Source organism: Carassius carassius, chromosome 20 (genome assembly GCF_963082965.1).
Source record: "Carassius carassius chromosome 20, fCarCar2.1, whole genome shotgun sequence".
Taxonomy (NCBI): Eukaryota; Metazoa; Chordata; class Actinopteri; order Cypriniformes; family Cyprinidae; genus Carassius; species Carassius carassius.
This window is the reverse complement of record NC_081774.1, coordinates 4,353,496-4,579,875: the sequence shown is the minus strand read 5'-3', so window position 1 is coordinate 4,579,875 and position 226,380 is coordinate 4,353,496. Positions and strand designations below refer to the sequence as shown.

Below are 226,380 nucleotides of genomic sequence, written 5' to 3'. Positions count from 1 at the left end.
TCATTTTGTTGCACCTTCCTTTAACATTAATGTATAGGCTGATGGTGACCTGCATTATGTGTTTCTTTCTTCCATAATGCGTAATAGGTCATAAGGTGATGGCAGTTCTATTTGTAATGCAAGATGTAAACACTTGTTTCGTTTTAATGGAGATCAAAAAAGTTAGTTTTATTTTATTACATAGCCTTTTTTTATTATTCAATAGGTTAAATGTATCACAGTTAACATTTTAGTAGTTTTGTTGTAGCATTTTATATTCTTTCACTAAAATACTGATAGACTGTGTATGTGTGTGAGTGCCAGTGTGTATGAGCGCCATCTACTGTCCCATTTAGGCTGTGCATTTTCAAAAGCTATTACGGTAAACTATTAAAAACCCAGAAACATAAAATTAAATAATCAAAAACTTAAGGACTTGTTTTAAATAATTTTGTGCACATGCAGATGGAAGTGAATATTTAAGGAATTGAGGGGCAGTACAGTTATCCGTGGATCTGCTGAATCAGTATAGGCTACCTGCTTATTACTGTTATGCACAAAACGGGAATTATGTCCTTCTACATAATCTCTGACACAACAACTCTCATCCACAGAGTACATATCACTGAACATAGGCCTATCACTGGCATGCAGTGCAGCGGTCCAGTCCATGGAAGATTTATTTGTTTTTGTATTCTGTCTGCTATATTTCCACGTTTCTGTAAACATGCACTGAAGTCTTTGGATGCTGCATCACATCTTGCTGGATTTGAATCATTAGCTTAAAGTGTTTAAATCAAGACAACAACAATCATTCCGTTTCAGCTCTGACTGCTTTCAGAAGTACTCCTGAGCCCATGTGGATATATGCAATGCTATCTGAGGACTCAAAGGTCAAGCACATTCTATGAGGTTTTCTGGCTTGCCCTATACATGTACTGTGATTTCTCTGAATTCCCTGAATATTTTCACATTATTATGTATGGTCAAATGAACTCATATTTAAACGCAGTTTCCATGCTATGTACACATGCTGTCTTACAGGTGTGATTATTATTATTATTTTTTTAGTTAATGTTTTATTTGTATATAGGCCCCATACCTGTACTGAGAAATATGAATCATTTTAAACTCTCAAACAGAATTTGCTATTATTTTGAGCAAGGCCAAATATCGTCCTTCTAGCTGTTGTTGCAATCGACAGACACTCTTGCACTTTCACACAGGTATGAATGTTTGAGAGCAACAGAGAGCTTAAACACCAAAAAACGTTATATCTCACATAGTGTTTTATTGTCAAAATAGTTTTCCGTCAGAGTAAATGATAAATACACACAATCTTGTATAAATTTTAAACATTCTATGTCGTTGTTTTAACAATAACATTTTAATATAAATACATAAGAAAATATAAAAACCCGTATGGACACTTTAAGGCACATTAATAGCCTCATACACAGGCATGAGCTATGATTTAATATGAGCTATGACTAAATGGCATTTAGTTTAGTTGAAGAGATTGGGACTGGTTACACTTTCTCTTCTTTTTCTTTTACTCCAGTGAATATTCGTCACAGTAGGCTATGTGACAACTATCCTCGGTCTCACTAAATACCTACTGGTAAAAGGCATCTCTCATGTCAGGAAAGCAGCAGTTGATCCGTTTGCAAAGTCTTTTATGAAGTTCCGCTTTTATCACACTCGGGACAGTGGCATTTGTTTTGGAGCGCACAAAACCGAACTTGCTGTACCGGATCTCCATGTCAGTCTCGTGCTAGCGTCACTGTACACTGAACCGCTCGTGCCTTTACTGCCCCAGGTGCAGCAGCGGCGCGTGCAAAAGGCCCGCCACGAGTCCAAAGTTTTACCGGACCACGTCCACGCACCTGACGTGATCCCCACCGAAAGGCACATGAAATACTTGAGCATGAACACGGCGTAATCCGGTTTCTGAGCTTTTTTATCCGACGGGCAGTTACACGCATGCGCGATTTCCCACGCTTCGCGATTGTGCTGTTCGTAAACGTAACAAGCCACGATCACCATTGCAACGAACGTATGCAGGACCGTAAATACCCCGATCCGAATCATCAACCTCTCCAGTTTGTCCGTTTTCGTTCCTCCTTGTTTAATAACGCTCCGTATCCGAAACAAAGACACGAAGCCCGCGAATAAAAATACTGTTCCGATAAAAAGATAAATCACCAGTGGCGCGACCACGAATCCCCGCAGGTTTTCCAAGTTTTGGTTGCCTACGTAGCAGATTCCCGCAACCGAGTCCCCGTCCACCGAGCTCAGCGCGAGCGCGGTGATAGATTTGACGCTCGGGATGAGCCACGCGGCCAGGTGAAAATACTGCGAGTATCGTGCGATCGCTTCATTTCCCCACTTCATCCCTGCCGCGAGGAACCACGTGAACGTCAGGATCACCCACCAGATAGCGCTCGCCATCCCGAAAAAATAGATGAGAACAAATACAAGCGTGCAAAGCGCGGGACCCGTGGTTTCATAATGGATATAGTCCATCTCGTTATCCCGATTGCACGCGACTCTTTCGTGGCCCGCGATGAGTCTGATGATGTACCCCACAGACACGAACATATAGCAGGCGGACAGGAAAATAATCGGACGCTCGGGGTATTTAAACCTCTCGGTGTCAATTAGGAAAGTGGCAACTGTGGCGAAGGTGGACAAGAAACACAAAACCGACCAAACTCCAATCCAGAATGTGGCAAATGTCCTTTCCTCCGGGGAAAGATACGGGTTGTGGCATGGCATTGCGCAATTGGGGATCTGCCCTGTCTTTACCCGGTTATACAACGGATGACGGTCACTGCTCACGGTCACCAAAGGCGCACGACAGTGACACTCCGGTTCACATGAAGAAGATCCAAGACTGCTTTTATTTTTCCGGTTGTATGGCTTCCCCGGTCGGCTGGTTGGTTTTGGAGCAGCTGGTGAGGCTGTAGCATCAGTCCTGTTGTAGTCCATACACAGACTGCTTGGATCTCCCTGCACAGGGAGAAGATCGCATCTCATTCGGTCCGGCCACGGGAAACCGTATTGCCTCATCAGAGGCGCGCATCCCGCTTTCGCCCGTTCGCACACGCTCCTGCACGGCGGCAAAGGCTTCTTATAGTCCTCGAGGCATATGGGCGTGTACAGACTGCAAAGAAAGAAGCGCAGGTCCGGGGAACACTGGATCTCCACGAGGGGCCAGAACTGGTGCACCTCGAGCCCAGCTTCATCCTGGGTGTCGTGGTTAAATTGGTTGGGCATATAGGTGTAGTTGTAACCTATACCTCTACACAATGGCACCGAGATCTCCTGACAGACCGGCTCACGAGCACACACGGAGCTCCACAATAGCAGGACACAGAGCGCTAGTGGAGGCCAGTGGGACCCCTGCATAGGCGAGTCCATCCTCGGTCAGTTGCACGCACCCGCTCCCGGTCTTCTAAACAAAGGATGCGCTTGCATGTGAGCAATGTTGTCTGATTACTTAATTATACCACTTAATTAAACTGATCAAATGTATTCAAATTTGCAGTAGAATAATCTGAATCCAAGTGCAATTCACTATAGCGTCTAGTTTGTTTTGGCTGTCAAATAGTGGAGCGTGTGTCCATATATAAAGAATAGCCGTGACACGCCTCCTTCTCTCGGCGCCCAATCATAGAACTCCAGGGGCGGGACCTCACGATAATTTAATCAAGCATCCCCGGAGAGTTTTGAGTAAATGTTTGAACTACCAACGGTTTGTATGTCTTATATTATTTCACCTCTGTTTACATCCCACCCAATGTCCAAACACTGAATTTGTGGCTGTAAACAAGTCTCATGGCATGTTTGGGTTTTTCCTAATATATCCCCCGCAAAATGTAATTATTGCATAGTTGAACTCGCATTTAGTCTACATCATTAGATTTAGAAGGAGACTAAAAGGCAAGAGCTGTACCAAAGAGACAAAACTGGCATACTAAACGATAAAATGCACTTTTCGTGCCAGTACAATAATGCCCAAATTCCTGCAAGGTTTCACTTGACATTTATACAGTGCCCTCAAAATCTGTTTGGACTCTTATGCAACTTTTAAAGTGATTAATTGTCTTTGAGTTTCAAAAGAAAATAAAGCCCCACACTTTAAGTGAAATATTTTAGAAACGTTTAATTTACTTTGTAAAAAAAAAAAGTTTTCTAACGATTAAGTAGATGTAAATAAAAATCAGTTCAAACCATTCAATCTTAATTCATTCACTGAAAATGTATTATAAATATTTACATAGTAATTCCTCGATGCGATGGGAACTGGTTGAACTGACTTAACATGCATTATTTGATAAAATGTGTCACTTGCAATCAAATTCAACCATTTAATGTGTGATTAAACTTCCAAACACCTTTAAGGGCCACTGAATACAATTCAGACAAGAGTGACTTCTCTGCGCGTGAAATGATTGTTAATACAAAATATCAAACTATTGTTTTGTCAACAAATTATGATGACAATATGATGACATGTTACAACTTGCCCCAGTCTGACAATTCTTTGATCATCTACCTATCAAATGAAACCAATACTTGTTTTTTTATTATTATTTATTTTATTTTTTGTGGTTATACTTGTCCCAGTTTTCCCAACTACTGTATAGCTTCATTGGTTTTATTGGTGCTCTGTTATTTTGGATATTTTGCAGTCTTGCAGACTAACAGGGCCTGTAATGATTAACAGATAGGCCCACAAGTTAACAACTTTTTAAGTTAAACACACAGCCTTTGATTAACTGAACAAAGTGTGATGATCTTTACATATATTCATTTACATAGCAGATGCTTCCATCAAGATGAATACTACAACAAAGGTAATTGATCTTAAAAACACTCTTAAAAATAAATGTTTCAAAATGGGATTTAACACCAATGCCATTGAAGAACCATTTTGAGTTTCCCAAATAACCTTTCAGTAAACAAGTGTAGCAAAATATAAATTTGTCACAAAACACTCATAGAATTGCAAAAAAACCGTAAAGAGATACTGTATTTGCAATATTTACTCAACATGGCTTAAAAACAACAAAGTTGACCCCAGAAACACTAATAAAACAAGGCTAAATGACACCTACACTACACATCTTTTTAGACTGTGAAATGACCATAAATTTCACACACACACAAACTCTGGCTCAATTCCACATTAAGCAGCAGTGATCCACTGTTATGTTTGCTCCGGTCAGAATCTTCCTACATCTTCGCTGTCCTTTTCCCCTTTCTACCTTTCTCAAATGCATTCACCAGATTCCTCACCATGGCAACAAGCCCACCCAGACGGCACCTGGCTGTCTAGTCTGAGACACACACGCACACTGTTATGGGATTTCCAAACAAAACATGCAGTACACCAGGTTTCCTCAAATCTTGTCTTGGAGGGCCACTGCACTGCAGAGTTTAGCTCCAACCCTGATCAAACTCACCTACCTGTGATTTTCTAATGATCGTGATGACATTGATTAGCATGCTCAGGTGTGTTTTATTAGGGTTAGAGCTAAACTCTGTAGGAAAGTGAATCTTATGGGCCAGATTCGAGGAATCCTGCAATACACTGACATCTCTATTTCTAAAATGAGACTATGTGCATAACTCTTATGGACAACTTTTATTTGTCACTTTGCAGCTTTCCAGCCCCAGTTCTCTTTCTTCATTATATTAAATTTACTGCCAAGGATATTTCTCTGAATATTTATAAAATAAAAAAGGTTACACTTTATTTTAAGGTGTCGTTGTTACAGTGTATTTAAGTATTATGCATTATTAATTAACTACATGTACTTATTATATGGTTAAGGTTTGATTTAGGGTTACTTGCATGTATTTATGCATAATTAATTGCTATCATATAATAGTAGGTACATGCAATGTGTAACAAGGACATCTTTAAATAAAAAATGTATTTATTTATATGTGAAGACTGTTATACTAGTTTGGAGAACATGAGATTATTAAATAATGGCAATGTAAATAAAATAAATCTCACTTCACCATTAACCAAAATGTTTGTGCTGTTTTATGTGTGCATGTCTCCTTTGGGATTTTACACCTGCAGAACTGACTGTGCATCCAGACTGTTGATCCCCGTGAACCAGATGCCCAGTACATCCTCGGCTGAGAAAGCATGACATGGACAGTCATGAAGAAATCCAATCAGCCTAGAAACCATGCAGTTAATACCAAGAGAGAGAATATGAGAGGCTGTGTTTGGAATGGCATACTTACTGAATACTACCTATTATTTGAAGAAAAGGTATGTGTAGTACACAATATGCAGTGATTTAAATAGTATGTGTTTGCATTTTAAATCCAATTTTCAGATTTAAAAAAATGGGATAGGTCTTATGGAAATGTCTTAAAGGCAGGGTAGGTAAAAAGTGTATAAAAAACTTTTTTTCCAAATTTGTTTAAACTTTATTTATATATCAATACATAATTAAAATGTAAGTACTCTGAAAAAGAAAGTATAAAAATCGAGTGTCTGTAGACCTCTCACGACTGTTTTAAAGACAGCTCATTATTTCCATTCACTCCACCCCCTCCCTTCTGGGCTCCTATAGATTATTTATCGTCTCTACTACGGCTCGCTAAGTAATGTTATGTTAGCTATATTACACAGCTACGTGTGCTAATGACACATGCTTCATGAAAAAATAAACAAAAAATATGTATGATCAAAATACAAAAAGAAAGATTTACCTGTCCAGCAGAAATAAAGCCATCAAGGAGTCACTTTTCAGCCCCTTGAGTTCCCTCAGTTCTCGCCATCGCTGGAAAGCCACGCCGATATTAACTCACGTTTTATTTCTTTGTTTATCCAAAGACTTTTTGTTCATTTCCTTTTCTTGTACTGTTACTGTCTTCCTTTTTTTGCCTGGTTTGCCTTCACTAACTGCATAAGCTGGTACTGTGAATTTTGCTTGCTGTTTCTCTGCCATTGTTTTGGTATTCCTAGGATCCGTGCCTGTTGAATTCCTCAAATCAAACGTGCACGCGCAAGTGGGCAGGTCATGTGTGGCAAAAGGGTGGTTGCCATGGTTGCGAGAGAGTGACAGTCGCCTAAGCCAATCCTATGTTTCGTCCCGATTGGAAATAATGAGCTGTGTTTAATACAGATTAAACGGTCTAGAGTCACTCGATTTTTATACTCTTTTTATCAGAGTACTTACATTTTAATTATGCATTGATATATATAGAAAGTTTAAAACAAATTTGGAAGAAAGTTGTTTATAAATGTATTACCTACCCTGCCTTTAATGGGAAAGTTCACCCAAAAGCCGAGTGGTTCCAAACCTGTATGAGATTCTTCCTTTTACAGAGCAAAAAGAGGATGAAGAACACTGGAGTCAAAAACATTTATTAATATATTTTATCTATATCTTTGGTGTTCAACAGAAAAACAAAAAGAATGGGAACTTTTTTTCACTCATTTTTACATGGCTTGATTGACTTTATATTAAATATACTGTATATTTAATATATTTATTAAATATACTGTATTATATAAAGTCAATAAAGGGATGTTAAGAAATAGTTAATAGTGAGGTTTGTTTCTTTTTTTAATTATTTGTGAAAATTGTTTCAAAATGAATGCTGCACTAGTTTTATCAACATATTTGAAGACTGAATTTAATTTCCTCTCAGGTATTTATAAGGCAAGTAAGTCTGTTTCCAGGTACAGTATTCAGGACTGCAGTGATAAAAAAAAACAGCAGGAAATGAATGTCAGGTGTATAGTGAGGGTGGGTGTGGGAAAATGTGCTTATCTTGAGACAGAAAATGGATAAACATGCTAAATGTAAAAAATAAAATAAAATAAAAAATATTAGTGATGTCAAATGATTAATTGCGAAATTTTCGTTTACATAATGTGTATGTACTATATATAGTTATTATTCATATATAAATACACACATGCAGTATATATTTTGAAAATATTGATATGTATATAAATATATATATATATATATATATATATAAGTACCTCATAAATAAATGTTGGATCCAATGTTAATCTCTAAATGAGACATTGTGTGTGTGTGACTTTGTCATTAAGTCTCTTGTATACAGTCCTCCACTTTATAACAGAAAGGCTGACTGAAAGTATTGCTCTTGTTTTACTTTTGTGTATTTAGTGTTCTTTATTTCCTCTCAATGGCTTTTCTTTTTCTTTTTGTCTGACCGGCCCTCCCCCAACTCTCTCTCCGTCATTCTTACGTCTGTTTAGTTTGTCTTCTTCCATTCATCTGTGGCTTAAGACCTCTGTTTCTCAGACTCCTCGAGGCACTCACGTCTCTCCTCCCCCTCTATTCTCTCTTCCCTCTTCCTCATCCTGCGTTTCCCCCTCTTCATTCTCTCCTTCCCCTCTCCTCTTGTCCTGGTCTCAAAGGACATAATTAGGCAGCATATTCAGACAGACACATTTATGTCTCCACAATAGCCTTCTCTCCATCTCTCGCTGCCTTTCTAAAGCCTTTTAAATGGCATGGAATAAGAATCTGTGAATGTGTCTGCTTAATTAGACCAATAAACATCTTTCTTCATGATTGACTCTTCCAAAAGAAGAGAGAGGCAGACTAAATGTATTTTGATGGATTTATACTCTGCAGGACATAAGATATTGTGTGGAGGAGTGTTTTAAAAATGTTTTCTAACTATCTACACTTTCAAAAATGCTGGGTTGTTTCAACCCAACTTTGGGTCAAATATAGACTAATCCAACTTTAACATCCATGAAATCTTTCCATTGCACAAAAGGTTATTTATAGTGAAAAAATTGTCTTTAGATTCAGAAAATGTTCTTCACACTATTAAAATGGTTCTGGAAGTAATGTTGTATAGACAACTGTTTTTTTTGCAACAATATGCAAAAATATCTATTTTTTGTAAACAATTTCAGGGTGACAGATAGCCTTGATTATTCTGGCAGAATGACCAGCTTGCATTTTAATATTGCTTATGTACTGTCATGGTGTGTCGTAGTTTTTTTTAAAATCCAATTTCATGTTATGTTTTGGAAGTTAAAATAATGTATCAAGAAAAATATGATAACATTTTTGAAAAAAGGTGTTTGTATTGGAATTGGAAATTGGAAACCAAGGCTATAACCATTATTCACATGGAGGGGGACGAGTTTCTTCCCCCACTGTTTGATCAATATTTTTTTTTCTAACTGATCTGTCAGTGTTAAATACTGCATCTTTTATGAAAATGGAAAGTGTATTGCATTGTAGGAGACAATTCCTTGTGCAATTTGCATTTCAGCAAATGTAGAACATCAACCTACTCAACCTTGACCTGTGAATGGCTATTGATTGTTCTTGATGTAGACTCATGAGAATTCATTTGGACTGAATGATTGATCTTCTGGCTTCTTTTGATTGATGTCAACATATAAATTAGACATGCAGCTGAGATAGTTCCCTCAATGCTTTGGATAAAAGCATCTGTCAAATGCAAATGTTGGCAAACCAACAGTTAATGTAAATTTTCCTTGTGCTTTATTGATTGAAAACTAACAGTCATTTGAAAGTTTGACAAGCGTTGGGTTATTTTTGGCCCCCAGGTCAACAGCTTCTCACTGGCACTCTGCCCAGAAACACAGAGACTGTGTCTGTTTTGCAAAAGCTTTAGCATATAGCTTTGAAAAACATTCTTGTTTAAAATGTATGTCCATGTTCTGTATTTAGGTTGATGTGAGTGTCTAATTTGTCACATAATTGTGCTAATATATGTAATCAAACTCATCTCAGTCAGTTTGTTAAGCTAAGGACGTGCTTTTAACCGTTGCCAGCACATATACATTATTTGGTGAAGGCGTATAATGAGAAAATCAGGACATTGGGAATTACCAAGAAGAGAGCAACATTTTGTCCACCTCAGGTTTGTGTGTGTGTGTGTGTGTCCTCAACTTAAGTTGGGCAGGGTCATTTTATACTGTTTTGAGGAAAACTAAACATCAAAAGGTAAATCAAAACATACTCCCATACACCCTACCACACACACTCCTTTACTCATACAAACATTTGCAATTATATAGAAAAATACTACTTATAAACTATAAGCTACAGTTGTTCAGCAATATTTTCCAAAACAATGAAAATTGTGTCTTTAACAAAATAAAAATGTAAATAAGTGATAGATAGATAGATAGATAGACAGACAGACAGACAGATAGATAGATAGATAGATAGATAGATAGATAGATAGATAGATAGATAGATAGATAGATAGATAGATAGATAGATAGTAACTAGCCTAAATGTAATGTCACCAACCAGTCAAACGTGTCGCTATTTAGAGAAATCTGTGGGAAGTAATAATCTAAAATTAGGTTGATGATTTTAGGCCCACGTCATGTCGTACAGGCCGACTGTTTGTAATCAGATGTCCGATTCACGAACGTGTCACTTTTTTGAGTCGGTTCTTTTTACTGAATCGGAAAACGGGGTTAACAAACGGCTAACGGTTAATGAATCGATTCGTGGTTCAGTCCGAATCCTCTATAAGATCACACGCTGAAGGGATGAAGGGATGAAGAAAGTATTTCTGATCAACACCTGCCTGTGCGCGGCGTCTGAACTAACTTTACTCTGTACTGAAGGTAAAGACACTTAACGATCAAAATACTATCAAAATAACGCTACAAAAAAAGCACTTAAAGTACCGAAACAATCATTGCAGCATTATGTTGTTGCTGTTATTCACAATCATTCACCATACCATAATCAGTCGGTATTATAGTATTATTTAAAACAGGGCCGTCGAAATCCCCATAATCCCTAATCTCCACGACATTAGTGTCGTTACTATGACAACCAATTTGAATGTAACAAGAAACTGGTGTCTGAAAAGATTTTCTGAATTTCTAATTTGTGAAGTATGTAGTGGGATGTGTAGGCCTACTGTACAGTACTACTCATGTGTAGAAGCATAAAAAAATCTAAACATTTATTTTCTGCCTGACCGGTGAATCAGTGATAAATTCAACGGTTTAGCAGATAAAAGGCTGAAATCGTGAAACCGTGGTGCAGTAACGTTACAGATTATATAAGAAACACTCACAGAGGCCTATTTGAAATATTGCACATCCATGTAGGCCTACTGATCAAACAGTTTGAACTTCTTTATATTCTTCATGCCATTGTTTTCAGTTCCTGATGAAATGGTGTTTGACAGAGGCGAAGAGTAGGGAAGTATTTTAACTTTACTCAAGTAAATTTAAAATGTAGGCCTATCTGTAGTTTATCAGAGCCTTTTTCTTTGGAAAACTTTACTTCACTACATTCCAAAGCATAATGTCTTATTTTTACTGCACTACATTTCATAAATAAAAGATGTACTCTTTCTTGTACTCAAGTAAATCTTTGAATCACTTTTACTTGAGTAAAAGTAGGAAAGTAATAGATTTCTAATGTAATTAAGTATTAAAGGATATTTAATATGAGATGTAGTGCAGTAAAAGTAAAATATTATGCTTTGGAATGTTGTGAAGTAAAATTTTCTAAAGAAAAACATTAATAAAGAACAGACACTTGAAAAGTATACTTTTAAAGCAGAGTAAAAATATATAAAATGCTTCACTGTCTGCCTCTGGTGTTTGATGCACTGTGTATTATGAAATCAGCTTTACAATTTTACATTTATTTACAATTCACAGATTTTTCTGCATCTCAAGTAATTGTAGGTACAATGAAATTCATTTGAAAACTTCTTGCAGAGTCTCATGGTACATTGCAAACTATTTTAAAATTAAGTATTTTTTAGTTTTGTTACATATTATTTTAATGAGCTCAAAAACATTTACAGACTACAGAGAGTTCAAAAAAGTCCATGTACACTGTATTAGCTACCCAAATAAGAAGTGAAATAGCATTTGAAGACATTAGAATAATGTAATTAGCCTATCATGTCATCGGAATGGTATTGATGTTTGTTGAAGAGTTTGATTGGAAGAAGCTTTCAGGAGGTTTACTCTAACGTACTGGTCAGGTGAGTTGTGTATTCAGGACTCATTACCCCTCTGTGTGGTCTATGTTTGTGTGTGTGTTCGAGGGGCGAGACACTAATCTATGTCGTCAGGACTCTAAACACTGATAATGAAATTCGCCTCCCCCTTAATGAGGCTGATAATCACTGTTTGACAACCACCTCACTCTAATTGTCAGCAGATGTTTGTGTATTTGTAAAGCTGTATTGTGCTGGTAATAAGGACTTATGCTGACTAAAGAGACAGCAAGCTTTATCTAGCACTTGTCTAACACAAACATACATCTACAAACTACTCAAGATGATAGCTTTGTTAATTATACATTTTTCTAAGGGGAGTATTATTTGCTTTTTGTCAAACCAAATTAAACTTGATTATAAATTACAAACCACGGTTTTCATGTAGACAATGTCTTATTATTACAGTCTTATTATTATTATTATTATTATTATTGTCAGTTTAGTAGTTGTGGCAGTCAACTGTGGCTGACGCTTATACTTTGGCTTTGGTTGTTTAATGAAAGTGCATTAAATCATATATTGTGTTTTTATTGTATTTCTTAGTATTTCACATGTTCTAAATGTTTTTTTTTATACTTAATTTTTTGACAGAGTTTCTGTTTTAGTACACACAAATACAGAACGTAAACCAAAATATTTTGGTAAGACTTTTATAAGACTTTTATATAATTTTTTTTAAATGAACAACAATTTACAATAACAGTTACATGAGTTTTTACAGGAAATGAAGAACCCTATGGTACAGAAAGTTGAAGTGCACTTTGGAAGTCTAGCCATTGCTTGTTTAAAGTATAACAATCCCATTTCCTCCAATAATTTCCCCTTTTGTTCTTCTGTAACTGTAGGGAGAAGGTAAATTTTCCATAGCGCATACTTGACTGACATTACAATACTTAGAAGAAGGGAGGACTTCTCTTGAGCCAACAGCTTTCCTACATGCAAATAATAAAAATAAAATCTTTAAGAGATAATAATCACACTTACTGAAACCCTCTGGAGTGACCCCTATAAACATAATGGGAAATGACACATATGTTCAAGCCTATTACCCTAGATATTAATTGTCCCGTCCTTACTCTAAAAGGCTAAATATATGGACATAACCAAACAATTTTGGCAGAGTAAGCTTATACAGAACCGCACTCCCTCCGGAAAGGGTGCTGCTTCCCAAAGAACTTAAATTTTTGTTCAATTAAATCTCCAGTTCAATGAATGAGTCACAGAACACTGAGTTTTCCATGCATGAAGCCGCATACTCAGATATTTCCACCCTCATGTCTCTCTCCCAAAATTTAGTTTCAAAGCCGGAGTCTTGTGGATGTTGAATGTTTTTCCAGAATAGCTCCCATATAACTTTAAGTTGTCCATTCACAAAGGCACTTCTAAGACTGGGTTTTGTTTTCACCAAACAGATTTTGTACTCTACTCCTCCTATAACTACCCCCTCTGAACCACCATCCTGTCTTATCATGTTAGCCAAAGGTTCAAAAAAGAGAAGGAGTGATGGGGCAACCCTGTCTATATCCTCTTTGTAAAACTATTTAATTAGACAGACTGCCATTCATTTGTATACTAACTGTTGGTGAATAGTATAGTATAACAAAGAAATTCCCAACCAATAGAATCAAAAGCCTTCTCAGACATTATTTTTCCTTTTATTGATATAGTCAATAATGTATGGAATTACATTTGGTTCAATAAAAATGAACGTAACTTTATAAAACTGAACGTAAAAAATATGCCATTACAAAAGAAGAAAAACACAATGAAAATGAAAAAAAAAAGACTTTTGAACACGTGTGTGTATGTGTGTGTGTCTGTGTGTGTGTGTACTAAACCCATGACCTTGGCATTGCTATAGTGCTATACTCTAGTTAAACTAGAAACTGCTTGTGTTTGCATCTGTGCTAGCAGCTTGGTTTTTAAATGTAGTATGTTTTTCACTACACGTTGTAAAATCTGAACAGTCCCCCGGTCATTTCTCACTCACCTCTGAATCTGTTCTTTCCAAACATGTGTTAGCTAGAATTCACAGATTCATACAAACACACAGACTGCAAGCCTTATGTTTGCACTGCTACATATTTCATGCGTGTTCTTTGTGTGTCTGGACGGTTCAGTTCTTGGCTCCTCGATGTTGCCTGTCTCTCTCTCAATGTAATGTCATCTCTGTGTATGTCACAGCCTGCACCTCATTTTTTCTCTCACTCTTCAGTGTTATTTAACATTGTGTAGCATAGCATATATATATATATGTTGTTGTTTTTTTAATGTAATTCTTATTTTCTGTAGGTATTATTGTAAACACTTTTGTAAACCTTTGTGAACACTGCAAACATTTTGTCTTATTAATTTACATGTTTTTTCAGAATGGATAGTAAATGTTTCCAATCCACTGCTCATCTTCCACTATACAAAAAAAAAAAAAAAAGATTGTTGTATTAGTCTGCAAGTTCCTTATAGGAAGATGCAAAATCTGAATTCTCCACCAAACCTGTGAGATGACATTCTGCAAATCTCCACTGCATATCTGCACGAGATAGCCTCATCTTTTTAAAATATTGGCGCCTAAGAAGCCGTTCTCAGCTGACTGTATATCATCCTCCTCCTGCTGGATTCAAAATGCTCTGAGATTCCAAGTGCAATTTAGCAGATAGTGAGAGAAAGATTGAAATATGTGACAGGAGATGGATTTGGATGGTAAATGGACAGATAACGTTACCATCCAAGGATCAAAGCCTTTTGACAGAAAATGTCATACACCATGATAAATACAGCCACTATACATTAGTCTTGTACTGTACATAATATGATTCTGGATTCAATTTCTTGTTTAGGTCATCTTTTATTTAAAATTAATAATTCTAGATAAATTAGATTTTGTAAATGCATTCAGAAAAACATGACTGCACAAGGCATCTCTCTGGCAATTTTGGTTTGGACTAGAAATACATTTTGACTCGATGAACACCTCAGGAAACAGCTACTATAACAGGAAGACAGACAACATGTGACCTCACCAAACCAAAATAAATAATCCCTCAAACTCCCAAACAAATATACACATCAGAATAGAACATTTAGTCTCTCTCTCCATTGGGTTTTTCAATTCAATGAGTTTTACATCCGTTTGTTTTTTATTTAATTTTGGATTCCATCTCTGAGAAATCCTGTGGAATTGTTCCTCTCCTTTCAAAAAGTCTTGAGTCGTCCACGTCCGGTCACATACATTCCTGCTCAAACTGTGAGTTCATGATGTCCTCATTGTTGTAAAGATGAATAATCATTTGACAGAATTTGTACTATATGTCCATTAGCTTTATTATATCCTCACATCAATAAGCCAGATGGGAATGAGCTTCATGAGACATTTCCTGCCTGGTTTCCCCGTTGGCACGGTAATGGGTCAGTTTATATTGGAGGTTTCCTGTGTTTGGTGGTCTTGTTTATTAAGCTGAAGTGATTGAGCGCTTGTCTCCATGTGGTGCAGCACTTCAGCTGGAGATTAAACTAATCAAGCACAATCAGAGCCTTACATGTACCATCAGAGTATGTACTAGGAACACATGAGTTTAATGAGAAAAGCTCCATCAAAACCCCATCACAAAGTGGTAGCCTAAAAATGGTCTGGACTGGGACCATCCTGTCATGACTGTGACATTGAGTTTGTTTCTATCTAAGTCTCTTCAGCAGGTTTTTAACCAGAGAGCTGATGAAAAATGCAGTCCTACTTCCTTATCATATGTAGTGTACTTGAGCAAGACACTTAACTCCAGTTTGCTTCAACTGTAAGTAGTTTTGCATTCATATAAAAAAGTTATAATGTTCTAATGGCAAGTAACCAAACTTTTACTGTTCATCTCATTTGATATAATAGTTTAAAGAGTACTATTAAACATGATCCTGGGTTTACGAGTTCTTGTGATGCATTTTGAAGCAAAGTTGAGGTTTGTTCCTAAAAATTCAGTTTAGGTAGGTGCATAGGAATGTTCACTTCCATTTGGAATTCCCCATAGTTTTAAAAATCATGATTTTAAATTTGACTATCAAGTTATTGGATAAATAACACTGCAATGATGACATTGTACTAATAATACTAGACTAATAGACAGACTTAAGATGCCAGTTTTTATATAAAAAAAGAGAAATGTAAAAAATTATGTTTTAAATTGTGTATTGAATGAGCTTCAAGATAATTTGCATATGGAATCTGTACCATCAAGTTTATTTTTACAGAACTGTGTAAATGTTTAAAACGCTGAATATGATTTGTGTTGTTTTTTTTAGACACTGGTGTTTTGTGTTTGTTAATTGTGTGGCGTTATGTACTTCTTTTAAAATGGTATTTTCTGCTGGACATATTGATGATAGTGTAGTTTAATGGGACCTTCCTGGTTAAAGAAAATATATTTTTTTACCAGTTTCATTAACGATGACCAGTTTCTTTTCTGTTATTCAAGGACTCTTAATGCAGTTTGTCCCATTATGTGAACAGACGCTGGTTTGCATTTGTAGCTCTCTGATGATAGTTTGTCGCCATCTAGCATTGCGCTTGAGGAAATACATTGTATTGCAGCGGGAAAAAATGTCTGATTGAAACCCTGATGGTGAGGACAGCATTAAAGCTAGTTTAAGAAAAAACTTATTTATATAGTATAGTATTTTATATAAGTGGTATTTAAAAAATATTATCTGTTTGTCAATACTATAATGTCTCATTTTGTGAGCTTATAAACACTATATTCATTTGTTGATTTGTCTGACTTTGAAAAAAATCAGTGCTGTTAGTGTTATCTGTTAGTGAGCAATAGCATGTTTAAAGAGAAGGTCCAAAACTTGAAGGAAAATCATGAAATCATATATTGTTTTTAATAGAAATTTATAGTTTACAGTATTTGAATGTTTGCATGATTTCAGAAGACTAAGCGCAAAGACAATACATTATTTAACATTTACATAAAGCATGTTTTTATCCAAAGTAACTTGAAGAGCATTTAAGATAAAAATAGAATAAAATTAAAAAGCATTTAAGACAAAAAAGCATGCATCATTAAAGAGGCAAAAAAACTGCTTAAAATTACTCTTAAATTCAGTTTTATTGATGTTCTCTTTAATTGATAAATTTTGATCCACATGCAAATGAAGCATTCATGTTTGTTGAGCAACACCATGTTAAGCAAAAAAAAAAAAAAAATCCTAATTCTCTTATAATAATCAGCTTTGATTTTGTTTAGGACATCTCCTGGCCATTGAGTCAGGCACTTGCATCCTTTTGATCGTATGTTTCCTGATTGCTCTCTGTCTGTAAGGCACTAACAGCTTTCTTGATTTTCAGAATTTTCTGGGAAACAGTCTTCATTCGCTTCTCTCTTTCCACCATGATCTTGCGTTCCCTTTCGAGCAAACGTTCTCCTTTAGCAATCTTTTCCAGGATAAGGGTTTCTTGTTTCATCTTCTCGAGTCCAACAATGCGGTCCTCAAAGCCAGGACTTTTCTCCTCTTTCTCGGTTTTAATCAGGATTTCAAGATATTCGGTTGTGGAGAGAGATTTTGCCTTCAGTGCAATTTCATCTAGTCTTCCTAAGCAATCAGAGGACAGTTTAATCAGCTTCATTAGTTTGTCCTCAATTCCATGGAGTTCGTTTTCAAGTGCATCAAGCATTTGCTTAGAGTCCATGAACCTTCCTTTAGCAGCCATGAAGTTGTCTTTTAGCTCTTTAACGGTTTTTTTCTCTATTTTTGTTTCATATGTCCACATGAAATTTTCCCTTGAATGAGCAGAGTAATGGCAGTTTTCAGGGCAGATATTGCAGTGGTCATTCTCCATCACAGCACAAGTTTGCACAGCATCTTCTGCAGGGAGGAAGCAGTTGGAGTGACATGTGAAGAAGCAAGTGTTGCAGTTCATGGTAAAACAGTTCACAGGGGTTCTGTTTGCTTTCATCACCTCTACCTCTTGTTCAAAATTCTCATTTTGTGCCATGTTGTCACTCTCACTTTCCAAACATTGCTTGAATTTTTTGATTTCACTCATTTTAGAGAGACCAGCGGTTATTTGAGGGGTCAGACTTGCCATGGCTTTCTCAAGACGTTCTCGTTCCTCCAAGACCTTTATAGTCATTGTCAGATCTTTACTTTCAATGCCCCCAAGTGTCTTGAAAAAAGCTTTCATCTGTTTAAAAGTTTTTTCCCAGACAAGCTCTGTCAGTTTATCACCTCCACCATCATCGTCATCATCATTATCATCTGAATCGTTGTCAGGGGTTGTAGGCTTTTCTGGTGTTTTGTCAGCATACACAGCCGAATTGTTGAACTTGAAATGGGTGGGTTGTCCCTTTTTATTCTTTTGACATGGCAGATCTGCTGCTTTGATGGCTTCTAGAACTGGGATGTCTTTACCATCTGCAAATGTCACTAAAACTAAGATGTTGTCTGCGATGTCTTTGCCAAAAATGGACAAGACTGAGTCAAAGATGTACCTCTGGTTGGCACTAAGGCGGGCAAGAGAGGCCTGAACAACGAAGCAGACGACATCAATGTGATTGATTCCCAAAGGGCTACAGAGAAAGCTTTTGATCTGCTCTGTAATCAGTTTATCGTGCGCGATTCCTCTTGTATCACCAAATCCTGGTGTGTCTACAATTGTGAGGGAGTAGGGAATTTGAAACCCAGGCTGATTGTACAGCTCAAAAGATGAGACGATAGATGTCTGACTCTCGGCCTGTGTGCGATTGGTCACTTCATTGATTAATTTGAAGCGATATGCATCCTGCCATTTTACACCTAGTATGTAATTGACCATCACATTGATGAGAGTGGTTTTTCCTGCACCTGTTGATCCCAAAAGAAGAATTACTTTGTTTTTCACATCCTCCACTTTTCTTCCGAAAACATACTGATTAAAACTTACATTCTCTGCCATTTTTTGGTGTAGTGTCAGTGAATGGATTGTTGGATTGCCCTTTTTTATTCGTTTAGACTGATTCAAGAACAATCCACTCCCATCCTTATTTGTTTCTTTAACCTTAAAACTGGCCGAAAACACAGTTTCAGGACTGGGGAGACTCACTCCATCATTACCACAGTTTGCAAAAACTCTGACTGTGTAAGCTGTGTCTTGTTTCAGTCCCTGAAGAGTGCACTCCCTGTTTGTAGATTTGACAGACTTCCAAGGTTTTTTATTTTCCTGATCCTTTGCGCATTCTCTGAACTCCAACACGTATCCGGTGACCAGAACATCCTCACCCACAGATGTAGGAACATCCCAGACTATAGTTGCCGTCTCAGATTCTACATGTTTCACTGCAGGTGCTCCGGGAGGAGCACATGGACGAGTCCTGAAGAAGGATGTTGTTTCACTTGTCAGACTTACTCCTGGACGGCACACAGCCTTGCAGGTAAAACAATACTCTTTCTGTGGTTTTAACTGCTTGACGGTGACCTGGTCTGAAACCCCATCAGTATACATCTCTGTCCATTCAGAGCTCTGTGCAGACTGATATGAAATACAGTACGAGTCCACACAGCTTACACCACGGTCAGGAGGTTTTATTTGCAGATGTATGCAGTCATGCTCAGCACTCAAGAAAACCGGCATTGGTGGTTTTGAGGGAAGCTCATACTGTGAGCTGATGAGTCTCCCCCTTTCATAAACATGAATTGAAGAGGCAGTGCTGAGTTCATCCGGGATTGATGCAATGCAAAATTCAATGTTCGTTCTTCCTTTATTGGCTTCCTTGAAATCTAGGAAGGCCTGTATGGTTTCCCTGGTCAATGTAGTTGCATCTCCTGATGAAAACCATTTCTCTGTCTTCTTTGAGGAGTCTTGATCATAACTTATTTGCTCTCCATTCTTACTAGATTGTGCCTTCAGGTAATTCTCCATGTCTGAAAGGTACAGTTCCTTTTCATTTAAGGAGGTGAGTGCAAATGCTATCACATTGTTATTGGATGCCTTCAAGACAACGTTGTCCAATTCGTTGCTGGATGAAAGAACAGGAACATCTTTCATGATGTCAAGGTATGATCTAACAACGTTCATCTCTCGCTCTCGCTCATTTAGATACTTGGTTACCAGAGCACCCTGAAATGGGGATCTTTCTTTGTCATTCAGGGTATCAGCAAGCTCCTGTTCTTCTTTACCTCCACCCCTTATGGCTGGAAGAACCCTGCAGAGATGTTTCTGAAAAACTATTTTATAATCTGAACAGAGGTCTTTACATTTTCTGATCTTAGCTGCAATTTCAGGGAATTGAATAGCAATACTGTCCCTCATCAGATCTTGACACTGAATGTCACAGTTGTGCATTTCATCCATGATTCGTTGGACTCGTCGTATTAGGCTAACACTGATCTCCCTGACTAACTGAGCGGCTGCTGAATCTAGTTTTTTCAGAGGGTAAAGCCAAACGGTCATGGGCACAGCATTCTCTCCATTTTCTCCCAACAGTTTTGGTAGCTCCGAGTACACCTTGATGGCATCAATATAAGAGACTGGATTGCTTTCCAGAGCAAAATCTCCATGAAAAGTGCAGCTGAACTTGTCAATTTTCTCTTGTTTCATTTCATTCATTTTTAAAGATGCCTGGCCCTCTACTGATATGAAAGGTATCTTTTTGATTGATGCTTGGAGTTCACCTTGTATCTTTTGATGGTTTTCATTGGACGAAACTTCGCGATCAAAAATAAAGAATGCTTGAGCTCCATACAGTAGAGCCGTAACAACATGTGTGGCTGAGCCCTCCTGAAATATATTGCAGTGCTTTACGTTCCCTGCCCCAAGATGCTCCATAGTTAACTGCTCAAAGCGTGAGGTTGTATGATAATGTAACGTGACTCGAGACTGATGTTTAGATGATTTCTTGTTATTTAAATAGTCTGCTGATCCTTTTACACTGACCATTCCACACATAAAGCTGGCTTCAAGAGATGCAGAGACATTAAGAGCACTGACTTTGTCTTCACTTGAATCTGTGGCAATAATTTTAAAGTCAGTGTTTGGCTGTGGTCGTACATTAATATTCTTCTGCAGCATCTCAGCATCCCAAAGGGTTATTCCTTGAATAAATGAATAAATATATAATTATAATAAAAGAAACACTTGTTCGATCTTCAAAGATGCAGTTTGTTAATAAAGATAACATCTATTTAAAAATTAGCTGAAATTTTCTGGAATTTGCTGCTGGCTCTGATTTCTGTAAAGTGGTTAAAAAGTACATATAATTTGTTTTGGGTAAATCTCAAGGGTAGTCTTTGGTCTCATTGCTCTATTATTTATTCCAGAACAAATAGTTTTGGCTGATGGTAAAATATAATCACGTTATATTTTATGTAACTTCAATGCTGTAAATCAGTGCCTGCCTTTGTACTTTTAACTGTATTTCCTAGCAACTTTTATGATGGCTGTTGTAGTTGTTTATTAGATATAATTATTCAATAAATAATGTTTTATATAAATAATACTAGTATTTAATAATAGTATTTAGTATTGGGTAACAGTGTGTGTTTGTGATGGTGATTTTAGTTAAATTATTTTCTGCCATTAGATGAAAGCTTTTTCTTAGCATGAGAATCCAACCCCCCCAACCCCCCTCCTCCTATAAATCACTATCTTAGCCATAAGCACTTTCTAAAAAGTTTTCTGAAGAGAGAAAAAAGCTTCAGTGGGCAACCAGTCTTGGGCTGCAGGGTGATATTGCTGTGGCTTTAGTGGACAAGTAAAGGAAATGTCAAATGAAAAATCACTCTATTATGATTAACAACATCAGAATTGCGTGACTATAGCCCTATTCGCAAGGGATTAATATTACCTGGTGACCTCCATTCATGTGTAATACTTGAGGAGGTTGTCTGTGATCTTAATCCCATGCAAGTCACCCATGTCTGTAATTTGTAAAAATTCATTTTTCACTGAACACAGAGGTCCTGTGATAATATTAGACCTGTTCGAATCGACATTTCTGTGTTTTGGCCAGCATTTGGCAAGTTGTATATAATTTTTAGAGGTTTTTGTTTCCTGTGCGCCTTTTTATCTTTCGCAAGATTGGGGCTGCATTGGAGTGTTTTGATAGTGTTTTGGGTGCTCTCATATCGCTACGCCATACAATTTTCAGAAAGAGAAAGCTGAAAAGATTTTGAGGTTGATGTGTTACAAATAAATCAAGCATAAAGCTTGAAATATAATTTTAAACTGGTGAAATGTAAATGTAAATGGGGTGGGGGTTTATTTCAAAATCACACAAAGTCTCCAGATTATACTAATCCCATGCGTTTATGTGTATGTAGTGTGTATTAGCGTGCTGATTAAAATTTCTGTACAGCCAATCTCTAATTGTCATAACATTTGAATTTCATATTAAAAGGGTTATATGATGCAATTTAAATTTCTCCTTTCTCTTTGAAGTGTTAAAAGCTCTTGGTGCATACAGAAGATCTGTAAAGTTGCAAAGACTAAAGTCTCAAATCCAAAGAGATATTGTTTATCAAAATTAAGAGCCACTCCATAAAATGGGTAATTCTAACACGCTCCTACGTTTACATCTAGATGTGGGAAGATTTGCAAAATGTTGCCCAAATGTTCATGCAAAGAAACGGGTGGAATTTATATTCTCGTTGTTGCCGCTGCCATGGTTTGGAGATGCTGTGTGTTTCATTGTGAAAGCAAAACTACTTTGTTTGCCTTACAAAAGAGGACACAACTAGAAATCAGTGGTTAAGTTGTATTTACAACACTGTTCCAGAACAGTTCAACCCACTATCTGGATGTGTGCAGCGCATTTTTTGAGAATAAGGTATAACAATAATAATTTGCACTATTTGATGTGATATGAGCAAAGTGATCATTAAATATAAACACCATTGGTAGAACAATTTATTGTAGCCTAATGCTTTTTTTCTCCGTGTTCTTTTTTTTTTTTTTTTTTGTCAGAACAAACTTGGCAGACTTATTACTTACTTGCTCAGATGAAATTATCAGGTGAAAAGTATTATTTGGGTCATATATTCCAAGACTTAGTCTGGAATTGTAGAATTGTGTAAATGGTTCAATAAAATTGAATTAACCAAATTAATTGTAGTTTCATAAAGTTTAAAGGCTGAAAAAATTCAAAGAATCTGTGATCTCCAAAATACCTTCATATTTATATATCCTAAATTAACAAAACAATTGTCAAGTTGTCAGGCATGACTGAATGGTCTCGTTAAAATGAACAAACTATATTTTTTGACTATTTGAATGTATTCCATAGAGAGAGACACTTAAATACTAATATAAATAAGTTTGAAAAGATCAGATGGAACTCAAAAATAAAACCCCGCTCTCTATTCAGTATTCTGTTTCAGTTGTAAAAATGACAAAAACGTCATAACCGTTTATGCTGTGGGGGAAAACATAACATTCAAATTAACATGCAGAGACCTTATTAGGCGTTTGTTCTTTTATTTTTGTGAAGATTTTGATTGATATTTGCTTGGTGCAGTGCCAAAAAGTTGCTGTGTGGCGTTCTGTACCTCTATTAAGTAAAAAAAAAAAACTAGGCCGACTATCGGAGGTAGCACTGAGCAGTAGCACAGCTACACTACTTGCAATGATCTGCCATTGGTCCTGTCCCCCTGCGCAGCTTACAGTAACGCTCCTGAAAGTGACGTGACATTCAGCCAAGTATGGTGACCCATACTCGGATTTCGTGCTCTGCTTTTAACCCATCCAAAAGTGCACACACACACACAAACACCCACAGCAGTGGGCAGCCATTTATGCTGCGGCGCCTGGGGAGCAGTTGGGGGTTCGGTGCCTTGCTCAAGGACACCTAAGTCGTGGTATTGAAGGTGTATATTCGCATCACAATCAAATAAATCTCACTCCCTGATATTTTGTGATCAAACACATCTTAGTTTTTGTATGTACTGTATGTTGCTCTGTCGAGCGGCAGAAATTATTTTATGTAGGCCATTCTGAGTCTACGCCATGCTTTTCCAATGAGGGGGAATGGACTGTTTTCCCCCACGCCGACTCCGCCCACACAGCTAAGAAATTCCAGAAGAGCTGGCAGAGGTAAGGCTGCTCTCGGTAGGCCGCTGATGCCCAGGAGCTCACATCTCCAGAAACATTGAAGCAAATTTTCAAATAGGCATTATCTTTATTAACAAACCGTATATTTGAAGTCTAAACATTAAACAATTACATTCTCGTCTAAAAAACTTTTAAAACTACATTCTGTGACACAACAAAAGTATTATTTTTAAGATTTTAGCGGATTTTGGCCATCTGCCATGACACTCACTGTGAGAAATTCTAAAGTGCTGCAAGCTGAGTGATACAAATGGTGAAGTGGCTCCCGTGGTAATATTGGGGGAATATCTCATACTTGGAAAGACCTCTCAGTCAATCAGACTCAAGGTACAGATAGAACTGGGTCACATGTCGTATTAGGTAGCCTTAACTACTATGTTCTTACATCAAGAAATAATTACAATGTACTTATTGTGTTCATATTGTATTGCAAGACACTTTTGCTTCATGTGAGGTGGGATAGCGGTTAGGTTAGGGACTGCTTTAGTGGTATGGATGGATAGGTTTAAGGGTGGGTTAATGTGTAAGGAATGGGTCAGCAGTGTAATTATAAATGTATTACAGGAATTCATTACACATGCAGGTATTTTTTTAAATATAAGTACAATGTAAAAACATGTATGTACAGAATAAGTGCATTGTATCAAATGATTAATTTAAATGTATTTACATATTAATCAAGGCCACCTAATATAAACTGAGACCAAGAACTGTTGTATAAATTAAATATTTGAAAGCAAAGTTCAAACTAGACTAATATTTGGGATATTGTACAGTCATACCACTTATTTCATGGCATTTCACCACATAATGGGGAAGTCGTGGCCTAATGGTTAGAGAGTCGGACTCGCAATCAAAAGGTTGTGAGTTCAAGTCTCAGGCTGGCAGGAATTGTAGGTGGGGGGAGTGCATGTACAGTTCTCTCTCCACCTTCAATACCATGACTTAAGTGCCCTTGAGCAAGGCATCGAACCCCCAACTGCTCCCCGGGCGCTGCAGCATAAATGGCTGCCCACTGCTCCGGGTGTGTGTTCATTGTGTGTGTGTGTGTGTGTGTGTTCACTGGGTTAAATGCAGAGCACGAATTCTGAGTATGGGTCACCATACTTGGCTGTATGTCACGTCACTTTCACTAAATAATTGCGATACAAAAAAAACAAAAAAACTCTTTAAGACTTATCAGTTTTTTTGTTATCTTGTAATCAATTACAGTGTACAAAACTATCATCACAAAATGGCAGCGGCTGCGTTTGTATGATACGAAAGAGCGAGTCCGCGATAACATAATTAAATAATCCCTAGCAAGCATATAGCAGCCCCTTCAGTTACGGTACATTCACACAGGGCATCAGCATCAATGATTGATAGAGGGAGAGTCTGAAGCTGGGTGCTGATGCAGCCTTCATAGTGACAACAGCTAATCACATTAATTTTATGGCGTTGCATGAACATAATTAGCTAGCATCTGCACTAGGGTATTTTCATAAGGCAAGTAAAGCATCACTCGTTCAGAGTAAATTAAAAAGATCCTGAAGTGTCCTAGGCATTTATCACAGTGCACACAGTAATATTTCAAGTAATAATAATAACATATAGTCATAATATTAACAAAAGAAAATTTATATATATAAAATGCTAAGCTATCATAAATGGTCCTTGAAATATAAATCTTTTGCATTAAAAAACTAACAGTTTTATAATCACAAACTATTAATCTATTTAACTATAAACCTAAACTTTGACTTTTGTGTAGTTTTTGTTTATTTTGTCATGATAGAAAAATCAGTAACATTGGTAAACATATAATTTAACCTAATTGAAATACTGGAAATGTTTTTTACCTGGAATGAGGCAATCTCTTCGGCAGTCATAGAGCATTCCTAACTGAAAAGGGCGGCCAAGACAAGCCAGTTCAATGGTCTTCGAGTCCGACATCGTTCTAAAAGTTGACAAAATAAGCCTTAATTATATTTAAAGATTAGGCCAAGTGTAAAACAATAAAAGCTATACATAAAAGGAATTTAAATATAATTGTTGAGGGCATGGTGAAAAGGCATTTTCCACCTGTATAAACAACTGCAAAAATAACAATAAATCAATAAAAGTATGCAGTCTATAGAGACATTATTGAGCATGCTAAGGGAGACCAAATTGCACTTATGCCCCAGTTTAGCATTTCAGAGATAACATCATTTAATAGTACATACCTTTTTGTATGTACCTTCTTGTCCTTTTCAGTCTAAGTTTCAGACCTTGATCATTGTGAACTGAGTGCTGGGGGTTTTATAGAGTTAAGGCCACACCTTGAAACAGTCTGATTGGGTAAGTGAGAAGTCTCTTAATAAAAAATTATGTATAAGTGACTGTGATGTGTGTACTCTTGACGGGAAACCAATAATTATATATATATATATATATATATATATATATATATATACAGTATATATATATATATATATATATATATATATATATATATATATATATATATATATATAGTGTAAACTAAGGTTTATAGGTATTTACATGTACAAAGATCTTTATGTACAAACTGAAACAAAATGTTTTGTATTTCCGTCACAGCTATATAATCAAAAAGAAAAACTAACAAAAAGTTTAAATTGAGCAATATCAGATCTGGTCAAAATTTAGCTTTAATTTTTGTTAATTGTATTTGTTTGCTTAAATAAATAAAAATCAGTAGTGTAGACATTTTTTTAACTGTTTATTGCAAGATTATTAGTTACAGCCACTGAACTTATATAAACCATTTCTGTACTTCATTTTGTTTATCAGTATGCTTAGAGCACTTAGCATTATGTCCTAAAACAAGATGTGGCTGATTACATTTTTTTTTTAATGATATGTCTTGAAGGACTGGTGATGTTGTGATGGACTGATATCGGTGTGTTTTTGAGCATTGTATCCATCAGCTTTTCTGTAAATCTTTTTCTTAAGTCCCTGTATGTTTGCTGATTGCTGGTATCCTGTTTCACTACTTCTGGATTTTTGTATTATAAAAAATCTTTCATAAAGCTACATTTTTGAGTCCACGTGTGACACTGTAACATCCAAGTTTTGCTTCCTTTTTCCTGAAAATCATGACAGGTTCTTTATATATATCCACTTGCTCTGTGTCTGTGTATCTATCTATCTATCTATCTATCTATCTATCTATCTATCTATCTATCTATCTATCTATCTATCTATCTATCTATCTATCTATCTATCTATCTATCTATCTATCTATCTATCTATCTATCTATCTATCTATCTATCTATCTATCTATCTGTGTGTGTATAGATAGATAGAGATGTAGGCCATAACAACAGCTACTTGATCATGCTAAATATTTTTCAGAATATATGTCTTAAAGTACTTATGATGATGTGATGGCCTGACATTGATGTGCTTTTGAGTAACATTCCCTTCCCCTGCTAGTTAATGCTTTAATGTAACACAAAATATAAAACATGACCAATATTTGTAATTCTATAAAATCAAAACAGGCAGATGCAAAAATGTTATCTATTAAGTTTATGGCCATATGTTGTCAAGGTAGAGAACAATGCATGCACACAGACACATCAAGATGTATATAAATGTAAATAAATCTCAATTGCATAAATTCTTCTTAAGATGATAGATGGCACAAATGCTTTGTAATGCACTACAGCTATTCGCTAAAATACAGTATGCTGAGTATTAAAAACTTTTAGCAATACATTTATGGTTAACTGAAACAATCATGCATTGTTGAGTCTAATGGAACTCTTTTGTCATAAAATAATCAACATAATGTATGATCAACAATCAACTTAATCTCAAAGTCAGATGATTTAAAGATAGACACACAACAAAAACTTGCACAATTTGTCAAAGACAGTCAATTAAAAAAATACATAGACCATTTGTAATTTTGCTTCCTAAACCAAAATGCATTTGTAATGCACTAACTATTATATATATATTATATATATACTAGCAACAGTATTCATTAAAACTTGTTACCAACATCAATTACACTTATGGTTAACAAGATAAGACTATGGATAACATTTTTGATAACAAAATTAATCTATAATAAAAAAAAAAGAAAATATTTTAAAGAAAAAACATTTTAGATCAGACAAACATTAAGAAACATTTTGAACATTTTTCACTCTTGGAGATATTGTAAAATTGTAATTGTGTACAAATAATATTTTTGTTACATCTGCTATAGTTGTATTTTATGAATACATTTGGCCCAAAAAAAAGGAAACACGTACAGTAGGGAGTAGGAAGTAGAAATTTTTAAGAGGAACAGAGTGTGGTGTTTCAATATTAGACATCTCAGTCTCAGATAGAAAGTAAATAAAAGGGAAGATGAAACTCAGCTGTGGTGGACAACTTCCACACAGGAATGGTCACTCTGTTATTGATGGTCTATGAAGTATGGTCTATACAGTATGTTGTGCTCGAACTCCCAGTGTAGACTGACTGTGGTTGGGTTACTGATGCCATCCCACAACTGCTTCAGAGGAATGCACTACTCCCTCTAGGCTTGAAGTTAAAGTCCTCATGAAATCTAAATTGATTTTATTTACTTAGTTAGCCTTGAGGTGAAACATTCATCTCTGCAAGTTAATGCAGTTGATGAAAAAAAAAAGTTTGTATTGGTAATATTTAATTAAAATCTAAACATTTGCTTCCACTCTAGAATGGCCTTCCCTGGGATTGCAAGTAATTACTGCAGCCGTGATGTTTGGGCTTTTGTTTCATAAGGCTTTAGAATGTTGTTCATAAGGTTTTCAATGTTAAACACAATGAGTAGAGAGTAGAATTGCACCAGATAAATTTGCAACAGCAGACCTACAGTACCAGAATTGGCATATTGAAGAAGCTTTGCATTTTCAGTCAATGTGGGAGTCCTCTTTGATATCCAAGACCTATGCCTGATTTACATCTTCTCCATTGCTGGTTTAATTAAAGATTTATTCTATGAAGAGGGCTTGAGTTGTTTAATAAGGCCGATCCATTAACTGGACATACCGCTATGCCTGTTCTGATCTTGGTCAAGCCTCACAGATTATCTTGCTCTTTGAGTAATGATTCTGACCTGCTTCTAGTTTTCACCAATTTTATATAACGAACAGTATTCTATGGAATGCAACAAACCGTACTCTAGACAAATCACAGTTGGTTGTTTTTGACAGTAATCAGACATTGCTTACAAATCCATCTCATCTTTTGCTTTTTACACTCATCTCGTAAACATGGGAAAGTGGTGACTAAAACAAGCTTTACAGCACTTGATGGGTACCTGAGAACAGAACACAGCAAAATCCACAGACATTGAATTCCAATCAGGCATGTAAAGACTATAGTGTAAATTCAATGTGGACCAATATTTTTAAGTTTATATACTTAATATTCATGCTTCTCCACCAAGTGACTGACACATATTTTGACAAGCAATCTCTTGGCCTTTATCTGAAATGTTCCTGTTTTATTGTGTCCATCAGTTATCTCTGCTGCTTTGTAGAGAATGCAGGCTTCCCTGTTCATTTGGCACTGGAACAAGCTACAATAATGGAGGTATAGGGAGACATGATGAACACACACACACACACACACACACACATATATATATATATATATATATATATATATATATATATATATATATATATATATATATATATATATATATATATATTTCATACTCCATTTCATACAGTCGATTGATGACTAACATGAGGCAAAGCAACAACTTACTGCATGATGGAGCCTAGAGAATTTCCCTAAAATTCAAATTGTGTCTCATATTTACATCACATAGTTAAGAAAGATCACACGAGAAGTAGGCTAAGTGCAATATGTGATACTCATCTTATACAACATAAAAAAAACAAGTTAATATTGAGCAACCCACAGTTGCATTTCATTTCTTAATCCACGTTTTGAATGAATTTGGTGAACCATTTGGCTCGTTGACCAATTGGCATATGCATTGGCTTTGAAGTGGCGCTGTACAGACCGATCGGTGTATGATAGTACCGCGAGAGCGATTCAGAAGCACAGTCATCTGCTATCTAAAGCTCTCGTGGTACTTTGATGTCACACACCGATCGGTCTGATGGTGATGATCCACTTTTAAGTCGAACAAGCCTAATGATTCAATGAACCATTCATAAAGAACCCTTTACTTCACTCCTAAATGAATCAGCCATTTGAACGAATCGAATGAATAAATTAATCTGACTTAATTAAGACATTAACCACCACCTATTGCCAGTTTTAATTTATTATTTAGAGTATCATTTCATTAAAGAAATAGTTTCATATTTTCATAGTAATAAATAAAGAAAATGAATTATTAAAGTTATAGTTCACCCAACCAAAAATTACAATTCTGCCATCATTTACTCACATGGTCCAAAAGAGAGTGTATAGAGTGTATGCCGGCTGATTCAAGCTGATAGAAGAGCAACTTTGACTGAAATAACCACTCGTTACAACCGAGGTATGCAGCAAAGCATTTGTGAAGCCTCAACACTCACAACCTTGAGGCGGATGGACTACAACAGCAGAAGACCCCACTGGGTACCAGTCATCTCCACTACAAATAGGAAAAAGAGGTTAAAATTTGCACGAGCTCACCAAAATTGGACAGTTGAAGACTGGAAAAATGTTGCCTGGTCTGATGAGTCTCGATTTCTATTGAGACATTCAGATGGTAGAGTCAGAATTTGGCATAAACAGAATGAGAACATGGATCCATCATGCCTTGTCACCACTGTGCAGGCAAGGTGGTGGTGGTGTAATGGTGTAGGGGATGTTTTCTTGGCACACTTTAGGCCCCTTAGTGCCAATTGGGCATCTTTAAATGCCACGGCCTACCTGAGCATTGTTTCTGACCATGTCCATCCCTTTATGACCACCATGTACCCATCCTCTGATGGCTACTTCCAGCAGGATAATGCACCATGTCACAAAGCTCGAATCATTTCAAATTGGTTTCTTGAACATGACAATGAGTTCACTGTACTAAAATGGCCCCCACAGTCACCAGATCTCAACCCAATAGAGCAGCTCTGGGATGTGGTGGAACGGGAGCTTCGTGCCCTGGATGTGCATCCCACAAATCTCCATCAACTGCAAGATGCTATCGTATCAATATGGGCCATCATTTCTAAAGAATGCTTTCAGCACCTTGTTGAATCAATGCCACGTAGAATTAAGGCAATTCTGATGGCGAAAGGGGGTCAAACACAGTATTAGTATGGTGTTCCTAATAATCCTGCAGGTGAGTGTATATTCTATGGCCCTTCACCAACCCTACACCTAACCCTAACCCTCAAAGGAAACTTTGTGCATTTTTACTTTCTCAAAAAAACTCATTCTGTATGGTTTATAAGCGTTTTGAAAAATGGGGACATGGGTTATGTCCTCATAAGTCACCCTCTCCTTGTAATACCTGTGTCATACCCATGTCATTATACAGAGTTGTGTCCTGATATGTCACAAAAACAAGAGCACACGCACAATACATTTTATCAAACAAAATAATTCTTCCTGAACCTACTTTTTGTAATCTCTGTTTTATGCTTTACACAACAATGACTTTAATTAAATGATCTTTTCAGAGTAATTTCTCCAAATGTGATATGCGATTAATTAATCACCACATCATGTAATTAATTCGATTAAAAATGTTAATCACTTACCAGCCCAAATAATTTGTTACCTGACACATGAGACAAGTTACATGATATGGATTCCAAATTACAGTATATTGCCCAAAAATAGCCCTGAAGTATCCTCAGACTAACAATGCATACAGTACAAAGAGGATGGGCCTTTTATGGTCATGATCTGTTTTGGTTTATTTTTCTATGATTCCCTTTCTCCTGCCTTGTTTGTTTATATGTTTTTTGATTAATTAGCTCATTAGTCATTATTAGTTAGTAACTCCCTCCACCTGTTTTCCCCTCGTCAGCTGCCTTATTTAAAGTCTTCTTTCTGTTTAGCATTTTGTCCATTCTCATTAAGGTTTATTTGTTGGGCTAATGTGGATTTAGTTTCCTGTCTCCTGAATATTCTAATTAAAATACTTTTTTGTTGATCTTCATTCATTCATTCATTCAAACCTTTATTTAACCAGGATAAAAAACTCCTTGAGATTAAAAATCTCTTTTACAAGAGTGTCCTGGCAAGTGGCAGCAACGTAGGTTCAAATAAATACATAGACAATAACAAGTCAGTACATAGACACACTTTCACTCATCATATTCAAACAACAATGTCATCAAAAAAAAAAAAACCTGGGTCCTAAATCTATTTAAAAACAATGACAGACAGACTGGCTTTCCTTTAAAAAGCCTTTAAAAGAATTAAGTGAGACCAACTCCTTCAACTGTAGTTCCTTCTGAAACTGATTCCATGGAGATGGTGCTGCAACATTAAAAGCTAATTTGCCAAAGTCAGTGCGGGCTTTAGGGACTGTCAATAAAAACAGATACTGTGAAACGCAAGTGATATGCCCCTGCAGACCTCGGGAGGATGTAAGCGTTCAGATAATGAGGAAGTATTCCTAATACTGCTTTATAAATAAAAAGATGCCAGTGCATCCAACGCCTAATGGAGAGGGAGAACCACCCGACCCGAGAGTACAGCAGACAGTGATGAGTTTGAGATTTTAAGTTTGTGATGAATCTTAAGGCTCCATGAAACACCTTCTTTGTCCTCTTATGTGTGTACCTCACCAGCCCGTAACAGGGCCTTAGACACCTCTTTTTGGTGCTTACAAAATGATCTGGTGTTCTGGACAACTTTAGTTGTATTTTTGTTCAGCGTCTCTTCTCTTTTTTTTCAGATGTGTTCTGTCTTGCATACTGGTCAGTGCATGTCACCATTTCCAACTAATTAGCCATAATTAGCAACAAATTTGGTTACTGTGCGATTTTATTTTATTTATTTTTTTGCAGCACTACACATTTTAAAGATTATCATCTGCCATAACTCACTGATGGCTCTGAATCCAACAGCACCATTATTCCCCTCAAATCAGGCCAGAGTGAAAAGTGTGGGAGCCGATACAGTTTAAAAACACATGAGGCATGAAGTGACTGACCGACCCGCAGTTGGAATCAGCTTCCAGATGAGATCAGATGTGTTAAAACATTAGCCACTTTTAAATCTAGACTCAGTAATCATCTGTTTAGCTGTGCATTTATTGAATTAGCACTGTGTGACGTCCGAACTGACTGCACTGTATTTTATGAATTGCATGTATTTTATGCAACCCTAAATGATTGTACTGTCTTAAATTCATTTTAAATAGATTGTTAAATAATTTTCAACGTTGAAATTCCTCATTTTATTTTATTTATTTATTTTATGATTATTTTACTTTCTTTTATGTAAAGCACTTTAATAAACTTGCCCTGCCTTGCCTTGCCTTACTGTTATTTATGCATTTTTAACCCAAATTACCTATATTGATTTTAGAGTATGTCACAGCAGCGTCCATCTGTCCATCTATCCATCCACAGCAGTATCATTTAATGTAAAACTGTTAAGCAATCATAGCAGTGGGCATTTAATTGTGAGTCTTGAATGTGCACTGCCAATAAAAACAAACCATTCTGCAAAGGCTCAAAAACAGGATAGAAAATGTGATAAAATCTTCTAAAATGTGATAAAAACAAAAAGAAATAATTAAAATAAAACATTAGAAGTTAACCTCAGGAAATGCTATAAAAATTGCAGTTCATGACCCCTTTAAACTTTCATTCTTATGTCCCATGTGTCACTGTAGCCATATCCAAGTTTTTGGTTCCTTTTTTATAAAAAAAAGTCTTTTCAGCGGTTATTTGTATTTAGATCCTCTATCTCCGTGTTTGTGGTTATTTGCTTCCTTGTTTCTTGAATGCAATTTTAATGATTCTTTGCTTTCCAAACCTTCATTCAGATCACGGGAATTTCTGTCTTCAGGCCATCAAAAAAATCAGCTTACTTACCCCAAATTACTTTTCTGTATTTTTGATCAAATAGATAAAGCCTTGATGAGAATAACAGAGTCCATTAAAAAACATCAAAAAATCCCAAGATTTTAAATGGCAGTGTATATATATGATGTGTGTGTATGCAAGGGATAATGTATGTCTAGCTGTGCATTTAACTATTTTAATGCAAGACATGGCAGTCAATAACAAACCGATGTAAAGCAGAGCTAAGTTTAGTTATTTTACATGTTTTTATTATAGATATAAACACACATTTGCATTTAGTCATTTAGCAGATGCTTCCATCCAAAGCATCTTACAAATTAATAAAATAGAAAAGCAATCAAAACCAACAAAAGAGCAATAATATGCAAGTGCTATGACAAGTCTTGGTTACCCTAACCCAGTACATGTAGCAAGGTATTTTTATGATAAATAAAAAGCAAAGAATAGAGTAGAATAGAATAGAATACCGGCTGGGCCACAAAGAAATATAGAGATGAGTATCATAAGCATAACATTGAAAGCTAACGCCATGTTTCCTGATAGGATTTCTCACAAGGGTAACATGTAAAGCATGAAGAGTAATGGCCCTAGTACTGGGCCTTGAGGTACTCCATACTGCACTTGTGATCGATATGATACCTCTTCATTCACTGCTACGAATTGATGGAGGTCATATAAGTACGATTTAAACCATGCTAATGCACTAATGTGGTTTTTTGATGAGAGGCCAGTTCGAAGGTTTTGGGGACATATCCTAATGACAATGAGGAATTACTAATAGTCAGAAGAGGATCAATGACTTCTGGAAGCACCTCTTTTAGGAGCTTAGATGGAATAGGGTCTAACATACATGTTGTTGCTTTAGATGAATTAACAAGTTTATACAACTCTTCCTCTCCTATAGTAGAGAATGAGTTGAACTGTTCCTCAGGGGCTCTCTAGTGCACTGTCTGATGCTGTCATGATTCTGCCTTCAGGTCCTGATTTTCCTCTAGTCTTGAGGCAGGATCATGACAGGCCCGTGTTTTGTGTACAAGCACATTGCCTTGTCCTTGGGCCATGTGCTTGTGTTGTCTCGTTTCCTTGCCCCGCCCCTTTGTTACCCTAGTTTGGTCATTATTGATTTACCTGTGCCACCTGTTGTGTCATTATAAGTCTCCCTATTTATATTCCCTTGTGTTCACTGTCTTGTGCGGTTCATTGCTACTTTGATGTTTCATTATTACACTTTGCCTCACCTTGAAGAGTCGTTGTATTTCCCGTGAGTGTTTACCTGTAGTCAGAGTCCCTGTGTTAAGAGTCTTTTGTTTATTGTATGTTTCTAGTATTGTTAAAACATCTTGTCTTTGCCCTAGTCCTTGTTTTCCCCCTCGTGGGTTTTGTTTTCCCCTTTTGTTTATAATAAACCCTGTGTGTTGTGCATCCTGTCTGCGCTTGAGTTCATCCCTACCCTCCACATGACAGAATGAACCGCCATACTAAGAACTCAGCAGACAGGAGGCCATCCGAACTTCAGCGACAACTGGAGTTCCGACAGCAATGCTGGTTGTCGTCTCCCACTGACAAGAGGAGGGTCTGTCCTCCATTATCGTCCCAGGGAGAGTGGACGATATGCCTATGGGAGAGTTTCTCCCAGGAAGAGCCGCAGGTTTCCCCCCCTTCTACCAAGCTGCCTGTGATCCCTGAGGGTCGTCTCCTGGCCGTTGCAACACAGGGGGATCAGGCACATCCCTCCTCGAGTCCTGAGGCACCTCCCACGCCCATCAGTCTCCACAAGAAGCGTGGGAGGCGGTTTTCGTGGGAATCTGCCTCGGAATCCTCGGCGTCAGAATCAGCCCTGCCTGAGACCAAACTTCCCCAACCAGTCTCAGACCCAGCTGTGACCTCTGCACCGCAGCCAAGGAGAAAAAGGAGGAAGAAGGGGTCTTCCGGTCCTGCGTCTCTGTCTGAGCCTGAGTCCGCGATGCCTCTCCAACCCGCAGCCGCGGTGAGCGCGGATCCCAAACCAGCAGCAGTGAGCGCTGATCCTGAACCGGCTACCGAAGGAACTGTGTCAAAGTCAGCAGTCGTGAGCGCTGAGGAGAGAGCCGCGGCCGACACTGCAGCTGAAGCAGTGTTGCAGTCTGTCTCGGCCAGTCAAGAGATGCCTGTAGTCATTGCTGCCAGGACCCTGTCAGAATATATGTCACGCCTAATTCAGATCCTAGAAGTCCCTGCCAGTCCAGTCTTGTCCCCAGACCCTGTTCCTAGTGATCCCGAGCCAGCCGCAGTGAGCGCTGATCCCGAGCCAGTTTCTGTCTACACAGATGTTGTCATGTGTCCAGAAGATGTTGTCGTGTGTCCTGAAAATGTTGTCATGTGTCCTGAAGATTTTGTCATGTGTCCTGAAGATGTTGTCAAGTGTCCAGCGATCACTCCTGTCTTGTCCACAGATGTTGTCAAGTGTCCAGAGACCACTCCCCACCCTACACCACCCAGACCTGTCCGGACCCCTCGTCGTCAGCCTTCGTCCCATCCACCTAAGACTCCTGCCCCACCCATCCACCCAGGACTTCCCCCCAAGAACTTTGTTGTCCTGCCTCCCCCCTTCCTTGTTTTTTTATTTTATTTGCCACCCTAACCCTGTCATAGTCTTCATGTTTACCTTTATTGCTATTTGTCATGTCAGTCAGTCATGTCTCAGTCAGTCATGTCCCGTGTTTGATGTTCCCTTGAGGAGCGTCTGGAAGCCGCTCCTTAAGGGAGGGGTTCTGTCATGATTTCCTCTTTTTGTGTACAAGCACATGGCCTTGTCCTTGGGCCATGTGCTTGTGTTGTCTCGTTTCCTTGCCCCACCCCCTTGTTACCCTAGTTTGGTCATTATTTATTTACCTGTGCCACCTGTTGTGTCATTATTAGTCTCCCTATTTATATTCCCTTGTGTTCACTGTCTTGTGCGGTTCATTGCTACTTTGATGTTTCATTATTACACTTTGTCTCACCTTGAAGAGTCGTTGTATTTCCCGTGAGTGTTTACCTGTAGTCAGAGTCCCTGTGTTAAGAGTCTTTTGTTTATTGTATGTTTCTAGTATTGTTAAAACATCTTGTCTTTGCCCTAGTCCTTGTTTTCCCCCTCGTGGGTTTTGTTTTCCCCTTTTGTTTATAATAAACCCTGTGTGTTGTGCATAGTTCATCCCTACCCTCCACATGACAGATGCGATACTGTAGCTGACGGCTGAATGGTTACAATTTTATCTGTAATAGTATCGATCTTAGAAGTAAAGTAGTTCATAAAGTCATTATTGCTGTGTTGTTGGGAAATGTCAACACTTGTTGATGCTTTATTTTTTGTTCATTTAGCCACTGTATTGAATAAATACCTGGGGTTATATTTGTTTTCTTCTAAAAGAGACAAAAAGTAATCAGATCTAGCTGTTTTTAATGTTGTCCTGTAGGATAGGTTACTTTCCCGCCAAGAAATATAAAATACCTCTAGTTTTGTTTTCCTCCAGCTGCACTCCATTTTCCGGGCTGCTCTCTTTAGGGTGCGAGTGTGCTCATTATACCACTGTCTGTTTTCTTAAGTGTAAAGGAGCAACTGTATTTAAAATGATAGAAAAGGGAGAGTCATACATAGGCAAGACCACTAGAGCATTAAAAACTAGAATCTCAGAACATCGTAGTGCGATTAGAAATGGTGTGACATCTAGCCCTGTGGCTGTACACTTCATGAATGCCAAACACAGTGTATCTAGTTTAAAATATGTGGGAATTGAGAATATCAAATGTCCTCGAAGGGGTGGCAATGTGGATAATTTGCTTTTAAAAAGGGAACTTTTCTGGATTTACACATTAAATACTTTAGCTCCCAGAGGCCTCAATGAGGATTTTGATATTAGACCTTTTCTAAATTAATGGATGATTTAAATAACAATATGGTTTTTTGATTCTCTACTTTGCTGTTTTCTCTACAGTCTCTTGATTTATAGGTATAGTCTCTTTGAATAACTTGGTCCTCTGTATATAAATAATGAAATGCTGAGTTTATAACAGATGCTTTTTTACTTGTCTGATCAAGTTTGAAAATTGTCAGAATCCCCATCTGACTTTTACCTTAATATGGATTTTTCAATAGTGCTTTTTGATTCTCTATGTTTTTTGTCTTGACGTGCGGATAGTCTTTATGAATGGTAATACATATTTCTATATGTTAAACAGTTTAACAGTGGGAATCAATATGTAAATATGTAATTCTTGATCCTTGCTGGACACGATGTACAACCCGAATTCCGGAAAAGTTGGGACGTTTTTTAAATTTTAATAAAATGAAAACTAAAAGACTTTCAAATCACATGAGCCAATATTTTATTCACAATAGAACATAGATAACATAGCAAATGTTTAAACTGAGAAAGTTTACAATTTTATGCACAAAATGAGCTCATTTCAATTTTGATTTCTGCTACAGGTCTCAAAATAGTTGGGACGGGGCATGTTTACCATGGTGTAGCATCTCCTTTTCTTTTCAAAACAGTTTGAAGACGTCTGGGCATTGAGGCTATGAGTTGCTGGAGTTTTGCTGTTGGAATTTGGTCCCATTCTTGCCTTATATAGATTTCCAGCTGCTGAAGAGTTCGTGGTCGTCTTTGACGTATTTTTCGTTTAATGATGCGCCAAATGTTCTCTATAGGTGAAAGATCTGGACTGCAGGCAGGCCAGGTTAGCACCCGGACTCTTCTACGACGAAGCCATGCTGTTGTTATAGCTGCAGTATGTGGTTTTGCATTGTCCTGCTGAAATAAACAAGGCCTTCCCTGAAATAGACGTTGTTTGGAGGGAAGCATATGTTGCTCTAAAACCTTTATATACCTTTCAGCATTCACAGAGCCTTCCAAAACATGCAAGCTACCCATACCGTATGCACTTATGCACCCCCATACCATCAGAGATGCTGGCTTTTGAACTGAACGCTGATAACATGCTGGAAGGTCTCCCTCCTCTTTAGCCCGGAGGACACGGCATCCGTGATTTCCAACAAGAATGTCAAATTTGGACTCGTCTGACCATAAAACACTATTCCACTTTGAAATAGTCCATTTTAAATGAGCCTTGGCCCACAGGACACGACGGCGCTTCTGGACCATGTTCACATATGGCTTCCTTTTTGCATGATAGAGCTTTAGTTGGCATCTGCTGATGGCACGGCGGATTGTGTTTACCGACAGTGGTTTCTGAAAGTATTCCTGGGCCCATTTAGTAATGTCATTGACACAATCATGCCGATGAGTGATGCAGTGTCGTCTGAGAGCCCGAAGACCACGGGCATCCAATAAAGGTCTCCGGCCTTGTCCCTTACGCACAGAGATTTCTCCAGTTTCTCTGAATCTTTTGATGATGTTATGCACTGTAGATGATGAGATTTGCAAAGCTTTTGCAATTTGACGTTGAGGAACATTGTTTTTAAAGTTTTCCACAATTTTTTTACGCAGTCTTTCACAGATTGGAGAGCCTCTGCCCATCTTTACTTCTGAGAGACTCTGCTTCTCTAAGACAAAGCTTTTATAGCTAATCATGTTACAGACCTGATATCAATTAACTAGATGTTCTCCCAGCTGAATCTTTTCAAAACTGCTTGCTTTTTTAGCCATTTGTTGCCCCCGTGCCAACTTTTTTGAGACCTGTAGCAGGCATTAAATTTTAAATGAGCTAATTAAGTGGATAAAAGTGTAAAATTTCTCAGTTTAAACATTTGCTACGTTATCTATGTTCTATTGTGAATAAAATATTGGCTCATGTGATTTGAAATTCCTTTAGTTTTCATTTTATTAAAATTTACCTTTTCCGGAATTCGGGTTGTATAAATATGTAAATATCAATGTATGTTGATGGATGTATCTAATTTGTGTGATGGTGGGGTCACGTGATACAGACTTTAAAAGGGTAACTGTTTGTACTCTTCCTGTTAGACTGAGGAAGGGCCATGTGAGGCCCGAAACGTCACTAATAATAAAAAAACATTTTTGAATGGGAGCTTATTCGGTGTGCGGATCTGTTACTTACTAGTCCATAGATTCATCATGTTGTTCTGAGGTTCTGGATATGCTAAGGAATTGGGATACATCAGGAAGATTATTTACAAAGTAGTCTTTTGTGGTAGAAGTGATGGTTCTACCATACTTGTAACAAGAAATAGAATTTACAGTTTTAGCTATGAAGTTTACCCAAAACTAAATAATGATTTGAGATATCATTGCTTGGCTGCCTAATTTCAACACCATCAACATCAATTTTATGTGACAGTATTAAATCTAGAGTATGATTTCGACAATGAGTAGGTCCTGAGAGTTGTTGTCTAACTCCAATAGAGTTCACAATGTCTATAAATGCTGATCCCTATGCATCTTTTTCATTATCAACATGGATATTAAAATCACCAACAATTAAAACTTTATCTGCAGCCAGCACTAACCTGGATGTAAAATCACAAACTCTTATAAAGTCTGTATGGTGCCCGGGTGGCCTGTATACAGTATTTGTATATGTAACATCTGTAATGGACTCCGTAAAATAAAGTGTTACCAAGAGTTGTGTTGTTTAATATTTTGGTGGAAAGCATGATAGATTCTTTTTGGATTCTTTGATGAAGAAAAGTTCAAAAGAACAGCATTTATTTGAAATAGAATCTTTTGTAACATTCTAAATGTCTTTACTGTCCCTTTTGATCAATTGCCCTTCAATTCTGCATCCCAGGAGCAAAGTATATTTTACAATATACAAAACCATAAAAAAGTTTGGGATCAGTTAAGATTTTTTTTTTTTAAAGAGGGATCTTATGTTCATCAAGGTGTTTATTTGATCAAAACCACACTAAAACAGTATTGTGAAATATTATTATATTACTACTTGATATGTTAGATATGTTTTATTTATGAAAAAAGTGATAGTAAAGATTTTAATTTAGAATAAATGCTTTTCTTTTCCACTTTTTATGCATTGACCTTTTATTCATTTTATTTAAAAATGAGACGATTCATTACTCAAAAATCATTTGGAACAAGTTTTGTGATTTTTTTTAAATGTAGTTTCTTCATACATTAACAAACACTATGTTTTACAGAAACTGCTATGCATTTGCCCACCTGTCTTTTCATTTATTTATTTAACATTTTTTAATATAATTATTAGATGTATTTTTGTACTTACTTCACAAACCACAATCATTTTCAGTGCTAGATACTATTTCTACCAAGTGCTTAGCAGTGCACACTATACTTCCAGTAGTTTACCGTATAATAAGAGGATGTGGAAAAGAAAATCTGAAATGGATTTTATTGATCAGCAGCAAGTAAATAGCATTTTCCCAATAATAAACCATTGTCTTTTATGATTTTATGTGTGTGTCAGGTTCCGTTCCTAGGTCAATGTCAAAACAAATCTGTTGAAAGTCTGAAAGTTCTAATGCCTGTCAAACAAAATTTAAAACCTAAGTGAAAAAAAGCATACTCTTGTGTGGTGGTGAAAATACGATGTAGAACTTTATTTTGATAGCATCTTTTAAAACAAAAAGTTTACCAAGTGCTTTACAGTAGACGTATGGAATAAAAAAATCTTCAAAATGTTTTAGGTGATCTTTCTTTATGATGAAAATGTCTCCTATTAATAAACTATACAAACAGTTTAACTAACTGTCTTGTTTTCATTTTGTGCATTTTGCTTCTCTATGTGAATTCTTTTCCTTTCTTCTTCCTCTTTAAATCTGTTCTCTTTGTAGATTCTTTGCTTCTCTTCTTCTCTCATTCTCTGTATATTTCTTTCATTTTCAACTTTTTGGTATTGTTCCTGGAGTCTCAATCGATCCTCCGCTGCCACTTGCTCCTGTCTTAGTCTCTGTAATTCTGCATCTTGTTGCAGTCTTCTAAAGTCTTCCTGCATTCTCCACTTTTCTGCCTCAGCTTGTTCAGCTCTCCTACGCTGCGTCATTTCACCCGAGTTATCATTTCCCATTTTCAGTCTTCTGAAGATGGAAAGCTGTTATACCATCAGAGAGAGAAACATTTTTTCTTAAAAGTATTAGAAATTCACAAAATACATTAAAACATATTCATTTAAACACAAAATTCCTGTTAATATGCAGCAACAAAATGACATTTCTGAAATTTGGCCAAGATTTGAATTGTTCATGGAAGCCCACTGCATAGTTTTTCTTACTTTAAAATTCCCATTAAATGAAAAACAAAAAATTCATTTAAAAAATAATTCTAAAAGAATTGTTTTAAAGAAAGAAAACTGCAATTAATAAGCCATTTTCTGAGGTCATAAGTGCATGTTTTTTTTTTTTTTTTGCTGTAAGAAATGTTATATAGTATTTTTCATAAAATAGGCTGTAAAGTTTACCGTATACTGATCAATGTTTCTTTCCTCGGGTATTTCTCAGTTTCTGCCTTTTCGTGTCCTAAAGGAGACATTGATGCTTGTGTTATGAAAAATTTGATATATGCTGCATATTCAGTAGTAGTAAACAGATGTTTAGTTCTTAAAGTTGAAGCAGTCATTATCCCTATTAGAGTTATCAAACATATGGGCTGTGGAACTTGCATACAATACAATTATTGAAAAACTGCAGCCATCAGAGCCCAATTTTCTGAGTACAAATATACTTATTTATATTTTATATATATATACACAACATACCCGTGTCTTCTTGGTACTTCAGTAGTGTTTTTGTGTCTTGGCTCCTCCAGATCCAGATGGTGTGTGTGGGTAAACTACTAGAGTAAGGCACTTTTATACAGTGCTGAGAGGTGGCAATGCTGTGATTTGACACTCTGTCACTGATCAGCCAATGAGACTGCAGTGTTGTGGAGGACATGAGAGGTTGGGTTTTTTAGCATTTCCTATTCAGATCAATCTTTATTTAAGATGTGTTAACTGCCAGCTTTAGTGTTTGCTATAAAAAAGAAAAAAAAGAAAATTCACTTATGCACTTATGAATATCAAGCAATGTTGTCGCAGAGACCATATAATAAGTAATACTTTTTTATGGGTTAAATTCATTAAGCCAATGCATCCAAGTAAATATTTTTAGGAGATAAAAGTGTAGATGGGTTCCTATGATCTTTATGTTTGTTAATATTTGAATTTCTTCACCTACTACTGGCATAAGCTCCACTCCACTTTAGTCTCCTAACTAAAGGTTAAATAAAAAAAAATATAATAATGACCCACTAGAGGGCGCCAGTTCCCTGAAATAAACCTCTGAAAACTCATTTTAGCAACATGAAATGCATGGAAATCATCCATCATTAATGTATGTAAAAAATTAAATACCGATGCCCAAACACAAAAGACCCAAAAATTCTGATTATGAGACATTCTCCATCTAACAATTAATGAATGAGAAAAAAAACAAAACATTAATCAACAGTATACCAACAGTGTAACTTATCTAAGTGTAACTTAGTAGCCTATCATTGATGTACTATTATAGTTGTTTTTAATATTTTGAATTACATTTTATTTTTATATTTTCTGTTTTCATTTAAGGTTTAAAGTTGCATTCATTTTATTGTGTTTTTGTAATTTTGTTATTTCTTATTAATATTATTAATTTTTGTGTATTTACTTTTTGTTATTTTAGTACTTTTTAATTTTTAAGTCAAGTATAAGTATTTATTCATGTATTTACTTGTTTGTTTGTTTGTTTGTTTATGGGTTTTAGGTTTAGTTAAAACCACACCAGCAATACTAACAAATAAAAAATTATTAAATAATACTGTATATTAGGTAACAAATAAAAAGCAAGTCCCCAAAGCTTAAATAAAAAGCCAGCCAAAAAAAGAAGCTGGGTTCAAAGAATAATAATAATTATCATCATCATCATCACAATTTGTATTTATTTATCCAACATTAATATTATTAGTGCTTTTATGCAATTGATTTACATTAAAGACACATTAACAGATTACGAGTGAGAAATATTTAGAACAGACAGACACAGTGTTGTTAGAGCTTCAGCTTCTCATTTTATTGATGACTCTGGTGTGTGTGTGTACGATATTCCCTACATTATGGACCAAACAAGGACAGTAATTCCAGTAAAAAAAAAAAAAAAAACACTGTTTGTGTGTGTGTGTGTGTGTGTGTGTGCTCTTGCTTTTGTGACATATCAGGACACAACTCTGTATAATGACATGGGTATGACACAGGTATTACAAGGAGAGGGTGACTTATGAGGACATAACCCATGTCCCCATTTTTCAAAACACTTATAAACCATACAGAATTAGTTTTTTTGAGAAAGTAAAAATGCAAAAAGTTTCCTGTGAGGGTAAGGTGTAGGGTTGGTGTAGGGCCATAGAATATACAGTTTGTACAGTATAAAAACCATTATGCCTATGGGATGTCCCCACTTTTCACAAAAACAAACGTGTGTGTGTGTGTGTGTGTGAGAGAGAGAGAGAGAGAGAGAGAGAGAGAGAGAGAGAGATGTGTCATCACCTCTCTCTCCCCCTCTAGAAAACAAACACACACACACACACACACACACACACACACAGGGTATGCAGTTACTGAGCTTTCTGATTACTCAACAAACACACCACTGAGATATTGCTTGAGGGCAGGCATATCCACATGATAGTGTGATTAGTATGATTCTATAAATAATTTTAGAGGAGCAATTTGCATACAGTATAGATAGATAGATAAATAGACAGACAGACAGACAGACTATAACGTTTGAGAAACATGTCTTCACGATCCATCCCACCAGTTTTTCAGACTGTGAGGGTATGGGACAGTGAGTCCTGTTATTTCTGCTGTAGTATTCAGTGCACCTGTCAGCACCTGTCTGTCCCATTGCTGCGGGCGAGTTGGCACAAGTTAATTGTACAAAGTGTTGCATGGCAACAAGATGGCAACATACAGTATTCTAGGAAATTCAGAAGGTTAACGGAGAACATTGTCATGCCAGTTGCATGTGGGTCGATGGGATTCTTGGAAACGCTTTAGCTTTCCTAAGAAAATAATACAAGTTTCTTTTATAACAGCAGTGTTTGACTCAATTACGGAACATCAAAGCATATCATCCTGAAAGATATCATATAAAAATAAGTCAACATTTTGAGTTATGCATTGCAACGCTGACAACTTCTATACAAATTGCCTTGTTAATCATTTTCAATTCTTAACTGTTTTAAATTCATTTTAAACCTTTTAAATCAATTTCAAAGTTTTTAAATTCCTTGTTTTATTGTTGTGATTATTTTTATTATTATTATTTTCTTTTCTTTTATGTGAAGCACTTTGAAATACCGTTGTGTATGAAATGTGATATAAATAAACTTGCCTTGCCTTGTTATAGACTAGTCAGGGTAGCACCTTATTTAATTTGTAATGAATGAAAACAAGGCTGAATGTGAGGGATAGAAGTACAATGCATTTAATAGATTGTAGCCTATTGTTGTTTAAGAGCAGCTGACAAAACAATCTTTCTGATTAATACTTTCAGGAGAAAAAAACGATAACACAGTTATGACGGTTATGAGAACTTCATATGACAGTTTTGAGTCATGAAAAATTTGCCTACTTTATCAAAATTACATCATGAAGACATCTTTACATTTTTCGCAGCAGTATGTGTTTAATCTGACTAAAGACATATTTAATTACGTTAAAATTGCACTTTTAATGGACATAAATAAAAGAGGATAAAGATCTTTTAAACAATGTAGCTTTTATAATGCATCTTGATATCATTTTTGGCAGTTCAATCAATGAGTTTTTAATTAATGTTGCTAATATTGCTTCCAGATTACACTAGAAGGTTGAGTCAAGTGCATTGCACTGTGGGATACAGAAGCCAGAGCAATATGCCCTTTTGTACAGGATACTGCACGTTTCACAACAATTCAGGCATTTATTTGCATACAGAATATAAATATTTGAATACGCCCAACCCCACCCCTCCCTTTTTTACATCTTGCAATTCTGTTTTTCCATTATGGAATAAAAAATATCTCACAGTTCTTCCTTTCTCTCTTTACATCTTTACATTACAGCCACCTCTATAGCTCTCAAACATCCACACAATCTTCTTTTGATAGATGTGAAGCCTCGGATCACAAAAGGAGGTATTTCTCTTAAGGCAACTTAACTGGTTCTGTGTGTTTTATGATGGCGAGCCCAGACTGGAACCACATTTATTATTATAGTGGACGTTCTAAAGTCTAGGACTATAGAGTTATAACAGAACAAGAGAATGTCCCAAGTTTTAGGTATTTACAGTATGTTTGCATAAATCTACTTCTAGTACAGCCTAATTACCTCCGAAACAAAACAGTTACAAAAAAGGAATGTACTTTTATGAAAGTACAAAACGCCCCCTTTAAACAAGTCTGATCAAGTGTGTCAACCTTGAATTCAAGGATGTAGCCCAAACACTCAACAACTGCTCTAACACTAATTTGAAAATTGTGCTGAATTGTGCTCAATGTCCCTGGTGTTTGTATAAACCCGGCTGAATATCACACTTCTGTTAGACTCAATGAAAGAGGACTAACTCATGGTAAACTTATTTACAGTAACTCTCTCTTTCTCCATTTGACTGGTTGTTATTTTCTTCTTTTATTAGTCTGAAAACAAATGAGTCTTTGAAAGGAAAATGTACAGTATGAGATGACACAAAAAGATTTTACACTGATAAGTCTTTGTGTAAATGTGCACAAAACTAGAAGCCTTTCTGAGTACAAGTGGTAGGCTATTTTACAAAGGAAAATGTAAATGATGGAAAAGAGGAATTAGGAAGAATCAATCAATTCTGAATAAAATATTTTATTTAAGTTCTGGCATGAAACTCTAGATGGTGACATGGCGTAGTCCGATAGGTCTAGCTCAATCTGACCTGGCAACATAATTGTCACATGGCAGCTGATTGGTTGTTTCCTGTATAGGTGAGCTTTCTGCTTAATATTCAAATACATGGCTTTTGCTTGCTGTAGAAGTTTGCAGCGCACTGTAGAAACCCTTCACCTTCCCCAGCTCCACCTGTATAGATCTGCTGTGGGGGATTCATGTATGCTATATGGGGGTATTCATATGTGTTATATGTGCAGCAGCAATATTTCTTACATGCTTACAGCAGCACATTGTGGATGTATTGTAGGGCTGGGACAACGCGTCGAGGTCATCGATGACGTCGACGCAAAAAATACGTCGACGCAAAATATGCGCATCGATTCGTCGACCTGTTTTTATTTCTCTAAAAAACGTTTGCAAAACGTTTACCTTATGTGCGCTGAATATACGCGATGGCCGGATCAACATTCTGTCCAACGTTATATAACCAATCCAGGGGTTTTTCTGCATTGATCTTTTTTTTTTGGCGGGTGTCAAAGCCTTATTTGATCGGTGAGTGACAGTGACAGAGCGCGTACGAGAGAGAGCCCCGGCTGCGCGCGCACTCACAGTCTTCAAACAACACGAGCGCTTCTTGCTCTCTCTCTCCCTTGTGCAAAATCAAAATCATTAAACACGATAGAAAAAGGTCGAAACACCAAAGTTTTACGCGCAGTTTCACTCACAGTCTTCAAACTACACGAGCGCTCTCTCTCTCTCTTCCCCCACCCCCCTCCCCTCGTGAATATTAACCAAAATCATTAGACACGATAGAAAAAGGGCGGAACGCCAAAGTTTCACGTGGAGCAATCGGAGATTTTTTTTTCTCCATGACAGGCTGCTGGCTCCCACTGTTAAATTTTTTATTTTTATTTTGGAAAAGCACTCTCTGTATTAGCTTAAAGCCCTGAATTTTACATTGGTTACTGTATTCTTTCAATTGCTCTAAACAAGTATTTTGGGTGAACTTTTTTATTGAATGCTAGACATCAAGTTGTTGTTATTTTCATCTGAAAGAAGAACTTTTTTTCAGTAAGCTAGGCCCTATGTGTTCAGTAAGCTTGTTTCAGTAAGCTATGTGTTTTCAAGGCTTCAAGGTTTTATTGAATGCTATGCTCTATACAATTGCAAAGTAATGCATTCTTAGTCAGTCTTTTATTTTGTAATTTTAAGAGCAATAAACATATATTGCAATGTTAAGGAATTCATGTTTTTTTCATTCAGATATGTTAAATCAACATGTAAAAATTGTTAGTAGTCAATTAATGGGGAGATAATCGAAATCGAATCGGCCCGAAAAATTAATCGCTAGATTAATCGATGCATCGGAAAAAATAATCGCTAGATTAATCGTTTAAAAAATAATCGTTTATCCCAGCCCTAATTGGCAGTAGCAAATCTCGGTACTTGCTCTGCCCCAGCAGCAGCAACTTAGTAGATCTATTCCACCAAGACCAAATACATTAACATTGTCATGTACATTACCATGCCAGTCTCTATGAGAGTTGTCATGACTAGAAATAAGATGTAATCATGTAATCCATATAAAAGTAACTATAGTCTGATTATGAGTGTTTTAAAATATAAGTTTATTTATATAGCACATTTCATACACAATGGTAATTCAAAATGCTATACATAAAAGAAAGTAAAATAATCATAAAGAAATTATTGCAACAATTAAACAAGGAATTAAAAAAAACTTTGAAAATGATTTAAAAATTGTTTTAAAATGAATTTTAAACAGTTAAAAATATAAATTTATTATACAGAAAATACAGTGCAATCAGTTCGGACGTCACACAGTGATCATTCAATAAATGCACAGCTAACAGAAGAGTTTTGAGTCTAGATTTAAATGTGGTTAATGTTGTAACACATCGGATCTCTTCTGGAACCCGGTCACAACTGCAGATGGCATAATAGCTAAAAGTTTTTTGTGAATCCTTGGTGTTTTTAACTGACTCAATCCTAATTATCTGATTGGTCTGTTAGGTTTATATTCAGTGAGCATATCATTTAGGTGAAGAAAAAGCAAGTAAAAGTACTTTAAAATCAAATGTAACTGGAAGCCAGTGTAAGGACCTGAGGACTGGGGTGATATGCTCAGATTTTCTGGTTCTAGTCAGATTCCTGGCAGCAGCGTTCTGGATGAGCTGCAGCTGTCTAATGGTCTTTTTCTCATTACAATAGTCCACCCCGCTGGTGATAAAGGCATGAACAAGTTTCTTCAAGTTTTGACTGGAAACAAAACATCCAATTCTTTCAGTGTTTTTGAGATGAAAGTATGCTGATTTAGTTACTGCTTTGACATTACTACTGAAACTAAGGTCTGTCTAGCTGTGACCAGTGCCACATACGCTCAGCTTTTCTGCATTGTCTTCTCATACTCTGTACTGCTGTTGATTCCTCCAATGTGATTTTTTTTCTGCAAGTCTTCTTGCTGACTTTCTCAGGTGTAATGTCATCAATAACATTCTTAACTTTTGAGTTAAAGGAGTCAAGGAGATGATCAACAGAGTCTGCAGAAATGCTTAATGTTAAAGATATAGTCTTCATAAACAGCACACTAGTGTTCTCGTTAATACATCTCTTTCTGACAGAGACATATCTAGATTCAGTGCTAGCGGAGATCAATATCTCAAAGAAAATACAGAAGTGAGAAGATATTGCTCCATTAATAACAATGGATGAAATGTTTAGACCTTACTGATGAGTAAATCTATAATGTGTCCTCTGTTGTATGTGGGTCCATGCACGTACTGTGCTTAAAAAAGTTATAATTTATTTTGTAGTTTTGATTTCTGAATTATATATGTGAATATTAAAATCCACTGCAATAGCAAAACAGTCAAACTCTTGAGGAAATCATTGATAACAGTTCTGTGACCTCTTCAACAAATGCTGGAGAGTATTTTGGAGGCCGGTATATAATGATAAACAGAATGCATGGATCACCTTTCAGCCCAATACCTAGATATTCAAAAGACAAGTACTGACCAAATAACACTCGCTTGCATTAAAAAAAACATCTTTAAATAGAGCTGCTCCTCCTCAAACCCCACTTAAAGTCCTGCAGACACTCATCATAGTAAACTTAGGAGGAGCCGTTTCATTGAGGGCCTTTGCACTGCAGCTGTTTTCTAGAATCCAGGGTATTTCAGGTTATTAATCATTGATCAGAAATTATTTATTTTTTAATGAGCAAATTTTTAAAAATGCTAACTTGGCATTAAAAATGGCATTAATTTTTGTCCTACAATAATCTTAGCTTGATGCATAACCGGCCTCAGATTAGATGGCTCAAATGTACGGCTTGAGAAGGCCTTAGACATTCTGTCACGTGATAAAACAGAAATAGAGAAAGCTACAAGCAAACTGTGTTCCTGCTTATTCTGTAAATATTTGTGAATGTTGCTGCTATCATAGCAGGGACCAGACACATATCACTGTGAGCTGCTATCTAATTAGTTTAAATCTAATTACAAGTACTTCATTTTAGGAATCCGATTTCATAATCCATATTACATGTAGTCAGCTATTACCCAGCTCTGCTCACAGGTTTAGGTGTGCATATGCTTGCTGAAACATTATTACATAATAAAATAAGCAAGCTGGAACAGAGCAGACACACGTACATACACATAATCCTGGTATTTTTTTCATTCCTTTCACAGACATCCACACAACCACAAAGAAACAAATCACAAAACGAACACAATGCCAGGCCTACACAACGAGATACAATAATGATGCAAATTTCATAAAGTTTTCAATTTTGCAATGTCAATCCCTTATAAAGAACATTTCTCAATCACACGTGTGAGAGTCTCACTAGTTTAGTAATAGAACAATATGCTCTCACATTAAGTCACATGAGTATTCAAACCTGTGATGTCTTGTACAGCTTTGTTTACTTCATTTAAATTCCATCTCATTAGCAATGAGTTACAGTACAGACCAAAAGTTTGGACACACCTTCTCATTCAAAGAGTTTTCTTTATTTTCATGACTATGAAAATTGTAGAGTCACACTGAAGGCATCAAGGGCTATTTGACCAAGAAGGAGAGTGATGGGGTGCTGCGCCAGATGACCTGGCCTCCACAGTCACCGGACCTGAACCCAATCGAGATGGTTTAGGGGTGAGCTGGACCGCAGACAGAAGGCAAAAGGGCCAACAAGTGCTAAGCATCTCTCGGGGAACTCCTTCAAGACTGTTGGAAGAGCATCTCAGGTGACTACCTCTTGAAGCTCATCAAGAGAATGCCAAGAGTGTGCAAAGCAGTAATCAAAGCAAAAGGTGGCTACTTTGAAGAACCTACAATATGACATATTTTTAGTTGTTTCACACTTTTTTGTTATGTATATAATTCCATATATAATTCCACATGTGTTAATTCATAGTTTTGATGCCTTCAGTGTGAATCTACAATTTTCATAGTCATGACAATAAAGAAAACTTATTTGAATGTTGAATGATGTGTGTGTTTTAATCAGTCACATGATCAATATTTGTGTATTTTCTCTGAAATGGCTTAGAAGGACCAATAGGTTTAACCAAATAAGCATTGACAAATAGATTTTAAAAAGGTTTAATTCAATAAATAGTAAAAATAACCAAAACATATATTCAGCCTGCTTTTCACTAACAACTGAATATTTTATGTACCATATAAACAAAAAGGAATATTATATTTGTAACGATATCAACCTTCATATTCTTCCGGAAGAAGGAGGCGGGAACCGGCGGACAATCAAAAATATTTTAATAACAAAATAAACACAAAACAGCGCACCAGCCCCTCACGGACGACTGGTGCGCATAAAATAAAAACCAAACCACAACTAAAAGCCCAGGCCTGGTCCTCTCTCGTCCTTCACTGTCGTCGCTCCAGTTTTATATCCTTCCATCTCCTCCATGGGCCTCGAGACCGGTGGGTCGAACAGGTGTAGTTCATCTCCAATCACTCCCCCGGCCTCGCTCCCATGTCCCTCGGCCCCGCCCCACTCGTCACATACCCCCATCGCCCCTCGCAGGCCGGGGGGTACTCCCGAGACTGCGCTCTACTCCCCCCCCCCCCTCCCTCGGGGGGGCCGCTCACGGGGACCTGCGGGAACCTGGGGGTAGGACAGACGAGGCGAGAGAAAAGGAGATGGAAGGAGGAGCGACAGAGACGAGAGAGGGGAGAGAGGAAAAAAAGAAAAAAAAAAAAAAATTCCGGTTCCCAGACGCACCGCTGCTCGGCCCTCCACCAGCTGGGCGATCTCCTCCGCGGTGCCTGGCGGTGGCACTGGACGGCCCTCGGCGGACGGCACGACACTCCTCCGCCGCCCGGTGGACGGCGACGGCTCCTCCGGTTTTGGGCAGCCGGCAGGAGTCCCCCGTTCCCTGCTCCTCCCCGTTCCGGCGGATGGCAGCAGGCTCCGGCCACCTGGCGAACGGCGCCGACTCCTCCGCTCCCTCACGGACGGCAGCCGTCTCTCCACATCGTGGGCGGCCGGTAGCGAGCTCGCCCGTCCCCGGCAACTCGCTCCAGCCCACCGCCTCGAGCGTCCATGGCGGCACACTCCTCGCCAGCTCGATGGCACCGCGGATTCACCACAGCGGCGAGGGATCTTCAGCAGCGCGTCCCTCCTTCTCCCGGGCTTCGGCACCACTGTAACGATAAACCTTCCTATTCATCCGGAAGAAGGAGGCGGGAACCGGCGGACAATCAAAAACATTTTAATAACAAAATAAACACAAAACAGCGCACCAGCCCCTCACGGACGACTGGTGCGCATAAAATAAAAACCAAAACACAACTAAAAGCCCAGGCCTGGTCCTCTCTCGTCCTTCACTGTCGTCGCTCCAGTTTTATATCCTTCCATCTCCTCCATGGGCCTCGAGACCGGTGGGACGAACAGGTGTAGTTCATCTCCAATCACTCCCCCGGCCTCGCTTCCATGTCCCTCGGCCCCGCCCCACTCGTCACAATATTATATTACATTATTTACATTGTAATGTACAACCCGAATTCCGGAAAAGTTGGGACGTTTTTTAAATTTTAATAAAATGAAAACTAAAAGACTTTCAAATCACATGAGCCAATATTTTATTCACAATAGAACATAGATAACATAGCAAATGTTTAAACTGAGAAAGTTTACAATTTTATGCACAAAATGAGCTCATTTCAATTTTGATTTCTGCTACAGGTCTCAAAATAGTTGGGACGGGGCATGTTTACCATGGTGTAGCATCTCCTTTTCTTTTCAAAACAGTTTGAAGACGTCTGGGCATTGAGGCTATGAGTTGCTGGAGTTTTGCTGTTGGAATTTGGTCCGATTCTTGCCTTATATAGATTTCCAGCTGCTGAAGAGTTCGTGGTCATCTTTGACGTATTTTTCGTTTAATGATGCGCTAAATGTTCTCTATAGGTGAAAGATCTGGACTGCAGGCAGGCCAGGTTAGCACCCGGACTCTTCTACGACGAAGCCATGCTGTTGTTATAGCTGCAGTATGTGGTTTTGCATTGTCCTGCTGAAATAAACAAGGCCTTCCCTGAAATAGACGTTGTTTGGAGGGAAGCATATGTTGCTCTAAAACCTTTATATACCTTTCAGCATTCACAGAGCCTTCCAAAACATGCAAGCTGCCCATACCGTATGCACTTATGCACCCCCATACCATCAGAGATGCTGGCTTTTGAACTGAACGCTGATAACATGCTGGAAGGTCTCCCTCCTCTTTAGCCCAGACGACACGGCGTCCGTGATTTCCAACAAGAATGTCAAATTTGGACTCGTCTGACCATAAAACACTATTCCACTTTGAAATAGTCCATTTTAAATGAGCCTTGGCCCACAGGACACGACGGCGCTTCTGGACCATGTTCACATATGGCTCATCTGCTGATGGCACGGCGGATTGTGTTTACCGACAGTGGTTTCTGAAAGTATTCCTGGGCCCATTTAGTAATGTCATTGACACAATCATGCCGATGAGTGATGCAGTGTCGTCTGAGAGCCCGAAGACCACGGGCATCCAATAAAGGCCTCCGGCCTTGTCCCTTACGCACAGAGATTTCTCCAGTTTCTCTGAATCTTTTGATGATGTTATGCACTGTAGATGATGAGATTTGCAAAGCCTTTGCAATTTGACGTTGAGGAACATTGTTTTTAAAGTTTTCCACAATTTTTTTACGCAGTCTTTCACAGATTGGAGAGCCTCTGCCCATCTTTACTTCTGAGAGACTCTGCTTCTCTAAGACAAAGCTTTTATAGCTAATCATGTTACAGACCTGATATGAATTAACTAGATGTTCTCCCAGCTGAATCTTTTCAAAACTGCTTGCTTTTTTAGCCATTTGTTGCCCCCGTGCCAACTTTTTTGAGACCTGTAGCAGGCATTAAATTTTAAATGAGCTAATTAAGTGGATAAAAGTGTAAAATTTCTCAGTTTAAACATTTGCTACGTTATCTATGTTCTATTGTGAATAAAATATTGGCTCATGTGATTTGAAATTCCTTTAGTTTTCATTTTATTAAAATTTAAAAAACGTCCCAACTTTTCCGGAATTCGGGTTGTATACCACGTGTGGAGATTTGAACATTTGTGTGTTATGCTGCAAATTAATCTTGTTTTGAATTGTGAAATGGATTGCTTGTAAAATTATTACAAATACATTGTGAATATTATAGCATCATACAGCTTTTTCTTCACATATTTTCTAGGTCAACATCCTCAAAATCACACTTATTTATTTATTTATTTATTTTTTTGGAGGGGGTGGGGGGGGGGGTTGTGTAGTGCAGTTTGTGGGAATTTGTGTGATTACGGGTGTACTCACACTAGATGTTTTGAACCGTGCCTAGAGTGAGTACATTTTTTTCATTTTAGACTGTTTCATTTATGTCTATGAATTTGCATGTTTTTTGTTTTTGTTTTTGTTTTTTTGTGCATTTGTGGTTAATTTATTTTTATTGGTTGTCTAGTGTTTGTGTCTGTGTAGTCATGAATTACCATGAAAATAATCTCTGATTTTGAGTATGTTGCAAAATATTATCTTTGTCAGAATGAAAGAGAGCATGTGGGCTAGCCTGAATACAAACAGTGTGAGTGTTACCACAGAAAATATGAGTCACCAGCACTGCACACACTCCCCTGTCTGTGTGTACGTGCATGTTGGTGCATGTGTATGTGTGCATTATCCATTCACACAGTCTTGATAAAGGGGTCAAATTTATGATTGTAAACAGACTGATATGCAACTCTGGTTTTAAGAGGTAAAAATGTATCGGACTAAGGATAACAGAGTATGTATTTATGCAATCCTTACCTCAGAATTTCTAATCCCAGGTTTTAAGGGTGTGGAAAGCACAATAACACATACAGAAATTACAAATTGATCAGATCTGATTTACCTCAAATGTCCTTAATGTATTTATTCACTTGTTATCTACTGATTATTGCTTAGTTCCCACTGTTGGTCTGAAGATGAGCACACTGAACATTAAACCAAATCACAGATTATACTGCATGAAGTAATGCAGTGTATGTGACCATGTATTTACAATTTGAGTTGCAATGAGTCAGATCCTTTCAGGGAACCACTTGACGTTAGTCTCAGTGATTTTTTCATGAATCAGACTGATCCAGTTCACAAGACTCAACAAGAGTCATTGGAATTAGTATCTCAATTATCCAGCTCATTGGTAGAGCATTGTGCTATTAAGGGCAAGGTTGGGGGTTTGATTCCCCGGGAACATGGGATAGGTAAAAATTGATAGCCTGAATGCCCTGTAAGTCGCTTTGGATAAAAGCGTCTGCTAAATGCATTAATTTAATTTAATTTAGTAGTTAGAGAGTATGACTCCTTACCCTAAGGTTGTGGATTCAAGTCTCGGGCCAGCAATACCACAACTAAGGTGCCCTTGAGCAAGGCACCGAACCCCAAACTGCTCCCCGGGCGCCGCAGCATAAATGATGCCCACTGCTGTGGGTGTGTGTGTGTGTGTGGACTTTTGGATGGGTTAAATGCAGAGCACGAATTCTGTGTATGGGTCAACATACTTGGCTGTATGTCACTTTCAGTGTTTTTTTTTTTTTTTAAGTAGCAATGATCTGCCAGTACTTTTTCTTTTTACGGATGTATTTTTATACACTGTGTCTATATATATATATATATATATATATAAAACTACTGATGAGTAGTCTATAGTCATCTATGCTTGTAAAAATATACGTAAGTACCACAACTTCCTCATTTGCAGAGTAGGGGGTACGTTTATATACTTCCCCAGAAATAGCGCCAACTTCAACCGACCAATCATCGCACAGAGAGGCACACCGATGACCAATCCTCAACCAGATCGGTCGACGCACTCACCCCTTGGGTGGAGTTGAGACGGTGGGCGGGGCACTGGCTGCTCGCTTCTGATTCGTCCGCTGGTGAGGACACTCAAGGCGTTTCGCTTGTTTTGAAATTGGAAGTCTGCAGCGCTTCTGTGCAGCCGAGCGTCCGCTAAAGACAAACAAACTGTTGCATACCTCCGCGCGCGCATGAAGACACGGCGGGAAAGCGCCTTCTCCAGGATTTCCAGCTGTGTTTGACAGATCTGATGCGTGGGAGGAATATGGATGTTATTCCCATGTGTAGTATTTTCCAGGAGCTGCAGAGTGTTCTTGACACGGGATACCTGTCTGCATTACCATCTCTAGAAGAGTACTGGCAACAGGTAATAAACCACCAGCTTTATTCACCAAATACTTTTTAAATAAATATATTGTGTTATAAAAACATACAATAAATAAAAAATGCTTGTATTTTTTAATCAAACCTACAGTATTTTTTTTTTCAAAATGTTATGTATTCATATGATGCCAAATTAATTTTTTTTGCATAGTGAATTATTTTTTTCCCTTACTTATATCTCTAGGAAGGCTGGCTTGCTATCTATTATTTATTTATCTGCACTAATTTTACATGTAGACATTGCTTAAAGTCATGGTTAGAAAAATGTGTCATGGTGTCACAAAAGAATACGCTATAGGCTTTTTAATTTGTTTACTTTTTTATATTTTAAATATGAAGTGCATTTTCTTTGATCGTTTAGAAAAGAGCACCACTGATACTGTGCTAGACCACAGAAGAAAGAAAGTCATATAGGAATGACATGAAGTTGAATAAATAATGACAGAATTCCATAGAAATCTCAGTTTCATCTTAGAATCTTTCCTACATGCAAAGTATTCTGGTTGGTGTTTGATTGCTCTTGATTCTCTCTTATAGACTTGTCTGGAGCTTGAGCGCTATCTGCAGAAAGAGCCCTACGTCTCTGCAGCTGATCTGAGATCAGTATACCAGTCTGACAATCTTTGGAATCAGTTTCTGCGCTGCTGTGGGACAGAACCAAGCTCGTCCCTGCCGGAAGCCTCCATCCCCAAGCAGGATGGGATCGCTACGGCTTCCCATTTGTCATTCAGCACTGCATCAGCTGATGTTCTCACACACACACTGGATCACAGCGTATCTGAGCAGCAGCATGTAAGGCCCTCCTCGCCCTCACTCCCTCTCATGAAGGATAAAGAAGATGCAGAAGGGGTGAGAGGGAATGAGGGCAAAAGTGAGGGGTCCCTTGAAGGACGAAGGAGAGCTCATCGTTGTTACTTCAACGGCTGCAGGAAGGTGTACACCAAGAGCTCTCATCTGAAAGCACATCAACGCACACACACCGGTAAGCTGTTTCTGTGTGAGTGTTTAATAGTCCTACCTGTACTATCATTTACTGTTTGCCACAACAGAGTTTTCAGCTTTGGGAAACAAAACTTCTCCCATTTGGATCAAGTTGAAAGTGGCTTCAGTAAGCTGCATTACAAAGCATATTTTTTAAAACCACTCTTAAAGCCTTCACAAAATCATAACGGCATGCTTTGAATGCAATTTAGACTGCTTCAGATAAAAGCTTAGTTTGGGCCTCAAGAATATATGTATATATATATATATATATATATATATATATAAAAAAAAATAATGTGTAATTGATTAAAAGTGTGTAAATGCCGTTTGGTGACTCCCTACATTCCTGAAATGCTCATTCTTCGTGTTGCAGTCATACACTCTAGGAACAAAGATTACTAATCCTGTTCCCACACTCTTCATCTTGCATGCAATCAAAGAATGTTTGCAAACTCTACTGACTTTAGTAAGAACAAATAAAGAATATACAGGAACCCAGATCACAGCAGGGAACACCATAGAGACGTGGCTTGCGGGTGTGAATGTGCTCTAACACGTTGCACCGAGGGACCCAAGTTTGATCTCTTTTTCTCACTATGCTTTCATGTTGCCTTTTAGATGTCTTCTAAATTTGAAGTTTCAAAAACCTACAGAATTAAATTCCTCAAAATCCGACACCGGGGATTCTCAGATGTTGAACGAATCCCTTAAACATAAAATGCTTATTTGAAGAATTCCCTGAGATTGTTGATATTTCAGTAACACATTTGCATGTTCCTGGTCCTCTGATATCAGTTAACGGTCACATGAGCATGCAGGTTAAAAAAAATATTTTTTATTAAGGGATTTTACTTGGTTTTATTTGTTATGCTTTTTAAAAAAAAATATATATATATATACCATTGTCAGACTCTAGTTTAGCCAACCCAGAATTAGTGTGAGGTTATGTGTGAATTATAACACTAATTAAGACCAAAATAGTGAGTGTCGTTTTGTGTTTGTTGGCTGCCTGCAGGTGAGAAACCATACAGATGTTCGTGGGATGGCTGTGTGTGGCGCTTCGCTCGAAGTGATGAACTGACGAGGCACTTCAGAAAACACACCGGAGCCAAACCTTTCAAATGCAGCCACTGTGACAGGTGAGTGTGTGTATTATCAGACACACTGTTCAAACCGGTTTTGAGCTATACATAATCGTTTTTGTTTTATTTTCAGGTGTTTCTCTCGTTCTGATCATCTGGCCTTGCACATGAAGCGACACATCTGAACGCAAATCCCACAGACCTGCCACAGCTGGTTTTCTGTGTATTCGCTGAGTGTCAGTGATTCAGATTTTGCACCCTCTTGTTAAAGATATAGTTTTAGCAGAACATGGATATTAGCATTTTTTTTATCCTATGCTTATGACTTATTCAATTCAAGTTAAAGCGTAGCTATAAAGGCACTGAAAAGGCAGAAAGTCTGGTACGGAATGTAAGTTAACATATTAACAGATTTTGCAAATTGCAGTGACTGTATGTCAAAATCAAAAATAATATTTTGCTAACGTGTTTATATCCAGAGCAGCTAAGTGTCCATGTACCTTTATAAAAAATACATATTTGCGATAAAAGTGTTTATTATAATCTCAGATAAAAATAAAAATGTCAATAAAAAAACCCTTCATAAACGTACTAATATGTCCCTATAATATACTAATATGTAGCATTTAGGAGTGAATAAAGTACAAATGACCTGCTTTATCCAGCAGTTACAGGTACATTAGTCAAACTAATATTACTTGTTCTGTTAACCAATAAATGTAACATTAGTGCCTTAAAATGGTTCTCTTAAAGTCAATTATAAGCTATTCATTAGTAATCATTTGGCCACTTAAAGTTCAGGTTTGATGAAACTGGAAAATCTGATGATCAAAGGCAGTTTTTTCAGAAGGACTGGAATGACTGAATTGTGTAATTGAATGATTGTTACCCAAAGAGAGGAGCTGGATTTGCTGCTGTGTAGTATGCTATAATTTTATGATTTTGAAACTTGTTTTCCGAGCACAAACTGACATCATGTCGGCTCAGATGAAGCTCTAGCATTTGTTGTCCAGATGTTTAAAGCCTTGTAGATGTGTCATTCATTGATTGATTACATGAAAGCTGTTGATGTCTTACTGGAAGTTGCAGTATCTTAAGGGGAATTTTAAAATGCACTCCAATATTATCACTTTATAAAGTTTATAAAGTGTACAATACCACATACATTAGTTTCATGCAAAAAAGAAAAGAAAAGTACATTTAATTCTGCCTGTACACCATGGTAATTTTTAATCATTCAAATCTTTGTCTAAAGGGACTGATGTAAAAAAAAAAAAAATTCATCATTTTCTTTGTTAAAAGCAGATTTCTATGTAAAGCAAATATATTGTAAGATTTTTATTATTTTTGTGAATACATTTTATACCACAAGAATAATGAATGATTTTTTATAAAACTCTGTTATGTGGTTTCATCATTTTACTTTGTGCAAAAAATTACACATTAGAGAGTAGAGTAAGATCCTGTATCAGAAAAAAGACTGTTTAAACTGCAAACAGACTCTTGTGGAACATTGTGTGGTCAAAAATATGGTGCACTGTGTTCAGTGTTAAACCAAATGTTCAGTACTTCAAGTTCATGGCATTGTTTTTTAGACTTTTACCTCTACACTTAAAACAGACATCAGTGAGATGAATGACATGTTCTACGGACCCACCCTCACAAAAATACTGGGGAAAAAAACTTCAAACAAACCATATTTAAAAAGATATTTTAAAACAGAAATTCTGATTTAAATAGGATCAGTAGATTTCAGTTCTGGAAAGAACAAATAATGTGTTATAAGTCATACAGTAAGCTATAACATTAATTCTGATTTATTAAGATGATGCTAAATGCATCACAAATCTGCAATAATAAAATAATTTAAAAACATTTTAAATATTAAATGGATTTCCAACATGTAATAAAAATATATATTATTTTACAGTGGTAGCAATGATTGTTTGGAATAGGGGAATAATCCATGATCATTCTTTATAAGGGCAAACTCCCTCTAGAAATCTCTTTATCGGTTTATATTTTTTACATATATATTTAACCTTACTGGGTACTCCCTGTATGCCTTTGCCTTTGAAAAACTTGACCTTTGTGTCAATTTAGTGACCTCTTCTACTCTTTCTACTGACACCTGTCGGTCATTTTAAAAAGTGCTTGGTAAAGTGGTCAAATATTAATAAACCTGCATCCTGCATTTCTTAATCCTTTGTTTTAAAAGTATGTATATTTTTCCATACAATATTATTAAAGTGTCACATTTATTTTATTTTATTGGACATACTTTTATTATGTACAAGCAGTGATCAATCAACTACGCTCTTCTTGTCGAGCAGCCAATGAAAAGCAGCGTTGTTTGCTATCGCGGGCGCCTCTAGTGCGCATGCGCCGTTTACAGCATGGGGCATGGAAGGGCAGAGCTTTAATCATAGCGGAAACATGAATCTTGCAACACACATATAATGTGTTTTAACTTTTAAATTGGTACGGCAGACACAGTTATTATTAAAGACAGTACATTCAAGTATCTAAAATGTTTCGTCATAGCAAGGGATTCATTACGAAACTCAAGAATTTGAGGTGAGTAATACTGCTCTTGTCAGTTCAGTTGAATTAAACTTCAGTCCTTCGGTGTCAGATATATGCGTGATGTTATTTAGGTTGTTGATAGTATTTTAAATGGGATTAATTTATCATTCAGGTCATTGTTATTAATTGTCACCATTTTTATAAATATAACTTTGGATGTTGGAGATGTGTTATTATGTAATCCTGTGGGAAAAGCTCAGTCATGCTGATTAGTGTGATCTGTAAGTCTGATGAATGAGGGCTGTGTAGTCTCCAGGGCTCATGGAGGTCAAGAGGCAGCTCTGCTGTAGAGAGAGCACTGCAGTACACAGTGGGACACAAGATCCACGGGTTCACTGTTAAAGAGGTAAAGAAACAGGAAACAAATCATGAAAATGCCTGTAATGTTTCTATTTCTATATCTCATCCCACAGTGAAGCAGGGGATTGCCTTACACTTTAAGAGTTTCTATAAAACCAAGATAAATCCTTTTCATTTTACAACCTTAAGTGGTTTGATTTAATTAATACTGTAGCCTTAAATTCAGAAAAAAAAAAAAATTTAATTGAAAAGTTTATTGAACTTTTAAACTAAATTTTAAAGAAAATCCAAAAAGTTTGTGTATGGTTTTGTTGTTGTTGTTGAGTATCATCTTTAATACATCAGGCTTTTATGTCTCAGACATGATATAGTGAGAATACGGAGCTCATTCTCAATGAGGACAAAAACAACTACTTTATTCAGGGGCCCAAACTCAGCAAAATCAATGCAGCTTTTATTTCTTTGACCAAAAAGTAAGATGAAATTCTTATATCTTGTAAATCAATGAGATCTTTATAACAGTAAAACACTCTATATCACTCTGTATCTCCTAATAATATGTCTTAGTAAGATATTTGAATGGTCTCTCTGTAGTTTTAAAACGTATAATACAAAGCAGTACAATGAAGCCTAATAGATTATATCTGATACTTACATTTTAACATGATTTCTATAAAATGTATAATCAAGTGAAGTTGCTGCAGTCCAGTAAATGTTCATCTTGAAATTTTAGAATACAGCATAAAGTTGTTATCATGTTTACCTCATAAAAATCAGTAAAATTAAACAAAACTAAAAGGCCTATTGCTTGCCTAAAAAAAAGTTGGAACTATTAATTGGACAACAGAATGCATGTAGTAGATTCTGTACAACAGTTTTTTGTTTTTGTTTTTTTTTTTCGGAAAAATTGAAGTCTCACCAGTGATAGTTCTCCAGACGTTTACAGCACTTGTATTTTTCTAGGTAACAGCAGTTCCAGATTTGTTCCTAACAGCCGTTAAACTCTCCCATGATGCCACAGGAGCTCAGTATCTGCATGCAGCCCGAGATGATTCCAACAACCTCTTTAGGTACAGTGCTTGATGGACACCAATGCTTTGAAACATCTGAGGATTTTAATTTGAAACCCATTGCATTCCCCGTTGATGTACATATTGTTTTGAGTGTGTGTTCTGCGTGTGTTGTTATAGTGTGCAGTTTCGTACCACGCCGATGGACAGCACTGGTGTTCCTCACATCCTGGAGCACACCGTTCTGTGTGGATCCCAGCGCTTCCCCTGTAGAGACCCCTTCTTTAAGATGCTCAATCGCTCGCTCTCCACCTTCATGAATGCCTTCACAGGTACTAACTTGACAGGTGCTTGTGTTTAAGTGAGTGTGTGTGACTGGTATTTCTGATTATGTCCATCTCTCTCACCAGCGAGTGATTACACGATGTACCCGTTCTCCACCCAGAATGCCAAAGACTTCCAGAACCTTCTGTCAGTCTATCTGGATGCTGTCTTCTTCCCGTGTCTCCGAGAACTAGACTTCTGGTACATGACTCTGAAATGTACTCAAATAGTGTATGTTTTCCATGGCACATAAATTAGTTCTGAAAAGGATTTAAAGTTTTTTTTGTATTATTATTCTTATTATTTAGGCAGGAGGGCTGGAGGCTGGAGCATGAGACCCCAACAGACCCCTTGAGTCGTCTGGTGTTCAAGGGTGTGGTGTTCAATGAGATGAAAGGAGTATTTGTAAGGAAATTCTTCAGTGCTCTTTTGATTCAAAAAAATATATATACGGTGATAATAAATAAATTAATATCTAACAACCCTAAACTTTTGAATGATAGAGTATCAGCCAATATACGTAATTTGTGTGTGTTTACTTATTTATTTATCTAAAAAAAAAAAGTGAAAAAAAAAAAAAAAGTGAAAAAAGTGAGTGAAAAAAAAAAAAAAAGTGAAGTGACATTCGGCCAAGTATGGTGACCCATACTCAGAATTTGTGCTCTGCATTTAACCCATCCGAAATGCACACACACAGAGCAGTGAACACACACACACACCGTGAGCACACACCCGGAGCAGTGGGCAGCCATTTTTTATGCTGCGGCGCCCGGGGAGCAGTTGGGGGTTCGGTGCCTTGCTCAAGGGCACCTCAGTCGTGGTATTGAAGGTGGAGAGAGAACTGTACATGCACTCCCCCCACCCACAATTCCTGCCGGCCCAGGACTCGAACCCACAACCCTTAAATCTATCTAGCAGTAGTAATCAGTTATTTTTTTGTTTTGTACATTAAATGATCATTTTGGCCATCACCAGTATAAGAAAACCTACTCTGTGAAATTATAATATGCATATAGCAGCATCATAGCAGCCATTATGCCATAGTGTAAAAATAAATATCTGCATAATAATAGCATTAAATATGCATAAGGCACACTTCAATATACTGAATGTGTCACTGCATCTGTCCTTTTCCCCTATTGAAAATAGAAGTTACAGTGCTACTGGATGTCACATTTCCATTGTTTGAGTTTTAAGACTAACAGTCTCATCTGGTACTTTTGTATGTTTTGTTTGTGTAGTCAGATAATGAGCGTCTGTACGCTCAGCACCTGCAGAATAAACTCCTGCCGGATCACACATACTCTGTTGTGTCCGGAGGGGAACCGTTAGCCATTCCTGACCTGACCTGGGAACAGCTCAAACACTTCCACGCCACACACTACCACCCCAGCAATGCACGGTACACACATTAAACTCTCTGTTTCATTAAATGACTTTGCAGAAAGCAGACAATGCTCATTATTGCCTGTTGTTTGTGTGTTTTGCAGGTTCTTCACATACGGGGACTTACCGCTGGAGCAGCACCTGCAGCAGATTGAAGAAGAGGCTCTGTCTAAATTCCAGAGAACAGAACCAAACACTGCAGTTCCACCTCAGACTCACTGGGACAAACCTGTAAGTTTAGACAATACACACATGAGAATGACCAGTATAATAAACACAGACAATTAGTGATGGGAGAAATGAAGCTTTTCAAAACTGATTTAGTTGAACAAAATTGCTTTGCATAATGATTCACTTTTTTTTTTTTCTAATAACACTATAATCTGGCTGTACCCTCTGGTCAAAATATAAATAAATACAACCTCCAAGCAGGTATAATTACCCCTCATATGAACCAGTTTCGCGTTTTCACAAAAATGTAATCTATTTAATGTAATCAAATATTTAAATACCCTTAAATAAGAAAGCTCCTTGAACTTTGTGGTTTTTTTTTAAATAAAATTTTGTACTGCTTGTTTTGTGTACTATTAGGCAGACAAACTAGGTCAATTAGAAGGAAATAAATGTTCTTTTTGTACTATGCAATGCAGACATGAGTATTAAAACTCATTAAATCAATAAAAAAATTTGAATACTGACCCAAATTTAGTTAAAACCATTGGTGCTTGGTCATAAGTTCTCCCAAATAAGTCTAGCGACAAATCCTTTAGAATTTTGAAATGTTTTGAAAAGCAAGGTTTGAAACTGTATGTCGTAATGAAGCCTCATGTTTAAACTGATTTTAACCAAACAGATTCATAAATGTTTTGAAATCAAGGTTTCAAACCACTGACTTGAAACAAGAGATTTGGAAGTGTTTCGACGCCAAGGTTTAGAAAAACTAAGGGCTGTTTACACTACGTTTTCAGCCAAAAATGGGAAAACTTTTTATGCATTTTGCCTGTTCGTTTACACAACAACGGCGTTTTGGGGACTGAAAAAAAAATATTTTTGAAAACGGGTTTCAAAGTGCAAGTTTTTAAAAAAAACCACCATTATCAATTTTAAAGGCAAGCGCGAACAAACATACACAACAATGGCGGAGTATGGTACTGTTGCTGCTGCTCAAGAGTTGCTAACGCTTCTTCAGCAAAGTTTGGATTTACTTCACCAATATTACAACCAACAGCGCAGATGCATCATGTACATCATATAATCGTCATTTCCCTACAGGTACTGTTTACTAACAAGTAACAAGAAGATAGCGCCAACTACTGGTCTGGCATACATAATACAGCTTTTTGGCTGTTTTCACGGATATGTGTAGACACAAATCATTTTGAAAACGTTGTTTTGTATACGTGAAATTTTTAAAGACGCAAGGCTGTAAACGCAGCCTAAGATGTAATGAAGCCTTGTTTGCTGAAATCAAGTGACCTGCCAAGTTTAAAAACGAGCTCCGAACCACTGATTTGATGCAAAAGGTTCAGAAATGTTTCGAATAACAAGGTACAATACAGTTTGACATAATGAAGGCTCATGTGCTCAAAACAAAAGATCCCTAAATGATTCAAAGCTTCATGAAGCAGTGTTTCAAAGCACCCATCACTACAGAAAATGCAACACAGTCAGTCCAAACACACTAAAAAACAGCTTTGTGAGGTTTGTCATGTTTTGTTTTGTTCAGAGAGTGGATCATGTGACTTGCAGGCCTGATGCACTTGCTCCTGATCCCATCAAACAAAACACGCTCTGCGTGAGCTATCTGCTGGGAGAGTGAGTGGACAAATATTACATTCCTTGTCATTTTTGTGTTTTTGTTTATTGTGTTTTAACTGTCTAACTGCATGCCTGCATGTGTTTCAGCATCACAGACACGTTTGAGGCGTTCATTCTGAGCCTCCTCTCCTCTCTGATGATCTCTGGTCCAAACTCTCCCTTCTACAAAGCCCTGATCGAGCCCGAAATCGGTTCGGACTTCTCCTCTTCTGTGGGGTATGTTGTTTGACAAGACTATCAAATCAGTTCAGCTTTCTGATTATTAAGAGTGGAGCTTCATAAATGTGGGATTGACGCAGATTTGACGGCAGCACTAGACAAGCGTCTTTCACCATCGGTCTTCAGGGCATGGCAGAGGACGACACCGAGACGGTCAAACACATCATTGCCAAAACCATCGATGACATCATTGCGTGAGTGTTGACTGGGTTTTTATTGTTTTAATGCAGTGAGGTGTTTTGAATGAAATCAAGCTTTTCCAGTGTACAAATGTCTGGATTGACTGTGAGAATCTTTATAGATGGTCAGTTTAGATAAGAGCACCTGCTAAATGAATGAATGTAAATGAATTGCTGTTTCAGAATCGGTTTTGAAGAGGAGCAGATTGAAGCTCTGCTGCATAAAATCGAGATTCAGATGAAACATCAGTCCACCAGCTTTGGTCTAGCTCTCGCTTCAGTGAGTAAACACTCACACTAGTGTCATTTTAGAATCATTAAGAGGTTTTATTAATGTTTTAAATTAGATATTATATTTTGCTTTCAATTTGATTTGAAAGTTTTAATGATTTTTTATTTATTTATTGTTATACTTTTTTTTTTACTCTCTTTTTTTTTATGCCTATTTGGTTTACATAATTTTTCATTTTTTTTTAGTCTTTGTTATTTTAGTTCATTAAGTTAAGGTAAATGGCAAGTAATTCCAAATAAACCAAGTAATGTTGCCTTGGAAACTAGCAAAAATGAAGTGTGTGTGTGTATATGTGTATATGTATGTGTGTGTGTGTGTGTGTGTGTATGTGTGTGTGTATATATATATATATATATATATATATATATATATATATATATATATATATATATATATATAATATATAATATATATAATTTATTTATTTATTTATTTTTAATTAATTTGTTTTTTATTTTAGTTAACTTTAATAACCCTGAAACATACACAAAAATGTGTGCTTACATTTGTATTTTATTTAGCAAAAACGTTTGCGAAACTAATAAATATGTTTTGGAAATTGACAAACTTGAATTAGAATAAAAAAAATAAATATTAGATATAAAACTTAATTCGTTAACATTTATATATTTTTTTTTTTTTTACTAAATGTGTTAGTTGAAGTATTAGAAGTATAAAACAATAAAAATTTTAGAAGTATAATATATATAATACTAAATACCATTTTATTTTATTTTGATAGTGATAAGTTGGTTTAAGGAGATTTTACTAGATATTTGAGGGTAACATTCCAAAACATTTTCACACGTACTAAAAATATAACTTGCAAAATATTAATAATAACGTTACCTCTGGCTGCCTGTCTGTCTGTCTTGTCTGTCAGTATATTGCTTCCTGTTGGAATCATGATGGTGATCCGGTGCAGCTGTTGAAGATCAGTGAGAGTGTGTCCAGATTCCGGCAGTGTTTGAAGGAGAACCCTCGCTACCTCCAGGACAAAGTCCAACACTATTTTAAGGTAATGAACCCTAAAACTAGAAAACACTGAAGTCATTGTTGGAGTGCTTTAGAAAAACAGCATTTATAACAGGATATTTGTTTCATAATTGCGATAGTACATGTTTTTAGTACATTTTTGCTAAATTGTAATGTGTGTCTGTTCCTGTTTCAGGATAACGCCCATCGACTGACGCTTACCATGAGTCCTGATGAGAGATTCTTGGAGAAACAGGCTGAAGCTGAGGAACAGAAGCTCCAGCAGAAGATACAGAACCTTAGCGATGCAGACCACAAAGACATCTATGAGAAAGGTGTGATCATGAGACCACAGGAAGGACCAGAATAATCAGTCTCCCTCTCTTGTGTAGATGGTGTAATGGTGTTGTTGCTTCAGGTTTGCAGCTGTTGGCAGCTCAGAGCACAACTCAAGATGCTTCCTGTCTACCTGCATTAAAGGTGTCTGACATCGAGCCAATCATTCCCTACACACCTTTACAGCCGGGAACCGCAGGTGAAATGCACATGCATACATATAAAAAGCACATTTAAAGATAAAACGATAGATGCAAAAAATTATTCTCTACATTTACTGTCTAGGCGGTGTACCTGTACAGTACTGTGAGCAGCCCACCAACGGCATGGTGTATTTCAGAGCCATGTGCAACCTCAACTCCCTCCCTGAAGACCTGAAGATCTACGTTCCTCTGTTCTGCAGCGTCATCACCAAGTATGGAAACTTTGTGGTTTATCACTGCTACATACTTTACCATGGACTAGATAATATCCATTATATACCAGCACTCAATCAGTCCAGTCTATGTGAGAATATATATTTAATATTTTTATTACTGTATATTTTTTAAATGTGACGTTAAATGTGACATCCAACAGATGCAGTTATATATTCAGTATGTGGATATGTGCATTATGCTTCTTTGGTACAACATTTACATATGCAGATATTTATTTTCACATGATCCTTCAGAAATCATTCTAATGTGCCGATTTGTTGCACAAGAAACATTTTTTTATTATTATCAGTGTTAAAAACCATCTGGAAACCAAGCAGCATTTTTATTTTGGGATTCTTTGTTGAATAGAAAAGAGCTGCAGTTATTTGACATTTTGTAACATTATAAATGTCTTACTGTTGCTTTTTATCAATTTAATGCATCCTTCTCATATAAAAATTTACATTTTTAAAAAAATCATAAAACAATCTTAGGCCACTAGAATTTTCACCAATAAAAAAAGGTTTTAAGTTAGATATTTCTGTCTTAGTGTAGTGTTTTATTAGGAAATATCAGTTTACATGTCCAAACAGTGTCTTGGAGCCGTTGCCACTGTTCTTCTGGATTTAGTCTGTCTCAGTTTGTTCTGTTTCTGATGAGATCACATCTCTGTGTGGAGCACTGGCTGTTATCAGACTCCTTGTGCAAACAAAAATCCCACTGGATAATTAAAATTAATGGCAAAAATCATGTTTGGAAATGTAAACTCATATTTCCTACTGACACACTACAGCAACTGTGTGTGTGTGTGTATGTGTGTGTATGTGTGTGTGTATATATATATATATATATATATATATATATATATATATATAAAATAGTGACCCCACAGAATTGTACTGATCATCTAATCTCAGGTTGGGTTGTGGAGAGCTGGATTATCGTCAGCAGGCCCAGCGTATTGAGCTGAAGACTGGAGGGATGTCTGTATCTCCACAGATCATTCCAGACACTGATGACCTTGATCTGTATGAACAGGTATTTCCTTCATGTGAATTTACATAAATATGATGCATATCCATTTTTAAAGTGGGGGTGATTTGATATAGTAGCTCAAATCTCCCAACTGGTAGCCAGAAGGTTGTAGGTTTGAAGCTATGAATTGTGGAGATTGATCTTGTGCTTGCATTAGAGCAAAGTATCCTTTTTAGTAATCCTCATGTTTTTTAGGGTATTATCCTGTCATCTTCCTGTCTGGAGAGGAATCTACCTGACATGTTTCAGCTGTGGAGTGACATTTTCAACAGGTTAGTCTTTTTTAAAGAGACAGATCTCTGAATGATTTTAAACTGACGCAGAATCTGTCATGCACGTCTCCAGCCCTCGTTTTGATGACGAGCAGCGTCTGCGTGTGCTGGTTATGATGTCAGCTCAGGAGCTGTCCAATGGCATCTCGTACTCCGGTCACATGTACGCGATGACGCGTGCGGCTCGAACCCTCACCCCCACAGCAGACCTGCAGGAGGCCTTCAGCGGGATGGACCAGGTCAGTGCTGGGATGTTGATCTCCAGTCCTTGACAGCTTTGAGTAGAATAAATTGTTGTACATTTGTTTTTTAATATCAGGTGAAGTTTATGAAAAGAATAGCTGAGATGACTGATCTGACTTCAGTTTTGAGGAAACTTCCCCGGATAAAGAGACACCTGTTGAATCCTGAGAACATGAGGTATGAACATGAAAGTTTTATGTAGAATTGATCACACAAGCCTTACCCATGTGTATTTATTGAAAGGTGACTTTACATGGTTTTTGTAGATCTGTTTTGACTGGGAAACATATTTCATTAGTGTGTCCTGCTTTAAACTACACTTGAAAACATTATTAATAAGAAATTACATTTAATGGGCATGGTTTCAGGTGTGCAGTGAATGCCACGCCACAGAAAATGTCAGAAGCTGCTGGAGAGGTGGAGAGGTTTATGGGTAATATAGCAGCCAACAGGAAAGAGCGCAAACCTGTTAGACCAACCATCTTGGAGGTGAGACGCCACATGCACTTTTCTTTTTAGAAGACACAACTTTTCACAATCAATTAAGCTTTGATTGTTTGTTTTTCCTCTCATAGAGAGCATTAGATCCTGAAGCTGGATCATCTGCGAGTCGTAAACTAATCTCAGTGAGTGTGTTTACAGCAGCATTACAACAACATTCAGGTTTGATTGATCTGTAGCGTTCTCACCGATCTCCCTCCTCATCCTGCCAGGAGCCTCATTTTAAACCCTGTCAGATGAAGACGTATTTCCAGCTTCCATTCAATGTGAACTTTGTCAGCGAGTGTGTGCGGGCCGTCCCATTCACACACGCCGATTACGCCAGGTACAACAAACACACTCTTGGAAAACATTGTTCATTATGCTCATTCGCATTACAAGTTTACACACTCAGATTTATTGTATTAAGTTATGATATCATGATTATGGTTTTATTTTGATGAATCATGCAGTCATTTGCTTAATCACAATAAATCATATGTTGTTCTCTCTCAGTCTGTGTATTTTAGCAAGGATGATGACTGCTAAGTTCCTACATGGAGAGATCAGAGAAAAGGGTGGGGCTTATGGAGGCGGAGCTAGAATGGGAGGAGGCGGCCTGTTTTCATTTTATTCCTATAGGTACATATTACACATTTCATTGGATCTGATGCAATGTATCCATTAGTGTATTTCCTTCATATATAATGATGTTTAAGTTCCAAGTCAATGTTTTTTATTATCTGATTAACATGACAATCTCTCAGAGATCCAAACTCCACCCAGACGTTGTCAGCTTTCCGTGGCGGAGTAGAGTGGGCGCGAGCGGGAAAGTTTACCCAGCAGGACATTGATGAGGCCAAGCTCTCCGTTTTCTCAGCCGTTGATGCCCCTGTCGCCCCCTCAGATAAGGGTCAGTAATGTGGGCTGTCTTGGGACACTGAGTGACATTTTAGCCCATCTGTGTATTATTTCTAGAGTTGTTTTAGGTTTACAAAGGATTCTCAAATATTTAAAGCAAATATTTGACATTATATTCATGGTTCTTTTTAAAATGTAAAATTTAAAAATAAGAAATTGGAAAACAAATAATTATGATTATTACTTCTTGGAAAAACCCTGGTTTAGATGTTTGTACATGTGGATGTTTTGTGATTGTTGTGATTGATTGTTGTTTACATTTTGGGAAGTGTAGAAGTGTTTCAAATGTTCAGGTGCTTGTTTTTGTTTATATGCTCAGAGGCCTGTTGCATGAAGTTAGCTGAACTAACTCAGAGTTTCAAAGTAGGTTTAGAGTTGACAAAACTAGAGATGCACCGATCGACCGGCCAAGTCGGTAGATGATTTTTCACATGATCCGCTCAGACCAGTAACCAAAAATATATGAATATATTAATTAAAATGTATGTACTATAAATATAATAAATAAGTAGCAGCAAAAGTCGAGCAATTTTGTCTAACTGTAAACTGCTTTAATTTGAAGCGAGAGATACGGGGAGTGGCTTCCTTGTGTCAGCAAATTCACTTTGCTCACAGCTGATTGTTCCAGTTTGGGTTTGCGATTTCTAAACCAGAATAAAACTTGCTCCACAGCAGGGTAGCTGTAGCATTAGTTACCATGGTGACAAAACCCGCTCAAAACAAACCCACCTTCCTGAACCTGAAACTTTTTGCTCAAACTAAACATGGACTTACCTGGGTAAAAACTGAAACCGGCTTTGTGCTACAGGCCTCAGGTGTTTGGATGTTGCTGAGTTTGTGTTCTTCGATATTTGCTCTCTAGTTCACTAGGACCTTGTTATTGTGCTTTAGGCTTGGGGCGTTTTTTAAACGGCATTACAGATGAGATGAAACAAAGATACAGAGAGAGACTGTTTGCTGTGACTGATAAAAACCTCATTGATGTCGCTGGCAGGTAACAAAACATTTAAATGTATATAATATATAATTATTAGTGCTGTCAAACAATTAATCGTGATTAATCGTGTTTTTGTTTACATAATATATGTGTGTGTACAGTGTATATTCATTATGTACAGACATGCATGTGTATATAATAAATAAAATGTTGTCTATATATTAAATATATTTATAAATATATGAATATACATGTATGTATGCGAATGTAAATATTTTCTAAATATATACATGCATGTGTTTGTATTTATATATATATATATACGCACACGTTATTTAGCAAAAACTTATTTTGGATGCGATTAATCATTTGACAGTACTATTTAATTATCTAATCAAATTAATCAAAATATAAAATAATACAATTGTAAAAGATATTTATGCTTGAATGCTGGTGCTTTATATTTTTTTGTATTCATATAATTCTTACTTTGTGTGTGTGTTAAACAGGTATCTTGGTGTCGGTCAGCAGACATGTGGAGTGGCTATTCTTGGCCCAGAAAATGAAAGCATCAGAAAAGACCCATCCTGGGTGGTCAAATAAGACCTCTTACCTCTTCTTATTATTAGGATTGTGAAAAATACGCACACGCTCCTTGATCACGCACAAATCAGTCTTGTTCTGTTAGAAGAGTCATCATGAGGTGCTTAAAGAACCTGAATTAAAATTCTCTGAAACAACGTTTGTTTTCACAACACGTTGTTGATGGACTCATAAGACTCTGCAGTTGTTATTTGAGTGAGATTTGTAATTTAGAAATTATTTGTGTAGAATTATAATAAACTTGACCATGTTTAACAAAAAAATTTTTTTTTAAACCTGTACTTCTAAGTTTCAAAATGTAATGACTTTTTTTTTTTTTTTTTTTTGAGACACTTACCATACATTTTTGTCCTCTAATTACTTTGGAGTAACTTTTTTTAATTGATGCCCAAGGGTTAAAAAATGAAACAAACCACACCAGTTACATTCTAAAGGGAGTTTATGTAGCATTGTTAGTGTATACACACGTACATCATAACAAACACACTAACACAAAGTCTGCTTTAGTACAAGTGCCTGCACTACCAAACAACACAGAACAGCAGCTTGGAAGACTCCTTCAGACTCCAATCAACTAAAACAAGGTGCAGTTATGAAACATCACTTTAGGCCAGTGAAGCGTTCATACAGATCCATATTCAATGAAAATAAGCTCTATTAGAATAAATATAAATACGGAAATCTTGCATATTCACAAAATATACCACTTGGCCCATTTAAAAGGGATGATCAGCTAATCGCATGAGCATATAGATTGTCAATCACAACACACAGCTACTATATTTTAGGATCTCATGGCTGTACGTCTGTGATTACAGTTTAATGTGTACTGCTTTACATATACTGTATATGAGTGTGTGTTCAGGTCAAGACTGGAATCACGGGTCTTCACCTATAATAAAATAATTTTTACTTGCAAGACAACTTGGTTTCACATGTGGCTGCCTGCTGCTTTTAAATGGCAGAGATGTCTTTAGCTCTCAGACGGACGATGTGTTCAAGCTGGCCTGAATCGGACACGTCGTAGCTAGTTTTGTACTTGGCCAGAATCTTCATGAGCGGGCGCAGGCGGAGCCACCACTGTTCCTTCGGGATCCTGTGACTGGAAATGAAACATGAACAATATCGGGTCAAAGGAATTTCTCATTTTTAAATGTTTTTAATATTACTTTTTTTTAAGGGAAACATGACCCCCCCCCCCCCCCACTTGCTCTATTGAGTTAAAAAGAATGTATTATGAAAACATAGACACAACTCCTCAAGTCCACCCAGACCATTTATTATAATTAAAGTAACTACAAACTAAAGTAAGAATAAATGATGACTGCTTGTGCAATAAATCTTTTTTAACATTACACTTTTATAATACATAAAAAAAAAGATTGTGATTTAAAAATGTTTCAATGCTTTTAATGTTCTTGTTTTTAGGGCTACAGAATTTGGCCAATTTAGTGATTTGTGCATCAATTTGACAATAATAATAATACACAAAATATTAATGTAATATAATTGATATATTTCACTATAAAATAAAAAATATATATACTTTATTAGTATTTAAGAAAATAATATAATTTTATTGTACAGTACAACTAAAATTACAATACTAATATTCATAGCTGACTGAGGAAAAGTGGTAACACTTAAAACTGTTATGTATAAAGTATTAGAGTAATTTGAATGCAGTGTAATACACCTTATAATGCATTGCATGATCTTAAGAATAATTATAACCACAATTATATTATTATACTAATCTATTCAATGTTACGCCTGTAGAAACTAAGTATAACGCATTAAAACACATGACAAGCAAACCTTCAAAAATTATAATGCATTTTAACTTGGGTTACAATTATATATATGTAAAAAGATATTATGCATTACTTTGTACATTATATATACTTGAAAAACGTGTTATACATAAAGGCTTTTTAACTTTTAAGTATAATGTTACCAAAAAAGTAAAATGTTTCAAAATATAATTCTTTAAGAGTAGCCTCGGAAACAAATATTATGACATCATTTCAATAAGATAATAGAATCAGTTTTGTGAAACATGCTTGTTGTCTTACACAAAGTCCGTCTCGTCCTTCAGCTGTATGACAGGCTGGAAGACCAGGGCCCTGCGCCGCATCCCCAACAAACACGCAGAATCCTCTGTGTTCGCAAACACACGGCCTACAAAACGCACAAAAATATGGTACTGCACAAAGTCTACAAGCAGCGCAAAGTGACAAAAGATATAAGCATAATAACACTGAGCATCAAGTGAACTCAAACAATATCATTTTGAGATTCAAATTACTTACCTTCACCTGAGCCAACCAAGGAAAGCAAAATACAAAGAGCAAAACAACACTGTTTGACAGTGAAGACCAAACATTTCTCATATTAAAGGTGCACTAAGTGATTTTTGAAAAATGCTTTTGACCACGGCATCCGACCAAGTCCCAAAACACACTTAGAGCCAATGAGCAGTAAGGGGGCGTGTCTTGTACTGATAGATAGAAGAGAGCGCTCAATTTGTGTCATCTTCTTTTGTTTCCGCAGTCGTCGTTGCCATGGTTGTGTACATACAAGTGGGGTGGAGATTTCAAAACAAGGGCGTGGTCCTGTTGGGGTATGGGCGTGTTTGTTTTGGTGCTTTCAAATATCAAAAATCACTTAGTGCACCTTTAATAAATAATTCTTAATAGATTATATTTCTTAATGTATAAATTTGTTATAAAAATATTTACAAAAAATACAAATATTAATGTATTTAATTTATTATTAAATTATTATTAATTGTATTATACACACAATGTAAAAAAAATCTTTTTTAAACATACATATAACAAAAATACAGTAAAATGTATTATTATTATTATTATTATTAACAGATTAACACAGAGGCACAAGCATTTTTTGCTCATGAATATGACAATCCTCTTACTACTACTAATATATATTATATATTATATAATTATATTATATATATATATATATATATATATATATATATTATTTATATGTATATAGTATTTATATAATTCTTAGTTACAGAATTATATAAATGTATGTGGTGCAGAAATGTGAAAAGATGATCAGCATTTAATTTCCTGCAGCAGTGGTAAATAATTCAGTTTTCTGATGCACTTATAACAGAAATCAGTTCTGACTTCACTCAATCTTAGACTGCATCTCTGCAGGGGTGACTTCTCTTTACCTTCTCGGTAAAACTCTTTGAGCTTCTTGGAGATCCACTGCATGGCTTTAGCTGCGATCTTGGTGCCAAAGTTCCTGTCAAATGGGGAAGGAGCACCACCCTATACAGCAGAAGAACAATATTCTGATCCTGTGTATGCAAATGTCTGTGTGTATGCAAATGTGTGTGTGTTTGGACCTGTTGCATGTGTCCCAAGACGTTTTTCCTGCAGTCAAAGACTCCTTTGCCCTCTTCACTGTACAGCTGGTAGATGAAGTCAGTTGTGTAGTTCTCACTGGAGTTCTCATTCCTGTAAAATACAGACACACAGACCTTCACACCTCACTGCTACATGATACATGAATCCAGTGTATTAATGCTGTATGTAAGAGAGCTAGATCATACCTGAGCACTAAACCTCTCTGGATGCTGGTCTTCATCTTCTCAGTTAAATGTTCGACGTTAGACTGAAAAATAGAGCACTCATAAAAACTCAGTATGATGCTGATGTTCTCTCTCTCTTTCCTTAAATAGTACACTCTGCTAAATATTCCTGCCTGTGTGTAGAACAGAGCAGACAGAGGACGTGAAGAAGGGTAGGGACACATATGTAGGATTTTTTCCACAGAAAATAATTAAATAAGTACATAAATACAAATAAATACTTATACAGCAAGCACACTAAATTGGTCAAAACTGACAGTAAAGACTTTGTTACAACAGATTCCTATTTCAGATAAATGCTGTAATTTTGAACTTTCTATTGATCAAAGCATACTGAAAAATATGCATAGTGGTTTCCACAATAAATATGAAGCAGCTTAACTTGTTTTCAACATTGGTAAGAAATAATAATCATTATCAATCAATAATCAAATAATCATTTACTATACATGTACTCAATACTTGGTAGGGGCTCCTTTTGCTTTAATTACTGCCTCAGTGCGGTGTGGCATGGAGGTGATCAGTTTGTGGCACTGCTGAGGTGGTATGGAAGCCCAGGTTTCTTTGACATTTTTTGGTCTGTTTCTCATTTTCCTCTTGATAATTCCCCATAGACTCTTTATGAGGTTCAGGTCTGGTGAGTTTTCTGGCCAGACTAACACAAACACCATGGTCAACTTTTGGTGCTTTTGGCAGTGTGGGCAGGTGCCAAATCCTGCTAGGGAATGAAATCAGCATCTTTAAAAAGCTGGTCAGCAGAAGGAAGCATGAAGTGCTCCATGATTTCTTGGTTAATGGGTGCAGTGACTTTGATTTTCAAAAAACACAATGGACCAACACCAGCAGATGACATTACACCCCAAATCATCAGACTGTGGAAACTGAACACTGGACTTCAAGCAACACTGGACAAGCTTCTCCACCCTTCCTCCAGTCTCTAGGACCCTGGTTTCCAAATGAAATACAAAACTTGCTCTCATCTGAAAAGAGGACTTTGGACCACTGGGCAACAGTCCAGTTCTTCTTCTCCTTAGCCCAGGTAAGACACCTCTGACGTTGTCTGTGGTTCAGGAGTGGCTTAACAAGTGGAATACAACAACTTACCAAATTACTTGACACGTCTGTGTGTGGTGGCTCTTGATACCTTGACGCCAGCCTCAGTCCATTCCTTGTGAAATTCTCTAAAATTCTTGAATCCAGTTTGCTTGACAATCCTCATAAGGCTGCAGTTCTCTCGGTTAGTTGTGTATCTTTTTCTTCCATACTTTTTCCTTCCAGTCAACTTTCTGTTAACATGCTTGGATAAAGCACTCTGTGAACAGCCAGCTTATTGGCAAAACATTTTTGTACCATGTGAAGGGTGTCAGTGATTGTCAGGGAACATTTTGAAGGCTCAGGAAACCTTTGCAGGTGTTATGAGTTGATTAGCTGATTGGCATGTCATAATATTCTAATTTGTTGAGATTGTTGAGGGTTTTTGTTAAATGTGAGCCAAAATCATCACAATTAAAAGAAGCAAAGTCTTAGACTACTTCAGTCTGTGTGCATTGAATTTATTTAATACATGAGTTTCACAATTTGAGTTGAACTTTTCCATGACATTCTAATTTATTGAGAAGTACCTGTATGTATGTATATATATATATATATATATATATATATATATATATATATATATATATTAGGGAAGAACTGTGTCTCTCACCTGCAGGTCTCGGATGTCAAATGGCTCTTCATAGATGTAGGCTGCATCTGCTCCAGACGCCAGCCCGCCCACTGTTGCCAGGTAACCACAGTAACCACCCATCGTCTCAATGATGAACACGCGATGCTTGGTTCCGCTGGCTGACTGCTTTATACGATCACATGTCTGACACACATGTTTTTATAGTTAAAGAATGAAACATATCTGTTATTATCACACTCATGCACATGAACAAGCCAGTACAGTTCTGACACATAAACATAGACATACAGAATACTACTGAAGTATAACACAAGCATAAAGCATGGTCCAAAATTAACTGGCCAATGATGGGTAAATACAAAAAACATAGAAAACATTTTGGATTCAATCATATTTCATGTCCAATAAATGATATTTTATCAAATCATTTAATACATATTATGTAACATTTCAACTGTGGATTTTGTGTTTTAGCAGATTTTTGTCACAAAGGTTATAGAGTGAGTTCAGGAATTACTCAAACTATTATTAACTCAGCTTAAACATTGTATAATGTTGCACTTTTTACTCACAGTTGGCATTAGTTGGGTGTTAATTTTGGACCTGTGTGCAAGCCATCACATGCAAACACAAGGCACTATATAGTTCACAACAACAGAGAACATGCATGTGGTTTCAACTCATAAATGTTTAGCCGCAGTTCCTTTTTTGGGATAATAAATGTTTGCCATGCAAATTTAAGAAAATATACAAATGCTTCAGATCAGCATAGAAATCTTTCCTGTAGTGGACAAAAATGGTTTTCTATGTTACTTAACCTCAGATAATGTAACTTGCATCTAAAGCTTAATATTTCATGGGCAGATATTTATGTGAGGACGGAAAAAAAATTAAAATAAAAGAAACCTGGAAAAATATTCTGTATGCATTCCTCATAACCATGTATGATTGTAAAAATGTAAAGGTGTTGATTCAATTGTAAAAAAAAAAAATGTATATATATATATATATATATATATATATATATATAAATAATTTATATATTATATATAATAAATTTTTTTATTATTACAAAAAAAAATGCATTTAAAGTAACATTTCTCATTTTACTGTACCTAAAAGCCAATCACATGTCCAGCCGAACACTTCACTTTATCACAGTAAACCACCTACCATTGTTCACTTCATCTCGGAATAAATTTTGCATGTCAAAAATGTCTTTGAAATCGAGAAGTTATGGTACTGATAAGCATGTATGTTTTTTTCTGTGTGTGATTTTTGTGTCAACCCAAAACAGTAGGTGTCAGGATGAAATACAAGAATATTGTCTCCAAGGAATAGTTCACCCAAAACTGAATATTTCCTAAAAATGTACTCACCTTCAGGCCATTCCAAGAGTTTGTTTGTTCATCAGAAAACATTTGGAGAAATTTTGCATATAATTACTTGCTCACCAGTGGATGCTCTGCAGTGAATGGGTGCCGTCAAAATGAGAGTCCAAACAGCTGATAAAAACATTACAATAACTGTTGGACATGTGGATTACTTGTGCATTACTGTGATGCTTTTATCAGCTGTTTAGACTCATTCTGGTGGCAGCCATTCACTGCAGAGGATCCATTGGTGAGCAAGTGATGTAATGCTAAATTTCTCCAAATCTGTTCTGATGAACAAACAAACTCATCTATATCTTAGATAGCCTGAGAGTAAATACATTTTCAGTAAATTTTCATTTTTTGTTCAACTATTTCTTTAGCCAAAAATGACCTTTAAAGATACAGCCTGACAAATTCTCTCTTTCCATTTCCGCTGTGCTGATCACTATCGTAACATCTGTCCTTCTGGCTGAGGGTGGTGTGTCTTACCTCCACTATGGCATTGAGGGAGGTGTCAGCGCCAATGCTGAGGTCAGTGCCGGACACATTATTACTGATGGTTGCGGGCAGCATGCACATGGGCACGCAGAACTCCTCATACCTGCTGCGGGCATCGACCAGCTGCAGCAAACTCTCAAAGGCCTGCAGCAGTGCACATGCATTAGGATGACTGCTCACTTACTAGTGTACACTAAATAGGATGGAATATGCTGTCCTTTCTGATTGTCTTGAGGGGTAAAAGTGTTTCCTGTCTGATCAAGACCAACATATATTTGACCAACAGATGGAGCTCCAACTCGTGACGTGGGCATGGCATTAGCTAAATGGTGATGGAGGGAAGTTATTTAGATAGCAGAAAGCCAAGAAAAGTGTGACCGACTGAACACACCTGCACAACCAGACCCTAAACAGCACAACAAAACACACGCATGCAGACAGAAACAAACAAGACATCAGGCCTGGCCCAAAACAGCATGCAGTTAGTTGCACTTACATCTGATTTGATTTGTTAGTAACAACTTAATGTCTATGGACAGAATACATTGCATGCATTCTAACTGAAATATTAATGCAAGAAATCATCAGTTTGACACAAATGCTGTACATAGACATTATAATGTTATTGAGCATTAAGAACTAAAGCATGTTATTATTTATTACTGCAGAAACCCCAAAAAGAAAAGTTGTTTTACAACAACATAAATATGTTACATTAGCGATCAAATGGTTTTAGTTGTTAGTGATGTTATTTACTGTCAAATACTTTTGAACTCAATTCCCAATGCTCTTTAATTAACACACACACACACACACACACACACACAGACATATATCAGATATATATGATATTGGAAATAACAGAACCGAGCTCAAAAGGAAAAAGATTAATAATAAATTCATGTTACAATATTTTAATAATAAATCTAACAATTGTATAAATTAAATGATAATTTTTTCACATCACATGCAATATAATCAAACTTAAAATGCAATGTAATAATTATTATTGTTATTATAATTTGGATCTCAGGGTGATTGTGCTGTAGTGATGATAAACACATTGTGTTGGACCAGGCCTGCAATATAAACACACACAAAACACAGTTACAGAGTTAAGTGTGAGACTGGGCGACAGGTTGTGCTGTGTGACCACATGCGTTCGTCTCCAGACACACTGATTCAATCAGGCTGCACTGATCCCCAACCTCACCATCACACACTGATATCTCATCCTGCCAAATGCACCTCTACTTCATACTACAATACAAAGCTCTACCTGTGAGACAACCTACTAACCCACTAAGTATGCAAGTATATATATATGTATATATATATATATATATATATATATATATATATATATATATATATATATATATATATATATATATATATGAATATTTTTTGGTTTGACTGTTAAAACTACAAAGTAATTCTATCAAGAGCAGTGAGTGATTTTCATTTTCTTGGATTAACATTACAGCAGTCAGTAGCTAAATTAGGCGTGGTCACTTTAAGAGACGATGAACACATCCAATATAATACACATCCCATTTTTTTCCTCAACTGTTTACTTTCACTTAAGAAATAACTGGCAGTTTTTTCGAGCATAATTCCCAAGGTGGATATTTTGAAATTTTTTGTATGTATTTGTCGGCACAAGAGCAAAAATAAGCAAATTCGATGTTCAAGTGTTTTGAGACGCCTTTCTCTGCGTGAGCCCTGAACACCAGAACACCGCGAGTACTGAATTGGGCTCTTTCACATCTTTTTGTTTGTTCAAACTGCGATTTGTATTTGTTCGTTCAGGTGCAGAAGGGACTTCAAGGAGAACTTCGCAGAAGAGAGCTCGGTTCAGTGTCGCTGTCCGTGATACGCGTCTCTCTCTCTCTCTCTCGTGCGCACCGAATACAGCGCGCGAGTAACCAGCTACTGTTCAGCTTTTCCGCGTCTTGTGTTTGGATGCTTTAATGTTTAAATCGACAAGCAGTAAGGCTTAAAACAACGTGAAAAAGATAAGCTTTCGTAACGTTGCGCAGCAGTGGCCCGTCAACTGTCCTGAGCATCTTTTTAGGCTGGCCTCAGCCAGTGGGTTATATAAAATATCAAGGTGAAAGTCATCATAGCTTGCTTAGTATAGACCCAGCTCCCAACCCAACTTTGAGAATAGATTAACGGCGATATTTATTTTATCACCCGATAAGAGTCTCACGTTAACGCATCACGTTAACGCCGATAACGGCCACCACTAATATATATATATATATATATATATTGATAAATCCATATATGCATATGCATGTTTATTGGTTTTTACAATAGGTCTCAATATTGTGTGCATGATCTTAAAGACAGAAGAGATGCACAAAATGTATTTAACTATTCCAGTATTAATATAAGCCATAACCAGTCTTTAGCATTGGGATGGGCCAAACCAAATAAGTCATGATCTTTTTATTTAAATAATTATTTTTAATAATTTAATTAATTTAAAGGGAATTAAGAAAAAGAATAGGAAAAACAGTAGAATAACTAGAATTCATTGCAATCAATCTGAATTATTAGCAAATAATATTTTTATTTTAAAATATGCACACATACACTATGCCACTATGGCTTTATTAATGTTTCTTGTCTCGGCACATAAATTTATGAATTAAATAAATATGATAGCCTTTTATATATATATATATATATATATACAAACAATGAAATCTGAAGAAAAAGTCAAGTATTTTGCATCACTGGATATTACTGTTACTGAGTTTAAAACAGTTGTCAAATAGTAAATGTTTAGATACTTACAAAACACACTCTTTCATTGTTACAACTGAAGTGTTGTGCTGCCTTCTTTGATTTGATTGCCCATTTCAATCATTTTGACATTGACAAGTACTGACAGACCAGCCTAAAAATGAAACCCTAACAACATATTCGTTGGCTTTGTTGGTTTCGAAGTGGGCTTTTCGCAACCATGTTACAGAAGACCCATTTTGGGTTCCCTAAAGCAAAAAATCTATCAAAAGAACCATTTTTTCTTACTGTGAAGAACATTTAAAAAATCTAAACAACTTTTTCCACTATAAATAACCTTTAGTGCCATGGAAAGGTTCCATGAATTTTAGATGCCAATAAAAGAACCTTTAATTTTAAGAGTGTGTTTGCATAGTCAGACAGATAAATTATTGTAAATGTGTAATCTATGTACATGTAAACATACTTAATACGACCAAGCACAAGTTTACCCGTTAAACAGCTCTGTCTCACCCTCCAAATGCAGCTCTGCTTAAACTAAAAATGCAGCTCTACCTCACCCTAGCAAACAGAAATCTACCTCTTCTCACTAAACACCACTCCACCACACTTTCTATGCTTTGCATTGTATCTAAAAATATGATGCAACCCAGAAAGTGTTGTTTAACATTCAAGTATTTTTAGTCTGACATGTGTTTCCTGTCTGGGAGGTTGGCAATCATCAGCCCTGACCTTTCCCCACATGGAAAGAACCTATATGTGGATATATGCGCATATATGAAACCTATATGCAGTGTATATGCACATATATGCTGCATATATGCACATATATGATAATAGATATATGCTACATATATGCTGCATATATGCGTATATATATATATATACTGCATATATGCTGCATAAATGCCGTATATATACTGCATATATGCGTATATATGCCACATATAGGCAAAATTGAGGTGCATATATGTGCATATACAGGAAATATAGGTCTCCTGTATTGCTTCTTCATATCCACATATGAGCCCTATACATACAAGATATGTCTTCTATATAGCTAATGGCAGGATCTGGTCATTTTGTAGCTCATATCTCATTTTTGACTGTCATACATGATGCCTAGCTCATATTTTTTGTTTTGTACTATTTGATTGATCTTGAGTAAATAAATAATGTACATTTCTACGTTTTGGACTTTTATTTATGTTGCCTAGCAGCTATGGTTTTTAATTTTACTATTATAGGTGAACATATAGGTGCATATATACATGCATATATGTACCTATTTAGGTATATGTATGCACATATATATGTGTACATATATGTGTAAATATATGTGTGCATATATGTACATATATGTGTATATATATATATATATATATATATATATATATATGTGTACATATATGTGTACATATATGCGTACATATATATATATGTGTCCATATATGTACATATATGTACATATAATATAGGAAAACGGCCAATTTTATATATGTCACATATATTAAAAACCTATATCAAAACCTATATTGAAACATATATGTTTATATAGGTTTTTTCCATGTGGGTCAGTGTATCTCACTGACAGAACAGTGCTCTCGACAAACAGATACACATGCCCACCACCCCCTACACACACACACACACACTCTCTGACATGAGTGTGTGCTGTCTTACGTCCGTGATGGCGTTGAGGGCTGTGTCTGCCCCGATACTCAGGTCTGAGCCGGGGATATTGTTGGACACAGTGGCTGGGACCATCACCATTGGAACACAAAGCTCTGCGTGTTTGGAACGAGCTGCTTGCAGCTCCAACAGCCCCAAATATGCCTGCGGTCACAGCAAGGACTTATGGGTCACTGGCCAGAATTATAGGTAATGTTAAGAAAAGGGAGGGGAAGAGAGCCATGCCCACTATGATACTGTAGGTAGGAAGATACTGTAAGTATTAATGCAGAATTTTTACTTACTGTGTGTATTCTGGCACTTTAAGATGTTTTACACTACAGTTCAAGATTTTTTTTTTTTTTATAAATTTAGTCTTTTATGGTCACCAAGGATGCATTTATTTGATAAATACAGTAAAAAACGTAATATTGTGATATATTATTACAATTTAAAATAACTGTTTTCTACTTGAATTTAATATCTTGAATTTATTTTTAAATAAAATGTATTACTGTGAAACAAAGTTGAATTTCCAGCATCATTACTCCAGTCTTCAGTGTCACTTGATCCTTCAGAAATCACTCTCTCTGCTGATTGTGTACTCAAAGTCAGCATTGGTAATAATCAAAAATGTGTCTTGGGATGTTTAAAGATAGTTAAAAAAAATAAAAAAAATGTTAGCCTATTCTTTTTAGAATAACATTTGTTTTGAAATCTTTGAAACATTATTGTTACTGTCACTTTTGATCAATTTAATGTACTCTTGTCAAATAAAATAATAAATTTCTTCATAAAAAAATCTTACTGACCCCAATTTTTGAATAGTAGTGTATGTTGTGAAGTTTTTATCTACAGTTAGATTTTACTTTAAATTATTTATTTTTAAATAAATAAACATATAATCCAAAACAATGTGATATTTTGTCTCATGTTGGGATAAAAAAAAACATAAATTTGTTGTTTTTCACCTGTAAATAACTATTTTATATAACAGATATGATAAAAATATTTTTTTAAACAAACATTATGTCATCCTAACAAAAATGAGGAGTTGGAGTTGACTCAACATATTTTTTTATTAGAAACTTCAATTTCATGGAATCGAAATCTTATTAACTGATTGATATGAAACAAAATATGTTACAAAAATGTTTTACTTTAAAGCATATTTTATTTAGATACCGTAAATATTACATTACATACCTCAAAACCTCCAATAACCAGTAAAGCGTTGATGTTGTGAATCCTCATCTGTTCTGCAATTTTATCAATGTGTTTTGCTGGGAGAGTTCTGAAAATGATATTTCAGGATACCAGAAACAAATCCTATACATGCATACCAGTGTTTTTTTATTGACAATAGGCCCTTAGAAATATAATCTTACCTTTTTGTCCCTAGCAGGGACCCGCCCTGGCCTGTCCAGCCCCCAACATCACCCCACTTGAATTCTTTTATCTGAGATAAAAAGGAGGAGCACATATGGAATGGACATTTGCTTTAATTCCTGTATTTCTTTATCTGTTACACAAAGCAACAGAAGCTTTGCGAAATGGCTGGTGACACATATAATTGGTGACTAAATAATTGTCCAAATAAGCAATAAAATGCCTCAAACATGCATTTAAATGGCAACCATGCATTATCGTCATTAGCAGCATTTTCTCTGAAAGAATAAAGTAGTATCGAACAGATCTGTAATGCTACACTAGGTTAATTATGGCACTGAGCACAGTGCAGCAGGGGATTGTGGGATGGAATAATGGGCTTACTGCAATCATGACTCTTTATCTCATTTGGGAAGGGATTGATTTACATACACACATCCATATGCAGACTTGTAGTGTTTCACAGACTGGAGATGCCACCAGATTCTTTGCAAAATTATTTGTCAAAATTGAATGGCATTTCCACCACATCTTAAATCATATATTGCATTTGACAGTTAAATATTTTACACAATTTTAGAATAAAACATCAGATTCCTTAATCTTGCTAGGGCTAATTTGGCTAACTTTTTGCATAATTTGACAAAATTAAATTATAACTTGATTGGAAATTTTGCACAACAAATGACAGTGATTATAATAATCTAAAATCTAAAAAAATAATCTATTCTGTTCTCAAGTGATATTTACCAAAAGTTTTGATTATGCTGATATTACCTTGATTTTCCAAAAACTTTTATTAGAGGTAATGTTGTTGGTTGTGATGGAGATAATGCCACAACACTGCAATATTTCATATACATTTTATATAATTCACTCTTCATTTTGGAATATCATACTTAAAAAAAAAAAATTATAATGGATATTGCTGATTTAAAATTGAAAGTCTGTGTCTGGGAGAAGAAGATAAAAAACTATTATAATCTATTAGTATCTAAATAAAAAAAGTATTTGAAAAGTGGCAAATATAAATGACGAAACATCATCAACATAAAAATGCACATAGTTAACAAAACACCAATTAAACATAATGGTCTGTTAGTTTGAGTTGCATTACCTGTCCCTTAGAGAAGCCTTCAAATCCATCACTAACAGCAAACACAGTGTGGCCTTCGGTGATCCCGACCCTGACGGCCGAACGCACGGCTGCATTCATGCCAGCTGCAGGAGCGCCAACATTCAACACAGCCACGTTAAATGAGCTCTAGAGAAGAGAAGAGTGCATTATCACACAACATAAACACATCTAAACACACAATCAATCCCATGAGTCCTCTCATTCATGAAGTCAGGCCTGTGTCTCCGAATAGGTCACATGACCTCAAAGGTTAATAGAGCAGAACGATTTGGAGTATAATCTGCTACACAACAGAAACACAGAACAAAATCCTGGATTAAGCTGCATTTGAGTGACTGTGAGTAAATTACTGCAGAAAACATCATGACTGTGTACAAAGATGATTCAGTCTTTCTTCCTACACTCACAAAGGTAAATATCAGGAAAGAATGCTATGAAACTAAATCTACATTGTTTATCCCTTTGATCTTTCATTTAAAAAAAAAATCACAATCTTACCTTTCACTGAAATAAAACAATATATTATTATTTGTTATACTTGAGAAAAATATATAGTATATTTTGTACTTGAACAAATCAATCAAATGCTCACTAAGGAAAAAATAGTAAAAGGAACTTCAGGTATCTATCAGATGAAAAAGCATTCAGTTCTTCCATTCTTTTCTACTCTATTCTATTTGTAAATTCCATGTACATACACGTCCTTCCTGTGATCCATCCCCGCAAAAGAAAAGAAATAAACATAATCAGCTGTCAGTGTCACAGAAATAGGCTGAGTCAGAGGAGATATGTTATTTACAATATTATTAATAATAATAAGATGAAAGTCAAATTTATCACTTACACGTGGAAGTTCAGCATTCATTTTGCGATGGGACAGGAGCTTGTAAGTGTTCAGGTTGTTTTCGAAACTTCTAAAATTTACAAAGAAAATGGTTCCAAAAAATCATTCAGACATTTTCTGTTGGGTTAAAGGCACAAAAACTAAGAAGAACTGTTTTACTTTTGGCATTGACATCTACTCTGTAAAATGATGATTTTTGTGGTTTACCTCCCGCGCAGTTTTACAGCTTCTTCAAATCGCTTTTCATCCATGGCCTTCTGAACCTCCTGTGTCTGCAAGATGACAAACAATATTTTTCCTGAGAAGGTCAACACTATTGTTATCCCATGCCTTCTGCAAATTTCTTTTGAATGTACAATAGATCTGTCCAGTTTATTTTGCAAATCGCTCCAAATTTGCTTGATGGGGTTGAGGTCCAGGCATTGAGGGGGCCAGTCCATCATTTTCAATGTTGCAGGTAGTTCCAGCAATAGTTTGTTTTATGGGTAAGTGTTCTAAATAAATTTGGCCACCACTATATATTTTTGTCATCATTTTATAAATACACACATACACACTTGATATAAACGTGTTGACCAGTTTTGGGATGGATAAACATGTACATGACACATATACCCAAACATGTATAGGACATACATAAACATAAATATTTGCACGGGCTAGATTTATGAAATTGTTCCAATTGCTAATATGTGTTATATGTTTTACTTCATAGAGACAATTCTCTGAAATAACTTTTTTTTTTTCTAACTTCTCTTACTGATTCAGATGTGTAAAGATGACAGGAAACAAGAACTCATGTGAACTAACCACTAGGCCAGGCTCCAAGACTAATGAGCTTCACTATAAACATTAAAACCCAAAAGACTGCCATTAGCTGAGTTCCTTTCTCACCATCTGAACGCACTCCATCAGAGGGAGCCTGACAGCCTGGTTCCCACACAGAGACACCACACATGCTGGAGTACCAGGAGACGCTTCTAACAGGGCCAGCACGGCTTCTACACCCATACGACTCGCCTACGGAGGAAAAGGGAAGAGACTGAGTACACCATGTCTAAGGTTTTTTTTTTCAATTCAATCAATTAAAGTTGTGATTTATTCAGCCAGGACCATACCAAAATCCGGTCAAAGGCAGAGGGTGTTCCTCCTCTTTGGACGTGACCCAGAATGGTGACCCGCGTGTCAAACCCCAAACAGCGCACCACCAGCTGCAGTAGTCAACACACAATCTTCACTTCAAATCAAATACAGATGTTTCTCAAACAGATCCAGCAAGATCGTGAAATTAAAAGATGAATGGCAGATATACACTACTGTAGAAAAGTTTGGGGTCGGGACGATTATGTAATTTCTTTTAAGTCACTTATGCTGAATTTATTTAATTAAAAATACAGTAAAAACAGTTATATTGTGAAATATTTTTCTTTTCTGTAACAATATAAATGTCTTTACTATCATTTTTGTTCAATTTAAAGCATCCTAGCTAAATAAAAGTATTGATTTATGAAAAACAAATGAGAATAAAAAGAAAAAAGGTAGTGTAGATGGATTTATTATTAATTTTGGACTGAACATAGAAGCCCAACCCCAAATTAAAAACACGCATGCATAAAAAAGCTATATTTCTAAGGGGGATATTAAAGGCAAGCTCAGCAAACATAACCACAGACCTAACTGCTGTAAGAGAAACTTAAAAAAAAAATAATAATAATAATAATAACATGCTGCTCACAACTGCTACAACCAGTCCAGTAAATGAAGGGAAAGTACAATATGGAAACTCACACATTTACACAAAAATACAATCTCTACAAAAACTCAAATCTAAAACTCGTTTTCATTTGTTAAGTGTAAGAGAAATGTGCTGTATGGACTGTAGCTGTGTATTACTCACGTCCTTTATAAGTTCTGTGGTTATGGGCTTGTTGTTTTGGTCTATTGCACCTTCAGCGACTATGATGATATTAAGCCGTTTCTTATCAGCACGATTCTACAAGGGAAAAAAAGCATGCAGACACACATCCATACACACATACACACTGGTGAAAACAGGGAGAAGATACTCACATCCTTCACTGCATAAGAGCTGATGGGGTTTCTGTGTCTGCCTGTGGCTCCCTCAGCCACTATGATTATATTAAGACGAGAACCTCGCAAACGGCTCTGCTGGACAAACACTGGAGGACCGAAACGAGGTGTGTGTGTGCACTGGTATGTATGCAGGAGTGTGTTGTGTGATTGTGTTCATATACATGTGCATGGCAGCTTGGGAGACTGATGCTAGCCAAACCACAAGCTATTTTTAATTTTGAGTAGTATTGTCAAGCTATTCTTTAAAAAAAAAAGTTTACTACATTACAAGCTAGTTAACTGCAATGAAGCTGTAAGCTATTAAACTTTCTAAATACCAGATTACATAATTCAGTTGAAAAGAGAAGCATTTTTCTGCCACAAGAACAATAAAGAAATCAATTAGTGACAGCATCAAACTTAAGTTATAAATTAAACTAAAAATCCAATCAAATCTTAACAACATTTGTTTATTTGTTATTAAATTCATTAAGATAATAAAATGTTATCTAACATTTATCTAACGTTTATTAAATATAATTTAATAAAATGTTTGTTTTGCTACTAAAAGAGACTGTAAATCAGTGCACAAAGAGTTTGTGTGTGTAGATATAAAATTCCCTCTCATATAATTCTCTCATATAGTTTTCTTTTTCTCTACATTTCAGCTTTAACTTGTGTGTGAATCTAGCTTACACTTCAAATCCCACAAATATTGCTGCCACTGATGACAAATTGTATGTGTAGCTCCTCATTTGTAAGTTGCTTTGAATAAAACCAATATATGCTAATTACTTCCTCAGCTTCTTCTGTTGCAAGGCTCCGTGCACAATATAAAGCAAATAGTTAAAACACTGATGTGATGTTAGTTCATGCTACACTGCAACTGTAAATAGCTGTTTACTGATTTTAAAAACAACTAGAGTAATGTCACTTATCTGAATAATGTAATTAGGTTATGACCTCTATATTTGAATTTATTTACTTAAAAATACTGTAAAAACCAATATATTGTGAAATATTTTTATAATGTAATTAGGTTATAACCTCTATATCTGAGTTTGTTTGAGAACAGCTGTAGGCTTTTGTGTGCATGTTTATGTGTGTGAGTGTGTGTGTGTTACCTCTGATAGTTTATGACACATCTGTTCCTCCCAGCCATCTTTGGGAGGCATTTCTGGAATCAGCACCCAGTCAGCTCCACATGCAAGAGCACTGACTAATGCTAGATACCTACACACACATACACACATGGTTTAATGCTGATTTTTAAGTATATGCATGTTTCTCTTTGAGTGTTTCTAGTCAAGGGTCTTACCCACAGTGTCTTCCCATGACCTCCAGCACAAAGGTCCTTTGATGGCTAAAAACACACAATAATGAATAAAAAAAAAAATCAACTTATCTTTAATGACAAACTTTGTATTTGATATTCAAAATGCATTTACACTACTAGTCAAAATGTTAGAATAATCATGATTGAAAATGTATCTAATGCCCACCAAAATATGCTGATTTTAATATCTAATAACTAGAATTTTCTGTATATTGTCATTTTTGGTATATACAGTACCTTTGTGCCGTGGTCATTATAGCGTCCACCACTTCTATGATCCTGTGCAGTGCTGAGTCAGTGCCAATGGTCATATCTGTCCCGCAGAAATCATTGTCAATAGAGCCCACCATCCCAACGATATGCAACGCAGAATGAGTTTGGGAAGCCTCTTCACTGATTTGACCTGGGAGAAATACGACAAAATATTATGCTATTCATTACAGTTACAGATTACAACTTCTCATCCCATGTATAAGCCCCTCCCACTCTAATACATGATTGGACAAGTTCATCCAAGAGTCCACTCCACTCCTCCCTGAAGAGATTAGCCCCGGTCAAACTGCCATCTCCACCAATCACACACAAGTTAGTGATGCCACGCTGCACCAAGTTCAGAGCAGCACGCAAACGGCCCTCATGGGTACGAAAATCCTTACAGCGGGCGCTGCCTATCACAGTGCCACCCTGCACACACACAGTAGAAAGAAAATACAGTTTATATGTAATAAATAATAGTTTTCATTTTGGTCAAAATATGAAAGTAGAAATAAAATATATAAATATCTTTTTTTGTAATTTGATGCTTTAACATACACACATTTGACATAATTATTGAGTGCGCTAATAATGTAATGCTTATTGCGTGATTACATAAACAAGTGAACTGAACCAGGTCATTGAAACAAACTGACTGAAAGAATCAGTTTGCGGGGGAAAAAAACGTATTTGCCTGTTTACTGAGAATTTGATGACAGGTAATAATGTAGTAAATAGTTTTTAGATCCTTGCACAGACTGATCGTTTCGCTTCATAAGACCTCAATATATTGTCAGGAGCCATGGGTATTCGTTTTGTGTGTTCTTTGATGTGCTTTCTCAAAAACAGGTAGCTGCTGAATTGCATTTTATTAATCACCAAGGACCACAGTTTCAGCTAAAAATCTTCTGTACTGTTCTACTGAAATAAAAAAGTCACCTACATCTTGGATAGCCTGAGGGTGAGAAAATTAACAGCAAATTTACATTTTGGGGTGAATTAGCTCTTTAAGTAATAATTGTACCACAACATCCTAAAACCAGTAGGTGGCGACAATTGACTGTTAAAAAATTGTCATTGAATCATTCATGCAAACGATTTGTTCAAAAACAGATTCATTCACTAACAAATGCAGCCTTTATGAGTGAGTCTTTGAATTATTCATTCAGCAGATTTTTTTATTATTGATTATGTTAAATCAATTAATATTTTAATTAGTCTGAAGCAATTCACTTTTTGTCAGAACCTCTAGTTAAATGTTTTGATTTATCTAATGTTTTTCCTTCAGAACTATAGGAGAATCGTGACTTCTACTGAGAATTATGCAGCTCTCTGCAACAACCCCTGCAATATGTTTTCTCTATGTTTGCTCATTTTTGTGTGATATTTAAGCTTAAGAGACTTTAATATAGCAAACTGCTTACCACTTGTAACATACTGGAAACACTTTCCCATGATGCCTCTTTGATGTTGTCACCTCCATCCACCATGCCCTGGTAGCCCTGAGAGCGAACCATTGATTATAACATCATTATAAACAACTGAATTCAGTTTTACCAAGGCAACCACAGAATGGAAACCTTTCATCTGTCACAGGCTTTCATGCATGACCCTTGAGATCCACAAAAACAATGCTGCTTGTCAGATTTCAATGTTCTGAATAAATTTCAGAAAATTAAATTAAAATGGTTATTTTTTCTTTATTATATAGTGCTTTTAAGGTGTAATTGGATGCTGTGGAAGATTCTTGTAAATAAAATGCATTATTTTATTATTATGGGTTTCTAAAGATGTAGACCTGAGAATTAAAAATATGAAAAATCACCTCATGGATGAAAAAAACTTTTGCTCCCACGTAGATTCCCATTCTGACCACTGCCCTCACAGCAGCATTCATACCTTCATGACAAAATACAGAAAGGGAGAGAAAGACTGGTGATTCTTAAATTTTAAGGCATCAAACAGTGTAAATATCATCTATAAGCACATACATTTGAGAAGTTAAAATATGAAAGTGGGCTCTGATCAGTATGTTCGTTATTGCCATGACCTGACTGTCACGGCAGGGATCCAATGAGGCACGGAGATAGAACCAATTGCAGGTAAGTCATTTATTAAAGGGTAAACCAAAGGGGTAAACAGTCCAGGCAGGGTCAAAACCAGAATATCGAACATAAACAAGACACGAAGACAAGGCAAAGCAAGGCAAGAAGCGACGGACATGAATAACTATCGGACATTAAACAACGACTCCGTCCCACATACTAAGACAGACCGGGTTATATACACAAAAGGATAATGGGGAAACAGGAGACAGGTGGGGAACAATCAATTAACTAAACAAGGAGGAAGGTGACCAAATAAGGAGACAGGAAGTGATAATATGATAAACACCGTGGGAACTGAGGACACCTAGTGGAACCCCAGGGAACACAACCCAGACACTGTGACAGTACCCCCCTTCTACGGAGCGGCTCCCAGACGCTCCAAGACAGACACAAAACAGAGACCAGGAGGGAGGTGGACAGGTGGAGGCTCAGGGGGAGGGACGGAGGGCCAGAAAAGAAAAACATGGGGAACAGGCACCAGAATGTAAACACAACACAGAAAGACCAGGAGGGAGGAGGACAGGAGGAGGCTCAGGGGGAGGGACGGAGGGCCAGACTGACAGAAAGGAACAGGGACAGACATTAACACAAAAACCAAAGGAAAAAACAACATGAAGCCCCCCAGGGCGGAGCAGAAGACCACCACACCCTTGTGGTCAAGGCCAGAGCCCTCCAGGGCGGAGCGGAAGACCACCACAACCGTGTAGTCAGGGCAAGCGCCCCCCAGGGCGGAGCGGAAGACCACCATGTCCGTGTGGTCAGAGCGGAAGCCCCCCAGGGCGGAGCAGAAGACCACCATGTCCGTGTGGTCAGAGCGGAAGCCCCCCAGGGCGGAGCAGAAGACCACCACATCCCTGTGGTCGATGCACAAAGCCCCCAGGGCGGATCAGAAGCCCACCACTTCCGTGCGGCCGGATCAACGGGAGGACGAGATTCTGGTAATTCCATGGTGTCTCTACTGGACTCCAGAAGATCGGTGCTGGCCTGACACTGCTCATGAAGATCATTGGTGACTTGCATTTGCTCATGAAGATCAATGGTGACTTGACTCAGTCCTTGGAGATCACCGGTGACTTGACTCAGTCCTTGAAGATCACCGGTGACTTGACTCGGCTCTGAAAGGTCAAAGGTGACTTGACTTGACTCTGAAAGGTCAACGGTGACTAGCCCTAACTCTGGAGCATCAGCGGTGACTAGCCCTGACTCTGGAGGGTTAACAGTGACTAGCCTTGACTCTGGAGGGTCATCTGGAACCCGACTCGACTCTGGAGGGTCATCAATGACTAGCCCTGACTCTGGAAGGTCATCGGTGACTAGCCCTGACTCTGGAAGGTCATCGGTGACTAGCCCTGACTCTGGAGGGTCATCGGTGACTAGCCCTGACTCTGGAGGGTCATCGGTGACTAGCCCTGACTCTGGAGGGTCATCGGTGACTAGCCCTGACTCTGGAGGGTCATCGGTGACTAGCCCTGACTCTGGAGGGTCATCGGTGACTAGCCCTGACTCTGGAGGGTCATCGGTGACTAGCCCTGACTCTGGAGGGTCATCGGTGACTAGCCCTGACTCTGGAGGGTCATCGGTGACTAGCCCTGACTCTGGAGGGTCATCGGTGACTAGCCCTGACTCTGGAGGGTCATCGGTGACTAGCCCTGACTCTGGAGGGTCATCGGTGACTAGCCCTGACTCTGGAGGGTCATCGGTGACTAGCCCTGACTCTGGCGGGTCATCGGTGACTAGCCCTGACTCTGGCGGGTCATCGGTGACTAGCCCTGACTCTGGCGGGTCATCGGTGATAAGCCCTAACTCTGGCGGGTTCCCTGGCACCTGACTCGACTCCGGAGGGTCCACGGGCACCTGACTCGACTCCGGAGGGTCCACGGGCACGTGACTCGACTCCGGAGGGTCCACGGGCACCTGACTCGACTCCGGAGGGTCCACGGGCACCTGACTCGACTCCGGAGGGTCCACGGGCACCTGACTCGACTCCGGAGGGTCCACGGGCACCTGACTCGACTCCGGAGGGTCCACGGGCACCTGACTCGACTCCGGAGGGTCCACGGGCACCTGACTCGACTCCGGAGGGTCAGCTGAGACTCTCATCCTGTGCAGCGGCGCTGGGCAAGCAGCCATCTTGGGCCATGACTCTGGACAGGCGGCCATCTTGTTCTGTGGTGCTGGTCTGGCGGCCATCTGGGGTTGTGGTGCTGGACTGGCGGCCATCTTGTACTGTGGCGCTGGACCGGTGGCCAATTTGGGCATTGGCGCTGGGTTAGCGGCCATCTTGTGCTGTGGCGCTAGGCTGACGGCCATCTTGGGCTGTGGCACTGAACCGTTGGCCAAAGTGGGCATTGGCGCTGGGCTGGCGGCCATCTTGTACTGTGGCGCTGGACTGGTGGCCAATTTGGGCATTGGCGCTGGGTTGGCGGCCATCTTGGGCTGTGGCGCTGGAACGGTGGCCAATTTGGGCATTGGCGCTGGGTTAGCGGCCATCTTGTGCTGTGGCGCTTGGCTGGTAGCCATCCTGGGCAGTGATGCTGGACTGGCGGCCATCTTGGATGGTGGCGCTTGGCTGGTAGCCATCCTGGGCAGTGGTGCTGGACTGGCGGCCATCTTGGGTTGTGGCGCTGGAACGGTGGCCAATTTGGGCATTGGCGCTGGGTTAGCGGCCATCTTGTGCTGTGGCGCTTGGCTGGTAGCCATCCTGGGCAGTGGTGCTGGACTGGCGGTCATCTTGGGTTGTGGCGCTTGGCTGGTTGCAATCCTGGGCAGTGGTGCTGGGCTGACGACCACCCCGCCGGAAGAGACAGAAGTGCCTGGGGCATCCCACCGAAGCCGATGCTGCAGGTAGCGCACGAATTCCCAGAATTCCAGTGTCTCTAACTGCGCCATCTCCTTCTGAGACACTGGATCATCCAGCCCGCCATTGAAATAGTCCTTGAGGGCCGCATCATTGTAGCCCATGCCCTCGGCCAGGGACCAGAACACCTGAGCCAGGGCACCCACTTCATTTCCCTCTTGGCGGAGGGCGATCAACAGAAGATACTTGGCTCGCCGCTCCGCCATCTTGGCTGGGGAACGGAAAGACGACATACCGCTGGTTCCTAGAATGACGGAGTCGTTCTGTCACGGCAGGGATCCAATGAGGCACGGAGATAGAACCAATTGCAGGTAAGTCATTTATTAAAGGGTAAACCAAAGGGGTAAACAGTCCAGGCAGGGTCAAAACCAGAATATCGAACATAAACAAGACACGAAGACAAGGCAAAGCAAGGCAAGAAGCGACGGACATGAATAACTATCGGACATTAAACAACGACTCCGTCCCACATACTAAGACAGACCGGGTTATATACACAAAAGGATAATGGGGAAACAGGAGACAGGTGGGGAACAATCAATTAACTAAACAAGGAGGAAGGTGACCAAATAAGGAGACAGGAAGTGATAATATGATAAACACCGTGGGAACTGAGGACACCTAGTGGAACCCCAGGGAACACAACCCAGACACTGTGACACTGACAAGCTGAATCAAGCATCTGTTGCCCTGAGGTTATGTCCAGCATCATGAGGCGTCATGCCCATTCAAAGTGATTTTTCTCAGATTTCTGAGGCAAGTGGATTTTAAATGCAGCTTCCAAATGACAAAAAATAGCCAAATAATATTTCTATTATATTTGATAGAATCACACCGGCGTGATTAGAACATTCAGTGTGGCAGAGCATCAGCTGCTAAATTCAAATCTGCGGTCGCTGGATGACGCGTTTGTACAGCACTTCATTATAACCAATCACACGATTCTTTACACCTTAACGTGGTGGAGGGGTTTGAGTACCCGAATGACCCTAGGAGCTATGTTGTCCGGGGCTATATGCCCCTGGTAGGGTCTCCCAAGGCAAACAGGTCCTAGGCGACGGGTCAGACTAAGAGCGGTTCAGAACCCCCTTATGAGAAGACTAAATCTAAGGACCGTGACGTCGCCCGGTATGGCGCAGCCGGGGCCCCACCCTGGAGCCAGGCCCGGGGTTGGGGCTCGTATGCGAGCGCCTGGTGGCCGGGCCTCTCCCCACGGGGTCCGGCCGGGCTCAGCCCGAAGGAGCGACGTGGGGCCGCCTTCCCGTGGGTGACGTGGAACGTCACCTCACTGGTGGGGAAGGAGCCCGAGATTGTGCGTGAGGTTGAGAGGTTCCGACTAGCGATAGTCGGGCTCACCTCTACGCACAGCTTGGGCTCTGGAACCACACTCCTCGAGAGAGGATGGACTCTTCACCACTCTGGAGTTGCCCATGGTGAGAGGCGGCGGGCTGGTGTGGGTTTGCTTATAGCCCCCCAGCTCAGCTGCCATGTGTTGGAGTTTACCCCGGTGAATGAGAGGGTCGCTTCCCTGCGCCTTCGGGTCGGGGATAGGTCTCTCACTGTCGTTTGTGCCTACGGGCCGAACGGCAGTGCAGAGTACCCGGCCTTCTTGGAGTCTCTGGGAGGGGTGCTGGAAAGTGCTCCGACTGGGGACTCCGTCGTTTTACTGGGGGACTTCAACGCCCACGTGGGCAACGACAGTGACACCTGGAGGGGCGTGATTGGGAGGAACGGCCCCCCTGATCTGAACCCGAGCGGTGTTCAGTTATTGGACTTCTGTGCTAGTTACAGCTTGTCCATAACGAACACCATGTTCAAGCATAAGGGTGTCCATCAGTACACGTGGCACCAGGACACCCTAGGCCGTAGGTCGATGATCGACTTTGTGGTCGTTTCATCCGACCTCCGGCCGTATGTCTTGGACACTCGGGTGAAGAGAGGGGCGGAGCTGTCAACCGATCACCACCTGGTGGTGAGTTGGATCCGATGGCGGGGGAGGAAGCTGGACAGACTCGGCAGACCCAAACGTACTGTGAGGGTCTGCTGGGAACGTTTGGCCGAGTCTCCTGTCAGAGAGATCTTCAACTCCCACCTCCGGCAGAGCTTCAACCGGATCCCGAGGGAGGCTGGAGATATTGAGTCCGAGTGGACCATGTTCTCCACCTCCATTGTCGAAGCGGCCGCTCGGAGCTGTGGCCGTAAGGTTTCCGGTGCCTGTCGAGGTGGCAATCCCCGAACCCGGTGGTGGACACCGGAAGTAAGGGATGCCGTCAAGCTGAAGAAGGAGTCCTATCGGGCCTGGTTTGCTTGTGGGACTCCTGAGGCAGCTGACAGGTACCGGCAGGCCAAGCGGACTACAGCCCGGGTGGTTGTGGAGGCAAAAACTCGGGCCTGGGAGGAGTTCGGTGAGGCCATGGAGAAGGACTATCGGTCAGCCTCGAAGAGATTCTGGCAAACCGTTCGGCGCCTCAGGAGAGGGAAGCAGTGCCCTACCAACGCTGTTTACAGTAAAGGTGGGGAGCTGTTGACCTCAACTGGGGATGTCGTTGGACGGTGGAAGGAATACTTCGAGGATCTCCTCAATCCCGCTGTCACGTCTTCCATTGAGGAAGCAGAGGCTGAGGGCTCAGATGTGGACTCGTCCATCACCCAAGCTGAAGTCACCGAGGTAGTCAAGAAACTCCTCGGTGGCAAGGCACCGGGGGTGGATGAGATCCGCCCTGAGTACCTCAAGTCTCTGGATGTTGTGGGGCTGTCTTGGCTGACACGCCTCTGCAGCATCGCGTGGCAGTCGGGGACGGTGCCTCTGGGATGGCAGACCGGGGTGGTGGTCCCTCTTTTTAAGAAGGGGGACCGGAGGGTGTGTTCCAACTACAGGGGGATCACACTTCTCAGCCTCCCTGGGAAAGTCTATGCCAGGGTACTGGAGAGGAGAATCCGGCCGATAGTAGAACCTCGGATTCAGGAGGAACAGTGTGGTTTTCGTCCAGGCCGTGGAACACTGGACCAGCTCTATACCCTCTACAGGGTGCTGGAGGGTTCATGGGAGTTTGCCCAACCAGTCCACATGTGCTTTGTGGATTTGGAGAAGGCATTCGACTGTGTCCCTCGCGGCGGCCTGTGGAGGGTGCTCCGGGAGTATGGGGTCCGGGGCCCTTTGCTAAGGGCTATCCGGTCCCTGTACGACCGGAGCAGGAGCTTGGTTCGTATTGCCAGCAGTAAGTCAGACTTGTTCCCGGTGCGTGTTGGACTCCGGCAGGGCTGCCCTTTGTCGCCGGTTCTGTTCATGATTTTTATGGACAGAATTTCTAGGCGCAGCCAGGGGCCAGAGGGGGTCAGGTTTGGTGACAACACGATTTCGTCTCTGCTCTTTGCGGATGATGTTGTCGTGTTGGCCTCATCAAGCCAGGACCTTCAGCATGCACTGGGACGGTTTGCAGCCGAGTGTGAAGCGGCTGGGATGAGAATCAGCACCTCCAAATCCGAGGCCATGGTCCTCAGTCGGAAAAGGGTGGCTTGCCCACTTCAAGTTGGTGGAGAGTTCCTGCCTCAAGTGGAGGAGTTTAAGTATCTTGGGGTCTTGTTCACGAGTGAGGGAAGGATGGAACGGGAGATTGACAGACGGATCGGTGCAGCTTCTGCAGTAATGCGGTCGATGTACCGGTCTGTCGTGGTGAAGAAAGAGCTGAGCCGCAAGGCGAAGCTCTCAAATTACCGGTCAATCTACGTTCCTACTCTCACCTATGGTCATGAGCTTTGGGTCATGACCGAAAGGACAAGATCCCGGATACAGGCGGCCGAAATGAGCTTTCTCCGCAGGGTGGCTGGGCGATCCCTTAGAGATAGGGTGAGAAGCTCAGTCACCCGGGAGGAGCTCAGAGTAGAGCCGCTGCTCCTCCACATCGAGAGGGGTCAGCTGAGGTGGCTCGGGCATCTGTTCCGGATGCCTCCGGGACGCCTTCCCGGGAAGGTGTTCCGGGCGCGTCCCACGGGGACGAGACCCCGGGGAAGACCTAGGACACGCTGGAGAGACTATGTCTCCCGGCTGGCCTGGGAACGCCTCGGTGTCCCCCCAGAAGAGCTGGAGGAAGTGTCTAGGGAGAGGGAAGTCTGGGGTTCTCTGCTTAGACTGCTGCCCCCGCGACCCGGCCCCGGATAAGCGGAAGAAGATGGATGGATGGATGGACAATGTAATTATTTTTTTCCCACAATATTTATTTTAGGGATTCCTAAAAATATAATTATTTTTATACATTTAAGATTTTACATTTCCATCACATTTGTATAAACCTGAAACGTCTTTGCACAAACTTTTTAATATATATATATATATATTTTATTAATCTGTTAATGTTATTAACCGTGTAAACATGAATTGAAATATATATATATATATATATATATATATATATATATATATATATATATATATTTTTTTTTTTTTTTTATTACTCATCAGCCAATTTGGCTACTAAATTTTTAAGTCACCGTCCATTCATAACTTCTACTAGCCAAAAAAATTTATAAATAAAATGGGTGCTGCTGCCTGGAAACCGTTGCTAGGAAACATAGTGCCATGATCCAAGCCGGGACCAAAAAAAAAAGGTAAAAAGATGGAAACTCTTTAAAGTAGCCCAATTCGTCAACACTGACACGAGCGCACGGGCATTCAAGAGTAAACAAACAGCTTAGTAAAATACACTTACTATTTTGACTGACATGTGGGAAGGAAGTCAGACATTGTATTACAACGCAATGCGTCTCTTCACGTTCTCTCTTAAATTCAAAAGAATAACTGACCGACAGGAGATGCGCTTTTAAAAAGAGCATTCAGTCAACAACGGAAACTATTATCCCGCGGCTTTTAACCCGCGCATACTCACGCTTGGGATGCAGTCGGTTTTTCCACGTGATCACGGCATCACGGGAGTCTCGCTCTACTTGCCTGTCATCACGTAGACACGCGAACGCATTCCCCACCTTGATCCAAAATGATGATTCATCGTGACAAAGATGCACAGAAAACCAAGTGAGGGACACAAGACGCAACAGATAGTTCGATATGGAGGAATTTAAATATTTTACATTCACTCATTTTCATTCAATTAGCCTACTTCACCAAATGGCTAGACTAAAATAAATATTTGACATGCCGTAAACGCACCGTCAGGTAATTGCATAAATATTTAATACCAGTTGCGTTGAAAGCCGCTCGAGCGCACCCAGTATACACGTTGTCATGACGCAGAGTGCGAGACAGAGACGCAACTTTAATTGTTTTAATTACATTATCTATAACTTGTGGTTCATCTCTAAAATATCAAAACGTGTTCCTAATAATCCGTTTTCTTTCGGAATCGCTATACAAGTGGTGATGAAGTCATTTGAGCGTCAGTTAAACCCCGGAACTGCTTCGCCTTTCTCTTACATCTGTTGCACCGGCTCCGTTTAGATGTGTCCTGATTAAAGCTGTAAACAAGTCAATCTGTCCCTGCGAGCACGAGTAAACAAGCGCCCTTGACATCCTAATCGGTTTGTTAAAATAAAAATAGGCAATACCTTGAGCATCTCCACCACTTGTCAGGACGCCAATGGACTTCCCTGCTCCAGAGAGGTTCTCGATGAATTTTTTGGTATCCTGCATTATTCCACAGGTGTCTTTGCAAACAGAGCAATGTCTTTAATTCTCGGGTAAGGTAAGAGCAATCCAAAGCAAGCTGGAGAGGATAAAAGGCTCCGCCGATCAACTTCTCCTCCGGGGTCGGACGCGCGCGGTCCGGTAGGCTCACATCCACCGCCCCATACTGGATTGACAGCAGCGACACGCAATAGTCCTGTGGATCACGTCTCATCTGGACGAATTCAGACCAATAGCCTTCCGGTGTTGGGATTAAAGGAGTGACAAGGGAGTGAGTCCTTTGCTTTCATTAAATTTAGAGTTGTTATAATACAATTAGCATACTAAAGATCCAGCCCACTGCAAGCGCAACACGATATTCTTTCATAGTTCTCGCAGCACGTAGAAAAACAGATAAAGTTACTTTCAACAAGGAAGTAGTTTCACTCATGGAATGAGTGTGAAATTAGTTCATGGTAATAAAACAGACAAAACGTGTGGCCTGGGAATAGAATATAGGCCTACTATCTATAGAACAACTATAGCAACTTTATTAATCCAGTCAACAAACAAAGGTGAACCTCTGGCAACTGTGGACTGCAGAATTATTCCTAAAGCATCTTAAATATCTGTTTATGACCATGACATTTTCCCTCAGAGAGTATTTTATAGTGTTTGTGTGTAGGAGCGCAGCTATGGTTTGTGGGCCCCCTGAACAGTATATTTGCATATTTACCCCCTCTTTAGGAATCGCGTTCCCCCCTCGGTGTGTGTGTGTGTGTGTGTGTGTGTGTGTGTGTGTGTGTGAGAGAGAGAGAGAGAGAGAGAGAGAGAGAGCATCGCCTTGCAAACAGGTTTGTGGAGACTTGCAAGAAAAGCAAGAAAAAGGGGAACCACATCATGCTGATAGTAACATTTTGGTCAAAGATTTAAAAACGAATGTACATAGTTCTTAAAACATATTTTAAAGCAACTGTATGTGTTTTTTTATATCTTAAAATATCAGTACTAAATCATGACGGTGAGCTGACTTAAAATAAGACAAATGGCATCTGTTTCTTTCCCACGCTTACCACAGTGATATTTGCGACAGTGATTTTCACTCACTTAACTGTAAGAGGCTCCAAAATACTCAAAACTACATAGCGTTGCTTTAAATGGAGAGTTCACCCAAAAACACAAATTAAAATATTAAGAAGAATGTACAGTTATTTTTTTTTTCGGTGAACTCCATCATTAAGTTTGAGAATTTCTCATGTTTGTATGCTTGTTTATACTCTTTAAAGAAGAGCACCCAACAATGACATTGAGTGCACCACTGGGGATAACAGGAAACAATTGTTTCTTAAAAACGTTTTATTCTGAAGTGGGAAGCAGTGGTTATAATAAATAATAATAAACATTATGTTTTATTGACATATTGGATTCTTTTTGAAGCCTATTTCACAGTCCATAAATCAGCCCTCCCATAAACATCTTTAAAGAGAAAGCATTGAGGTTAGTTTGTGAGTGTGTGCATGTGTTCTCTGATTTTATCTTTATCTGGCCAAACTCTGTTTTTCAGTTTGCCTATAGGTCGGGACGTCTATCAACAGGACTGACCAGTGCACAAAGCACTAATAAAGAGCAAGAGCGAGTGCAGCATGACGTGCCTGACAGTTGCTGTAGGTCAGGCGGTGTGTGATTGGATAATCCTGGTAGCAAGAGGTAACAAGAGCATGTGCTGTGGGATTTTGGCTTTGTTTTGAACAATGAACACTTTGACCCCTTATAACCATAATATCATTTGTACACTTGGTGGATTTAACTAATTGCTAAACATTTGACTGTAATGTGCAAGTTTAGTATTTTATTTTGCCCAACAGGCATACTTATCTTTCACATTTTCTTTGCATAGTTTGAAAAATCTTCAGATTATTACAAAAAAACCGAGTCACTGTGAAACAACAAGCAGCAAATACATAACTTCAAAATGAGCTCTGCACCTTATTTATAGGACTACTAATATTTGAATGAATGAGCTTTCACATCCTGCTTATGCTGATTCAAAATCAGAGATTTAAAAAAAAAATGAAGGTCCATAAAACTCTCAGTAATGACCATTTGAGATTCCATGCCATTACCATATTGGAATGTAATGTAGCCTCTGGTCTTCTGTATGACCATTTACGGTTGTAGACTGATTCTTTCTTAACTGGGCTACGACTTACTCAAGCCATCCAGTTGTTTTATAATCACACACACATGATTTAAAAAATCACATCATGGATAATCATAGACGCATGGTTTCAAACAGGAAAGCAGTTGTATATTTAGAACCTTGCAGATGATATATATATATATATATATATATATATTTATTTCTGTTTCAGTTGTTTTTTTGTTTATAACCAAATCTTACTATGTGTTTCCAGATCCCTACTATCACTACCACTCGCAAACCACACATCACACAATGTAGACAGCGCAATCTTAACAACCTGCACACTTTGCCTATATCTGCTAATACACTACTTTCTTTTTCTATTGGTCTCTGGAATTGCCATTCTGCTGTAAACAAAGCCGATTTCATTACTTCTATTATTAGTCATTCAAAGCTTAATCTCATGGCCCTAACAGAGACCTGTATCAAACCAGAGGACACTGCTACACCTGCAGCACTCTCCAATAATTTCTCATTTTCCCACTCCCCCCGTTTGACTGAAAGAGGTGGAGGTACTGGTCTGCTCATCTCTAATGATTGGAAATTTAATCCTTTACCATCTTTGGGTATCAACAGCTCCTTTGAATCTCATTCAGTTACTGTTACCTACCCTTTTAAAATACATTTTGTAGTTGTCTATCGACCCCCAGGACCACTGGGTAACTTTTTGGATGAATTAGATGTGTTGCTCTCAATCTTTTCGGAGGATGGTACTCCCCTAGTTATGCTTGGAGATTTCAACATCCATCTAGATAAACCTCTGTATGCTGATTCACATATCAGGCAACCAACTGGACCTTATTTATACACAACACTGCTCTACTGATCATGTTCTGTTTACTTCGCTGCACACGTCGGATCACTTCCTCCTCACTCTTAACCTCAACATGGTCCCTGACACTTCACTTACCCCTCCACATGTCATCTTTCGACGTAACCTACGCACACTTTCACCCTCCCGGCTTTCTGCAATGGTTTCATCTTCACTTCCTTCCCCTAAACTGTTTGCATCTTTGGATGCTAACAGTGCTACTGATACTTTCTGCTCCACTCTTAAATCTTGTTTAGACACTGTTTGCCAGCCCGTAACACCCCTTCTGCCCCTTGGTTATCTGATGTTCTACGCGAACACTGTTCTAAGCTTAGAGCTGCTGAAAGGGTGTGGCGCAAATCCAGAAATACTAATGACCTTAATATGTATCAGTCACTCCTATCTTCTTTCTCTGCTAATGTCTCCACTGCTAAAATGACATACTACCATAACAAAATTAACAATTCGTCTAACTCTCGCATGCTTTTTAAAACATTTTCCTCACTTCTTTGTCCCCCCCCCCTCCTGCTTCATCTCTAATACTGTAGCTGACGACTTTGCAACGTTTTTCATTAATAAAATTAAACACATTAGTGTCAATTTTCCACACCACAATCAGTCAAGCTCATATCAACAGCAAACATACACTCATTTACATCCTTCTCTTCACTCTCTGAGACAAGTCTCAAAACTCATCCTTTCTAATCACCCTACAACTTGCCCGCTTGATCCTATTCCATCTCATCTCCTTCAAGCCATTTCTCCTGCAGTTGTACCTGCACTCACTCACATCATCAACACATCCCTCCACACTGGTGTTTTTCCCTCATCATTTAGACAGGCACGTATAACTCCACTACTTAAGAAACCCAACCTCAATCCATCTCTTTTAGAGAACTACAGACCAGTTTCTCTTCTTCCTTTCATTGCAAAAACACTTGAACGAGATGTGTTCAACCAAGTCTCTACATTTCTCACACACAACAACCTCCTTGACAGCAACCAATCTGGCTTCAGAAGTGACATTCAACTGAGACTGCCTTGCTCTCAGTTGTTGAAGCTCTAAGACTGGAGTGGAAGAGCGGAATCCAAATCTTCAGTACTTATCCTGCTTGATCTGTCTGCTGCTTTTGACACGGTTAACCACCAGATCCTCCTATCAACCCTACTGGCAAAAGGCATCTCAGGAACCACACTTCAATGGTTTGAGTCTTACCTATCAGATAGGTCCTTCAAAGTATCTTGGAGAGGTGAGGTGTCCAAGTCACAACATCTAACTACTGGGGTGCCTCAGAGCTCAGTTCTTGGACCACTTTTCTTCTCTGTCTACATGGCATCATTAGGTTCTGTCATTCAGAAACATGGCACTGCTATGCTGATGACACTCAACTCTACCTCTCATTCCATCCTGATGATCCGACGGTAGCTATTCGCATCTCAGCGTGTCTAACAGACATTTCTTCCTGGATGATGGACCATCACTTCAACTCAACCTTGCCAAGACAGAACTGCTGGTGATTCCAGCAAACACATCGTTTCATCACAATTTCACCATCAAGTTAGGCACATCAACCATAACTCCTTTAAAAACAGCTAGAAGCCTTGGAGTTATGATTGATGGTCAGCTGACTTTCTCAGACCACATTGCTAAAACTGTCCGATCCTGCAGATTTGCTTTATTCAACATCAAGAAGATCAAGCCCTTTCTTTCAGAACATGTTGCACAACTCCTTGTTCAAGCTCTTGTTCTGTCCAGGCTGGACTATTGCAATGCCCTCTTGGCAGGTCTTCCAGCCAATTCTATTTATGCGGCCAGCTAAAATACTAAACTATAAAAGTGATCTGAGGTATGTACTTTTCAGTGGTATAACTTTACCTTCTTCCTCATCCAGAGTTATTGAGGGGGTACCATCCTCATAATCAAAGGTGTAGCCATTATTTGCGGGGTCTTGGAAAGGGACTTTTGTTGTCACATCGAAGCCTCCAGCACCAGATAGTGTGTCCTGGCTATCATTCTGCAGTGTAGGGGAGGAATCAGCAACTGATTCTGATGGAAGATTAAAAAATAGGTTTAGTCAGAGATGTGAGAGATGATGAAACAAAAGATATTCACACACACACAAACAATCACACACACACACACACACACACACACACACACACACACACACACACACACACACACACACAGGTAAGTTGATATATCTTTTAAAAAAAGGAAATAGGAAATAATCTCGATCATTTGCGAATCCGCCATTTGATAATTAAATCTCTAATAAGTCATGAATTGTTAATCATGACTCGCGCGCTCTCCGCGCCTCCGCCAAACGGTTTGGATCAGACTCCGAGTAATCAATGAGAGAGAGAGAGAGAGAGAGAGAGAGAGAGAGAGAGAGAGAGAGAGAGAGAGAGAGAGAGAGAGAGAGAGAGAGAGAGAGAGAGAGAGAGAGAGAGAAAGAGAGAGAAAGAGAAAGAAAGAAAGAATAGAGTGGACAGCTGGAGCAGAGGAGCAGAACTACTGTTCAGGGTTTCAGGTCAGTTTCATCTGTAAAGATGCTTTTTTGTCTTTGTTTTTTTATTTATTTAATCAAGCAGCAGCACGTTGCTCATCAGTCATCACTCAAAATACTATATAAAGGACACCATTATTATCTGTTGTAATGTTACAGTAGTAATTTAGCTGAAAAAAATTCAGATTTTTTTTATAGGTTTAGGGGGAGCTACGACAGACAACAACACAACCCTTACGAAAATTAACGTTTTAATATTTAACAATAAATCCAGAGAAAATGGTTACTATTGTTTAACTGTGATAACCAAAAATGTAAAATTATTTTACAAATGTATTTATTTAAAAATAAATACAAATCAATTTGCAAAAAAAAAAAAAAAAAAAAAAATTACTCAAGGTTATTTTACTTTTATATAGGCTAATAAAAGCATGGTTAATTTTTGTAAGGGAAGAATATGGATTATATATAGGATTTTTCTATAAAGATATTGTAGTATTGTAGAGAGTATTGTATTGTAAAGTATAGTTTTGTTTAATCTTGAGTATTAAAGTCATGAGAGAGATGCATAACAGGGCAAAATAAAAAGACTGAAGAGAAAAATGGAAGTGAAGGTGCAGTTCAGGAGAGAACTTTTAATTATTTTGCATGTCCCCAAATTAAAGATTTAAAATAGATAAAAAATAGTTTTGTCCATGAATTTGTTTGTATGAGTTTGAATTTTCCAGTCTGATTTTTTTCCCAGTCCGCCCCTCCTGTAAATTAATGGCAAAGACATGGCTTCATTTACTACACATAGGCCTGCTGAAGCTCGTGGTATTTTCAACCTCTGCCGTCTCAATGTAGGAGTACACGAGCACATAAACATAATTTCTAGAACTGCTCTGTGTCACTTCATGTGCATTTTACTTATTTTGAGTTTTGAAAACTATCATCATATACAAAGAGACAGCAGTTTAAAAGAAACACCAATGTTTAGGATTTTATTACACAGAATACGTCACATGCTTATTAGATAACTGTATTTAAGTTGATGTATATGCTTTTATTTATTATTCTTTAATTTTCACAAATTTACAAAAGTAATCAAAAAGTACTCAAAAGTAATTAGTTACATTACTTTAATAAAGTAATTGAAAAAGTTACACTACTATTACATTTTAAACAGGGTAACTTGTAATCTGTAACCTATTACATTTCCAAAGTAACCTTCCCAACACTGATAATAGCAACATGGAAGTCTTTACATAAAAACAATCTAATATGATATATTAATATAACGAAATGAGAGCTATAAGTTAGAATATACTTACTAAATAAATACATACATAAATACATCAACCTATATACATTTTGAGACCAGCGAGATATCCTATGCAACCGGCCATAGATATCATAAGAAGAAAAAAGTTCTTAAAATATACAAAAATAGTTATTTAACACCTTTGCATTCAAAATGTAAAAAAAAGGTATTTTTTAAAGTGAGCTGCAAAAAGTTGAATGTTTTTTCTTTACCTAAATGTTAAGCACTAGAAAGTGGCAAATGTTAGTGACATTCTAAATGACTCAATGAGCGTCTTTATGGAGGATTCCAGCCAATTCTATCAAACCTTGTGTGTATGTGTAAAGACCTCTAACACTTAGCTTGCTCTATTCTTTTTTTTTATTCTATCTGTTTTCTTTATATTATATTATTTAAAATCCCATGCTAGGTCTACTGTGTTAACCTAACTGAGACTTGTTATAGCACTTATATATCATTGCTCTTTTTGTTGTTTTTGATTGCTTCCACTGTCCTCATCTGTAAGTCGCTTTGGATAAAAGCGTCTGCTAAATAAATAAATGTAAATGAAAAGCTATGGCTAAGTGAAGAAACTGTTAAAAACGTCATTGGCCAGTACGGGGATCGAACCCGCGACCTTGGCGTTATTAGCACCACGCTCTAACCAACTGAGCTAACCGGCCGCTATTATTAGTCAGGGGTACCTAAATACAACTTTTTGACCATGAAATTTAGTCGCCCTAGGTAGCATGTATGAATGGTACGGTAATACACACCCACATTTTTTTGGTCTATTATTTATATCCAAAATCAAAAGCATAAAAGAGGCATACTGGCCTGCATGAATAGACAAAGACCAGTAATGAACCAATATTGCCAGCTGACCTCGTGGCGCAACGGTAGCGCGTCTGACTCCAGATCAGAAGGTTGCGTGTTCAAATCACGTCGGGGTCAATCTATTTTTGCGTTTATATTAAATAGTTATTGTTTTGGCAGATTCTTACTACAGCAAATAATTAGATCAAGTGATCAACACTCAACATAAGCAGGGGCGCCCCCTGGCCACCCCTGTATAAACTCTGGCCACCCCTGCGGCCACCCCTAGGAAGATTTGCAGTGGGTACTATTAATTTAAATGCAGAATGTAAATTCACAATAGTTTAAGAAGTGGAAAAAAAAGTGCAGCACCTGCTGCAGCCACAGTTTTGCGTCTCGGAGCAACATTAAAGTGTTTCGTTCCTGAATGAATCAACCGTTTAAATGATTCGGTTCAATCGCAATGACTCACTTATTAACAGTGACTCGCTGCCACCTATTGGCGGTTTTAATTTCACATTTAATGGAACCTTTTCACTTTTTAAATAATTTCAAACATCAGTTTTCAATGGTTTATCTTTAAAATATCAAAACATTATTTATTCATTTGTAACTGCAGGTTAAAGTATTCCATGTTCCACGGAGCTGCATTAAACAGTGTGTAAAAACATCTAAATGGCATTTCAGATGCAGCTTCTGTTTTATCTGTATTGCAAAGATCAATTTTGTTGATACTGATTGCATTTGCTTGGTAACAGCCCAAATGCAAGTATTTGACCTAAAATATGGTGCACACTTTTAGAAACAATGGTGTAAAGGTAAAAAAAAAAAAAAAAAAATCAGGTGTCAGCACAATTAAAAACAAGATATCAGCACAATAACACTCAATAACACAAATAGTGTAATTATCGTTATCGAAAAAATCCTAGAACTCACAGAGATATAACTTTTTGTCTATATTGCAAACCCTTAATTTTTTCCCCCCTTTATTTTAATGTGCCACCCCCAAAATTTACCGTGGCCTCATTTGGCCACCCCGTTAACATTTTCTGGGGGCGCCACTGAACATAAGACTTGGAAAACAAATTCCAATTTCTTTTTTAACCCAGATTAACGACTAGATCTCCATCATTATTATCATTATTTGTCAATATACTTCACTTTTGAGGAAGTAATAGTTATTTGTCAACTACTGGATATAATTTGCATTTTTAACCACAGAGAGGCGCTGTAAGTACATAAGAGGCGCTGTAAGCACATATTAGCACGGCTGTTGACGCTAAGCTCTGAAATAAACGCTAATGAACCGTCAACTTTATTAACTCTCGTTCCCACATATTCTTTTTCTAGAAAAACTCGAAGGAACAGTCCACACTTCATTAGTGCATATATTGGAAAATGAGAAAACAAAAGTAGGGCTCGTCCGGGATTTGAACCCGGGACCTCTCGCACCCTAAGCGAGAATCATACCCCTAGACCAACGAGCCAACGTGCTCGAACTGTATAATATCACGATAAGTCCTTAACAGAGGTTCTACACATAGTCTTTTACGATATAGTACAATTACGGTTTTAATATTCAGTGTTCATTGGCTACTTAAATACACAGATCTATACAAATTACAATATGTTAGAGTTTGTTCTAGCTTTCCACAAATTTGTGATATTCTGTTTAATCAGACGATGTCAAAAACGTTACGTTAACATACCTTTTTATAACTGGTTGTAGGACATGATTTAACCACGCCAGTAACGTTACAAAAAGAAAAATTCAATACAATTCAAAATACATAGACTAAATAACATTTTGTTTACAAGTAGCCTTATTTACAAGCAGCTTAACTTGTTGATAATATTGATTTCACATTGATAATCTTGTACCATTATGGATATAAAACAATAATAATATCATATTTCATGAATTTAGCATAATTTTATGTAACGTTTTTCCAAATTATGGCTCATGAAAGTACAACCCAGACCTAGTTACTTGTGGCAGCTCATTTTGTTACGTTATGTCTTCTTTTTAAACAGACCATAAATAGAATATAGAAATACCCAACAACATGATAAATAACCAAAGGGAAAGCATTATTTCGATATATATAATATATATTTATATATAATTAAATGAAAGAAACAACTCTTGGAAGAGGCTTAAACGTGGTCTTTATTATCGGTTCAGTGGCCAATCACAAGGTGACAAACAAATTAATCAGTTTATGTATAAAAGTTCAATTAAAACACTCTGATTTCTCAACATACACACACTTGATCTTAAACACTCCAGGATATGATCAATTTACACAAATCAGCTAGAATGACAAGAACACTGGAATTTAGTATACATCATGAAATAAAATAAAACTAGTTGCACATGGACGGTGTTAACTTTATCTTAAAATGTGACTTTCATATAATAATTCTACCTTCTTTAAATATTTAATTCTAAACATTATTACAAGAGGATATCAAAAATGAATATATGGTCACCAAACAAATGTAACCAAAATTTCCCTTGATTGCAGTTACCCTTTTGTTCAGCCTTATCTTGGTTTTCTCTGACTTGAGTTTGACAGGAGAAAGAAATCACAAAACTCAGTGAAGAGCATCCATTTCACGAAGGACCTGCCACCAATGAGACACTTGAAAATACAGTAAAAAGGAGATGGGACTGGGGAAGAGAGGAAATGCAAATATGAATGTCCCTTCTTTAAGAGGCAGTGAACTTTCTGAGCGTGATCACAATGAGAGCGAGAAGAACAGAAGCTCCGAGGAACACGGCGATGACGATAGCTGTGATGGCACCTGGCCCCAGCACAACTGAAAACAGAAATATCACACACACCAGAAGATCAACTTTGAATGAAACCAACTTCTTTTTATGATAGACCTCATATAATGACATATAACTCTTTTGTAAGCTGCTTTGGAGTAAAAGCGTCTGCTAAAATACTAAACTATAAAAGTGATCTGAGGTATGTACTTTTCAGTGGTATAACTTTACCTTCTTCCTCATCCAGAGTTATTGAGGGGGTACCATCCTCATAATCAAAGGTGTAGCCATTATTTGCGGGGTCTTGGAAAGGGACTTTTGTTGTCACATCGAAGCCTCCAGCACCAGATAGTGTGTCCTGGTTATCATTCTGCAGTGTAGGGGAGGAATCAGCAACTGATTCTGATGGAAGATTAAAAAATAGGTTTAGTCAGAGATGTGAGAGATGATGAAACAAAAGATATTCACACACACACACACACACACACACACAAAATCACACACAAAATCACACACACACACACACACACACACACACACACACACACACACACACACACAGGTAAGTTGATATATCTTTTAAAAAAAGTGAAATAGGAAATAAGACAAACTGGACTTATGATTATGTATTAGAACAACGTAATACATTTACATTTAGTCATTTTAAAGCTGCAATTAAAAATGTTTGAGTAAAAAAAATAGCTGATGATATATTTAAACAAATAAATAATAGCAACATGGAAGTCTTTACATGAAAACAATCTAATATGATATATTAATATAACGAAATGAGAGCTACAAGTTAGAATACTTACTAAATAAATACATAAATAAATACATCAACCTATATACATTTTGAGACCAGCGAGATATCTTATGCAACCGGCCATAGATATCATAAGAAGAAAAAAGTTCTTAAAATATACAAAAATAGTTATTTAACACCTTTGCATTCAAAATGTAAAAAAAAGGTATTTTTTAAAGTGAGCTGCAAAAAGTTGAATGTTTTTTCTTTACCTAAATGTTAAGCACTAGAAAGTGGCAAATGTTAGTGACATTCTAAATGACTCAATGAGCGTCTTTATGGAGGATTAGCACTACAGATATCCCATCCTGCACCCCTCTTCTTCTTCTCACATCTCTCACTGACATTCCACATCTCCCACAGGCATGGAACAGCCATGCGACTTTTCTCACCTACATCATACTCACCGAGCCCAAAGCTGATTTCCTATGTTACTTTGCTTGCCCAAATTTCCCAGAGGGCACCTTATGGACAAAGGTTCTGACCCCACAATGAAGGGACAAATACAGACAGAGTAAACATGGACAAACAGCGCGATACCTACCTGACCCTGCTGGAACAACCCAACAGCATGAGTCGAAAACTAACTAAAACTAAACTTGCACATAACAGACAACTGCTCATTTGTTGTTGAAAATCGAAGTATCTACATACAGTAGCCACATATACCACCTTTCCATGCAACTAAACACTAAAATACTCTTATTCCACCCTAAATCTAAAAATAAAATTGTTCATATTTGGAGTCACCAAGTCAAGGATGGCCAACACACGAGTATTTTTGATAATAGTCTGTTTGCTCAGCGAGACTCGAAGCAGGCTGTAGGTACTGTGCAGGGCCAGCGATACATCAATGAGCCCTTCACTTCAGGGTACAAAAGGGCACTTGTGTGGTCAGAGAGGCCGGCTTGAGGCAGAGGAACCAACGGCCTAAACACAGCCAGTACACTGCGAGTCAAACAAGCTTGTTTATGAAGCCAGTCTGTGGAAAAGCACGCACATCGGCGTCAGCGTGCTAACCTGTTGATTTGAAAAAATACACCTTTTTTTGTGTTTGGCACTTCTTGGCCTGCTTAAATATTTATTAAGTAATGCTTAAATATTTGGCAAGAGGACAAGGCCAAGAATGTCGTCTAATTTCTTGTATTCTAATGCACAACTGTGAGATGACAACATGGAGACAGGTGTATGCGAATGACACAATCCTCTGCCACCATGTCCATATCCTCATCTCACCTCACCTCACCTCACGCCCGCCGGGAATCTTCACACTCAATAAACTCAAAAATTCATAGTCAGGAATTTTCATGTAAAAGGAAAATCTTAATTCATTATTATAATGCAAAACAAGTCTATTATTTTCAAGTTAAAAAAAGGTGTTCTTTAACATACACTGAAAATAAAAGGTTTCAAAAAGGGGGTTTTCCATAAAACCTTCCAGTATAAATAGCTATTTAAACACTTTATTATTTAGAATTAAATTAATTATAAAAATGTAAACAACATTTAATCACCATAAAGAACCTTCTGTTGAATGGAAAGGGTCCATGGATGTTTAAAGTTCTTCATGGAACCATTGATGCCAGTAAAGAAACTTCATTTTTAGTGAGTGTAGTGAAATACTGACAATTTATCAGAACAGACTGTGACATCATGGTGATCCAGATTTTTGAAACCATGCATTCACATAAGAAATATCAAGGAACTGTGCCATTACCTCTTCCTTTAGACCTTGAATGTGTAAAAGTTAACTATTACAGCATATATTCTGTCTGGAAAGTCTGAGATTGCCGTAAAGTGACATTTTCTTCCACTTTAAAGAGCAGGTTTGTGCATTTGAATATATTTTTTGTAATTATTTTATTCAGCACTAAAAAATTATGGTCATAACTGGAAAATGTTTTGCAACTATACTTTTTAAACAGAATGCAAACACACACACACGTTTGTTTTTGTGAAAAGTGGGGACATCCCATAGGTGTAATGGTTTTTATACTGTACAAACTGTATATTTGATGGCCCTTCACCAACCCTACACCTAACCCTCACAGGAAACTTTGTGCATTTTCACTTTCTCAAAAAAAATTTATAAGCGTTTTGGAAAATGGGGACATGGGTTATGTCCTCATAAGTCACTCTCTCCTTGTAATACCTGTGTCATACCAATGTCATTATACAGAGTTGTGTCCTGATATGTCACAAAAACAAGAGCACACACACACATATATATGGCATATTTAGATTTTGAAGCCCAAAGCATTTATCATGCAACAGAATTACTATTAAATAATGTTATTGCTATTCAACTTTGAATGTCCTACTTTCATTCTCAGGAATGACTATTCATGGCACTGAAAGGGGCCTTGCAAAATCATAACTGTCATCAAGTTAAAAATGACTGGTGCATAATTTGGTATTTCCAAACTAGATTGTTCTGTACATTCCTCTTTATGGCCACAATTTCATAAACTGATCCTACACCTCTTGCATCAAAACGAGCAACAAAATTTTCAGTAAAACTGACTTAACTCAATTTCTCAACTGTAGCGGCCAACAAATCAGAACCCAATAAATCTTTTCTAAGAACTTAACACAACTATGAGAAGTCCATCACTGATTCGATGGGAAGGAGGTGATGTTACCTGACTGCACAAAAGCCATGCAGATGGCCAGAGCACCAATGAAGACGAGCTGAGATAAACCTCTGTAATTGCTGCAGACGCCCATGGTTCCTGGCCGGACTCTATAGACTGCTACGTTAATGAAAGAGCACAGAGAGCAAGTGAGAGGCTGAGCGAGAGGCAGGGGTAGCTGGGGTTAGGTGTCTGGACAGTGCAGACTTTTGTCAACTCTTCTAGTAACTGCCCACCCTCTTCTCACATGGATAAGGGAGTCTTTCCACTCCTGCAGCACCATGCCTTCATGTCCATCAGCAGCCCGGGCTGCTTTTCTGTTTGATTTCGTAATCATAGAGGTGGGTCATGCACATGACAAGCCAATATTTTTACAACAGATGTAATTAAACTATGTAAAATGTCATTAAAGTGAAAGTAAAGATTATTTTTCCATGCTTTATAATTAAGAGAAATATAATGGAAAACTGGCCCCAAAAAGTTGATTGGATATGCAACCTTAGCATCCTGGGCATTACTAAATTTATCTAAATCAATTATTAAAAAGTGAATAGTTCCAGTCCTGTACGTTGATGCAACATACCAGCAAAAAAAAAAAAAAAAAATATATATATATATATATAAATAAAAAATAAAACATCTCAATCTCATAGCATTTACAATTTGGCATATTGGTGGCAAATTTGTACTAATTCATACAATCATTTAAAAATGTGCATATATTCAGTTTAGACGTGTTTAAGACTGTGTAGACCTTCACACTTTTTTCACCTATAAATAATGTTTTCGCATGATTAACATTATACAAATTATACAAAATCACCACCTCATAAAATACCTGTTAACTTCATCCTGTGAAAAACGGTCATGCATATTTTTTCTTGTAGTAGCTGTAAATACAGTCTCATACGTTTTTCCTTTGTAAATTCAAGAATTTCTTTCCTGCAAGACATTTTTGAACACTGCCACTGAACTGAAGTTATGGAGACATGAACGGAGTATATAGTACATATCAATATTAGTCTTAGATGCTGAGCCCCCTCCATAAACACCAGACAGGAACAAACCGCTACAAACTTTCATGTAACGGTTTGTGAAGGGTCTCTTTGGGCTTGAATCTAACCGCTTTTTACATTTTCCATGAACACTACAAATAAATGATAAACTGAAAAAATTTGAAGTGTATATGTATATAAGTGCATAAAAATTTGAAGTGTATATACTAGTATGATATCAAAAAATCATTTCGTGTCTTGCAGCTACACTTTTAAATAATTTGCATATTAATGTTTACCCTAGTGCAATGCACTTCAACTGTAGTTGATTAAAGAGTGCGCATGTTTTTAAATACTGATGCACTCAAATATTTTCTGTGGTAATTAGGAACACGTTGCAGAAGTAAGGTCTAATTTTGACTTCAGACTCAACCACAGAGGAACTAAAAACAAACTGTTGATTTTAGGAAATAAACAAGAAACTCAACCCAAGTAACAGGTTAAATATACAGACAGGGCAGCTATACATTTCAACATTTTTAGTCAATCATAACTATTGAAATTCAATTGCATAAAGAGGTACTGAAAACCAATTAAATAATTTAGAGTCGAACGTAACTAGAAACATGTATATTATAGGTATTTCCCATTGAAGAACTTCCTGAAATTCTTCCTGAAAGTTTTCCATAACCAAGGAAATCTGCATTTGCACAACCCTGCTTTGTGAATTACGAGCAAAAGCATGCAGAACAGCCCACACAAGAGACTGATTTATTCATCAAACTGCAATAAAAAAAAATATGACTCCACTGGTTCATCATTTCTATATATTATAATACAGATGCAGAATTGAAAGTTTATTCTTTAAACAGCCTAATATTTTACAAAGAAATGGATAACTGTCTGGAACTTTCAAACATGTCCTTAAAACAGGACACTGTTGATCACATTTCCTCGAGTCCTACGTTGTTATCTGCGTCCATCAACATAGGGGCAGCAAAGCTTGAGAGAAGGGAAGAATATGGAAAACACAAAGAATGAGGGGAGGAACGAATAAATTAAAAAAGGAAGTTGTAATGGGGATAATGCATAATTTTTTTCCTCTGCACTCCTTTTATTCACACTTAAAGAAACACCAGTCAGGAGATGAGCATGATCCATCTCGGTGGAGGGACACTGTGAAATTGGTTGACTCTTCTCTCCTGCAGAAGCAAGACTCTCTTTTCCTTTTCTCAGGTCGCTGTGTTTTTGGTTCTTTTCGTGGCCGTGGGGCAGTGCTGTTATTGCAACTGTAGTTTCCTCTGGATTAGGGAGGACAAAAAAACTTGCTCCCCCGAATCTACTCCAAATCAAAGAATTGAGGATAAAAAAAAAAAATAAAAAAAAGAGAGGAAAAGGGTTGAGGAGAACACAAGGGACGCTGTTCAGAGTGGAAACGGTCAGTAGGGGGAGATTGCTGATCAGCAGGCCTCAAATGTCTTCCACAGTCTCAATCTCGCCCATGTTGAGTCTCTCAGATGAGGCATTGACAGAAAAACCTGCAGAGACATTGGGACTATAATCAGTGAAAATCAGAGCTCTGCTACCATGAAAAGGTTCCCGCGGTGCGAAAGGTCATAATTATACAGGTAGGAACCCTGAGCAATAACGTTTTAAATGAAGTTTGTTAAAAAGAGAAGATTTTTAATGATGATAATTTTACTGTCAAAAAAATCAATGTAAATCTTATTGGCATCATATATACGCCTTTATATTATATATTATTATATACACACTCCAGTCAATGTCACCAAGTAACATGGTTTATATTCAAATCTACTGAAACTGAATGACTGTTTTGGCAGTCATCATGATTAACTCATCTGTGGCTCAATAACTTGTGGTAATGTTCTCCGGAAGTTCCCTTCATAAGAAATTAAACCACTGTAAGTAACTTCTATACAGATCATATCACAATGTTCCCATCATTTACCTAGAAGGCTCGGGTCGGCGCGTACCATCTTCTGTTTCTTCTTCTTCTTGCCCGAGGTGACCGTCTCAAACCGCTGCTGCTGCTGGTGCAGGACTGACTGTGACACTTTGCTCATTTCCCACAAGGAGTCCTGAGACACAAACACAGGGAGCTTAGTGCAAATGACACTGATACACACCCACAAGCAGTGAATTTTGTTAGCTATTTTTAAATTTAGTCTTAGCCATGTCAAATGTATGTTTTAATTATAATCAACCTTGTACTGTTTTTATTTAGTCAAGATTTAGAAGACTAAATGTCTGAGCATTTTAGTTAATACAATTTTCTTCATGCTGTATAATGTTTAAACGGATCAAAATTTGAAACTTATTTTTACCTTTACGGTATTGCACTTTCACCAATAAGCACAAATCAATAGAATATGGACTCATACACATGTTTATTTGACCTAATCTAGTGTACTGATTATAGGCTATTTAATATAAAAAAAGAATATCAAACACTAAGATATGCACTATGATGCATCTACATTATGAAAACTGCTAAAAACAAACAAAAAAAATATTATAACATTGAAGTTCCTAATTTCCTAAATAAGTTCCTTAAAAAGTTCCTAGTAATTTCAATTACAATGATGTTTCTCTATTTGAGGTGCAGTAAGGGATCTTTGAAAACGCTATCTTTAGCCTGATAGCACTGAAAGTGAATGTCCCACCCACCGTCCAAAGCCACGTCCCATGAACACACATACGCTCACAGACCAGAATACCAGAGACAACATTACTACAATAGTCTAAATCAGCGGTTCCCAGCGGTTTCAGTCTTCATCTCATTTTAGTCATGGGAAAAAAGTTTGTCAACAAACATTTTTCAGCATAGTTTTCATTAAAAAAAATTAACACTGTGCACAGGCACACAAACACACCTGCTGTTTTTGCTGCTGGCCCTGCTGAGGTTTTTGCTGGTTAGTGTTCTGTTTGGCACGGCGCTCCAGGAACTGCTTGGCGAAGTCCTTGGCCTGTGGAGTGTCGCCCAAGTAGGCTCTCACATAGTCGTGCACCTCGTACGGTGAGTCCACTTCCTTCAGGAACGCCGCAAAGGTGGGGACTGTGGGAAAAGGAAAAGATTGATGACTTTCAGAAACCTCTTAATCACACTTTTTTCAAGAGGTTATGTATGCAGGGTTCACCAGATTCAAGGACTTTTTTTAACGACCATTTATTTTATATCAAGCACCAAACAAATTCACACCCCAGCATATGTAGCGTCATGAAAGACCTCTTACAGTACTTAACATTTCACTTACACTTAACATTTACATAAAACATTTCAGAGTAACGAGGTTTTGAATGTGTAGGTTTCAAATGTAGACCGTTTCAAGCAGTCTTGTTAAAAGGAATTTTGAATTCCTCTAATATTGATAAAATGCATAAACTTGGATCAAAATGGTTTTTGCAAAATGTATTCTTTACATTTGTAAATTGTAAATTTTTTTTATATAAAAATGATTAAACAGGGCTCTATGCTTATTTATCACAAGTGCACTTAATTTAAAAAAAGTATACATTTAGGAGCACATTCTAATCAATAATACAAAATTCTGATCAAATATTAGCCTTCCCATTACGAGATGATATTTGACAAAGTAATTTAGAGGGAATGTAGTTTTTACCTTTGTAATGGCATTTTTCTAACTTTATTAAAAGTATGTCATCTTGTCAAATTCAAAAAATTATATTTATAAGCTTCTTTAAAAAATTTTATTAAAACAGAATAAAAACAATTAGAATAAGAATAAGTACCAATCAAATGAAATCAGTGTTAAAAAATAATTTGTACTATAGAGGTGACAGAACACAAAAGTGGCTTGTAGGTATATTTTAAGTAAAGTAAAACTGCCAGTAGGTGGCAGAAATTCAGGGATTTTATCAATGAATAATTTATTCAATTGATTCCTTCAAACAGTTGATTGATTCTGGAAGGAAGCAAGTGACTGTCTTTATGAATGGGAAATTGAATCAGATTTGTTTCAAAATGCCCATTCACACAAATGAAACCACGCTGTGTCTGAATGGAGATGTGCAGTAGCTCAGCTGTTACTTTGTTTGAAACCACTTTCGACAGAGTAAAACCAGGCAATAGTGTTCAGACAATGCAAGTAATGTTGTTTAATGAACTGTTGTATTAAATCAATACCATTTACAAACTCTAATCATTAAAAGCTATTACTCTCCTTCGTTTATCGTGACCTCACAAAGTTTCATTGTAATCTAGTGCAGAACTCAGCACTGAACAAAATGGCGTTTTGAGCAGTGAGTGGATTCTGATAAATATCAACAAATATGTCTGTGATACATTACTCACCGCTGCAATAACATTTTTAGAGTACAATAGAAACCTCAGAGGCACCCCTCAGCGCAAACACAAATATGCTTGATTGCTCCCAAAGTCTCATGCAGTAGTTTTCCGCCGCAAATGCACTGCTTCTCCATGGCTCATGCATGGCTGTGCAATGTGTGAATCAGCTCGCATGCTAAGATTTTTTCTTGTGCTACCCGATCTCCACCCCAGTCATCAGTGCGGTTTCGTTCTGCCTTTGTCAGCGTATAAAGGAAAATTTTTGAAATAGCACCATTGTACTAAACAAAATTTCCTATGTGTGCATCAACTCGCATGCAAAGATTTTTTTTTACGCTACCCAATCTCCATCCCAATCATTGGCGCGGTTTCATTTAGCCTTCGACAGCACATTTAGCACATTCTTTTTTTTTTAAACAAAATTTATTTCAAGCACTTTCAAGGATCTATATTTGTTTTCAAGTACTTTCCAGGCATTGAAGCCATGTTTCTGATATTCAAATACTATCAAGAAACGTGGGAACCCAGTGTATGATATTTGTAGCTGCAATTTACCCAAAATTCAGCCCTAAACATATGATGATGTTTTCCACAAAAGACTTCAACTAGGTGTTTTATGAGATAAGACCTTTTTAACGTCACATTAAAATACTCAAGAAAAAAAAAGTGAAGAGAGGGAAGTGGTTTGTGGGAAGAATTATCTGGGCATCGTTTGCATATACACTGAAACATGCCAATAAGCAAGATTGAGGGTGAGAACCGAGCGTGTGTCAGAGACTCACCGTCCAGGTTATTGGCCGTGTTGAGAGTGTGTAGAGTCTGTTCACACCACTGCATAAAGCCGTCTTGGTTCTTATTGGCTCCCTGGAACAGTTTCAGTAGTTTCTCTTCCTCTTCCACCTTTTTACTGGCTTTACCACTGCTGCTATTACTGCACAAGACATTATTTTACTACTACAGCATGGAAATGGAACAAAAAATGGTTCCACACATTGACCCAAAGTCTGAGGTTTTAATGCACTGTTTAGAGCAATATGCTTATATATGACATAGTTTACCTGAGGTTAGCATTGCCCTTGTTTTTCTGATTGTGGCTCTTGCGTGTGGCCTGAGGTGGGGTGGCCTCCTTTACTGCTTCATCCCAGAAGCCGATATTAGAGTTCTGTGCATCACCCCAGACACTGCTGTCCATCATCCAGTTCGAGCCGGCGTTATTAACAGAACCCCACACTGATGATGTATTGAGGGCCTATGACAGAGACAGAGAGGTCATGCAGTCCATTGTACTCTGACTAATGCACTCAGGTCAGATTGTTTTCAGGGTTTTAAAATCAAACTTAAGATTGAGAACTTTAAGGTCTGCATAAATAATTAGACCGACGCACACGTTCAACTGCAAGTTTAATTATTCAAGACATTTTATTCAGTATGCATATGTATTAAAATTACCCTAAAATATAAACATTTACAAATTAGAAATTTGTCGATATGATAATGTGTTTAAAGAAAAGCAATACAATTATTATTGGGTAATACTTTAGAATAAGGTTCCATTAGTTAATGTTAGTTAACTACTTTAGTTGACATGAATGAAGCAAGAACAATCCTTCTACAGAATTTATTAATCGTAATGTTAATTTCAACATTTACTAGTGCATTATTCAAATAAAAAGTTGTGCTTGTTAACATTAGTTAATACACTGTAAAAGCATGAACAATGAATAACTGTATTTTCATTAACATTAACAAAGATTAATAAATACAGTAGTAAATGTATTGTTCATTGTTTGTTCATGCTAACTAATACATTAACATTAACTATGGAACCTTATTCTAAGGTGTTAGAATAAGTACAGTACTTTGTACTGTATTCAGTGATTTTGGTCTTTCCTTCCCATGACAGGGCGGCACAGAGATGAAAACCTCCTAAAATAATTACGATTTGTTATACCATTGAATATATTTATAACTCGGGACCTTAAATTGACATTAAGACCTCCTAAGGACCCGTGGGAACCCCAAACTAGCTTTTGACACACACTATTGAGGACACTGTAACTATAGGCTGCTTCAAAGGAAGTGTGTAACTCACCACTCGGTTCTGTGTGCGGTTTTGCTGGGAAACAGTTGAGTGTTGCTGCTGCTGCTGCTGCTGCTGCTGCTGCTGCTGCGGTTGCTGTTGTTGTTGTTGTTGCTGCTGCTGCTGCTGATCATTCCGCTGTTTCATCTGTTGCGCTTCCTCTCTCTGGATCTCCAGCAGAGACTTGGTAGCTGGTGGCTGCTTGGCCACATTGCCCCAGCCTGGGAGCTTTGTCTGAGGTTGCTGCTGCTGGAGCTCCTGCTGCTGTCGTCTTTGCTGCAGGGGCGAAGAACAAAGATCAGATAAGCACCACCATAGAAGAGATACGTCATCCACTAATGATTCTCATTTCTCTACGAAATGGGAAACGGAAACATGTAATTTACGAGAGAAAGTGTGAGATGAGGAAGAGGAATCCCCGGCATACCTCTTCTCGTGTTTGTCGTTCTCTCTCTTCCTCCAGTTTCTGGATTTCAGCGAGCGACAGGGCATTTTGGGATTGTGAGAGGGTGGTTGCTGTGGTCGACTGCTGACCCCACTTAGAGGATGAAGGGAGCTGGGGACATAAACATGAAAAACAAAAATACAATAACTGCATCAACAAAGTTACAAAGTCAAAGTCACCTTTATTTATATAGCGCTTTAAACAAGATACATTGCGTCAAAGCAACTGAACAACATTCATTGGGAAAAAAGGGTCAATAATGCAAAAATGATAGTTAAAGGCAGTTCATCATTGGATTCAGTTATGTCATCTCGGTTCAGTTAAATAGTGTCTGTGCATTTATTTGCAATCAAGTCAACGATATCGCTGTAGATGAAGTGTCCCCAACTAAGCAAGCCAGAGGCGACAGCGGCAAGGAACAATCATAAATACACTTTTTGTAAAATAATCAGGCTTGTGATCAAACAAAAGGAAAATTTGTACTCTTTGTTCAAAATGACTACACAATATATTAGTAATAATGATAACGTCTAATTATTACGGCTGCTATTATATTTATAATAATTACAGAAAATACTTATATTTAAATTATAAAAAATGTAAATCAATAATTACATTACAATTGCAATAATACTATTGCACTGCAAAAAAATAAATGCTGTAAATTAACTAACAATGATAATGTCTAATTTGCCGCTGCATCACCTTCATCTGCGCGAGCTGCTGTTGTTGCTGCTGCTGCTGCAGTCGACGGAGCGCCTCCTGCTGTTGCTGCCGCTGCCTCTGTAGCTCCTGCTGCCTCTGCGCCTCCTGCTCTCTCCTCTTCTGCTCCTCCTGCTGTTGCCTTGCTAGTGCTGCTGCCGCGGCCGCTGCCTCCTCTTCTAACCTCTTCTCTTCCTCACGCCGCCTCTGAGCTTCCAGTTCTTCCTGTTTCCTCCGCTCCTCTTCCTTCTGGAAAAAAAAAAGATCAATTGCCATGCATTACTCCTAGTAACAACAGTAGGCATAGATGAAGTCTCACATTAAGAACAGCAGTCATTTTACAAAGGCTTTGAATGTGGCTCAAACAATTAAGACCTTAAATCCATTTGATAACAAATGTCTGTGTGCAGGCAAGTCTTACCTGTTTACGGAGGAATTCTTCCCTTTGTCTCCTCTCCTCTTCTCTTCTCCTCTCCTCCAGCCGACGGAGTGCGTCTTCCTGAGCTAACCTTTCCTCCTCCTCTTTCTTCCGGCGCTGCGCCGCCTCCTGCTCCCGCTGCCTCTGGAGAGCCTCCTCCTACAGAGACACAAATGCTGCATTAATATCACTGAGCATCAAAGAACCACTCACTTAGAATTCTGACCATTAAAACAGATTAAATGACAACAAGTGCACAGTGAGTGTTTGCACAACAAACTTGAGGTAAAAGTAAAAACTCATTCCTCTGTATGGTACCACATTCTCTAATGTAATGCATTGAGCTGAATAATGTGCACTGCATATTTTCTCCTCTCTCCTGACCTGCTTTCGCCGTGCTAGCTCTTCTTCCTCCAAACGTTTCCGCTCTTCCTCTTGTCTAGCACGCAATGTCTCTTCCAGTCGTTTCCTCTCCTCCTCTTCCCTTATGGCACGAAGCTCTGCCTCTTGTCTCTCCATCTCAAGCTTTAAAGCAGAAGAGAAATTCAATAAAAAAAAAAACATTTACAAAATTAGTTGCATCAGTTATTTTTCGAATAATTAGTACTATTACAGTTTTTATGAATATTTTGAATAATTTTAATAATTTGAATTTTATATACAGTCCTTACTTTTTTTTGTTTTAGTTATTCTAGTTCATCAAGTTAAACAATGAAAATAAGAAATGTTGCCTTGGCACAAGTTTAGTTAAATGTTTCAAATAATGTCACAAAATGGCATTAAATTCATGTGCTCGTATAACAAATCTTCTTTACCTTCAAAGCTTTGGCTTTCTCCAGCTGCATCTGTTCAATGGAAGACGCTTGAGGCATGGAGTCTAGAGGCAGATCCCATACGCTACTCCCTTCCCAATCTAAAAAAGACAGCAAGATTGAATTGTACGCATCTGGCACAAATTCTGATACTCAAGAAAACTTTTGCATGCCGCTTTAATAGGACTGTGTGACCTAATTTATTTAAACTTGCAAACTGTGATATGCTTATTACAACCGTTTACAATAACTGAGCGATTTCAATGCTTCAAAATGTTACAAAAAGATGATTTTTGTAACCTTTTGATGACCGAAGACCTATGCAGATAATCATCAAGCAGGCATGATGTTATCATAGAAAACAAGTCTGAGAAAATGACTTAACCCAAAGTAACCACAGCTGTTGCTGACAATTTAGTGGCAAAAGAACATTATAAATGTTACAATAATGCATAATTTAAGTAACACCAGATTTTTCTACAATATTGTGCTCTCAAACACCACATGGAATGAAAATTCATGACAGAACACAATATACTGGATCTTGACATGCATCACATCTAACTCTGTAATCTATGCTACAGATTTTGATATTTATCAGTATGTGAAAACTGCAGTTAATGTGGTATGAGATTCTGCCAAGAACATTACAAATTTTAAATTAAAAAAATAACGGGAAAAACACCATACACTGTTCCAGTTAAAAGCAAAAGCAGCTCTGAAAAATGTCACAACTCTGTACTGCATAAGTGGCATCTATTCAGCCGAGTCAAATAACTTGCAACAAGGTTATACCATGAGACGAGCATGACTCATATCCAAAACTAAACAAGTGGCGAAAACAAGCACACCTGACACACAGTAAAAGCACTGCAGGAAGACCAAAGCACTTTTTCCATTCAGATCTACTCTTGACTCAACTGCTCAGAATTTCTACATAAAAAGAAACTTTTACATAGTATGAAGTGAGCAGCTGCCACCACTGAACTCAAAACATCTAAAAAATTTGCTGTGAGAGGCAGATGATGCGTAAACTGTTCAAGCATAAGGGAGGTGGAAAGGTTTAATATTTCTAAAAATTCATTTCTTAAAGGGATAGTTCATCCAAAGATGAAAATTCAGTCATCATTTACTCATCCTCGATTTGTTCCAAACCTGCATGTCTAAAGAGCTGATGGAAGTCAGTGAATACTGTCAACTGTTTGTTACCACAATAAATACCCGCTTTTGTGCTCAAAAGAAGAAACTCATACAGGTTTAGAACAGGTGGAGGGTGAGTAAATGAGCACAGTTTCAATTTTGGGTGAAATAACCCTCTTAAACTAGGCAAAAGTACATTTCCAGTTCTAAATGTTCAGACGTACTGCTGGGAGTGGCGGGCTGCATGTTTGGAGAACAGGATGCCTGAGTGGATGGGTTCTGCATTTCCCAAACAGATCCCGAGTCTGGCACCGACATGGAGCGTGTGACAGGAGGTAAAAGGCTCTGTTGCGGCTCTGGGGTTCTGCAGGGGCACACAAATCAAACTGTGAGATTGAGTCACAGACGCTTAACCGCAATACCAATGCAATGTAACACCACCCACACTTTGAAGTAGTAATATAATACATCCCTCTGTTTGCTCTGATGAGTGAATGTGACAGAAAGACTGAAAACAAAAGCCATTTAATCGCACCTGATCTTGAGGGCCTGATGGAGGAGGAGATTGAGCTGCTGCTGTTGTGGAGGAGGTGCAGAGCTTAAAACTTTCTGCTGAGCCAGAGCATACTGCTGCCTGAGTTAAATAAGATAATGTAATAAAGTCATGCATTTGCACTTCTTAAGAAATTAACATTCAGCAAGGATTCATTACATTTATAAAAAGTTAGACTTTCATAAATGTTAGAAAAGATTTTGATTCCATATAAATGGTTTTCTTAAAAGGTCTGTTAAACAAAGAATCATAAAAATGCATTAGGCTTTTCACAAAAATATAATAACTGTTTTACCACTGGCAATAAGAATAGTTTTTTGACCACTAAATGAGCGTATTGAAATTAAAAACAGGTGTTTAAAATGTTTATGTATGTGAAATGTTATGTAATTACATTTACGCATTTAGCACTTATGTAATAACATTTCACAATATTTCAATTTTTATTGTATTTTTGATCAAATAAATGCCACCTTGTGGAGTATACTAAATGTAACCACAATCTACTTAACTAGAAAAAAACATTAGTTCAACAAATGGTACAAGTTTAGGGCAGAACAATGGAAGACAGAAGAGTGTAATGGAGCTTTGGAATAGATCATTCTTTGCAGTTCATTCTGTCATCATACCTGAGTAAGTACTGATATTGCAGCTGCTGTAGCTGATACATATTTAGAGCATTGATCTCCTGTTGTCTTTTTATCCTCTCTTGATCTGCATCTCCCTATATACAAACAGATCACAAACAAATCAAAACTTTTAGGATGCTGAAAAACTGGGGAAGACATCCTGGATATGGCATTTCACGAGACACATGAGAGTCTTATTACCAGTATGGGGGCTAGTGCGGGGCCTGATGTAAAGGGCACTCGCCCCCACAACTTAATCATCTCTCCCAGAGGCTGGAACATCTCGTCACAGCCTCGCTTCACCTGTAAGGTCATGGTGAAATAGCCTGCCTGAAACCACTCGGACATCTCCTGGTTATTAAACGGACCTGTGAGAAGACAGACAGTCTGGGGTCACTGAATGTGGCTATTCAGAGTAGCACAGTAACATTTTAAAATTCTTTTAGGGTTAGAGAGGCTTCATCAAAGACAAGGGGCAAGAGATTGTAAGGTGCAGGTTTTAAACATGCAGAAAATTTAGTGACAAAGCAAAGTAATTCTGTAGTTAAGAATGTAATCAGTTTGTTTAAAACAAAACATAAATATGTATTTTTTTTATTTACAATGCTGCATCATGAGTAAAAAACAAAAAAACAATGAACGAATAAATAACCAACTTAAGTTTTTGCTTTTATACAAATTAAATGGATATTATGCCAATATGCTTAAAAACATTTAAAATAGAAAAACACTTGACATGTAAAGGCTATCACTTTAAACTATGTCCTTATTCAGAAAAAAAGTGTACATGTTCTTCATGTCTTATTAATATTACTTATAAAAAAATAAAAAAAACTACCATTCCAAACGTTGGTGTCAGTACATTTTGCAAATCCATCCAAATGTCAGCCTTACCATGATTTTTTTTTTCCCCCAAAAGAACGAAACGAAATGTATTTTACTGCATTAACGTGCTTTAATAGAAATTTGAAGGAAATCGGCACATTTATCCACCACATATGAGGGGTGCACCCAGAGTGAAACTTCATTTTCATTCGATTGTATGTCATGTTTTCAAATGAGAGATCAAAGGCTGCCAATTTTTTTTATGTCAACAGTAAAAAAAGAAAAAGAAAAAAAAAGAAATGGCATGCATGTCTGCACGTTGCAGATGATGATTGAGGTCTTATTATGTAGGTCTACTGCTGTGATCGGTTTCAGGCTTAACCTATAATAACATTTTACAAATTAATTCATTCTAATAACATTTTAGAAATGGCATCCTCAATGAAAACATCATGGAGATTTAGCATAAGACATTTCGATCTTTCTATGGATTTCTTCATGTTTTGTGAGGCAAGTAGCCGGTGCATTGTTGTAGCCTAATGCCACTCAAAGATGAGACGGTAGAAAGCACATCCTGTTTATTTTCTCTATTTAACAAAAACACAAAGTTTTGGTGTTATTGTGAGTGTACCTAAATAAAGGCAGATTTTTTTATTAAGCACTGACAATTGGTGCGTCTCAATCAGCTCCCTAGCTTGTGAATCAATAGATTATGTACATGAATTTGGTCACTGGTAAGTTCACTGACACACTGCACATTGGGACAGTAATCACTCAAATTCCAGTTACATGACTACCTACAGCATCAACGGAAAACATAGAACGTCACTGCATTAATTAATAAACAAAAGAGAGGACCAATCAAATTTTATATTATTTTTTATTCTTTTTAAAACATATTCTGTTACATGTTCTCACAACAGTTCAGCCAAATATTAATCATAAATGTTAATTAAATGTGTTTAATTCCTGTCTAGCAATGTGAGTTTATGTTGAAATATACTAAAAATGGTCTTTTCGAATCTTCTATCGCATGTCATTATATTTATTGAGTTGGCTCATGTGGTTTATGTTTCGTGCTTCAGAAATGTGACATTTCCGGTAAGGAGCGCCAATGCTCCCTACTGATCGGTCTCTATAGAGAAGACCCTTACTCCTCATCTAGTATCGTGTAGAGCCCTTGGAAGCTGCAGTGAAACTGTAATTTTGACCTTCAACCATTTGGTAGCTGTTGAAAACCACTATAAGGAGAATAATCCTGGACTGTTTTCATCAAAAAACTATTCCTTTTTGACTGAATAAAGAAAGACAAACATTTTTTTTGATGACATGGGGGTGACTAAATTAATCACGAAATTTAAAATTGAAAGTTAACTAATCCTTTAATTATATGAAGAGTTATTAATATATAAATTTTCTGCCCCCATGTCTTGCTCTTGAATCATGCAGTCAAAAGAACACACTCTAAAGGTGCACATGCACTAGTTTAGACTTCATCATCATGTAATGTGTACGCATGCCCTCTGTTGGTATTTTGCTTGGTTTTTGCGAAATACTCTGTCAAATCACAGTTCATTAAAACAACTATCACGATATTATTGCAGATGATATATATCGCACACCCCTAGTTTGGATCCTGATTTACCTACCTTGGATCTCTCCCTGTGGATCTTTGTAAAACCATTTGAATGCAGCCTCATGGGTAGTGGGAAGAGCTGTGGGTTTGTGACCAATCTTAGTTACCAAACGCTCATCGTCTACGCCACCATCCTGCAGGTATGCCACCATTTTCTCTGCTTCCTGTTACAATTTGAAAAAAAAAGGACGTGAACTTTGTCTACTTTTCAAACATTCATTCTCCACAGCAGCATTAGAAAGCAGCTGATACACTTTATAATAGCTTTGCTGTGCATTTAACATTTTTAATTTATTTAAAGGGGTCATATGATGCGATTTTTCTTTTCCGTTTTTTGAGCGTTACAAGCTCTTGGTGCATGAAGAAGATCTGTAAAGTTGCAAAGACTAAAGTCTCAAACCCAAAGAGATATTCTTTATCAAAGTTTAGACTCTGCCATGCCCCCCTAAAATGGCTCATTCAAACACGCCCCCACGTCTACATCACTATGTGGAAATATTTGTGTAATGCAGCCCAAATATTCACGCAAAGAAAGAAGGCGTGGTTTAGGTAACCGCAGTAAGTGTTGAAGCAGCCATGTCAGGGAGATGCTGTGTGTATCTAGGCCAAAGCAAAAGCACTTTATTTGGCCTTCTGAAAGTAGATGCATTTAGGAATTTTCAAGATTACTTACAACAGAACAAGACCACATTTTATGGACGACCGTTTCGTGAACCTAGGAGAGGAGGTCATTCTGACTTTGCTACGACAATCTGGTGCTTCTGAATCAGTTACTGTAGATATGTTTTGTTATTAGTTTAAGTATTTGCTATCGAATGTTCAAATTGAGAGTTTTCCTCATCGTGTGTGTGTGTGTGTGTGTGCGAGAGAGAGAGAGAGAGACGGTCACATAGTGGAGTCAGCTGTCTGTTATAACCATCTGTTGCTTGTGTTCTGCAAACACATACAAGCTTCATCATTGTGTCTGTCACACCACTCTGTTCTCCTTTCAGGCTTGAACCAATGGTAAAACTAAGGACATTATTAACTGTGTTCACATTTATTTGATGAAGCTCACGATTATGGAAAGGGGCGTTTCATTTCCGACAAGTGCTTGTGGTGTACGGCCAAGAACAATGCACTGGGCCAATTGGCCAATCAGAGCAGACTGCGCTTGTCGGATGGAGGGACTTTGTTGAAAACAACGCGTTTGAGAGAGCCGGGGCATAGAGGACCTACAATAATGTATAGCATTTGAAAAATAATGTGTTTTTTGAACATTAAAGCATGTCAACATATTCTGTTACAACAAATACACAAAATAACGATCTGTAATCATATGACCCCTTTAAGCACCAGCTTAATATTCAGATGTAACCACTGCTGTACATTAAACAGCCATTCAAACCTGCTCAAAGTGCTTGAGTCCCTCATACTCATCCATGTCAGAGGGCAGGGCAGAGGGACAGCTGATAAGGCCCACAATGCCCGTGGAGTGGGGGAGAGCAGGAGCCAAAGCCACTGGCATTTCTAAAGGCTTGATCTGCTGGGTTTGAGTGGGCACCGACTGAACGGGCAGCACTGAAGATGTTGGGACCGGAAGATCTGGAAGCAGAAGCAGGTTTTAACTAGAGATTCCTCAACTGAAAGCTACAGAACTTTATTTCCAAAAATATTCATTCACAAGTATATATTAAAAGTAAATATCAAACAATTAAATCGCATCCAAAATAAAAGTTTGTGTTTACATAATATATGAGTGTGTCCTGTGTCTTTGTACTTATGTATATTTAAATACAAACACATACATGTATATATTTAAGAAAAATATCACATGTTTATATATTAAATATTTATATATAATCTAAAATATAATATAAATATATAAATGAATACACAAGTATTTTCTGTATATATACCGTATATACACAAACACAAAAAATACAGTACACATACATAATGTAAACAAAAACTTATTTTGGATGCAATTAATCATTTGAAAGCACTAGTAAATATTAATTCATGCGATTATTACCTGGGAGTGTGTTTGTGACATGCGGTATGGAAATGGCCTCCACAATGCTATTTGGTAGAGTTGTGTGTAGTGGTGCTTTACTGAGTTCAGGTCTGAGTTCTGGTACCGTCGTTCTCTCCACTGGTCTTTCACTTTCTACAGCCTGCTCCGGGTGCACAGATGGAATTGGAGCTGGGGTTGCAGCCTTGGGAGGCGTTACCACTGCTGGAAATGGAACCGCAACTGGTGATGGCTCTTCTGATTTACTGCCTACTGTAAACCAAAAAATACATATTTGATTAAAAACAGTGACAGATTGATTGTTAAAGGGCTGTTGAGACATTAGCTGATATTGTATAAGACTGAAGACTTCAAAATGGGAAAAAAAATGTACAGTCTCGTTGTAAAGTTTGAGGTTTTTAAGATTAACATTTAAAGATTGTAAGAAAGAAGAACACTTTTATTCAGAAAAAAAATGAATTTATTCATTTAGACCATTTTACTTCTATTCAAAGAACACTGATAAAGTATCATGTGATAATAGGAAACGTTTCTTGAGCAGAATATTAGAATGATTTCTGAAGACTGGAGTAATGGCTGCTGAAAAATCAGCTTTTCCCATCAACAGAATAAAATACATTTTACAATATATTTAAATAGAAAACATTTATTTTAAATTGCATTTCACAATATTATTATTTTTACTGTATTTTTGATCAAATAAATGGAGCCTTGAGTCTTCTTTCAAAAATACTTTAAAAAACAACTGAACAACTTGAAATCTGTTTTGGATTTCTAGAGTGCCCCAATGAGACTGCCTTCTCACCTTCATTTCGATCACTCTCACATCCTCCTCCTGTGTCAGTATCTTTGGTTTGTTCTGATTCACTGTCATCCTTTTCTGTGCATTCTTCATTCTCCTCCAGTGGCCGGAAGTCCAGCTCCGCCTCCTCCAGGATCGGCTCCTTAGGAGCTTTCTAAATGAGCAATTAGGAAAATTCACACATCAAAATACATTAATTAGGATCAGACATCCTCACTTATTACTCAGTAATATAGAATGAAGGATCAAAGATCAAGAACTCACTTCCAACGCCCTCACCTTAAGTGAGAGGAAGGCCCCAGAGGAGTCAAATGTCCCTGTCTCCTCCTCTGCATCTTCCAGACACCATTCTGGCAAACTGTCTCTTTCTTCTTCTACACTCCCGCTGCCTGACCGAGGCCTACGGTAACTGCCATCTTCACCCCTTGAGTCGAAAGGCAAGCGACGACGTTGATCCGGGTGTTCCCGCCACCCTGCTGATCGCGGACCATCTGCAAATGAGGAATTTCTTTGGATCACAAAAATTACTAATTAAGTAAACAAAGTCCTTGAAGAAAAAAATAGCGTGCAACAAACCTGGACTTGGAGGACACCATCGTTCATTTTCCCGACGAGAACCTGCAAGCCTCCAGCCCCCGTCATCATCCTCACCATTCTGCTCATCTCGAAATGTGCGCCAGTTGTCACTCTCTGAGCGAATAAACTCGTGCTTTCTAGCGTTACCTGCACCAGAATCCTCATAATTTGCCCTTACTTTTTGGAAGAAAAAAAGAACAAGTAGTACACGTTGAGCATTTGAAGCTCAAGAAGAATGTCTTGCATTTGTTATGTCGTCATCGTAAAGTAATGTAAAAAAGAATACAGTAAAAAAAAAAAAACACTTCATATTCTGAAATTTAACTTTAAAAAGTAATGTAAAGCTCATGTAATGCTGAGTTTTCTGCAGCCACCACTCCTCCTCTAGGGTCACATGATATTTAAAAATCAAAATCATTATAATATGCTGCTCAAGAAATATTTTGCATCAATGTTGAAAACAATCAAGTTGTTAACTATATTTGTGGAAAAAGTGATACTTTTTTGATAAAAACAAAAACAAAACAAGAACAGCATTTATTTAGAAAAAAAAAATATTCTGTAACAATGTAAAAAGCTTTTACTGACATTTTTGATCACTTGAATGCATCCTTGCTAAACAAGTATTAATTTCTTTAATTTACTAACTTACAGACTTTTAAACAGTCTTGTACATTTTATATGTCTGTCAACACAGAGAAGCACTTACTGTGATTGAGAGGAAAATGGGCTGGTGCTCCATCTATGGACAAACAGATTCAGTTGGGTCAGCAGCGATACATAATGTGATGCATTACATCATGTCTCACTTTGTAGGGGAAAGTGGTGTCAGATGCGTCACTTTTTTTATCACACAATCCATAATTGCATTGAGTTTTTGCATGTAGAAAGTGCTTATAACTTTTTCATGCAATCTCTGTATACGACCCTGCAGCTGTATACGACCCCTTCTAAGTACATGGTAACACATCTCATCCCACTCTCATTTATATTTTAAAAATCTAGCAAACTAACCTGGATCTTTTCGACCTGGCTTTTCAAACCTTCTGTCTCCCCTGGGTAAGAAAGAGAAAATGATCAGGTTAACGTCGAACCAAATGTACAAAACACAGACAACTAATATATTTAATTTATGCCTCCTCTTTTTATTTCAGATCAGTATCTGGGCTATTATAACAATACTTTTTGGCACTCAAGGACCCGATATAATTCACGTAAAATCCAAGAAATAGTGTGACATTATCTACAACTCCATGACCAGATGCTTTCTTAACAGCTGTTTTCTCATCGTTGTTATTTTTGTTGTGAATTTATTTTTTTAATGAGAGGACAGGCTGCATCAAGACATTTGCTGACAGTATACCACTGCAAAGGTCTCTGAACCTTTTTTTAACACTAAGAAAGAACCAAAAAAATAATTTGGCCATATGCATTGCAAAACCTTTAGCCTGCATGTTACCTATCTGTAGCATGCTATAGATTTGCAATTGCTTACAGACAGTTTGTGCGGCAGGTGCTATTCATTTTGAATACCTCTCCTCCCAACTCTGGGAGCGATGCATCTCTCTTGCTCCACGGCCAAAACCTCCCTCCACATCATCAAAACTTCTTTGGTAAAACCCTCCATCTCCTCTGCCCCTCCCTGTCAAACAAACAAGAAAAGGGCTCATGAGCACATGCACTAGTCTCACCTTAATTCTGCATGACAAATTCAGTCTGTACTGAGACAACAACTACATAGGAAGGAAAATGTTACACACGGTCTGCACTCTGCTCTGGTTTAACAGAAAGTGCAGTATTTCCGCTGCTAGACATGTATTTAGTTACTGTACATCTTTTGAGCAGGAAAAAAGTAAAGTCTGTGGTTGCAACGCAGCTAACCTCGCCCTCGTGAAGAACTTCGGCCTCTGGGTGCCCCTGTCACCGTCCCACCACCCCTTCCTGTCAGACGGAGTACTGCTGCACTGTTTACAGACATGGAGAAATTTCTCTGTGGAGACATACACACATGCAGAGGAAAGTAAGGGCCAATACATACATAGCTGCAAGCTCAGCAAGGGGTTGCGTGAGAGCAAGACAGCAAGTGGGCGTAATTCCTTATCCGTTTCGACCACAGCATGTGATAAAATGAGAATGCCACTACTTGAATACGTAGGCACAGCTTTTCATTGAAGTTTAACCCAACTTCAGTTTCACAGAGAACAGAGAGCTGCTGGAGAAAGCACCTCATTGACACTTCTATACCATCTGCAAGTCTTCTGAGTAAACGGGTTAAATTCTCACCTGTTCCTCCTCTGTAAATGGGACTAATGCCAATGGTGGCAGGGGCTCCTCTTGTAAAATAGGTAGAAATTCCTTATCATGAAGATCTACCGGAATCTAAAGGGGGAGTAAAGTTTGGAAACATTTAAACCTGAATATGTAAACTGAACAAGATGCTTTTAGGTAAACGAGACTGAAAGAAAATTTGTCCTTACCACGTTATCCTTTACATAAAGTGCTAGCATCTCTTCTCTCCCGTAGCGATAGTCTGCGAGTTTATACTTTGGCAATGCAGGTGAGAGCGGAGGGGAGGCCACACTGCTGCTACCCACTCCACCAGACAGGGCACGGAGCCTAGGACACAGCCGAGAGAAAACATGCTACGTCATCATATTACACAGTAAACACAAATACTATATGTATGCTTCTAACATTAAGAATCTGTTATTTTATAATTACATAATATAATTATATATTCTATAATTCTGTACTTGATAGCAATTAATCATATTTAACATTAAAAATTTTAACTATAAATATTTCACACACTGAAATTCAAAATTAATTTGGAAAAAACAAAGACAGCATATTTTTAAATAATTCTTTAACGCCACTATTTTAATGAGTAAATATAACGTTAGAGTAAAACTGATGCAATGATTTTTAACATGTAACTGGGCTAAAGTGTTAACTTGAATTAAAATTATCACTTAATTTAAGTGGACTTAAAAAAAAAATTTCACAATGAGAACTGCAAGTATATAAACAGGCCAAGAGGGTTTAAAAGCAGAAATGTGAAGCTTAACGCATTTACACATTTTCAAATCAATGAAGATGTGCTGATGCGTTCTGTGATCAGATCAATAAAAAAAAAAAAAAAAAACTACTATTATGAGAAACGATGAAATGCTTAACTTGTTAGTCAATCGAGTTGTAAAATCAGTGACAATGTCCTGTATACATGTTTCCTGGGTTAAAACTATTTTCTGTTTAATTGACAGCTTGCCAGAAATAACGTCCACAGAGCTTAAGTTTCATTTAGCATAATCACTAAACTTCCAATAAACAGATAAAATAGGCTCTCAAAAATAATCCTGACTAAATCAGCGAACATAAGACAGAACATTTGTGAAATGTTTTTAAGAAAAAAAAACTATTTAGCCTACGTCAAGCCTACGTCAGACCCTGTTGCTGGTGAACAACACTCACCATTCAGGTCCGAAGTTAAGTGTCTGGGTTTCTGCCATTTTCCTTTAAAGTCTGAAGAAAATGAAAGACTATTAACAGCTAAGCACAAAAATATAAATTGACTTCAGTACAAAAAAAAAAAAAAAAAATATATATATATATATATATATATATATATTTATATATATATATATATATATATATATATATATATATATATATATATATATATATATATATATATATATATATATATACACATATAGAAAAAAGACTAAACGTTTGAAGAATGAATAAACAGCAAAAACATACATACATACATACAGGATTGTACACAAAATACAAATTAGGGCTGCACAATTAAGTGAAATTTAATCGCAAAGGCAATAAACCGTGATTAGGCAGAAGCTGCGATTGTCATGCGTATCTTTCAGTGAAGCACAGTTCTGTGATCAGCAGTAAACCTCCATCCTAATCAAATGAAAAAAACACTTATTTTTGGGGGGGAACAAAGTGCTGCACAAGAGAGGTTTACGGTTAAAATTGAAAAGAAAACAAATGTGATTATTACTTTAAAAATAAAGAATTTTAAATATTTATTATTAGTAGTAGGATTGTTTTTACATCGAGTCTTAAGACAGCTAAATAATAATATAATTTTGACAGTTTCTTCACATTTAAATAAACTTTTATTTTAACTGTCATGAGGAACTTGCAGCCGCTGTGTATTTGATGATGATAGTTTTGTCAAATTAAACTATAAAATGCAAATGAAGTGACTATCAGAGCAGCTGGAAATGAAATTCGTGTATTCATATCATCATGGCGAGACGACAGAGGTTAAAACACTGGGAGCTTCGTCTGCGCATATGTAAACAAAACATTCATTCATTCATTCTTTCATTCATTGTGGAATTATGGCACCTTTACGCATGATGTCAAATGCTTCCACAGATCCGATTGCCAGGCCCTAGTTCTTATTAGAATTTTCCCCATAATAAAACGACAAATGATTTTGCCGATTTCACAATCCTACGATAATATATCATCTGCGACTATGAACATGATTTTGCATAGCTTGTCAGAGAACTACGACTGTGTAGTAAATGCTGCTCCACCTGAAAGCAGGTGATGGAGACTTACTGCTAATCACAGAACCGCCTTACTGACAAAATGTTCATGCCAATCGGGATTAATCAAGCTCGATTAATCGTGCAGCCTTAATTGCAACCAACTGTGTGTTGAGTGCGAGAGGAGTCAATGATGTGAGAACTACACCTACGCACTTTGAAAAAGAGCATAAATAATAATAAAAATTAAAAAAAACTAACACACAAGGCATCAATGCTGAACATAACTTTCTACTTTTTGGGACATCCCCTTTGAATATGCAATTGCAAATATATACTGCCAATGCAAATACTCGCTAACGCTTATGAAAATACACAGGCGGATCAATTCCATAGACAGTAAAAGAAATGGACACAGCGACCCCATTGGAACTCAATTGAGACAAGTTAAGCCCATTTTTAGCGATTTTTAGCACTTCCGTTTCTGACGCGCAGACTCTAAGCTTGACGATGTCAGCAACCTGTCTGACAGATGTAAATCATCTAGTAGCTGTGCGTGCAAACTGCCATCGTTAATCTTGCAGAGACGGCGAGCTTGAGCGGTGAGTTCTTTGGCGTGAGTGAGCAGGAGTAAGTATTCTGAAATATTTTGTCCCGTTGCTTTTATGGACCCTATATCTATGGGCTTCTCTCTTGGAGTCTCCCCGATTGCCTGCGAGCTTCTCCTCCTGTCTGTACGGTAATTTCTCTACTGTGCGACAGAGAGTCGAGTGGTTATGATGCAATCGTTAGCCTATTTTTACAAAAACTGTTTCTACGGGGCCATAATGTAACATAGAAGGTAATGGAGCCCTTTATACATTGTCGTGTATCTTTAGAAATAATGGACAAATGGAGTCTTTAAACGCCTCAGATGTAAAGTTATTCGCTGTCAAAGTGACGCCAAAATGAATGGGAGTCAATGGGATGCTAACGCAAGTGAACTTCTGCTACAAGATGGCGGCACGCGGCCGACTTCAACTTCCGGTCGACTTCCTTCCCGCCTGATCAATTCCCCCGGAGTGACACCGTTTGTTCAAACATAGATGAAGCAAACACTTTCACAAAGCATGTGCATGATTTATTCAGTTTTAAAGTCCCAGGTAAGTATAATTATATATACAAACAAAGTGCAACAAGTAAACCAACAAGTTTTCATACATCTTTACAACGGTGACACTGGCAGTAATGTATTTTTTGCAGCATATTCTAGAGGTGACCCTCATCCATTCGGCACCTTAAGTAACCCCCTTACTGTGACGAGAGCTATTTTAGGAACTCTCCTGATTAGGAAGGGGTTCTCAGACATCTGTGCAACCCACGCTTCCCTTGACCACTATGTAATGCAACTAACTTTTTTCAAACTTGATTTGAACTGATCACATGTACATAATGTATATTGCAAAGGAACCTTGTCAGACCTGTCAAACAAGATGCATTTAACCTCAAGGGAAAATGAGAGATCTTTTTATTTTATTTGGGTCTTGATATAAATTCTCTTCACAACCACATTATGTAGCTGGCATAACGTCTATACAAAAAAAACAGGAGCGACTTGCTGCTGCAGGGATTTAAACCACGTGCGCAGCCAAATGAGGAAATCCGATCCAGATTACACACGCTCTCCATTAAAAAACAAAAACTAACGTGCATATAAAAGGCAATTTAATCGGTTTATCTGATAGAAACCCACCAAATCATGCAATTATAAGGTTGCATCAGGTTACAAACAGGCATGCACAGTTCAAGTATTTAACAACAGTCAGGCAGGGGGAAAAAACTCGCAGTTGAACACAAAACTTAAGTCAATAAGGCTAGTTTTGGTTGAAAACAGATGGTCAACAGATTGCAGTTTTTACACAATTGGCATTGTACAGCCCCTTTTGAAATTTCACGGATTTAATACGCATTAAATGATCGGTTTCTATCGATGTGATGTGTGTGGCATGTTGCATTTGTGGTCTTTTAGAGGCGATCAGAAGGTCCGAAAAGATAACTAGATAAAATGTCAACATCAGCTGTGGCTTGACCAGTCTAGAAGGTTAGTTTAAGTGACCGTGTGTAATTGATCCGTGTCGTGGCCTAACATGTTTTTATTCCCGCAAACCTCAAAAGACCGATAAATGTCAGTTTAAGGTTTCAATGACCACGTCACTGTCGGTCCATGCCTTCATACTCCCTCTAAGCAGACGAAGAAAACGCCAATAAATCCTTTTAGATGAAATATGTACTACTGAAATGACTGCTGCAGATGCCATGTAACGTTACCCGTTTAAAGAAGAGTTTAATAAAGGTAAAATATCCTAACCGGACTATCGCTGGACATTCAACTTTCTGACTTCAAACTCCTAAGTTACCAACTTTAAACCAGAGCACGCAGCGCTGCGAAATGTACAAACTTTCAAAAAATGTCGGTATAAATATGGACAGGAGCGCATAAGCACATCGAAGTAAAGGTGTAACTTAAGTGAGTTGACACGAGTTTTAATCCGTGCGGCCTGTGCTCACTGTTTCCAGCCACACCGCATTCCACTACAGCTGCCTACGGGTCGCTGATAGCATCATCAGCGGTAGGCCGGTCTAATCGAGCCCAGTGTTTCCAGGCCTAACAACCATGCGGGCTAGAATAGCGTCGTTCCGTTAAACTGGGGCGGGTCTATGTTACTGAGAGTTAACGAAGGAATATTTAAGTTTTACTTTAGAGCAAAACCGTGTACGCCGGGCCCGCTGTCTTACCTCTACTTTTACTGACAGCGCTGAATTTGTGTGCGAGTGGCGTCTCTCGTTTCGTATCCACAAGATGGCTGAACCTGGGTCACGTGACAACACGTATGCCGAATATTGCCCGGATGAGAGCGAGCGTGCTGACAGCAGCAGTTCCGAAAGCGCGCTCGCTCCCCAACACATACATAATGCTTCCACACACTGCAGATGGAACTTTTAAATGAACAATAGTTATGACCTACACAAATCTGTCCATCATACATTTGCCATAGTTTTTATTGTTTTATATATTTTTTTATAAATTAACATTCACATTATTCTACCCTAGAAATAGTCTATTTAGGCTACATAAATGTATTTTACTAATTTACATTTACAGTTATTCATTTAGCAGACGCTTTTATCCAAAGCGACTTACAGATGAGGACAGTGGAAGCAATCAAAAACAACAAAAAGAGCAATGATATATAAGTGCTATAACAAGTCTCAGTTTAACACAGTACACCTAGCATGGGATTTTAAATAATATAATATAAAGAAAACAGAGAATAAAAAAAGAATAGAGCAAGCTAGTGTTAGAGGTCTTTACACATACACACACACATACAATTGCATAATTAATGAAAATAAAATATAATATAAAAAATTAGAAAGGTAGCTTTTTTTAAAGAATAGAATTAGAATACTGAGTGTTAAAGTTAGAGGGTTGTTTTGAGATGTTGTTCTAAAGCCTAAAAGACTAAAACTTCAACCAAATCTTAGCACTAATCCTTAATGACCAGTTTTGGCTTCTTTTTCAGTTTCAGTTTTTTTTTTTTTTTAAGTGAATATGATTATCTGTTACATAACTAAATTAGGTTTTGTGGAATTTAAACAAATCTATAGTAATTAAAAAATATGTTGTTGTATGATGTTATGTTATTTTATTTTATGCAGGGTTTGTTCCCCAAAAGTAGCTAGGCCTGTTGCTAGATTATCAAACACACATATATGCAGTGCAATAAAGGTATTGCTAGGAAGGGAAGTTGTCTTGTTTACACTGTTTCTTTTCTACACTGCTGAGTTTTGAGTTTTATTCAAAATGAGTAAAAAAAAAGTACCCTGCTAGAATGCAACAATTACATACATTTGGCATTTTTGCTTCATAAATATTGTATTTATGCTATTCTATGCATTTAAGATCTTAAACATGATTTATTTTTGTCTGCAAAACAAGAAAACAGCCTAATATTAAATCATGATTATTTAATCAGTAAACATCATAATTCTTTTTCTCTCTTCTTCTAGAGCACAGGCGAATAGAGTTATTACCCTAACTCTACTCCTACTCCTAACCTGCATCTAGTCGCAAGCACATGAACAGACAAATGCTGTTTCATGCAGCAATGTAATTCTGAGAAATGACATAACAGAATATTGCACTTTAAAGTACTTATACCTTGTGTGGGTTATGAGTTGCTTCTGAAACAGTCAAAACAAAAAGGAAATAATCTCTATTTCCTCGAACTGTAATGTGATCCTCTTTGCCTCCAACACAAGTGAAGACTTGTGTTCATATGAAACATGGTTACATGTAGCCTGATAATTGCTTGTAAATCCATTATTTATAAAAACATTTTCTGGCAGTGAACTTAAATCAATAAAAGAAAAAACGATAATTATATATTTTTTTAATCTTTTTTGAATTTCTAATTAAGGTTTGAAGTTATTTTTCTATAGATTACCGGTACTGTATATGGAAAGTGTATAATGAAAAATATAATTAGTCTATAAAAAACATTAAATAAAATGGTAAAATAAAAAAATCGAAATATTCTATCAATTTTGATAAATATAGATTATATACAGATTACTATATAAGCAAACTGTACACTGAAAAATGTTATTATGTATTTAAAAAATACATGAAATAAAATTAAAATAAAAAAGTGAGAAGCAACACTTTATAGGAGATTGAATTTAAAATAAAAAATGAGAAGCAACACTTTATAGGAGATTGAATTATATTTATATTTTGTACTTTTTTAATTTTAAATGCTCTCGTTAGTGTGATACACATTTTAACCTCGCAGTGGATATGAGCTCACAAGAGCCGCATACATCATACTTGTAAATTAACTAAAATAGATTAGGATGAAGTATAGTATGTCACACACCGCAGGGTGTGTTAACTTCCCAAAATCTATTTCATGCCAGCTATACCCATCTTTATGAGCTTTGATTGTACTGACTAAGAGAAAATGAAGTAGCCTACTTACAGGCTAACAGGAAGATATAAGAACAGTACCAAAGGCATGTTTCTGTTAGCAAGGATGTGGTCACAGACAAAACCTCTGAAAACAGAAGTGCGACTAACTTCAGTTTTCTTGATAGCATTTAAGGGAAAGTATCTCCTGTGAGACACGTCCTGGTGAGCAGACAGTCATTTCATTTAACACAATTATTTTGTGTGTGTGAGTGTGTGTTGTATGTCATAACAATCTCTTTTATTGAAATCAGTTTAGATATTGCAGAGGCATAATTTCAGTAAATGTATTCTCTCTTCAAATAAGTTTCATTATTAGGAAATTGCCTGCTGCTTCATTTGAAATGTTGTGTGTAAAAATATTATGGCTGTATGATATAGAATTAGTAACATAAGTACTGTGTAAATAGCACTGTTATGCTTTGTAGTGTACAGGAGGGACAAAACTAGTCATCATTTCATTCATGATACTAATGGTGATTTTTGCAGACCAGACATGGTTTTGTAAGAGATGCAGCCCACATGTCTGAAAAAGAGAAAGACTGTGGTTTATTGACATGTATCTCAAGATATGTAGAAATAGATGAAATGTCAAAGAGGTTTAAGGTTTGGCATAAGTGGGAAGCTTAAATATTGTCTGTACTTCACAGATAATGCAGGAGAAAAAAAAGACATCCGCCAGTTTGTCCTGCTTAGGTCACATTTAACGGATTTTGTTCTTGTGGTTTATTGGTTTGCAAAACATTTTAGGCAGCAGAGGTACGACCTTCACAACTCTGCTTATTTGTATGGGTGATATGAGATGAAAGCAGGTTGTTTTGTCGGGGTGTGAATGTATAAGCATGTGTTTGTCAGAGTGTGCCAAAATTGGAGGTATTTTGTAATTTCATTGTTACACAGTCACAATTTCCTTTGCATTTATTTTTTTACGGTTTGTTTAGGTTTCTTAAAAAAGATTTATATGAGTGCATTACTACGGAAAACTACCACCAGTTTCACTCAAGGAGAAATGATACTTTGAAGTCATCGGCGAAGGTAAGAATATACTGATGAACTAAAGAGCGGCAAAAATTTTACGCAGAACAATTGCAAAAAAAAAACTGTCAATGGTTATATTTGTTATTTTCTCATTGTTGTTTTTTAAATTACTGTATTTTGAAACAATAAATTAACCTTTCTAAATATTTAAATAAAAATGTTTAAGATAATAATTACAATAAATAAAACAAATGTGCAAAATTGCACCAGTGATTAATTTTCGATTGTAATGACAAAGCATGAGAGAATTTTAATCTTTGGAGCAAAGTGCTTCATTCAATTAATTATAGTAAATTCTGTTTATTAATCTTGCTAATATTTGACTTCAATATGAAACAAGAGTGCATGAGAGTTTTTTTTTTTTTTTTTACTACACCCTGCCTCATTTTTTTTGCTGGAATGATAAAAAAAAAAAAGATTTGTCATACAGAGTAAATAAATCTTGATCACTAGCAAATCAACATCATGTTCAGTTTTTAAATAAGTGGAAACTTGTTCAAAATGTGACCAATAGAAACTTGCCTTGTAAAATGTTTGATGTGTCTGAAACATCATAATGAAAAACGAGGTTCAAGTCATCAGGTACTTTCTGCATGCAGCTTCATTTTGCCTTATTAACAAAAATAATTCCCTTACTATTTTTTTTTTACATTTTATTTTAGAAAGAAGCTATGCAGTTCTTTGTTTGAAAAGTCTGAGCAATGCAGTTTTTTTTTTAATGCATATAGAAAACAGACCTAGCGTGTTGCATTCAAAGCATCCAATTTTTTTTAAGTTGCTCTTTTTTAAATCAAATATAATTACAATAACTGTTGCATCAAGCGAAAATAGAAAGCACAACATCGATGACTGTGCATATGACATGCAAATTTCACTTGTGAAAGTTAGAAATTTCATGAAAACCTATGTGATGTGTTTTGCACCTCTCTCCATGCCAGTTTCACTATGACGAACTGCTCAACTACAGATGTGGACACTTTAACACAGATTCTGGACTTGGTGATTTACGTGCCTGTCCTGGTGTTCGGCTTGGCGTTAAACATTGCAGCACTGGTGGTGTTCTGTGGACTGCTCAGAAAATGGACCGAGTCCTCCATCTACATGACCAACCTGGCTCTGATGGACCTTCTGTTGCTACTGCAGTTGCCTTTCAAAATGCATGCAGCACACCACAAGTGGGCAGAAGAAAAGAAGCTATTTTGCTCCTTTCTAGAAAGTCTTTACTTTGTAGCTATGTACGGTAGCATCTACACAATTGTGTGCATCGCCATAGACCGGTACATCGCCATAAACCACCCATTTCAAGCCAAGCAGGTGCGTTCCAAAAAAAACGCTTTGATTGTTTGTAGTTTCATCTGGGTGTTTGTTATGGCAACAACTTCACCCATCTACTCCTTCCGGGAAGTGAAAACTGGGAATTTCACCTGTTTCCATGGCTTCTCTGAGAGGGGTTGGAGCACTGGAATAATCGTGTGCCTGGAGGTCTTTGGTTTTCTGTTGCCCACGGCAGTACTGGTGGCGTGCTCTATTCAGAGCATCCGAACTCTCAAAGCATCAAAGAACAGCAACCACAAGAAGCAAGCTGGTGTGAGAATAATCTACAGCAGCCTAGCGGCCTTCCTTGTGCCCTTCACCCCCTGTCACGTGGCCATATTCCTGCAGTATCTTGTCCGTAATGGCTTTATTGCAGACTGCAAACATCAAAAGAACATTGCCCTTTTCATACAGGTGTCAATAAACATTGCAAACGTGACCTGCTGCTTAGATGCACTGTGTTACTATTTCATTGCGAAGGAAGTCCGATCCACCAAGGAGACGTTTAGACTGTCCATGAACAGAGTGAGAACCACCAGCACCTCAGATGCCTGAGGTATATTAAGTTTATTCATCTTTCAGAATGTGTTCTAATGGATTTCTAGTGGAAGTAAAGGTGTGGTTGTAACAGCTAAATTTTGTGGTCGAAAAAAGTTTATTGTCAATAGTGAAGTGTGAAGCACAGCTCACAAAAAAAGTAACTTTCAAACCCAACATCCTTCTTTTGGTCAGCTCAGCAAATTCACATGCCAACTTGAACCCACTGCAAATTTGGCATGGGGAAATTTTTCACCCTCACTCGAAAATCCAGATTGTGTGGATTCCTACTGAAATAACCTGATTTAACTCAGGATAATTTTTTTAAGTGTTAGCACAAGATAACTGATTTTAACTGATTTTAAAGGTTCTTGAGGTTCAGTGCATGTTTTATGGACATAAATGGACAAACATTGCTCTTCTCATTCCAACTGAAGGTACTGTAGTTCACCCAAAATTTACTCACCCTTAAGTCGAAAACTGCATGAGTTTATTTCTTGCTTCTTTTTGAAGATAAAATATTTTGAGAGATGAGAAGGTTTTTTTTTGCCATGCATAGAAAGTCATTGGGCTTGTTCTTATGTTAAGAGCAATGGGAAGTAAGTGCAAAGGTGATATGTGCACTGTGTAAACATGATGTTACTGTAGTTTTAGACTGAATGTAAACATGCATGTGTCTCACTTCCAGAAAAACAGAATTATTATTCCCCAAAATGAATATAAACAATGAAATGCAAACTCAGAATATGACACAAACCAGCAATAATTAAATATGTTAAATAACACAAATATAATTTATGTAAAATCCCATTTTTAATCAATGTTTTTGCTGCTGACATTTGATGATCCAATTCTACCATACAAGTAAAAATGACTATGATTAAACATAACGTTTGTGTTTGCAACATTGTAACATTTGCAACTGTACAGAGGTGAATTTACATTTCCTTCAGTCTGAGCCTGATTCATTTCCTTTTTGGTCTGAAAGGGCTTTGTACATTTGACAAAAATAGAACTTAGAAAAAAGCAAGCTCAGCTAAGATTTAAAAAGTAGCAAAAAGTAACATAATGCATTACTTTGCACAAAAAGAAATTAACATAATTAGTTACTTTTTAGGGAGTAACACAACAGCCTATTTTAACACATTAACTTTCCCCAACACTGCTTGTATTCTGCAGAAGAAACTCACACAGGTTTGGAACAACATGAGGGTGAGTAAATGTTGACAAGTTTTCTGTTTTTACTGTTCTTTTTTTTGGTGGACAATTCATTTAATTCTACAAAGTGAGACAAATATGAGAAGAAAAAGGGAACAGAACAAAAACTTTACCATGATCTTTAGAACGGCACATACTCAACATTTGTCTGGACTGGAGTTTAAGATCAGGATCACCTATATCCAGTTCTTTTGTGAAATGGAAATTGAAATCTCACAAGACTTTAAATGTTAAATTAGATAACTATCCTTCCTTAAAACCACATCCTTGAAACCTACACACTCCAAAGCCATGAAAGCGAACACCCACAGAAAATGATAGCATTTGAGAGCATTTCTGATTGGCTAAAAGTGGGTGGGCTGTTCCCCTGACCCATTTTTGCGGTTTTTGAGTCTAGGGCTATAAGAGAGACGGGTGTAATTTCTCAAGACTCCTATTTTATGTTGTTTTTTTCTTTTTGCTCTTCTGAGCGGTTATTAGTTAAATAGGTCTGTGGTTAACACAAGGTCAAGAAATTGTACGCTATGACTTAAAATACACCAGTAAGATACACTGTGACGTTTAAGCTTGAACTCGTCCTGAAAGAGGCAGTTGACTAAAGGAGAACAGAGGTGGTCCAGAACATTAAATGTCATCACGTCAAACAGGTAAACTCATCTACTCACTAGTCTGCTTTTACAGGCTCACAGAAAAGAAAAATATCTTTAATATAAGAATGAAAGAGTTGTCTGAAGTATCGTGATGGTGAAGATGAAGTCATGTGACAGCAGTGTAGTTCATTTATAGCCTACATTTAGCTTTTTACTTCTGGTGATTGTACTGAGGATTCAGGCTTCAACATTTCTAGAAGTTGCTCATTTGTGAAGTAATTATTATGAAATAAACATGTAGCAATGGTAAGCTTTTTTTTTTTTGGTCTCAGATCTTATTCTCCACAGTAATCCAAAAGTCAATGGAAAATTCGTATTGGGTTTTTATTGAGGAAACCAAAGCCAACTAAATATATCATCACTGCAGCGCATTATTTAATGCCAATTTTAATTCAAATTTAAATTGTGCCTGTCACACTTACGATGAATTTCTGATCCTGTGATAAGGATTTTGCCCCAAAGGTTCTGTATTTGTCTTATCTCATGCTATCTCTGTCAACATGAGAAAACCTGAGGTCTTCATGCTCACACGCGATGGTCGTCTGAAAAACATTCTGAAACCTTCACAATGACTCACAAATGTTTCTGATGCAACATTGGGGATGGCATTACATACTTCACAATTACCTCTTTTGTTATCTCTTTTGTTATGTATTTTGCCTCCTAAATCAGTATGTTAAGTATGTTAAAATATCTGTGTAGTCTTGTCTCACATGTTTTGTACTGTATGTCAATAAAACTGTTTATATTTTGAACAGATCTCCTTGAGTTATGGCACCAATTTCCACAAGTTGTGGGTAAGAATGTGTGGGTATGGAGCCATGTGCCACTAGTTTCATTTTAGTCAGACAGCGAGTAACTTCTCATTTCTGGAAATCAGCTGTCTGTTTATATGATATATGAAGTGTGGCAACATCCTCCTGAGATAAATAGAAGGACATGATGAACAGTTCTGAACACAAGGCAGTGTTTTTATTAGTGTTTTACTCTATCAGGTTTATCAGGATAAAACATTCTGCGCATGTTTAGAGTAAAATAGAAAAAAAAAAACAACAACTTTGATTTAAACCAACAGGAAAAGACTGGCGATCACATCAACAGCTGCTTGTGGTGACATGCTGCTGTATACATTGTTGTTTTGTTTCTGCTACTAAAATTACTGCTACCTCTGGTAGTAAATCACAATCGATAAATTAATAAAATGCAATAATGATAAAAGGACAAATAACATTGTGGGCCTCAAAAAAGCTATATAAATCAAACTGAACTACTTTCTCTCTAATAAAGTGCGTATTTGCACTGTATCCGCTGTGTCTCCTTTGTCTTTTTTAAACAGTTCCTCATACTCTAAATCAACTGCATCCTTGACCACATGGCTCTTGAAGCACTTTAACCTACTGTTCTGCTAGACCTGTTTTGAAGAGGCTTGAAAGGAACATTTTTGGACAGTTTTTTAGGTTTGTATGAATCAGAGCGTTACAGTTTATTTTGTATCATACTTCGATTATCACAATGGTTTGCCATGTGTTTGTAGGCTAGGCCATTTCTTCCTTATTGTAGTATAGAATTAACTTTTTTCCTTCTATAACCAGCAGATGGCGCCAGAATATCATAATATAAGTAATTTTTAGTAAAACAAGTGTAAAAGTGTGTATGGATGAGTGAAATGAATAAATTAATTAATGAATAAATAGCCTACATTTATTTTTCAATGTAAATAACGTGTGCAATAGGCTATTATATAAGTATATAGTAATATAATGTGTAGTACGTAACGTAATAACAATAATAAATGCACATAAATGTTTTGTTTTTTTAGGTTCATGTGTTTACATTTTAGTTTACATCTTCGTTTCTGTACTTTTCCCCCTTTTCCAAATAAACATGAAATAGTAAAAACGTAACTTTAATCTAATAAGTTTTTTGTAAACTTAAATATATCTCCAAAAGTGAGACAACACTAGCTGAATTTTTCATAATTGTCTTTAAAAAAAGGCACCGTTTATGAGATAGTAACTCATCTCTGGTTGTGAATGATTGATTATCATTATGGTATTTATGTGGTACGCACTGAAAGATTACCACCGTGTTTCAGTGATATATTTGTAATGTTTTCGTGTACTATTATTGTTTAGACACTCCGTTAGTTGTAAAACATTCTCGAGGTCGGACATCCGGGACTTTTACTCCCATAATGCACTGCGCGCGCATAGCAACCGCGGCGAAGGGTAAAACAAACAAGTGCTCGCCATTAAGCAACACGAAGCGGAAGACAAATGAGCGCAGATATGTCGAGAAACTGCCGAGAATCATGCCTAAAAAAATTAGCAATGATTCGGCAAATCAAAGAATAACAAAATAATACCACTGCAGAGATGGCCACTCAATTTTCTGTTGCTATGTTATGACATTGCTATGCATAATGGTCGGCAGCTCTACACTGATAAGCAACAATGAAATGCACTAGTTGTGTGGGGAATAAGATACGTTTCTGCAGTTAGTCTATTTTTGCTTTTTGAAAAAACCGTGTCCCTCACTGACACTGTACAAGCTGTGCCACTGACAGACTGAGCTCATTACAGCCATTGTGTAACACAGTGCTTTTGAATAAACATTTTTTTTTTTCTAAATGAACAGTTAATGTAATCGACGCTTGATGGGTATTTAAACATGACTGCAATATGTCTGGATACTCGAGCCTGGGCCATGCCTTTGGGTTGTTCTTCCAGGACTCAGCTGGATGTCGATAGGGACAAGATTGTAACGTTAAACCTACAAGCGACAGCTTTCTGTGGTACCTGGTCAATGCAGGCGCAAGTAGACTTTCTATATATTGATAAGACATTCTGTAATAGAAGAAAGAAGATCTGTATTTGTATAGCTGCTTACGCCTTTCACATACATGTAACGTTAGCTAACGTTAGTCACAAAGCGCTTTACATGAGTGTTTAAAATTATTACATATATATTTAGAAATTATTACATTCACTTCACTTCTCACCACAGACATACATTCGCATAAACAGATATCATTCATCATTAATACAAAGTAGTCCGTTAGTATCCATAACTGACATAATCCACAACAAAACTTCTGTGAATAGATACCTTTTTGATTTTCCTCGGGCTTTGCCTTGATTGCCTTCGGTTTGTTTTACCCTTCAAACACGGCGGCGGCTTGTTGCTATGCAGGTCACATGATTTGTGACGTAACGCCGACCAAGAGAATATTTTACCTGTAGTTCAGAGTCGTCACAAGTTGCAACCTTCGTCATTCATACCCGTGCACGTGCGGAATTTAAAAACCTTTATCGCTGACAAACGCTAGAATACATTTGCGGTTTGTCTGAATGAACTGTAGGGAAATATTCTCTTCACAATCCACTACTATGCTCTCCGACTTCACGGGTTTTCTCCAAAGACTGTATAAAAACAGGTTTTCTCACATTTTTACTGAGGAGAAACTGCGCATGTCCGAGCGAGCCTCGATAAGTCTGTGCAACATCGACCTCTAGATGGAGCCACCACATCAACATTTTCTGACACATCTAAAACAATTAAAAACAGTGTTTGACTAATTTATTGTAATGTATTATTTAATACCTGATATAAAACATATTAGTAAAAACAATATACAGTTGTGTTCAAAATTATTCAACCCCCCAATGCTGTAAAGCAGGGGTCTCCAACCTTTTTGTGAGTGAGGGCTCCCTGAAGGGATAAAATAGTCTTGAGGGCTACTTGTTTGATATAGGCACACACACACACACACACACACACACAAAGTTTCAAGTTTTGAAAAATACAACAACAAACTGTAATATTGTTAAATATGACTATTGAATATATAATTACCGTATATACCCGAATATAAGACAATTTTTTGTGTCCTAAAAATAGGCTTTTTTGTCCTAAAAAATGGGGGGTCGTCTTATATTCGCGATATATAAAAATCACGGGGGGAAAGGGAGAAAGAACAACGGCATAAATATGAAATAGTGACTGAATGATATACTTTACATACTTGCATGTAAAATTAGAAAAGCAACATAATATCTGTGTTTAACTAAATTAAAACGCTGCTCCTCTGCACGAGACGCAGAGCGAGAGAGAGAGAGAGAGAGAGAGAGGTGCGCGCACTAGACGCAGAAAGAGAGAGATAGAGAGACGTGCAGATTCTAAATATTTTAAATTATTGAATTATTTTATTATGTTTTAATGGTATATGAAATGTCACCAATAGTTATTTTCTCATTTTATGCCATTATCATAAAAAAAAATGAAAGATTACAATTCAGGCTATTTATAGAACGTGCTCGGCAGGCGACTCAGAGACTCCACGCGGGCTACCAGGTGCCCGCGGGCACCATGTTGGAGACCACTGCTGTAAAGGGTTTTAGGGAATTTAGTGTACATTTGTAATTGTATTCAGAATGAAATCCTATAAGGACTTCTTAAAGAACCATATGCAACTAAAATGACATCAATTGGTTTTGTAATACAGTAGTAAATGTTTCTTTTGTGAATTCTTCATTGATACAATTATTCAACCCCTTAAAGACTACCACTCTGAAGAACAGAGGTTCATTGAAGTGTTTTCAATCAGGTATTGAAAACACCTGTGGATGTCAGGGAGCAGCAATAAAGCCTAATAAGCACCAATTAGGCAGCTTTAAAATGACTGTGGTACTCAGCTCCTTCTAAACATTTACTGGTGTGGTTACAAACATGGTGAAGGGAAATGTCTATAAGAAGATTGCAAAGATGTTAAACATACCAAGAGACACCACAGGAAGCATCATTTGCAAATTCAAGGCAAAGGGCACTGTTGAAACGCTACCTGGTCTGGAAATAAGATGCTGACTACCTGAAGCGTAGAGTGGAGAAAAGTCCCCGTGTGACTGCTGAGGAACTGAGATTTGTCAGATGTGGGTACTGAAGTTTCTGCTCAGACAATACGGCGCACCCTGCGTACTGAAGGCCTCCATGCCAGAACTCCCGGGCGCACCCCCTTGCTGTCTCCAAAGAATAAGAAGAGTCAACTGCAGTATGCCAAAAGTCACGTGGACAAACCACAGAAGTTTTGGGATAGTGTTCTGTGGACTGATGAAACAAAATTAGAACTGTTTGGGCCCATGGATCAACGCTATGTTAGGAGGAGGAAGAACAAGGCCTATGAAGAAAAGAACACCTTGCCTACTGTGAAGCATGGCTGGGGGTCAATCTTGCTTTGAGGCTGTTTTGCTTCTGCAGGTACAGGGAAGCTTCATCGTGTGAAAGGTACCATGAATTCTCTTCAGTACCAGGAGATATTGGATGACAATGTGATGCAGTCCGTCACAAACCTGAGGCTTGGGAGACGTTGGACCTTTCAACAGGACAATGATCCCAAGCATACCTCCAAGTCCACTAGAGCATGGTTGCAGATTAAAGGCTGGAACATTTTTGAAGTGGCCATCACAGTCACCAGACTTAAATCCCATTGAGAACCTCTGGTGGGACTTAAAGAAAGCCGTTGCAGTGCGCAAGCCTAAGAATGTGACTGAACTGGAGGTTTTTGCCCATGATGAATGTAGATCGCTGCAAGACACTTGTGTCAAGCTATGCTTCACGTTTAAAAGCTGTTTTAACTGTAAAAGGATGTTGTACTAAGATTGAATGTCACATGGCGGTTGAATAAAACTGATAATTATGTGAGCACAGAAAAGACATTTGTGGTTCTTTCATTATGTTATATTTGTCTGACCTACACGTGCCTCTTTGATTTTAATTGTAAGCAGGATGACTGAATGATCAAAATCAATGTAAAACCGGCCAAAACAATCAATTTCAGCTGGGGTTGAATAATTTTGAACACAACTGTATATATTGTTGTAAATATGAATTGCATGCAACTACATTACATCCAGCTACACATAAAGTTTGTAAAAAAATACTGATGCCAAAATAACATGTTATTTGTCAACAAAATGCACTGTTCAGTGTGTGTGTCATAAGTTCATCCTGTTTGCATTGAGCCTCCCCAACCCCTCCACCCACAGGACTTTTGAAAAGCTGTTCTGTCTGTGGTTGTGCTGCAGCTCGGCTGACCTTTTGTCAAAGCATTATCATTGAGATTGTGGTGAGGCAAGTCAGTTAGTTTAGTTCCTTTAAAGCAGAGGTGAGGTTTGCTCAAACATCTACTATATGTACTGTTCTCAGAAAAGTGCTGGGCTGCAGGGTTAAATGAAAAAGTTATATTTAGATTTTAGCAGAAATACATTATAATTCATATATTTGCAGATAGTTCACAATCATGGTGACCATGCTGACTTTACCAAGCATACAGCAGATTTTTTTGTTGCTTGAGTGACTTGAGTGTGATTACAATGTGTTAAAATCTACAACACTTCTGATTTTAACACGCTGAGACTGAGAAGGTTTAGCTGCCATTTTGACCTGTTGTATTTCTCTCAGTACATGAACGTGGAAGTTTAACAATGACTCGGTTTATGCTTGCTTTTGAGTTATCTAAAGATGATTAATTTGTTGTTTCCACACGCTCAGAAAAAAAGGTGCAAAGCTTTCATTGAGACTGTACAATTAGGTACAAAAGCTAAAATGTCCATCTATGTTTTCTTGAATGCTACATATTAATACCTTAAAGGTACATACCCTAGTAAAAAAGTAAGACATTTTTTGCATACTAAGTATTGTTAAAATGAGTAGTAGTATATATTCTACTGCTTATGTCATGATGATTTATGACTTTGACCTTTGACCTTTTGACAGGTTGAACTTCCGGTGACCTTATGATGGATGGGTTGAACTTCCGGAATGAGTTCAGGGGCTAACCTATGACCGTTTCCCACGCATCGATCAAGTGGTTTTGACAGAAAGTTTTACCCTATTGACCTAGTTAGTTCTAAATCATGGTTTTAGGAAACTATCCCGATGCATCGATCATGTGGTTTTGACAGAAGCTGTTTGAACTTTGTGTCAGTTAGCTTGTTTGAAGTTTGTGCCAGCTAACTTGTTTGAACTTTATCCCAGTTATTATGGCTTCTCCCCCCTCCCATTACATTCCTGAGCAGTGTATAAATGGGATCGGTGTGTTCTACGTTTGTATATAAAACATTCTATAATTTATATGATATAATTAATTATCATGCTAAAGGTGAAAAAAAAACATTTTAGTTATTTCACATTTATATATAAAACATTCTATAATTTATATAATATAATTAATTAAAGGTTTAAAAAACATTTTAGTTATTTCATATATGTGACATTGTTATTTCACATATATATATATAAAACATTATATAATTTATATGATATAATTAATTATGCTAAGGTTGAAAAACATTTCAGTTATTTCACATTTATATATAAAACAGCCTATAATTGATATAATATAATAATTATCATGCTAAAGTTGAAAACATTTTAGTTATTTCACATTTATATATAAAACATGCCGTTCTTTTAAAAAGGTTATACATGAAACGTTTATAAAAAATATACCGAAACCGACTGTTTCAGATAAAACAAGATCCATTTTTAGGGGGCAGAAGAAGCTGTTTTCATATCAGCTTTGATCCTGCCCCTATGTGTCCCACTGTCTACGTCTGCACGCTACAGTGCACACTCGTCCGAATTTACTACAAAATCACAATATCTTCAAAGCCATTGCTAATTAAAACTAACGTATCTCACGCAGGAGTACCGTGTTTTGACAGTTTTCTGACGGTTCACCTATGAATTACGGTTGGTGCGCGGCTAGCATCTCTTGTACCCCTCTCTCTCTCTCTCTCTCTCTCTCCCTCTCATACATTCATTCGTCTCCAAGTCTTATTTTCTTCTTTTAATGAATATAAACACATTATACATTTGCAAACAATATAAAACAAAACATTTACATTAGTTTTAGTCATCACTAAAAATATACATTTTACCAGGGAAAAAATATATAATTAAACAGAACAAAGAATATGGTCTATTGAGGAACCCGGATGTGTCGTTGACACAATTCAGTTAAATTCATTTCACATTAATCGTTGCAAAACATTTTCTATATTATATTTAAAACCTTTTATATCCATCTTTATATCATATCTTTTTCAAAAAGCTGTTTAATTATTTATTTTAACCGTACACCTACAGTACCACCACACACTAAAATGCTGCATGCACGTACATTTTTTTAATTAAATTTAGTTTTTAAGCGATCTGAATTATGACTACCCTATACATTTAATCATAAACCACACGTACCCTGATATATCACTATAATATCCATTCCACTATACAATTTTGTATTCTGATAAACCAAATAAACAAGTGGACATACGCATGAACATATCAAGTTAAAAAGAGACTTATCTCTATTTTAAAAAATATGAAAAAATAAATAAATACAATTATATATGACAACGTGTTACTAAACCAGAACACACATTTTAAACAAGTATTCATCATGTTTGTAAAACACATCGCAGTAACAGACATGTTACTAAACCAAACCAAATCATTTATCATACATTTTTAATCATGTATTCAACATATACTTATAACACCAATGTCTGGGGGAGGCCAAAATACCTCCAGTCACCCCAAAACCCACTCAGACTCCAGGGGTTAAAGAATATGGAAATAAATAATTATATAATGACATCATCATCCTAAAGCAATTCATTAAACAAAAAAAAGTATAACTTAAAAAAAAGATTACTTATTTTAAATGTGATAGCATAGTATATAAAATAAACATTTCTGATGATACATATAAAAAATATCCCTTACATTTTTTTAGACCGGGGAGAGATGTCCAAACATGAATGAAATATCCCAAAATAAAATAATACGACTTAAAAAAATAAAGTAAAATGTTTAAATCATAAACAGAATCTCACAGGTCCAAGTTGGGGTATTCTCCTGTATGTGAGACCTGAAGGGGTGCTTCACACACCCCGCGCGCGGCGAGGGTGGAGTTCCAAACTGCATGATCTAAGCCAGAGGGGTACATTATTTCAAAGTTAACATTAATGTAATGTTTGAATAATCAGTACCCTCACTACATCTGATGTAATTCATTACATCTGTTTAAATGTTTCTTAATTCAACAAAATGATGATATATATAAAATATTTAGATTTTTATATAATAATTATTTATATCATATCATATATATAATTATATTATATTAGATGCATTATGCATTAATCACTTTAGATTCTTTAAAGTTCTTATTTTTTGCATGATCTTCAAAGTTTTTAATACCATCTTTCTGTCTCCCTCTCCCTCTCTCACACGGACACACACACACACACACACACACACACACACACACACACACACACACACACACACACACACAGACAATGAAACATGATGCCAAAGTCTTTCTGTATGTTTTAAAAATAAAGCTAAAAATATTGATTTTGCTTTAAATGTATGCTACATTTGTTTGTCGCAGCATAGACTGTGAAGTTTAGATGAAGTTGATTGATCTTTTAGAAGAATTCTTTCAGAGAAAGACCCTCGATCGTATTCACCCATTAAAGATGGTTCAGGAGAGATGGGCTTCTGGACCCACGCATCCTAGAGATGTAATTTATGTGGGTTGCTACGGTCGTAAACCTTTCACATATCTACGGTACTTTCAGACACAGAGCAGGAAAGACATTTGCAGGGCCTCTGTTTAACCGTCCCAAAATACCTCCATTTAAAAGCAAAATTAAAATATAAAAATGACCGCCTGTACAGCTGTAGTTCTATTTTATATTAAAAGTATCCTTACTATCCATATTATATTCTTTATTTAAAACGATATATTTAACCGGCAGTATCCCCCCAACGTGTTTTTCATCAGTTGTTTGGCCTTCGGGCTTTTTACGTAGTGCTTTTCAGTTACTGTAAGATCGCTTTACACTAGTGTAATGAAAGTTAACTTTTCTTAAAGTTTATAGTTGTATTTTACTGTATCCGCATCCTTCTATCCTGTAGATTGTATGCGTACTGTAAAATAACAAATATACATTTTGCTTAAAGTCAGTAAAATAATTACACCTACAATTTGAAACGTGTTTAAACACATTGTGTGTCACTAAAGCAAGGCACGCCGTCTATCGTCTTATTTTTTTTAAATAACCTGATGACCAGCATCGTTTCTTCATATAATTTATGCCCCCGAGTGCTTTCTCACACGAGTAGAAAACTCTTTCTCTTTGGATGTGTTTGGCAGAAACATAATTTCTACATCAGAAAATTTTTTAAATGTACGACTGAACTTTTCTCATTCGACAGAAATACTATTTTCAAATTATTTACCCGGCCTATGACACTCGGTGTAAATGTTCTTACCTAGAACAGAAAACATACGCTTTGATTATTTTGTAGGCATCGTGTAATGTTAAATGGTTTACTAAAAAAATTAAAGCACCGGCAGCTGTGATTTTCAAAATGAAAGACATGTACGAGCTAAGGATGTGTCAACTATTATCATCATTTCCTTTTGACCCGGATAATACGGTAATTAATTTTCTATGCGAGTGACACAATATACAGTTCCCTTTCAGTCGGTCACTCTCGACGCCACGTCGGTGACCGACGAATATGGGATATCGCTTCGATAGACCAATCTACTTCGAGTGTAAACTAAACGAGCCAATGCACATTGGCATGCAATTATTGCATCCAGCTGCCGCTGATCACTGCGTGAGTATAAGAGGGCAGCAGGTGCAATGCATACCAGCTTTTCGCTTCGGAGCCGAGCATTAGTATTGCTCTGCTCAACTGTGTCTGCTGTGAACTACGAGTTCAGCACGCTCTCGGAAGCTTCGTGTGTTGGCGAGACGGCGCTTCAGCGGCGGTCGTTCCTGTGTCGAGTGGATTGCACACTTCAGGCTGCATTACCCCTGTCGTGTTGCAAACGGTCAATTCCCCTGTGCGCCTCAGCACTAGAAGAGCATTTCCTAAAGAGCAAATTTCTCTAAAAGAGCTTCACGGGTGCATCTTTGTAAAGACGACGGATCGTCCTTGTAAGGATGCCGTTTCACCCGTGCGTTTCTGGGTGCGGTCGTTACCTGGCAACGGGTGATGGTCACGATCACTGCCTCACGTGTCTGGGCGTCAAGCACGCTGAGGTGGCTTTCGTGGATGAGTCATGTTCTCACTGCGGGAATATGACCATCTCGGAGCTGCGAACCAGGCTCCGGTACCTTCAGGGGGGCGGAGTCCCGCTGCCGCGGCCGCGATCTGGGTCTCGTTCTGGCGGCCGACAGACGAGAACCACTTCCGGCAGTAGCGCGGATGGTTTGAGGGTCACAGTGGTGGCAAACCCCGCAGGGAACCAACCCTCTGGGGCCCACCACTCCTCTTGCCCTCTACAGCGAGCGTACCAGTGGTATCCAGTGGGCCTCCCCCCGACCAGATGTCGATCTCAGCATCGGAGGGAGAGCTGTCGGACGAAGATTCGGCTGCGCTGCCACCCTCTGGGATGGTGGCAAGGCCTGAGTCGGAGACTCAGGAGAGCAGTTTTCTTCCTCTCTGGGTCCCAGGAGGGCACGGAGAGTTGCGGACGGCCAAGCTCCGGACCTCACTCATCCTCCTCCTTCGCCAGATGGCAGCAGCGGGCGGTTCGAGAGCGTCAACAAAGGCCCTACTCACACACCCTCTGCCAACCCGTGGAACCAGGTGAGCCCTGCACCCCACACTCGCACCACACTCCGGCCTGCTCACAAGCCGCCCGAGTTGGGTCCCTGTGTTCCACCTCGCTGCCCCACTGCGGGTACGGCTGTGGTTCCGCTGGTCCCGCTTGTACGGTTTTTAGGCGCCTGGTCAGCGCTACCCAGCCCGTCTCGCTGGCTTCTGCGAACCATCAGCCTCGGCTATGCGATTCAGATCGCCCGGCTCCCCCCCAAGCTCTGCGGTGTCCGCTCCACTACAGTGAAAGCGTCCGATGCCCCTGCCCCTGTCCTGCGGGAAGGGATCGCAGTCCTACTGGCGAAGGACGCGATAGAGCCGGTCCCTCCAGCCGATATGAGGATGGGGTTTTACAGCCCGTTCTTCATTGTACCCAAGAAAGGCGGTGGGTTACGACCGATCTTGGATCTGCGAGTTTTGAATCGGGCCCTCGATCGGCTACCATTCAAAATGTTGACACAGAAACGCATTTTCGGGTGCGTCCGTCCCCAAGATTGGTTTGCAGCGATCGACCTGAAGGACGTGTACTTTCATTTGTCCGTCCTTCCGCGCCACAGACCTTTTCTGCGGTTTGCGTTCGAAGGACTGGCATATCAGTACAAGGTCCCGGTCTCCCCGTGTCTTTACGAAAGAACCGCCTCACAGAGGAACGTGCGCGGTCGGTGCTAGCCTGCTTGAATACGTTCAAGAGCAGGACAGTGGTCCCACTGAAACTCTTTCAGAGGCTCCTGGGGCATATGGCGGCCGTGGCGGCACTTACACCGCTCAGCCTATTACATATGAGACCGCTCCAGCACTGGCTTTATGGCCGAGTCCTGAGGTGGGCGTGGAAGCGCGGCACTCACCGGGTCGAAGTTACACCGGCCTGTCGCCAAACCCTCACTCCGTGGTCAGATCTTGCATTTCTCCGGGCAGGGGTGCCCCTAGAGCAGATCTCCAGGCATGCTGTGGTTTACACGGATGCCTCCACCACCGACTGGGGGGCCACGTACAACGGGCATGCAGTCTCAGGGGTTTGGACGGGCCCGCAGCTGCAGTGGCACATCAATTGCCTAGAGTTGCTAGCAGTACACCTTGCCTTGAACCGTCTCAAAGGTCTCTTGTGAGGCAAGCATGTGCTGGTCCGAACGGACAACACTGCGACCGTTGCGTACATCAACCGACAAGGTGGTCTGCGCTTCCGTCGCATGTCGCAACTCGCTCGCCACCTCGTCCTTTGGAGTCAGAAGGTTCTGAGGTCACTTCGTGCCGTTCACATTCCAGGCCTGCTCAGTCGTACAGCCGACGAGCTGTCTCGAGCAATGCTCCCGGGAGAATGGCGACTCCATCCCCTGACGGTCCAGCTGATTTGGAGATGGTTCGGAGCCGCTCAGGTAGACCTGTTTGCTTCTCCAGAGACCTCTCACTGCCAGTTGTTCTACTCCCTGACCGAGGGAACTCCCGGAACGGACGCTCTGGCACACAGCTGGCCTCGGGACCTACGCAAGTAGGCGTTTCCCCCAGTGAGCCTTCTCGCACAGACACTGTGCAGAGTCCGGGAGGACAAGGAGCAAGTCTTGCTAGTAGCGCCGTATTGGCCCATGTGGACCTGGTTCCCCGAACTAGTGCTCCTTGCGACAGCCCCTCCTTGGCCAATTCCTCTGACGAAGGATCTACTGACTCAGAGACGGGGCACCATCTGGCACCCACGTCCAGACCTCTGGAAACTCCATGTCTGGTCCCTGGACGGGACGCGGAGGTTCTAGGTGACCTACCCCAAGAGGTAGTGAACACCATCACTTCGGCAAGAGCACCGTCTACGAGACACGCTTACGCCTTGAAGTGGAACCTGTTCGTTGAGTGGTGTTCTTCTGGTCGAGAAGACCCCCGAAGATGCCCGATTGCGGTCGTGCTATCCTTTCTGCAGCAAGGGTTGGAGCGAAGGCTGTCTCCCTCCACCCTCAAAGTCCAGGTTGCCGCTATTGCTGCGTACCATGACCCCGTGAATGGGAAGTCTCTGGGTAAGCATGACCTCATCGTCAGGTTCCTTAGAGGGGCCAGGAGGTTAAATCCTTCCCGCCCCCCCTGTATACCCTCTTGGGACCTGTCTCTAGTGCTTAAATCACTACAGCAGGGCCCTTTCGAGCCTTTGCATTCAGTTGAGCTAAAGTTTCTTTCATTGAAAACTCTGCTCCTGCTTGCACTGGCCTCCATCAAGAGGGTAGGGGACCTGCATGCATTTTCGGTCGACGATTCGTGCCTACAGTTTGGACCGGCTGACTCCCAGGTAATCCTGAGGCCTCGGCCTGGCTACGTGCCCAAGGTTCCCACAACACCCTTCAAAGACCAAGTGGTGAACCTGCAAGCGCTGCCCCTGGAGGAGGCAGACCCAGCCCTGGCTTTGCTTTGTCCCGTCCGAGCATTAATGTGCTACGTAGACCGGACACAAAGCTTCAGGACCTCAGACCAGCTCTTTGTCTGTTACGGAGGCCGGCAGAAGGGGAGTGCCGTCTCTAAGCAGAGGATGGCCCACTGGATTGTGGATGCCATAACCCTGGCTTATCAGGCTCAGGATGTGCCCTGCCCGTTCAGGTTGCGAGCTCACTCAACTAGAAGTGTTGCATCCTCCTGGGCGCTGGCTCGTGGCGCCTCGCTGACAGATATTTGTAGAGCTGCGGGCTGGGCGACCCATAACACGTTCGCTAGGTTCTATAGCCTTCGTGTAGAGCCGGTATCCTCCTGTGTTCTCACCTCAAACGGGTAGTGGCACTGAGAGGCCCCGGTTAGTGTCGGCTTGCTTAAACCGCTCCAGAGTGTCCGTATTGTAGACCCTGTTGAGATCCTCCATCACCCTAAGCAGCTGGACGCAGCGGAACGTCCGGCGCCAGACCTTCATGATGAATCTGTGAGAACCATGGAAGGATGGGTTCCATATTGAGACCTAAGCGGTACTCATATGTGTATAGTCCACGGTATAGCCTTAGAGCCCGTGTTTCCCCGGCAGACTTCTGCCTTCCCAAGAGGGTTCTAATCACCTCAAATTTCTCCGTATACTCCTAAACGGATGCTATATGTGTATTTGCCTCCGAGACCTCCTTCAGGAAGGATGGGGCTTCCGCAGCGTCCCGGCTCCAAGCGGACCGGGTACGTTTTCCCAGTGTTATCCAATCTCACCCAGTGAGGTAGTGCTTTGACAATTGTGAGTGGAGCTACTTGTTCTGAGCCCCGGCCTACACCTAATAGGGGCGCAGGCGGCTCGCACAGGGCACTGGAAGGGGCAGCACCCATGGCGCTTTGATAGGGATCCCATATTCGTCGGTCACCGACGTGGCATCGAGAGTGACCGACTGAAAGGGAACGTCTCGGTTACGTATGGTAACCCTCGTTCCCTGAAGGAGGGAACGGAGACGCCACGTCCCGTCGCCATGGTTGCTGTACCGCCGCTGAGCTGCCGGGTCCCCGGCTCGGCTCCTCAGCGAAAAACTGGTATGCATTGCACCTGCTGCCCTCTTATACTCACGCAGTGATCAGCGGCAGCTGGATGCAATAATTGCATGCCAATGTGCATTGGCTCGTTTAGTTTACACTCGAAGTAGATTGGTCTATCGAAGCGATATCCCATATTCGTCGGTCACCGACGTGGCGTCTCCGTTCCCTCCTTCAGGGAACGAGGGTTACCATACGTAACCGAGACGTTCTCATACTATTGGTGTAAATAGCCGTGCTAAAACATTCATGACTATTTTTGCAGGCCAGCAGATCATGTCAAGGGTGTTTCACATCTAAGAATCACAATGTTTTGTAAATGACATTTTTCTTACACCTCGAGATTTAACCGTATCAAGATTTTGGATGGCCGTTCGCAATTTGTTTGTCGGACCGTACGTTTTTAGGCGATCTTTGTGCGGCGTCATCGTAATAGGAATAAATGAAAATTAAGAAATTAAGTTACAGTTTTTCTCTTCGAGATATTTTTTTTAGCGCAACTTCGTGTCTGTCCAAAAAGTGTGATCGCATGAAGCATCGACGCAAAAATGAAGTCTAGCTGTTTTACACTTAAAACTATTACAACATCAAGCGTTACACTCGTTTAAGTTTCCACACTCTTGTTGAGATACATTTTTTCATCCATAACCTTTCATGTATTCGAGCGACCAAATCACTAAGAAAGACAGTATAGCAAGAAAACTAACGTTTACAACGCATATAGAATTCAGAATACAATCGTTAAAGTATTTATTTATTTATTTTGATTTGTAAATGATATTTTTATTACTCCGTTAGATTTAGTCATCGTGTTCGGATAGCCGATGACACAATTCACATTCTGTTTTAAGACTCCTGTAAGTTCATGCTAACTCTCGCGTGGGAAAGAGAGCGGGGTGAGCGCATTCTATTCATTTAAGAAAAATTATTAAACATTTGCCCAAACTTTTTTATTATTTTGACAAAACACAACACGACGACATTAAAGAATGTTATCAGTTCCTACGGCCATCTTCTTTGATTCAAATAAAGCAACATCTCTGGTGTACGTGTGTATGCGCTAAACATCTTTGCTTTTCCACTTCTGACAGATTTGTTAGATGGGCTACCGTTGTAATACAAACACATTTGAGAACTACGATGTTCTCACTTTTGTAACGGTTATAGAAAAATGCCATACACACTTTTGCATTTCATAATTCAGTGATTTTAGCTGTAATGAGCAAATGAGACAAAAATTGTCAATGTGTGACTCGTAAACATGAATAATTTTATTTATTTATTTATTTTTACCAGAGAAAGTCGACCGATCTGTTGACACGTTGTTTTGCAGTTTTCTGATGAAGAGTTTTCTCTGACCGCGGTCAAACATACACTGCCTGTTCATAGGAATTTTACAGCATAAAAATATCACCCCTACATCTAGAGCTCTTGTTCATATAGCCGATGACGACGTTCACATTTTACTCGTCGTACTCGTTTCAACATTTCCGCTTGACATTAAAGAGTAGACCTATGCGTACGCCCCTTCGGTCGTAAGCATTATCATCTACCGCGTGCTGAGATTTTTCTGCTTTGTCCACTTTTGACGGATTTGCTAGAGGGACTATGTCACCTCGTTGTAACGTGATTACGTTTAAGATCCATAAGATTGCACTACATTCACCTGAAAAGGTTATAGACATACTCTTTTATACAGGAAACGCGTATCAGAATAACAAATACCTAATAGTGAAATCCAGTATTCTAGACTATTGTGAAAGTTTTAATGCAACTCTGTAAATAGCTTTTTTTTTTTCTACTACTGTATACATTATTGTTTGGTTTTCTTTGTACGGTACTTCAATCAATAAACCACTGTTGATAAGTCGTTCATTTAAGTGAGAGACGGGATGATTTTGACTGTTTCAGTCATTCATCGTGTTTAAGGTCTGATCCGGAAACCGCGCTACGACTGGAACTGCGCTCTGTCACGTCTAAATAACCCGTTGTTCTTTAAGAAAACACGAGGCGAGCAGTTTCTGACATCTATTAATTCACTTCATTTTTTCCCAACCGCAAATGTTTTGTTTAGCATACATATTAGTTTTAGTCAGTTACATAGGCGTCACGCATGAAGTTTATAGTTATTTTAAATGATTATGATAGAGTTACAGGTTTAGGTTAGTGTGGCGCCTGTAAGCGGTGAAAACTTCAAGCATCGTAGACGACGGTGTTACTCAAACAGCCCATAGCGTTATCTTTTAACAAACTATTGTATTGCGCGTTACTAAGACAAAATCTGTAACAGCGTTCATTAATTTGTTGAAATGAAAATAAACATACAAAACTTTATAATGACCGCGAGTTTAGTATAGCCTAACACCACATAGACAAATGTTTGTTCTAACTCTTTCGCCCTAAAATTGCGAGATTTCTTGACTTTGCCGTGTTTAACGGACTCTAGATCTCATCACGCCGCAGCGAACTGTAAACCACACACTTTCTCATCGCATAACGCTAAGAAACTGCACATGGTTAAAGCTATTACACCATAAACTGTCTAAAGTTGTTAATGTACAAGCCGAGTAAGCTATTTCTACAAAAAATATCATTGCACTACAGTTTTTTTTTTTTTTTGTGTATGATACATCGTTCAACAATACTTTTGCACACTCATTCGACTGTATTTATTACCACCGTTCTCACGTTCCTGCTGTTCATAATGTATATATAATCCTTCATTGCATTCATATTTATATTCTGTATATACTCCGATCGATATTGTACGTATATAGCAACTACACTGTACTTTCTGTATGTCATAGCTTTACTTACTCTGCACTTTTATGAATATAAAACACTATATTCTCGCGCTTCTGGTTAGATGCTAACTGCATTTCATTAGCTCTGTACTTGTACTCTGCATAATGACAATAAAGTCGAATCTAATCTAATCTAAACAAGTACAATCGTACGCTTCCAGGACTTTGCTCATTCTTTCTGTTTAAATTTGTTTAAACGGACTTTCACATTCTTATTTTCACCAACTAAGTGTAATTTCCTAGGCCTCGCAGATTGTTTTTCTAGTTTTGCCGTCAACCCCTTTGTTCATACGCAGCGATATCTCTGTGAATCTGCTTGATTTCATAAAATATGGTATCTCTTACGTTATATCATTATACTATCCTAGTTTATATCAGATACAAGTTTGTTTCTTCATATTGCTCTTACATCTACTCCCGTCCATTCTACCCCGTTAGAGTATCCACGACTGTGTACTCATTTGTAAGTCTCTTCGGACGTATGCTAAATCATAAAAATCCAAAAAATGAACTCGGTGAAAGAATATACAGTGAAGGGATTCAAACTTTTATTTCAACAATACAGTGTTGAATTTACATGCATACAATGAAGTAATGAAGAAAGTGATCAAATTGTTATTACAAATAATAGTGATGACATCACAAGTTATCTAGCCAGAAAAGAAAATCTCGGCAGGCCCTCAAGTTTTGTTCTATTATGAAATTGACGACGGTTTCAATAATTTCATGTATCGCGAACCCATAATGTTTAGCGACTAACATCACACACAAATCCGTTATGCACGTACACAGACAGAGAGTCTCGTTAATGTACATCTCGTCGCTACATTCGGCCGTCACATACAGAATCTTTCTGGTCGTTACACAAATCGGCGCCTTGCTGGTCGTATACAAGCTCGACAAATCGGGCCATGGATTATTTTTCAGGCTTCTTACAACGTCCATTTCTTTCTTGAGATTTGAGATAAATGGCTGCCCACTGCTCCGGGTGTGTGCTCACAGTGTGTGTGTGTGTGTGTTCACTGCTCTGTGTGTGTGCATTTCGGATGGGTTAAATGCAGAGCACAAATTCTGAGTATGGGTCACCATACTTGGCTGAATGTCACTTCACTTTCACTTCACTTTCACTTTCAATTATAGGCTGTTTTATATATAAATGTGAAATAACTGAAATGTTTTTCAACCTTAGCATAATTAATTATATCATATAAATTATATAATGTTTTATATATATATATGTGAAATAACAATGTCACATATATGAAATAACTAAAATGTTTTCAACTTTAGCATGATAATTATTATATTATATAAATTATAGAATGTTTTATATATAAATGTGAAATAACTTAAATGTTTTTTCTTTTTCAACTTTAGCATGATAATTCTATTATATAAATTATAGAATGTTTTATATATAAATGTGAGATAACTGAATGTCACATATATGAAATAACTAAAATGTTTTTTAAACCTTTAATTAATTATATTATATAAATTATAGAATGTTTTATATATAAATGTGAAATAACTAAAATGTTTTTTTTTCACCTTTAGCATGATAATTAATTATATCATATAAATTATAGAATGTTTTATATACAAACGTAGAACACACCGATCCCATTTATACACTGCTCAGGAATGTAATGGGAGGAGGGAGAAGCCATAATAACTGGGATAAAGTTCAAACAAGTTAGCTGGCACAAACTTCAAACAAGCTAACTGACACAAAGTTCAAACAGCTTCTGTCAAAACCACATGATCGATGCATCGGGAGGGTTTCCTAAAACCATGATTTAGAACTAACTAGGTCAATAGGGTAAAACTTTCTGTCAAAACCACTTGATCGATGCGTGGGAAACGGTCATAGGTTAGCCCCTGAACTCATTCCGGAATTTCAACCTGTCAAAAGGTCAAAGGTCAAAGTCATAAATCATCATGACATAAGCAGTAGAATATATACTACTAAAATGTATTAACATATTTACTGACAGATAACTCGAGACTTACTGATATATAAATTATAATAATACTTTATTTGGCGTACTACTTGTGCACAATGCACATTTCCTAATATTAAGTCTGAAATGTGTTTTAATGTCACTTTTGATGAAAATTGTATGATCTTTGAATAATATCAGTTTTTTTAAATGCTAAATATTTCAAGTGTACCTGAAGCGTCTTTCCAATAGTTCCACTTTAGCACAATCAAATATACTAAGCATATCTTTAATTGTACTTCAGCACTACTTCCGCACAATTAAAGTGCATTAAGTACAAAATTAGTTGTTCCAATTGATCAGACTTTAAGTATACAAGTTTAGTATACTAAAAGTACAATTCCAGGGCATTTTGTATTTTTAGTACACTTAGCATGAAATTTAAGTATATTTATTTTTTACTAGGGTCTCATCACTTTAAAAGTGCCAAAAGTGTAACATATTAGTACCTTTTGAAACGGTAGCATCCCAGTGAAAGTTCGGTATCTTTTAAAAGTAAAGTGTTGTAGTAAACAAATGCAATCTTTGAAGTTTGTATCCCACATGACCTCATTTTGCTGGTTCAAGTCAAAACATCATCAACCCCCAAAGCAAAGTTAGCTCCTCTTAAATATCAGCATGTTAATGCAATTCACTTGCTAACACCTCCCACTGTTTCCTGTCACTAACAAGTGGAACAAAAAAAAGGTAGCACACAGGAAAAAAATCATTTCAGAGCCATTTGACGTTTTGACACGGCACTTCTCTTAAATTCGCCTTTATCTTTGGAAAATGCCTTACAACAGCACAGATAACTGCAGCACATCAGATTTCAGATATCCACTTTTCACTTACACCTACAGCATCGTGCTGCTTTTCGGGCTTCCTTTGAACTTTGTGTCTCTTTTGATACTGGTTTGTCGGAATGGATTGAGGAAATCCGTTCCGGTGATCTACATGGCCAACCTGGCCTTATCGGACCTACTTTTCACTCTTTCCCTGCCCTTTCGGATCATCTACTTTGCCACAGGTGAATGGAAGCTGGGAAACACTCTGTGCATGATTCCAGGGACCCTCTTTGCTGTCAACATCTACTCCAGCTCCTTGTTCATCACACTCATCAGCGTGGACCGGATGCTGGCTGTGGTGTATCCACTGAGATCTCGCCATTTGAGGACTGTACCAATAGCCTGGGTGTTTTGTGCGATCGTGTGGCTGATCATCGCTGGATTGGCAGTGCCAACAGCCTTAAACCATCCCGAAAATAAAGATGAATATTGTAATGTTACACGTTGTTTTGAGAAATACACAGATGAAGAATGGTTTAAGGGTTTCATTATCCTCTGCTGTGCCACTTTCTTTGGTATTTTAATACCTTTCTGCATTATTCTGGGCTGTACGGTGGCAGTCGTGTGGCAGCTGAAAGGCAACAGCATGGCGACTTCCTCATGCAGCTCCGAGTTGAGTAAAGGCAAGATTGTGAAACTCTTTCTGTCTAACTTGCTCATCTATGCCATTTGTTTCATCCCATTTCACACTGCTTTCATCATCTTTGGCTTGAGCAAACTTCATTTCTTGAATGGAGAGAACACTCTCAAAATGTACTTTAACCTACAGACTGTAACCATGTGCATGGCCAGCACAAACAGCTGTCTGGACCCCTTGATCTATTATTTCAGCTCAAAGAATATTAAAGGTAGAGCCAGATGTGACTCTTCATCCAAAACCGTCGGTCTCGGCCTGGTCCAGAGCATGAGTTGGAATGTACAGTAAAGCACCATCCATCATAAATTGCTTATGTTGTTGAGGTAAAGAAGCTCTTTGTCTGAAAGGAAATGGTTATGTAAAAAAAAACAGGTCTTAGACCAAAAGCTGACTCACACACCAGAACTGTGCACATCTCTGCTCATGTGCAAAGCGTGAAACGGTTGCAACTCTGTTGACCTCGCTCATGCGTCCTTAAGCTGGTGAAAAGGGAAGACACCGAAAGTTGAGACAGTGATTCATAACCTACCAATGTGATATAAATACTTTAATTTCATTGTTGTATATCATCAACTAAGCTGTTTAAGTGTATATTAGCTTATCACTGAGAACCAAGGGCAGTAGCTACTGTGAAAATGTTGGCCCCTCTGGTTGTATTTTGCTACGTTTTGCTGCATTAGCTGCTTTTCTTCCAGCATTACAGTTGAAAAAGTGTTCAGTTTGTCTTTTTTTCTGTTTTTGTGTCGAGCAATACATTTAAACTGCATTTTTACTTCCCCAGGATTGCACTGAAGTTCTGCATAGTAATACATGTGAACTTTTACTTATGTGTCATGCATTATGTTGGTCGAAATAAATTATGCATACTTGTGTTAAGTTTAATTTATCACTTTTGCCTTCTTGGATGACATCTGCATTATGACCTATTTGACTTCAACTGAGATGTGAAAAAGGGAAAAATGGTTCACATGGTCGCACAAAGCTCACAGGCTGGCATAAGGAAATGACATTTAAAGTTGAAGCCCACACCCTCTCCTGTTGTTTCACATGAAGGATCCGTTTTAGTGTTGCGGTTTGTAGGCAAAGTGTGCTGAAAGGTCTGTTGCATGCGCTTACTTATCTGTAACGATCAGCAGAGCAACAGTAGTGTTTCAGTAGTTTAATGATGGAATTTTACAAGCAATTATTATTTACAAAGCAGCAGAATAGTGCATCAAATTAAATGCCTCATTTATTCCAGACAAAACCAGTTGTTGCTACACCAGTATATGGAAGAGGAACAAATACATGTAAATGGTGCAATTAGAAAAAGTACAAGCAAAATGAAATGATTCCACCTTAGATGTGGTCAAATTGTTTACCATTAGTCATGGATGGACCATGTGTATATAATATATATATATATATATATAAAGAAAGGGAATAAGAACGGCAAGGAAAAGTTTTCTGCACTTCTGTGCCTAAAAATAATTAACCTTAAGCTTAATTATAGAACAACCCGTTATTATCAGTACAGACATACTGCATTTAAAGATAACGGAACATTTCAAACTAACATTCGGTGGATAGTTTTTCACATTTATCTACAAACTTTATTCACATGTATTAATGAGCAACACACAGAGCATTTGAACCCGATAACCTGCTCCGATAACCAACAATACTACAAACAAATGGATGTCAAGTTAGGAAATCCAAGAGAAGAAAACTTATATTGCTTATATCACGTTTAATAACTCACGTTATGACTTAAATAACAGGCTTTAAGCCATACATTTCTAAAATATGAGGTAAATCTTTTGGCATCGAAGACAATTTTCTAATCTGGATTTCTTAGCTAACACAGAAAATAATGAACAAATGAAACAGGGGAAGAAAAAGTGCATGCCAGATGTCTTGAGACTAATCTCACAGTATTTGAGGAAACTTAATAATAATAATAATAATAATAATATTTTATATATATATATATATATATATATATATATACATACACACACACACACAAAAATAACCTGAGAGTGAAATGAAACTACAAACTAGACAGTGTGCTTCAGAATATGCAAACCAAAATCTAACTTGGACAAAGACCAAAAAAACAACAACAACTAAAAAACCACTTGGGTGGACAAAGTAATTAAATCTGAACCAACAAACCCACAAATATGGCATGATCTAACATTATGTACAGGTTTATCATGCTGATAAAGTGCTGTTAAGCTGGACAGATGGGGACTGGTCAATTTTGGGTTGTGCTCAGTAGAGTTGAGGAGAAGGGAGGGAAACTACAGCAGGAGTCGGTCGCAAATCTTCGTCTCTACGACAAACGTGTTCTCGAAGTGCCGGATGCTGTGGCAGTTCCTGGTCTCCCTCTTTTCAACTCCTGTAGCAATAACAGATTCGAGTCGGGTTAAGCAAGGATGTTGCATGTACTGTGATGCATAATTGTTGCATGCACATACTAATGTCGATAATATCATAGCTACACTTTTTGTCCTGCCTGGTTCAGGAAGTATTTTACACCACCATTCAAAAATTTGGGGTCAGTAAAATTTTTCGTTTAATATTTAAGAAATCTCTTAAGCTGAACATGTCTGCATTGAATAAAACAACAGTTATATTATTATGATTTAAAATAAAAAAATTTTTTTTTATAGATTTTAAAATGTAACCTATTCCTGTAATGCAAAGCTGAATTTTCAGCATCATTATTTCAGTCATTAGTCACATGACCCTTCTGAAATCACTCCAATATGCTGATTTAGAAAACATACAGTTGAAAACAGTTGTGTTGCTTAACATATTCATTGAAACTGTGATACTTTTGATGAAAGATTATTTGATGAATAGAAAGTCACCTCTTCCGGTTCCCAACAGTCAGCACAAGCGTTTATTACGTTAGAAATCTGGATATTTATCTTACAAAAATGCATTGATTCGCTACAGGGGGCCTTTATTCAGCCCCCGGAGCCATGTGAGGGATGTTTTATTACAGATGTGAGCACTTTATTTCACGTCTTCTGAACAGTTGACAACAAACACCCCCTTTCCCCATTAAAAGGCTTGGAAGAGCAAGGAATTTTTTTTTATATAACTTCGACTGGATTATTCTGAAAGAAGAAAGTCACATACACCTAGGATTCTTCAAGGGTGAGTAGAAGATGGACGAATTTTCATTCTCGGGTGAACTAACCCTTTAAACACACTAGGGCTGCAACTAACGACTATTTTAATAGTCGACTAGTCACCGACTATTGAAACGATTAGTCGACTAATCGAATAATTATAAAATTTTTCTAAAATTTAGCATGAGATCGCTTTAATTCTGTGGAAAATGATAGTAAACACAAGAAAGAAGGGGGTACTTCAATGAAAAATGCATATTTTATTGAACTTTGCTGCTGATAGGCCGATTCATACTAAAAGTAAATAAAAATGCCCTGTCTAAAAGCAATTAGGCACAGCGCTCGGTCAGTATAGACATAAATGCATAAATAAAGAAACTCTATCATTTTTATAAAGGACAGTCACATTTGTTTTATAAGAAAAAATAAATTAAAATCAAAATCAGCGAAAATACGCTTATAAAATGTGACCCTGGACACAAAACCAGTCTTATGTTGCACGGGTATATTTGTGGCAATAGCCAACAAAACATTGTATGGGTCAAAATTATAGATTTTTCTTTTATGTCAAAAATCATTAGGATAATGATATTAAAGTAAAGATCATGTTCCATGAAGATATTTTGTAAATTTCCCACCTTAAATATATAAAACATTTATTTGTGTGAATGGATGCAGCACTATCATCAATAGAAATGGACAACTTTGAAGGCTATTTTCTCAATATTTCTATTTTTTTGCACCCTAAGATTCCAGATTTTCAAATAGTTGTATCTCGGCCAAATATTATCCTATCATAACAAACAATATATCAATGGAAAGATTATGTATTCAGCTTTCAGATGATTTCACAAGTTCGCATTTACTTATAATTAAATAAAGGTTAGGCGTATTTGGCGTGCTGTCCGGGGGGAGAGCTCTGAGCCCGGCAAGACTCCCAAGCCCGGGGCGGAACCCTTACGAAAATTAACCATGGTTTTACTACAAATAAAACCAAAAAACCATGGTTACTATAGTTAAACCATGGTAACCACAAATTAACCATGGTATTTGTAGTAAATCTGTGGTTATACAAATGGTAGTCAACACGCCAAAAAACCATGGGTTACTACAGTTTTACTATAATAAAACCATGGTTATTTTTCGTAAGGGCAGACCTTTTGTTTGTAAAGAAGTTTAAGAAAGGTGAATGCTTTGACATTGCTTTAATTCAAGCCCCAAATTATTCCACAAAGTAACCCCACAAACAGACATAGAAAAACTCCTCCTGGTGGAACCCGTCATTGGGATCACAAAGTTCCCAGATCCTCTCAAACTGTACGACAGCTCTTTATGAGAAAACATATTTTGAATGTTCACAGGTATTAAATAGTGATACGCTTTAAACATAAAGTGTGCATTATATAATTTTACAAGATCCTGCATTTTTAATAACTTTAAGAAAGAGAGGATTTGTGTGCTCAAAATAGGCAGCCTTGTGTATAATTCGTACAGCTCTTTTCTGTAGCAAACAAAATTACTGTATTACATTTTTGTAATTATTGCCCCATACTTCTACACAGTAGGTTAGATATGGCTGTATTAAAGAACAGTACAAGATATGGAGTGCATTATGATCAATGATATGTTTAACTCTACTAATTATAGCAAGGCTTTTAGAGACTTTAATAGTTATATGTCTGATGTGGGCATTCCAACTTAACTTATGGTCTATCGTTACAACTTAAAAATTTGCAAACAATACACATTTAACCAATTGACAAACATTAAAAATATCATTAATGTACAAATTAAATAATTTGGGGCCCAGTACTGACCCCTGAGGGACACCACAAGCAATGTCAAGACATTCAGAAGAGAGCTCACCCATCTGGTCACCCATCACCCATCATTCCTGTGACTATCCAGAAAACCATCTGCACCCGGATGAGTGAGAGGGAAGTCCTTGAGGAGCCAAGCTACAACTCCCACACCTCAGCCTCTGCATCACATTACAGAGAGATGCCCTCTGATCCAAACAACAACTCCCACAATGCATTAGTGTCTGACGTGCATCACTTCCCCCTCTGTGTGGTTTCTAAACCGGAGATGTTCTGTGTACTCGTGAGTCACATTTACAAACCTACGTGCGCACGCATTAATCAAGATGAAGATCGGTGTCAACGTGCCACACGCACCAGACTGAATGTACCCAGCACATGCACAGATTCACCTGAACTAAAGCAGTCAGACTCATAAAAACAGGAAGACTGTGTTGTATTATCAGGTTATCAGCAAAAAAGCATCTGAATTTCACAAGATAACGGTGCATATATATATAAAAAAAAAAAAAAAAAAAAAACAGGAACTAAACAAGCCAAGAGACAACCACATCTGTGTGTGCGCCTGTCAGACAGGTTTATAAAGATGGAGGACAAGATTGTTCTGCTTGAATACATTTTAAAATGTCATTTATTCCTTTAATGATTTTTCAGCAGCATTACTCCAGTCCTGATTTAGATGCTGATTTGCTGCTTAAGAAACATTTCTTATTACCTTCAATGTTGAAAACGGTTGTGCTGCTTACCTACCATTCAAAAGTTAACACTTCTTTTCAGCAAGGATGTTATAAGTTGATTAAAAGTTATTGTAAACACATATGATTTTACAAAAGATTTTAAATGCTATTCTTTGAATTTCTAATTCATCAAATAATTCAAAAACAAAACAACCAAAAAAAGGTATCACAGTTTCCAGCCTTGGTGAGCATATAAGTCTTCCTTGAAAATCATTCAAAATCTTAGTTCTTTCAATCTTTTGTAATAATAATAATAATAATGATAATAATAATAATAGTAGTATTCACAATGAAGTTAAATTAGCAAAAACCAATAAAACAAGAAGTCATGAAACTCACGTCTTTGGCTGCCACGCCGTCTCAGTCTGTAGGTTTCTTTTCCATAACAGAGCCGGTGGATGAAGGGTCCCAGCTGACGCATGTTCCTAATGCGCCCCGTCACCACCATCTCTTCCTGAATGATGTAGGTCTGGGGCAAATACATCCCCCGCTGCCAAAACACAAACGCATAGAAACAGTCACATTGAGCTACAGGCTTCATTCCATCAACACTGACACATTAGCAATGATGAATCAAACAGATCAGAAATCTGTGTGTCACCTTTGCTAGGGAAGTGAAAAAACTCCTTTTAGGGTTTGCATGCATACATTTTTTTTTATATTGAATTAATAAAAAAAAGGATATAAAATTATATATAAATGGGGAATTTTTAATTAAATTACAATTAAATACTAAATATATTAAATGTACATTTACTAAATAACAAATTATTAACTAAAAATAATTATAATATCTTAAAATCTTAAGTTTCCACGATTTTGTTTTATCCTAGTTTATTTTACACACATATACATACATATATATATATATATATATATATATATAATATATATATATTTTTTTAAACCATGGGAAGACTGTTTTTGCAGGTAAAAATTATATTTCTATTAACAAATGATTTGGCGCAGTTCTACCTTCAGAAATCATTGATGAAATATTTCACATTTCAGAAATAAAGGCTGGACATCAAACAAGTGACTCACGATCCGAGCCCTTTTGTTCATGTGTTACATAAAAGTTTATGCAATCTGTTACCTTGACATTGACAAGCAGCTCCCACAGGTTCCTGGGCGGCATGACGATTGTCGTGTTGAGTTCAATAACATAGCACTTATCCAACGCAATATCATAGTAAGCTGTGAGTCCCTGTGTTAACAAGAAAGACAACACCTCCGTTAATAACGATTCTAGAATCAAAAAAAAAAAAAGAAAAGAGAGATTGGTTTAAGGTTAATACAATTTACCACCATTTAAAAGTATGAACTCTTAAAACTAATACTTTTTCTCAGCAAAGATGCATTAATCAAAAGTGACAGTAAGACCATTTATAATGTTACGAAAGATATCCATTTAAAATGAATGCAGTTCTTTTCAATCATCTATGCATCTATGAAAAACATTGACAATAAGAAAAAAAATTTCTTGACCAGCAAATCAGTATATCAGAATTATTTCTGAAAGATCATATTACACTGAAGACAGGAGTTTAACTATGATGGAGTTAAGTCTTCTAAATTGTTCTGTTCTCATAGATTTATAGCTTCTGGGGAACTTGGAAATGTGGCTTTCACAGAAACATTTGCATGTACTCCTGTGCTTGGCACATTGCGCTGAATATTAAACAATGACTTTAGCAGACAAAAGGCTTCCTTAGAAATGGTTTACAGTCCATCTGGGGGAGCTGTGATGACTAACAACCAGCTTTTGTGCAGCCAGAAGAAATTAGAAGAAACTAGAAGAAACTGTCTCGGAGCCAAACGGGCAGAACTTTACTTCAAGTCCTTCACGGAAAGATCCTCACCCTGTGAAAGTCGTGAATGATGTCAGCCGGGTCGCTGCTTCCGAAGTCGGGAACAGGCACGCTGATCTGCTCGTAGTTGTCATCCGGGTATATGCCGATGTTCTCCTCCAATTCCTGTCTTCCGAGTAATGGGGCGAACAGGGGGTCCTCGTATATCACCCGACAGTGGAACGAACTGTCCTCTGGGATCTGGAGAAAGAAAGCAGAGCACTTCAATAGAGTGCACTTGAACCAGTGAACGGAAGACTGAGTGAAAGATCCAGCAAGGTGTTTCTATGGTGATCGCTATGGCAATGAACTTTAATATGCTTGTTGGTTAATAAAAGATGATTAACAGATAAAAGAGTGACGTCTGGTGTCTCACCTGCGGGCTGAAGTAGTGTCGGTACAGGCATACAGAGGCAATGATCAAGCCTGACAGGAAGATCACCAAGCCGAGCACCACGCACCAAAGGCCTCTAAAGGAAGACATCTTAGATCTTACCGGGAGCACCAACTCATCCTGCTGGGAAACAAAACAACTTCAATTAGTTTTTATGCATTCAGAGAACTTCAGAGAAGTTTTCATTGGCTTTTTGATTCTGGATTGCAAAGGAAGTCCATTCAAAAATGGATTATCATTATTTTCTCCCCCTCATTTTTTGATACAAACCCATATGACTTTTTTTTCTTCTGTGGTACACAAAGCATGACATTTTTAAGAAAGCTGGCAATTAAATGGTTCCAGGAACTGCTGACTTCTATAGTATGGACAAAAATACTATGGAAGTCAATGCAACCCAAAAATGTTAGCTCACCAATGTTTTTCAAAATATCTTCTTTTGTGTTCCACAGAAGAAATAAAATGCATACAGGTCCACATTCATATTTATTATTGGGGGGACTATCCCTTTAATTTCAAATTTGTGAGCATTGGTAATTCTTGGAGATGATTTACAGGACATCCAAACTTCCCATTACAAAATCTATACATACAAGCTGGCACAAACTACACTGCAAAAATTATTTTCTTACTCCGTATTTTTGCATTGTTAAACATCCATTAATCAAGACACATTTACTTGAGAAACTAAAGGTTTGAAACTAGAAAAAATGCATAAAAATTAGGTGGGTTTATGTTTAAAAAAATTAAAATAAGGGGAAAAAATTAATCATCTTATCCCTTCTTTTTAGTATTAAGCATAAGCTCAATTCATTTTGATAAACTGTCCAGAAAACAATCTTAATTAATATCTTAATCATTTTCCTTCTTGACTAACTGCATCTTGATTTAAGAATTTTATATTTGTAATGAAAAACAAGACAGAAATACTAAGAATATTCTTACCCCACTGACATATTTTTAGTATTTTAAGCATAAACTCACTCAATTGTAATAAATTTGTTCAGAAAACAAGACTTAATATTTTATGATTTTCGAAAAAAATGTGCAGTGCACCCAACCCAACCCGCCAAGACATTAGTCACGGCAGCGTCTCAAGACGTCAGGTGGCGTGAGCAATCCATCCGCCTCCAGTCTTTCAGACGCTGGTGCCGAGTTCACCAGCTCGGATTGGCCCACGCAGGCTCTGGATCATCGTGAATCAAACAGACTTGCTGACAGAGCTACTATCTCCTCCTGGCAGAGTGATATTTATAGGCACGTACTGTACTTCCACACTCCTTATTTGTACAGGAGTTCCAATCTACGTAGGGAGGACACATGCTAGCAGCTAGTAGGAGACCGTGTGTGGGAACCAGGCTGAAAGCAACAGTGCTAGTATCAGATTAGATGAATCCACGAATACAGGCACGTGAGTTTGAATTAAAAATGTGACGCACTAGAGAAGGGACCTTTCTGAGTCGCCCACAAATGTCCTACTTTATAACGTTTTTTGATTTCTGTTACTCCCAGCTGAGGTCTAACAAAAGGACTTTATTTAGCTTTTTAGTCAAAACCCCAAAGATCTGATGCACATTAACAACTTACAATGACTCAAAACTGATGCATTCTCAGAAATAAGAAAATTAGCAAATCTGCTGTCAGCATCATACTCCTCAGAGCAAGACTCAGACAACAAGACGGATGTCAGGCATCCATTTTGTGAAAGCAAATATCCTATTTCTCCCCGGCTGACAGGATCAAGCGTGGAGCGAGGACTGAGCATTCCAGGCAAATCAAAACAACAGGCTGCGGTCATCTGCACTGTCACAGCTCAAGTCAAGTAGTAATAAAAGGTTTTGCAGTTGAATAACTACTATCATGACACACACACACACACTCAAATACAGCTCAAGCTGATTTGTTGGGCACTAATCTGCAGTGGCAGTTCACGCTGAGGGATGATGTAAAGTCATTCTGCTGTGCATCTCAATATTGGCTTGCATCTATCAACTGTAGACCAATGCAGAACTGCAGGTCCAAGCCTGGCAAAGTGTTTAATATATACTTTAATATTAATATATCCATAAAAGTTGTTCAGTTAAGACATAAGACATCTGATACGTCTTCTCAATCTGTAATAGTAAAATTAAGCCAGAAACTGGTGCATTCTTAGAAATAGAAAAATTGCAAAATCTGATGTTAGCATAATTTTTCTCTGACAAAAAGAAAAAAAAAGATAAAAGTTTTCCTGTGCATCTCAATACTGTCTCACATCTATCAAGTACGATCCATTTTTTTTTTACTTCAAAAATGCACAAGACTGCCAAAGTGAATACTAATTTTTAATGAAATACTAATCATTATCATCATCATCATCATCATTATTATGGTTTCTAAGCATAAAAATGGTATTCATCAGATTAGATTGACATTAAAGCTTTGTCTATTAATCACCTAACTGGTTTAGAGACATAATGGCTCTGTTATATTCGAATTATTAAAATGCTATATTACATTTTAAGCACAAGTTATGCATGAATTTTTTTTTTTTTTTTTGCTTTTTGACTTCTTTTTGTCTGGAGTAACATGACAAAAGAAAGGATGGTTTCACAGCAGACCACAACACAATAGACAATAATGGGATATTTAAATAGGAAACTATAACTCACGTGAGAGTATGGCATGTGAATTTCCTCTTTGTCTCCATCGTTCTCCTTTTCGGGCTTCTGTGCAGTTACTTGCTGAAAAGATATCTTCACCATTTTCGCTTCCTCCTAGTTTTCCGCGGTGAGGATGTCCAGTTGTGATTTTACCACCATGGACGCTTCTGTGCTGTGAATGAAGTGCTCGACAGAGGGTGAACTTAAAGAGGATTCCCTCGCTTCCGGTACACTTCAAAGTAAGAGTCCACCAATCGGCGTCTCTTTTCTAAAATTAGTATTACAGTTTTCACAAAAACAAAAAAAAAAAACCTTGTCAATTAACCCGTGCAGATCCGAATTATGTAATAAAATGAAAAAAAAAGATGAAGAAGTTTAATTTTTACTCCAAATGCAACAATAAATAATAATAATTGGGGGGAATCAGTTTAATATTTCAAATACACATTGAATGTCCCTGCATAAGCATTATCCATCCATGATTCATCTATACATTCATTATTTTAAGATTTTCATTTTACATCCATTCCCATAAGATTTTACCTGATATCACATTTTGCATTTTTTTTTAATATACAGAATTTTACTACAGCTCATCAATGTCTATTTTGCTTAAAATGCTAAAGAAAAACCTTATAATTTTTTGCATTATTACACACTGATGCACTAATACTTTAATTACATTATTTGTGCAATGTTAAGATATATATATATATATATATATATATATATATAACCGAAAGATATTCTGCATAATGATGACGATGAGAAGTCATACTGTGCCAAAATGAACCATGGTTTTACAACTAGTTGAACCATGGTTACGTGGTTATGTCTTGCGACACTAACCATAGTTTAACCATGGTACTTGTAGTAAAATTGTTGTTATACAAACGGTAATCAATGCGCTAAAAAATATGGTTACTAAGATTTTACTATGATAAAACCATGGTTAATCTTCATTCTTCTAATTACTAACCTTGATGATATATCAAAAGATTATGTCACCATAAATGTGATCGTAAATTAAAAGAAAAAAATACAAATTAATAACTTACACAGATTTAAAATATTTTTTTTAAATTAAAGTAATAATTGGAATAAATAAAAAATTATCCCACTGGATTTTTCTTAATCAGCCATTCATCTCCGCCTGGTCCCGTCTTGGACTTTTATTGTGGATTTATTTCCCACAAATGGATGTGCATTCCGGTTCTATTTCAGCCGTTTACAGTGCTCTACTACGCGTTCTGATTTGCATCAGACTGCCGGAAGTCAATAAATAACCTGACGCTGATGAATGCTTTTTACGGCTATGACGCGCCGCAGAAATTAGATCAACTCTGCACTGATGGAAATGATGCCGTGCGCGTTTAACTCAATTCCAGTAGAGGACACACTTTTGTTCTGTCCAAAAAGAAAGAACCGATTTCTGTAATTGTCATATTGGTGAAAACTATTATTTATTTGTGTAATGCATAAAAACGTCCAGCCTCTCTGGCTGATTATGTCTTTGCCATTTATTTTTTAGTCCCATCCCATTCAATCTCTCGAAGAACCTTTTTGAAGAGATTAATTCTCATCATAGTCTGTAATTTACAAAATAACAAAGTTTTAACCCTCTAAACTCGAAAACCTACGTTTGTTGAGTTTTAAGTAAATCGGTTCCAAGTTAAAACCCGCAGTTTTTATGAGAGACAAAAAAAAGACTTACACACACACACACACACACACACATATATATATATATATATATATATATATATATATATATATGTTTTTTTTCTTTCTAAGGTTAATGCCAGGATGTTGATTTTTCTCTGACTAACTTATTCTAACTAATTGACTTAAGGAAAGTATAGCACATCTATCTATCTATCTATCTATCTATCTATCTATCTATCTATCTATCTATCTATCTATCTATCTATCTATCTATCTATCTATCTATCTATCTATCTATCTATCTATCTATCTATCTATCTATCTATCTATCTATCTATCTATCCATGTACTCAGTGTAGTTGAACTTAATTTTATTCTGAACTGTCCTCTAGTCATCTACAGGTTCACAGGGCGGGTTAGTTTTCAGTGCCCAGACAAAGGCGAGGCTGTTGATTGGTTACCAGTCAGTCCATTCACATGTAAATCAGCCCTCATAAATGTCCCCCTTCAGTCGCCCACTTTTCACAGTAGTGCTTGTTAGCACAGACTTTTGTCTCGAACAGAACCCGCCGACCATCTGCCCCCCATCCTACGTCCTCTCAGCGGTCTCTATACTGCAGCAATATGGCCCCTGCGTCCCGCAGCAACACACACGAGGAGGACTATTTCGGAATAAAAGACAGAAAGGTACGCAACGCGTCTTGTTAATCCCACAAGCAAACGTTTATCGACGCTTTCCACAAACTAAACGCATTCTCTCTCCCTCTTCAGACGAGGAAGCCGCTGGTGGAGAAAAAGAGACGCGCCCGCATCAATGAAAGTTTACAGGAGCTGAGGCTACTGCTAGCCGACCCGGATGTAAGTTCATTTAGCAATTCTTCAAGCATCTGTATCCAGCATACAGCGCGAAGACAGTATTAACGTCGCTGTTTATTTATTTATTTTAGCCGCAGGTAAAAATGGAGAATGCCGAGGTGTTGGAAATGACCGTGAAGCGCGTGGAAAATATCCTGCAAAACAAAGCGAAGGGTAAGAAGAGGCCTGCATTAAAAAAAAAATCGAATGTATTTGGGCCATGACGTCACGCCGCTTTTCTCCTCCGCAGAAGCTGACAGCGTGAACCGCGAAGCTAACGAGCGGTTCGCTGCGGGATACATCCAGTGCATGCATGAGGTGCACACCTTCGTGTCCAGCTGTCCGGGAATCGACGCGACCATCGCCGCCGACCTGCTCAACCACCTCCTGGAGTGTATGCCTCTGAACGACGAGGATCGCTTTCAGGACATCCTGTCAGATCTCCTGTCGGACTCTAGTAACTGTGGCACTTGGCCTGGCGAGGCGACGTACGCCGCGTTGTCGCCCGGAGACAGGAGCGTGGTCAGCAGCGGCTCCTCAGTCTTATCCCCGGCCCCCTCCAGCACCTCCAGCGATGACCTTTGCTCTGACCTGGATGACACGGACACGGAGCACAGCCGAGTCTCGGTGGACGCCAGGGAACAAGCGCCAAGCGTGCCAACCGTGAATCTCTCCAAGTCCATGTGGAGACCTTGGTAGACAGATGCTTCTGGAGATCCCAACTGATCCATGAACAGTATATTTTTTAGTTTAGAGGTATATAAACATGCAATAGTCCAGGAGCACCTTTATGACAGACCATGGACAGTTCTACATAGGAATAGGGCAGCTGCAAGTTTTTTTTTCTCTGGTCATTTGTGACCTTGGGTCAAAAAAACAGTCATAAGATTTATACATAATTTGCAAGCTGAATAAATAAGTTTTCCATTGATGTATAGTTTGTTAGGACATTATTTGGGTGAGATACAACTATTTGAAAATCTGGAATCTGAGGGGGCAAAAAGAAAAAAAAGAAAATATTGAGAAAAGTTGTCCAAATTAAGTTCTTAGCAATGCATATTATCAAAATTTAAGTTTTTATTTATTCACGGTAGGAAATTTACAATATATTAATGGAACATTATGCCGTTTTTTTTTCTCGTGCTATTGTTACAAATATACCCGTTACCTATGACTGGTTTTGTGGTCCAGGGTCACATTTGTCATCGGCCCGTGATACCCCTCAGAAGCTCTTCTTGGTGCAACAATGTGCATTTTAGTTCATTTTCACACAAACGTTCGTATTTTTATTTAATTGTTTTGTATAAGATAAATTAAAGCAACTCTAAGGATAAATAATATTTCTAGGGAGTGTTTTCCCATCTCTAATTATTGTAGGCTAGGGTGTAAATATTTCAATGTTGTGGCTGTAGATAGATCTCTGACATAAAAAAAGATGTAGCCTATGTTATAATTATGAAGTAATTTTGAAATAAATGTAAATCTCATTTAATGTGTTTTATGTGTGATTGTGATTTCAATAAAACGTTTTGATTTCATCACTGTAAAGAATTTCATGTTTTGCCATTTTTTTCTAGGCTAACGCGAATTTGAGACTGTTCGCGGAACTGACCAAAAGCAGATGTTATGCCGTTTTAAGGCAGTTGCTACTGCTTTGATGAAATAATCAGAGTGTGTAACTTGTTTTATCACACCTTTTCTATTATTTCTTAGTGTGAATGTCCGCTTCGGGTGTTTTGGCCCTGCAGACGTGTAAAACTTAACAGCTCATTCACTGTTAACCATCACCGCAGACACAGTGACTGGCACTGTAAGGTGTCAGACTCATGTGGTGCTGTGTAGACTAAACGTGTGAGCCTACTGGTCAAGTATGTCATAGAACTTAAGCAAAGTAAAATTGGATGTTTGCAGTTTATATTTAATAATGCAATTTTGGCGGACACTTTGGTTGTAATCGTGAATCCTGCAACCAAGGTAAATAAACCCTGTAAGTCCGTTATCCGTTACAGTTAACTTATTGGTTTTCGTCAGGTCTGACGTTCCGTAACTGTTAAGTTTGATCAAAAAAAGATATTGACTATAGACTATATGTAGTACGTGAAAAAATAAGTTAATTCAAATGACTTTTCCAGGAGATATGGTTGACGACTTCAGATGAAGTCTAGCTTTGCATAAAATATACATAGCAGTTAAAAGTGTAATGTAACACGTAACATACAACGGTTCAGTAACCACCAAAAACTAACATATTTAGCGTGCTGTGACTAACAAAAGACTAGTAAAAATCTAAGATTATTGGACACTCGTGAGGTCTTAAGTAATTTACTGTATAGGCCTACGATAGGTTTTCAATCACGTCGACAAAAAAAAATTATATATATATATATATATATATAATTCGCGTTATCACGTTATCAGTATCACGTTACATTAGTCCCATTACATTGGTTAAACATATCCTATCCATTGATCTATATTATAGGTAAGCGATCCTACCACAAAACCATTTTTGAGGTTTATTTTTAAAAGTCCTAGGGCTAGGCCTGCAGACGGCAGCTGAAAGAAGTTGAAATATGAAATATGCATGATTAAAGTTGAGTTGTCTGAATGGATAGTTTTCAGAGATCCTTTCAGTGTCTTAGTTTATATAAATCATCGTTTGATGTCAATTAAATACGTATTAACTCATTTAAATCCACAGGCTGTATTAGCGCTGCTTTCATCGGATCGGGGCCGGATTGTCGGCATCTGAAGGTTGTTGTCTTGGTAGGAGGCCTGAAGAAACCATTCACACCTTGTACTCAAATTGTCGCAGGTGTGAAGGAGAGGAACTAGCGCGTCTTTCATGTGTGGAAGCACAAACCCCTGTCTGGTCAAGCAGCGAGTGGAGTCTGAAAACATGAAGGGAAGCTAGCTGTGCGTCGGATGTGCGCTGTATAATAATAAAAGCTGCTGTAACGGTCGTCTGACTTTGAACATATGGCGCAGAAAGGGCCCCTCTGTTCCAACGGTCCGTTTGCGCAGGACCGGCAAAAGATTACCACAACGAAAAAACACTGAGAATAGAATATGATTACAAAAAGTCGAACTTCTGCTCTTTGATTTCCGTCTTTTTTTTCTTTTTCATCAATTTGCAATGTTTGATAAAAGAATTAGGATTACATTCTGAGTTATCAAGTGAAAAGAAGTTTATATAGGCTAGCTAAATTTAATTTTAATATAATTTTATGTAAAGCTAAAATGCTTTACAGAGGGGTCTCACTGTCAAATTCGAATAAAATTCAAGATTGATAGTTTCATGTGACTATTTGTATGAAAAAAAGAAGAAAAAAGATCAGGGCAATTTATTTCCAGTTTAATTTCCAATTTGATGTCATTTTTTTATGATCACAATATATGTAAACATGTATGGAAAATGCAGTAGTTCATTTAAAATAATGCCTGTGTATATAAATGTAAGAAGAAATGCACATTTTAAAATGCATAAGGCATGCTAATTAGAATTTTTTTTTAACCAAAAAGCAGTTTAATTGATCTAACCTCACATAGGCTACACATTGTGCTTTAAATATAACAGGAAGAAATACACAAACAAGAGTAATTTCTAAAAAATAGACTTTAATTCAAATTCACTTCAGCATGAAGGAACACCGTATAGTAACGAGTTCAAAAGTGACAGAACACAGCACATTTCTTCACAACGAGGGCTAAAAGTTTTTTCCTCGACATTAAAGACTTAATGAAAAGTTGACCTCCATAGTAGTGTAATAGTCATTTTTAAAACAGACCTTTGAACCTTCTATTGAAATCTCATTCTGCCCATATGTCCCAAATAAGGTGGTTTTTGTGCTGGGGATTTATGGTAGTTGTGGTCTTACAACAGGTTTTCACAGGTTTAGGTAGGGACACTCAGTAAGATCAAGATCTCTTGTCTGTGTAGATTCAATCTAGGGCTTATAAAAGAGGAGAAATTTAACACTGAGGTACTACATCGCAACAGACCTTCAGACAGCCAGTCTGAACAAGACAACAGCACCTAAACTCTTTAGCTTGAAATACTTTTCACATAAATGTACCTAATGCTACTACTGCACTGCATTCTCGACACACTCACTATCTGAGCAAACGAGCTGCAAGTGCTAAAGGAAAGTGATGCGAGATACCGTGGTGAAGATATCGTGGTTTGTGCCAATTATGTAGAGCACGTTCCATCTGTCCTAGTTTAATAAATAATACTGCAGCTCACAATCTACAAGTCCACAGTGTTAAATTGTGAATTTGAAAGGATATCAGAAACATATCCGACAACACAACTATCAAACACCAGAAGAACTCTATTAAGAGCTTATACGTCTTATCAAAAGAGAAAAAAGAAACAAACATATAAAATAGTTTTTTTTTTTTAAGTTGTAAAGAAGAAATAAGTTAGTATGTGCACGTTTAAGGGAAAAAACTGTCAGGGAAACTCTGAAAAAGAAAATATTATTCCTTAATATAAAAATCTAACAGAAATGGTCATTGAACAGCTCAGAGTCTGGCTTTAGAGACAGTTTAGACTGTCTGGAAATAATTAATTCTCTCAGTCATTCATGTATTTACACATCTGTACATATACACAGAAACACATTCACACAGACAAGTAACAGAACGAGTCTTCATGAATGTCCGAGGCTGCGGCAGGAGCGTCTTTCGATGCTAAAATGTCCGCTTTGTCCAATCAGACGAGGTCTGTATTCTTACAGGTGGGAACAGAGAGGTTCAGTTCAGGTGACAGAATCTGGAAAGCAATGTGTTTCTGAGTGTGAAGAGTCTTCACTGCTATTGGCCGGAGGCGCCGTGACATCATTGCTTTCTGTTTCTCCCATGTGCAGATCTGGTGAATCCTCCTCTGTCAGGGTTTCACTGACCTCTTCACATCCGACACACGCCTGCAGATAAACACTCTCATTAGTCTGCATAAAGTTTGAAAGCCATTTTACTTCATTAACGTGAAGTAGCCTCCTGTATTCTACAATTAAGAAATGCTTTGCTTGACTTCATCTACCTGGTGGAATTGATAGTTAAATGTGGTAAAATGGATTACCTTATTTTTTAATGAGTTTTATTTTTATTAGTTTTTGTTTAAAAAAAAAAAATAAATGATAAAAATTCAGATTACATTTTACCACCTTAATATTTTTTAAACGCAGTTATCATTAAAAAAGCGACATATTTTGCATTTAGTTGTAATTCTACTGATAAAAATATATATATATATACATATATATATATATAATAATAATATGTATAATAATGTATAAAATAGATTAATTGCATCCAAAATAAAAGTTTTTGTTTACATAATATATGTGTGCGTAATGTGTATATTTATTATTTATATATAAATTCAAATACAGGCATGTACGGTATATATTTTAGAAAAATATGTTATGTTTATATGTTCACAGTATTTATATACAATATAAAATATAAGAATATAAATGTATATACAAGTAAAGATTTTCAAAATATTTACTGTATGTATGTGTATTTAATATATACATAATAAATATACACAGTACACATACATATATTATGTAAAGAAAAACTTTTATTTTAATGCGATTAATCACTTGACAGCACTAGTATAAAGTTAATAAAATGCAAACACATATACAATCAAATATTTACACTACTTTTTAAAAGTTTGTGGTCTGTACTTTTATTCAGCAAAGGAGCATTAAATTGATAAAAAATATTTATATTTATTTTCACCAAGCATATTAGAATGATTTCTGAAGGAGCATGAGACACTGAAGACTGGAGAAACGATGCTGTAATAATATATCAAAACATAATTTTTTTTTTTGTATTGTTTCCATGCATCAAAATAAGAACAGAGTTCATGCATTAAAAACTGACTTCAGTATATATACCAGTGTATACATACCTTGACGTCGAAGGCTTTGGGCAGCCCGCCTCTTCTCATCCAGGGATGCACCTCCAGCAGCTCTCTCCTCTGCTCTTCTGTAAAACGTGGCTGACTTTTCTGCATCTGCCGCAACCTCTCCCTGTCCTCCCTCAGAACCGTCTGGATGTCCCTGCAAAAGGGAAAAAGATGTTTGTATTTTAGCATCAAGTCAGCATCCATGATTATTTTCATGGTGAAAACCATGTCAAAATACAATAAAAGATTAAAAGCTATATATATATGCGCTTGAACTGAATGTGGTTTGATTGGTTTGTTTATGACTTCAAAAGTGAAATCCTGATAAAACAAACACATACACACTCAATCAGTGGATAAATTCACTGAAAACTTGTATAATAGCGCCCCCATGCGTCTATCTTTAACCTTCTGTTTTTAAAAACTGGGTATACATTTTAACATTGGTTTTCATCCTGTTTGCATAAAAATAAAATTAAGGACACTATGAAACACACTAAAGATTTAAGTAAAAACAGAATATCTATATCTATCTATCTATCCATCTATCTATCGATCTATCTATAAAAATAGATGAAAAAATTGATTTGCATATTAGGTTAAAAATGAGCTGCACAGACACAAGACGTCACAATTTAATGAAACTGAGGTGCAAATAACTACAAACTTCCAAGTTTTTTAAATGTAATGGATTAAAAAAACAACTAAAATCAACACTTGGCAGATTTATTGACAGTGAAGTAGTGATTTTACTTTCATTTGAAGTAAACACGGAGTCCTAAAATTGTCACTTGTTTCATTTATTCATGTTTGATAAGTTACAATAAAGGTTTTCTTTTTTTATGACAAGTCATAACAAAACAGCCTTTCCAAAACACATCTATGTTTTGAAATTTTGCATGCACATTCGTGACCCTGAATGAAAAATATATTTACACATTTTCAAGTAGAATTTGTTTAACCAGTGTTTCAAGCATTTTGAAACTGATTGTGCGTCAAGCTGACAGGAAGGTAACAGACTTGCTCTTCTAGACTGTATCATTCAGTGTCATTATTATGCCACAGATTGTTTCGCCATCTCAAACACAGTTCTACAGAAGAAGGGGAGGAAGGGGGGTTGGTTACTGGTAAGTGGGGTGTGTGTGTGTGTGTGTGTGTGTCTATTTCTCCTCTCTCCGCCCACTCACCGAGATGGTAACTGGTATGACATCGTAACATCTTCATCCACGTTAGCCATGAGCAGCCACAGTGGGTCCTGCAGCGCATACTTGATCAGGGTCTCGCTCCCATCTAGTGCCAGTGCCCCAGAGCCTGGACCAGAGCCTTGCCCCTTGGCCTTATGGGATTTCTGGGAAGAATCCACACTGGCGAAGTATTTACTGCTGTTGTTGCTTGTGTTGCTGCTTCCTGAGGAAGAAATAAAAAAGAAAACAACGAGTGACCTTTTGAACAGCAAAGGTTTATAATGGAAATTCTGTATTGGCGAAATCAAACAGAATATACAAATTTAGAGGAAGTGGGAAAAACATTTTTGGTACATGTTTGTTATTGTGGGTTTAGAATATGAGGTTCTTCCTATTTTGGGATTGGTTTTGTGTGATTGCATAAAACAATGTCAGGATGTATAAAACAATATCATATTTTTATTGCATGTGTAGGACTGATCTGACTGCCAGACTTAAACTGTCAAATGCATTTTTGCGGAAGAAAGGCCCATCTTAATGAGGCAATATCAACACAAGACAGCCATTATAAAAACGTTGGACAAAAAATATCAGATTTGTATTGAAATACCATACTCCCATGGTTAATGCAGCCTTATAGACCTTACAATGTTTGTTCACAACTGTTAATTTATTTCAGCTTTTGTTTATTATAACAAATTGGTAATCAAATAATTGTTTCTTCTTTTAAATCTACATGAAAAATACAATAAAAGATAACCATGTGTTTTTTTTAAATGTTTTTAAAGAAGCTGCATATATTTGATTTAAAAAACACAGTAAAAAATTGTGAGATATCATTACAATTTAAAACAACCACTTTTTATTTAAATATATTTTTAAAATGTAATTTCCTCCTGTGATTGAAAAGCTGAATTTTCAGCATCATTACTCCAGTTTCCAGTGTCACATCATTCTTCATTCTATTTCTAATATGCTGATTTGCTGCTCAAGAAATATTTCTGATTACCGGGATTATCAATGTTGAAATTAGTTGTGCCGCTTAATATTTCAATTTTTTTTGTGGAAACAGTGATATTTTTTACAGGATTATTTGATGAATAGAATGTTCTAGCATATATCAGGGATAGAAATCCTTTGTAACATCACACATGTTTTTACTGCCACTCTTCATTAATTTAATGTGTCTTTGGTCAATAAAAATATTAATCAAAAAAGATAATGTATATTCATCTTTAGTGCTTTAAATAAAGGATTATCAGCATCAAAATCGATATAAAGACTTTGTAGTAACAGCCCTGCTTGTCTACACTACAATCTGCACGCTAGAATGGACTGATCAGAAATAAACAGGACAGACCAAAGATGTATAAACTTCTGAACTCACCAGTTCTGCTGGCAGACGTTCTACAGCCGTTAGACCCAGAGCCCATGGAGCCTGATGTGGCAGAGCCAGTGCCGGAGCGGGAGTCCTCTGGGAGAATGTCCAGCAGGTCACTAGATGATGAGAACGCATCGCTATGCTGACCATCGACAGGTGACCCTTCATCCTAAAAAATACAGAACATAATAAAAATCAGTTACATACATTACACACTACATTATCAAAACGTCCCAGAATATCCTCTAATACAAAGAATATAAACTTTTAAGCTGCATGGTTTGTAACATTATGAGAAAGTGGAGGTAGTAATTTTTTTAAATGTATTATTTATTTATTTATAAAATATCATATCCTGTCAGGGAATGCTAAATAATTTTGCATGCTTTAAAAAACTGCTAAATTTTAAGCAGCCTGGTTTGTAGCATTATGGAATCGTGAACAAGATGGTATAACAATTTATTAATATTATCATCATCATTTCTTATTACTTTTCATTTTAAATACAGAAGCAAGCGTGACATCATATATTGTTGGAGGATCCTAAAATTTTGCTCATGCTTAAGGCCTAAGGTAAAGAATACATACTTTTCAGAATCATGGTTAGTACGTCATTTGCACATTCAATTATATTTTATTTATTATAATAAAGAAAAAAGTAAATAATGCCACCTGTTGGTCAAACCAAAATTTTGCATTTTAGTTTTTCTGTTTCGTTTGTGTGCTGTTTTAATACTTTCAGACAAAATTAAGGAATAATGTGTTAGAGTAAGAAAAGTATTGAAAAAACCCACAGTGGTCAAAAATGCACTGTAATAAGATTTCCGACCTGTGGAACATCCTTGTTAGTTTTAGGCTGCCCGGCTGTGCTTCCTGCTTTCTCCACACTACTGCTGCAGCTGGTCTGTGGTATAACAGATGGCGCCGTGCACTCCTGCCTCTCAGCAGAGCGTTGAGTCTCCTCTAACTGCAGCAGGTTGAGCTGCAAAGGTGAACTGCAGCGAGACTGGAACAAAGGCGGAGACGGCGGCCCGCCTCCACCCATGGACTGAGGGGTGGGGCTTCGTGAAGGCTCCTCCCTCAGCTCAGGCTCTGGCGGTTTTGGGGGCTCCACAGGACACGTGAACGGAAACGGCTGTGGCGGGAATGGAGTCTGTGGGGTAAAGGGGTTCTGTGGGCCGAACTGGGTCTGTATGGTGAATGTGGACTGTGGAGGGAATGGAGCCTGTGCGGCAAAACTAGGCTGAGGTTGAAAGGTAGGCTGTGTGGGGAACGGCTGCCGTGGACTGCCGCCCATCTGTGGGAACACGTAGTTGGGCAGTACCAGTGCCACCATGGGCGTGACCAGAGGAGCCGAATATGGTGTCTGTATGGGCTGCATGGGGATGCGCGGATCCTGGCTGCACTGACTCTCCCCAAAGCCTGAAAGTGGAGCATCTACCCTAGGCTGCATGCCGCCAGCTCCTGGGTACATCTGGAGCGGATACGCGGGCATCACAGCCGGATAGGCGATGGGGAACGTGGATTGGGATGTGTCTGAGGGAGACCAGGAGGTCTGGTTGAGTCCCTGCAGCTGAGGTCTGGGTGGAGGTCTGCGGCCTGAAGGAGTGCTGTCAGAAGACTCGTTTGCCTTGATCCGCTTGGACTTGGTCTTCTTGCTGCGACCCCGGCGGGTCCCGGGGGTCTCCTGTGCGCCACCACCACCCTGCTTACAGGAACGAGCAGTGGGAACAGCTACAGAGAAAGACAGGAAACAATTATCCACTTAAATCATGTAAAAACCACTTTTATGCAATTTTCTTTATATTATTTATATGAAATGATCAGGTATTTTTCACAACATGTTTTGGATGATGGTAGACGCACACTGCATTCCCAAAAGCATGTTATAAACAACACATTATAAACTCAGAGCACATATGCAGAGATGAATTTGTGTGGAACAGCATTTACTGTGAACCAAACCGCTCAAAGACACTGAAAACACTGGATCGTGAGCTGCTCACGTGTAAAAGAACACAGTGCTGTGTAGCTTTTGACTAAAATCCTTCCTTACCCTCAGTTGCGACTTGTCCTTTCTGTCTCTCCAGATAGAGAGAGCAGTCGGCTTTGAAAGCGTGACAACCTCGCAGCTCTCTGAAGCGGCTGAGGAACGCCTGCTCTTCCTTCTGCGTGTGCGCTGCCAGAACCTGCTTGGTCAGGCCCAGTTTCTTGTAAGCCTCTCGCTCTTGATTGTGCGGCGAGACTGCAGCCAGAGGAACAGTGAGACTCTGACCTTCAGTGCCTTCAGCGCTGGGGACATCCTCGATGATCTCTGCAAAGAACAACACAAGACGTTTAATTACAATGAGCAAATTATTTTCCCAAAACTCAGGTGACACGGCCAGCACTTGTTTACGGGCTGCATCCAGGCCTTCTCATGTTTATCTCATGCATGTTGGGATGGGAATCAGGGGAAAATGCTAGAAAGATGCATACATTCCTCAAGCCTTGCCAGGGTGATTTGCACCTTTATTTTACTCATCAACCCCATCAAATGGCTTCGCAATCAATTTTTTGTCCCTATGTCATGGGAAGAATTTACTAACTTTGAAGTTTGGAAGAGTACTCTCGCTTTGGAGTGATGTGTCTTGTTGAGGATACGACTAAAACAAAAAAGTTGTTTTTTTTTTACCAAGGAAAAGACAAAACACATACAGCTCTAATACAGATAAGATAGATATGTATCCAAAACCTAGTGAGCTGCATAGGTAGCATTTTATTATTTCTCCATATTGGATGATGCATATCAACTAATATTGGATATAGTGTTAAATGTAAACTTTTTGTAAAAAAAAAAATATTAAAACAGATATCCATATTTTTTTTTTTTTGGACAAAAGAGTACAGATTTGTCATATCATTTATAACATGAAAATAACAGCTTATCTCTGTATCAACAAATTTATGTTTTAGAAATGTTATTTATATTATTATTTTAAATGTTGTTTATTAATTTTTTTATTTTATTATAAATGCAAAGACTAGAAACAATTATATTATTTAGAATCTTTATTATATTATTATCATGTTTATCATTAATTTATATATCTATAAATAAATAAATATTATATAATAAAACTATTATTTCTTAATTATACATTTTATCATACCAAATTAATTAGAAACTATAACTTAACAATAATTTATAACATTATTATTTTACATTAATTTTATAATATTAGCATGACCTATTATATAACAAAAACTATTAGAAAATAACTAATTTATTATAAAAGATTACTGTAATTAATATAACTTTTTCAATATCAACTAGTACAGATACTTTTATATCTTACCAAGAAAATTGTCCAAATGCAATTAAATGGACAGTTTTGCCTAATTGTTCTATATGCTAATGGAAACTAAAATTATTTCATATGTAGGCAGCAGACATCACGACAGCTCACTAGGTTTTGTAACAGAAACATTATTAATAAGAACAGATAGACAGGAAAGAAGACAGACAGACAGACAGATACACAGAAGAAATCAATTTACCTTTTTTGTCTCCTACATGTACAATGGTGCTGCTGTAGCTGCACTGGCTGGTGATGGACATCACACTTTCAGGTTTACTGGGCAGAGCGAGTGGAGTCAGAGACGGACTCACTCCACCAGAGCCTGGAGGCTTCTTAGACACATCTAATGATGAGAGACCTGGTTGGTTCTTTAGATGGCCCGCCTCTGAACACAGAGAAAATGCAGAACAAACAGGGTTCAGAACTGACGAATTTACAGGGATTAATAATCAATATGGCCTGAGAAGCACATATAGCATTATACAATCATTTTATATTTGTTTTCATGTAAATGTGTTTTTATGTTTTTTCGGTTTTGTGTGATGGACTGAACACCGCAAAACTGCAAGTTCTGCCAATTTAAATATGTTTTAACATGTGACTTTTTCCAGTACCTTCAGACACTTGCATGGAGCTCTCAACACCTCTCTGCTGGTCTTCGTCTGAATTTGAGGATGTTGTGTTTGAGGAGGACTGGCACTTTCTCTTCACTGTAATGGGCACGTTACAGCTCTCCAAATACCTGAGGGAGAGAGAAAGACGTCAATGGAAACAAGGTTTACAAATGACTAACCAGGCTGAATGTAACATAAAAGCTCATCTAATCTGCTTTGTTTTGTATTTATTACATTGTTTTCTACTATTATGTCTCTATAATCATTTGATTATTGTGGTCTAGTGGATTAAAAAGTCCTATTACCAAATCCTATTTGTATATAAAATATTTGTAAATAATTGTAAACTTTATGAGGGATTAAAAAACACCTTAATAGTCAAATGCATTACAACTACCGGTCAGCAGGATGCAATTTTGTGTAGTTTTCCATTGATTTAGGCTTTAGGCCGAACATGTAGAACGATTATCCTGCTGAGGACAAGTGCTAATGAGTCTTCACATCCTGTGAAACCTAATGTTCTCTCACGAAATCAAGTTCATTCTCCTTCATAGCACGCTTAATTCAGTTTCTCATACTCTCTTTGCATCACAGGATCAATAAGTGCATTACATTTGGTTAAGAGAGTCGAGACGGTCTCCGTTCATGCACCATCAGTTTTCACCGTGATGTGACTTTGTGTCTTTGTACCTGATTACACTGTCCAGGCAACTAATCTGTTGATAGGAGTAGACGGTCTGGTCTTTGAAGGCCAGCTCCTCTTGCACTGCAGCATGCTGCTCATCAGGAGACCCTCTCCAGTTCACAGGATCTTTGAGTCGAACCGCTGGACTTTTCTGTAGAGACTCTGCAGAGAAAAAAAACGGCCTTCAGAAGGGCTGCAACATTAGTGAGCCTAGTGTGATTATTACAGGCTAGAATTTAATTAAACTAATTTATATCAAAATATATTATATGTACAAAATCATAATTACCAAAATATACTGGGTTTGTAACATGAGAAAAAAATCGGAGATCATTCTAATATACCGATTGGATGACTAACATTTGTTCTTATTGATTTATTATGTTTAAAACAAAGCTGCGTGATATTTTTGTGGAAACTCTGATACTTTTTTTTTTACTTTCAGGATTCTTTGTGGCTGCATAGAAATGTCACTTTTTATTTAAACAATTTAAATAAACAATGCAGAAAAATCGCTATTATATTATATTAAAAGTATTAACATGCTGCATTTGCGAATGGATGTTTGTCAATAATTTTGACTGAAAAGTAGATTCTTTTACAGCAGAGGAAGAGTTATTCAATGAGATTTGATGCATTTTTGCTACTTTATAAGCAATAAACAAACGTTTCTATATCACAGTTCAAATCACAATTGCAATATTTGTTCATAAAATCACTCTATGCATTAATGAGCCCTAGTCTTCAGACACAGATTTGAGTAGCACACAGAAGCACAGACTCTGATGACAGATGAGAGTGCACAGATGGTAGAGGATATTGGTACATACTAGTAGGGCTCTTCTTCTGCTCCTGGCTTTTCTGCATGTGAACTCCTTTGCATATCTCCTGAAAGCTCCTCTGAGAAAAGACACACACATAAAGGACAAATAAATTCCCCACAGCCTCTTTAAATTGTCAACAGAGCTGGGTAGATTACTTATGAATTGTAATCAGTTACTGATTACAAATAACATGACACAATTTGTAGTCAGTAATATAATCTCTTAGATTACACATTTTTGGTAACGTAATCTGATTACTTTTGGATTACATTTAGATGACATTTGTGCTAACCCTTATTTGATAGCACATATATTGAATTAGCCTAGTCTTTTACTAATCTGACATATACAAAGAAAAAATATATTCCACAAAATATATTTAATTCACCAACAAGAGCCACAATTGCTTCTTTTTCAAGTGCAATGTGTGGACAGTTAATACTTACAAATTACTAATACAATGTTAACACCTTGCTGTTAGTGTTTGCTAGTAACACTGAATAAAACGTATAATTAATTACTTATAATTAAGTAAATTTAGAAAACAGCTACACTACAAAAACCAATATTGAAAAACAAGAAATTCACAGCAATATCACCGCCAGGTTAAATATTTAATCTAATATAACACTAGAAGTGCATATGAATGTATCAATGAAAAACAAAACAAAATAGCTACATTGCAAACATGAATTTTGAAAAAGACTAAAAAAGGAAGAAAAAAAAGGAAATTTAGGAGAATCAATGAATTGTGAACAACTTATTACCATTGTGTAAATAAAATGTAATCCATAAAAAAGTAACTGTAGTCTGATTACGAGGATTTTAAAAAGTAGTTTACTCTAATTACAAGTACTTGAGTTTTGGAATCTGATTACGTAATCCAGATTACATGTAATCCGTTACTACCCAGCTCTGGTTGTCAATGCATGAATAAAAAAATAAACGAGACCGTGAAGCATTAACAAACTAACAAACAAAAACCCACTGAACTAGAATTCATCATGTGACTCACTGGTTTGGCTATCCTGGCATACTCTTCCTCTTGTCGGAGGCGTGTTCCATTGCTGTTACTTTCACTAGACGACGCCACACTCAGCAGGTGATCATTACTGCCCAGACTCCCATAGCCGCTTGAACCGTTGTTGTGCACAGGCTACAACACACAAAAACACAATTTGACCATTTCTATCACCCTAAAGGATGAAATACACAACACAGAGAGATTTTAAAACACCAGGTATCACAAACTTGCCAATTTTGTAAATGGTTACTGAGAAAAAACTGGACATCATACACTAAACTACTGTCTGTCTGTTACACAGTCTGTTCCATGAATCTCTGACATTATGTGGTGGGATGTTAATGCCCTTTTCATGTAAATTCAGTTCCATTAATCTGGTTCTTTCCCCTGGGAATGAGTTTCCGCACCTGCAGCAGGAGTCTGTGAATTTGCTCCGTTATCTCTTGGATGTCTGAGTCTATGGATTTTCCCTCAGCTGCGGCCGGAGCTGCAAACACATCTTCATTCACTGGACCCCTGGTAGAATGGACATAATTACAGTTACACTACCATTCTACATTTTTTGAATGGTAGAAAAAGAACTATTTTTTCCTGAAAGAAGCATCACATGTTCACCAAGGCTGTGTGTATTTGATACGGTAATATTTTGAAATATTATTACAATTTGAAATAATTTTCTATTTGAATGTAATTTAAAATGTATTTTATTCCTGTGCTGCAAAGCTGAATTTTCAGCATCATTACTCCAGCCTTCAGTGTCACGTGATCCTTCAGAAATCTTATTAATATGCTTATTTGCTGCACAAGAAACATTTCTTATTATTATCTAAAGTTGTGCTGCTCACTTTTAATCAAAATAAAGCACTTTGCCGAATAAAAGTTAATAATAAAAACTTCAGCTATTATCAAGCAGATATATTCTCTTATTCATCTTATGCACTCACATGCGAACTTTGTGTCTGCCGATGACGAAGGAAACTTTACGGCTCCAGGGATTGACAAAGCTGGACCAGCTGGTGTCTATGGTGATGTACTCTCCATTACGAGCACAGAAGCGGATTGAGTGATCAAACGGCTGGCCAGCGTACTGTAGGACTGATAGGACGGAAAAAATAATAATTTGATCCATCCCAATTTGTCCCAAAACAACTGACATATAGTTTTCTCTGATTAAGGTTGGAAAAAATACCTTTGCACAAAAAAAGTTAAACACCACCGCTAATGAACTAAATAGAGAGAACAAAGACTAAACGGATTGACTCACTCTTCCTGTGGATGCCGAGCATGACTGGCCGATCGCTGGGATGCAGGTGTAGCAGGACAGGTGTGCCAATCAAATCCTGTGGCAAGTATCCTAGTAATGGAACGGCCCTACGGGAAAAACATCCCATAACAATTTGGATTAGGTCTGACAACTGTTTTTGGCTTTAATATGCATGATTAGGAGAGATGGAAAAAAGCAGGTGTGGAGGTACAGCTGTTGCGTGAAACACCCAGGGCTTAAGTTACCAGCGAATCATTATCATGTTCATCAACAGTGAAGTAATAGCACTCTCACCTCTCATCCACATCCTGAAACACACAGCTGGGAGTGTGTGTTGTTGTGAAGATTCGTTTGTCTGTGGGGATCCTTGGAGCTGAGAAATAAAGATAATAAAGGTTTTGACAATATTTTACATGAAAAAGTACATTTCCGTATGAACAAATGCTTAGGGAGCTACTTAGAAAGAGTAACTTAAAAATTTTTAAGTAGTTAAAATACAAAATGTTAAATACTTGTTGAAAAGTATTTATCTATATGACAATTTACAAACACTCTTATTCAGGATTCATTAAATTGATCAAAAGTAACAGAAAAGACATTTAAAATATTTCAAATAAATGCTGCTCTGGATCTGCATCACAAAAATATGACGTAGTACAACTGTTGTCAACACTGATAATAATAAGAAATGTTTCTTGATCAGCAGATTTTCATATTAGAATGATTTCTGAAGGATCATGTGAAACTGAGGACTGGAGTAATGATCAGCTTTGCATCATAGGAATAAATTACATTTGAATACAAAAGAGAAAACGGTTATTTTACATTTTAAATCACAATATTACGGCTTTTACTGTATTTTTGATCAAATAAATGCAGCCTTGGTGAACTAAGTTTAAATGGTACTGTATAAAATATTAACTTATTTAAATAACTGATTGGAAAACATATATTTAGCATCAAGAAAGATGTATTTCTTGAAACATTACTAAGTGACAACACAACATAATTAGTAAATAAGTTAATATATATATATATATATATATATATATATATATATATATATATAAATAATAAGTTATATATATAAAGGCATCACTATTACTGGAAAAAAAAGCATTCAAAATGGAGAAGATTTTGTAAAAGAACTGACCTTCATAGCCGGAGTGCACTCTCTCGGCCAGCAGGAGGCAGCAGAACTGATCTTCAGAGTGCTCCATATCCTGAACCTTCATCAAATAAGGAGTCATTCTGAAGGGATAGTACTGAAGATCTCCCTCACACTCTTTACCACCGCTGGAGAACAGGACAGGACAGATTTACACACACATTCAACAAAAATATCTGTTAATAAACATTGGCTCTTTTCAATTTTAGCAGCATACTACAATCTAGTGAGATTTTCCATCCCTTATAAAACAGCATGGGTTTTAAAGAAATGCTTTCAAAGGCACATTTCATGTCTACAAAACTAATTTCAAGCATTTAAATATAAACCTTTAAATTAAGTGGTCTTTTAAGAATCTGGCTCCATATTGCTGACGTCGGGAATTCATCTCTGAATGAATGAAACTTTTCTGTTTAATTACCTAGCTGTCCTCCATCAGCAATATCTGTTTAGAGCAATGGGATGCTTAGCTTTTTAGGCAGACCGACAATGATACACTAATGTGGGAAATACAGACATAACTATTATAATAATAATTATTATTTTCTGCAGTACCCAACAACATGGAGAAATCCATTAGGGTTGAAATAAAAGCATTTCCCCATAGCATTTTGAGCAGTGTTGAACAGATTCTTAAACACCTCTGATTGGCCATTGTGCGATGATCATTGTAGCCAATCACAGACTGTAGTTGAGAATAATTAACATAATGGTCAATCAGAGGTTTGTATATCTCAGCTCAACACTGCTCAAAATCCTGTTTACTGAGTGCATGCTTTCCAAAAATGTCAAATGTATTAGTAATCAAATGTTCCTATTTATAGTGAGAAAAGTTCACCAGGCTGATTAATAAAATGGGAAATCTATGAATTAAATCATGGTGAACAGATGGTCTACAGGTTACTGCCAACCTTCCACACACACAAACACACTCACCTAATGCGACAGAAGAAGGATTTCTCTTGCATGCAGTCTGATGGCGATGACTCTTTAAGGAGGAAAAACAAGAGTGATGAGTTCAGTAGTATCTTGTCTTTCAGAGGTGACTAAATCTGCCGTCAACTCAAGCTAATACTGGTTCAAGAACAACAAAGACGCCTCAATAATTAGCACTGGTTTTGTTAATGAATAAGAAACAAAAAGGACTTTCGTATCTGTGGTTATTTATGCTTGAGTTCCGTCTACTGCTATTTATATCTGAATACTTAGTTCCCCATTTGACTAAAAGTCAATAGTAAAAAATGTAAAGAGTTTTAATGCTGCTTGTATGTCTCTGTTTTAACTCATCTAGGCCTATAGATATTACAACTGATCGTGTGTGTCGTACCTGCGCCAGTGCACATGCTCCAGGACGGCAGCCTGTATGGTGTGGTGAAGCTATAAAACACGCTAACATCCTGCGGTGTAAGAAACTCCACAAACTTAGCATTCTTGAACACGTCCCGTTTGCAATTCAGAATGGAAGCTGCCTGGTCTGAAATATAGACGATCTTCCCAGTGATAAGTGACACGGCCACTGCAAAGATATCCTGGAAAACAAAGATCCCAAGATCAATGATCACAAAAAAAGACAAACTAAAATATGCAATTATTTAAGCGTTTTTCTATAAAGTAACCTAATTAAAATATTGCAACTGGTCTCAGCAAATAAACTGGAATAAATAAATGTAAATTCATAAAATAAATAAATATAAAATAAATAAATGAATTAAATAAAAATATAAGAAATTAGAAATAAGTAAATAAATAAAAAAATAATAATAAAAAAAAATATATATACATATATATATACACTTACTGTGTTCTTGAGGGTGTATTCGGATGTGATGCTGTCTATCTCCTCTATGGTATATGAAGAAACGTCAAACCCTGATGGCTGACTATCATTAATCATAAGCAGCTGGTAGTATTCTTCGTTTGCTAAAATAAAAACGTTACAAAAAACACGTTTAGCCAATTCAATTAAGAATTCAGGTGTTTGTAGTATAGATTAAGTATGTGCTATATGCCTAATAATAAAAAAGAAATATTCATATTCATATTTCACTATAAATAAAGCAAAATACATATTAAGTCCTTCACAATAATTGATTACTATTAATTGAGATGTGCATTGTAAAATCTAAAATGGACAATCTACAAATGTGCAGACATAAAATTGATCAGCTTATTATTGCTTGCATTTCTTTCAGGTTGCCAATGGATTTGTTTGGTCTTAAAGTAGATATTTTATGACCCTAGGCAGTATTTGCATTGCATGCAAGCGAAATGAAACTCATAAAAGATTGACAATTTAGCAGACAGCAGGACTATGTCCCTGTGATCAGGCAAGTGTTAGGCATAATTTATGTAACCATATACTGAACTTCATAATGTACTGCTCACCTTCCACCTGTCTGACACAGCGCAGGGCATATTTCAGAGTGCTGAGTGTCGTCGACTTGCTGCCCTTGTTTCGCTTTTCCGGCGACAAATGAAGCCTCAGCTCTTTCAAAGTTTTAAGCAACTCTTTCTGCGTCTTCGCCTTGGCAGATTCTTCACTACTGCAGGTGCCCAAAAACAAATGCACAAATATGTTAGCAATAAATCCCATTCTTAACACATCATTCTCTTCTAATGTTACTGTAAATATAACTGATGTGCAATGCACAGTACACATCAACTTTGATTAAAATTGTGTTAGAAAGTTATTTTGTAAATAAGTATTTGTGCTAAATATAATATGTGGCTAAAAAATTACTTTTGATGGGTCCAGGATGACAAAATATAAAGCTTCATAAAATATATTCAAATATATGATAATAATAATAATATATAAATCATAATATTATTATACATATTATAATGTAATATAAAAAATTATATAAGAACTATATATAATATTATACAAATAAAATTTAATTAAAATAAAACTAAATTAAAATGAATAATTTGTTATTAATAATAAAATAAAATAAAATAAAATGTGTGTTCGTGTTTAACCTGCAGCCGCTGGTAGATGGGTTGTCCTGCTCTGAACTGGCACTCAGAAGGCTGAAGGCGTTGCTGCTGGGTGGTGAAGGACTATGAGAGTTGCGGCTGTAAAAAGAGTGAACACACATGAAGAGAGCATAAAACAAGTCATATACTACAGACAATCCTTTATGAACAGTAATCTCTGCAGATGTCATTTTATCAGGCATGTCTACCCTTTATTGCTTTACTATAGTGATTAAATAAAGTAAAGTGAATAAAGTGGTCCAAACGAACAGAGAATCAAACTGAATATATCTGCATTCATCTCAAATTGTTTGTCATCAGGTTTTACTCGGAAACACAGCGTATCCATGCAACAAACATGATGACATTATCGACAAATGATTCATTCAGTGTACCGGCTGAAGCCAGTCAGGACAGGCTATTGCAAGGAAAACAGAGCAATAGCTTCAGCTCAGAACCTCATTCTCAAGGCCATTTTTAATCATTGTGGACAATCAAACAGAAAATATGTTCCACATGGAGGTCACTTGGACGTTGCCCTCAATCTCAGTTATATAATCTTCACCTGTCCACCATCCTTACTTTCCCTCAAAAACCCCATGCCATGTGCCATTCCCAGCCAGGCCACCATTAGCACAGCTAAGAATAGCTTGCATTGCAGGATTCTAGTACAGTAGCTAACTGAGACGGACCAAGGTGGATTAAACCACTCAACCTAGCGCGCTGATACTATAACAAGTCCAACGTCCAGTTACAGGGACATAAATACACCAGGACTGATTATAAATAGCCCCCTAAGTAGCTTTGAATAGAAACAGGCTTCACATGTTGCACTTCTTAGCTATAGGTGAGCTAATTGTATAAAGCACATCTGTGTAAGTCTAGCAGGACAATGTGTCTCGATGCTATTGATACAGTCAGTCACTTCAGGAGGTTAATGAGATTGGACAATTTGGAAGATTATTTATACAACTACACATGCAGAGAAGTGTGGCCTTATAACATGCTGACTTCAAGCCTTCAGATAGACTAGATCCATTTAAATTTAAAATTTAAATTAAATTTATGCATTTAGCAGACGCTTTTATCCAAAACGACTTTCAGTGCATTCATTCAGCCTCACCCAAGCACAGCTTGCCACAAGAAAGGCATGAATCACTGAGCGATTAGTGTAGGGAACACATTTAATGACGCAAAGACACTCCTAGACTGGTTCAGATCGCATTTAAAGGGAAAGAATATGAGAATGTGATTGGGAGGTACTGTGCTTCAGCACTGTGTTCGGAGTCTAACCATTTAAATTCGAGAACAAACAATATATTCTTCTTTTTTAAAAAGTCAAAGACTGACTGCTAGCTAAATAAGAGAAAGAAAGACTGAGGGAAGGCAGAACATTTAAACTTTTCCAGAGCTCTCGTTGGACCGCACCCGTCCTGTACACAAGAACAAACAGTACGTTGTCATGGTGCAGATGTCTGGGAAATAGTTACACTGACGCACAGATGGAGTTGGGCACTACAGCTGTCTAGACTTTCCACTCAATTTTCAGGAAGGCTATTACTATACTAGATGTCTAGAAAACCATGCTAAAATTTTGCCAAAACCTGGCAGGAAAAATGCTTTGAAAGAAGATTTTCAGATGAATAGATCCATAAACAGACTTGATAGCCAGCTTTAGTAGTGCCAGACTTATAGAGCAGTCTATACAATTTCCTAGATTTCTAGGTCAATTTAATTAATCTTTTATTTATATTATTATTATTATTATTACCATTTCTTCAAGTAATATCCTGTCAGATAACAGGGTGTTAAGATTTTAATCAAAATGTATAATATGGTATTTATTTGTAATATCTTCTTCTTATTATTTTCATATTATAACTTTCATATTTCGCCATCATGTCATAATGATTCTGCACACTCTCCTAAGAGACCTTACAACATTCTGACGCATTATGCTGCCTGAAAGAACAAGTCAATTCTGGAATTTTGGCTTAAGGGGAGAGAAAAAAACGAAAAGTTAAGTCAGTCTTAAACTTTTATCCAAAAAGTAATTAAATACAGATGCTGTAATGTCATGTGAAACACATTGGAAATTTCGACAACAACAGTCTCTTATCTACATTTAAATACAGCTCGAGTACAAATGGTTTTAAATATTAGTTAATGGATTTAAATTAATGCTGTCAACCTCACAATATATTCTGTAGACAATTTCAGTATTTGCTTCGTAAAAAATTATATATATATATATATATATATATATATATATATATATATATATATATATATACACACACACACACACAATAAAAAAAGAATACTATAATGAGATAAAATTATTAGCCACTTCTAGCATCTGGAATGTCAGCTATGGCAACCCCGATCGTCATGTTTCTATTTTTAAATCTCTTGAAAGTCTTCCCAAGGAAGCATCCCATTACATGGAGGACCGGAGATGGAGAGAAACAGAGGAAAGCTGCAATTGTTGCCGACAGGTTTTGAATGAAGCAGCAATCAATGCACTTGGCCTAACATCTGGTGCAGCAGGCGACAGAATCCCAATCAAACATTCATTTTCTTAACCATATGTTATTCTTTTCTTTTAAATGGGCAATTTCTGCACAATATGCCTCATGTTTAGTTGGGGGACTAATTCTCTCTATTAACTACCTATTAATTATGAGTTTTTCCTCAATTAACTCCTTATTTGTTTCTTAGTTAGTAAGGTAGCTGTTAAATTTATGTATGGGCTGGGATTAAGTTATCTAAAATATGGTCATGCAGAATACGGCATTAATATGTGCTTTAAAAGTATCAATAAACAGCTAATATGCTAGTAATATCCATGCTATGACTATATAATAGTGAGCATTGGTCCCAAACTAAAGTGTTAGTTCTCCCATTTACTCACTGCATGCTTTAAATTCAAAGTTTCTTAGCAACATTACTTCAATAAACTGTTAATTATTGTCCAAAATATAAAGCTGAAAGTGCACATACTGTAGATGACACTGCCACATGGGGGTCATGTTTGACCAATCATAGTCACTTGTGGGTTGTTGATTTTTAACTGTAATTTTAGAGATTGCATAGTTTTGATTGAATGGGGTCCACATGAGGATTCAAGTTTTCACCTTGAGGAATATAATATTGTGTTTCACAGCACAACATTAGTAGCTAAATAGTTGCTCAATGCAAAATAAACTCCCTTAAATATAAGTTTTGAAATGCATTCAGTTGCCAATACCGCTGTTTTACTTTCTGCTGCATTTAACACACTTAACATGTTTAAATGCATGCATCTCTGAAAATAAGTGCAGAATGTCTGTAGATCCGGTTTAGGTCTTGCAACTGACGAACTTGAATACACACAAAAAATTCATCAAATGTCACTGCATGTCTTTGTCGCAGAATAGTTTCCTGTTGCCTTACAATAACCTCAAAAACAAATGAGGTTAGAACAGAGGCTAATGACGTCAGAGTTACTCAGGAGACAGAAAAACAGACTGATGTTGATGAAAAGCTATTCAAATTCAAGTTTCTTCATGCATAGGGTTGTTAAATGACTAAGTCAATATTGCCAAAGAAACAAACCGTAACCATAGAGATTAATCTAGAAATTGTGCAATCCAAATTCTGCTTGTCATGTACAACTAATAAATATTAACAGTGTTATACATTGTTAAATGACAATTGATTAAATGAATTGCATTGAAGTCATTATATAGTAGCTGCATTCAAATAATAAAAAAATAATTAACATAATGCTTTATATAGTTAGGTAAGTAAGCAATAGTAGTAAGCATGTCAAACAGCAAGATACGCTAACTTTGCAAAAGATATTTTATCCATCCATCAGTTCCAAAAAAAAAAAAAAAAAAGGCAGTAGTCCTGAGAGGTCAAATGGTGTAGCAGAAAATCTTTTTGATTTTATTTTAAATCTTCTTTAAACACATTGTTCTGTAACATATCCTTACAACATTTTAGCCAAGTGTTAATTATGTTAACTAGATGTGCTCATGATCTGTCTAGAGATGTGTTTATGCTGAAATATACTATTTTACTAAATTGTTTGCATTTATGGAGTTGGCTTGTCCGTTTTATGCTTCACGCTTAATAGTAACAAGGTAACAGTGAGCATTGATGCTGGCTTTTGCAGTGCATTGTGGGATTTTTCAGGAAGCAAAATTTCCAGTGCACTGGAAAGATTTCACAATTGACACAGCCTTTAAAATGACTAGGCTTGGGTATCGAGTATCGGGAATCGATTGGAACCGGGACTAGCTTTGCGATTTTCCCGGAATCGTTCAAAAGTTTACATTTCGATTCCTAGTTTCGATTCCTAGACCGCCGACCAGAAGAAGAAGAAACCGCTGAACACCAACAAAGAAGCGTACACCAGAAGTGTTAGCATAATCGAGTGAGTTTAAGTGTGGTTTCACTTTCCTAAACAGAAAGAAATCTCGGCAAAATGCAACATTTGCATTAAGATTGTTTCGTGCATAGGAGGGTGGACGTTGAACATGATAATGCACCTCCGAGTTCATGCAGTAGAAATAAATATGTGCCCCGTCTTTGACGTGCTGTGCCGACCGTCCTCCGCTGCCTCTTTTTTTCTCCTGTTTATGCGTTCAAGCTTCTTCTACACCACAGCAGGAGATAATAAATTTATCTGTCCAGAACGCTCACGCATCCTGCCTGAGAAGGCAGATATGATAATTTCCCTAAACAAGAACTGTTTCTGATTTTATACTGTACCTGCTGCTAATCTATACTGGGTTTTACAAGTTGTTTCTTATCGTAAGACCCTATGATTTCCGCGATGCAAAGAATGCGGACGAAATCGCGGAATCCAGTCATAAAAACGGAATTTACAGTTTAACGCGGAATGTCAGATAATTTGCCAACTTTTGAATGAATTAATCAGAGGTTGGTCATTGCACTTACATCAAATAGCGATATGGACTAGTATCTGTAAATATTAAGCCGGAAAAGTCTATTTAAATATGAATCCTGCATGTTCTGTGTGTCTGTGTTAATGAATGGCGCAGAAGCGCATCGTCATTCATCACACACACGGAAGCGCGCGTGACGCTCGTGGTGATTTCAGAGTCTGCCGTCTCTCTAAATAAGTAAAAAAAAAAAAAGTTAAAAGTTCATAGGATTAAAATTGATGAAAAAGGTCAGACTATTTCCTTCAGAAAGACCGTTGGTTAGCTAGATCATTTAAAATATCCTAAACTTTTTTTGACCCTGCCTCTTAAAAGAATCGGAATCGAGAATCGTTAGGAACTGGAATCGAAACAAGGAATCGAAATCAGAATCGGAATCGTTCAAATTCAAACGATACCCAACCCTAAAAATGACCTACTTCCTGATCAGTGCCCTGACTACTAAGATGCACCCAGGGCCTGTGAGGCGTGCATATATAATATCCTAATTTAAAAGTATTATTGCCAACAAAACTTGGGCCACTTTGTGTTTGTCAACTGTCTGTAAAAGCTAATGCGATAAACTACCCACTAAAATTATTATCTAGTGTCTACATACTTATTGGGGCCACTGCAAGTCACAGACAAACAGACTTTAACTAAATTACCTTTTGTTACTTCCCGATGACTCTAATAGTGCCGAGTCCTTGCTTCGGCTGTTGGAACTCCCAGAAGACTCGTTGCCATGAGAATCATTTCCGTGGGAATCATTACCATGGGACTCATTGCCATGGGACTCAGTCCCACTCCCACTGGACCCGCTGCTCTTCATGTCCACATCTTCATGGAGGGAATGTGCCATCTTCCGGCTGGTGTGGGGCGAAGCAGGAGGGTCTTGGCTGCTGTCGCTACCTTCAGATGCCAGGCCAAGTTCGGCCCCCTTCACGAAACTACTCATGCGATGCAGCGTCGACATTGAACTGCATCCGGCTCCTTCATTCTGCCCCTCCAGGGAGGAGAACAGGTACGGTTTGGATCCCGAGTCCTCAGACATTGGAAATGGTTTGAAGAAGTGAAGCAAGACAGAAGATTACCCCATCTTCATGGTGGGGCACACAGAGGGAATGTAGACGACACTTGGATTTCTAGAGGAATAAACACAGAAAGAAAATGAGTCAATCTTCTGAAATTTTCCATCTCAAAAATCAGAAGCCCTTGTCTTTTGCAAGTGGAAGGTACGCTTATGTACAACAGACAGGTACATCAAAAGAAACCAGGGCAAGATGGGACAAAGCTAATCTGGATGCGGTCACTGCACAGGAGATAAAATCACCTCTTCAGTTGCACGCTCTTTACTCTCAATCAAAAGTAGCACATCGAAAGTTAAAAAAGTCAAACTCACATCAAAGTGATGCATGCACAGCCGTGTCTGATCCACAATCTATATACTATATAGCCTAAACTGAGTGTTCAAAGGTGGGCATCTCTGGCGTCCCCTCGTTGTGTCTGTACAGTGTCGTTTAGCTGAACAGATGTGGCATTTCAGCTTGCAAACACTGCCTCTTTCAAAGCATAATCCCAGCAAGTCCACATAAAAGATGCAAGACAGCTGTCTGGACCAACAACAGGCCCTGACTGGTTTTCCTCTCTTCATGTTGCCATTAAAATGGCAGGGGAAAAAAATAAACTCTTATCCCTTTGCTCTGAAGAAATAAATAGTCATCTGTCCAGAGCCAAGTTTCCTGGTCAGGAACTGAGAAGGGCCATATTAAGGAAGGACACCTTCAGGTTACTGATTTGTGACTTACCACTCTTTTACTCAACAGGATTGTTTAGGATTGAAGAGAGTAGAGTATGTTAATGGATTACCTGTCTGACCAAGACCTGTCTAGATTTACCATGCATGGCGTGTATATTGTGTTATCGCATACATACCGAACTACTAGAACACCAGTGTGAACTTGCATCAAATTAATTCACTAAATATGAAACAGCAACATTAATTCACAAATAAATGTGTGGTCAGTTGATTAAAACTCTTTGGAAAATTGCTCAGAAAAGGAATAGCATGCTTTGTTTTGCAAATTCCACTTTTATATTTTGAGATTTAGTTGAACGATGAAAATTATGCAATTCTTAAATTCATAAAACATGTAGAAAAACATAAACAATTCATAGAATAAAATTCAAAAACAAAAAAAGTATTTTTGTGATTTATATTATAAACCGACAATTTAAAATAATGGTTTTCTATTTTGATAAACTTTCAAATATTATTTATTTCTGTGGTAGATGGATTTTCTCCAGTCATTGCTGCAGTCTTCAGTGTCACATGATCCTTCACAAATCATTTTAATATGCTGATTTCTTATACTGTTGGAAACAATTATGCTTTTTATTTTATTTCATTTTATTATTATTTAGTTTTTTGGAACATGTGATACTTTTTCAGGATTCTTAGATGAATAAAGAGTTAAAAAGAATAGCATTTATTCAAAATAGAAATCTCTTTCAACAATAAAATACAATACTGTCCAAAAATTTGGGGTCATACAAATATCTAAAACAAATATGTTTCCAACATTGATAATAAATCAGCATATTACAATATTTTCTGAAGGATCTTGTGATACTGAAGACCAGCACAAAATTTGCAAGCACAGGAATAAATGTTATTTTGTTATTATAATAGAGATCTGTTATTTTAAATTGCAATAAAATGTCACAATATTTCTGTTTTACCGTATTTTTGACCAAATAAATGTAGCCTAGAGACTTAAAAAAAAATCTTATTGATGCCAAACTATAGTATATATATATTAAATATATATATTTTGTTTCTCTGTTGTTCTCACGTGTAAATAAAGCAGTCCTGTCCACTGTATAAAAGTTCATGCAAAAATCATAGCCTTTATATAATCACACACTACTACATCCATAAAGCCAGCCCTACCTGGCTAGTACGTCAATGGTTTAATTACTTGCTGCCCTACCTAACTCACACCTGTTTGAATTATTAGCACCAATGAGACATAAATATGTCTGGCTGAGTGCCAACTGTAACCCAGTAACCTACAGGGTGATGATGACACGCTGCCGCTAACCTTTGAATTTCCAGTTAGATAGTAACTCACTGCTCAGGCACCGTGACACTGTTAATCTAGACAGAAAGTGAAATAAACAGACAGTATCAGTTATTAAGCCATATATCTGATGCAAGTCACATAAGCTTATGCAAACCCCAGCACGTGAAAATGTGGCTTTCAGCATTTCAGTGTGACTCTTTAACTATAACCTTGTTACCTAGTGAAAATGATGACTTTTGTCCTTCTTAAAAGTCATATAAATCAGGTGATCTAGAGAGGTGACCTTCAAATGACACATTATTAGTCATTAATGTGAACTTTATTTAAACCCTAAGGGTGTCTTCCAGTGATACACTCTACCTGGGGGGGCGTGAAGCGGAACACTGCATTTTAATATGATTACAGCTGACACAACTATATTGATATCTCTTTCAAATACAATCATAGGTACTATTGGGAACAGCACATTGGCTAATACATGATCTGCAGTGATTGATAAAAACTTAATGGAAGAAACCATTTGAAACTATTTTGAAGCACATGAAAAAGGTAACATTGTACTAGACCACACTGTTTCATAATTAGTTGTGTAGCTATTACATTAGACTAACTTTATAGAGAAAAAGTCCACGCTATATAGTCTTATTAGTATACAAGTTTGAAAACATGAAAAACAGTGTAAATTGTTGCATTTTGTGAATCTTCATTTATATACATTCCATTTACATTTGAACTGATGCATTGTTAAAAGACACGCAATTCAAAGCAATCGATCCACCAGTATTCAAAATCCTTACTTTACAAGCCAAACTCATGTACCTTTCTGGCCTCTTGAGCAAACTTTGCCTGCTAAAAATATCACGTCCAAGTCCACTGCCAGCACTATTAAACAAGCCTATAGTCACAATCTGACTGCCAATTCAGCATTTTTTTTTCAGGTCACTGACCTCAAAGACCAACAACTGCTACTCTATAGTAGATTGACTGAATTTGGTTGTGTTCATCTATAACACATGAAACACAGAAGTCAAGAAAGATAAATGGGACAAGAACAGCTTTCCATAAGTCCAATAAGTTAATTATACAGTTTAATTATATAGGTATGCAGCAAAATAAAGTATTGCAAAGCATATCTGATCTTCAGTAGTCTCATTACTTTCTAAAAAGACTTGAAATGCATACATTTAATATTTCTCTCTGTAACAAAAACAACATTGTAATGTTAACCAAGTAAAGATCATACACACACACACAAAAATCGCTAAGCCTAATTATATAAAACATGTACCACATAACCACCTTGCAGCCAGTTTTATAACTCAGTATCAAGTTAGAGACATTTATGTAATTGAATGTGTAGCAATACCACATGGACCACATGTTTTATGTAAGAAGGACTTATATAAATTTACAGACAGATAGCAGGTAGTTCATATTCTTCAAATTACATTTCAACACAATTAGAACTAATTATGTGATTTTTTAAATACTATGCATTTTTTGTGCTGCAAATACTTCTCAGACAAGAACACTTATTTTGAATCATATTGAACCTCAGACATCAGAACAGGATGCACTTCAGCACCTCCATTTGGCATCAAAACCAATAGTTTATATAATTTAATATGTATGAATATATCAATTGTAAACAAGCAATTCAGCAGGGCTAAGAAGACTAAACTAGATTTAATGTCCAGGTTAAAGTAAGGTAAAAACACACTGTAAACTGCACACCAATGTGATTTTTTAAATTAACTTCTACCAACAGACTAAAACAATTAACACACAATGAGCCTTTAATGGTGGTGTCAGTTCTATTTGGAAAATGACTTCAGTCTCTTAATGAAGCGTTACATTTGATATTAGCCATTGAGTTTACCGGTCCTGAAAAAGATTAGAGACAGCGATTGATGTCTGTGTCTGTGTTCCGTGATGTCATGGCACGAATCCTGTGCCACCAGGTCATGGCTTAGAAATACACCATTTAAGAGTAGCATGTGACAGGAAAACTGTTTTTAGGCTGTAGCTGTACTACACAATCTGCTGACACACATTTGTGCTTTTTAAACATGTTGAGATTTGATAATATTTACAGATTCATGAACTTATACACAGCCTAGTTTTGAATACTTTAATTTAGATTATCAGTAGAGCTCTCCACTTCTTTATAAATGGGCTGAGGAGCAAAAATTACACTAGTCAAGTCTCGAGAGACTGTTTTCACTGCATGGTCCTTAAGGAAAGTTTATCACTTTCACATGTTTTAAGGTATTACCAATTAAAAATTCAAGTGATTTTAAACTGTTTAAGTGCAAGAAGAAATGTCTATTTGTAAACCAGTGCACAAGTACCAAATTGAATTATTTAATTTTGTGTGAACAGACAAATAATAGTTAGTATTACTTTTTACAGTAATAACGAGTATGAATTTTTTTTTTTGCTGTGTTGCACCTATTTATTAAAATCTCACATGTGCCAAAACAACAAAAAATAACAATTTGTTGTTTTTATTATTAACATCCTGATCCTTGTTTAGGGAAGTTTTATTTTTTAACTGTATTCTGACCTATTTCAGTCAGTGAAAACTTTCATGTGCATGCTCTAAAGTTTACTTTGAAAAACAATAAGCTAGCATAAAACTACCTGCACATGGCTTAATCAAATTTTGACAAGCCAATGTGACTCAAGAGAACTGATGTAATGATGTAGCTGCTTGAGTGTCGCCTAGCCTTACATAATACTAAAGTCTTTGTGGTAGTCATATTCCAAAGTGTTCTTGTAAACAGCTGTTTGGTAATAATGCAGGGAGTGGGCAGCTAGCTAACCAAATCTTTCCAAGAAGACACGTGTGATTGGGGTTACACAAGGGCAGGTGTTGGGACCTCCAGATTAGATTGTGTAAGTGTTTCATCCTTCTGCTAAACCTAAATTCACCATGTTTTGCTAATTCTATGAATTACCACAATGCACAGCGGAGTATTGGAGATTTTTCGAGCCCTTGGTTCTAAAGGAAACACCTTTAAAAGGCTGATTCAGACAAGTAAGTGAATGATGCCTGCAGAGTGAACAAAGGCCACACGTTTATCCTGGTACCAACTTTAAAACAAAACGCAACAAGCATATCCAGCCCCAACTGGTTCCAGCCAGACCTTTCTCTCTTGCTCTCTCCACCCTGAAAAATAATGCACTCTATCAATCAATTACTTATCTACACTCCTACTCCTCCTTTAGGTGCACAGATGGGCACCAGAGAAGGTGAAAGTGGCAGGGCCAGGTTAGTAGCTGGAAAACCCCTCAAGGGAAATCACAACTGTGTTATCTCAAAACTCATACGTAGAGATTTCACTTGCTTTGCGTGGGTAAGACCCATTTCAGGAAGAGGATTCTCAAGTTACAGAATGATCAAATCAAAGGCATACAGAGAATGATATATGACAGTGCAGTGTATGCGATCCATGCCTATATATGATATTCTGTATTGCAATAAAATTAAGTTTGCATGCCAAATACTTGTAATAGTTGAAAGTTTGCCATAACTAAAACAGCACTCAACTGCAATAAAAAACACTTGAAGATTTACAACTGTGCACATAACTTAAAAGTGCACTCAATAATTTCGCAACCAACATTCACTCCTAACTATTCATTTATTCCATGATCCAAACTGTCTGATAGGTGGTTAAAAAGATAAAATAAGCAGTATTCAGGCGACGACCTGCTCCATGCAGAATAAAATGACTTTCTAGGCTACAATATGATCGCATTCTTCATATAATGTGAATGTACACAATTGAAAACATAATGCTAAAAAATGCAAATCACAAAATCTTGCAATAACTGTAGTTAAAAACAATCACTTCCTCAGCATAATCTAATTCCATGACTGCCCTGTTTCTCATCTGCTGAACCACTCAACAGACTAAAGTTTAAACTTGGAAAGATAATATCATCGAAAGCTTTGGCTTGATGCACTGTGCGTGTGGCACTCTGCCAACAATAGTCTGTAAGTGCATAAAAATGCACCCGAGGACAGTTTACGTGCGTCATCACATCCTACCCTCCTACTGCCTCTGCCGCAGCAGCCAATCCCATTTCAACTTCAACTACGACTACGACCCGTTTGACCCTCCAGCATGTTTTAAAAAAAGCTTTAGTTGAAGAAAGCCATTGTTTCCATTCACACAGATAACGCAACCATATTTTATTTCAGTTGTTATAGAATCAGTTTCAGGTGCTATCCTTAATAGTAGATGCTAAAATGAGAATCTATATCTTATCTAGTATTAGAAACAGATTATTTGTGTGCCCAGCTACACTTGCAAATGATGGTCAGTTCCTGATTACGTCAGGGCTGCATGCTAACCATTATTCCAGCATCTCTATGTATAAAAATAGATTAACTAACGATTTGGTCTCTAGTTTCTCATTTGGATCAAGCTGTGCAACATTCACTGCCTTGGTCAAGAAAATTGATTAAATACAAGACAAACAAGAAATTTGACATTCTACCGTCTGATTCAATTGAAAATAACTGCAGCATCTGCCACATGTAAGTAGATAACATCTTAAAGACTTTAAACAGTTATTACTTTTTATTCAACCTGTACACTTTAAATGAAACAAATCACAACATGTGCAAATAAAAAATTGGCAGAATGTATGCAGATTAGCTTATACCACACAAAACATTTTGGAAAATGATTGCAAACAACGTATGAGCCAGCTTTGAGAAAAAGACCAGGTAGACAAATATGATGAGAAAGAAAGACCTCAGCTGCCTGTTGTTGCTGTAGGTCAATGCACATGCAAGTTTGTGATCAATACATTTGAGGAAGATAAAGGTAAATGGAGCAACTCTTGTAGGAGTAGGTCAGTTTTAATAGCCTGCAAACACCCCCCTTCCCACCCTCTGCATTTCTGACTTCAAGCTCAACTACTCAGCATACGCTGCAACATAGGTGGACAACTGCCAACTTCAGGCTATATTTACCCTTTTAAAATCAATTTAAAAGCAAAACAAAGCCGGAAAAAACAATTCAGCCATCCACCTGTTGTTCCAAGTCCATATGGCATTTTTGCTTTTGTGGATTGCAAAAGGACAGTTAAGCAGATGGATATTTTCAGTCACCATTCACTTGCATTGTATGGCAAAAAGTGAAGTGAAAAGTGAATGGTGACTAAGACATTCTGTCGTTCTGCCTAACATTTCCTGAAGAAATAAATATAGGTTTCCTTTATTCTTAGTTAAAATCACATAGTAGAACATTCTATGCATTAACGCAAACTAAAAAATGCAGTAAGTGCTACATTCACTCAAACTAAAAGATGCAGTAAGTGCTACATTCACTGTAGTATCCAAATGTTTAAACTATGCATAAGAGGCATGTGTTACAGAAAGACATTATCTAACATACATGACTCTACTCGTGACAGTTATATATACAGCCTGCAATGACCTACAACTACCACATCCAGACCTATACAGTAGATGAGGCTGAGATTCATTCATTTTTGAGAAGGAAATGTGTGGCAAGCTATTTAAACCTTTATTATTTGATTAACAGACTCTACTATTTTGAAATTAGTAGTTTTTTAAAATAAATAATACATTAAAATTACATTTTAACTATTAAATGTTACGGTCATTTATTCAGTAGAAATTACTACTTATTATTTACATAACCATACAAATATTATAGTTACTTAAATATTTACTGGCATATATTCCAGTCATCCTATAACAAACTGAACAACAACAACAACACATATATTGAACCATAGAATCTTCTTCAGTTGTTACGAAGAACATTTTTAAATAGGTGTCTAACTGAATCCATACTAATTAGTATTCAATGTGCAAGTAATGAATAGCTGTAACTGATAAAAGCTATTAGTATTTATTTTATTACTAGACATGTAAAAATAAGTACAAGTAACGAAAAAAAATCAGTAGGTAGTTTTAAGGAATAAATGTTAAAATGGCTTGCCATGACAATGGGGCTAGTAGACTGTCTTATATCTAGGAGTTCTTGCCTCATACCTTTTCCAAAATACATTGCAGCCAAAGTAAATATGGTGCATTTACATTTTACAAGTTACATGGCTGTTTCTGGTTGAGGTGGTTGAAGGAGGACAAAACTGTAGTGATATATAGGGCTTTGCTCTGGAGCACTGACCGGAGATGACCTAATCGGTGACACAGTTATACAACACCTAAGTTTAATACATATAAAATATCAGTCTTTGACACATAAATGACCGAATCGATGTGTTTAACCTATGCGACCGTGCATCTATATAAACATCACTTTGTGTTTACGACACAAACTTGTTTATTAACACTGCTCACATTGCAGTCAATGGAAAGTGTTATACAACAGCTCAACCTCCGGCTCTTTAAAACACGAATGTATCCTACCTGACAGCTTAAACAGTCTTCCTTTTCGTACAGGATGGACGTCTCAAAGCAGTTCTCCGTCCTGTCCGGCCAAAAATTCCGACTAAAAAAGATTTATTCCTGAAATTCCAGTCAAGCATCAGAGTCCGTTTGACACACTTCAGCGCTAAACGGTCTCTCGCACCGTTGCCCTGGATCTCCCGAGCTCGCAGCATGACCTGAATTCAAACTCCTCCCACCGAACGTTCCCATTGGTTAAACCCCGCCAATTTGCATGCGACAAATGCGGAAATTCTAGAAACGCGCTGTGATTGGACGAAAGGACCGCCAGTCTCTTTACATAAGTATGTCATTCGTCTCACGTGGATACTAATGGGCAAATCAGTATCGGGAGAACGCTGGTGAATGGGACGCTGGCGAGGGAAAAGAGTGTGGTTGGTCCGGGGAAGCCGAGTACGCCGAAGTGTTATACAAACGGTTATACAAGTGTGTGTACAGTCAATGTGGTCTCGCCCTGTATGCGCGAAACACGGCATGTGATGCTATTTGAATAACTTCGTGCGTGGTTGATCGGAATCATCCATACATTAGGGATTGTTTATTTGCAGTGAAGTTGCATTACGTTAATGTATGTACATTTATAATATATATCTATAACGATTATTTACAATTTCCTTTACACTTTTGACACATTTGGCATTTCATAACAGAACATCTCACATAACATAATACATAACATCTCATACAGATGGCATTACACAATACCATTTCATACAGATGGTATTGTAACCATGTATTTTCATGTATTTCATAAACTATTTTTTATTTATTTTTTGCTTTTAATAATTAAACTTCATATTTTAGAGCTGCAGTCAGTGTTAGTTCAGGCATATTTTAGTCACTTTGCCTATGCTTTGCAACAAATGCATTTCCAGATTTGATGCTTGTAGCTCATAGCCTATATATAAGGCTGCTTCAGAAAGCACTTTGGATAAGTTTATTAGTGCACCCAATAATAAACCAGTATGAGTGGGAAACACTCTTTCTCTACTTGGACTCTCTCCATCACCATCTGTTAGAAGATGCATCATACTGTCTCTTGCCAATATTATAATGATGTTTTCTGTTTGTCTACATGCATCTATTTTTACTTCAAGAAAGAACACAGGCAATGTTCTGGTTTGAACTGCTAAAACAGCCAGTTGCTTGATGAGTAAAGGTTTTATTCTCTAGCGAATTGTGCTGATTGTGATTGCCACAATGATGATTTCGAATAATTTGTGTTTTGCATATGTACCATCTACCTTTATGCAAAATCACATGAGCAAGAGCGCTGTTGTAGCTACTGAGTATGGGGCAAGGCTGCAAGAAATTAGTGGAAGCAATGCATATTAATACCTTTAGGTGATCAAGTTTAATAAAGAAAATTCTCAAAGAAGATGGATGAGATGATTTCTATCATTTCTTTTTCACTTCTCTTCTCTCATACACACAGAGCTCTTTAAAAAACTCTCAAACTCTCAATGACACCAGATGGCCCAGATGGCATGTATGTTCCATTTTCCAGTATGGATCCACAAGACTGCATATCAAGTCATTCATACCAGACCATTTCAAAGAACTCTCAGATACAGAATCACTTTCTGTCTGTCACTCTTCTTTCTGAGAATATTAACAAAAACATAGCGATTATAAATCCTCAGTTGTTTTCTGCTATACACAAGGCATGTATTTTATTATACAGGCAAATAAATATGAATAATTAACAGCTGATCATTAGTGTGATGCCTATATACTGCCAGCAGTTTCTGAGCACTAATGAACCCTGAAAGCCCAAAGACCATTGTGTTAATATTTTAAAGGATTTGATCCAGTTAGCACAAGAGAACATTGTGTTCTCCGGTGAAATTAAATATGAAATTCCAATATTGAAAAATGAAATGTGTGAATGAGGCCTGATAGTGAGTATATGAGTAAATGGACTGCATTACAGAATCAGAGACAGGAAAAAAAATGGGCTGAATGAGGATGCACAGCAAAAAAATCATTCTGAAATTTCAAGCGATTTAATAGAGACATGTGGGTGTATGTTGTCCTGCCGGAAGCACTTTATGCCTGAAAAAGCCATGAGTCAGTGAATTGAGTGGGACCCTCTCTAATAGTTCCACATATCAGACACTCATCAGATAAAAGCTGTTTATGCTGTGTTTGAGTGTGTTTGTCATTGGTTCTTTTGGGTTTCGTGAAATGCCGTGAAAGTGACGCACGTAAGGCCAAAACAATCCCATAACAAGGCTATCGAATGACGCATTATTTCCAGTGTGCTTATTGTTTTATTATGGACATTTTATTTTTTATTTTTTTGCAGTGAATGATATTTCAGCGTTAAATTCAGAGCAAGAGCTATAACTAATGATCCCAATGAAGTTGACGTTTTAAAAATCGCTCTAATCGTATAAGAACAGAATGTTCAAATTTTTTTCTGAGAGTGTGTGGAAATTGAATTCATTCAGCAGGTCTATGTTGAAAAGTAGAAAATAAGTCAATTACACTAAAAAATGGACCATATGCATAAAAAATGCTTTCACAAATATTATTACAAATATAGTAATGCATCATCAAAATAATCCATAACCAAACTGACTCAGAGTCAAGGCTTTCACTGCCTGACAGTTTATTCAAATGCTCAGGATTCAAACATATTCTGGATGTAAAACAGTCGGTGGCTCCTTTAAACTCTCTGTGAGTCCTTTACAATTTTACAGTTTATTAAATTGTCAGTTAAATGTGAATTATTCAATTTTTCTGTCCTACTTTGCACTAAAACTCATATTCAATAACTTTTCTTTCCTTCATTATCAAGTGAAAAGATTAGCTGCTTGCTATATTTGTAATAGCCTCTTACCCTCATACTGCCTATTTCATCTGAGCTTCCAATTACTTTGGCTTTAAATACAGAAGCGTATATCTCATTTAAAAGAACACTTTGTTCATTGCGGAAAGTGAAATTAAATCTTAGTTTTTTAATTTATTCCCCTGCATTGTATGATGGCAATTCAAAAAGCTGTTAAAATTATTAAACTTGCACGTTGGGCACATTTTGAAGTCTCTTGTAGAAAGTAGCTCACATTGCTTTCAGTCCTCACTAGAATTTTCCACTGTCTGCTACATCTGTCTGAAAAGGAAAAGGGGAGTTGTCTTTTGGATCTTGTCCTGAGCATTACATCACCAGTCACATATATAACCCAGCAGCAGACATGAGCCGGAAGGAAAAGTTTCTGGCATGGTGCCCGGTGAAAGCGTGCTGTCTCAAACTTCCACCCCTCCTATCTCTTTTCCCCTTACAGTGGAATTTAGTATGGGTTAAGGAGAGAGCAACGCCTGCGCTGGCATACATGGCCAATTGTGTCGTAAGGGGAAAAATATTTTGTCTGCACATGTGGAGCAATGCCATAGAGCTCCATGGCAGAGCATTACATACATTGTGTTACAAAATGAAGGATATTTTTTATTCTGTCAGCATTTTTGCCAACAGAGTGCAATACAAATAATCCAGGAACAAAAATTAATTAGCTATTATTTAAAAATTATTATTAGAAATTAGATATAAAAATCACAATGACATTTAAACCACACTGAAGAAAAGTCATTCTCCCTTCAATTGCAAACAAATATATCCAAATATCATACAATTATAAAAAAAAAAAATATATATATATATATATTATTTGTTAGTAGTAGTTTTGCATATATACTATTAAGCAATGACAATGTCAAATGTTTTAAATTGTTGTACTTTCTTTTTCAAGCAATTATGTCATACACTATGCCTCAGGAAATAATTTAAGTAAATACAATTATTTATTGAAATTTTGATATACACATACATTATACACATACACACACACACACACACACACAATTGATACTGTCTTTCAGCATTAAAATATATATATTTAAATGATTATTTACACATCATTCCCTTTTAGATATAGAAAACTGTTTCCATTGATGGAAGTTTTAATGAAGGACACCAGGCAGAGAAGCATAAACAAGAATTAACTTTAAATGCCCACTTCTCTCCATGACGTAAATCCCTAAGGACAGAAGCGTGGGTTTGTTCATGGCATATCAGACGGTGTGGAGGATTGTAAAGTGCTTCAGGAGTTTCAAGTTTAAAATAAAACCTTACGATCACACAACAACTACATTAAGATACTTTGTTATTATGTAATATGTCCAAATAATAACTTGCATTTCCTTACAAGTCCTATAGCCATGTCCAAGGGGTGCATGCAGCAAATCTATTTGCTAGTGCTAAAAAACATCCTAATGCTGCTTTATTGAATCGTCGCTGAAAAATAGCTTTAATAGGATTTTGGTACTTAAGGGTATAGATGAAGGATTTATAGCATTCTTGTTGTCATGGAAACTAGATCTTTAAGTAGCTTAATGATGTTGCCATGTAACTTGTTTTAAGCTAATGAAACATGATTGGCTCACACTATGCTGAACTTCAGGTGTTGTTGTGCTGTGCCTTTGCATCTTTCTACTAATGTGGATCTGTTTACACATGCATAAATCTGTGGTGCAACATTACGAGTTCTTGTATTATTTTTTGCTTTCTACTTTAATGGAGCTGTTGCTTCTCACACACTTGCCTTGAAAGAGCTTGAATGGACTCTTCCATTCAAAATGAACACATTACTCAGGGCTGAGAAGTTCTGACCTCAGAAGCATCCCAGTTATATTGCGTTGACTTCTTGCTGAATGACTCCTGCTGATGTTGCTTAGAAACGGCCTTTATGCGTCAGTGAATGAGCCCTGCTGATGGGTGATCAGGAATAAAAAAGGAAAATATGTCCACTTCCTAATCTATAAACTCTAGTGGCAGGGAAACATTTGATTCAGACTCCTGGGAACTTCTAGATGTGGTTATTGTTGTCAACTATAATGGTAATGGTATTGTTGTCAACTATAATTTGGTTTAAATGGTAAATTATGGATTTTTTTTAAAGTCTTATAGAAGTAACATCAGAAAATTCTGTTTTTTTTTAAAGGGAGGTATTTGCCATTGAAACTGGGGTAATTTACTTAATTGGGGACACATTTTATTTTAGAAAAGCATAGTATGTTGTTAATTTATGTGAAATACTTAACTTAAACATATTATCAATCAGGACAATTGCAAAAAAGATCTGTCTCCACTTCTGTTTTATTGCACCTTTGAAACTCACAGGGGCCTGAATGTAAAAACAGTCTGTGACTAACTGTCGAGAATAAATGCAGTGCTTTCCTGTGATGAATGATCTCATTCAGATGCATTATGGATCTGAGCTGATGCAAAAGAGAGATTTCCCCTTCTGAAAATTCATGCTCATGTAAAGTCATTAGGGTCCAAACACAGAGAGGTGTTTCTGCCTCCCACACCCGATAAGCTGACGGAAATGCATCATTTCACCCACTTATGAATGGATATCTTCTCACTCCACTGCGCACAGACACACATATGACCACGTGCATCACACTCCTACTGACGTACACCCACAGCTCTGGCAGCATTCGTTTGCCCAACAAATCATTACACGGTTTGTAGTTTTCCTGTCAGTCAAGTATCAAGTGCCTTCTAGTGATTGAAAAAAAAAATCAGTAAAATTTCTGTTATATATCTGCATCTGCATTTTATTTTATTATATATATATATATATTTTTTTACATCAGATTAGTCCAATATATGTCATTCTTTTATATTTTTGTAAAATCTGATAATCGGATTCAAAAGTCTGAGACTTCTAGTGACAATGCTTTAATTGATAACATTTATATTCTTAAAAGCTAAAAAAATAGATTTTAAACCGAATTTAAGAAAAGCTTAAATAAATAACTTTTTTCATCTGCCATGTCCCCCTTTAGCCTCAATAACACCATTCACCCAAGTTGGCGTGTACAGAATAATCATTTGATATTGACGTCAAAACTTTAATTTGTTTTAACATTTTTGCAAATCCTAAAACAGTGTTTATTTTCAGGTTTAATAAATACCTAAGGTAGCCTGAAAGTCCAAGAAACTTGGGTAAACAAATAAATGAAGTGAAAGCATCAATCAGATGGCAGAATGGCAGAACAGAATCTACTGCGCTATCATGGAGGAAGGAGGGAGCTTCGGATTCCCACATTTGTGAACACGCTTGGAAACCACACACGGTGTAACTTGACGCAGATGGTGGGCAGGGTTTGATATTTTGCCATATTATGTGCGTCACAGACACATATATTTTCGATTAGGCCCACAGCTGATATTTTTTTTAAATTGCATGGCATAGCTTTCAGATTATACACATGACAAACTATTACAAACATATTGATAGGTTTTACTCAATACGACACCTTAAAGCTATTGGCTTGGGGCATATTATTGTTGATACAGAGAACTAATACGATATCGTGACTGCAGTCATAGGCAATTCCAGATGTCACTGTTTCCTAGATAATATACAGTGCATTTGACCCCTTACCAGCACTCATGTTTAGTATTCCAGGAAGAATCTATGACTGCAGAATTATTAAAGGTCAACTCTCAAAAGTAAATTTACGGTCATCACAAAAAGAAAAAAAAAGAAAATATAATCTCGTACTGGTAAATCTTGATTTTCAGTTATAATAATATTAGCCTACTCTTAATCATACTTTTAACTGGTCTGAATACACAGATATTTTGAAATGACTGTCAATGGAGAAAGCCAGATGGACAGCAGGGCCAAACAGGGACATGCAGCAAAACACTTCACTTTGGTGGCAAAGAAGTCCCTGGGTGCAAGATAAGCATTAAAAGCCAAAAAAGTCTCCTTTATAATGTCTTCAATGAACTTTAATGGGGCATCATTATTATGTTTATCCATACTGTATGTCATTATATTTTTATATTAGTAACTTCAGCACACTATTTGAAGGTTTGTGAATGAAATCTGTTCTTGGGCTGTGCTGCACTCTAGTGGTGATGATTAGGCACTACAAGATATTTACTAAATATAGGCCTAGTCTTTCTTATTTAAAATAAACCCATTAATTAATATTTAACTTAAATAATTCATATTTCTTTGAGTTGTTTTATAATAACAACAACTCTATACACGTTAATCTGTAAATATTACAAATCAGCCTCTTGCAGGCCCGTGAGAGCATAACATCTATGTGATGCACCCTCTTCTGACTGATATCCCTGAAACATAACTCAGTTAACTCATAACTAGGCTACTTATTAAATCAATGCTAATTCTATATTGCAATATACATTCTAAATTCTTCATTTGCGGTGGCAATTCTTTGCATATTCTCACCATGCATCACGGATCACGAAGGATATATCCAGTAATTATAACAATACAACATTTTAACACAAGAAAGTGGTCACATATGTGCATTTTAATAATAATAATAATAAAAAAATACATTTGATATTTTAAGTAAAAGCTGTGTCCTGTTTATGGTATTATGTGGGATCTGAGGGATGATGCATGGCAAATACAGAGAAGTACATTTTATTATTGAAAAAAGAACAAGCATTTTGGCCAGTTCTGCCTCATGTTTGCCACACCAGTTGAAATACACAGCTACTTTCCAAAGAAGGTAATCATTCCATGCACATACATACTAGCAAGAAGACAAAGGCTGCAAAATTACAAAATTAATTTCAGTTCAAATTACTTCAGATGCTGATGTTGATCAAAATAAATAATTTTAAAATGATGAACCAATACATTTTTTGAAGTTGAACTAAAAATTACTTTTTAAAAGACAAATACAGATAATAAATACAGACTACATTTAATTTAATATAGCTTATAGAGGTGTTTTCTATCAAAACCATTTCTATGCAATATATGGATAAACCTAAAGTGCCCACATTATATGTTATAACTCAGCATTATAAGAAACTGTTACAATTAGATTATTTTATAAAAAAAAAACAAAAACAAAAAAAAACCTAAAGAGGATCAAAAAAAGTGCAAGTGTCATTTTCACTGTTTTTCCTCTGCGGTTCCCGCCTTGTGAGCCACCGTATTTTGACAGCATTGCCAAACCCAAGTTTGTTAAATTTATCATTGATCTGAAGGGGAAAAAGAACCAGCAATGAATAACAAAATATTTTATGACAAATACATTGTTAAATATTTGATACACAAAACATGAAGCATTACACAGCGCACAGACATTCACTTTGAAGAAATCTTTATCACCTTAGCTAACATGTTGGCCCTAATTACAGGGTCCTGCATGTTCACCTGTCCAACAGGCTTCAACTGCATTTGCAACACCACCCTTTTGCCTTCACCTAAAAACACAGACAAATACAACCAAACATGCTTAAGAACTTCAAACAACACAAAATATCTTTAGGTTTAATTTGCTAAAATGCAGAGAGATACTCACTTCTGCTGCAGTAAAATGAAAATGTCGCTGCGCAATCTTTTTTGACCTGTTTGAATGAAATAACGTCTAATGCGAGACAGCTTTTGCTGGTAGTATTAGCACTTTCTGTAATGTTTTGTGAGTCAGAATAGTCCGATTTCATATCATACCCCCCTATCCATACATAATGATCCAAAAAGAAGCTGAAAGTATGAGCAGCGTC

General features: G+C 37.4%; 12 protein-coding genes, 1 long non-coding RNA gene and 3 other non-coding genes across 31 annotated transcripts; 6 read left to right on the top strand and 10 right to left on the bottom strand.

Moving 5' to 3' along the window:
* Nucleotides 1–1,601: 1,601 nt before the first annotated feature.
* On the bottom strand, nucleotides 1,602–3,558 carry fzd8b (frizzled class receptor 8b). The gene has a single exon (XM_059501267.1). It carries the CDS (start codon nucleotides 3,400–3,402, stop codon nucleotides 1,675–1,677), a length of 1,728 nt encoding a protein of 575 aa, XP_059357250.1. The 5' UTR covers nucleotides 3,403–3,558; the 3' UTR covers nucleotides 1,602–1,674.
* Nucleotides 3,559–17,054: 13,496 nt separating this feature from the next.
* On the bottom strand, nucleotides 17,055–26,353 carry LOC132096103 (uncharacterized). The gene is made up of 3 exons (XM_059501266.1): nucleotides 26,311–26,353; nucleotides 25,945–26,042; nucleotides 17,055–21,090 (listed from the first exon to the last, which is right to left on the bottom strand). The coding sequence occupies exons 2-3, from the start codon at nucleotides 26,036–26,038 to the stop codon at nucleotides 17,288–17,290; spliced, it is 3,897 nt and encodes a 1,298-aa protein (XP_059357249.1). The 5' UTR covers nucleotides 26,039–26,042; nucleotides 26,311–26,353; the 3' UTR covers nucleotides 17,055–17,287.
* A 30,093-nt stretch (nucleotides 26,354–56,446) lies between these two features.
* Nucleotides 56,447–59,324, top strand: LOC132096102 (Krueppel-like factor 6). The gene is made up of 4 exons (XM_059501265.1): nucleotides 56,447–56,696; nucleotides 57,251–57,695; nucleotides 58,713–58,836; nucleotides 58,913–59,324. Exons 1-4 carry the CDS (start codon nucleotides 56,580–56,582, stop codon nucleotides 58,962–58,964), a joined length of 738 nt encoding a protein of 245 aa, XP_059357248.1. The 5' UTR covers nucleotides 56,447–56,579; the 3' UTR covers nucleotides 58,965–59,324.
* Nucleotides 59,325–61,141: 1,817 nt separating this feature from the next.
* pitrm1 (pitrilysin metallopeptidase 1) lies at nucleotides 61,142–73,250 on the top strand. The gene is made up of 27 exons (XM_059501254.1): nucleotides 61,142–61,356; nucleotides 61,615–61,711; nucleotides 62,629–62,735; nucleotides 62,856–63,007; nucleotides 63,086–63,200; nucleotides 63,308–63,404; nucleotides 64,241–64,401; nucleotides 64,490–64,616; nucleotides 66,112–66,200; nucleotides 66,291–66,419; nucleotides 66,503–66,616; nucleotides 66,785–66,881; nucleotides 67,777–67,911; nucleotides 68,065–68,203; nucleotides 68,287–68,403; nucleotides 68,490–68,619; nucleotides 69,541–69,661; nucleotides 69,854–69,930; nucleotides 70,004–70,169; nucleotides 70,250–70,350; nucleotides 70,542–70,662; nucleotides 70,749–70,799; nucleotides 70,887–70,999; nucleotides 71,170–71,295; nucleotides 71,421–71,566; nucleotides 72,466–72,568; nucleotides 73,021–73,250. Exons 1-27 carry the CDS (start codon nucleotides 61,310–61,312, stop codon nucleotides 73,112–73,114), a joined length of 3,072 nt encoding a protein of 1,023 aa, XP_059357237.1. The 5' UTR covers nucleotides 61,142–61,309; the 3' UTR covers nucleotides 73,115–73,250.
* A 285-nt stretch (nucleotides 73,251–73,535) lies between these two features.
* On the bottom strand, nucleotides 73,536–102,630 carry pfkpb (phosphofructokinase, platelet b). Of its 9 annotated transcripts, none has more exons than XM_059501256.1 (23): nucleotides 102,297–102,630; nucleotides 93,598–93,671; nucleotides 93,197–93,274; nucleotides 92,012–92,201; nucleotides 91,755–91,920; nucleotides 91,500–91,544; nucleotides 91,306–91,414; nucleotides 90,179–90,274; nucleotides 89,227–89,319; nucleotides 89,003–89,128; nucleotides 88,316–88,380; nucleotides 88,109–88,178; nucleotides 87,244–87,390; nucleotides 86,126–86,196; nucleotides 85,944–86,031; nucleotides 84,750–84,902; nucleotides 80,301–80,453; nucleotides 78,454–78,618; nucleotides 76,710–76,771; nucleotides 76,503–76,614; nucleotides 76,326–76,425; nucleotides 75,190–75,295; nucleotides 73,536–74,216 (listed from the first exon to the last, which is right to left on the bottom strand). In XM_059501256.1, the coding sequence occupies exons 1-23, from the start codon at nucleotides 102,379–102,381 to the stop codon at nucleotides 74,069–74,071; spliced, it is 2,502 nt and encodes an 833-aa protein (XP_059357239.1). In that variant the 5' UTR covers nucleotides 102,382–102,630; the 3' UTR covers nucleotides 73,536–74,068. The 9 variants fall into 9 exon arrangements, with proteins under 9 accessions (XP_059357239.1, XP_059357238.1, XP_059357240.1 ...); XM_059501255.1 differs by lacking the exon at nucleotides 90,179–90,274 and adding an exon at nucleotides 90,006–90,101 and having other exon boundaries at nucleotides 102,297–102,627; XM_059501257.1 differs by lacking the exon at nucleotides 90,179–90,274 and adding an exon at nucleotides 90,006–90,101 and having other exon boundaries at nucleotides 84,750–84,837; nucleotides 85,945–86,031; nucleotides 102,297–102,627.
* A 7,139-nt stretch (nucleotides 102,631–109,769) lies between these two features.
* On the bottom strand, nucleotides 109,770–109,843 carry trnai-aau (transfer RNA isoleucine (anticodon AAU)). The gene has a single exon. It is a non-coding gene; the product is annotated as a tRNA-Ile (tRNA).
* A 199-nt stretch (nucleotides 109,844–110,042) lies between these two features.
* Nucleotides 110,043–110,114, top strand: trnaw-cca (transfer RNA tryptophan (anticodon CCA)). The gene has a single exon. It is a non-coding gene; the product is annotated as a tRNA-Trp (tRNA).
* A 1,277-nt stretch (nucleotides 110,115–111,391) lies between these two features.
* Nucleotides 111,392–111,463, bottom strand: trnap-agg (transfer RNA proline (anticodon AGG)). The gene has a single exon. It is a non-coding gene; the product is annotated as a tRNA-Pro (tRNA).
* An 819-nt stretch (nucleotides 111,464–112,282) lies between these two features.
* Nucleotides 112,283–116,456, bottom strand: snorc (secondary ossification center associated regulator of chondrocyte maturation). The gene is made up of 3 exons (XM_059500847.1): nucleotides 116,200–116,456; nucleotides 112,984–113,154; nucleotides 112,283–112,799 (listed from the first exon to the last, which is right to left on the bottom strand). The coding sequence occupies exons 1-3, from the start codon at nucleotides 116,282–116,284 to the stop codon at nucleotides 112,690–112,692; spliced, it is 366 nt and encodes a 121-aa protein (XP_059356830.1). The 5' UTR covers nucleotides 116,285–116,456; the 3' UTR covers nucleotides 112,283–112,689.
* Nucleotides 116,457–117,937: 1,481 nt separating this feature from the next.
* gigyf2 (GRB10 interacting GYF protein 2) lies at nucleotides 117,938–151,767 on the bottom strand. 4 transcript variants are annotated; one of them, XM_059501245.1, is made up of 29 exons: nucleotides 151,669–151,767; nucleotides 137,619–137,669; nucleotides 136,625–136,763; nucleotides 136,431–136,526; nucleotides 136,029–136,137; nucleotides 135,681–135,789; nucleotides 135,162–135,202; nucleotides 134,857–134,889; nucleotides 134,148–134,324; nucleotides 133,836–134,062; nucleotides 133,575–133,725; nucleotides 132,770–133,021; nucleotides 132,143–132,339; nucleotides 130,769–130,919; nucleotides 128,496–128,662; nucleotides 128,295–128,389; nucleotides 127,648–127,746; nucleotides 127,337–127,476; nucleotides 125,976–126,073; nucleotides 125,545–125,685; nucleotides 125,164–125,319; nucleotides 124,746–124,991; nucleotides 124,023–124,151; nucleotides 123,608–123,871; nucleotides 122,574–122,764; nucleotides 122,298–122,446; nucleotides 120,083–120,264; nucleotides 119,158–119,287; nucleotides 117,938–118,723 (listed from the first exon to the last, which is right to left on the bottom strand). In XM_059501245.1, the coding sequence occupies exons 2-29, from the start codon at nucleotides 137,654–137,656 to the stop codon at nucleotides 118,656–118,658; spliced, it is 3,975 nt and encodes a 1,324-aa protein (XP_059357228.1). In that variant the 5' UTR covers nucleotides 137,657–137,669; nucleotides 151,669–151,767; the 3' UTR covers nucleotides 117,938–118,655. The 4 variants fall into 4 exon arrangements, with proteins under 4 accessions (XP_059357228.1, XP_059357229.1, XP_059357230.1 ...); XM_059501246.1 differs by lacking the exon at nucleotides 151,669–151,767 and adding an exon at nucleotides 141,443–141,557 and having other exon boundaries at nucleotides 132,770–133,018; XM_059501247.1 differs by lacking the exon at nucleotides 151,669–151,767 and adding an exon at nucleotides 141,443–141,557 and having other exon boundaries at nucleotides 133,851–134,062.
* On the top strand, nucleotides 143,776–178,935 carry LOC132096097 (G-protein coupled receptor 55). 3 transcript variants are annotated; one of them, XM_059501250.1, is made up of 3 exons: nucleotides 143,776–143,851; nucleotides 144,617–144,710; nucleotides 145,652–146,873. In XM_059501250.1, exon 3 carries the CDS (start codon nucleotides 145,659–145,661, stop codon nucleotides 146,580–146,582), a length of 924 nt encoding a protein of 307 aa, XP_059357233.1. In that variant the 5' UTR covers nucleotides 143,776–143,851; nucleotides 144,617–144,710; nucleotides 145,652–145,658; the 3' UTR covers nucleotides 146,583–146,873. The 3 variants fall into 3 exon arrangements, with proteins under 3 accessions (XP_059357233.1, XP_059357234.1, XP_059357232.1); XM_059501251.1 differs by lacking the exon at nucleotides 143,776–143,851 and adding an exon at nucleotides 178,831–178,935 and having other exon boundaries at nucleotides 143,862–144,710; nucleotides 145,652–146,583; XM_059501249.1 differs by lacking the exon at nucleotides 143,776–143,851 and having other exon boundaries at nucleotides 143,862–144,710.
* Nucleotides 169,018–170,735, top strand: lpar5a (lysophosphatidic acid receptor 5a). The gene has a single exon (XM_059500845.1). The coding sequence runs from the start codon at nucleotides 169,161–169,163 to the stop codon at nucleotides 170,139–170,141; it is 981 nt and encodes a 326-aa protein (XP_059356828.1). The 5' UTR covers nucleotides 169,018–169,160; the 3' UTR covers nucleotides 170,142–170,735.
* On the bottom strand, nucleotides 171,994–180,682 carry itm2cb (integral membrane protein 2Cb). 2 transcript variants are annotated; one of them, XM_059501252.1, is made up of 6 exons: nucleotides 180,431–180,682; nucleotides 177,762–177,902; nucleotides 177,398–177,586; nucleotides 176,632–176,742; nucleotides 175,875–176,025; nucleotides 171,994–172,236 (listed from the first exon to the last, which is right to left on the bottom strand). In XM_059501252.1, exons 1-6 carry the CDS (start codon nucleotides 180,521–180,523, stop codon nucleotides 172,139–172,141), a joined length of 783 nt encoding a protein of 260 aa, XP_059357235.1. In that variant the 5' UTR covers nucleotides 180,524–180,682; the 3' UTR covers nucleotides 171,994–172,138. The 2 variants fall into 2 exon arrangements, with proteins under 2 accessions (XP_059357235.1, XP_059357236.1); XM_059501253.1 differs by having other exon boundaries at nucleotides 177,762–177,899; nucleotides 180,431–180,673.
* Nucleotides 180,683–182,577: 1,895 nt separating this feature from the next.
* On the top strand, nucleotides 182,578–184,492 carry hes6 (hes family bHLH transcription factor 6). Its single transcript, XM_059501243.1, has 4 exons — nucleotides 182,578–182,773; nucleotides 182,858–182,944; nucleotides 183,034–183,115; nucleotides 183,192–184,492. Exons 1-4 carry the CDS (start codon nucleotides 182,711–182,713, stop codon nucleotides 183,638–183,640), a joined length of 681 nt encoding a protein of 226 aa, XP_059357226.1. The 5' UTR covers nucleotides 182,578–182,710; the 3' UTR covers nucleotides 183,641–184,492.
* Nucleotides 184,493–186,542: 2,050 nt separating this feature from the next.
* On the bottom strand, nucleotides 186,543–217,957 carry LOC132096093 (period circadian protein homolog 2-like). 2 transcript variants are annotated; one of them, XM_059501241.1, is made up of 24 exons: nucleotides 217,770–217,957; nucleotides 208,934–209,410; nucleotides 203,341–203,430; nucleotides 202,738–202,901; nucleotides 202,151–202,272; nucleotides 201,680–201,881; nucleotides 201,289–201,340; nucleotides 200,338–200,480; nucleotides 199,479–199,557; nucleotides 199,185–199,291; nucleotides 198,865–199,015; nucleotides 198,328–198,436; nucleotides 197,912–198,052; nucleotides 196,903–196,972; nucleotides 196,078–196,234; nucleotides 195,388–195,515; nucleotides 194,973–195,158; nucleotides 194,021–194,077; nucleotides 193,489–193,746; nucleotides 192,262–193,166; nucleotides 191,439–191,601; nucleotides 190,055–190,274; nucleotides 188,871–189,021; nucleotides 186,543–187,869 (listed from the first exon to the last, which is right to left on the bottom strand). In XM_059501241.1, the coding sequence occupies exons 2-24, from the start codon at nucleotides 209,317–209,319 to the stop codon at nucleotides 187,705–187,707; spliced, it is 4,206 nt and encodes a 1,401-aa protein (XP_059357224.1). In that variant the 5' UTR covers nucleotides 209,320–209,410; nucleotides 217,770–217,957; the 3' UTR covers nucleotides 186,543–187,704. The 2 variants fall into 2 exon arrangements, with proteins under 2 accessions (XP_059357224.1, XP_059357225.1); XM_059501242.1 differs by lacking the exon at nucleotides 194,021–194,077.
* A 7,634-nt stretch (nucleotides 217,958–225,591) lies between these two features.
* On the bottom strand, nucleotides 225,592–226,108 carry LOC132095734 (uncharacterized). Its single transcript, XR_009422490.1, has 3 exons — nucleotides 225,986–226,108; nucleotides 225,717–225,855; nucleotides 225,592–225,665 (listed from the first exon to the last, which is right to left on the bottom strand). It is a non-coding gene; the product is annotated as an uncharacterized LOC132095734 (long non-coding RNA).
* Between the last annotated feature and the right edge of the window lie 272 nt (nucleotides 226,109–226,380).

Excerpts from the sequence above, each read along its gene's own strand:
- fzd8b (XM_059501267.1), bottom strand. The coding sequence starts at position 3,402 with ATGGACTCGCCTATGCAGGGGTCCCACTGGCCTCCACTAGCGCTCTGT.
- LOC132096103 (XM_059501266.1), bottom strand. The coding sequence starts at position 26,038 with ATGTCGGACTCGAAGACCATTGAACTGGCTTGTCTTGGCCGCCCTTTT. Across the intron at positions 21,091-25,944 it reads AAGAGATTGCCTCATTCCAG|GAATAACCCTTTGGGATGCT; the intron begins GTAAAAAACATT and ends CATTTATTCAAG.
- LOC132096102 (XM_059501265.1), top strand. The coding sequence starts at position 56,580 with ATGCGTGGGAGGAATATGGATGTTATTCCCATGTGTAGTATTTTCCAG. Across the intron at positions 56,697-57,250 it reads TAGAAGAGTACTGGCAACAG|ACTTGTCTGGAGCTTGAGCG; the intron begins GTAATAAACCAC and ends TCTCTCTTATAG. Across the intron at positions 58,837-58,912 it reads AAATGCAGCCACTGTGACAG|GTGTTTCTCTCGTTCTGATC; the intron begins GTGAGTGTGTGT and ends TTTTATTTTCAG.
- pitrm1 (XM_059501254.1), top strand. The coding sequence starts at position 61,310 with ATGTTTCGTCATAGCAAGGGATTCATTACGAAACTCAAGAATTTGAG. Across the intron at positions 63,201-63,307 it reads CTCCGAGAACTAGACTTCTG|GCAGGAGGGCTGGAGGCTGG; the intron begins GTACATGACTCT and ends CTTATTATTTAG. Across the intron at positions 66,420-66,502 it reads GACTTCTCCTCTTCTGTGGG|ATTTGACGGCAGCACTAGAC; the intron begins GTATGTTGTTTG and ends GGATTGACGCAG.
- pfkpb (XM_059501256.1), bottom strand. The coding sequence starts at position 102,381 with ATGCAGGATACCAAAAAATTCATCGAGAACCTCTCTGGAGCAGGGAAG. Across the intron at positions 93,275-93,597 it reads AAGTTTTTTTCATCCATGAG|GGCTACCAGGGCATGGTGGA; the intron begins GTGATTTTTCAT and ends GTTCGCTCTCAG. Across the intron at positions 91,921-92,011 it reads GGATGAACTTGTCCAATCAT|GTCAAATCAGTGAAGAGGCT; the intron begins GTATTAGAGTGG and ends TATTTCTCCCAG.
- snorc (XM_059500847.1), bottom strand. The coding sequence starts at position 116,284 with ATGGGCGTCTGCAGCAATTACAGAGGTTTATCTCAGCTCGTCTTCATT. Across the intron at positions 113,155-116,199 it reads CATGGCTTTTGTGCAGTCAG|AATCAGTTGCTGATTCCTCC; the intron begins GTAACATCACCT and ends ATCTTCCATCAG. Across the intron at positions 112,800-112,983 it reads AACTCTGGATGAGGAAGAAG|TTGTGCTGGGGCCAGGTGCC; the intron begins GTAAAGTTATAC and ends TTCTGTTTTCAG.
- gigyf2 (XM_059501245.1), bottom strand. The coding sequence starts at position 137,656 with ATGGCAGAAACCCAGACACTTAACTTCGGACCTGAATG. Across the intron at positions 130,920-132,142 it reads GACTCAAGCACTTTGAGCAG|GAAGCAGAGAAAATGGTGGC; the intron begins GTTTGAATGGCT and ends AAATTGTAACAG. Across the intron at positions 118,724-119,157 it reads CGCCGACCCGAGCCTTCTAG|GTTTTTCTGTCAATGCCTCA; the intron begins GTAAATGATGGG and ends ATGTCTCTGCAG.
- LOC132096097 (XM_059501251.1), top strand. The coding sequence starts at position 145,659 with ATGACGAACTGCTCAACTACAGATGTGGACACTTTAACACAGATTCTG.
- lpar5a (XM_059500845.1), top strand. The coding sequence starts at position 169,161 with ATGCCTTACAACAGCACAGATAACTGCAGCACATCAGATTTCAGATAT.
- itm2cb (XM_059501252.1), bottom strand. The coding sequence starts at position 180,523 with ATGGTGAAGATATCTTTTCAGCAAGTAACTGCACAGAAGCCCGAAAAG. Across the intron at positions 176,743-177,397 it reads TCATTCACGACTTTCACAGG|GGACTCACAGCTTACTATGA; the intron begins GTGAGGATCTTT and ends TTGTTAACACAG. Across the intron at positions 172,237-175,874 it reads ACGGCGTGGCAGCCAAAGAC|GAGTTGAAAAGAGGGAGACC; the intron begins GTGAGTTTCATG and ends TTATTGCTACAG.
- hes6 (XM_059501243.1), top strand. The coding sequence starts at position 182,711 with ATGGCCCCTGCGTCCCGCAGCAACACACACGAGGAGGACTATTTCGGA. Across the intron at positions 182,774-182,857 it reads TCGGAATAAAAGACAGAAAG|ACGAGGAAGCCGCTGGTGGA; the intron begins GTACGCAACGCG and ends CTCCCTCTTCAG. Across the intron at positions 182,945-183,033 it reads TACTGCTAGCCGACCCGGAT|CCGCAGGTAAAAATGGAGAA; the intron begins GTAAGTTCATTT and ends TATTTATTTTAG.
- LOC132096093 (XM_059501241.1), bottom strand. The coding sequence starts at position 209,319 with ATGTCTGAGGACTCGGGATCCAAACCGTACCTGTTCTCCTCCCTGGAG. Across the intron at positions 201,882-202,150 it reads AATACACCCTCAAGAACACA|GATATCTTTGCAGTGGCCGT; the intron begins GTAAGTGTATAT and ends TTTGTTTTCCAG. Across the intron at positions 189,022-190,054 it reads TCATACCAGTTACCATCTCG|GGACATCCAGACGGTTCTGA; the intron begins GTGAGTGGGCGG and ends TCCCTTTTGCAG.